Raw genomic sequence first — 214,886 nt, forward strand, 5'->3', positions numbered from 1 at the left:
ACAAAAAAATAAAAAAAAAATTTTAAAGACCAAAAAATGTTGTTTATTAGAAAAAAAAATTTATATGGCCACACCTGAAACACATGGAAGTTCTGGGATTGAAACTGAGCCCTAGCTGCTTCCCAGATCCTTTAACCCACTGAGCCAGGCTGGGAATGGAAGCCATGCCTCTGCAGTAACCAGCACCACTGCAGTCTGATTCTTAACCCACTGCACCACAGCAGGAACTCCTTACTGGGAAACCTTTGAAGGTGAGGAGTATGTGTATTACCTAGATTGTGGTGATGGCATCACAGGTGTATGCCTATGTCCAAACTGTACATGATTAATTGTACACATCAAATATGTGCAGCTTCTTGTAAATCACTCATACCTTGATAAAGCTGTAAAATAAAATAAAATAAAATTGTTTTTCCTTCACTTCAGCTCAACCACCCTTTACTAAAAGCCTGCAAGGAGGCAGGAAGCACTGTGCCAAGAGTCACTGAGACCAAGGTGAGTGTGGCACATCCCTATAGGTTTCAAGAAGTTGGCATCTTTTCATTGACTGTCATAGTGGGCATTATGTCATGACTACAGAAAAGCTGGAATTTTTCAGTGCAGTGCCGAAAGGGTGACAGTGATCGTCATTTTACAAACTAATAAAAAAAATGACCTCAATAACTCTTCTTGGATTATTTGCAAAGAGTTTAAAACCATAAGAATAAGTCCATACTCATTTTCTCTAACTGAAATTGGAAAGCAATGTGTCAGATGAACAATAATCTTTACATTTTTATTGTCTCTCTCAACAGACATTCATAGTTTCATTTCTTTGCAAGAATTTCTTGCTGCATCTTGGAATTCTCTCCACAGTCCAACTTCAGTTGTTTTTCAGACTACCCCTATTTTTTTCTAATCATCTCAGGTGTTGATCAAATTCACATCAAAAAATCCAGCAGGAATATTTTCCTAAAATTCCCATCAGCAATGTGAGACCCAGGCTGGTTTTCAGCTTCAGCCCAACAGATATCCTGGCTGGGACCACTGTTCTCCACTTTCAAGCCTAGAATCACTCCTGGTTCTAATCCTGAGCTGGGGCAAAAGAGACTTAAGGAGGTCTCCCCTGTGTGCCTGCTCTGTTCTGAACACATTATATGATTTATCCTGACTTACCTCATTTAATTCTCCCAACACCCTCCAGAACCAGGCAGCCCTACTCAAAGGTAAGATACCTGAGGTTTTTACCAACAGCACACAGTGAGTTAGTAGTAAAGCCAGGATTAAATCCAGGTTTGTTTGGCTCCAAAGCCCATGCTGCTTCAGCCGTACTATGTGGTCAATGCTGGACCTCACTACTCTCTTGTGCTAAGGGTCTAGCGTCTCCAAACCCTCACCTGGTAGCTGGTGCCCTGCTACACACTGACTGACTAATTGCTCACTGAGTATTCAGATCGCTGACTAACTATTTCTGCTGGGACCTGCCTCTCTATGGCTCCCCACCCCCACCCCAGCTACTTTTTCTTGAATCCCCATTGCTGGCTGCATGGCTGGCTATGCCAGGCTATTTCCCTACTGCTTGTTATCTCTCCTGCTCTGGCCAGAGAGAGAGCCTCCTTTGGCCTTGAAGGCTGACCAAGAGCCACTCCCATCTGCCTGTGAGCCCCTGATCCAGAGCAGTGTGAATCCCCAAAGGTGGACAAGAAACATCAGGACACCAGAGACAGCAGGTATAGACTTGGTGATGGCACCTTGTCCAAGAGGCTGAACAAAAGCTGACTTCAAAAACAAAAAAAAAAATGAGTTCTGATTTTGGTTCAGCAGGTTATGAACCCAACTAGTATCCATGAGGATGTGGGTTCAAACCCTGGCCTCACTCAGTGAGTTAAGGCTCGAGCTGTGGTGCCGTGAGCTGTGGTGTAGGTCAGCAGCTACAGGTCCAGTTTTGACCCCTAGCCTGGGAACTTACATATGCCACAGGTATGACCCTAAAAAGCAAAACAAAAAAAAAATTATTCTGGTTGATTTTTTTTTTTTTTTTTTGGTTTTTAGGGCTGAACTTCTGGCATATGAAAGTTCCTAGGCTAGGGGTCTAGTCGGAGCTACAGCTTCCAGCCTACACCACAGCCACAGCAACACAGGATCCTTAACCCATTGGCAAAGTCAGGGATCGAACCTGCATCCTCATGGATACTAGTCAGATTTGTTTCTACTGAGCCACAATGGGAACTCCCCCCCCAAAAAAAAAATTTTAATTTGAAAAACAAAAATGAATAGGCTTTTGCCCAGAACTTTCTAGATATCTAGCCTCAGACCCAAGAAAAGCATTCAACTTTTTCCAAACTTTGCTTAGTATTTCATTTACCGCAGACAGCCAGGGCCAGACTGGTAGTAACAAGAACTGGAGAACAAAAGCAATTTTCTTAAGTAGCAGTCAGCAACCTTTCCAAAGGGAGGCCCCATCATACTGCTCCCCGCTGACACTCAGGCCTGTCTGGGCTGGGGCGAGCAGGCACCCCCTCATCTCATCTCAGGGGGTAGGAAGCGTGCTGACTCTCAATGAAAACCACAGGCTGCAGGGTCCTACCCCAATTTAGAAGAACATTTCTGTTTAGAGCTGGATCATTCCATCTCAGAAAGCACTCTGGCTTCCGATTGTCTTAAGCCAGAGCTACTATAACAAAGTGGTCTGTTGAGCTGAGCCAATTCTTTAACTCAGAGCAAAATATTTCTCTTTAATACCCAGTCAAAAGAAATCAAATCGGAATATTTCTTTTCCAACATGTTCAGGGCTCACACATTGTCTAGTGTATCAGGAAAACAAAGCTCATGATTCACCCAAAAATTGGTTCCAAAATGACTTTCTCCAAGTTGAAGGAAAGAATGAGGAGGATTATATAGCCCTCAATATAGCCATGAGAATCCTATAAATACAAAGTTTCCTCAGTCCAAATATGTTAAATTTTTTTCTGATTACCAAATTAATATTAATATTTATGGTAGAAAATAAGAAAAGTGCAGAAAAAGCATAAAAGTAAAACTTTAAATCAATCATTATCTGGCAACTCAGAAATAATCACCATTAACATTTTAATGAATATATCTCAGTGTTTCTTCTGTGCATATACCTTTGTCTCACCTAGTCTTTGTTTTTTACAAAAATGGAAACATTTTATATAGATTATGTGTGTTCTGTTTACTTAATGATATATCTCAAACCAATTTCCTGTGACATTAATTTTTCTTATACAGCATAATTTTAATGGTTATATGGTATTTGCTATTGGATATTTAAGTTGTTTCTAATTTTCTCTATTAAAACTAACATCAATAGCAAAAGTTCTCATGCATAAATCTCTTTGTGAATCCCTACTTATCAGTTCCTTAAGATAGTCAGGACTATGAATATTTTTCAATGATTGGTTTACATTAACAAGCCTTTTACAAATCTAAACATCATTCTTAGCTCACAAATCCTACAAACACAAGCAGTGGACCAGATCCAACCCATGAGCATTAATGAGTTTGCCAACCCCAATGCAGGAATGATGTCTGGTTCACACATATCTACTAGAAAAACCTGAGGAAAGGGACATGTTTTAATTAGTGAGCAGAAGAGATGTACACCACTTCCAAGGAGGATCTTTAGAAGCCATCACATGGTTGTACTATATTATCTCTTGCCTCACTCCTGGCAGTATCCCTGCAGGTCAGCCTGGATCCCAGAGGGAAGATATATGGTGCAGGACCACAGTCAACCTGCAATGAACATGAACCTGATGGAGAAACAGCCCTTCCTTGAGATCACTTTGTTACTACACATATTCTAGCTTATGCTGACTGATACATACCTAAACAGATTATTTTGTATTTCTATTTATCAGTTCCTATTGGGCATTTGAGCTTAAAAGTCTTGTTTTTAGTTTCTTCATCTATAAGTTTGCGATATTATGTATACTCACAAGGTTGTTACGAGGATTAAAACAAGATATGTGAAAAATGCTTTATAAATTATAAAGCACTATAGGAAGGGTTTTTATTACACTTATTAAGAAAAAGCCATAAAAAGACAGACTTTACAGAGTTCTACTGGAGAAGTAGAAGGTACGATGGTCAAGGAGAGACTCAAGATAATTCAGATCACAGAATTCCTTCAAGAGAAAGTGGCATTTGAACTAGATATTGAAAGACTGGCAGACTTCTAACAGAAGCACTAACAAATGCAATTGGAACGACCCTACCTTGGCACAGTCTTGAATCTCCTTTGTCCCTGTCCTGGTTGGACGTCCTAAGACTAGTACCTATTCATTAAGTTTTGAGAAAAGAAATTCTATCTCATGTAAACAGTGCGTAACAGAAGAGGCCTCTGAAACCTTCATTCTGAAACTTGATGTTATAGTTCAAATTATTTCATTTCACCCCAGAGCAAAGGCAGCCCAGAGGAGTTAGCTACATAATTGCTCTTTAACAGTCCTGGCCACCCTTAGCACATTTAATCATTTCATAATTACTCCTCCTTACAGCCCAATGTGGAAATTGTATGTGGATTACGGATCTTTATGGTGAATATAAAAGAAAAGCAGGAGTTCCCGCCGTGGCTCAGTGGTTAACGAATCTGACTAGGAACCATAAGGTTACCAGTTTGATCCCTGGCTTGCTCAGTGGGTTAAGGATCCAGCATTGCCATGAGCTGTGGTATAGGTCGCAGATGTGGCTTGGATCCTGCATTGCTGTGGCTCTGGCGTAGGCTGGTGGCTACAGCTCCCATTTAGACCCCTAGCCTGGGAATCTCCATATGCCATGGGTGCAGCCCTAGAAAAGACAAACGAAAGGAAAAGAAAAGCAGTCATTACTCTCTGTCCCCATAAGGTCTCCTCTGCATGAAGACAAACAGCTCTCTGGGTGGTGAGGAAAGTTGAAGAAAGGCCTGGAGGCCAGAAGAACCATAAGTGTGAGTTTGGAGACCTCACAGAGGGCACAGGAACAAAATGCTTGCACATTTCCAAAAAAGAGTTCACCTTTGGTTTATCCTACCCAGATTCACAAATGACAAATGCTTCCTGAGACACTCATCCTCTCAGTTAGAAAAAGTCCTGCAAAACTCAAATTTTGCAAAAGTCAAAAACACCTCAGTGTAAAATCCCCTTCCTTTCAGTCCCCCGTCAGAGCTCACTTTGACATTATAAAAATAAGTGTGAGCTCAGTCTATTGAACCATCCTGGACCAGACACAGACTCGGTGCTGGCATCACTAGGCTTCACCTTTACATCTTCATTCAGACCTCTAGCCCTTCCTGCATCATTGCTCTGCACTGAATGGGAAGGCAATTAATGGCAACTCAAGGCTGTTTATGGGAGAATGACACAGAAAACACAGACATACCCCAGGCTAATACCTCCTGAGTCCCCTGGTCACCCAAATCATGGTGACCAGAAAGAAAAAGCTCTGCTCAGAGCAGTTGCTACTTATAACAGTTGCCTCTGTTCCTGTAAGAACACAAACTTTCTGCAACTCTAAAACCTTATTGTGCATTTTATGAAATAATTTGAAGAAAATAAAATTTGTATAAGGCTAGTATTGTGTGAGTGTCTGCTTCTATTCAATATTAAATCTCAGACTTTGCCTATTCCAAGAGACACCAGGAGCATCACAATTGCCCATGAGGAGAACCACTTACCTCTTTTGTGATACTTTTAAGAGTCAACAAGTATAAAACAAAGCACTCAGCCTCTTATCCTTCTGTATCTCTGACTGAGGGACCATTATGTTCAGGCAAAGCCTCTTTCCTCCTGAAGCTTATAATCTAGTTAGGGAGCAAGACAGAGAGATGAGTCATTAAGAAACATCTTCAGACTTGGGCAGCAATACAAAGTAACTTTGAGGCTGTATAGGCCTAACTGAGGAGCAGTTCTCCAATAATTCAGAGCAAGAGAGAAATCTTGATGGTCTGGAATGGTCGTGAGAATGTCTGGGTAGCAGGTGGGACCTGATACAAGGAAGGCTGGAATTTTTTTCTTTACGAAGAGATGAGCAGACAACATTCACAAGATGCCTAACAGGCCCAGAGTCTCAGAGGAGGAGTGTGCCTGGTGACCTCAGGGACAGTAGGGCCACATCTGAGTTGTACCCAAAGATGAGGTGTGCAAAAAAAGATTGAAAAGGTGGGTTGAGGACAAACTGTGAGGGGTCTAGAATGCCAGACGATGGGATTCAGAAGCCAAGCTAAGTGTGAGCAGCTAGCATGACCCTCTACTTGGATCTGTAAGAGAAATTAGTGGTTAAGAACCCAGACTCAGTTTCTAAGCCTTTAAAATGGGGGTAATAATAGTGCCTCCCTTGTGGTAAAAAAAAATATATATATATATATATATATGTATGTGTGTGTGTGTGAATATACGTACATTTGAATAGCTTATATATCTAAGATTGTATATATACTGCTAATATAGTATAATATAATACTTTGAACAGGGGGCCTGGCAAGTAATGTTTTAGGCATAAGCTATTATTTTCTTATTTTTGGTGACATTCATCAACCCTCCTGAGAGTTTCACACCCTTTGGACATGGCTAAACAGGCATATTTAATTAATTCTTCAGAGTTTATAGACTAAAAATAAGCGTGATTCCCTTCACCCACGACAGCTAGAGACCTCTTTTCTAATTGTACCCCAAACAGCAAGAAGGCATTGGGCCAAACAAGGTCTGAGCCCCCACAAGCACCTGCTGCAGCGCGGCGTTTTGGTCTCCGGAGCCTTCAGTCTCCCGCGCCTTCCCTGGCAGCGGGGGACGGAGAATCATGCCCATTAGAGCGCCCGAAACAGTGATTAAGATGGACATCCTCTGAAACAAATCGGAAACTTTTTCTAAAGGGGCAAAAAGGCTGAACTTCCACAGTATAAATATTACTAGATGGCCTCGGGCTCAGATGCCATTCACAAACTCCTCAAGCTGCACTCTCGCAATTTATGACATTTAACAGAGCCCCTGGAGAGAGCTTCAGCCCTGCCTTCGCTCCAGAGCCAGATATTAGCCTCCTTGTGTTAATGAGGCCGAGTCAGGGAAGAGTAAGACAGGAGATCATTTGAGTGATTTTGCTTGTTAACTTTCAGGCCCCTTCTCTCCCCCGGCCCCCATCCCCAGTGCCTCTCCTCTCTCCCTGCTCCAGAGAGAAAGCAGGGCGCTCTGGGGTTGAGAATGAGGCGTGCCTCCTGCAGCAGGCACCAGGGCTGGAGCATACCTGGCCCACCAACCACCCCAAGTGTCAGGAGCTGTTCTATCCCAAAACCCTAGGGCACAGCTTGGAGGAGGTAGTAAAGGGGGCCGAGGGGACTGCCAGCAAAGCCACCAGCCTCATCCAGGACTCTGCATCTCCTGTCCTCCCTCAGTCCAGACCCTAAAGGGGTGTGGCTCTGCTGAAAACAATTTTTAGGCCTCCAGCATGGGAGGATCTGAACTTTAACACAATGCAGTCTGACCAAGGTCCTCTTCTGGACTGGAGGTTATTCATTTGCATCAGCCACAGACCCACCTCCTGCATCTCCTCAGCCCTGACCATTGCTTGGGCAGGACACTAACGCTCTCTAGGACTAGAGTGGTTAATATATGTACTCCCATGCAATACTTTTGATATATTTATGCTAAAAAAATTTCTTTGTTCATTTGAAATTCAAAGTTGATTGGACATCCTGCTATTTATCTGGCAACCCTATTAAGACCTCAGTTTCCTCATCTCTAAATGGAATATTAAACTAGATGAGTAATTTATAAACTTTTTAAAGAACAAAGTTCTTCTATCAAAACAAAAACAAACAAACAAAAAAACACGGGGTTCTCAATGTGGCTCAGCAGGTTAAGAACCCAACAGAGTGTCCATGATGTCCATGAGAAGGTGGGTTTGATCCCTGGCGCCGCTCAGTGGGCTAAGGAACCAGTGTTGCCACAAGCTGAGGTGTAGGTCACAGGTGCAGCTTGGATCTGATCCTTAGCCCAGGAACTTCCATATGCCACCGATGCAGCCATAAAAAGCAAAAAAAAAAAAAAAAAAGAAAAGAAAAAAACCAACCCAAGAAAAGAAAAGAGGCAGAAGTGGGCAGCCAGAGCCCTCCCCCTACCTTTTGCCAAACCCAGGTCCACACTGAGTTCTGTTTCAAAACCAAGGGAGCATAGAATCTGTCCTGCCCTTCTGATCCTGTCTGTCTCACCAGCCCCGGCTTCCAGTGGCTTTCACAAATGTACAAAAACATCAGGCCACTAGTGTCTTTTTTCTGCCACTGGAGTTCTTCACATATACACTGTCATGGAGGTAAGGGACTCATCTTTAGATTTTGTAGGTCATGATTCCAACCTCCAAACCCAGGAGACACAGGCTAAGCCCCTCCTCTTAGATTCATGCCATGGAGACTAAGTGCACTGACGGCACAGGGTGGGGGTGCCCCAGCCAGGCTGTGTGTGACAATGGGGAAAGCATGGCCCCCAAGACTAATGCTGCCACTGTTCAGCTGGGTGAACTTGGGACTTAGCCTCTCTGAATATCAGTTTCTTGATAAATGGTAATTTTTTTAAAAATAATTAAGTAAGGTGGAGTTCCCATCATGGCTCAGTGGAAACGATCTGACTAGTATCCATAGTATCCCTGGCCTTGCTCAGTGGGTTAAGGATCTGGCATTGCTGTGAGCTGTAGTGTAGGCTGCAGATGCAGCTCTGATCTGGTGTGGCTGTGGCTGTGGCGTAGGCCAGTGGCTATAGCTCCAATTTGATCCCTAGCCAGGGAACTTCCAATGCCTCAGGTGCAGCCCTAAAAAGACAAAAAAAAAAAAAAAGATAAGCTAATGTATGCAAAAGAGTTTCATGGGTAAAAGAAGCCAGAGCAACCTCCCCCCAAAAAGAGTACAATATTATATGACTCTGCATATATGAAATTTAAAAAATGCAAACTCAGAGTTCCTATCGTGGCTCAGTGGAAACAAATCTGACCAGGAACCATGAGGTTGCGGGTTCAATCCCTGGCCTCACTCAGTGGGTTAAGGATCCGGCATTGCTGTGAGCTGTGGTGTAGGTCGCAGACGTGGCTCAGATCTGGCGTTTTTGTGGCTGTGGTGTAGGCCGGCAGCTACAGCTCCAATTAAACCCCTAGCCTAGGAACCTCCATATGCCACAGGTGTGTCCCTAAAAAGCAAAAAAATTACTCTCACCACTGCTATTCAACATACTTTTGGAAGTCCTAGCCACAGCAATTAGACAAACAAAAGAAATAAAAGGCATCCATATAGGAAGAGAAGAGATAAAACTCACTGTACGCAGACGACATGATGCTATACATAGAAAACCCTAAGGACTCAACCCAAAAACTATTTGAACTGATTAATAAATTCAGCAAAGTAGCAGGCTATAAGATTAACATTCAGAAGTCAGTCGCGGAGTTCCCGTCGTGGCGCGGTGGTTAACGAATCCGACTAGGAACCATGAGGTTGCGGGTTTGATCCCTGGCCTTGCTCAGTGGGTTAAGGATCCAGCGTTGCTGTGAGCTGTGGTGTAGGTTGCAGACGCGGCTTGGATTTGGCGTTGCTGTGGTTCTGGTGTAGGCCGGTGGCTACAGGTCTGATTGGACCCCTAGCCTGGGAATCTCCATATGCCACGGGAGCGGCCCAAGAAATAGCAAAAAGACCAAAAAAAAAAAAAAAAAAAAGTCAGTCGCATTTCTGTATACTAGCAATGAAATATTAGAGAAGGAATACAAAAATACAATACCTTTTAAAATTGCACCTCACAAAATCAAATACCTGGGAATACACCTGACCAAGGAGGTAAAGAACTTATATGCTGAGAACTATAAAACTATAATCAAAGAAATCAAAGATGATGTAAAGAAATGGAAAGATAGTCCATGTTCATGGATTGGAAAAATTAATATTGTAAAAATGGCCATACTACCCAAGCAATCTACTGATTCAATGCAATCCCTATCAAATTACCCACGACATTTTTCACAGAACTAGAACAAACAATCCAAAAATTTATATGGAACAACAAAAGACCCAGAATCACCAAAGCAATTCTGAGAATCAAAAACCAAGCAGGAAGCATCACTCTCCCAGACTTCAAGAAATACTACAAAGCCACAGTCATCAAAACAGCGTGGTACTGGTATCAAAACAGACAGACAGACCAATGGAACAGAATAGAGAACCCAGAAATAAACCCTGACACCTATGGTCAATTAATCTTTGACAAGGGAGGCAAGAACATAAAATGAGAAAAAGAAAGTCTATTCAGCAAGCATTGCTGGGAAACCTGGACAGCTGCATGCAAAGCAATGAAACTAGAACACACCCTCACACCATGCACAAAAATAAACCCAAAGTGGCTGAAAGACTTAAATATAAAACAGGACACCATCAAACTCCTAGAAGAGAACATAGGCAAAACACTCTTTGACATCAACATCATGAATATTTTCTCAGGTCAGTCTCCCAAAGCAATAGAAATAAGAGCAAAAATAAACCCATGGGACCTCATCAAACTGAAAAGCTTTTGCACAGCAAAGGAAACCCAAAAGAAAACAAAAAGACAACTTACAGAATGGGAGAAAATTGTTTCAAATGATGCAATGGACAAGGGCTTAATCTCTAGAATATATAAGCAACTTATACAACTCAACAGCAAAAAAAACCAATCAACCAATGGAAAAATGGGCAAAAGACCTGAACAGACATTTCTCCAAGAAAGATATACAGATGGCCAGCAAACACATGAAAAAATGCTCAACATCACTGGTTATAAGAGAAATGCAAATCAAAACAACCATGAGATACCACCTCACGCCAGTCAGAATGGCCCTCATTAATAAGTCCACAAATAATAAGTGCTGGAGGGGGTGTGGAGAAAAGGGAACCCTCCTGCACTGTTGGTGGGAATGTAAACTGGTACAGCCACTATGGAGAACAGTTTGGAGATACCTTAGAAATCTATACATAGAACTTCCATATGACCCCACAATCCCACTCTTGGGCATATGTCCGGACAAAACTCTACTTAAAAGAGACACATGCACCTGCATGTTCATTGCAGCACTATTCACAATAGCCAGGACATGGAAACAACCCAAATGTCCATCGACAGATGATTGGATTCGGAAGAGGTGGTATATATACACAATGGAATACTACTCAGCCATAAAAAAGAATGACATAATGCCTTTTGCAGCAACGTGGATGGAACTAGAGAATCTCATACTGAGTGAAATGAGTCAGAAAGACAAAGACAAATACCATATGATATCACTTATAACTGGAATCTAATATCCAGCACAAATGAACATCTCCACAGAAAAGAAAATCATGGACTTGGAGAAGAGACTTGTGGCTGCCTGATGGGAGAGGGAGGAAGTGGGAGGGATCGGGAGCTTGGGGTTATCAGACACAACTTAGAATAGATTTATAAGGAGATCCTGCTGAGTAGCATTGAGAACTTTGTCTAGATACTCATATTGCAACAGAACAAAGGGTGGGGGAAAAAAACGTATGCATGTAAGGATAACTTGATCCCCTTGCTGTACAGTGGGAAAAAAATAAATTATATTTAAAAAAAAGAAAAATGCAAACTCATCTACAGTAACAAAAAGAAATCAGTGTTTGCCTGTGGATGGGGTGGCAGGGAGAGGCCATCAGGAGCACCAGAAGTTTCAGGGTAGTGGGTATGTTCCCTATCTTGACTGTGATAGTGGTGTCATGGTTGTGTACATACAGCAACACTTATCAATGGTATCTTAAAATATGTGCAGTTTATTGAATATCATTTATACTTTTTTTTTTTTGTCTTCTCTAGGGCCGCACCCGCGGCATATGGAGGTTCCCAGGCTAGGGCTCTAATCGGAGCTGTAGCCGCTGGCCTATGCCAGAGCCACAACAATGCAGGATCCAAGCCACATCTGTGACCTATACCACAGCTCGCAGCAATGCCAGACCCTTAACCCACTGATTGAGGCCAGGGGTCGAACCCGCAACCTCATGGTTACTAGTCAGGTTCGTTAACCACTGAGTCATGACAGGAACTCCTCATTTATATCTTAATAAAACTTTGGAAATAAATAAATAAGCCTTAAATATTGAAAAAGTTATACACAATTATCATTGTTATGCTTATGTTTATCCTGGCTTTGAGGATTCCTCCTCGGGTTTGAGGACTGTCATTTTCTCCGTAGAGCCAAGTGTATGTGTGTGCTTTTTGCCCCCACCCCCCCACCCCGGCACCTGCGGCATCTGGAAGTTCCCAGGCCAGGGATCGAATCCAGCCACAGCAGTGACCCAAGCTGCTGCAGTGACAATGCCAGGTCCTTAACCTGTAGAGCCATAGAGGAACTCCCAAGTTGTTTCTTAACAACAACAACAAAAAAATTCAAATTTATGTGACCCTGTATATGCCCATGGCTCATAGTAGATCACCTCAAAGGTGCAAAGGACTCTGAATGTCATCTAGGCCGACCCTCTAGCAAATGCACCCTTTCCTCTTTGCCTGCTCCTGGATCCAAATCCTACTGATTCTCTTTCCTACAGTCTCTGCTTCCTCTCCTCCTTTCTGCCATCCTCACCTGGTCCATCCCCACCTGGTCCACTGTGTTGCCTGGACCACTGTGTACTTGCCTGATGGACTCGACACACTCCATTCTTGCTCATCTCCATTATCCACACTCCAGCTAAATTATCTTTTTAAGTGCAAATATACTCCCTGTCACTCTTCTGCTTGAACCTTATGGTGGGTCCCCACTGCCCTTAGTAAAAGACCCAGACTCTCTACTGTGGTCTACAAGGCCCACATTATCTGGCCCTTACCCACCCGTCCAACCATAGCCTGCACTACTCTTGTTTTCTCTGTTCCAACCAATTCAGACTTCTTTAAATGGACTGTGCTCCTTCTCAACCCCAGTCCTTCCCACGTTTCCCAGCTAGTCCCTCTGCCTGGAAGATTAAAGAATGGCAAAGGCCATCATCCCTATAGCCAACTCATCTTTTGGGTTTCAGTAGAAATGTCCACTCTCTTAGAGAAGCTTAATTAATTCTCCAGACAAGTTCTGGTACCCCTATTTTAAATCTCCAGTGCATTCTATTTTCCTTTTGGTAAACAATTTTGTGGATATCCATCCCCCTCCCTTAAGGAAAAGGATAGGAATCGGATCTATCTTATTCAGTTCTATGTATTCACTACCAAATAGTGCCTTACACCCAGAAAACATACCAAATTGGAGATTAGGTGAGTTTCTTCCTTTACATTACAATTTGTGTGTTGTTTTAATTTTTACACCAATATATGGTACTTCAAAAATCAGGTAAGTCAATATATTTTTTAAAAAAGAAATTTGGAGATTGTACCAACCAATACCTTTTTTTTTTAACTAATACCTTTATTTTATTATTGAAGAAGGTGGAGGCCAGAGAATCAGGCAATGAACGAGTTGTGTCTTCCACAACATTTACTTTTTTGTCTGTCCTCCAACTTTTTCTCTGGGTAGCTTCCCTTTCTATATGGTAGGACTTACAAATACAGAAATGGTCACATGATTCTGGCTGGTCAATCAGAAGAAACATCCCAGGGCATAGAGCTTTGTCCAGGGATGGATATGTGACACAAACACAGTCAAGTAGAGTCATCAACAGGAATTGGTCTGGATATATGGGAAGAGAATTTCATGTCTCTTCTCCTAGATTGTGATTTATGAGGACTCTCTAGGGTCGAAACAACCCAAGCATATCTTTTTCCACCGAGTGGAAAAATTCCACCTGAAAATGAACCCAAAGAAACAAAAGATCTGAGAAAGGAGACAATGTCCTATTGACATCAATAGACCCATTAAATCCAATTGTGTCTATGGCCTGCTCCATATTCTGGGAATTCCTGCTTTTACTAACTTGAATTTTTTGCAGAAGATAGCAACCACAGACAATCACCAATGTGATAGAGCTCAGAAGTGGCAGAACTTGGGGTTAGCTTCCCGTTTTAGCTACTGATCACCACCACAAGCCCTGCAGGAGAAGCTGGTGTGCAAATGTCATCTCTTTGGTGCAGGTACATAAACTTCTTGAAAATAACTCTACAGTATGGATCATGAACCTTCAAAATATCAGTACTTTCCTATGACAAGGAGAGAATGTACTGATGAATGGTCTCTTTGATGATTAGCCTTTTTTTTTTGCTTTTTTAGGCTGCACCCACAGCATATGGAGGTTCCCAGGCTAGAGGCTGAATTGGAGCTATAGCTGCAGGCCACAGACACAGCAACACAGATCCAAGCCAAGTGTGACCTACACCACAGCTCATGGCAACGCCAGATCCTTAACCCACTGAGCGAGGCCAGGGATTGAACCTGCATCCTCATGGACCCTAGTCAGATTTGTTTCCACTGAGCCATGACGGAAATGCCAATAATTATCCTTTTCATTGTAAGTGAATACCTTCCCTTTCTGATTTCCATGTTCATGCTCTCTAACTTAGTATCTCCACTTAGGAAACATATCCTAAGGATATTATCTAAGTTGTGAACAAAGTTTATGGACAAAAATGTACACATAAAATTTTTAAAAAGTGAGGGGGCCAAAGTATGATGATGGTAAAGTAAATTAAGATGTATCATGGATGAGAATATGACACAGTAACTTTGAAAAGCTCTTGCATGTTTATGGTCTTTAATTTTAGGGGGAAAAAAACTTTTGATTAAACAAAAAGGGAGGGTTTATTTCACCTATTCCATTTTCTTACAGCTAATATATCCTAGAAATGTCCCATCTGAAACCATATCTAATTTGGGAAGGAAGCTGACACAAGATAACCAAGAAGTCCATTTGCGGAAGAGAACTACAGTGGCCGATCATTATTATTATTATTTAGTTGAAATAATATCCCTACATACAATATACTTTGCCAAGCACATTTTCAGTCACATCAAATATCCCTCATATCCTAGCTACTTGAGTCCCCGTGAATTGCTTACACAAAATCCTCAAACAAGTAGCCCCAGAATGATGCCCTTGAGGCGAACAACTGAGCAAGATGACAGGAATGCATGTTGAATTCCGTGAAGCTACCCCAGAGGCAATTTTGGTTCTTCCAAACCCATTTCTCGAAGTCAGGCACACTAGAGCCCCCACAAAACCAACAGAGGATGTTTCATCTTTAACATGAATATTCAATGTGTCCCCTGGGACAGACTCACGACCAAAGTATATTTTTGTCCTTCCTCCTGCCTTCTGCATCGATGACTAACAAACAACCCATCACCTTACTATTTCCCTTCTGGAAACTACATGTTTTACCAGACAATCTTACCTTTAATTCTGTTCTCAATAAATAAATTAAAGATGTTATGAATAAAGTAAATATTTAGCTATCATATGGTTTGTTTCATTTACTATAGAAAATATCCAAGAACTGTACTTAGAAGCCTCTTGGTGATGGGGGGAAAGCTGTGTTTTAGAGTAACAGAAGCTACGATTCAAATCCTGGCTGAGTGTCTTTTGAGATAGTTAATTGGCCAAGCCTCAATTTCTTTGTAAAATAATGCTCAAGTACCATTTTGCCAGGTAGTGATGAATCTAAGCCTTGCACAGTGCCCAACACATTACAGAGGCATAATAAATTGTTTGTGAATGAGTAACTTTAATATGCTTAGCGGAGTGCCCTTCCGTGTCTATCAGGGCTTCCCAAGTTTTAAAGTGCATAAAGAAGCATCTTGGGATCTTGATAAAATACAGATTCTGATTTAAGTCTGGGATGAGATTTCCAACAAGTTCCCAGGGCACACCAGTGCTGCTGGTACACAGACCAAGCTTTGAGTAGCCAGGTTTTACGTCACTGGTTCTCCGACCCGGCTATACCTGGTCAAGGAGCTTTAAAAAATACTGATGACTGGGTCCCACCCCTGAGATTCTCATTTAATTGATCTGGAGGTGTGACCTGAACCTCAGGATTTTGGCGGGGGGGGAGGGGTGGTGCAGCAACCATGGAGGGTCTCAGGCTAGGGGTCTAAATCGGAGCTTTGGGCCTATGCCACAGCTCACGGCAACGCCAGATCCTCAACCCACTGAGTAAGGCTAGGGATTGAACTCGCATCCTCATGAATCCTAGTCAGGTTTGTTAACTGCTGAGCAATGAAGGGAGCTACCTCAGTGTTGGGATTTTTAAAAGCACCCTAGGTAATAGGAAGCGCATCCAAGTTTGAAAACCACTATTGTATATAGTATGTGCTTAATCAAGCAGGGCCTATTATACTTAATTCGATGAGGCTCCAGGTGATTGTGATCATACTTAAGTAACATAATATACTGTAACACTATTCTATAATAAATAATATATGTCATGCTATAATAAAAACCAGAGAGAACCAAATGACTCAACAAGTCTTTTTTTTTTTTTTTTTTTTTAGGGCCACATTTCTGGCATATCAGGCTAAGGATTGAAATGGAGCTGCAGTTGCTGGCCTATGCCACAGCCACTGCAACATCAGATCCAAGCCATGCCCACAGCTTGTGGCAACGCCAGATCACTAACCTACTGATTTGAGGCCAGGGATCTAACCATATCCTTACAGAGACAATCTTGGGTCCTTAACCCGCTGAGCCACAATGGGAACTCCTCGGTATATCTTAATATGCAAAAAAAAAATTTAAAAAATTAAAACCATGGAAGAGGATGAACCAATCAGAGTCTACCCAGAATTTAGAGTTTGCTAAACTTTTAACTACGCTAAATGAATTATATGCAATGCTTTAAGGAAGACTGCTTTTTTTAAGGGTGTCTCTTCAGATGTGCTCCAGTGCATGGTACACATAGGGACGTTTCTGTCCTGTCTTGTTAACGAAAGTGTTTGGGTTTCTTTTAACTGTGCATTCTTCTTTACAATAGGGAGTGGGAGCGCAAGACACATGATATACAATAGGGAAAGTGTCGAGGCAGCGTTTTCAAACATAATCATCCAAATGTGAAAGGACACGCAGTTCAGAAGAAACAGAGTAAGATGATACAGCAAGGAGAGAAGGGAGCAGGTGACGCAATCTGATGTGACGCTGACATGCCAGATCAAAGACCCTGACGGGAGAGAAACATTTCATTTGGGAATCAAGTGAATTGTTATAAAGTTAAGAGCTAGAGGGAGGACTGAGGAGATAATAGGACTGGCTTTCAGCCACCACATCTAAGGACTGTGCCCAGAGGAACTATTCAAGTGCTAGTTCAGAAACATACTGTCTGGATGCGTAAATGAAAGTGGCCAGGATTCCAGTGGGGTCTGCTTGTCTGTAAATGTCTCCGCCCTAATCCTTGGAATCTCTGACCTTCCTGAGAATGTCACCCATATTCCAATAATCTTCCTCAAAAAGGACCCATCTCGGAGTTCCCGTGGTGTCGAAGTGGAAATGAATCCGACTCATAAGCATGAGGTTGAGGGTTCGATCCCTGGCCTTGCTCAGTGGATTAAGGATCTGGCATTGCCTTGAGTAGTGGTATAGGTCGAAGATGCAGCTAGGATCTGTCATTGCTGTGGCTGTGGTATACGCCAGCAGCTGTAGCTCCGATTATACCCGTAGCCTGGGAAACTCCAGGTGCCACAGGTGCAGCCCTAAAAAGCAAAAAAAAAGAAAAAGAAGAAGACCAATCTCTTCTCCCTGAGATATTTATGCATTCTACCCACTTGCTGACTTAATGTGCATTTATCACTTGCTTCTGGACTAACTTATTATCTAGGCCACTAATTTTTTTTTGTCTTTTTGTCTTTTTGCCATTTCTTGGGCCACTCCCACCGCATATGGAGGTTCCCAGGCTAGGGGAATCGGAGCTGTAGACACTGGCCTACACCAGAGCCATAGCAACGTGGGATCCGAGCCATGTCTGCAACCTACACCACAGCTCATGGCAACGCTGGATCTTTAACCCACTGAGCGAGGCCAGGGATCGAACCTGCAACCTCATGGTTCCTAGTTGGATTTGTGAACCACTGCGCCATGACAGGAACTCCTAGGCCACTGATTTTTAAGTTAAAAAATTTTTCCTGAAGTTCCTGTTGTGGTGCAGCAGAAACTAATTCTACTAGTAACCATGAGGTTGCAGGTTCCATCCCTGGCCTCACTCAGTGGTTTAAGGATCCAGCATTGCTGTGAGCTGTGGTGTAAGCCAGCAGCTGTAGCTCTGATTGGAACCTCCATATGCTGTGGGTATGGCCCTAAACAAAAAATTTCCTTCACCATATTTTCAGATTATTAAATATCTTTTAATGTAATAATTTTACTATGTCTCCCTAATTTTGGGGGGAGGTCTTTTTTTTTAGGGCCACACCCTTGGCATATGGAAGATCCTTAACCCACTGAGCAAGGCCAGGGATTGAACCCTTGTCTTCGTGGATACTAGTCGAGTTCATTACCTCTGAGCCATGACAGGAACTCCATGTCTTCTTAATTTTTTAATTCTTTTCCACCACATTACTGTTTTGTGGAACAAATCTTCCACTTCAAAGGAAACCGTTTTCAACAATTCATTTGCAAACCTGAGCAATAATCACCTCTTGAAGAGTCTGAAGAACATGGAACAGCTATCTCTCTAGTATCATCGCCCTCTGAGGTTGCCTGTGTTGGGCAAGACACATTCTTTTTCACCTTATTTTTTCTGTAATTTTTCTCAATAAGTGTATTGAAAATATGAGGGATTTTGGACAAAAATTATATAAAATTTCCCAGAAGGATACAAGATTGAAATTTATCCTGACAAAAGTAGGAGTGGAGTTAATATGAACTAACTGTACAAACTGAGAAGGAAGCTGAGCCTATCTAAAACAACAGAATTACTTTTACACTGATCAGATCCTGAGTCTAAATAAATACGTTTCAAGGAATACTATGGAGTTAATAATAATTGAATTTAAAATGTTAAACTATGTATTTTTGTAATGGTGATCAGAATCATAAAAGAAAGAATAAAAAAACTTGGAGTCCCCATTGTGGCTCAGTGGAAACAAATCCGACTAGTATCCATGAAGACTCAGGTTCAATCCCTGGCTTCAATCAGTGGGTCTGGGGTCTGGTGTGGCTATGAGCTGTGCTGTAGGTTGCAGACATGGCTCAGATCCCACATTACTGTGGCTGTAGTGTAGGCCAGCAGCTGTAGTTTCTATTTCACCCCTATCCTGGGAACTTCCATATGCCACAGGTACGGCCCTAAAAAGCAAAAAAAAAAAAAAAAAGAGAGAGAGAGAGAATAAAAAAACTGAAGTCTCTGTCATATATGGGCAAACAAGAAATCTCAGTAAAGTACAACCAGACAGAACAGCCAGAAGGGACTGACATCAGGGAAAAATGCCCTCTCCTGGATCCACTCAGTGGAGGTGAATGAAAGACCTACTCATAAGCACTGGGAGGAAACACGGCCTGCCAGGTGCAACGCTGTCTCTAAACAGTATAGTCACAGAAGATGAGCCTGACTGAAGGTGTCCTGAATGGATGGATGAATGGATGGATGGATGGATGGATGGATGGATGGATGGATGGATGGATGGGTGGATGGATGGATGATGGATGGATGGACAGATGGATGGCTGATGGATGGATGGGTGGATGGATGGATGGCAGGTTAGTGGAAAAGTGAGTAGACAAAAGAGTGGATGGGTAGATGGGTGGATGAAGGCCTGGATGACTGGGCACTTAGAATCAGAGACTAAAAAGAGATAGCACATCATCTAAAAAGGTAGCCAATCAGGGGATATAAGGCACACAGGAGAAACTCAGCAGCCTTGACAAGCAGGAAGCATCAGCAGATATCCATCAGCAGACAGAAGATATTCAGGGAGAAAAAAGTGGAGAGTAATCTAATAAGGGCATAAATCCCCATCCTGAAGAAAGCAAAATAAAAGAATGATGAAACAATAATTATAGCATGAAATCAATTTTAAAAAGGAGCTCCTGTTGTAACTCAGAGGGTTAAGAAACTGACTAGTATCCATGAGGGTGTGAGTTCAATCCCTAGCCTTGCTCAGTGGGTTAAGGATCTGGTGTTGCCATGAGCTGCAGAGTAGGTCACAGATGCAGTTTGGATCTGAAGTTGCTGTGGCTGTGATGGAGGCTGGTGGCTATGGCTCCAATTCAACCCCTAGCCTGGGAACTTCCATATGCCGTGGGTGCAGCCCTAAAAATAAATAATAATAATAATTTGTGTGTGTCTTCTTTCCTTTTCTAGGGCCCCTCCAATGGCATATGGAAGTTCCCAGGCTAGGGGTCTAACAGGATCTGTAGCCACCAGCCTATGCCACAGCCACAGCAACTCGGGATTCAAGCTGCGTCTGAGACCCACACCACAACTCATGCCAACGCCAGATCCCTAACCCACTGAGCAAGGCCAGGGATCAAACCCTCAACCTCATGGTTCCTAGTCAGATTCGTTAACTACCGCACCACAACAGGAACTCCCGATAATATTTTTTTTAAAAACTAAACTCTCCCATGAAAACACCAACAGTTGAAGCCCAGTTCTCAGACCTAAGGCACAGGGTGAGATGTCTCAGGATGGTCACACAACTTCAGGCATCAGAATTGGGCGTGAGGTCAAGGCTGTGCCTCCTCAAAGGCCACCTGATGCTCAAACCTGAAACCCCTTAAATCCCTCCTGCCTGTAAATGGGATTAGTTCTCCAGCCCAGGACAGAGCTGAAACCATTCAGCCTTGGGGGGAGGAGACAATAGTAACTGGAAATCAGACAACCTGGAAAGCAAACAAAACCCTAATGTCTTCAGTAAAGAGAAAGGAGAACTGAGATGGGGTTCCAGAAAAATGCATACATCAGTTCCCACGGACCCTCACGACAATCATCTGAGAGCACATCCGCCATACAGACCAACAGCACTATGGTTGTGGAGCTGGAATCCTCTTGTGGTCTCACTTCCATGTGCTCTTAAACCGGTATCCTGGTAACGCCAGCCCCACCAGTCACAACATCCTCTGACTTCCCTTCCAGGCAAGGAGCGGCTGTCCCAGGTTTCCAACCGGAAAGGGAATTCGTTTAATTTAGAATAAACTGCCTGCAGGAATGTTAACACTGACAAGGATGATGTGAAAAATAGCCAAGGATTTTCCTCTTCCAAAATCAAAGGAGAGACCATTTATTCAAGTAGCTGGGACTTCTGCCTCCCATTGAAGGGATCGGAAATGGTCCATGCCACATGTGCAATCAAAGAGCCGGAGTGTGCAGAAGGCAATTCCCTTCCCAGCCCAGGACCAGTCCCCTTGTGCCGTCTTTCATGTCAGCCTCAGTGGCTGAGCCTCTCTCCAGCCAGAAAAATAAAGCAGAAGATCTGAGGTCACTGGCTCACTCCCCCAGGATGGGAGCAGTTTGCGCATATGGAAAGAAGCCCTTCTCCCACTCTGTCAGCCTGCTGTTCTAAGACACCTTCCCCACATCAGTATGCTGAAGGGGTCCCTTGCCCCGGTGCATTGAGGCTGAGCAGTTGTTTTTGGTTTGAGTCCATTCCGTGTATTTCGCCCCCAGCACTGCCTCCAGCAGCAAGCACTTGCTTAAGAGGATCATTTGCTACTGATGTTCGCTGGGAGCATCAGCAAGATGTGATAGTGCTGCCTTTGCTTAGCAAATAACCCTGGTTTCAAAGAACAGAGACAAGCTGCCTTGCAAACCCAGAGCCTTCTATGGAGGATTCCAGAAAGACTCATTTTTCCATAACTGGGGTCTGTGGGACCTCATCCCACAGCTCTGTGAAGCACCATGCAGCAGCAGCATCCTTACCCCCCAGGGCAGAGTGCAGGTCTAACAAAGGAAAGACTCTCTCCCAGATCTGACTCCCTGCACTGAGGAAAGTGACAAAAAACCATCTGAACTCTGAATGTTAATAAAATGGCAGCCACCGGCCTTGTCTTGAGAGGATAGGAGAGAACCCCCTACACTAATGAAAGACTCTGATATCTTCCACACCACATCACCCTGGGTGCTGGCAGTGACGTCAAGAAGTGATGCTCGCACTAGGCAGCTGGTCCTCCACCCCTGCCCTCCATGTTATTTCAAAGAAGAATTGGACTGGACCACTCAGGCCTCTTTCCCATGGCGGGGGGGTGGGGGGTGGGGGTGGAGCCTCATCTGTATCAGGGCCTAGAGGCTCAAGACAGAGCAACTTTCTTCCATTCACCTCCACTTCCTTGAGATTCCACTGTCCTCATCCCAGCTTAAACCACTAACCACATCCTCTTTTTCTGCTCCTCCTCCTTCTCCCCTCTTGCCCTCTGGGATTCCTGAAAGGGTAAAGCAGGTTGGGGAGGCAGGACAAAGAAACTAAAGGGATGGATGAGACTGGCGATGGAGACCAACCAATTAATTTTCCCCACTTTTAGATCTGTATTGACAGGCCCGTCCGTGTCATTCTAGCAGAAAATTGAAGATCTAGCTTCTCCCCAAGCTGTGGTTTCCTCCACTAGGAAAGAGGCATGATAATGTTAACCTCACAGGGCTGTTGAGGGAATTAAATGATGTGATGAACACGCAGAGCCCCAGTATGTAGTAGGCATACAATAAATGAGAGCGGATGTCGTCATTTTTCCCCTGACAAGCCATGCACATCAGCAACCTCGTATACCATTGTTACTTTCTCTGTCACTGGCTACCACAAGTACCACATACAGCTCAACCTCACCAGACAAGGCAGATGCAACATTGTTCCGATCTGGCTGCCTGCAGCCTGGCACCCCAGAAGAGCAGGCAAACTGTCATCAAGGCGAGGTAAGCCCCAGAAGACGAGCGTTGCCGTTGGAGAGGCCTGACCTTTAAGCTGAAATGGAAATGAAACAGAAGTTCTTTTCAGAGTTCAAAGCATCCAGGTACTTCTCTCCCTTCCCTTTCATAACACTGCCCAGTATTTGCAGTTACAGGCTGGCTTCAGGGAACAATGCTCTAATTCTAAGGACAGGCTGCATCAATTTCTGAACTACCCGAAACCATGCAAGTGCCCAAGAAAATCCCGGACCGGGTAAGATTTACAGACCAATTTTCTCCACCAAAGTGGTTTGCATAAGCTTTGGATAAGAATCTGAAATCATGTTTCCTTATCTAAACTGGACCACTTTAAAAGAAGAGGAAGATACAATATTAGCTTTCTAGGGAGTGGTTTGCAGCAATACAGGACCAAGGAAAACAATTATCTGGAAAACGAGTGTTACAAATCAACAGTTCCTCTACAGGAAAGACATGAGACTGCATTTCATAGAGCTTAGGTGTATGCACCTGAAATTGCTACTATGATACAAAAATCACCGATTGAACTCTAGCGCTATCATTTATTTGGATCCTGACCCCCTTCTCCCAGCTTAGGATAGAAAGGATGTGATAAGAGGAGATATTGTCTATCTGAACAGTTACTGGGGGTGGAAGGTTGTCTAAATCTGAAGAGGTGTTCTCCTTCCACTACAGTCTGTAACAGCCCTCATGGAAGGAAGGGAGGTTCTGAGCCCATTAAATGGAATGGTGACTTTGAACTCTGTGTAGCAACGGCAGAAGCCAGTGATTTCCTGGGTGTAATCTCCCCTCTAGTCAGGCCATATTGAGTGCCCCTAGGATAACTGGGAGCCTAGAAGCACATTCTTAGAAGTAGAAGCAACCTCGTACTACTTAAAATGTTTGCCAGACTGAACTGGGAAAAGGAAAGTCTAACCAGGTAAGGAAAAATGAAAATAAATAATATCCTTAAATGGGAAAGTCTTTAGATAGACTTTTCATGTATGTCTCATTTTGTTAACCATCTGAGGTCTTCAAACATCATTTTGATCTTCAAATGAATTGGGGGCTATCATGACATCTGTCTATAATCCCAAAGCCGTTTTAAGATTAGCAAATACCCTATTTCCCCCAGAAGGAAATTTCTGAAACCATTTTACAGGTAATGCAAGAAAAATGGAATCCCAATACACCTAGGAAGGGGAGTGCAGAGTGGGGAATGTTTAAGAAAATATCTGGAGTTCCTGTTTCGGCCAAGCAGGTTAAGAGCATGCCGTAGGCTCCCTGAAGTTATGAGTTCGATCCTTTGCCTCACTCAGTGGGTTAAGGATCTGGTGTTGCCTAAAGCTGCCTTGTAAGTCACAGATGCAGCTCAGATCTGGTGTTGCTGTGGCTGTAGCATGGGCCAGCTGCTGTAGCTCTGATTTGATCCCTAGCCCAGGAACTTTCATATGCCATGGATATGGCTATAAAAAAGAAAAAGGGGGGGACAAAAGAATATATCTGAATTCATCTTGCTGAAATTGTACAAAATAAATAGACAAAAAAACCAGAGACAATTTTCTCCATTCCCTTCCACTAACCTGCCTTCTGGAAGGGCACTCTCTTTCATAGTCCTGCTAAAGAAATATTCCTAGGAAAAGAGTTGTCTAGAAAAGAGTGACTCCTTTAACTCTGCCCTTATCGTATAATCTCCAAGCTTCACCTACTTGTCTCCATCCTGAAAATTGTTCTCATTTTTCTCCTTTCCACTAACTCTTTCTTAGACAGGCAGCATCGGCAATAGCTGGGAGCTTATTAGAAATGCAGACTCTCAGGCCCCACTAAACTACTAAAAGGACCTCCATGTGATTTCCTTACACGTAGAAGTCCGAAAAGCCTGTGCTACATTATATTTGCTCTATTCCTCAACCCACTTGGCCCTCCTGAGTCCTCCCTCTTTTTATTAACATCCCTAAGCATCTTAGTGATCCCATCCTGATGTCGGCCCCAGTCTGTCCCTTATTGCTATCCTGACCCATCTCCCATGTTGTACGAGGCAAAGTATAGGAAGATAGTACTTTTATTGTGTGCCTTGTGCCTTTCATTATCTGACCTTACCTCAGTTAACCCCATTCTTTCATTACACTTGCAGCTCAACTGAAGCCAATCAATTGCTTGTCTACCCTGTGCCCGGTGCTATCATTACAAAGGAAGCCAAGACAATGGCCTGTCCTCCAGGCCAGTAGGTGAAGCTTGGAGATGACGATAAGGGCAGAGTTAAAGAAGTCACTCTTTTCTAGACAGCTCTTTTCCTAGGAATATATATATATATATATTTTTTTTTTTTGTCTTTTTGCTATTTCCCTGGGCCGCTTCCGCGGCATGTGGAGGTTCCCAGGCTAGGGGTCTAATCGGAGCCATAGCCACCGGCCTACGCCAGAGCCACAGCAACGCGGGATCCGAGCCGTGTCTGCAACCTACACCACAGCTCACGGCAACACCGGATCGTCAACCCACTGAGCAAGGGCAGGGACCGAACCCGCAACCTCATGGTTCCTAGTCGGATTCGTTAACCACTGCGCCACGACGGGAACTCCCCTAGGAATATTTCTTTAGAGACACAGTCTACACGGGAAAAGCTAGACTCTCTCTTATTCAACCCAGAAGGTCTGCTGTGAGCTCTGCCAGGACTCAAACAACTGAGAGAAGAACAAACAGAGCAAATAGGACAACAAACAAACTATAGCTACTAGAGGTAAAAATTCAGTTTGAATTAGGAACAATGCCTAACTCTCCTTTCTGCACTCAGACAAGATGGTCAATACCCAACGCAGAAAGGCCACCAAGCACCGTATCTGTCCACTGTGCTTTCCTGTTTCTTCCTATAACACTTGCCAAAGCACACCGGACCCATTTGGCATTTTTATCAAAGCAACAGTAGGGAAGCAGTTGCACAACCTGAAATCCTTGGGATCAGATCTCTCTTAGCCTCCTTTCACCAGTAAGACCACCAAACTGTGAACATATGTGGCAGGGTCGCAATGGCCACAAAGTCTCTGTAACACCTTCCATAAAAATGGCATTTATTATGGTCACCAAAGAGGAAAAGGGCAGGATATATGAGGAGTCTGAGATTAACGGATATACCCTATACATAAAATAGATAACTAGCAAGGAAGAGCACAAGGAACTCTACTAGGTATTTCATAATTCTATAAGGGAAAAAATCTGAAAAACATTATGTATATTTATGGATATATATATATGTATATAAACAGAATCACTTTGCTGGACACTTTAAATTAAGACAATATTGTAAATCAACTATACTTCAATAAAAAATAAATTTTTAATGTTATTTATTAATCCCTCCCCTTGCATTTAGACTCCTGTGACTCCCTTGTGGACTGAAGTGACACTATGTCGCTTCCTAAGAAAGCCTGGAAACTTCTACCTTTGCTCATGGGAGTCACCACATAGGTAACATGACTCTCCTGATGGAGAGACCAATGGACAGAAGAAGTCCTGAGGCTCTGGAGAGGGACGGGGGCTCAGGCCCTCGGTGTCCCAGTAGAGCCTCCAGGTGACAGGAAGCCCACGCCCCACCTGACTGTGCTTCCTTGAGAGACTAAAGTGACAGGCAGAGTTGCTCCACTGGGCCCAGTCAACCAGAACCAAAGGAGAAATAATAAAATGGTGGTTGTTTTAAGCCCCTACATTTTGGGGAAGTTTGTTACACAGCAAATAACTGAAACCACATAATTCTGGTACATCAGAAGTAGCCTTGGGGTCTCAAGAAGCTAGCCCTACCCATCAAAAATCTGGACTTTTTGCTGTGGTGCAACTGGATCAGTAGTGTCTCTGCAGTGCCAATTCGTACGGTCAGTCCCTAGCCCAGCCCAGTGGGTTAATGGATCTGGCGTTGCCACAGCTGCGGCATGGGTCGCAACTGAAGCTGGGATCTAATCCCTGGCCCGAGAACTCCATATGCTGTGGGGTGGCCAGAAAAGATGAAAAGCGGGAGAGCGGGGAAAAAAGGAATCTCTGTGAAAGAAAATAACCAGCACTTTCAGATGACCGACCAGAGTTGGGCTGATGCATCACCTGCATCCTAGCAGAATAAATATGGTAACACTTAGCTAAAAGAAGGTGATTGATAAAAGGCAGGGACATCAAGGTGCAGATGGGAGACTGCTTTCAGGTGCCACCAACCGAACACCTCAAGCAGCTGAGGTAAACTGCCACCTTCCCCCACAAGCTATATGCAATGCTGCTCCCAGCAGTGCCTAAACTCCAAACTGTATCATACAGCAGAAGGGAAGGAAAGACTACAAAAAACAGGTTCCTGTAGAAGGGCCAACATCTCCTCACAGATCATGTGGGAGCAATGTCTTCAGGGGTTTGCAGTGAAGACATTTGGATTTCTCAGCATCAGAAAGCCCCAGCTCCTTTTTCCTGAACAAGTGTGCTCAGCGCTCGGGTCCTGATCATCTTCTCACTTCCCAAAGCTGCAGGACAAGCAAGGCACCCCAGCCCGAGGTACTGTGTAATCACTATCATTAGGTCTCAAAGAGCAGCTAACTGGGTGGGTCCAGAGGGGAGGACCAATCAGAAGCTGATGGACTAGAGATGCGGGATAGTGAAACTAGCCAATGTGCAGCCAAGCAGCGACTCAGTCCGGTGAAAAAGAGAAAGTTCTTCAAGAGGCTTGCAATGTCTCAGCATCTCTCTCACAGTACATGCACAGACAATCAGTGGAGACGACTTCACTGAATTATCAGCTGTAAAATAATCAGTGCCTAATGCATGGTTGGCAATGCCCTGGGAAAAGACGCATATAAAGACCTTCATTGAGATATAATCAACTAAAATTAGGGGAGTAATTAAAGTAATTAAGGTTTATTTATATGAAACATACTGTTGCCATTAAAAATGATGTCTAGGAAGAATATTGATGACATAGTGAATACTTAACACACTTCCCAGCTGAGCGCTTGTGGACACATTAGAGAAGCTTTCTGTGCCTCTGTTTCCTCATGTATAAGTGGAAATACAACCACATTTCCTTCACTTTTTTGACTGTACCCACAGCATGTGAAAGTTCCTGGGCCAGGGATTAACCCACACCACAGCAGCAACCCAAGCTGCTGCAGTGCTAACACCGGATCCTTAACCCACTGCACCACAAGAGAACTCGACATTTCATTAGTTTTAAGATGCACAGTTTTCTCACATTACAATAACTCTGTAAAAAAAAAAAAATCCTCATCTATGGTGACTTCTAATGAATTGACAGTGTTTCTTTATTTCTTAGTGTACGTGCAATGATGATGCCCCAGGGGACCCTGACCCCTTAGACTTGTGAAAAAGTAGGACTTCCTGTGTTCCGCTTTTGTGAGGATTAGAATTAATATAGGTGAAAATTTAAAAAGTGCCCACAACGGACAAGCACTCAAAGCCGTATTAGTTGTTATACCCGTTATTAACTGGGAGCTCCTTTTGGACACAGGTATTCACCTTGACAGGAACACTGACAGGCAATCCCAACCAAAGCTAATTCACTCTGCTCCTCGTTTTGGTGCCTGGACTTCACTTCCCCCAGCTCCCAGCACAAGAGCAGGGCTTCCCAAATCTTGTTGCCATGGGAAACACCTGGGGGAGATTTTTTAAAATGATGATTCCTGGGACAAAAACAACCCCCAGACACACAGCATTAATTAGCCTGGGATAAGACACACTAGCATGGGAATTTTTCAAAGCTCCACGGGTGATTCTTATTTATTTTTTTATTTTTTGATCTTTTTTAGGCCTGCACTCTTGGCGTATGGACGTTCCCAGGCTAGGAGTCAAATTGTAGCTGTAGCACAGCCAGCCACAACCACGGCCACAGCCACAGCAACACCAGATCTCTGAGCTACCTCTGCGACCTACACCACAGCTCATGGCAACACCAGATCCTTAACCCACTGAGCAAGTCCAGGGATCAAATTCAAGTCATCCTGAGTACTAGTCAGGTTCCTTACCACTGAGCCACAATGGGAACTCCCTCTAGGTGATTCTGATGTAGACCCAAGTTTAAAAACCTATTGCAATAAATTACGAGGTGTTTAAGACTAAAGTCCTTCCTAGGAAGAAAACCAATAATTAGGGTCCAAGAGTCAGCCAAGCCTGGGTTCAAATGCCTGTTCTTTCCCTTGACCAACCAAGTGACAAACTGCTTAACTTCTTCCAGCCTCAATTTCTTCATCTGCAAACTGGGAATCATACCATAATACTCTACTCCTAGGGTTGCTTAGGGCACTTTATGGAAGGTCATGAAAGGAGTTGAGTGTACACAATAAGTAAGTTGTTATTATTAGTGTCATTTGATGGCCATTTCAGCTTCTACCCAGTGACTTGCCAGTGGAGGTGCTTGATAAATATTTGTTCATTTGAATTGGGAGACTATAGAAAGCCCCTCCTTCGAGAGAATGGCCTAGAGAAAGAGGTAATCAAAGAGTGACAGGTTAGGGTCTGTAGGGGTGTGGAAAAGGGAATGGGAATGGGGAGCTTGGCAAGAGTGAAGCCATCTTGCTGACACCATCCATCTTGGTGAACTTAAGGTGACTCATATAGGACTCTGAGGAAAAACAAAATCATTAGGACTTGGAAAACTCCGGGCCCTGATTGTTCTAAGGATATTTGAAAATAGCTAGATTGTGCTTGAGGTTAATCATTAAAGTAATATAAGGCATTCTGTACAGATATACATCTTTCTGTACCCTCTATGTAACTAAAGATTCTGTACAGCTATACATCTTTCTGTACCCTGCATGTAACTAAAGATTAATGTAGCATGTTAGACACATAAGCAAGTACTATAAATGTATCTCCCCCTTTATGTTCGGAGTCCATGATTGGGAAGTGATTCCCCATGGACCCGCTGGTATAATAAAGCTGTTCTTCATCTTCCTTGAGTGTCCTCTGAGGTAATTTCTGGGAGTTCTACAGCAGGTCAATCTCCCAACTCAGCTTAGGCCTCCCATGGTGGGAACACAGGAATGATCACACCTCATTCACCAGCACAGAGGCTTCTTCTCGATGACCAGCGAGGCAAAGACCTCTGCCCTCCAGACATCCCCTGTGTGTCCAGTCTCCTGTGTAGGCAAGCTAGCAACTGAGCAGCATCTACTCACTTAATGAGGATTACGGAGCACAAATTTGCACAATATGAGGGATCTTTCAGAAGAAGGGATGCTGAGACAAGAGAATGTATAAATACTGAGTGGTGGGCTGGGATGTGATAAACCCTGACCTCAAGTGCTGAGAGCCCTCCCCATCCTGCATGCCTGCGCTGGGGGACTGCCAGCCAGGACTGGCCATACTCCAGGGATAAGCTATACTCACAAGGGTCCCCAGGAAGTGTGCAAAAGATGCACCGGGAAATGAACCTCAGGACCCATTCTTCCCATCAGCATCAAATTTTAATCTCTTGGAGTTCTGGCCCTGGCTCAGCAGTAACGAACCCAAATAGTAACCATGAGGACGTGGGTTCGATCCCCGGCCCTGCTCAGTGGGTTAAGGATCTGGCGTTGCTGTGAGCTGTGGTATAGGTCAAAGATGCAGCTCGGATCTGGCATTTCTGTGGCTGTGGAATAGGCCAGCAGCTACAGCTCCTATTTGACCCTTAACCTGGGAATTTTCATATGCCTCGGGTGCAGCCCTAAAAAGACCAAATAAAATAAAATAAAATAAACCTCTTGACTAACCAGAAGCTTGGTGGAAGAAGTAAAGAACAAGAATGGAAATCATTTGCTGCCCTCTTGTGGGTGATTTGGTAGCCTGTCCCCCAGTTTCCAAGACTAGACACATGCAAAAGGAGGGAAGTATACTTGGTGTCCAAAATCTCTGCACTCCTCGGCAAAGGAAAAAAATCGCACCTCTGCTTGCTCTTGACCAGCCCACGTGTGCCCAGAAATTGGTCTAATTCTTGCCAAATCTCAGTATACTCCAGGGAAGTCTAGGTAGACATTGAGCCTTGGAGGAAAAGGTAAAGAAGGAGAAATAAAAGGCCCGACTTAGAGTGGTTATAATTTTCTTAGGCTACGATCTGGATATAGGCTCTTGGCCTAACCCTGGCCAGCCAAGTGTGACAGGGTGGGGAAAAGCTAGATAGGTGAGGTTATTTCGAGCTCAGTCCTGAGGGTTGCATCTTCTCTGGAGTAGCTGAGATAAGGGCTCGGGCCCATTACGAAATTCTGGACTAGATCAATGGTGAAGCCAAACTAGTCTCCACCAAGCTGGAGCGGAAGGGAATCTGGCTGAAGGTAGCCTGTGCACAGAGCAGGTGCGATACGCCCCACAGCAGCCCCAGGCCCATACCCACTGGGCCAAACAAGACCTTCACCCTTCAGGAACTAAAAAAGAAAAAAAAAAATTTAGGGATGTTGAAAAAGACTGTCCACAGCTTCGAATATATCCCAAATGTGTGTCAAAGTTGCTGTCTCTCTGAAGACTCCCCGGTGCTAATGGAAGATTGAAGATTTCCCTGTTAGCTGACACATCATTTGCAACTTATCTAGTGACAGATAAATGAACCAGAATGGATTTTTGTTTTAAATTATTACATTCTTAATATATCCACAAAATTTCAGAAATCTTAAAGAAATGCAGCAGCATAGTCTAATAATCTAAAGAAAGAGAGGCCTTAATAAAACAGTATTTTATTTGCTGTTATCTTTTTATTGATGTATCACAATACAAAGGCTAAGGATACCATTACTGGAGTTGTGGTTTTTGTTTGTTTTGTTTCTTTGGGGTTTTTTTTTGGGGGGGGTTCCGCTTTTTAGGGCCACACCTGCAGTATATGGAGGTTCCCAGGCTAGGGGTCAAATCAAATCTGTAGCTGCTAGCCTACACCACAGCCACAGCAATGCAGGATCCTTAACTCCCTGAGCAAGGCCAGGGATTGAACCTGCATCCTCATGGATGCTAGTCAGATTTGTTAACCACTGAGCCATGACAGAACTCCCTGGAGTTGTGGTTTTAAAGCAGCATTCATGCTGATCCCATGAGTGTTTTATGAGCATCCTCCATCCCAAGATCACTACCGTTTTCACTCTGAGGCTGGTCTGTGCAGAAATGCATGGATGAATTTATCTTATCCCTACTTGATCAACTGTCTTAGCATTGCACAGACTCAGTTTCACAGTCGTGATTCCTCAAATGGAGGCATCAGTAAACATACACATTTGATTGTATCACTCACCTAGCCAGCATCTCTTATGGCCTCATGTATTACAGTACTGCACTGTCCAATATGATAGCTCCTGGCCTTTTAAAATTTACTTTTTTTTTTTTCCTTTTGGGGCCACACCTGTGACATATGGAAGTTACCAAGCTAGGGGTTAAATCAGAGCCCCATCTGAGGCCTACACCACAGCCACAGCAGCACTGGACCTAAGCCACATCTTCACCCTACACCTAAGCTTCCAGCGACACCAGATCCTTAGCCTATTGAGCAAGGCCAGGATTGAACTGGCATCCTCACAAAGACAACATTGGGCCTTAACCTTCTGATCTGCAAAGGGAACTCCTAAATTTACTTTTTAATGTATTAAAATTAAAGCCCCTCCATTGTACCAACCACATTTCAAGTGCTCAGGAGCCACATGTGGCTACCATATTGGACAATACAAATGTCAAATATTTCCAAGATCACAGAAGGGGCTCTTGAACAGCCTTTTTTTTTTTTTTTTTTTTTTTTTGCTTTTTAGGGCTGCACTCTTGGCACATGGAGGTTCCCAAGCCAGGGATCGAATTGGAGCTACAGCTGTCGGCCGGCATTGCTGTGAGCTGTGGTGTAGTTCGCAGACACAGCTCAGATCTGGCGTTTCTACGGCTCTGGTGTAGGCCGGCAGCAACAGCTCTGATTAGACCCCTAGCCTGGGAACCTCCATATGCTGCAGGTGTGGCCCTAAAAAGACAAAAAGACCCACACAAAAAAAGAATCTGACTACAGCAGTTCAGGTCATAGCTATGGTTCAGATTCAGTCCCTGGCCTGAGAACTTCCATATGCCGTGGGAGAGGCTTTTTTTTTTTTTTAAATGTGAGGTTTTATCCCACTCTAGTTTGAAACACAGTTCTCAAAAAAACACCTCCTCTATCTTTAGGGTCAGGATGCTCTGGGGGAAAAAGAACTGAACTGGGAAACAGGAAACCTAGTGTCAAATCCTGGCTCTGCCCTAACTAGCTGTGTTACCTTAGACAAGGCTCTAAACCTCTCTGTTTTCTCATTTATCAAAAGAAGATTTGAGTCTGATTATTTCTAAGAACTGCCTGAGTTCTTCCAGGGCTTACATCTAAGCCGGGAGCCAATGAGAGAATAGTGGACAACACAGGGTGGTGAAATAGGGAGATCAGAACACCCCCACTCTTCATCATGAAGCTCCCAGAAACTAAATCTAAACCTCTCTTTATTCTCTTCTCACTCATACCAAGCTGGATTAACTTCAAGGACTAGAAACTCCGTCAAGGCACTAGATTCTTAGAGACAAGTCAAGAATCATCACTTGACTGAGACCACCCTAGGGCTGGGCTCTCAGTCTTGTTGTGTTTGTGATTAACTTCCAAATACTAGAATTATTCAGGATCACAAAATGTGCTAAAAAAATCAAAATAACACTAAACAAGACAGTTATCATTAGCTGCCCCAAATCAGCACATGCAGGGTCCTGAGATAGTCAGGGCTCAACTCAAGCATCATCTTCTCAGAAAGGCTTTCCCTGGCCATGCACCAGGTCCAGTCATTCTCCTCCACACCACCCCCTTTTTGAGTTTTTTATAACAGTTGCCATCATCTGAAATTATCTTTCTTGTTTATTTGTTTCCTCATCGATTGTTTACCCATACACACACTAAAATATAACCCCCATCAGAGCAAGACTATATCTGGCACATGCCCCCATGGTTTCTGAGCCCCCGTAATGATGATGTGCTTATTCACACATATTAGACACAGAATAAGTATGTGATGACTATGTGATGAGCAAATGAGGTCAGCAAAAATCATGGCAGAATCTCTCCTACAGTATAACCGCATTTTGCCATGTCTTTAATCCTCTCAGTATTTCCGTGATTGCCCTTCATCTTTGTGTTGCTGGTTGTGAAAATCTCTTTACTGCCCGGACCTTGCTCTCATACTGAGGCTCCGTTCTCGTGTTCTAGTCAACGCACTCTCTTCCTTTGGCACTCTCTTCACACTTAGCTATGCCTTTGGTAGGCAGCGCTGGGAGTGTCTAGCTTATACCATTCTCCCTTCTCTAGGAAGTCCAGGACACAATACTTGGGTCCTGAGGGCTCTGAGTATCTGTAACAAAACCTGGCACCTCCGACTACATGACCCCGGGGCAAAGTGAGACCAACAAGCGTGGGAGGGCAGAAACCAGGACAGCTCCAGGGACCTCAGTGGCACCCAAGTTGGAGCAATCAGATTTTTTTTACCACCAAGACTCTTGATAGGTAAAATGGAAAGACCCAGAGACGGAGTCACCAATTCTGAAAAACATCCTGAACGCTTACTGTAGAATTGCCCAACCTGAGGTTTGATTGTCCTGTACTTCCTTTAGCTTTGTGAGATGCAAGGGTTCTTCCAGTTGATTTCTACTGCTTGTAGTCAAAGGAAACTTAACTGATACAAGTGATGAGTTCTCCAATCCACTCTGCAGCACACAACTCCATCACTTAATGTTCTATCTGGCTGATATCACTGTAATCTATGGACACTTGGTTACAGTTAACATAAATTTATACACTGATAAAAGTTGTTCACCAGCAGGAAGTTGTCAGCATGCTGTAAAGTGCAAAAACATGGATGAAATTTACCAGCCTGGAAAGAGTCTGGGTTGCTGGGGGAAAATGGTATAAAATCAAAACGGTCAAATTTATGGAGTTCCCTTTGTGGCTCATTGGGTTAAGGACTCAATGTTGTTTCTGTGAGGATGTGGATTCTATCCCTGGCCTTGCTCAGCGGGTTAGGGATCTGGCATTGCCACAACCTGTGGTGTAGGTCACAGGTACGGCTTGGATCCCGTGTTACTGCGGCTATTGCGTCAGCCGCAGCTGCAGCTCCAATTTAACCCCTGGCCCGGGAACTTTCACATGCTACAGGTGCAGGCTTAAAATTTTTCTTTAAATGTGTAGGCATAGCAATAACAATTAAGACCTAGGTTAATGCTGTACTCATCTACATTATCAGATAAGAGGACCTGGAATCTCTGACTTCTTGGCAGTATAAATGGATAAGACCTGAGGGTTTCTGCTGAGTCTAATCTCAGGATAAGCTAACACTATAAGGGCCCAACATAATGAGTTCCCAGATCATGGTAGGTATTAATAACCCTGCAATCTGAGATATGGATTCAATACTAGCTGAAGAATTGTGTCTAAATCTGTTGTTCATCCTATAAAGAGGACATTGACTTGGGATGTTCAAGGGGAGGGGTCTAGGGAGTTCCCTGGTGGCTCAGCAGGTTAAGGATCCAGGATTGTTACTGCTGAGGCTTAGGTCACTGCAGTGGTACAGGTCCAGTCCCTGGCCTGGGAACTTCCACATGCCACGGGTGAGGCCAAAAAAAAGGCGGGAGGGCTCTAAAATGATGAGAGATGTGTAAGCCATGGGACACAATGAACCATTAACAAGGAGGCTTGGTTCCAGGAAGGAAAGGATTAAGAAAGTCCAATTGCTTCATGATATATTTAAAGAGCAAACACATGAAAGAAAGCCTCCATTGTGATGCTATTAGACAGAAGTAGGAATGGTGGGAGAAAATTAAAAAGAGGCAGAATTCAATCTAAATCAATGGCTTTCTATCAGAATAATTTTCCAACAATAGAATAACATACCTAACAAGAACTAGGCTACTCTCCCTGGAAATATTCTCAAACAGGCTACATATGTCCATGCATTTTAGAAAGTGCTCCAGCATTGGATGGAAGACTAGCGTAGATTCAGTCCCTTTCAATGCTGAGACATGGTCACTATCTGGGTGACTTGAGCAAGTAAGTTAATTCCTCTTGGGCTTTTCAGCTTCACCTATAAGAAGAGAAGATTAAACTAGATGATCTCAAGGTCCCACTCATTGCAAAAACTCTATCATTTACAGCAGAGGCAGAACAGATCACCTGAAGGGAAGGAAGGGTAGACTCACAGAGAGAAGGAAAGACGTCGGGAAGGAGCAGAGAAAGGAATCGTCAGTTAGAAGAAAGAGGAGACGCTGATGAAAGACCAAAGTAAAAAAAAAAAAAAAAAAAAAAGGCTTTCAAGAGGGAAGAAAAAGCCTCACCAGAGTTATGGACCAGGAGCGAAAGAAGAAATCAAAAAAGAGGAGAGAGAGAGAGAGGTGAAAAGAAGCTGGAGAGGTTCTGCCTTCCCCAGCCCCTCATCGGCCTATTTAATAGCTCCATTTCCACCTTCTTTATTGTTCAGCTATCTTGATAAATTTCAACTGGCATTAACATGAAGCATGTGGTTAATACCATAGTTTTAACACCCAATTCAATTTTATTACTAACGGCGTCTCTTTTTTTCCAAACAAGGATTTCTCTGAGACCCAGTGCCTTTTCCCTTTATATTCATCACATATTAAAGGTTTCCAGGAGCCCCTAAATTTCCAATTTATGCTGATGCTCCCACTTGGTATGCTGAAGGTACTTCATCACCCTTCGTTATGAATGAGCTACAACAGTACTGCAACGGCGCTCAGCAAACAGCTCCTGACTTTCAGGTGTCGTTACATGCAAGTTAAACTAAATGGATGAATTTTTAGCAGGAATAATGTAGTTCATGTTGACATTATTCACCGCTTTCCCAAGAAGACAGGTATTAATCAGACAACACTCCTGTAGGTCTCAGTATATAAATATTTGGGTGTCTGGCTAAACAGTGCCCTAACCTTTAAAAGGCATATAGACCTTATGCTTTAAATAGGATCATCAGTATAAAGGGCAATTTAGGATAAATAAAAGGAAGAATTTCTTTGCACAGGAGTATGGATGTATATGGAACCTATTATCTCAAGAATTTGAACAGCATACAAATAAAAATAAGTCCCCAGGAAGGATTTAGATAAGTCAGTAATCACAAAGTTGTGTGAATTCTTCCTTCAAAAGCACTCATGCAGTGTTCCTGATGTGGCACGGTGGGTTAAGAATCTAACTGCAGCAGCTCAGGCATGGATTTGATCCCTGGCCCAGCACAGTGGGTTAAAGGATTGGGTGTAGGTCATACCTGAGCTTCAGATTCAAACTCTGGCCCCAGAACTTCCATAAAAAGAAAAAAAAAAAATCTCTCATGCTTCTGCCTCTTCCCCTCTGTTTCCATCCTCTTCATTTTTTAATTTTCTTCTTAGGTCCACACCTGTGGCATATGGAAGCACCCAGGCTAGGGGCTGAATCAGATCTGCAGTTGCTGGCCTACACAACAGCCACAGCAACTCGGGATCTGAGCCATATCTGCAACCTACACCACAGCTCATGGCAACAGTGAGCGAGGCCAGGGATTGAACCCACACCCTCATGGATACTAGTCGCCACACCCTCATGGATACTAGTCGGGTTCTTAATCCAATGAACCACAACAGGAACTCCTCCAATGTCCTTATTTTGGACAGCATAAGTTTATTGAAGCCTCACAGGAAATTTTTTTTAAATACAAGAACTTGGGTGTCATTTCAAGAAATTTATAACCTGGAAAGTGGAATATGGTATACCACAGGGGTGATTAGGAGAGCATGTCAGCACATGCTAGTGCTCAGTGAGCAGATGAATAAGGATCACTTCAGGAATTAAAAAGGAAGGGCCATTTCTCAGAGCAGGAAGATTTCATGGAGAAGGATGAATCTGATATGGCCATAATGCATAGAATCAGGGCACAGATGAGCAGACAGGATGGAAATCCCATGAGCCAAGGCATAAAAGTGGCCAAGAATTTGACAGTTCTGAGTAAATCAGCTGTCTGGGTAAAGAACGGTGTTCATAAGAGGAACTTCACATGTGGTTGTCACTTCATTCTAGGTTACTAAAAGTAAAGGACATTTGGGAGTTCCCGTTATGGCTCAGCCAGATAAGAACCTGACTAGTATCCATGACGATTTGGATTCTATCCCCGGCCTCACTCCATGGGTCAAGGATCCCACGTTGCTGCAAGATGGGGCTTGGATCCCAAGTTGCCATGGCTGTGGTGTTGGCCTGGAGCTTCAGCTCCAATTCAACCCCATTCCTGGGACTTCCATATGCCTTAGGTGTGGCCCTGAAAAGAAAAAAATTATTCGATCCTCATCCACATGTATATGCTACAGTTTGCAGGACTGCACCCTCACCCTCCACCCAGACCCCAAGACAGTAGGCGTCAACTAAGCCCACTCTGCGGTGGGGTCTTAGGACCTACGAAGGTCTAGAGGTGAGTGAGGGGTAGGGGGAGTCTCCAGCCCCCTCAAGCTTAGTGAGTGGGGCTTGGTGGAGGTCTACATTTTACCACAAAGACAGAGATAACAGCACTATCTAAAAGTTTTTGTTTTTGTTTTGCTTTTTAGGCCACATCCAAGGCATATGGAGGTTCCCAGGCTAGGAGTTGAATTAGAGCTACAGCTGCCAGCCACAGCCACAGCCATAGCAATGCAGGATCTGAGCCGTGTCTGCGGCAACCTGGATCCTTAACCCACTGAGCAAGGCCAGGGATCAAACCTGCAACCTCGTGGTTCCTAGTCAGATTTGTTAACCACTGAGCCATGATGGGAATTCTTATCTAAAAGATTTCAAAGAGTTCCTGCTGTGGTACACAGGGTTAATAATGTGGCTTGTCTTTCTGGAGGTGCTGGTTAAGGATCCAGCGTTGCTCTGGCATGGCATAGGTCGAAGCTCCCTCTCAGATTTGATCCCTGGCCAAGGAAGTTCCATATGCCGAGGAGGCGGCTGAAAAAGAAAAATAAATAAATAAAAGAGACTTTGCGTACAAGGACCTGTGGAAGACTGCTAGAATTCCAACCATGGGGCCACAGCAGAATCCTAGGGGGTCAGCCAGAGGAGATGCATCTGCCCGTATCATGGGACCTTCCAGGGGAAAGATTCCCCAGTACTCGGGAGGTCTCCAAAGTGCTCACAAGAGAGTCATCCTTAAACATCTGCAAGTATCGCCATCATTTTGGGGGGCAGTCAGGGCAAACATGCCCTCTAAACTCCTGCCTTTCCCTGCTCTATCCTCAGAAGGTCAGACACTGCAGCTAGCCGATGCATGTATAAAGTGCAAAGGAGAAGGGAGGGAAAAGAAGTTGACATAAGAAAGAAAATGGGGAGTTTCCATCATGGCACAGCAGAAATGAATCTGACTAGTATCCATGAGGATGCAGATTTGATCCCTGACCCAGCTCAGTGGGTTAAAGATCTGGTGTTGCCATGAGCTGTGATGTAGGTTGAAGATGAAGCTCAGATCCTGCGTTGCTATGGCTGTGGCATAGGCTGGCATCTGTAGCTCCAATTTGACTCCTAACCTGGGAAACTCTATATGACTTCAGTGTGGTCCTAAAATCAGAGAAAGGAAGAAAGGAAGAAAGGAAGGAAGAAAGGAAAGAAGGAAGGAAGGAAGGAAGAAAGGAAAGAAGGAAGGAAGGAAGGAAGGAAGGAAGGAAAGGAAGGAAGGAAGGAAGGAAGGAAGAAAGAAAGAAAGAAAGAAAGAAAGAAAGAAGAAAGAAAGAAAGAAAGAAGAAAGAAAGAAAGAAAGAAAGAAAGAAGAGAGAAAGAAGGGAGGGAGGAGGAGGGAGGGAAGGAAGGAAGGAAGGAAGGAAAGGAGGGAGGGAGGGAAGGACGGAAGGAAGGAAGGAAGGAAAGGGACTTCCCATGTAGCACAGAGGTTAGGAATCCATCGTTGTCACTACAGTGGCTTGGGTTGTTACTGTGGGACAGGTTTGATCCCTGGCTGAGGAACTTCTGCATGCCTTGGGTGCAGCAAAACACACACACACACACACACACACACACACACACACAAATGAAGTTGAAGATTAAATTTAAAAATTGTTTTTAAAAAAGTAAATTAAGGAGTTCCCGTTGTGGCTCAATGGTAACAAAGCCAACTAATATCCATGAGGAGGCAGGTTTGATCCCTGACCCAGATCAGTGGGTTAAGGATCTGGCACTGCTGTGAGCTGTGGTGTAGGTTGCAGATGGGGCTCAGATCCAGTGTTGCTGTGGCTGTGGTGTAAGCCAGCAGCTACAGCTCCAATTCAAGCCCTAACCTGGGAACCTCCATATGCCGTGAGTGTGGCCCTAAAAAAAATGAAAAGAAAAGAACCACACGCTTCTTCTGATAGAGACCCACACATCAGAGGGGCAGTTCCGGGGCTGAAAGCAATTCCGAATTTTTATTATGACCCTTGACAGTACATGTTAAGAACAGGATTGCAACTATTTTGAGGGACTAAAGGGATCCCCAGCTCTCAGCTGTCTAAGAATGAGCAGATAAATAATGAACCTTGTCTAAAATTTTATCTAGCATTAGGGGGAAAATGAACCCCACAGAGCAGCTTTGCAGGGGCAGTTACCCCAAAAAAATTTTATTTGTAATTGTACCTGACATGTCAGCTTTTAAGGTACTAGTTACATATTCACAAACCAGTATAGGAAATAGGGTTAAGAAGAGTAGCATTTTACTATGAATTCAAATTCATAGTGTAATATAAGAAAAGAGTTGGAGAAGGAGGAGGAAAAAATCAAAGAAGAAAATTTCTCTTTCCTCCCAGGAATTTCCCTCTATTGTGATGTCCAGAATGCAGGCTAAATCCAAAGAATACATCGCTAACCTCACTCTGCTTCCTACAGGATGCAACAATTGAGAGCTAAAAGGAATAAGCTTCCAAAATCCCCCAATAAAACTATATATAGAGTTTTTTAATGTATGCAATCTCATTGATAAGTTAAATATCCTATAACACATAGAACAATATAGGACAAAGAGGAGGTGAATGTACCTAACACCAGAGGTTTGAACAAAAGCATTTACTGGGCAGCATAAAAGTGCACAGATGCAGAAGAAAATGGGTGGAAACCCGATGGTGGGCAGGATTTGGGATTCAGATGCATGGTATGTGTGTGTCAAGGGAATGGGAGCTGTTGAATTATGGGGCTATAATTCCATCGAGGGATGCTGAAGACTGTGTAAACCACTTGAGCCTCCAGAAATTACTGCCCCATATTTCAGTCACCTGTGGTTTGTTCTATGGGTAATTTACGGGCTGCCTTTACACAGTCTGTCTTGTCAAACTTCATACATTGGATATTTTTTTGCAATGTGGTTTGTCTTTTACCTGAGAATCTGTCCATTCCTGTAACTGATTTTTATTGATCATTTACTACACGCTCCGTGCTGTGGGGACTGCTGTGTTATGCCTCTCTCCTGCAGGCCTCCAGCTGCTGCACACTCTAAAGTTATACAACACCTGAAATTAGACATCCTGAGACCATGGAGAAAGCACTGGGGAGTAAATACCCATGAACAGCAACAAAAGAGTGAAACAAATGTTTAAGAAAGATAAAGCCATAAGGGTCTGGGGGTGGAGTTCCCGAGAGCACCATCCTTGGGGCTCTGTCTACACAGTTTCCCAGGCTCTGCGCACAGGAAAAAGCTGCACTGACCTGGGGAGGCAGCTTTTAAGGAGAAGGGGTTTGACTTTGCTAATGCTAAGACATTAAAAAAAAAAAAAAAAAAAAGAGAGTTCCAGTCATGGCTCAGCAGTAACCTACCCAGCTGGCATCCACAAGGATGGGGGTTTAATCCCTGGCCTAATTCAGTGGGTTAAAGGATCCAGCGCAGCCATGAGCTATGGTGTAGATAGCAGACACAGCTGGGATCTGGCATTGCTGTGGCTGTGGCATAGGCCAGCAGCTGCAGCTCCAATTCGACCTCTAGCCTGGGAACTTCCATATGCCATAGGTGCTGCCCTAAGAAGCAAAAAAAGTTTTTTAAATAAATAAGAATTGCTGGCTATTCAATGCCAGACAAAAAAAAAAAAAAGAAGAAGAAGAAGAAGAAGAGGAGGAATTCTCATTTTGTAAATACGGATACAAAGTAACATGGTTCAAAGTGTTACTGACTTAACAGTATCTTAGAGACACATGTTACGCAAATGCAAGGTGCTAATAATTTTTCTTTTCCCTGCAGGGGCTGTGGCTTCATTCTTACCCCCTCCCCTTCACAAGTTCCATCCTGCATCTCCTATGGATTCAGGGTGGCTAAAACCAAACGCTGTTCTTCTCCAAACCAGTTCCCCTCTACCTTTCCTACATCTGGTAGCAGCATCACATCCCCAGTCTCTCAGCAGTACCTTCATCATCTACCCCCCACCCACCCACGGGGGGCCCCCCCACATCCAGTCTCAGTGTGTCTTTGTGCACAATGGCTATCCTCTCCCCCCTCCCCATTTCAGGCCTCTGACTTCGCTCTGAGCCACTGAGATTGGGTCCAGCTGAGCCACTGAGATTGGGTCCAGCTTCTCTGCTGCAGCCTCTTCTCTGACTAAATCCTGCATCCAGGCTGTCATCAGATGCATCTCATTTAAACATTCTTTCCTCACACTAGTCCCCTGCTCAGTAACTCTCCTCACCCCCAAAGGGATGACTTCCAAACAGTGTGGCCTGGGGTCCTTCCTCCCCACTCAACCCCTTTCCCATTTTTGTGCCACCAGCAAATCAGGTCTACTGACACCCCTGAGCAGTCCTTAAAATTTCTTTTCTTTTCCTGCAAATGCACCAGCTAAAGCTGGAGGAGGCTTATGAGGATGAAGCAGGAGCCAGGTTTTGGACACAGTAGGCTTGGGAAGAGGCCCAGGGCTTCTCTGTCTCACACATCCCTCCATCAACTCTCCTCCCTTTCAAGGTTGCCTGGGATATTGTTTCAATCTGAGTTTTCCCGGATACGTGTTGAGTGCCGGTTCCCCACTGTGCTTGCTCAGGCCAAAGGCCCCCGGGGAGGTGAACCTCCAGTCCGGACCAGTACCTCACGTGGAGATGCCCCCCACGTCTTCACACCAAGAACATCGCCGCTCAAATAGACCAGGTACCTTGGAGATACATGAAGCAGCAACAGAGTCATCACCATAAGGAAAGAAGCTGGTGCTCTTTCCTCTCTGTTTTTCAAAGTTGCTTTCATCCAAAGGATAAGCTACTTTAACCTTGGCAGGTTTTAAAAGAAAAGTCTGTTGCTAATGGGTACCAGCCCAGCTGGGAAGACTTTAATAGGTACTGACAGTGGCATCATCTATAAACAAAACAGGCAGCCCTTGGAGAGAACAAGGAGACTGACTGTTCTGCCTCTCCTCTAAAAGGGAAGGGCAAAAAATGAGAAAGAAAATGGCATCATGGAATATTCAGCACAACTGGTCACAAAGCATTTCTCTTAACATTTTTGAGAGCACGGTGCATTGGAAAGGCAAAAAAAAAAAAAAAAAAAAAAAAGCCCTTCCTTCTGAAAGCAAAGAGAGAGAAACTTCTCTAAAGGGATAGACACCAGGCCTGGTCCCAGGACCCCCACACAAGTTCTAGAGGGGTCTGAGCCCACTTAAGTTGAAGTAGATACAGATTTGTCCCAAAGCACTTCCACTTGGGGGTCTGTGTTATGAATAAGCAGAGCTGAATGGTTAGGTTTAAGGTTATGAGAAAAAGGAGATTTAAAAGGATAAAAACCAAACTATTACCTCTCAAATGGGGAACTAGGGGGTCCTCTCATTTTCTATTTAATAGATATTCCCGTAGTTTGGGCAGTTTGGGATTTTGGATGTTACCTTACTGTGGTTTGTTCTAAATGGTAAGAAGCTAACATTTGAATAACCGGTGGTCAAATGTGTGGATGCAATTTCAAACCTCCTGACTGTTTCTGCTGATCAGGAAGTGTGCGCAGGCCCACCTATGCTTCGCTGTTCTTGCCAGGCACGTGTGGGAAACACTTAGTCATAAATTTGTATTTTCAGGAGTTCCCACTGTGGCTCAGCAGGTTAAGAACCCAACGAGTATCCATGAGGATGCAGGTCCAATCCCCAGCCTCACTCAGTGGGTTAAGGATCCAGCATTGCCGCAAGCTGCAGCATAGATCACAGATGTGGCTCGGATCCAGTGTTGCTGTGGCTGTGGTGCAGGCCGACAGCTGTAGCTCCAATTGGATCCCTAGCCTGGGAACTTCCGTATGCTGCTGGTGCAGCCCTTAAAAAAAAAAAAAAAAAAAAAAGATTCATATTTCTAAAATTCTGATGTGATTCTCTGACCCCAATATATGACCTGAGCACCTCTTAACTGCATCACCCTCATCTACCTCCCCAGGTCTCTTTTCTCATCTGTAAAATGGGACTCAGAATTACTTCATTTAACAGCTGGGAAAACTGAGACAAAGAAGGGGAATTGGTCTATCGTCAGGCCAGGCCGAGCAGCCCCAGTGAAGGTCTTAACAAGAGAATTCTCACTCTCCCACCTCCTTTTCTTCTCTCTGCCAGTGGACATCAGCCCTCAGGGGGCTCCAACAGGCATGCTGGCACGAAGCAAAGGCAGGAGAGGGTGAGACAGCATATGCCAGAAAGCTGTTTTTCTACTTAAAAAACATTCATTTAAAATTCTATCAGAAAGTCTTATGCCTAAAAAATTCATTACCTCCGTTCTAATTATACAAGAGCCTTACAACTAAAATATTCTCCCAATCACCTAAGAGACCACCACTTAACAGTATATTAGATGCAAAAATTTCAGATTTTCCCCATGGGTGTAAATTTTAAACATTCAAATTTGCAAAAGAGAAGCAAATGGGAATAAAGACATTCACAGCAAGCTATTTCATATCCATTAGTTATCATTTACACATCAAATACATACAGCATTAAGACCAAATATACAGAATTTCCACATTTATATACAGTAATCAACATAGTGCACAATTCAAATCTATCTTACAATCAAGTGTACAAGTCTAGATATGGCTTTATAAACTACGAACAATAACTGTGCTAAAGTAACTCAGAGGTCCAGAAATAAACACTGGGAATGCCGCCTCCACATGGAGGCCCTCAAAGTTCGGCAAGATGCTCATCATTGTGTTTGCAAAACAGATGGCGCAGGTAAATGTTTGCAGGCAGTGTCCACCCATCAGCCCCCAAGCCACTGAAACGTGGGTTCAAATTACACTAACATTGGTCCTTCCCATCTCAGAGATCTGGAAAATTCATCTCTACATTTTCCACACATTTAGAGACGGGATGTTATAAACAAAGAGAAGAAAGATGCACGGTCAGTGAGATGATGCTTAGCAGGAATGATCAAAGCGTACTTTCAGATTCAGAAATTCTCAGGCAACAGAGTCAGCATCTGCATTGTTGAGGTCCTTTTCCCTTCCTTTCTTTTCTGGTTTTGCTTAAGTCAAGGTACTGAGTAATTGTTCAGGAATGTACAAGACGTTCTAGATCAAGTGGTCCCCAAAACAGAATTTAAAAGAGCTCTTGTAAAGATCATACCTAATTAGCCATTCTCCTCTTCCCCAACCAAAAATGTATTGTAAGAATGAATGAATGAATGACCTTGACCTAAAATCATGCATCCATGCCTATTTTACATCCACTTTCCCACCAATGTTACACACACATTCGTTAACTAACCAGTTTTCTAGGTGCCAACTTTTAAGTCTTCCTTGCCCCATTCTCTAAACTCTATTGTCGAGGAGAAAATTCTTTGTAAATTTCTATGTTTGCTATGGTTTTTAACATTCATAACATATCAATAGAGCAGTGTGTGTATGTGTTTATAAATAAATACGCTGAAGGACATGCTGAAAAAGTTTTACAAAGGTTTGGAGACCACTTGCCTACATAAGGATGATCTGGCGTGTCTCCAAACACTGACAGTTTCTATAAAACAAATATACAAATACATTCTTTACATAGTATATTATAAAATGGAAACTATATGCCACAAACATTTTTGAGAGACCAGAAGTAAGTTCCAGAATCAAAGGAGTGGACACCCTGGGGCTATGCCTCTTGTGCCCAGGCCCAGCCTCAGATGGGACAGCCCAGGAGAACAAGCCAGAAACCAGGGCAATGCTCAACATTTCTCCAATGCTTGCTGCACCGGCCACTGGGATATTCACAGACAAGCCTTCCCTACAGATGGCCTTTGTTTTTTATTTAAACCTGTAGTCATCTGCATTGTTTTAGTAAGATGCCACTACCTAGAAAATTTCCAGCATGCCGACACATCTCTAATACAGCCATATCACATGGTTGCTCGAAGCCAGTATCCGTTCTCTTTCCTTCTCTCCTCCCACTCAGTGAAATTCAAATACCTCCCGATAAAGTACTCAGACCCACATCTTTTCAACCGCTACCATGGAGGAGCCATCACCCTCATCAACGCTGCAGTTGTCAGACACTCAGCCGGACACGGGGTGCTGGGAAAAACATATGTTTACAGTAAGCATGATCCCATGAAATGGATTATTTGAGGTAAAACCATTTTGACAGAAGTAACACAAACACGTTGCCCCTACTGAAGCAGAGATCCATCCAAAAATTTGAGCCTTATCTTTAGTCTTATTGCTGTAAAAGATTTCAGATATAATTTGCTGAAGATAAAAATACAATCATTTGGACATGGTTGATGTTTTAATAAAGTCCAATGTGATCTCTAGTTGGGGGAGAGAAGCAAATATGAGAGAATGTTTCCAATTGCAAACAACTATTAAAAAGTCCAAGGATTGCTGTTTTTTTAAGAAGAGGGGGGTAGCAATTACCCCAAGAATTACTCTTTTCCAGCCTCCAATTATATTACATTCCTGCTGCTATCTATGTAGCCACTACTGGTTAACTTGGCAATTCAGGCACTGAATTCTATTGTTTTCAAAGCCATGGGGTAATTTTTTTAATACTAAAGAAAAAAGGTTTCAACTTTACTAATAAATAGAAAGCACTCTATTCTAGAGCCAAAAGGGAAAAAAAAAGGAAAAAAAAAAGAAAAAAACGGAGAGGGAGGGATGGTTGCCAGTGGGAGTGGGAGCTGAATTAGTCATATTTAGACTACTTTTCACAAAGTGAAATATCGTCGTAAATATATATTGCTCTATAGTTAGTGAATTGTCTCAAAATATTTAAAGCTGTAATTAAGGATAACAGCAATTGAAAAATCTTCAAGAAGGCCATCAAGTTCATTGCTGAAATTATTTCACTGTGAATGGAACACCAAGGTACTGTACCAATCTTTTGCTCTAGATAACTTGTTTCCACACAGATATGATCAGGAGTGTTGGTGCTGGCTGGACCACATCCAAAAGCCACTGTTTGATTATTGCAACCATCCCCCTTATTTGCCTACAGATTTGACGGTTAGGGGCAATAATCCTCTTGCCATTTGAGCATCCTAATGATCTAGCCAAGAGCATAAGTTTCAGAGAGTTTTGGTCTGGGGATGAGTTCCCTGCTTTGATGAGAGCCAGAATGGTTGGGGAGGTCACACTGTCAGCCCCAAAACAGTGAGTGGCTTTCTTTTATGCTATTTGTCAGTATTCTTTGTAACCTTCTCCAAGGGGCAAGGCCAATATGTTGCTGGTTCCAGTTGTCTTAAAGATTAAAGAACTTCAAATATCTTTAAGATATTCTTTAAAGTCAGTGACTAAAAGCCTAAATTTCTAGAAAGGAAATTAGATGAGGAAAGGCCCATGTTTGCATTTAGTCCTGACACTAGCAAGTGTTCTGCAGGCAAGAGGGATTCCTCACCAAGGGAATCCTTTGGAACTTCAAAAGTGGCATCCAGACCACCAAAAGCAAGTGGAAAAAGGTCAAGCACTCCACGGCCACAGGCAATTGATCCTGGACCTGCTCAAGTTGGGTTGCTGGAGATCAGCATTTAGACTCAAGAAGTATTTGTCACCGAATGTACTTTCATCAGCCCTTGTTAATCTTAAGCAGCACTGCACATAAAGGAGAACAAAGGGTATGGGGCATAGCCAGGAGCAACGAAAGTGCTTTGCCCTATAAAAGAAAAGAAAAGAAGAAGGAGAAGGAGAGGAAGAGGAAGAAGAAGAAGGAAAGGGAGAGGGAAGAGGAGGAAGAAGAAGAAGAAGAGGAGGAGGAAGAGGAGGAGGAGAAGGAAGAGAAGGAGGAGGGAGGAGGAAGAAGGAGGAGGGGGAGGAGAAAGAAGAACCTGAGTTGTTCTCTATCAACAAAGGCACCATCCTTTCACTGAAAATATACTCAACAATTGTTCTATGAAGTAATTAATTAACTAATGCAGAAAAACCTGATTGTGCAGAATTTTCTCCTGTAGGGAAAAATCCTGCCTCTTCTCTCTCATCTTAAGCCCCAAGTTGGTCAGCCTATCCATGCAGAAGCTCCCCTGGTCCTAAACTCATTTTTTTTTTTTTGAAATCAACCTTTTGGAATGTTAGAAGGTAGATGACAACAATGACGATGACAACAAAACCCTATCTCTTGCAAAAAATGACACACTTGTCAAAACAAAGATGAGTTCTCAATTAATATGACACCTCTTCTTCCTGCCCTGTCACTCAGCACATTCTCCACTGGATAACAACAGAGATTCCTTTGGCTTGCAATTAGTCTCCCCTGTGGCTGTGGTAAAGGCAAGAAAGAACCAACAACAGGAACTTGTGAAAACCCTTTAGAAGAAGGCTTCTTCAACTGCAGCCCATGAACCCCCCAAGGAATCCATGGATCACTTCAGAATGTCTCTAAATCTCCTGAACTTACATGTAAAATTTCACATATTTGTATGTCTGTATTCTTCTGGGACTGGGGCATAGGATTTGAATTGGATTATCAGTGCAAACACCAAAAATTAAAAACCATTACTTTTCAGGAATTGGCCCAATTTCTGGGCACTCCTTTCCCATCCTGTGTTTCTAGAGGAAGGGGAGATAATAATGAGCTGAGACCTCTTTGTGCAGAACTTGTTAGGTGTCTCTAATGTGGGCCCGTGGAGAGGGGCTGGCCGGAGCAGAGGCTCCAACGGGGATATGTGAGACGTGTTTAGGCAACAGCAAATGGACCAGCCTCGCTGCACTGGAGGCTCTTGAGGAGGAGCAACAGGGTGGGTAAAGAGGTGAGAACAGCAGGCACTAAGGGAAACCTCATCCTGAAGCAATGCAGCATCCTCTCAGCTTTTCAGCAATATTTAGTGGTGATGTGGGGAATAGATCAGGGAAGTGGCCAAGCATGCAAAAGAGGCTATCACAGACACTTAGGCAAAAGAGAATGCCCTAAAACCAGGGTGCCATGTCTGTTCCACTCATGGCTCTCTATGCAGTGTGGATCCCAGGGCCAGGCTCAGATAAGTGGCTATCAACATACCAGTGAGTAACTGAACATGCAGGGAGACAGCATCTGGGCACAGATTCCTTAAAAGATATAATCCAAGAATGAGAAGTCTTGGTGATTTGGCTGTCCATCTTGGTGCCATTCACAGAGCCTGGCAGCGCCTTGCACAGAGTAGATACTGAAGAAAGTTCCCTTGAATTGGCCTGGACTAGGCTGAGCTGTTAGAGGGGAGAAGAGTGGAGGATTCCAATACTCTCTGAGAGAGGTTGGCGGGGGAGGGGGGGGGGTGCTGGTTCTGTAAACATGGAGTGACCCCTCGGGAAAGTGGGTTTTAAAAGGAAACCAAGTCAAGCTGATGTAAGGGCAAGAACCATGTAAGGCAAGGTCAAAGACCTCAGTTCTCGGCCCGCCCTCCAACTAAAGATAGCTTTTCAGAGCTAATCCCAGTCCAGCTATATGTTTCTATGTGTCTACACTCTCAAAGAATCTAGGCAAGAGCCCTGCGACTACGAAGCTTAATGCTTCCTTTCCTTGAACCCCAGCTGTTTCACAAACACATACCTCACCCCTCCGTGAACACAGGCAGGGCTCAGGTGAGGGCAAAACTGCAGGCGTGATTCAAGTCCGGTTGTTCTAAGTCTGTGATCAGTTGGCTGGGTAACCTGTGGCCTGGGCAGTGTCATTATTCACAAACCATGATGTTACAACAAGAAATGGGAACCTCTGACAATATAGTTGATGTCTGCAGAAACTGAAATCATCCTTGTATCCTATCTACTCTGACATATGCAAAGCAAAGCAGCATGCTGCTCCTTCATCCTGATAAGTGGGATGGGGGTGGGGTGGGGCAAAGGGAAGTGGAGAGAAGGGGCAGAATTTAATGTTACAATGAGGGTTTAAAAAAAACAAAAAACAAAAACAAACAAACAAACAAACAAACAACAGATGGCCCATGGGTCCTCTCTCCCATCCAAAAGCATCTGTGAACATTAAAGACCACATATCCTTACATTACCCTCTAGTCAAAAAAGAAATGCAGGACTTGAACAAGTGAGCCAGAGGACCAAAATATCCCCTACTTTCTTATAATGTTTCTTGTAAGTAGCACCTGTTCATCAAATTGGAGAACACTTCAAATCTGGGTAGCTCAGGAATGAAGCACATACAGTCAATGCCCTTTCAGTCAAGACCGCATCAGTCACCCACATCACGGTGGTTTTTGTCTTGATCAGTTTATTTCCATAACTTACCTAGGGAAAGTAAAACCTGGGTATGTTCTAGGGCTCCAAATCAAGTTACAAAATGCTAGGTACCTGGTCATAAGCTGCCAGGCAGAACCCAGGGCTCCACACGGCAATGTTTATTCAGGTTCCTGTGGGAGGGGCCTTGAGAGAATGAAGGAAGGATTCACAACCGCACTTTGAACGCTGGCTCTCCATGGACTTGCCCTCTAAGTAACACACAATAAAAAATATATGTGACTCCTACTAGTAATTTTTTCAAATTAGTAATTTAAAAATAGTAATTAAAGAGAAGTTTTCATTTTCTAAAAGAAATCACCATGAAATGCCAAAAAAATCAATGCCAGCTAGATGAAGGGTCCTTTATTCTTATCACCAAAATTAAGGGCAGAGGAGAGTCCGGTGTTCTTTAAAATGGAATATTCTAAATTTCCTTAAACACAACAGTTTTTAAAGGGGTGTTTTTAATTATGGGCTTATATGTATGGGATTTATATACCATCCATGAAGATATTAATTTCATTTCTACTGAATAAACGAAATACTAAAATTTTTTAAAAATATATGTGACTCTACATAGTCATAATTCAATCATTCTTGGCATGAAGCTACATCACACCTGGTGCTCTACAGAAAGAATACATTGTAGACAAAATTTCCAACACAGCTCTTTCCAGTTGAAGGTCGGGAAAGGGCAACTCAGCCTTTGTGGAGTTGGGTCCACAGTATATCTGTTCATTACATTCACATTTTCGGGCCACAAGTTTCCCTGGTCACACAGAACTACCACCAGCTGGCCTTGGAACACGCTTGCTAGAGCAAGAAGAGGTGAAGAGTCCAAACGATGCCGGAAACAGAGAAGCTTATCCACTCATATATTCCCCAACACATTCTCACTGGGCATCAAACAGTCCTCTCAAAGATGGTGGTGCTTAATAAGATATTAACAACTGAGTTTCTGTAAAATAAAAATGTCTAACTTAGAGTATTTCAGCATTTCTTCCCAGTTTCACACACCCTACACAGTTGCTTAAATGGTAAATAGCTTTGAAAACTCTTCCCCTTTACCTCTTTGGGAAGCCACATTTTAGGATTGTTTTGCCAAAACCATATTCGAAGAGAGTCTTTTTCAAGTAAAGTACACGGACTTCTCAGAAGAAGTTACTGTCTTTTAAGAAGTTCCTCTTTAACCCCGTAAGGTACAACCCTTACCCAGTCAAGTTGTGGTAAGAAGCCCAAATGCACAGCCATCACCCCATTTGTCACTGTAAGTCAACCAAAACTACAAGCTCAGAGACAGAGAGCTTTCATCACAACAGTATCCCCAAGAGTTCAGGTGTTCCAGGGGAGGAAGAGGGATACAGGGAGGCAAGGAGAAACCCTTAAGAAACATTAAGGTTTTCCTCAGCGTTGTCTTCCCCTCACTGGACAATGGCTGAGAATACCAGAAAAGGTGCATGAAGAAAACTGCATAGAGTCTACACTGCACAAAGTGCTTTGATACCAGTTACACGATCCTCTTCCTACCTCATCTTTTCAATGCATCTTGCAAGGTTTGTTTGCCAAAAAAAAAAAAAAAAGACATTACAAGTTGGCAAGCTTCTGCTTGCAAAAACCAAATCCTTTCCCCTTCACGTCTATTAAACCCATCCTATTCCTGAGCTTTATTCCCTCCGAGTAAAGCGAACGTAGGCAACTTAACAGTCTGGAGTCAACAAAGGACAATGTGCCGGCGTCCGTTCAGGCAATGAAAGAAAGTCTTCTCTGCAAATATACAGTGGAATTGAAGACTGTTTGCAGCTGTTGATGATCTGTAAAAATATTTCCAAGGTTCTCTCAACAAAAGATTTCCATTCAAGTGAGATCACAGAGATGACGATGACAGAATCCTAACCATGTCGTGGTGTGTGTTCCACCAGCTTGGCTTTGGCGAGTGACTACAGCTGCTGGAGATGGAATTCTTTGCCCTCCAATCTTCACACATATGAAGGCCGTCAAGGAGTAAAACGTGTTTATGTCACACCTCTTCCCAGAGGTTTGAAGCGCCGAATGTTACCACATGAATCCTCACAACACCCCTGTGAGGTAGGTAGGTGGAGACTATTGTCACCCCCACTTTACAGGTGGGGGAAATGAGGCACACAAGAATTAAGGGACTTGCCCGAAATCACACAGCTAGTCACTGGCAGGGCTTAGAATAAAACTGATACTGGTTAGCACCTAGCACAGTGCTTTACACATAGCAGGTGTTCACTGAATACCTATGGATTTTATTTGACTTGTATCTCAATATACAATAGACACACATAAAATACAAGCAGCCACCTTAGAACACTGATGTCCTACATTTCTTCTGATGACCTCTTCCATGACTTTGAACCCTGCTGCATGAAGGATGTTCAAGAATCCATCTCACAACCAAGCCCTCGGGTTGAAGGGGATCAATGTCACCACAGTCTGTGGGTGACCCGCTCTTGCACCTGCTCTACCACACAATGTTAGTTTTCTAATGAAAACAAAAATGGACTTCAGAAACCATGCTGACTTTTTTTTTTTTTTTGCCTGTTTGTTTTCAATGGAGCCATTGGAATGGTTCTGTGTTTTATTTGTACAAAAACAAAAGAAATAAGGCTGCTCTAGTCCAGTTAGTCTGGGAGAACTGTGCCAAGCACGATGACCTCCTCCCAGCTCGGAGGGATTTCTACCTGGGAAGCTGGACCAACCCCAGGGAGGGGTAGCTCCAACAGAAGAGGGTCAGCGAGGCCAAACATCACTTGCACTGTTCATGGTCTGTGTAGTCATCCATGTCCACGTCAGAATCAAAGAGTGAGTGTCCAGTGAAATCTGTATCTGGGGTCCTGGAAAAACTGTTCTCTGCTCCCTCATCTTCAAAGGTCTCTGTCCTTGAGTAAAAGCTGAAATCCAGCAGGGGCGTGTGCGTTTTGCTGCCTTCACTGCTCTCCTCGGACTCATAGATGGTATTGTCATCATCATGGTGCCACTCGGGCCAGAATTTCCTCCTTATCCTCTCACAGTACATGGCCAGATTGATCAGCTCACCTGCAGGGTGTTAAGGAAAGGCAGGGTTAGTTCTCCAAGGCAACAGTCTACCAGCCACTTGGCTTCCTGGAAAACTGAGAAGCATGGGAGGGCCGGCATTAACCATGTTTTCCCACAGAGGCCCTGTCCAAATGTTTAGATTTGTATACACAGAAGAAGAAAACTGAATGAGAGAAGATAATTCCAGCGAGTGGGCTGAATGAAATTTAGGAGTGAATCTTGTGGTGAGAAGTGAGAGGGGAACTTATCCAAAATGGCAGCTAAACAGCCGTCATTTGGCTTTGTGAGGCATTTCATTATTTTATGTTTGCACATCAAGAACTAGTCCTTCAGCTGGTTTACAGCTAAATTAATTTATAGTCCATGAAAACACACCAACTGTCAGTTGGATTAAGTCAGCCAGAAGTGATCATTCATTCCACAAATATTTGTAGTGTCATTACGGCTGGTTACTATGCCAAGTAGTTGAAAACAATTAGGAGAGGATGGAAATCTTGCCCTGAATAATCCATAAAGTGGATGGGTCAGAACTGTCTTTATGGATGAGCATGCATGAAAATACATACAGTAACATGGACATTTTTCATATTAATTTTTAATATTTTTTAAATAAATTTCAACAGCTGCACCCACTATTGGGTTCTCACTTGGTCACTGAGCTCCTTCTTTTTCCCGTGAATCAAAGGAATATTTTGGTTAGGTTGTTAAAATTGCCCCGGCATTCATCTGACATATGACACAGTATTTGGCTTTCAATTTCTAATTTCAAATGGGAAATGAAGAAACAGGGTGTGTTTTTGCTTTTGATCCACCAGATGGCAACATTGCTCATAAGTATATAATTTGTCACTGTCTCTTATAGGACTTTATTGCCCTAAGAATATTCTTTGAATGTTTGTTTATTTATTTATTTATTTATTGTCTTTTCTAGGGCTGCACCTGCCTGGCTAGGGATCTAATCAGAGCTACAGCTGCTGGCCTACACCAGAGCCATAGCAATTCGGGATCCGAGCCGCATCTGCAACCTGCACCACAGCTCACAGCAACACTGGATCCTTAACCCACTGAGCGAGGCCAGGGATCGAACCTGCAACCTTATGGTTCCTAGTTGGCTTCATTAACCACTGAGCAATGACAGGAACTCCTGAATGTTTATATTTTTTTAAAGTTATATGAACATTCACTTAATATGTAGGTAATTCGTGTTTCAATGCAGAAAATCAGCAAATATAGATAAGCAATAAATAAAAGAATTACCAATGATGCAATTTAACATAATAACATTCATTTATATTCTTCCAGGAGCTTATATATTTAAATATACATTTACATATATTTACATTCGCTATGTAGAATTAACTACTATTCTGTTTCCTATGCTACTTTTCCCACTTAACAACATATAATGAAAACCTTTTAATTTCACTCTATGACCACCTTGATAATTACATAATATTTCATTATACAGATGTACCATAGTTTCATTTTGTTTTTACCAACCTCTTATCATAGCTATTTAGGTTATTTCTAGATTAATTGCTCTATTGGTTATAGTCTGTAACTATTCTGTTTTATCTTATATCAAAGAAAATAATATACACTCATTTTGAAAATTGGAAATCTGAATATAGAAACCATATAAATACACACAATACACATGTATGTACATGAAGGAGAAAACAAAAGCATCTATAAGTCACCAATCCAAGGTAATCACAATAAACATCTTAATGTAATTTCTTTCTGTATTTTTTTCTATTTATTCGTTGTCATTATTATAATTTCCTATTACTACCTGTAGCATTAAAACATTTTCCCCAAGTTCCCATCGTGGCACAGAGGAAATAAATCCGACTAGGAACCATGAGGTTTCCGCTTCAATCCCTGGCCTCGCTCAGTGGGTTAAGGATCTGGCGTTGCCATGAGCTGTGGTGTAGGTCGCAGACTCGGCTGGGATCCCGCGTTGCTGTGGCTCTGGCGTAGGCCGGCAGCTACAGCTCCAATTCAGCCCCTAGCCTGGGAACCTCCATACGCTATGGGTGTGGCCCTAGAAAAGACCAAAAAAATTTTAGTGGGAAATTTTTTTTTTTTTTTTTTTTTTTGCTTCTTAGGGCCACACCCATAGCGTATGGAGGTTCCCAGGCTAGGGGCTGAATTGGAGCTGTAGCTCCCGGCCTACGCCAGAGCCACAGCAACGCGGGATCCCAGCCGCGTCTGCGACCTACACCACAGCTCATGGCAACGCCAGATCCTTAACCCACTGAGCGAGGCCAGGGATTGAAGCGGAAACCTCATGGTTCTTAGTGGGGTTCATTAACCACTGCGCCACGACAGGAATTCCAACCCACTAAAATTTTTCAACACTTGATTGTTGTTCTGCTTAACTAAGCACATACCCTACAAAACATAAGGCGAATCCCCCTGCATCATGGATCCTGTAAACCAGTGGGTTTGTACTGGTTCCAGGTCACCATTTTCAGTCTTCTCAGATCAAAAGAGTTCAACTCACACTATAAAATATGACTCCATTCTGATGGCCCCCAACCTGAAGACTGGCGTTTTTTTTTTCTTAGGGCCGCTCCTGCAACATATGGAAGTTCCTGGGCTAGGCGTCAAATTGGAGCTGCAGCTATTATCCTATGCCTCAACCACAGCAATGCAGGACCCAGCATCATCCATGACCTACACCATAGCTCACTGACAACACTGGATCCTTAACCCATTGATCGAGGCCAGGGATCCAACTTGCATCCTAAAGAATTGGGTTAGGTTCGTTACCGCTGCGCCCCAACAGAAACTCCCTGACCTGAAGATTTTCTGTACACACCCAGGAGCCAGAAGCTGAGAAGCCAACATCATTGTTCTCTTTGGGCAGATGCATGCAAAACTTTGACTGATTTTCTCCCTCAGGGAAGTAGTTATGAAACACCTCATCAGGTATTGCTGGTAACTAGGAATTAAAGATGTGGAAGCAGCAGCAAGGGGCCACTGGGGGCATGGAACATCAAAGATTGAGGTCACTTCACAGCAGGCCCTGGGGATAACTGTTTGTCTCAATCAAATCCATCACCAGAAAGTCAGGATCTATTCACAATGTCCAGGGGATCTACCTGATATATGACTATACCCACTTCTTCTGAGGCCTCCTCTCTACAGCCTCTTTCTTCACTTTTCTTCCAGGAGAGCTGCCCCCTTCATGATTGTGATATTAGAGCCCCATCAGTGTGTAATAATAAAAATTAATGGTAATGACAACAAACATGTACACAAGCCTTACTGTGTACCAGGCACTATTTGAAGTGCTTTATTTGTCGAATTCATTTTAACTCCCATCCCTCAGTCCTTGCAACAATCCTAGGAGGCAGGAACCATTACTGTCTCCATCTGTAATAGGCAAACGGAAGCAACAGAGAGGTTAACTGACTTCCCTAAGGTCATGTAGGGCAGTGGCAGAGCCGGGATTCAAACACAAGCAGTCTCCTGACTCCAGTCCCTTCATCATGACTCTCTCTACTCTGCCTTGAAGGATGAGTTAACAGCCTGGGAATTAAAAGTTTCCCATTCCCTGTCACAAAATATTTTTCCGTACTTCTTTCTGAGGTTCAAGAATTCTGAGGGGAGAGGTGCTTCTGTTCAAAGATAATGGGCTGCCATGACAAAGTGATGACTCTATCATGCAGCCAAGAAAGGGTTGGCTTTGATAAGCGAGGCTGAGAGCTCACACACCATCCTCACACCCTGCCCTGACAGAAAGAGTCAAACAGAGTGAAAACGTACAGTGCCAATCCCTTCCTGTGCCTGGATCCTCCATCAGCTGACCCACTCAGCACGCTACCGGCCAAAGGAATGAAGAAAAGTCAGCAGTGGAAACAGGTTGTGTGTAATACGTGTGTGTGTGTGTAATACACCCATATTAACATGAATGCCTATATGAAGATGTTAACATTGTGAAATAATTCTTTTTTTTTTTTTTGTCTTTTTGCCATTTCTTGGGCTGCTCCCGCAGCACATGGAGGTTCCCAGGCTAGGGCTCTAATCGGAGCTGTAGCTGCTGGTCTACACCAGAGCCACAGCCACGTGGGATCAGAGCCATGTCTGCAACCTACACCACAGCTCATGGCAACACTAGATCCTTAACCCACTGAGCAAGGCCAGGGATCGAACCCGCAACCTCATGGTTCCTAGTCGGATTCGTTAACCACTGAGCCACGACAGGAACTCCGTGAAGTGATTCTAAAACTGAATTTTTTTCAAAGTGTACTCAACAATCAGATGTCACCTATCAGGCTGGTAAAAATTAAAGTCTGATACCAGCCATTGTAGAGGGTCAGGCATTGTCCTACATGGCCGGTGGAAGTAGAAATTGTCACAAGCTTTGTGGGAAAGTAACAACCTTATTGTACATCTGATACTAATATAATACAGTAGGTCAATTATACTTCAACAGTTTTAATGTTGCTAATAATAAACCTGATATTCTTTTTTTACTGTAAAAAAGGGAAAAATTTCAGAAAAAAATGACATTCAACCTTAATTGAGGAACACAGTTTGATATGCTTTCAGATACTGGTTCATGAGAATATAAACACTGCTACAGTCTTAATAGAAAGTCATTGAGCTGTGCAGAATAAGAGCTTATACCCTTTGAGACAGTAATGCCCAACTAGAAATTTTGCTTTAAGAAATAACCATAGATAAGCAGAAATATATATTTATACAATAGTCACTATAGAATATTAGTAAAAATTACTTGAAACAACCCACAAATCCAGAAAAAGATTAATCACAAAAATTATAATGTTGCCATAGGATAGAATATTATGTAACTACTAAATATATTGATTTGAAGACTATTTAATGACAATGGAAAATGGCCATAATACATGGTTAATTAAAAACTGTAGGTTACGATGATCCTAATATTTAAAAATACACAATGCACACACTTGATAAAAGATGAGGAAACACACCACAATATTGACAGAAGTTCTCAGTAGGCGATGGGATCATAAGTTAATTTTTTTTAATTTTTCTATCTTTTATAAATTTTCTCTATTAAGGAAATATTTCATATTATACACAAAGACACTCTATATACTTCAAGAATTTCTGGATAGGAGTTCCCATTGTGGCGCAGAGGAAACAAATCCGACTAGTAACCATGTGGCTGTGGGTCAATCCCCAGCCTCTCACTGGGTTAAGGATCCAGCATTGCCATGAGCTGTGGCGTAGGTCGAAGACGTGGCTCGGATCCCACCTTGCCGTGGCTGTGGCGTAGGCCAGCGGCTACAGCTCTGATTTGACCCCTAGCCTGGGAACCTCCATATGCCATAGGTGCTGCCCTAAGAAGCAAAAAAAGTTTTTTAAATAAATAAGAATTGCTGGCTATTCAATGCCTGTCCTCCTACTCACCTAAATTAAGGAAAATTCTCACTATTCTGGATGGCTCCTGGAACAGCCTGTGTGGCTAGATGTTATCAATTAACATCCAGGTCCAAAAAGCTAACATTTACACACACACAAACGCACATACACTCACACACACACACTCACACAGATGGCAAGGACCACGGTGCCCTGGCTGCTCCAAAGAAAAGGCAGAAAACTGCCAGGCTCAAGCCACTCACACTCCTGGGTATGAGCCAGCTCTAAAGAATCCAGGCCCCAGCTTGTTTGTTCCTCCTGTTCCTCCTCCTCGTTATTTCTTGGGAAAGTCTCCACCACAGAAGTGCAGTCAGAGAAAGAAGCTGAGTCCAGATTAGTAGTTTGCCTGCATCAGCAGCTCTGATGCAAAGGTCTGGAAGGGGGCTAAAAGCATGACTGAATGAACTGAGCTTTACTTTTATTTTTATCTTATTTTTTTGCTTTTTAGGGCCACACCCGAAGCATATGGACGTTTCAGGCTAGGGGTCTAATCAGAGCTACAGCTGCCAGCCTACACCACAGCCACAGCAACACAGGATGGAGCCATGTCTGCATCCTACACCACAGCTCAAAGCAACGTCGGATCCTTAACCCACGGAGCAAGGCCAGGGATTGAACTTGAAACCTCTTGGTCACTAGTCGGATTTGTTTCCGCTGTGCCATAACAGGAACTCCTGAAGTGAGCTTCAGACACTCTGACGACTTGAATGATTCATGCTCAAGTCCCCACGGAGAGCTAGAAGCTACTAGCTTGTTTTAAGAATCAAAGTACCTGCAACCACGTGCCAGAGTCCCCTCAGATGAAGGCATCAGGTTCCCCCAAATGTCTGTGTCTCTGGGTAGGACTCAAAATCAATCCTCTTAAAAGACTAAACATTTCTTTAAAAAGAAAACTAAACACCTTAAGGCCCTCCAGGAAGTAAGAGAGGAAAAGGCCAAGTCATAAATGAATTAACAAGAGAGGCTTTATTTCTGCGAGAAGGGATTCTGCAGGATCAGAGATTTTCTACTGAGAGTGGATACCTAAAGCCTTCTGACTAAATAACAGATGACCTCAATACAGTTGACCCTTGAGCAACACGGAGCTAATTCCCATGTAACTTACAGTCACCCCTCTGTATCTGAGGTTCCTCTGCATTCATGGGTGCAGTACTGTAGCTATTACTACAACGTATAAGTTACTACATGTTACTATAAGGTATAAACGACCCATGCAGTTCCAATCTGTGTTGTTCAAGGGTCGACTGCAGTGTGTGTGGGTGTAGGTGTGGGTGTTTGTGCATACACTTGGGTAGAAATGTAAGTGTACATTTACAAGTGAGTGTATATAGGATATGTGTGTTTAGAAGCATGCAAGTAGACATTGAGTGTGTGTGTGCTCATAGGTGTGTAAGGGTGGTGTGGTAGGGAAATTGAAGGAGAGATTAGCAAGTAACAGGAAGCAACAGTAAATACAAAGCACCCCTAAATGAACTAAAAGGCATCAATATCTTTTAGACCGCCATGGAAAATCTGGTTATAATAAAGGGAAACTATTTTAAGCACTAAAAACATCACCAATATGATAACATATTCAATTTCGACAACCTCTAACACATTCATTGCAAGACAAAGAACCTCTCCATGCTGATCATGTAGGACATTATTTAAGTCCATACTCTCCCAAGCCCCACTTAGCTATGGTTCTAGAAGACCTTCAATCAGTCTCCAATCCAGTCCAACCAAGTCTGATAATGTATCTGGAGCCCAGTCCTCACCAATCTAGAGCACTCCTTCTGCTGCCTTTAGCCTGGTCTGAATCTCTGGATATGCTCATGAGTGCGCGCGCGCGCGCGCGCACACACACACACACACACACGCACGCACACGCACGCACACACGCACGCGCGCGCGCACACACACACACACACACACAGCTACAGCCTTCACCAACCTCCCCACCTACCCACCTCCGGGGAGCCGAGGAGATACAGGAGGCCAAGGAAGGGAACTAGCCTGACGGCATGGTTCCGAAGGCAGGGTTCCTAACCGAGGAAAAAAAGCCTACCCGCCGGCACAGTTCCGAGGGCAGGTTTAGAAATAGGGAAAAGGACTTACCCGGCGGCACAGTTCTAAGGGCAAGTTCTAAAAATAATGAGGCTCACCTGCTAACCTGACAACAATGACAACAATAATAAAATGAAGGCTTTGCACAATAGAGCAAGAATAAAAATTGCTTTTTGGAAAATTCAGTCTTTCCTGTTATTTACTTATTATTCAGCTTTTTCTGTTATTTGTTATTCTTTGTTATTTTTCTATATTGTTTTGTGCTTCAATAAAATTGGAACAGTAATAAAATAATAAGTTTCACCTTGGTGAAATTCCCCCTATTCAGACCTAATGTAGGTAAAAACAAAGTATTCATTAGTTTGTTACAAGTAAGAATAGGTTTTAGAGTTAGGTCATTGTGGAGTGTACAATAGGTTAGACACACATTATTCTTGATGGAAAAAATAATAATCTTACTTTTAATAAGTTTTGTAGGGAGCTTTTAAGTTTTAGAAAATTAAGCTGCTTTGATATAAAAAATATTTTCTCATACTGTCCCCTGACCATAACACTTTGAAGTTAGTACCCCAAGCTTTAATCTAAAAAATGGGTTTTTATAAATGTTAAATTCTTGTGCTTGTGACCTTTGTAGTTGTTAAAGATTAGCTTAAAACAATAACGGGTGGTGCTTGCTAAGAGTAACCACAAGACGTTTTATACCAAATTGCCTTATTTTCATGTAATGATTTTTCCACATAATGTTTTGTACCCATTATAATTTTACATGATGCATTGTATCTGTTAGTTTTAATTAAAATTCTTAGAACACAATGTATATCTACTGTACCATGTAGTCTAAAATTTAACCTTTGAAAATATGACCTAAGTACTGTGATGTAAGTTACAATTAAGCTGTCTAAATAAACTGCTGCTCATGCTAATAAAATTTGAGCAGTCCAGCACCCTGAAAGAAGGGACAAAGAGGCTGTCTCCGTGTGCTTCGCCAACACCGTCCATCCCCGGAGGGAATACCCTGGCTGCTGGAGCTGGACTCCGGCACCCACCCATAACCACCACACATGACCACTCACTCACATATGTTCATCCTCAGTTTCATACGATTTTGCCTTGCTTGGTTCCGGCCATCCAACATTAATTAAGAGCATCCTATATGCTATTCACTAATTATCTCATTTACACACCTGGGGCTCGATCTGATCCCTCGCCCGGGAACTCCATATGCTGTGGAACAACCATAATGGGAAAAAAAGGGGGCGGGATTAAGGAAGACCAGTAAAATAGGGCACTGGAGGGAATTCAAACCCTGTTTCAGGGACAAGTATTAAGTCCCCTGTGTAAGGAGCTGGAAGAAAAGTCCTGTGATAGGGTTTCTAGCAACCTCACTATGAACATGGTCTGAGCAAGATGAGAGGCAAGAAGCCCAGTCTCTCCACCACCTCTACATATCCTGGCCACAGAAAACAGACTCTGGACCCGGACATCACAAACTGGTGCCTCCAAAGGCACAGCCAAGCCTACAGACATTGGCCTAGAATTCTCCATTGTGCTGCCCCACCCTCCACTCCTCAGCAACTCCCCAAACTGGAAGAGCTTCGTAGGGCTTGCCTTTTATCAGCCGCTCAGGTCTCGTCCCAGGTAAGGTCCACATTGCCTGTGCCAAGTGTCCAAACACAGTGGCGTCGAGAGTGGAAAGCTTGGGCCCCATGATGTACTTCTTATCACCTGCATCAGAGAGAGAGAGAGAGAGAGAGAGGTCACTGGGCTGTCCCACAAGGTCACAATGGCATTTGACATGCTCCCATCACACATCCACCAAGTGTGCATCCAAAGCTCTGCAAAACCAAAATTCATGCACCCCTTTTGCCTGAAACTAAAAACAAAAGTAAAACAAATTAAACAAAAAGCAAATCAGGGAAGTACCTGGGAACACATCAAGACAAGCAGATGAGGGAGGGGCCTCTATGGGGAAAAAAAAAAAAGGAGAACTGATCACCCACAGACCTCCAGAAGCACCTCCTTGTCTCCAACTCTAATAATTAAGGCTTGAGACTCTTGAGAACACCTGGAAGTTTGCTTTCACCATCTCAAGAGTAACCCAAGCCAAGCACACCCAGCCTTGGCACTTACTTTATTAAATTAATATATTTCCTTGGGAAAAACAAGATACCTAAGCTACTTAGGAAGTTGGGAGGCAAGATTTTCCATGATGTCTCCCAGCTCTTGGCAGGGTTCTCACTGCTGAGCACCAGCAGGAAACAAACATAAAGAGAAGCTTTAAAATGACAAGCCCAGTCCTGGGATCAGACTCACTCACAAGGATGTTTTGCAGGGCCACTCCCATCTCTCCTTTCCACCAGGGCTGACCTGGTTCAGGCCTTTGCATCTGGACTTATGACAGCTGACCTACTAAAACTTTCCCAGGCTGTCTCCAGGCCACTGTGCTGCAGCATAAAGAGGCAGCCCAAGTGGCACTCGACCTATCCTACTTCACCTCCTGGCACCGCTGTCATTCACTATATGACTGTTCACTAAAGCCTGGTCACTACCCCACTTCTCAAAGCCTCAGTTTTCCCATGTGGAAAATGGGGATGATATCAAGTGTCTTTCTTAGGGCTACTGTGAGGACTGAATGACATAACGCATGCAAAGCACTTAGCACCGTACCCAGGTAACCCATCGAACACCAGCATTTTTGATAAGACCCTCTGTTTCTCTAGTCCTATCCCACCCCCGCTGAAATCTCTAGGACATGGCTTTTCATCGTGGCACTCTCTTTCACAAAGACCTTCCACAGTTCACCAAATGGGCTAGGAAATCCAGTTCAAATTCAACCCGGTCTCCAAGGCTTATCACACTCTGCTTCCACTCGGGTCCCAGCTTTATCCCTTGTCTTCCCTGACATAGCAGATCCAGGAGCAGCCCCGTCCCCAGCACATTCCAGGCTTCCCACTGCTATACCTCTTCTCATGCCATGCCCACCCCCTTCCCTGACCCCCAAACCTATATGTGCCCCCCACTTCTTCATCTGGTGGATTTTATCCATCTTTCCAGCAGAAGCCTCCTTTCAAAGCTGTCTCATGGCAACAGAAGCTTTCAGTTCAGACAGCCTTGACTTCAAATCTCACTTTTACACATAAGACCCAGTTTTGGAGAGAAGAAAACAAGATAAAGGAGAGTTTCAACAGCTTCCTGGCCCCCAAAATGTTGGTTTCCTTAAACTGCTAAAAGGAAAGAGTCTAAGGGAAATGCCAGAGTATATTGTGAGGTCCGTTGTAGACTCCAAAGACTTTGGGGGGCAAGGGGAAAAAAATGGACTTGAGGTTTTTTCGTCTTGTTTTCCATTTTGGCCACACCTGTGGTATATAGGAAGTTCCTAGGCCAGGGAATCAAATCCCAGCCACATGTGCAACCTATGTCACAGGGGTAGCAATGCCAGATCCCCTCTCAGAGACAGGCCAGATCATTAATCCACTGCGCCAGAGTAGGAACTCCAGACTTGAGGTGTTTTTTTTTTTTTTTTTAAAGCTTAAAGCTTAGGAAACCTAAAAATAGAGCGCATAAGACCTTGATAAAGAGAAAAATAATAAATATCATTTGAATCCATCTATCAACTAATACGTATAACGTTCAGCTCAAAGTTGCCATTTGGCTTAGAATGTTGAAACTGGAAGGACACTGAGTTAGTAACAGAAGAACCAGACTGAAAATGCTGGTGCCCAGGTCTCCTGCCTCTCATCACGATGCTCTTTGCTCTGCACAGCGTGTCCCGAGGATCATCATCTCAGAGATAAACACCCCATGGAACAGCAGGAGGCTTGAGCTGCGAATGTTTGCAGAACGATGCTTTAGTCAGGAATACAGAATATAGAAGAAGAAAACAGAACAAGTATCTAAGGGTTTTTAAAAATACTTGCCAAAAAAAAAAGGATAGAATTTAGCATTCATGGTAGATAGAAAATTATATGTATATAGACACACATGACAGTTATAAATTTAAAGACTTATTAAGAAATTCTCGGAGTACCCAATAGCAGGAAACTTTTTAAAAATTTTTTTAGTTAAAAAATCTTAGACTTACAGAAAAGCGGCAAAAATAGTTTCTGGGAGTTCCCGTTGTGGTGCAATGGGATCAGCGATGTCTCTGCAGTGCCAGGATGCAAGGTTAGATTCCTGGCCTGGCACAGTGGGTTAAAGGATCCAGCATTGCCAAAGCTGTGGCATAGGTCACAACTGCGGCTCAGATCTGATCCCTGGCCCAGTAACTCCAAATGCCTTGAAAAGGCCAAAAGAGAAAGAAAAAAATATATATGTATATAATATATATACACACATATATATGTATGTATATACAGCAGTTTCTGTATACCCTTCAACCAGCTTTTGCTAATATTAATGTCTTATGTAACAACAGTATTTATGAAAATTAAGAAATTAACATTAATATGATTAACTGCACTATAGGTTTCATTCAAATTTTATTAGTTTTCCAACCAATGTCCATCTCTGCTCCAGAATCCCAGCTAGGATCCCACACTACATTTAGCTGCATGTCTCCTCAGTCTCCTCCAATCTGTGAATGATCCTCAGTCTCTCCTTGTCTTTTATAACCTTTACACTTTTAAAGAATACTGGTCAGGAGCTCCCATTTTGGCTCACCAATAACGAACCCAACTAGTATCCATGAGGATGCAGGTTCGATCTCTGGTCCCGCTCAGTGGGTTAAGGATCTGGCATTACTGTGAGCTGTGGTGTAGGTCGCAGACACGGCTCCATCCTGTGTTGCTATGGCTGTGGTGTAGGCCAGCAGGTGTAGCTCCAATTCGACCCCTAGCCTGGGAACTTCTATATGCCACAGATTCAGCCCTAAACAAACAAAAAAAAAAAAAGAAAGAAAGAAAAGAAAAGAAAGAAAGAAAAAGAAAAGAATACCAGTCAGTTATTTTGTAAAACATTCACCAACTTGGGTTTGTCTAAGGTTCTTAATAATTTGAGTATTCATCTATTTTTATGGACCCTTCTGTGATGGTAATTTTACGTGTCAACCTGACTGAACCACGGGCTGCTAAGTTACTTGGTCAAACATTATTCTGGGTGCTCCTATGAGGATGTTTTGGATGCGATTAACATTTAAGCGGTAGACTGAGTAAAGCAGAATGTTCTCCCCAATGGGGGTGGGCCTCATTCAATTAGCTGAAGATCTTAATAGGACAAAAGGGCTGACTGTCCCTGGAATAAGAGAATTCCTCCCGCCTGAGTGCATCTGAACTGAGACGTGGGCTTTTTCCTGCCTTCAGACTTAAATGGAAACACTAGCTCCTCCTGGGTCTTGAGCCTTTGGACTGAAACTACACCAGCAGCTTTCCTGGTCTCCAGCTTATCCACTTACCCTGCAGATGTTGGGGCTTGTCAGCCTCTGTAATTGTATGAGCAAATATAAATGTATTATATAAGAGAAACATATGGATAGATAAAGATATCTTTATCTGTGTCTCCTATGTGTCTGCTTCTCTGGAGAACCCTGACTAATACCCTCTCTCAAGGCATCATGTCAGGGTCCACAATGTCCATTATCACTGGTGATATTAACCTTGACCATGTGGTAAAGGTGGCATCTGTAAAGTTTCTTCACTGTAATGTTACCATTTTTCCTTTGCAATCAATAGTCTTGGGAGAGAAATTTTGAGACTGCATAAACATCCTGTTTCTCCCCAAACTTCTGCCCCACTAATTTTAGCATCTGTTGGTAGAGGTTATCTGAAAATTGTGGTGTTTGCCTATAAGGGTTTTCTACTTCTCTCACTCCTTCTGCATGTATTGATTCAAATTCTACTGTTTCCTTCATCCCCATTTGATGTATTCAATTATTTATTTAAGTGCTCACTTGCCCATATTTATTTTATTTATGGCCTATAATCCAGTACTCTCATTATTTCTTTTGTTGCTCAAATTGTTTGAGCTTTAGCCTTTTGAGCTTGGACAGAAGTATTTTTAAGAGGGAGACTGAATTTTTTTTTTTTTTTTTTTTGACCACATGCACAGCATGCCAAAGTTCCCAGGCCAGGGATCAAACCTGCACCACAGCAGTGACCCAAGCCACAACAGTGACAACACCTGGTCTTTAACTTGCTGAGTCACAAGGGAACTCCATACAAAGACTGAATTTAGATTAGGCTCTGCTTAGAGATGAAGAGGCCAAGCCAAAATCTCAAGTCTGCAGCATGCCCAGGTTTTACCAAGTGGGTCCGGTTCACATTGCTGGAGGGTTTTAGCAAAAATAAAACACTAAGGGCACTTCTGAAGGGCATTGAGGGAGCAAGCTTGGGTCACAAGGTGACTCAAGCTTCATTTTCTGTAGGGGAACCACCCTAGCGGCTTCTTTTTGTTTTTTGTGGGGTTTTTTGTTTTGTTTGGTTTTGTTTTTTGTCTTTTTAGGGCTGCATCCGCAGCATATGGGGGTTCCCAGGCTAGGGGGTCGAATTGGAAGGTGTAGCTGGCGGCCTACACCACAGCCAGAGCAACACCAGATCGGAGCCGGGTCTGGGACCTACACACCACAGCTCACGGCAACACTGGATCCTTAACGCACTGAGCAGGGCCAGGGATTGAACCTGCATCCTCATGATTGGTAGCCAGATTAGTTTCTGCTGAGCCACAACGGGAACTTCCCCCAGTGGCTTCTTTAGGGATAGCTCAGGGGTATCTGAGCACCTACAACAGCCCCACGTTGGGCGTATGGACCACAACTATTGGTGAAAGCAAATAAAAACTGAAAATATCAGAAATGCTGGGAGGTGAGGGACCCAGGGTCCCTCAGACTCCCTGAGGGATGGTCTGCAAGAGGCCAGCTTCCAAAACCATGGGATCCTTCCCTGAGGATGTTCAGCCCCACCCACTGTGAGGATAAGTGTGTATCCTGACAGTGGCAGGGTGACTTTAGGTGTTCAGGGTGATTTCATCAGAGCTGGATCTTCAAGTACCATCAGGGAGCACAGACCAGCGAGGAAATGCAAGGACACTGACCAAACAACAAGAGGGAGGGGGCCACACGGACCTGAGAAGGAGAGCCCATGCCAGGGTGGCAGGAGTTGTACCCCGGACTTGAGCTCACTGTGAATGGACTTTATCATATATTGCTGGTCAAAACCTTAAGTGGCCCCATGAACTCAAAGCTGCTTATTCTGACCTCCAAGCCCAACCTCTGGCCCTTCCCACACTGCCTCTACTTCTGCATGGGCAGCAACACAGGACTGATCAGAAGACTCCAGAATGCAAAAAGACAGAATGTGTGAAAGAATGCTCATGTTAGCCACATCCCTCACTCCCCTTACCAGCCCCCATCCCATTAGGATGGACAGAGGTGACCCCCGGGAGATGCAGAGGGGAAGGGCACGTAGGGAGAGCAAAGCTGCATCGTTGCCCAGGAAGAACTAAACCAACATGGAGGCTGAGAAGAGTGGCCAGAACCCAAGCCTGAAGATTCAGGCCAAAGTGAGAGAACAAACAAGCTACAGAGTTGAAGCAAGCTGGCCCTGGTGAAGGAATGAGGAGTGGACAAGCAGAGAGCGATACAGGTCTCAAAAGTCCCACTAGAGGTTGGCACCACACAATAGCACAACTGAGGAAGCACTCCTGGTCTGGGCTGTTTGTGGGCTCCCCGTCTCCGAGGCTCCTCCTTGAGGAGGCTGCATGAGGGCTGCCAGCAGGTAAGTCTCTCCAGGCCCTGGCAGGACAACCCAAGGTCTACCGTCTACAAATGCTCTACCTCAGTCAGTCATGCCAGGTGCTCATCCATCCCCATCCCTCGGCCCACCCCTCCTATCTCAAATAACCTCCAACTTATCTAAACCAACCCCTCCCTAAAGACTCAGACCAAGCGCTCCCTTCTCCACTCCAGGAAGGCTTCCTGCCCTGTCTAGTCCACTAGCGCCTCTCATTGCCTGTTCCTCTGCCAAACGCCATTGGCACAACTGCTCAGAGCAGGACTCCTCAAAGGAGAGTCTGGGACCAGCAGCATCAGCATCACAAACTCTCAGGTCCCTCCTACTCAATCAGAATGCCTGGAAGTGAAACTGGAAGAGAATGTGTGTTTCAACAAGCTTCCAGGTCAGTGTTTCTTAAGCCTCGGAGGCATAAAAAACAACCTGGCAAGAGTTCCCATTGTGGTTCATCGGTTTACAAACCCAACTAGTATTCATGAAGAATGTGGACTCGATCCCTGGCCTTGCTCAGTGGGTTAAGGATCTGGTGTTGCTTCCAAGTGTGGCATAGGCCAGCAGCTACAGCTCCGATTGGACCCCTTAGTCTGGGCAATATCATATGCCAGAGATGTGGCCCTAAAAAAACAAAAACAAAAAAAATCTCCTGAAAAGGCTGCAGTCCTTAGACCACGCTTTGAAAAGCACTATTCCAATGATTCTTATGCACAATGAAGTTTGAGAAGCACTGGTCTAGACTAGAGTAGATCAATGGTGTTAAACTCGAACATGCACCATCACCACCTGGAGGGCTTTTTAAAAAACACTGATTGAGGAGTTCCTGTTGTGTCTCTGCGGGTTAAGAACCCAACTAGTATCAATGAGAATGCAGGTTCGATCCCTGGCCTTGCTCAGTGGGTCAAGGATCTGGCACTGCCATGAGCTGTGGTGCAGGTCACAGTCATGGCTCAGATTCTGCATTGCTGTAGCTGTGCTATAGGCCAGCAGCTGCACCTCCGATTGGACCCCTAGCCTGGGAACCTCCATATGCCATGGGTGCAGCCCCCCAAAATAAATAAGTAAATAAATAAACACTGATTAACAAGGACCTACTGCACAGCACAGGGAAGTATACCCAATATCTTGTAACAACCTATAAGGGAAAAGAATCTGAAAAAGAACACATATATGTATGTGTATATATATATATATATATATATATATATATATATATATATATGTATGTATATAACTGAATCACCACGCAGTACACCAGAAACTAACATGATACTGTAAATCAACTATTATTCAATTTTAATAAATAAAGCAATTGATCTTCTTGTAAAAAAAATTAAAATTAAAATTAAATAAAAACACCGATTGATTCACCCACTCACCCTCCTGCCAGGCATTTCTGATTCAGTAGGTACAGAATGGAACCAAAGAATCTGCCTTTCTAACAAGCTCTCGGGTAATGCTGATGCTGCTGGTCCAGGGGGACCACACTTTGAGAACCACTGGCCTAGATGACCCGTAGGTAATTCACACCTGCCACCTCCTGCTCTTACTTATGTGCATGTCCTGTCTCCTCAGGTTGTCTTTAATCTCCTTGAGGGCAAGTAACCCTCTGTTTTGCTCTTCTGTCCATCTGGTACCTATCACAGTACAAACCATCAATTAAGGTGTTGATAGTCTAAAGTACATTTGATGTTTGTCCTTTCTTAGAATAGAGAGCTGCTATAAAGATTAAAAAATATTGGCGTTCCCGTCGTGGAGCAGCAGAAACAAATCCGACTAGAAACCATGAGGTTGCAGGTTCAGTCCCTGACCTCACTCAGTGGGTTAAGGATCCGGCGTTGCCATGAGTTGTGGTGTAGGCTGCAGACGCGGCTTGGATCTGGCATTGCTGTGGCTCTGGTGTAGGCCGGTGGCAACAGCTCTAATTAAGACCCCTAGCCTGGGAACCTCCATATGCCTCGGGTGTGGCCCTAAAAACACAAAAAGAAAAAAATTTTTAAATATGAAAATGTGAAAGCATTTTGCAGACTAGAAGGTGTTGCTTTCACATAAGGAAGTACTTTACACTCATCAGCAATAATAGAACAAGTACTACCTGTGGGCAGAACAGTTCAGCCTCCCTCCCAGGGTAGAAATCCTTTCTCCTATTTCCCTACCACAGAGTCCCCAACCCCAACCCCTGTAGACAAGGCCCGCTATTTAACTATGGTTAAATAGTTCCTTACATTGAGACAAAACATATCTCTTTAGAGCTTCTAACTGATCCCAGTTCTTTCCTCTGCAATCACACAAAGAATTTATGGCCGTTACACAGCACCCATTCCTAGGAAAGTAAATCTCCACCAAGACACTTTTTTTTCCTTTTCATTTATTTATTTGTCTTTTTTTTTTTTTTGTCTTTTTCTAGGGCTGCTCCCTCGGCATATGGATGTTCCCAGGCTAGGGGTCTAATCGGGGCTGTAGCCACTGGTCTACGCCAGAGCCACAGCAACGCCAGATCCGAGCTGCGTCTTTGACATACACCACAGCTCATGGCAACACTGGATCCTTAACCCACTGAGCAAGGCCAGGGATCGAACCCACAACCTCATGGTTCCTAGTCGGATTCGTTAACCACTGAGCCACGACCAGAACTCCTTTTTTTTTTTCCGTTTTAGAGCCACACCTGCAGCATATGGAAGTTCCCATGCTAGGGATTGGATCAGAGCTGCAGCTGCCAGCCTACACCACAGCCACAGCAAAGCCAGATCCGAGATGCATCTGTGACCTTCACTGCAGCTCACAACACCAGATCCTTAACCCACTGAGCGAACCCAGGGATCAAACCTGCATCCTCACAGACACTGTTGCAGGTTCTTAACCAGCTAGGCCACAATGGGAACTCCTAACACACTTTTAAGTAAAAATTAATGACTTGTTTTCACATATATCACTATGGGATAGTGGGCAGAAAGTTTATCTCAAAGCAGTGGAAGTAACTACAGAAATGAACCTCTGAATTATGTCTACTTTCTCCCTTACTAATTCTATTGCCAGCCTTTACCGGCCACTATCAGCTCCATTTCTGCCATTTAGTTAAATTTCCAAGTGCTATAAGTGACCGAAGAGAAAAGACTGGCTGTGATGGAAAATATAGTCCTTGAGAGTTCCCGTCTCGGCTCAGCGGAAACAAATCCAACTAGGAACCATGAAGTTGTGGGTTCGATCCCAGGCCTCGTTCAGTGGGTTAAGGATCCAGTATTGCCGTGAGCTGTGGTGTAGGTCACAGATGCAGCTTGGATCTGGCGTTGCTGTGGCTGTGGTGTAGGCCGGCAGCTACTGCTCCAATTCGACCCCTAGCCTGGGAACCTCCATATGCTGCGGACGCAGCCCTAAAAAGACCGAGAAAATATAGTCCTAGAGAGAAATGAAAGATTAATAGTCAGAAGATTTTCAAGCAATCATCTTTCTATTAGTCTAAGAAACAAAGAGTAATTATGTGTTTCCCCTGCCTAGCCTTCCCTATACTTGAGGGAACTGATAGAATGTGAACACCATTCTTTCTTTTTTTGTTTCTTTCTCTCTCTCTCTCTCTTTTTTTTTTTTTTTTTTGGTCTTTTTAGGGCCATACCCACAGCATGTGGAGGTTCCCAGGCTAGGAGTCAAATCAGAGCTGTGGCTGCCAGCCACAGCCACAGCAACGCAGGATCCAAGCCGCATCTGCAACCTACGCCACAGCTCACGGCAAGGCTGGATATAACCCACTGACCAAGGCCACGGATCAAACCTGGGTCCTCATGGATGCTAGTCCGAATCATTTCTGCTGAACCACAATGGGAACTCCCCCTCCTTCTTTCTTTCTTTCTTTCTTTCTTTTTTTTTTTCTGGCCTCACCCCCAGCATATGAGAATTCCCGGGCCAGGAATAGAATCTGAGCCATAGCTGCCACCTATGCCACAGCCATAGCTGCCACCTATGCCACAGCCTGGATCCTTAACCCACCGCACCACAGTGAGAATTCCACACCATTCCTATTTCTAATTGTCACTCTCCCAACCATTAACTAACTGGGACTCTAAGGACAACTGAGAAACAGATTTTGAGTCTCTTCCCCAAGGATAACACAGATCACAGTAATCTTCCCAGCCAACCTTAAAAGAACACACACTTTGAGCTCTTTTTTTTTTTTTGTCTTTTTTCTATTTCTTTGGGCCGCTCCCGCGGCATATGGAGGTTCCCAGGCTAGGGGTCGAATCGGAGCTGTAGCCACCGGCCTACGCCAGAGCCACAGCAACGCAGGATCCGAGCCGCATCTGCAACCTACACCACAGCTCACGGCAACGCCGGATCGTTAACCCACTGAGCAAGGGCAGGGACCGAACCCGCAACCTCATGGTTCCTAGTCGGATTCGTTAACCACTGCGCCACGACGGGAACTCCTGAGCTCTTTTTCTGCATGTGACTCTCCCAGAGGGCAAAGCTGCAGGAATTCTACATTCTGGTCTCTCTGACACTCCTGGTCAGACCTCTCGTTGTCAGAAATCATATGATAGGTCATTTCCTTTAAAGAGCTCTTGTTCAGGAGTTCTCGTCGTGGCTCAGCAGAAATGAATCTGACAAGCATCCATGAGGACGCAGGTTTGATCCCTGGCTTCACTCAGTGGGTTAAGGATCCCGCATTGCCATGAGACTGTGGTGTGAGTCACAGACTCAGCTCAGATCTGGCGTTGCTGTGGCTTTGGTGTGGGCTGGTGGCTACAGCTCCGGTTAGACCCCTAGCCTGGGAACATCCATATGCCCCGGGTGGAGGCCTGAAAAGGCACACACACACACACAGAGCTCTTGTTCATATTCCCATAAAATCATATTCTCTAAAATAAGTGAGTATGTGATTCTTTCAACTCTTGGGGGTGGGGGAGCACTGCTATCTTATAGGTGAGGTTATTAATGGTCCTTATGAGTAAATATCAGAATTAAAACCAACAACTTTCTGACATTTACTGGTTGCACCAATTGCCTCAGCACTCTGGGAAAAGACAAAGGTGGGTGGAGGGACATAGCAAAAGAAGCCCCTAAATTTAATCTCCCCTCAGATTTCATTCTGGAAAGCAACAAGACACTGCTAAAATTCTCTGGAAGAACACACAAAAAAGGATTTTTTTCAGCTGGTCTGAACTATCTCGACCCCTTCCCCAATGACCACCAACACCAGTCATCGCATCTTTTCCTCCCAATCTCTTTGCTGACGCCCCAGCTCTCAAAATTCCCTATGGATGAGACAAGGCTGCACAGACATTCCCACGACAAGGACTGGGTTGCATGCGCCCTTCTGCACCTCAGTTGTATTAGTACATCTGAGTACTTTCTCAACTCCAGACACTCCAAGCATTCATGGGCATATACTGTAATTTCAGGAAATGTGGATGAAGGAATTTCACAAGTTGTGGAAAAACTTCATGCACAGGATATCCAGATTAAGAAAGTATTTCTCAGGAGGAGGCAAAGGCCTGCTTAGACTCACTTATTATTATAATTTAATGTGATTAAACAGCAGCTCCTGGAATCTTTAGGAACCATCATCTCTAATGATGATGTAGTGTTACTGACTCATGATGATGGGCCTTCTTATTTGTCTCTCTTCTCGAAGTTGCTGCAATGTTGCTGATTTTAGGACCATCTGGACTTTCAACTGAAATAGTGAGATGTGAGGGGTATACAAGTTCTCTAGGTTTCCCCAGTTTTCCTTTCCCGAGTACACCATTGAGGGTAAAGAGTAATAGAGCACCCAACCCAAACTACAACCCAAGAAAGGCTTTCTCCTTAATTTCATTTCTGTCCTGGCTGACCTGTTTTGGACAATCAGAGGAACCAGCTGCTTTATTCAATGAAGACTATCTGGTAGCCTCCAAATATGGTTTAGTTAATGAAATAACACATTAGACCAAACTCAGTATCATGCTGACATTTAAATCCAAATTCTCTTATAAGGAATTTACCCTTTTCTTAAGAAAGCTGAATAGTAGTAGATTCTTCTCTTTTTTTATTTCGATGGCTACACCTGCAGCAGATGGAAGTTGCCAGGCTAGAGGCTGAAATGGAGCTGCAGCTGCCAGCCTACACTACAGCCACAGCAATGCCGGATCCAAGCCGCATCTGCAACCTACACTGCAGCTTGTGGCAGTGCCAGAGCTTTAACCCGCTGAGTGAGGCCAGGGATCGAACCTGCATCCTCAGAGAGACAATGTAGGATTCTGAACCCACTGAGCCACAACAAGAAATCCAATATTAGTAGATTCTAATGGCAGATTTTGTGTTTGGCCATCAAAGCCATGCAAGCAGGCTCCACATTCCTGGAGGAATTGGCTTCATTTTATGGACCCCAGGTTTCACCTTAATGGGAATCCAAGATCTTCAACCACTTTCAAACAGCTGAGCAATCACCAAAAACCGGTGAAGATCTTTAACCCCCAGAATTGTTTAGCACCTGCCCAGAGCAGTGGATATTCCTCAGATTCCCTCCATAGGCACAGGTCCCTTGGAATGAAATCAAATTGATACCGAACTCATCTTTAAAAACGGAATTCCAGGGATTTCCTGCTATGGTGCAGTGGGTTCAGAATCAGACTACATGGATTAAGAATACAACAGCAGCGGCTCGGGTCACTGAAGAGGAGCGGGTTTGAACCCCAGCCCAGCACAGTGGGTTAACAGATCTGGTGTTGCAGCAGCTGTGTCATAGGTTGCAGCTGGGGCTTGGATTCAATCCCTGGCCCAGGAACTTCCATGTGCCTTGGGAGCAGCCATAAATAAATAAATAATGATATGCCCATGTGTATGTTGGGTATCACATGAGAACTCTGTGTGATGCCTCTTTCCCGCGACAGGACTGAGACTTTAACTCCTACTCTGTGGGTGGCCTTCTTAGTCCCCTATTGAACACTCTTGTCCATGTAACCTGATCACTAAATAGCTAAGAATGTCCCAGATAACTCTCTTCCCAGCGTACATACATTACTTTCTCAAAGATCACTGAATCCAGAGACAGAAACCTCCTGGGCACCAAACTCTGTAATCTTGAAGTAGATCCAGGTTTCTTCACAGCCAAGACAACTGCTAAAATCAGAATGAGTAGTAATAAGAGTCTCTTGAGAGACTAAAAGATAAGATTCTACTTCTAAAAGATGCAAAATCTTTTACCTACATAACTTGAGGCAACTGAGAATCGGTACCTGCCGCCCACATCGCAAGATAAGCACTCTTTGCTGCTGACAACCTGGCTGTACTCTTCACAGCTAAGCAGCTGCTGAAGGAAGCTCACACCAAGATTAGAGGATTGCAGCTATGTAAGGTGTGTTTGTTTGTTTTTGTCTTTTTGCCTTTTCTAGGGCCGCTCGGAGGCATATGGATGTTCCCAGACTAGGGGTCTAATTGGAGCTGTTGCCACCGGCCTACACCACAGCCACAGCCACAGCAACATCAGATCCAAGCTGCATCTGCAACCTACACCACAGCTCATGGCAACGCCAGATCCTTAACCCACTGATCAAGGCCAGGGATCGAACCCGCAACCTCATGGTTCCTAGTTGGATTTGTTAACCACTGAGCCACGATGGGAACTCCCAAGGTGTGTTTGTTATTGATAGCTGCATAACAGATCTCTTCAAAACTGAGCAGCTTACATGCCAAACAGTTATTACCTCACAGTTTCTGTGAGTCAAAAAGCCAGGCAGGAGTTCCTGTTGTGGCTCAGCGGTAACAAACCTGATTGGTATCCATGAGGACACAGGTGCAATCCCTGACTCTGCTCAGTGGGTTAAGGATCTAGTATTGCTGTGGCTGTGGCGTAGGCTGACAGCTGCAGCTCAGATTCAACCCCTAGCCTGGGAACTTCCATATGCCATACCTGTGGCCCTAAAAAAAAAGAGGAAAAAATATATAAGAAGCCAGGTAGCCTTAGCTGTATATATACTTTCTTTTATATATATATTTATTTTTTTATACATATTCTTTTCCATTATGGTTTATCATAGGATATTGAATACAATTGTCTCTGCTATACAGTTGGACTTTGTTGTTTATCCACTCCATAGCTTACATCTGCTAACCCCATCCCCTCCGCCTTGGCAACCACAAGTCTGTTCCCCTTGTCTGTAAGTCTGTTTCTGTTTCATAGATAGGCTTGTTAGTGCCATATTTTATATTCCACATACAAGTGATATCGTATGGTATTTGTTTTTCTGACTTACTTCACTTAGTATGAAAATCTCTAGTTGCATCCATGTTGCTGCAAATGACATTATTTCGTTTTTATGGCTGAGTAGTATTTCATCGTGTATATGTACCACATCTCAACCCACTCAGATCCATTCTTCTTAATCTGTCGATGGTCATTTAGGTTGTTTCCATGTCTTGGCTATTGTGAATAGTGCTGCTATGAACATAGGGCTGCATGTAACTTCTTGAATTACAGTTTTGTCTGGATATATGCCCAGGAGTGGGATTGCTGGATCATATAGCAACTCTATCCTTAGTTTTCTGAGGCACCTCCATACTCTTTTCCATAGTGGCTGTACCAATGTACATTCCTACCAACAGTGTAGGAGGGTTCCCTTTTCAAGGAGAACTCTCTTTAACAAATAACATGGAAGAGCTGGACTCCAGGTAGTCAACAAAGAATTAAATGTAAAATAGCCAATTCAGGGCTTGCCAAAGCTTGCCCTAAACCCACCCGCTCCCCCTGCCAAAAAAAAAAAAAAAACCCAAAAACTATATATATATATACACACACACATACAAAGATGTGTGTATGTGTGAATCTAGGAGGTGCCTGGGCTGTGATTGGCGGACAAGTTATCCAAACTTCTAGGCTCTCTAACCTCCACCCCATAATAAATTAAATCCAAATAAAAAATATAGGCACTGTATTAAAGTAGGTCGCCAAACAAATGCCTTGGAGCTGCAATTCAACATTAAACTTTGAGCTTTTATTAAGGAAATTTTTTTACACATTTTCATGTTCAAAAACACTGTAAATTAACTACATACTTTACTTTAAAAAAAACAACAACACTGACCAGGAGTCCCTGTTGTGGCGCAGCGGGTGTGGCGCAGCGGGTTGGGTTAAGAATCTAAATGCTGGAGTTCCCGTCGTGGCGCAGTGGTTAACGAATCCGACTAGGAACCATGAGGTTGCGGGTTCGGTCCCTGCCCTTGCTCAGTGGGTTAACGATCCGGCGTTGCCGTGAGCTGTGGTGTAGGTTGCAGATGCGGCTCGGATCCTGCGTTGCTGTGGCTCTGGCGTAGGCCAGTGGCTACAGCTCCGATTCGACCCCTAGTCTGGGAACCTCCATATGCCGCGGGAGCGGCCCAAGAAATAGCAACAACAACAACAACAAAAAAAAAAAAAAAAAGACAAAAGACAAAAAAAAATCTGAATGCTAAGGGGTCACTGCAAAGGTGCAGGTTCGATCCCCAGCCTGGCACAGTCAGTTAAAGGATCCTGTGCTGGTGCAACTGCATCATAGGTCACAGCTATGGCTCAGCTTCAATCCCTGGCTTAGGAACTTCCATATGCCATGATACAGCCCTTAAAAAAAAAAAAATACTGTCCATAGAATACCCTTGTGGTGCAGTGGATTAAGGATCTGGCATTGTCACTGCAGCAGCTCAGGTCATGGCTGGGGTGAAGGTTCAATCCCCAACCCTGGAACATCTGAATGCCTCAGGCACCGTCAGAGAAAACAAACAAAAAAACAAAAACAAACAAACAGGAGTTCCCGTCATGGCTCAGCAGTAACGAACCCAACCAGTATCCATGAGGACTCATGTTCAATCCCTGGCCTTGCTCACTGGGTTAAGGATCTGGCATTACCATGAGCTGTGGTGTCGATCGCAGACGCAGCTTGAATCTGGTGTTGCTGTGGCTGTGGCTGTGGTGTAGGCTGGCAGCTGCAGCTCCAATTCAACCCCTGGACTAGGAACTTCCATACGCCATGGGTGCAGCCCTAAAAGACAACAAAAAAACCAACAACAAAAAAACACTGCCCATAAGGAAGTTTAATCTACCTTTTATGGAAGAATCTCATCCTAGAATTCAGTACCAAGAAAAAAATTTGTTGCAATTAAAGAAACTGCTTTTCCTTTTCCTAGAAAATAAATAACTTGCCCCATATGCTTCCCTTTTTATCTTGTCGCCAAAAAACTCAAGTTAAATTATGCCCAATTCCAAGGGGGGAAAAAAACAAAATTCATTCTAAGAACATAGTTTTTTACTAATTGGTTTCTAAAAGTTTTTATTGATATTGAATATATTATATTGCCCTGTCTTATATATGGATTGCCTCAAATTCCTTTTGGAAGTTAGCACTCATTCAGCAAATAGTTATTGGGTGCCTACTATTTCCAGGTCTTCTGTTAGGTACCAGGGTTGCAGGGAAGCCAGTCAAAATAATAATATACACAGGAAACGTTGAAAGAAGGTGGCGGCAGCGGGGGAGGTATGTGTGAGGGGGGCACAGGAGCTCAAATGAGTACAATACAGTATTTCCATGAAGGAATATGCACAAAGTGAAACAGGAGAGAAGAGAAACACCCAGTGCAGGTAGCCCAGGGGGCTGGAGGAGGCTGGGCAGTACACTAAGAACATTTCTAAGTAGAAACAAGCCTTGAGATCTATCAAATTAAGCAAGGCCAGAGAAGCAGGCTGTGTAAAGGCAAAACACTGCAAAGCAGCACGGTGTGCCGCAGGGAACCAAGGTAATTTGGTGCATTAGAAATGAAGGTGCACATGAGGGATGAGTAGGAAATGAGGGTAGAGTGAAGATAATTCAGGGAATGAAGGAAAGGACCTTGGATTTTAGTCTAAGAGAACTGAGAGCCTACAATTCTGATTTACTTTTTTTTTTTTTTTTAGGGCCACACCCACAGCACAGGGAGGTTTCCAGGCTAGGGGTCTAATCGGAGCTACAGCTGCTGGCCTATGCCACAGCCACAGCAACACCAGATCCGAGCCTCATCTGTGACCTACACCACAGCTCACCGCTACGCTGGATCCTTAACCCACTGAGCAAGGCCAGGAATCAAATCTGCGTCCTCATGGATGCTAGTCTGATTCATTTCCACTGAGCCATGACAGGAACTCCAGTACTATTTTTATTATATGCAAGATACCTTTCTGGCGGCTTGCAATCCTGGGACTAAGAGACAAGGTCACTGCTCTCATGGAGTTTACATCCCAGAAGTGATAATAAACAAATCAATCAATAAAGAAGAAAGCATCAGCCAGTGAGAAGGGCACTGCAGTGAATTAAAGTGAAGTGATGTGATAGAGTGACTGACAGCTACCGTCGCCTGGATGGTCAGGGAAGGCCTCTCTGTGGAGGTGATATTTACCCAGAGATATGAATGTCAGGAAGATTCTAGTGATGCACAGATCTAGAAAGTGGGAATTCCAAGCAGTGGAAACATCTGAGATAAGCACTTCAAGGTCAGGATAAGATTGGTGCACTTGGGAAGCAGAGAGAAGACAAGCGTGGCTGGCACAGGGTGGGCAAGGGGTGAGAATTAAGAAATGAGACTAGAGGAGTTCCCATTGTGGCTCAGCAGTTAATGAATCTGACTAGCATCCATGAGGACGCAGGTTCAATCCCTGACCTTGCTCTGTGGGTTAAGGATCCGGCATTGCTGTGAGCTGTGGTGTAGGTCACAGATGTGGCTCAGATTCTCCATTGCTGTGGCTGTGGCATAGGCCAATTTGTAGCTCCAGTTTGATCCCTAGCCTGGGAACCTCCATATGCCATGGGTGCAGCCCTAAAAAGACAAAAAAGAAAAGAAAAGAAAAGAAATGACACTGGAAAGAAGGCAGGCCCCAGGAATCTTGAGCTCTGAAGGCCAGGCATAAGATAACAGAGAAGGAGCAATCTAGAATGACTTTTTGGCATCCAACCTGAATAACTGAATGAATGATACTACCATTCAGATAGAGACCAGGAGGGGATGCTGTTGTGGTGGAAGGCGAGGAGTTTGAGGATGTGCTGAATATGAGGTGGTTGCAGGATATTTAAGTGAAGCTACAGAAAACAGCAGGATTCAGGAAATAAAAAGAGGGTGAGGGAGCGAACCCTGAGGATGATCAATATTTAAGGAACCTGACAAGGAAAAGCAGGGAAAAAGAGTCAGAGATTTCCAATAAGTAAGATAAAGGCTAAAAAGTGTTCAGCAATGTCTTCTGGCTTCTCCTAGACTACTTAGGTTCAAATCAAAGCCCCACCCTTTATTAGCTGGGTGTCCCTGGACAAGTTTCCTCGCTGTGCCTAAATTTTCCTCATGGACAGGAGCGCTGTGAGCAGTAAATGAGTAACGTAAGGAAAGCGAGCCACGGTGCATTCATAGATTACATTCACCAACTAACAACCGGGCTACACCTGAAAGGGCAAGAGACTACCTCCTCATCCCGCGCCTAGGAATCTGCATAGATGAAACCGAGGATGAAGACTCCAGGGGAAGAGAAAGCCTGAACCCTCTGCATTGAACACCCAAGCAATCTCACTTCCATCAGCCTTACAGCAGGGAAGAGAAACTCCTCAGAGTCTCTCCTTCAAGTAGAAGTTCCCTACTTCTAAAAGCTCGAAATTAAGAACTAAAATAAATAAAAGGCGCTCTCGCCCTGCTGCTGAGGACCTGGAGGGGGTATTCAAGGTTCGGCTCCACCGATAACCCACCCCCAGAGCCCATTGCTGATGGTGGTGAAACAGACATGAACACTGGTTACAGGAGGTCCTGAATTCAGACCACCCTCATCTGCTAATGGCCTAGCACATGGAGTTCGAGAAGCTGCAGAAACCTTAGACCACCTTGGTGTGCTTGCATCCATCTCTGGGTGCTAAGCCTATGTGTGTCAAGATGGGGGAGGCTGTTTTTGCTGAACAACGGGTCAATCTAATTAAAGTTGATGATAAAGAGAAACCAGGGCAGTGGGTGTGCATCTGTAAAGCTGACAGAGAGGGAAGCCCCTTAAAGTGGCTGTTGCAATTGTGCAGTGGCAAAGGACTACAGCAAAGAGCCTCAGTCAGGCCAAGGATGTCACTGAGGACTATTTCAAATGCAAGAAATCAACAACAACAACAACAACAAACTTGGCTCTTGAAAAAAAAAAATACTAACTAAAATAAATAAAAGGCCAAAATAAAAATAAGGCTTTTAAGTGCATCTGGCAATAAGGAAGGGTGTTTTTCATCCTTTCAAGAGCAATCTGGGGGCAGGATGGGATGGGAGTCAGGGATCAGGATGCCCTGGTTCATGATGTAAAGGGGAGACAAGTGAAGAGAACGACTGTTGCTACAATTCCTATAAGCTTCTGTGTGAAGGGAAGGCAAGAGAGAGGACAGGAGTGGAAAGGTATTTTTTTAGGATACGATAGACTAAAAAGGTAGGTAAGCAGAAGAAGGCTGTAAAGAAATAAGGGCTGAAGAGAGGAAAGAAAGAATTTGAGGGGAGAGGGTGGAAGGGATGGAACTGAGCACAAGGAGGTGAGAGAGGCCAACCAGCTGACTGGGGCACTGCGAGGTGAGGACCGTGAGGGATGACGGATGAGGGACCTTGGGGGAGACAGTAGCTTCCACAATGGATCTCTGGCTACGCTGAGTGGGAGGGAAGGAAATTCGGAGAGGAGCTAATAAAATGATGGGGTAGGGGGAGGAGGAAGGAGGAAGACGCCTGGAGTCTGGAGGCATCTGTGATCAAGTGTGGGAGTAAAGTAGACTACAATAGGTTTTTGGGTTCACCTAGGACCAAATGACTGACCTAATATATTAGAATACATCACGTCATCATTCCATTGCAATTCCTCCCAGAGTTAGGCTATCTACTCAATGAATTTTTTTTTTCTTTGCTTTTTAGGGCCGCACCTGCGGCATATGATGGAAGTTCCCAGGCTAGGGGTCAAATCTGAGCTTCAGCTGCCAGCCTACACCATAGCCACAGCAATGCAGGATCCAAGTTGCATCTGTGAGCTACATCACAGCTCACAGCAACGCTGGATCCTTAACCCACTGAGCGAGGCCAGGGATTGAATCCTCACCCTCACGGATCCTAGTCGGGTTCGTTTACCGATGAGCCACGAAAGGAATTCCATACTCAATGAATTTTTATCCAGGCAAATGAGCCCAAAAGAACACTCAGGCCACCCCTAGATGTCACACGGCATATTGATAATCTTGAATTAAAACTACTTAACAGCCAATGCAAGAGGACACGCTGACCCTCCTCTCTGTCTCTCTGGCCGCAGGAATAAATCCCCCACGTGGAAGGCGCCCTCCCTGCATCTGGAGGTAGAAGGACCCTTACCACCAGAGGTAGGGAATTCGGTGCTGAGAACCCTGTATAAGCAAACCTTGTTACGTCTTTAATTTACTACACCAAGCCCAAACTCTGTTTAGATTCCTCACTAATTGAGCACCCAAAGCCTGTGTTTCTTTGTCCTGTCAGTTCCTCACACATTTATTGTTTCTTTTTCTAAAAAATATAAAAGCCCCCAGCTTTTGGCCTCTTCCTGGGTAGCCTTTCTATAAGACCTGCATGTTCACAAATTAAAATTTGTTTCTTTTTCTCAGTTAATCTGTCATATGTAGTAGTCCAGACACAAGAACTCAAGAGGGATAGAGGGGAAATTTCCCATCTCCAACAGCACAAATGGGCAGGACTTCCACATCTGGCATTACGGGAAAAGTGCCAAAAGTCTTCTCATTCTGGTCTCATCTCCAACACATACACACCTAGATAAGATTTAAAAATCTATTGTTGGGATTCCTGTTGTGGCTCAGTGGGTTACGAACCTAACTAGCATCCATGAGGTACAGGTTCAATCCCTGGCCTTGCTCAGTGGATGGAGGATCCAGCGTTGCCATAAGCTGTGGTGTAGGTCGTAGATGCAGCTCAGATCCTGCATTGCTGTAGGCCAGCGGCTACAGCTCCAATTCCACCTAGCTTGGAAACTTCCATATGCCGCAAGTGCGGCCCTAAAAGCATTAAAAAAAAAAACAAAAACTATTGTCAACAGCAAGGTCCTACTGTATAGCACAGGGAACTATATCCAATCTCCTGGGATACACCATGATGGAAAAGAATATTAAAAAAAGAAAGTACATATATGATTGACTGAGTCACTTTGCTGTGCAGCAGAAACTGGCACAACATTATAAATTACCTATAGTTTAATTTTGTAATGTAATAAAAAACAACAAAAATCTATACCAAATAAGATCCAAAAAAATTTATTGTCTATATGACACTATCCTGTGAATATTTCTCTTTTTTCTTTTATTTTAATCATCCAGGAATTGGAACCCTAAAAATGTAAACACAAAACACTTTTCTCAGGGAAGAAACAGCTAGAATACCCCCAGGGTAAAGCAGAGACGAGGCTGCTTCCGTCAGAATCACATCAACCCATTTGTGTTGCTAAATAAGCCACAACGATTTCTAAGAACTCAGCTCTGATTAGTATTTCATTTTAATCTGATAAAAGTAATTTCTTTTTTGCTTTCATGAATAGCCGACATATTTTTACCAACTTTTACCAACTGAGATAGCAACAATGAAACTGGAAGGCCACGCATGACTCATCCCTAGAAGGATGCAAATCTTTCAACAGGAGCAGGACCCCTGGCTATTTGAGATAACCAGGCCCCCAGACCATCCACTGCTCCCCTCTCCCTCAGGAAGTCTGGAATGAAGGCAGTGCCTGAACAGAAGAGTGGCTGCTCTCTGAGCATCTGATCTAAGGGCCCTCTCTACTAGCAGCTGCAAGCAGCTTGCAGTTATTGTATAATATGAAAAGATCTTTCAGAGTAAATCACTTCACCTCAGTCGGTATCAGACTCCGGTATGAACATATGAAAAGCATACACTCTCATGGGAACCCAATCAATAAAAATAAAAATAGAATTTATGGTTTCCAAGTCAAATTATTACTATTCTTGCAGGTGATTTTAACAAACCACCAATGCAAACATACGGAAGTTGTCCTGGAGCGAAAGAAACGTGTTGTCACCAGCTGCTCGCCAGAGACCGGTTCCCTAGCCTCTCTGACCCTCATTTGCCTTTCTCATTTGGAAAATAACTAGTCTCAGGGGTGTTGTAAGACTACATCTTCAAGACACTGTTAAAAATAGTATCTAAAAAAATTTTTAAATTAAAAAAAAACACCCTGCAGTGTACACAAGAGGTTTGTGACATGGAAATGGGAAAGACTAAGGTTAAGGACTAAGGACCATGCAGACAACCAGCCAGGGTCACCCAAACCAAGACAGTCCCCTCATGTGACCCCTCCCATGGCCCTTTACCCACCTCGTTCTCCTTCCAGCAGCCATGCCAGCCCTTCCAGCTGCCCTGTGTTAGCTGACAAACATGCCTGAACCTCCCAAGTTTTAAAAGTACCTGTCCCAGCCGTGATCTTAACGAGTAATCAGGGCTGAGAACCACTGTTCTAGACAGGTCCTGTAATTTGGAAAGGGCTTAGAACCTGCATTAGAAAACACAGCTTTGAGTTTCCAGAACATCCATTTTAGTGTCTATTATCTTCTTCTTTATCTGTGGGTTTTATCTTTCCAGTTAGCTTGACAGGCATAACTACCCCTGTCTTTATTCTCCTCCTCTTCCCTCTGTTCAGTTACACAACATATGCTAAATGTGCTCATATTTACATAGCTATAACCTAATGTTTCTCATCCTTGTCTGCTGCCTAGTTTGGAAGATTCGCCCCCCAACCCTTCTCCTGGGAGGCACAGTGTGTGGCTGCCGGGTGCCAGGTGGCTCCCAGCCTCGGCCTAAATGCCTTATGTGAATGTAGTGCTGCTCACACGATGTAATTAAACAGGGTAGGAAAAGCAGCTATTAAAACAGCCTATTTCTGGAGTTCCCATTGTGGCTCAGTGGTAACGAACCCGGCTAGTATCCATGAGGACTCAGGTCCAATCCCTGGCCTCGCTCAATGGGTTTAGGATCTGGCATTGCCATGAGCTGGGGTGTAGGCTGCAGACAAGGCGCAGATCTGGCGTTGCTGTGGCTGTGGTGTAGGCCAATGGCTACAGCTCCAATTTGACCCCTAGCCTGGGAACCTCAAAATGCCTTGAATGCGGCCCTAAAAAGCCAAAAAAAAAAAAAAAAGCCTATTCCCAAGCTCTCTTAAAAAATATGATAATATGCGAAAATAGAATATGTACATGTACGTGTAACTGGGTCACAATGCTCTACAGGAGAAAAAAAACTGTATTGGGGAAATAACTATTAAAAAATAATTAATTTTAAAAATAATAATAACACTTGCTACTGCCCAAAAGTCTTTGAGTAAAAATGACTTTAAAAGAAGGGGAAGATTAAAAGGGAGGTTTATTGGAAATCAATCATTGTTCAAAAAAGTAGATTTAATAACAAAGGACACAGAGTACACAGAGGTCATTGGAAGCACCGTGCCTTCCAAAGGCATGAGTGGCAGCCCAAACACACAACACAATCCAAGAGATCAGCCAGGACATGAGAGTGAATCTCCCCTTGGGACTCTGCCTCCTCTCATAACTTAAAAAATCAGCTCTGCTCTTCTCTCTAGAGAAAGAATATAAAATCATAAAACCATCAGAAATGGAAGGACTCCCAGGGACCATTTGCAGTTAAACACCACTTTGTCTGTTAAAAAAAAAAAAAAAAACCCTCAGCTACCCTCACCCTCACCTCAGAGTGATTTCAAAGAACGGCAGCACAGACCACATCCCAGGGTGGGCCCTGCCGGCTTCTCAGGGGTCTGCTTGGAAGTGCCACCTTATCCTCAGCTGCCATCGCTTCTTACTTCGCCACTTGGACACGCCAGCCACTGCTCTCTCCTCCTCTCCTCTGCCCAAATACGCCAATCACCTGCAGCAACATCTAATTACTACCCACTTTCAATACTCGAAAAAAGCTACTATATGAGCCTGACATCTTTGTTTCTGCAGATGATCTATGCCTGGTACCCCCAAATTCCTCATATGAAATTATTTTGAGACTAATCACCTTCTCTGTACATCCTGGTTTGGCTACATTCCTTTTAAAAGATAGATCCCGGAGTTGAATATTGGACTCCTTTGTTCAACAAACACTTGCTGAAAGTTTGTGTGTCAGGCATTTGGTCAGGTCCTAGAGATCCAAACGAATCCACCATAACAGTCAGATAATTGAGAGAAAGTACAGGGAGTGCTCTGGGGAAGAAAGGCCAGGTGCCTGGAAGCATGGTACAGGTCTGCCCAACATACTCTAGAAAAAAATTCCAGAAAGGCTTCCTTGAGGAAACAACTTTTAAGCTTAGACATTATGCTTGGTTTTAAATAGGCTAGGTTTTTGGTTTTTATTAGCTTCTTTGGAAGCCCATCATGCTGGTGACATATTGAGACTGAAATCAACTAAAAGCCTTAAGTCTTTCTCTCGCTCTCTCTCTCTTTTTTTTTTTTTTTGTCTTTTTTAGGGCCACACCCGAGGCATATCCAGGTTCCTGGGCTAGGGGTCTAATCGGAGCTGTAGCCACCAGCCTACACCACAGCCACAGCAATGCCAGACCCAAGCCATGTCTGCAATCTATACCACAGCTCACGGCAATGCCGGATCCTTAACCCAGTGAGCAAAGACCAGGGATCAAACCTGTGTCCCCGGACACTAGTCAGATTCATTTCCACTGAGCCACAAAGGGAACTCCAAGGATGACAGCTTTGATTCCTGATTTCTCTATCCAATTTTTAGCTATTATTTAAAAGTCATTAAGGGAGTTCCCGTCGTGGTGCAGTGGTTAATGAATCCGACTAGGAACCATGAGGTTGTGGGTTCAATCCCTGGCCTCGCTCAGTGGGTTAAGGATCCGGCGTTGCCGTGAGCTGTGGTGTAAGTTGCAGACACGGCTTGGATCTGGTGTTGCTGTGGCTGTGGTGTAGGCCGGTGGCTACAGCTCCAATTAGACCCCTGGCCTGTGAATCTCCACATGCCGCGGGAGAGGCGCAAGAAATGGCAAAAAAGACAAAAAAAAAAATCATTAAGCAAGTCTTTGAAGTTGTCAACAGATCTTTGAGAAAAGTCAAGGGCAGTGTCCTTGGAGATTCAGGTAATATCAATTCATTAATGGGCACCCTTCATGCATACAGTTATTCAACCAAGCAGGCATCCACCACCAATTAATCCAGGAGATTTCACACTTTTTTCTTTAGTCAGGGAAGTTCTATAACAAACAAAGTACAACAGATTCCCAATACATAAACAGATAACAGAAGAGCCTCTCTAGGTGAAGAAAGGGTAGAGAGAGTCCAATCAGAGATGGCTCCCTCCCGCCTCCCCCAAACCAGTCCCCTCAAGACAGCTTAGGGCACCATATGCATCCATGAGGCCCCCTTTGAAAATCTGCCATCTTGATAAGCCTATCATAAGAGATGATCTCCAATGGTCTGAAGAAATCAAGAGACTGCCTATCCAATTAGTAGGTCCAGAAAGTCAAGAAAACACAGTACAGTTGACCCTTGAACAACATGAGGTTGAACTGCTGCAGGCCCACTTATACATATTTTTTCCATAAATACACTGTATACACACACTGTCCAAGGTTAGTTGAATCCAACAACACCGAACCCATAGATAGAAAGGGTCAACCATGGGATTTGAGCATCTGTGGACTTTGGTAAAGCAGCAGGTCCCAGAACCAATCCCCAGTGGACACTGAGGGATAACTGCAGTCACTATTGGTTATTCACAATGAACCAGTAATAGTCCTTCAAGAGAACCAGCCATCTATCCAATAATTCATTCTAGCATTTTATTGCATTATGAGAATCTAATTCTCCCTCCCCTTTTGGAAACAGAGATGATTTCCTATCTCAATCTTCTGACATATTTCCTGGCTCCCCATTTCTGAAAGATTACAAATGGAATTCCAAGATCACACAGGAAATTTTTCACATCCTAAGATGTTGTTTGAACCTAGACATGTGAGCTCTACTATAAGCGTCTTGAAAGTAGAGACCATTCTTATTCATTGTTGTTTCCAAGAGCCTAGCAAAGCACCTGGTAGGCATAAGTGACACAAAAACAATGTTCAGGAGTTCCCATTGTGGCTCAGTGGGTTAAGAACCTGACATGGTATCTATGAGGATGTGGGTTGGATCCCTGGTTTCACTCAGTGGATTAAGGATCTGACGTCACTGCAAGCTGTGGCATGCAGGCCTGCAGCTGCAGGTTTGATTCAGCTCTTAGCTCAGGAACTTCCATATGCCACACATATGGTCATAAAAACAAATTTTTAAATAGTAATTAATAATGTTCAAATAATTTGCTTGTTACTCTTTGGTTGTTTAAAAATACTGAAATGCTCTTTGACCTTCTCATCTAGCTTAGACTTTAATTCAACTTACTTATATAGAAGCAAATTATGAGCTGAGTGTTAAGGCTTTCTCCTTGCTGTCGCTTTGTATCCTTTAAAAAAAAAGACCTTTTAGGAGTTCCCGTCGTGGCGCAGTGGTTAACGAATCCGACTAGGAACCGTGAGGTTGCGGGTTCAGTCCCTGCCCTTGCTCAGTGGGTTGGCGATCCGGCATTGCCGTGAGCTGTGGTGTAGGTCACAGACGTGGCTCGGATCCTGCGTTGCTGTGGCCCTGGAGTAGGCCAGCAGCAACAGCTCCGATTCGACCCCTAGCCTGGGAACCTCCATATGCCACGGGAGCGACCCAAGAAAATGACAAAAAGACAAAAAAAAAAAAAAGAACTTTTAAAGTCCTGAGCTCTCTCACAAACATCAACCTCCTGACATTACAGCTCTCTGCTCAGCTCTTTAGAACATCCTTTGCAATAGGAATAACTTGCGTATGGCTGTGACCAAAGAGAACTGATGAAACGTATCACTCATTCTGGAGAGAAGTGCAAATTACTTACAAAGGATCCACAAGTGGGCAACTAAGGATATATCATTTACATGTGTTCTGCCATGGTGAAACCTTCAGGTGCTCTGAAAGAAGAGAAAGTTGACAATATATGACAATATAAAGGGGGGGGGGAGGATGGGGGTAGGGGGAGAGCCTAGTACCTTAAGTTTCCTGTAAACATCTTAAACAAAAGCCAAAAACTGTGGACCAAAAAAAAAAAAAATCCATACTATTAATAAGAGTAACATTTCAATGTTTCAGTATTATAATCCTCTTTATAGATTAAAAAAATAAAATCTTTGAAATACTTTTCTTAGGAAGAAACCCCAAAGGCTTTGATATTTAGTAAATACAGTCACTCCTGGGGTATCGGTTCCAGGACTCCCGCAAATACCAAATTCTGCGGATGTTTAAGTATTTTGGTCAGCCCTCCATATCCACAGGTTCCGCATCCACAGATTCAACCAATCGCGGATCCTAAACAGAGTACACAAACCACACTCAACTGAACCACAGATGCGGAACCCAGGTGGATACAGAGGGCCCACTGTAAATATGTAAAATTCTATGACTTCTGAAACTGTGAAACTCAACTTCAGAAAGTATGCGTTTTTTATTCCTACCAGCAGAGGAATATTCCTCCACACCCCTGTAGACACTTCACATATTTTTTTTAATTAAAAAAAAAAAAACTTGGCTAATTTGATGGACAGAGTGTTACCCGATTTTTTAATCTGTGTTGCTTTGATTACCAAAGAAGTTGAACATTAATAATCAAGTGTTTGTTGATTATCTGTATTGTCTTTGCAAATTAACTTTTATGTCTTTTGCCCCATTTTCTCCTTAGGTACTCACTTTTCTTACTGATTTGTAAAAGTTCATAAATTTAGAAATATGAATTGTTTTGTCACATGTCATGAACATTTCTCAACCTACTCACTTCAATCTTAACTTTACTTACGGTGATTTTTTTTTTTTTTTTTTGGTCTTTTCTGTCTTTGTAGGGCCAAACCCTACAAAGAGATTCCCAGGCTAGGGGTCTAATCGGAGCTGTTGCTGCTGGCCTACACCAGAGCCACAGGAACACCAGATCCGAGCTGCGTCTGCAACTACACCATAGCTCACAGCAATACCAGATCCTTAACCCACTGAGCAAGGCCAGGGATCGAACCGGCAACCTCATGGTTCCTTGTCGGATTCGTTTCCACTGCAACATGACGGGAACTCCTATTTATGGTGATTTTTGACATAAAGAAGGTTTGTTTTCTTTTTCTCACATAAGCTACCACATCAATTTTTCTTTTTCTAGTTTCCCCCTTTGGTGCCATTATTAGAAAAATATTCCCAAATTAAGATTATATAAAAGTTTCCCATATTTTATCCTGGCACCTTTTTGGTTTTATTTTTTACACTGAAATGCTTGATCTGTTTGGATTTTATTCAGGGGTATGACGTAAAGTCAGGGTGTATTTATTTTGTTCCAGATGGTTGGCCAGCTATTCTAAGACCATTTGACTGAGTTAATTGGTCTTTTCTCCACTGATTTGAAAGTGTATGTATTTTTTCATACACTTCCTCTCCACTCATGCCCCTGTCTCGGAATCACATAATCGGTACATCCACAACTGAAATTCATGATCTTCCTCTTCTCTCCAGGGGTCCCCGGCTCTGGGAATGGCTACTCTGCTTATTACTAAACTTTCACACAGAGAACGTGGTCAATCCTCACCCCTGCCCTGTCCATCACCACCTCCCTCCCCTGACACACATATATACTCACTAAATTTACTGCCAAGGCTATAGTCCAAAACCACCTTATCTTTCCAGGCTCCTCAAGAGGCCCAGATTTGTTCTTGGCCCTTCTAGAATCATAAGCATAAATGAAGTCCTCACCACTTCCCTACTTTCAACCTCTGATGGATTCCACTTCTCTCGGAATAAAGCCTGAGTTATGGAGTTCCTGCTGTGGCTCAGCAGTAACGAACCTGGCTAGGATCCATGAGGTTGCCAGTTCAATCCCTGGCCTCGTGCAGTGGGTTAAGGATCTGGTGTTGCTGTGTGAGCTGCAGTGTAGGTCACAGACGCAGCTCGGATTCTGTGTTGTGGCTGTGGCTGTGGCCGGCAGCAGCAGCTCTGATTTGACCCCTAGCCTGGGAAATTCCATATGCTGCCGGCAGCCCTAAAAAAAATAAAAGGCTGAGTTATCTATGTGACATGGAAGGCCTGTAGGATCCAGGCCCTGCCTACCTCCACCTCACACCACACATCTTACTCTTACCAGCTTTCCAGACACACTGGCCATCATCCTGTTGCTTGAAGGCTCCCAGCTGCCTTTCCACTCAGAGCCTTCACATGTGATGTTCCTTCTACGTTCCAAGTTCATCTCCTCCCTGCAGCACCCCAGTTCCTCTCTCCACACACATGCCAACCCGACTCCAGCTTATCTTCAGAGCCCAGCTTAAATGTCATCCTCTCAAAGAAGCCTTTCGAAACTCCTTTCAGCATGTCAGTTTCCTCTACAAAAATGCTCTCGGTTGAACCTGCTACTTCTCACAAATGTTGCTATTACAAATGTTATGACAATATTTCCCTCCGGCAGCAGTGCTAAGGGCCAGGGCTGTGCCCAACTTGTTCCCAGCCCCTCACAGGAGGAACAGAATGCATGTACGTTCACCCACAGTCAACTCATACAGTCCTAAGTCAAAGGCATTACCCTTCTGTCTGCATTCTAATTCTTAAAGGTATACTCCCCCTAAGGTCTCTTGTCATGGCTAAAAAGAACATTCTTTGGTAGGAAATTGCAGTTTCCACTTAGACAACCCATCACTATTTCTGTTCCTACATCTTAAAAGCATTCACAAATTTCAGGTTTTGGCTCAGAAAGTCTCAGATCCACAGATCCCAGAGTGCCGCATTGACTGTCAGCTAAATGTGTCTTGAATTCACTCATTCTTTCCTTCATTCATCTAGCAAGTGTTTACTGCCCACCAACAGTGCCCAGCTGAGCCTCATAACTGAAACTGTATTTATTTATTTATTTATTTTGTCTTTTTAGAGCCACACCTTGGCATATGGATGTTCCCAGGCAAGGGGTTGAATTGGAGCTACAGCTGCTGGCCTACACCACAGCCACAGCAACACCAGATCCGAGCTGTATCTATGACCTACACCACAGCTCACAGCAATGCCAGATCCTTAACCCACTGAGCAAGGCCAGGGATCAAAACTGTGTCCTCGTGGATGATAATCAGATTCGTTTCCTCTGAGCCATGACAGGAACTCCTAAAACTGTATCTTTATTATTCTACCCCTTATATGCTTATATCTTATGTCTCCCAAACCAACTCTATGTGCCAATTATTCATTTGCTTTTCCCATGAGGTAACTGCTGTGTCACCAGGCAGGGTCTATAAAAGTCCAATCAAAGGCAAAGAAATATTAAATTGCAGTCATCTGTGCTGCTTCATCATGACCAGATAAATGCACAGCATCCTTAAGACCCCACTGTAATAGTCTGAACTACCACCACCAACACCCCCATCCTGCAGCCTGTTTCCCCAGCTGAGCCCTAGGGTCAGTTAGAGACAGGAAAAGAAACTTAGGCCCAGTCTCAATCCATCCCGACTGCCCACATACAAGGCACTGCCACCTCAGCCTTCCTTAATAACCCTTAGATCTGGTCCACCTGACAAAAGCTGCTTTCCAAATGCATCAAATCCAGATCTTGCACTGTGACTGGGGGAAGCTTGAGAACCACAAGACAGGTAGTATAAAACTGCAGACAGGGTTTGGGAAGTTCCCGTTATGGCACAGATGAAATGAATCTGACTAGCAACCATGAGGTTGGGGGTTTGATCCCTGGCCTCGCTCAGTGGGTTAAGGATCCAGCATTGCCGTGAGCTGTGGCGTAGGTCGCAGACGCAGCTTGGATCCTTCATTGCAGTGGCTGTGGTGTAGGCCGGCAGCTACAGCTCCAATTCAGCCCCTGGCCTGGGAACCTCCATATGTCTCAAGTGTGGCCCTAAAAAGCAAAAAAAAAAAAAAAAAAAAAGAAGAAGAAGAAGAAGAAGAAGAAAGACAGGGTTTGGCAAAAACCTAAGTCATAAACTCCATAGAAGGCAGCTCCTGTGCAACAGCTACAAGATCCCAGCCATAATTTTTTTTTTTTTTTAGGGCTGCACCCTTGGCATATGGAAGTCCCCAGATTAGGGATAAAATCAGAGCTACAGCTGCCAGCCTACACCACAGCCATAGCAACGCCATGGCTCTCGGTAATGCTGGATCCTTAATCCACTGAGCGAGGCCAGGGATTGAACCTGCATCCTCATGGATGCTAGTCAGATTCGTTTCTACTGAGCCACGATGGGAACTCCCCTCAATCCATTTCTTACCAAGCCCAGCTTCTTGCTCCAGAGTCCCAGCTCACTGAGACCAGCTCTCTCACAATAAAGTCCATATGTGACAAACCCACAGCTAATACCACACTCAACAGTGAAAAGCTGAAAGCATTTCCCCCAAGATAAGGAACAAGGCAAGGAAGACCCTCTTACTACCTTTATCCAACAGAGCACTGTAAGTCCTAGCCACAGCAATCACAGAAGAAAAGCAAGGAAAGGGAATCCAAATAGGAGAGGAGGAAGTACGTAAAACTGGCACTGTTTACAGATGACATGATACTATACACAGAAAACCCTAAAGACGCCACCAGAAAACACCTAGAGCTCATCAATGAATTTGGTAAAGATGCAAGATACAAGATTAATACACTGCATCACTGCTTTTATTTCATAGCAAGGCTTTTCAGACTGGGAGGGATGAAACTCCAAAGGCATTTCTGGTTAAGCATGAGCTAGAGATTTTCTATTACTAATCACAAAAGCCTATTTTAATCTTCTATGTATTATTTAACTAAGAACTAATTGATCAGTCAAATATCTATGTATTATAAAAACAAAACTATTTATGCAAACTGAAAAACAAAAATTTTAATGATTTTTTTTTTAGTTCAATAGCAAAAATACAGTCATTCTGAAAAACCATATCACATTGTAACTATAGGTGCTGATACAGTGACATGAGGCACACATGGCAAGTGACTCATTTTGCTCCCTTTGAAAGGAAGCATCACTTTGCATCCCCTTCCTCTTTATTAAATAGCCAAGATCACATACTAGTGTTTATTAAAATAACAGATTTGGCTCTTTGACATGTGCCAACCCAATGGCACATGTCTGAAAAATAAAGACTCCCCAAACCATTCTTATGACTCAATAGAAGGTTCCAGACTGGGAGGAAAAAGTGCATTTCACTTTGTATCAGTCAAGCACAGCTGGCTAGAAATCAGCTTGTTTTCTTACTTTCATTTACAAATTCCAATTTATTACCTGGCTCTTTCAATAGCAGTTCCTAAAAAAAGAGAGCTTTTCTCCTCAAGTGCTTGTGCGCTTCCACCTGGAGTCTTAACACATCTATCTCTTTGTTGGGAGCTAGCCTCCTAAGGACGAGTATGACTTTAACTCACAAAGTGCAGGAAACCGACATCAATGATAAGACTCCTATTTCTTGCTGCCCTCAGCCTCCAGGAGCAATGTCATAAAAGAAACTGTAAAATTACCTTGAAGATTACATTTTACCTTGCCAGCTGAAGTTCTGGCAACTTCAGAAAATGCTCTCAAGGAGTCGTCCTGACATAACATGATCCCCTTTCAGTCACAACTCCCGGGGAACTTCAAGGTAGTTGCTGGGCCAGAAAATAGCAGGGAACTAGAGTCAGACAGCCTGGATTTGATTTCTGCCTCCACATTTTACTATTTGTCTGACTGTGGGCAAGTCATTCAACCTTCCTGGGCCTCGGTTTCCTCATCTGCCAAATGGGTGACATGACTTTGCACTAGATTCTATCTTCTCTTCCAGCATCTCTGTGCTAATGGGGGATACAGCTTTATATTTCTTATGCTCATTCTGTCTCATTTTCCTCCACTTCAAGTGCATGCCTGTAGACTTGGGATTAATAACAGAACAGAAATATAAAGGGAGCAGAGGGCAAAGTGGGGTTTTGGTTGACAAATCTTATGTCAGTTTTTATGGCATCAAGTGTGAGATCAGGCACATAGAATTGCATGGCATAGAATACTTAATAATAGAAGAAAATATTTGTAATATATTAGGCAGGGAAAAGACAGGCTTCAAAATTACATACATGTGTACACAAACACATATACATATATATAATCATATATATGATTCAAAGTTATGTATTAAAATATTGAGAAGATACATACCACATTTTAAAAAAAAGGTATACACCAAAATGGCAACTGTGGTTAGGAATATACTATAAGATTTCAGTGACATATCTTCCTTCTTGTGCTTTTCTGAATCTTTCCAAATTTTTTTTTTACTTTTATTTGCATTTATTTTTGCAAAATTTATTCCCAGACCATAAGTTTTTGTTTCTTCTGGGATATCGTTTACTTCTGTGCAAACTCCTCTTCTGGCTTAGGAACAATCGCTCTTTTTTGGTAAGGGTCATCTCAGTGTGGCAGGGAGAACTCATGTAAGGGTTGATGGAACCACGAGCTCTCTAAGTCCTGCACAGTATTTTGGGGCTTTGTTCACCTGGATGTGCTCAATAACCAGAGAATCTACATCCAGGCCCTTAAGTTCATCATTACTGTTACTCTCTGCATTTGGGGGCACGTGCAATAAAAATTCTGTACTCTTTTTGGGCCACCAACCCTATGTCCAGCCCCACTGTTTGGCCTGGGCACACCTACCAACTCCACCATTGTAATGACGGAATGGCACACATTGCTTCTGTAGAGTGACATCCTTCAGATACTTGGTGGCTTTTCAGATATGCACACCCTTAATGGCCTGGGCAGTTTTTAGAGGTCACCGTGAGACACTGGACCTCAGGAGTCAGCACCGACCACAGACTGCCTGTCCCTCCATCACCCCCATTCCCGCCCATCATGCCCCGACAGCATCGGGGCGCCAAGCTGGTGACTCCGATACGTCTCCCTCACACAGGGACACCGCCACTAGTTAGGAATCAGAAACCACAAGGGTCCTCCTCCCGAGAATTTCAAAACTGGCGCAGCCAGGGCCAGGATGGCAGCTATAAACGGAGGATTCACCACTCGGACAGAGAATACGAAGAGACTCTGAACCCTTCCGAATTTCTAAACTTAACAAATAAATGTAAAAATCAGGGGAAAAAAGGTTTTTCTCACAAGTAATTTTTCCCAGGAAATAATGTTCCTAATGAAATTGTATTACATACAAAACCTGTAAAATTGGTGAAATAGCTAACACTTACTTGGCATTCATTATGTGCCAGACACTGTAGTGAATATGTCGTATCAATCATCAGTCATTTAGTCCTCACACTCTTGGCTGTACCTACTCTACAGGTGCACCTATTTTGCAGGTGAAAAAACTCGAGTCATTCATGTTAAGTCACACAGCTGGTAAGCGGTGGAGCCCAAGGTCTGAGCCCAGGGATCTGACTCCAGGACTCCTCTGATGGGCTGGCCATGAGGCTGCCTGCCTCCACCCACACTGCTTCCCAAAACACCCAACCTTTCTGTTCCTCCATGCTCTTCTGACTCTTACCCTTTGGGGAGGAGAGTGGAACTAGACAATGTGTGCCCTTCTTGCCTGAGGTGCAAATCAGGTACTCACTGCATGGGGTATCCCTGCTTCAAACACGTACCTTCCCACAGGGGACACAGGACCACGCAAAACTAAACAGAGACTAGCCCTGACCTCTAGGCGACCCCCTTCTTGGCTCTCATGGCACCTTGAACCTCTCCTTCCTGACACTTGTCAGGGTTGTACTTTAATATGTTTGTTGTCACATTGCTTCCTGCGTGCCAGGCACCGTTCGGAGCACTTCACATATGACTTTCTTTCTCACTGTGATTGTCCCCATTTTATACATGAGAAAACTAAGACCCAGAGAGTTAAGAAATGGGCCCAGGGTCGCAGAGCTAGTAAGTGAGGGAGCTGGGGTTTGCCTCTGGCTCTCGAGTCACCACTCTCAAACGAATGCATCAGTCAGTGAATGAAAGTACACCCTCCGTTTGCTAAAACTTCTCTCTCTTATTAGGATTGTTTATTTCTGCAGGTACTGACTATTTCTGATAAATTATATTTCTAATATTTTAAGTTTCTAGTGCTACCGTGACTGGGATTTTTTAAATTATATTTTCTAGTTGCTTATTTGAGATATTCAAGAAAACTGTACGTATCTGCATGCTTGTAACATTTGCAAACACAATGAATGCTCCCGTCATCCACAATAACTCTAGTTGATCTCCATTATTTTAGCTACTTAATCTCTTAATTTCTACAAATAATAATTTTGTCTCCTCCTTTCTGACATGAAGATATCATCTCTTTTTCATGTTGTCCAACTACACTGAAAGGCTCTCCCAAAACTACATTAAATCATAAGAGTGGGCGTCCTTATCCTGTATTTTACTTTGAGATGCTCCTGGTGGCTCATTAAGTATGACATTTGCTATTGGCTTAACATCCTTGTTCTCGCTAAAGAACTAGTCTTCGGGTCTTCTACTAAGAGTTTTTATCGGGAGTGAATCCTGAATTTCATTAGCAAATGCCGTTTCAGTCCTGAGAGAATTATAATTTTCCTCCTAGCAATTCGTAATCAATACTGCTAGTGTATTTTATATCATTAAATCATATTTTCTATTCAGTTTCTCCTTGATCTGATTGTAAAGGTTTCTGTTTTGGTTTTTTGTTTGTTTGTTTTGTTTTTTAGGGCTGTACCTGCTGCACATATAAGTTCCCAGGCTAGGGGTCAAATTGGAGCTGCAGCTACCAGCCTACGCCACAGTCACAGCAATGTGGGATCCAAGCTGTGTCTGCAACCTACACCACAGCTTATGGCAATGCTGGATCCATAACTCACTGAGCAAGGCCAGGGATCAAACCCACATCTTCATGGATCCTAGTCAGGTTCGTTACTGTTGAGCCACAACGGGAACTCCTAAAGATTTTTTTTAATACGCCAAAATTAAAATTCACTCATTTTGTTTAATTGATTCTATTTAAATTTAATTTTTATTTGAATTTGAATTAATTAGAAACTTTAAACTACATCCACAGATAGTCACTGCCTGTCTCTGGTCTCTCTTTACCACCTACCCCTCAGACGCAATCCATCCTCTATGACAAAAACAGAGCCAAATTTCTAAATCACAGATACAGCTCTTTTTCTCTTATATCCAGAAATCTGCAACATTTCCATGTTTTCAGATCAAGTGCACATCTCTGAGCATGACAGTTATTATCACCTTTATAATGTAGCCTCAAACTAACTTCAGTTCTTCATTTCAACCATGAGCCCCAAATACCCCTCACCCAGGACCCCTTTTCTCACAATTTGCCTGGAAGGTCCTTCCTTATTTTCTGCACCAGGACAACTGTTTACTTTGGGGGCCAATACAGCTGCCGCCTCTTCTGTGGCCCTACCAGTTCTCCTGCCTTGTCACCCCGGCTTCTGCTGAGTCCCTGGAGCACAAGTGTAGACCTCCATCACGGGCTCTGCCGCAGCCTAACTTACACACTCACGCATAGCTACTCCTTTAGAGCAAACTTCTATGGAGGGCCAGGTGGTGAAAACTTGAGGCTTTCCAGGCCACATGTGATCTCTGTGGTATTTTTCCCCCTTATGTTTCAACAATGTTAAAACTATTTTTAGCTCACAGGCCATTAAAAAAAGAAAGAAACCTAGTTCCCCTTGTTCAGTGGGTTAAGGACTCAACATTGTTTCAATGAGAATGTGGGTTCCATCCCTGGCCTTGCTCAGTGGATTAAAGATCAAATGTTGCTTCAATCTTCAGCACAGGTTGCAGATGTGACTCCATCCAGCGTTGCTATGGCTGTGATGTAAGCCGGCAGCTGCAGCTCCCATTTGACCACTAGGCTGGGAACTTCCATATGCTGCAGGAGCAGCCCTAAAAAAGAAGGAAGGGAGGGAAGGAGGGAGGAAGGAGGGAAGGGAAGGGAAGGGAAGGGAAGGGAAGGGAAGGGAAGGGCCACCAGCTATGGAGTGTAATCTCCCTGCCCTTGGCTTACAGGTTCATATCTCCCACTGGGCTGTAAGCACCTGAGAACGGCAATGATCTCTAACTCATCTGTGTATTCTGTTCCCCAGCTCCTGACACAGAGAAGGTGTCAAATCACTAAAGTCAACCGAACTGAAACAGAAATAACTAATTTATCCTGACGAGTCAAGTGACTCCCTGGACAATTTCCCTAAATCTTCAAATATCTCAACAAAAAAGTCATTTTGCACTTTGAGTCTTTTAGGCAGTTGGACATTAAAAGTAAGCCATACCCCCAGATGAAAGGGGAAGGAGGTGTTTTCTGCCTCATTTAACAAGAAAAATTATGGTATTCAGCCAGAGAGCTCGCCCTCACGAATGCAGGCAAAGTGCTTCCCCAATGAGAGTTCAAAGCTGGACTGCTTCCAGGGCCCCAATCCAGTAAACACCAGCTTTTTAAGTAACCCATTCAGTTTCTCATCCTAGAAAATTATCTGGACTTGGGATGCCATTTGGAATACTTGCCAGGTACCTAGCCCAGCCATCAGTGCTTCATTTGCCTCCTATCTCGCTATCTCTGGGGAGAAAGCATTTCTCTAAGTCATTAAACACCAGAGAAACACTGGCACTATCATTATTACTGTTATCACCCTGCTCCCAGGTTCTCCCAAACAAAAATGCCCTAGAAAGGACACAATCAGCCCTCTCTGGTTAAGGAACCAACAGTGTTAAGTGATTAGAGGTGAGCTGTCATTCCTTCCAGAGCTCAGCTCCAGGCTTTCTGGGGCTCCCTGCAGCGTGAGCTGGGGAGGAAGCCAGGAGCAGACAGAGCCATTGCTAAGGAGGAAATGGCCCTTTGTTCCCCTCACTGGGAGGCCAAGAGTCCAGTACTGTTTCCAAAGGAATGAGACAAACTTGAGGCCAATTCCACTCATAACTACATCAGGCTGGCCCACCTGGTCAGGGAGGCAAAGCACAAGGATTTGAATGTCAGGGGCCCAGGCAGCATCAAAGCCTCCACATAACAGAGCTGGTCAAGAGCTGGCTGTTCTGTTGGGTTCTCCCCCTGCAGGCCAGGTTCAGGGAAGGACTCTAGGTCCAGTAAGCATCTGGAGTGAGGAGCTGGAAGGAGCCAGAGTGGGTCACCCTGCACAGGGCAGGTTCCACCCGGCACAGCCCTCAGTTCCTGGGCACCAGGTAGGTTTCAACAAAACAAACCCCAAACCCCACCTCCTGGAAGAGGTGAGGCACCGAGTGCATTCCAGAATAGAGATGAGGGTACTGAGAGAAGGTCAGTGAAAACCCACTGTCCCCAGACAAGATCGGCAGCCCTGAAGGACTAGGTCCTATGACCTTGGCTCCCTAAACATGAGTTGTCCCCAAGAGAGGCCATGATTTCACACGCTGAAGCTCCTGAATTGAAATGATCTGTTGGTGAACTGTCAGAGCTAAGACTCAAACTCTACCTAAGACTCAAACTCTACCTAGTACAGAGTCAAGTCAGCCCAGCCACCTCCAACTAACCAGGTGAGCAAGGGCATCACTCATTTCAGCATCCTGACTCACCCGCAGGCAGATGCCCCTACATGCTTCTCTCTCTCTCTTTTTTTTTTTTTTTTTTTTGCTTTTTAGGACTGCACCTGCAGCATATGGAGGTTCCTAGGCTAGGGGATGAATCAGAGCTACAGCTGCCACAGCTCATGGCAATACCAGATCCTTAACCCACTGAGTGAGGCCGGGAATCGAACCCACAACCTCGTGGTTACTAGCTGGATTCGTTTTTGCACTGTGCCACAACGGGAACTCCCTTCTGTGTTTCTTTTTGAGCAATTCCCATGCACAGTTAAACCCACTGGGGGCAGTAAACACAAAATCAGAAGAGATAAACATGCTAATAAGAGGCTCGAGATGACAAAGGGAAACAAAAGAGGTGAGAAAACGTCAGGCGTTGGGTGGGTCAGTATCTCTCTTGATGTTGATGGTACACAGTCAGATCTTCCAAGCAGATGTGTTTATAAACAGCCTTTCACCCTAACCTGTTTATAAACAGAAGAGCTTCCTTGCTCCACATATGACTTGGCTCACAGCACGTTCAGAAACCCAGCATCACCTATAGCCAGTTAGTAACGCTGCACCACATTCTCATCACCCGGAGCCTTGCCACACGAGAAACAGTCACATACTAGTGATTAAGGAGGGAGACCTGTGCTTCTGAAAATGAGGGGATCTGGTTACATGGTGGGTCTGTAACCTACACGTGGAAGCAAAGAAACCAACCAAAAGAAAACTTGAAATCAGTCAACTAACAGTGCTTTACTAATCATGCAAAAAGCAAGGAGAGGAAATATAGAATAGAAGGCGTGGTACATTACCCAGAAGCCCCGCTAACGACCGCATGTCCTTCTCCATCAGCATGTAAATCTCTTCCTCTGAGAAGCGGCCAATGCCGTGGCCGTGCATCTCGCGTTTCACGATTCCTTTCGTTATGTGGCACACGACCCACCTCAGCAGGTTACTGAAGGGACCGCCACCACTAAGAGAGAGCATCTTCCGGGTCTCATTGAGATTGTCCACCCACTGGCAATAAGCTAAGGTCCTGGAATTGCGTGGAAACAAGTTACTACTGTGCATTAGATACAGAGCAGCTCCACAGAGTCCATCTCCAGTGAGTGGCTGAGAGTTGAGCACACTCTGGAGGGACTGGATCATTGCAGCTTTGGCAGAGAGCAGCTGGCATGGCAGATATTACAACAGGCTCAAGTCTGTGCCTGGACTTGGGCCTCGAGAAAAACAGTGACAAATTCAGATAGCTCACCTGTGCCACCGACCCTTGCCTGCACCTGCCCTCAGACCCCTCCCCCACCCCTCCCCAAAGCCATGCTTCTGCCTCTTCTTAGGCAACCCCATAGAAAACAAGTAGAAACCTGCTTTAAAAGGCTTTTAGGTAAGACAATGAGTATCTACAAGGGTGAGGGGCATTGGGGAGGCAGCAGTGAGTGGGGTGCTGACTTTATGCTTTCTTGGTCAAGGTAACAGCTACACAGCTCTATGCTCTTAGTTAATTAATCAAGCTGCACGTTTTTGTTTTGTACACTCTATGTATGCGTTTTCTCTTTCCTGACATAAAAGGATTTTTTAAAAAGAAATCTTTTTGCCTTTTTTTTTTTTTTGGTCTTTTTAGGGCCACACCCGAGGCATATAGAAGTTCCCAGGCCAGGGATCAAATCAGAGCTACAGCTGCCGGCCTACACCACAGCCACAGGAACTCAGGATTTGACCCATGTCTGCGACCTACACCACAGTTCACGGCAATGCAGGATCCTTAACCCACTGAGCAAGGCCAGGGATGGAACCCGCATCCTCACAGATACTAGTTGGGTTCGTTACCGCTGAGCCACAACAGGAACTCCTTTCGCCTTTTTGAGAGGATTAGGAAGTAGGTACAGCTGTCCATGTTTACTATAAAACATATAAATTATAAATAGTACATAAAAGATCCAGTCTCCAGAAAGGCAACTCTCTGCCTCGGCTTGTTATCCAGGACTCTAAAGTGAATGCAAACATCAAAGGAACTTGGTTGGTTCATCCCTCCCATTGGGGTGGGGTGCTTGGGGCAGACACCCGTCCGGGGCTCTGGGGTCACACGTGTGGACAATTAGGCAGCTGTTTGCTGTTCGTTGACATGTTGGCTGCAAGATCCAGGCCTTTGCTGATTTCATTCTCTGAACCCACACAATCGCAGGAATGTTTTTATGGTTAATAGTGTTGGTGGGAGTTCCCGTCGTGGTGCAGTAGAAATGAATCCCACTAGGAGCCATGAGGTTGCGGGTTCGATCTCTGGCCTCGATCAGTGGGTTACGGATCTGGTGTTGCCGTGAGCTGTGGTGTAGGTGGCAGACGTGGCTCAGATCCTGCACTGCAGTGGCTGTGGCGTAGGCCGGCAGCTGTAGCTCTGATTGAACCCTAGCCTGGGAACCTCCATATGCTGTGGGTGCAGCCCTAAAAACCAATATATATAGTGTTGGTAGAGAGAGATTAAAAGGATTTCCTACTGGATGCTGAGAAAAATGTAGCTGTGGGTGTAGAGGCATAAGATAGTTTCTTTTTTCCTCATAATGAGCAATAAAAACTGTCCTGGCAGTCATCTCCACTCCTAGTGTTGGTTGGTGTAACAATACTGGCTACTGTGAAAACATCAGAAAAGTGAAAATATCCAAAGGGTGATAGTAAATTGTAGCTACTTCCTGCCTGGAGAAAAAAGGAGGGCGAGGGGGGCTGAAAAGAAGACCCTGAAACCTTGACTACTTTATATAGTTCTCTTCTTTTCAGTGCTTTTTCCTCTAAAGATGAAAATAAAATTAAAAAAAAAAAAAACAGATTTCTCTAAATGTTTTAAGTTTTTCTGATTTTGACAGAAAAGTCCTACACCCAATTTCAACACACTCTCCGTTCTGCAACCATAAACTCTTCATTAGTTTCTGAAAGAGGCCTGCAAATCTTAGAAGACTCTGTGCACCTATTTTTGTAAGTCTCTCAAAAGAAAGTATTGAGGAGTCAAGAAATTTTGACTGAAAAGAGGAAAAAGTACAGTGTGATGGTGTCTAATTGCTGTGTGCAGAATCAAAGCTTTTGCTATAAAAGATTTCACATTTATTCTAGGAGATTCTTTATAAACATGCAAATGAAATGCTTTTCTATTTGCTTTTCTTTTTACACCTGCATTAAATAGGGTGTCAATTCTCATATTCCATTAGAATAACCAGCACTTTGATTCTAATTATACTAGATCTAACTCAAAAGGCTGATACCATCCTTGACAATTTTGGAAGGTAGCGATCTGAGAATAAAACTAAATTATCCTAAGTTAAACATGGCCAGGTAATAAAAGCATCCAGGAAGCACTGAAAATGTAAAAATGAGGAAAGTGTAAAAACGAGGCTCTAAACTGATGGACTGATGCAAAAAAGAATTCATTCTCTGTAGACAAATTGCACAGGTTCTATCCCAAGCACAAATGATCTTGAAAGATGAGCAGAAGTCCACCAGGTAGAGCAGAGGGAGAAGGTATGGAGAGGAGCCCTGGCTGGTCTGTGAAATGCAGCCTCTTCAGGAGAGGCTAGTGGGGTCCAGGATGATGGGGGAATTTACATGAGTTGAAGCTGGAAGGGTGGGCACGGATCAGGTCAAGATGGGTCTGATGCAAAGACTGCTAAAATTTATTTTGAGAACAAAGTTTAACCACTGAAAGGTTTTAAGCAGATGAGAAACGTAATCAGATGTGTGGCAAGACAAGGAAAGAGCTGGAAGTGGAGAAGCTGGCAGAGGAAGCCATCCCAGGCGGCTGGTCTGAGTGGGTGGTAATGCCCTTAACTAGCACCCGCATACACAAGGTGGGATGGGTTTAGGTGATGAAAGATGAGCTAGCCTGCTGCGTTTGAAGGTCCCATGGAGCCTTCTAGGGAGGATGTCCAGATGGAGGAGAATTCAGAAGATAGGTTTAGACTCAAGATAAAGAGTTTATGGGCAGGGCCATGGTAGTGGCAGTTTTAAAGCTTTGAGAGGAGATGAGGTCACCTAAGAAAGTTTCTAGGGTAAGGAGTGGTTTGGGGAAAACCTAGTTCAAGGGCAAGAGAGAAAACAAGAAGGCCAGACTTGAAGGGCCAGCTTGGAGAGAAGTAGGGACATGGCTTTCTGTGGGATGGAGAGTGGAGGGGCTGCAGACAGGCTCTGAGCTCCTGCCTGATGAACATAGCCTCCTCTGGGAGCAGAAGACGAGGGCACAGCAGTGGGAGAAGAGTCTGAGAAGACTAAAGGCTTAGAGGACCAGTGGGGATGGAAGAGGCAGCTGCCTGGGCCACATAGCTAAGCAACAAGAGACCCCCGGTTCTCTACCTGCATTTTCTGCTGAGACACAGGGCACAGAAGGAACACCAGGTTGATTTGGAATTTTGCAGCTAAAAGTAACCTCAGAAATGATATGGCCTTCCTCCCTTCTCTTTCCCACCCTGCTCTTGATTTCCTGCCTCTCTTTCACTCCCTGTGCCCAGTACTCCAGACCAATATCAGGGCAGAGAAGCAAATGAGGGCCAGGCAGCCTCTTTCAGGGTCAAGCCCCACAAAGTGTGGACAAACGACGATGCCAAAGAAAATGGATGCCTCATGGATTGATTCCTAAATCAATTTCAACAGGTCAAAGACCTCACTTCCACACGCATCTACATGATGAATAACACAAATCCATGTCCTCGACACCCAAGCTTCCAGCAAACTCTCCACGTGGCAGAAACCAAAACTACTCTTGTCCAAAAATCCCTCCTTGTTGCAAAGTTCAAATAAAGTTTCTTTTCCATGTTTATCTTTCTTACACTCTCTTCAGCATCCAACACTAAAAGCCCCCTTCTTAGGATGCTCCATTAGCTTACATCCCTGCTGCTTTTCCTCTCACCTCTTACATGTTGCCAAGATTTTTATTTTTATTCCTTCCCCCTTCTTATGCTTCACTCATGCGGTGATCTAGTTTTCACATTCATGATTTCATACTGAGGACTCCCAACTCCACATCCAGCCATAAGACCTCTGTCCTGAGATCCACAGATCCACATGAACTACAAGCCAACATTTCCAAACTTGGATTCATCACTTTCCTTCCTTTCCAATCTGCTACTCTTTACACAAGCCAGAGAGAATCACAGGACGTATTCTTCACTGGCCCCATCCATCACTCTTGATGGCCAGTCACCCTGTGGCTTTGCCCTTTCCTCCAACTCAATACTGTAGTTCAGCCTTTATCACTTCTCCACCCTGAGGACAGTGACTTCCTAGAAGGTCCCCTGATGTCCCCTCCAGAAGTCAGTCCACTTTCCCCAAGGCACCCACAAAAAGCTTCCTAAGACACAAATCTAATGGTATCACGCAGCTTCTCTGAGAAGCCATTCATTAACTCCGCAGGGCTGCTCAGCTTGGCAGGCCAGTCCCTCATCCTTCTCACAGTCTGACCCCAAAGTCCACATTGCCTCCCTCACACCCACCATATGCGAGTCTCCCCAAGCGCCTCTCTTGCCTCTAAATTTTGCAGACGCTGCTCCCTTCTCCTGGACATCCCAATCTCCCCCACCGCCCAGCCCCTCCACCTGCCCCTCTGACTGGTCCTAGATTCTGTTTTGACAAAATCTCCTCCAGCAAGCCTTCCCCGCATGGCTCCAGCAGGTGCTGGCTGCCTATCCTCTGTTCTTGAAACTCTCCCCCAGTTCTGGCCACTGTGCAGGCTGGACGCCTCCCTCTCCGGGAGCCACCTAAGGACAGAGAGGGCATCTCACCACCTTGCTTCCCCGCCCCACCCCGCATGGTGCCAGGCCCCTGGTAGTCCTTCAGTCACTACGTTTGCTGATAGAATGAATTATTGGTTGAATGAAGAGCCTTTACATTCCAAGCCAGCTACAGCCAAGTAGTGAGTCTAAAGGCTGATAATATTTATACAGCAAAATGGAAAGAGAGACACATTTGGAGAAATGAGAAGGGGCTGCCACTGTTCTTTTCTGGGATCTGCCTCTTTACTCTCCCTGGGGAGAGCTCTCCGCACAAGGAGTCATGAATTATTAACTGGAGAGGACAGGGAGGGCCAATCTGGAAACAAGACCAGGCTGAGCAATTAAAATAATTTATCATTCTGAGAGCCTCTTTTAGGAAGTTGATACTCATTTTCTTTATCACAACTGAGGTACCTGATCTCTCCTGCAAAATGAGGCCAAAGAGTTTTTTTTTTTTTTTCCAATATTGATTATCTTAGAACAGAAGAGTAAACCCTGCTGAAACATTTTTTTGTTTTGTTTTTTGTCTTTTTTTTCTAGGGCCGCACCTGCAGCATATGGAGGTTCCCACGCTAGAGGTCTAATCAGAGCTGTTCCTGCCAGCCTACACCAGAGCCACAGCAATGCCAGATCCAAGCCTAGTCTGCGACCTACACCACAGCTCACGGCAACGCCGGATCCTTAACCCACTGCTGCTCAAACATTTTTAAAGGAGATTAGAAAACCAGGAAAGAAAAACTGATTTGCTGAATTTTTTTTTTCTTTTAAGGCTGCACTTGCAGCACAAGGAGGTTCCCAGGCTAGGGGTCAAATCGAAGCTGTAGCTGCCAGCCTACACCACAGCCACAGCAACTCGGAATCCGAGTTGCATCTGCAAACTACACCACAGCTCATGGCAACGCCAGTTCCCCAACCCACTGAGCGAGGCCAGGGATCGAAACGGCATCCTCATGGATACTAATTGGATTCATTTCTACTGTGCCACAAAGCTGATGTTTTAATGAAGATATCTCTTGTTATAACCTAACATGAGGCCTGCCTGGTCCCTAGCAGAAAGAAATATTAGTACATATGTGAGAAACTGCAAACTATGGTGAACTACTGGGGGTTTTTTGTTTGTTTTCCTTTTTCTGCTGCCCCGCAGCATATGGTGTTCCCAGGCCAGGGATCAGATCCAAGCGGTAGTTGGGACCTAAGCTGCAGCTGTGGCAACAACGGATCCTTAACCCACTATGCTGGGTGGGGATCAAACCTGTGTCCTAGTGCTCCCAAGAGGCCGCTGATCCTGTTGGGCCACAGCAGGAACTCCAGAATGACTCTTAGCGCGTGGCCTTCTCAACCAAGAGAACCCTTTCTCCATATCATGCTACAACCCCACCATCTGTTGTTTGTGCTCTTAGAGGTGTGAGAGCATATAATATGCTTCTGTAATTTCACCATGTTTCACCGGCATTAGTCTCTCCAAACAGAAGCCATCACTACATCTAAAACTAGGGGGCGGGGAAAAAAGAAAGGAGAGAGGACCACACCAATCAAGTTGTAACCAGATCCTTTAACAGAAGATCTTGCGTAAGTCATTTTATTAAAGCTTCCCATCTCTCCCATTTACCAAAAGCCAAATTAAAAATTTAAATATTATGGACAAGCTGAAAGCTAATTTGAATTCCCTATTCTAATGCCTACATTTTGGGTGAAACTGTTAGGACTAGTTTGACAGCAGTGTCCCGCCCACTTCCCTAGAGGGCTGAAGAGACTTAAGACTTTCATTAGTGTCCACAAGGGGGCAGTATGCCACACAGAAGAAACTACAGTGTCTTCCCAAAACTTGCTTTCTTTCCAGTAATTTGACCCTGTCTCTTCACTTTAGAGGAGACCAGCATTAGACCTAACTTGAGCATTCTATGGAACAAAGGGGATTAGAAACCTGTCTCCTTCATCTTCAATAATAGCTTTATAATGCAAGTGGGACATAATTGTATGGATTTCAAGTGCAAGCAAAACCACTTTATAGCTGAGTGTACTTACTTGAACAGACCTAAATCAGAACTTCAGAATTAGGTGATGTTATATAATGACAGCTTTCCACTGTCTTTGTTTTACAGAAAATCATACCTGAAGTTAAAGTTTCAGACCAAAATAATCATACCTGAACACTCTAGATAATTGAGTCAACTGAGTCAAACAAGTAATTCCAACTCTTCTACTTTTACAAGTATAAACACAACCTTAGAGCTCATTGATGGTCAGAATTTAACAAGTTCTCACGGAAAGCTCATGCCTGTAATATTTTCCTACATATTTTGGCCAGTTCCCTATGCTGGCCCTTGGTTTCCACAGTTACACATTTTCTTAAGGGTTTCGGGGACCAAGGAGAGAGGAAGGGAGGGGAGAGGAGAGAGGGGGATCTTTTATCCACTGAGATTTAGAACTCCCAGAAAAGTCTGTTCAGGATTTCCCCAGGGCAAGAAATTGGCTAACGCTTTTAAAACCATATGAAACAGAGAAAGGAAGAGGCCAAAGGAAATTGGAGGAATTCAGAAATCTTTTCTGAGAATTTACTAGATGTTTGTATTTCAATCAAGACCTGACCACCCACTTTCACTGTTTTTTTCTCAAATTAACCCTTGAGAAGACACAAATGAGAAAGAGTAGCTAACCCAAAAAAGTTGTTTTTTTTTTTTAAATAATAGAGAAGAATCTACATATGACCTAAGCAACTTCCCAAGCACCTTGGCATTAACTGTGGTCCGCAAAATTAAGAATCCAGGAGTTCCCATCATGGCTCAGGGGTTAATGAATCCAACTAGGAATCATGAGGTTTCGGGTTTGATCCCTGGCCTCGCTCAGTGGGTTAAGGATCTGGCGTTGCCATGAGCTGTGGTGTAGGTCGCAGATGCAGCTCGGATCCCACGTTGCTGTGGCTCTGGCGTAGGTCGGTAGCTACAGCTCCCATTAGACCCCTAGCCTGAAAACCTCCATATGCTGCAGGTGCAGCCCTAGAAAAGATAAAAAAAAAAAAAATTAAGATTTCCCCCCCCCCCCGGGGTACCACCTCCCAACTCTTCCTCCCACTGCTCCCCACCACACCCTGCCCCCATCACATATTAGTAGGCACCCTCTCATTAAGAAGAAAAGGGGAGCAAAGAGCAGAAGATGAATTTCTACCAGGAAGTAAACACATATAAAACATCACTCACACCCAGAACAAGAAGCAGTGACAGGTGGTACTTGAGAATCTTGGTGAACCAAAGTCTTTCTAACCAGAATATAAATTCTATAAGTCACTACAGAAATCAAAGAGTTAGAGTAAAAATATCAACTAAAATGTAAGGCTTCTGGCTATTCGGGAAGCTGACAAAGCCACATTAATGGGCCCATCTATCAAAAGAGGCAGCACTTTGAGGGAGGAGTGCCTCAGCCAGAGAAGGCACAGAGGGCTGGAGTTGGGGGGTGGGGAGGGAGGGGGAGTCGTGCTGGTCTGCATTTCCCTTGATCGCTGCAAAGCCAGGACTGGAACCTTGTAAGCAGGTGAGATGACTGTCCCCAAGGACCCTTCCCTGAGTTTAAACATGTCACGTGCAGTCATGCATTTTGGTCCACACTGCAATCCCTGCTCTCTTTGAGATGGGAGGGCCAGCAGTTCTCCAAAGGTATTACTGAGGAATAGACCCAGGTCATTCCAGGCACAGGGAGTCAGTGACCACTCACACACCGATCGACATCCCTGTCTCTACTCTCTGCCAGGTTCCCTCCTTCCTCCCACCACCTTCACCTCCGTAGCACTTCAGGTCAGCCCTGGACTAAAGTGGGCAAGAAGTGAAAGTAACAAGAGAAAAGGGACAAATAGGTCACAAAATCCGAGAGACAAGTTTTCCACTTAGAAAAATAGCTGAATGGATGAAACAGGAAGGTGACAGAGGAAGAACCTTCTGCAATCAGCCCCACACTAGTTTATCTCTTGGTGGAAGAGAAAAAAGCTACTGGATGAGCAATGACCCAGAGGTAACAGTTAATGCCCCCTACCCCCCCCCCAAAAAAAGTGGCCTCAGCAATTCTTAATTAAATATTTGGAACAAGATAAAGTTTGAAGAAATCAGGGAGAAAGCGTCTCTGATCTATTGGAGTGTATAGAAAGGTGCTAAAACTCCAGAAGATGGATGAAAGAAAAAGAAAACAAAGCCACCTTTGAATGAGTTTGTAAAGCCAGAGGAACCAAGTCCACCTAACCCACAGGATGTCACAGCCAGCACGACACGTGCGGAACTGGGGCGCCTCATTCACACAGTGTGTGGGATTCTTCCGTGTCAGGAAATACAGGCTAGGAATCAGCCAATCAGGGCAAAGGACAGGCTAAGCGTTAGCCAATCAGAGCAAAGCACAGGCTAGCAGTCGACCACTGCGGGTGCAAACACTCAGAAAACAGTAGTATGTTTTACCTCTCTGGACCACAGAGAAAGTCGTCATCCAAGGAAAACTGACAGTACTCGGCCAAAGCTTGCATAATTTATTTCACCTGAGACATCTGTCCTGACTTTGTCTTCTGTTCCCTCCTCTGGGCGCCTGATGTAATATTACTTTAATTCAGCAGTTTGTGCTGGTAAAAAGCCCAGTTTACTGAAATCTCTCCCTCACTTCAGTGACCCAGATCGGGGGTCATCCATCTCTAGCCCATGGGCTATGTAGTTTTCATATTTGTAAATGGCTGAGGGAAAAAAAATGAAAAGAATAATATTTTGTACTAAATGAAATTAAAATTTCAGCGTTTTTGCTGCTTTATTGAAACAGTCATGTTTAGTCATGTGTGTATCATCTATGGCTGCTTTTGCACTAAATAAGCAGAGTTAAGTAGTTTCCACAGACACATATACCTCGCAGAGCCTAAAATATACTAGTTGGGCCTCAACTGAAACTGCCAACCTTTCTCTAGATACCTGGAAACTTAATCGTCATAACTTTGACCCCTAAGTCAGTCAGAGCGTAGAACACTTTGGAAAAGGTAAAGGGAGTGTCTGAAAAATGAAAGAGAACTTGGCTTATTCCAATGAGAGGGACAGGCCCTGGACACCCGTCCAGACACCCAGGGGACACTCACCAGTAGAAATGCTCCTCCACCATCTTAGTCACTGCCCTGGAGATGGCTCTTTCATGAGGACCAAGGTTTTTGTTTAAATTCACTCCAAGCTTCTCTTCCAGAAAGTCAATTATGAATTCTGTCCCAGAAACTTTTTCATGATTATATTCAATCCAAGGCATTTTTCCTTGAGCAGAGAGTTTTCCACCAAAATAGTTCTAAGCAAAGTAAATTTTAAAAAGAGAAAAGCAATATTTTATTTAAATTTCACTGTATGATTAACAAAAACAAGCATTCCAAAGGTATATTTGATAGTGACCGCGCTATTCAAGTGAATGAACTCAGCATGTAAACTGTTAAGGGAATAAACGGTTACTCTTGGGAAAAAAAAAAAAAAAAACTGGATTGTATTGACCCCAAAGCTGACTTTTAAATCCAAATTCATTTTTGGGTCATCTACACAGCCTAAATTGATCAGATCATTACAAATTCTTCCTCAAACTTTACACAAGTCAGATACTGTCAGCTAATAGTGTTGGTTCCTGTGGAAGAAACTGGACCCTCAAACATTGCTCCTGGGAATGTAAAACGGCACGACAACTCTGAAACCACGTGACAGTTTCATAAAAGGTTAAGCACACATGTGCCACCAAATGTAGCCATTTCGCTCCTAGGTATTTACCCCAGAGAAAAGAAAATACATGTCCATGCAAAGACTTGTACACAAAATGTTCACAGATGCTTTATTTGCAATTGTCAAAAACAGTGGGGGGGAAGCCTGAAATGCCCATCAAGAGGTAAATGAAAAAACAAATTCCAGTATAGCCTTACCATGGAATACTGCTCAGCAATAGAAAGGAATGAACTACTGACACATGCAATGACTTTGGAAGAGAATAATGGGGACTTTAACTGGTCTCGGTCTCTTGGTGTCTTGATATCTCATTGCTATTTCTAAAGAAATGCATTCTGGCCCTAAGGCTGGAAAAGGGAGTTATTGTGGCCACTGCTAGCCATACTGTTTTTGTGTAATTTGGAGTGGATATAGTCCATGCCAGGGTTCACTGCTTGGCAGCTAGAAGTGGGTCCAGAATTTGCCCCTACTCCTTGGGCACGCACTGTTGTGCAGTGAACAACCTACACAACAATACATGGGAACCTAAGACATTACCCTTGATGTTGAGAAATGTCAAGTCTTAAAAATTTCTATTTGGGAGTTCCCATTGTGGCTCAGTGGTAAAGGGCCCAACTAGCATCCATGAGGATGTGGTTCAATCCCTGGCCCCTCAGTGGGTTAAGGATCTGGCATTGGGAGTTCCCGTCGTGGCACAGTGGTTAAAGAATCCGACTAGGAACCATGAAGTTGCGGGTTCGATCCCTGGCCTTGCTCAGTGGGTTAAGGATCCGGCGTTGCCGTGAGCTGTAGTGTAGGTTGCAGACACGGCTCGGATCCCGCGTTGCTATGGCTCTGGTGTAGGCTGGTGGCTACAGCTCCGATTGGACATCTAGCCTGGGAACCTCCATAAGCCGCGGGAGCGGCCCTAGAAATGGCAAAAAGACAAAAAAAAAAAAGAGAGAGAGAGAGAGAGATCTGGAATTGCCCTGAGCTGTGGTGTAGTTCACAGATCAGGTTCAGATATAGTGTTGCTATGGCTGTGGCATAAGCTGGCAGCTACAGCTCCAATTCAACCCCTGGCCTAGGAACTTCCATAGGCCACAGGTGTGGCCCTAAAAAGAAAAAAGAAAAAAAGTTGCTAGTATAGCTGACATTTTTGTAAGGTATACACTAAAGATGTAAATTTATCATATAACATAGCATCTGTTTCAGCTTGCTCTTGATACCACCCATATCCTGCCATGTCCCCTTCTAGACTCTTGTCACTCACAGATGGATTCTATCCTGCACACGGACATCAGAGGGAACTGTTTGCAAAGCAAATAAGATGGAAGACCTCTGCTGCTCAAAATTACACAACAGTTTAAAGGGTCTAATCTAACGCTTTCACATGGCGGGCTAAGCCTATACCATCTAGCCGCCCACGTGCCCAGCCTTCCAGCCACCAGTTCCTCTGCTCTCCTGGATTCCAGCTGCCCACACCCAACAAAGTCAGAGTCTTGCCATATTTCTGACTTTGTACACTCTTAACCTTGTACAGGAATCCTTTTCCCCATCTTCTGCAAAGACTTCTCCATCCTAAATAATTAAGTTCAAAATTCACCTTGTTGAACCATTTCTTTCAGGTACAACCATTATCTGCCTTTCTTCCACACTTCCAGTGTACAGTGGATATTCCCCTCCTTATAGAATTACTGTTTAGGAGTTCCCTGGTGGCCTTGCGGTTAAGGATTCAGCATTGCCACTGCTGTGGCTCAGGTTCCATCCCAAGCCCAGGAACTTGCACATGCCACAGGTGCAGCCAAAAAGAGAGAGAGAGAATTACTATTTATACATCTGCCTTTCCTCCAGACCATCCCTTTCCTGAGTACTTGGTACATTTTTATCTAGAACATTTTTTTAATCAGAATAGTAAAAATAAGTGATCAACTTATGGAAATGAAAGCTCTTATGGGCTTTCATCATCAAAACCTTTATTTTGCTTACTAGATAAAAAGCAGGAGACATTATTTTACACTGTGATTATATCTAAAAATTAGATAAATTGAAAAAATATTTTTAAAAAGAAACACAAAAATGTCCAAGTCATTGGCAAGACTATGTATGATATGCAGGTGATCTTTTTCCAAGAATTTCAATCTTTCTGAATGAGGTTATATTACTTTCATATATATATATATACATATATATATATATATAGTCTTTTTGTCTTTTTAGGGCCACACCCGTGGCATATGGAAGTTCCCAGGCTAGGGGTCTAATCGAGCTGTAGCTGCCAGCCTATGCCACAGCCACAGCAATGCCAGATTCAAGCAGCATCTGCGACCTACACCACAGCTCACAGCAATGCCAGATCCTTAACCCACTGAGGGAGGCCAGGGATCGAACCCGCAACCTTATGGTTCCTAGTCGGATTTGTTTCCACTGCGCCATGATAGGAACTTCTATACATTTTAAATATTACTTAATTTTCCTTAACTTCCTTACACAGATTTTTTATTTTTTTCTCAAAGAATTTTATTACATTTATAGTTGTACAACAATCATCACAACAAAATTTTATAGCATTTCCATCCCAAACCCTCAGTGCATCCCCCTACCCACCCCCACCCTGTCTCTTTTGGAAACCGTAAGTTTTTCAAAGTCTGTGAGTCAGTCACTGTTCGGCAAAGTTCACTGTGTCCTTTTTTTTAGATTCCACATGTGATAGCATTTGAGGTTGGAACTTCCTTAAAAGTATTAAAGAACTCCTGGTCTATTTTTATTTGGGCACTTGGACTCTAACTGGCTCAATGGGGGTACTTCCTGCAAGTAATTTTGAGGAGAAAGATGAAGCAGTAAATCCTTTTCATCTTTTCCAAACTGATGTTCCTGCCTGCAAGTCTATCCTAGCTGAAATTAACATATCTACACCTACATTACATTATTAGTACAGCCAAAAAAGCCATAGGCTTTGGGTTTTAAAATATGGCTCCATCATTTAGTCACAGTGTGAGCTTGGACCTCCCTGAGTCTCCCTTAATCTTCCCTGGGCCTCAGTTCGTTCATCTATATAAAAAGAAATCCAAGAGTCTTAGAAGTCTGACTTGCACACGGGCCACGGTGCCCCCAGCTTTTCAGCTAAATTTATATCCATTACATTCACTGCATCTCTGGAGACCATCTTGAAAAGTTTCCCACTGGGTAAATTTGAGGTAGTTTGAGCTATTTTTGTACATTATAACATGTTGAAAAAAAATTTTGTGCATCCATTATTATGAATAAGAAATACAAATATTAGTGAGTTCCCATTGTGGTGCAGCAGAAATGAATCCAACTGCTATCCATGAGGATGCAGGTTCAATCCCTGGCTTCACTCCGTGGGTCAGGGATCAGGCATGGCCGTGAGCTGTGGTGTAGGTCGCAGACACAACTTGGATCCCCCAGGCTCTGGCTGTAATTCCACCCCTAGCCTGGGAACCTCCATATGCCATGGGCACAGCCCTAAAAACCAAAAAAAAAAGAGAGAGAGAGAGAGAGAGAAAAGAAAAGAAAGAAAGAAATACAAATATTAATCTCCTCCCCTGGCTCCCAGCACAGAGCTTCTAAAACCCTCATAAGTTCCTGGGTGGTAAGAGTACTAGGAACAGCTTCTGTTCTATTGAGGACTCTGGGTGGGGCCCTGGGTGAGCTGGTCACCAGGAAGACAAGCCACAATTAGCAGCTTAGAATTTTCAACCCCACCCCTCACCCTCCAGAGCAGAGAATGAGATTGGACATGGGGTTATTAACTGACCATGCCCACATGAGGAAACCTTCATAAAGTCCCCAAAGTGCAGGGTCTGGAGAGCTCCCAGGTTGGTGAGCACATCCACCCTGGGGGGGTGACACACCCCGACTCTACAGGGACAGAGGCTCCTGTGCTCAGGACCCTCCCAGACCTTGCCCTCTGAAACTCCATCTGGCTGTTCATCTGTATCATTTACCATAGCCCATAATAAATTAGTAAATAGAAGTAAGTGTTTCCCTGAGTTCTGTGAGCTGTCCCAGCAAATTAATCAAAACTGAGGAGGGATCATTAGAACCTCCGATCTAGAGCCAGGTGGTCAGAAGGACAGGTGGGCTTGCAACTGGCCTCTGAAGTGGGAAGAGGGGAGAGCAGTCTTGTGGGACTAAGCCCTTAGCCCACGGGATCTGACGCTATCTCTCTGCAGAGGGTGTCAGAAGTGAATTAAATGCTGGGACCTCCAGCTGGTGTTAAAGAGAAATGCTTGGTGTGGGGAAAAGCCTCCACACGTTTCACCAGATGTGTCAGAAATGAAGCCTTTTGTGTGAGTAGCAAGGAGACTCAGGCGGAGTAACACACCCCAGGGAAGAACTGGGTTTCTCCTACCCAGGAAGGAAAAACCTGAGTACTTCCCTGGACAACTATGCATTGTGGTTTTGTAGAAGAATGTGCTTCCTTTTTAGGAGATGCATACTGAAGTACTGAGGAGTAAAGTGTTATGATCCCTACAGCTTGTATTCAAATGTTTTATTAAAAAAAAAAACTGTTCATAGGGAATTCCCTGGTGGCCTAGCGATTAAGGATCTGGCATTGTGGCCCAGGTTCCATCCCTGGACTGGGAGCTGATGTATGTTTCAAGGGCAGCCAAAAAAAAATTGTTCATAAATGTATATATACAGAGAAATATACAGCAGAAATTATCACAGCCCTGTAAATTAACTATACTTCAACAAAACTTTTTAAAAGAGAGAAAAAAATAAAGGAAGGCAACATGTTCACAGTTGGTGAATCTAGATTAGGGCATATGGATGGTCACTGTACTATTCTTTTTACTTGTGTGTAGCTTAGAAAATCCCAAAACCAAAAGATCATGGGGGTGGGAGTGTTCAGACAAAATCGGCAAATAAAGAGAACATCAGAAGTTGGGGCTAAGAGCCATAGCAGAGCATCCCAAAGGAGCCATTTTCCTTCTTTTCTGTGGAGTTCCCCTTGTGGCTCAGCCGTAATGAACCTGGCTAGTATCCATGAGGATGCGGGTTTGATCCCCAGCCTTGCTCAGAGGGTTAAGGATCCGGGTTGCTGTGAGCTGTGGTGCAGGTAGCAGACGAGGCTTGGATCCTGCATTGCTATGGCTGTGTCATAGGGCAGCAGCTACAGATCCGATTAGACCCCTAGCCTGGGAACTTCCATATACCACGGGTATGGCCCTAAAAACACACACAAAAAATAATAATAAAAATAAAACATGAAAAGAATGACTGTGTTAAATACACACTTCTACTATAACCAGCTATGGCAAATGATGTAGGTATCTTCATGTATGTCTAAAGACAAGTATGGAAAGATGGTCAGGAATATTAGTGATGATCATTCCAGCTAGTGAGAGGTCAGGCAATTTTCATTTTCCACTTCCACTTTTTTGCGTTTGAAATTCTTATAAGGACCATAGGTCATCTATATATAATCAGAAAAAAAAAAAGATAAAGCTATTTTTGTTTAAAAAAAAAAAAATCAGCCATATTGGCAGGACCTCCTTGCACATTCCGTTTGCAAGCTTCCCACGAATCTATAATTATTACTAAATGAAAAGTTTTTTAAATTAACCTACCAATATTTATATCCTGATTTTAAAAAGATAATAACTGTAACCAGTACATCAGGCTTTTTAAGAAAACCCTTGTGAGTTCCTACTAATGGTCATCAAATATTTATTCCAGTCTCATTTCAGTTAAAAAATAAAAGAGCTTCAACTACAAAGTCATGCTCTTAGGAACATGGCATTTTAATCTTTTTTTAAAAGGCACAGGGCAGAGAAAGGGCAGAGTGTAGAGCTCCCCAGGTCTATGACAAAACAGCTCTTTACTGATCCTCCAAGCAATTAAGGCCCCAGGCCCCGCCTGCATCAGGATAAACCTTGCTGACAGCACCTGGGTCTGGAGGCAACCTGCCCCTCCCCCTGTGCCCCTGCAAGCACAGAGCATCCCTTTCTAAACCTTAGAACCATCTTCTTTTGCCTAAGTGTCCATGGCCTCCCTACTGAACAGCCCCTTCATATTTTCCATAGAGACCTCACAGAAGGAAAAAACACTCCTATATCATTCCTTTTTTAAAAGAATAAACTTAACAAGAAATAATTATTTGGGGGAGTTCCCCAGTGGTCTAGTGGTTAGGACTCAGTGCTTTCACTGTTGCTGCCTGGGTTCAGTCCCTGGCCTGGGAACTGAGATCCCATATCAAGCCACTGTATGCTACAGTCAAAAATAAAAAAGAAATAATAAATTTGGAAGCGTAAGAGCAGTCCCCTTCTCAAAGGCCTCTTCAGGCTTCATAGCGAGGTGTGCGTCCAACTGCTCCAGTTACAATAACTAAAATCTGAAATGTGAAGAAAGGTGGTTGGGCTGCTGGTAGAGACAGGGCTGGGGGGAGAGGGGGATGGAATCAGGGCTTGATGACTTGAAGCAAGCAAGAAAGGAAAGAGCAGCACAGCCAGGCAGCCCCTAACTGTCCCTGATTGTCATGACTAAACATGGGGTCTGGGGAAGGAGTAATGACAGAACAGAAGCAGCCCCTGGGGAGCTGTGTCTTCCTTCACTGTGAGTCCCTCAGTGATACACAGCTTCAAAAGCTGACTGCCAACGCCCAGCTGCACAAGGATCTTTCCAATTTGATCCAATGCATTTCGATGATTTAAGCCTCGTCTGGTCTTTTGCTATTTTCTCCTCCAATGCTGGCTTGGAAAGTCCTGAATAATCTTCTCCCTGCTTCTGTCTCCAGACTCACCCCTTGCATTCCAGTTCTCAGTCATAAAGACCCTCTTTCTGTCCCCCAAACACCCCATGCCTTCCCAGATCCCCAACACGAGGCCCAAGTTCAGTGCCATACTCCCAGAGGACCATTTACCAAGCTGAGCATGTCAGTCATCTGTCCACAAACTGCCTGAGGGAGAACATTGCTGCTCCCATGCCCTCTTCTGTAAAGAAACCGGCCCAGTAAGATTTGGCCTTGAGGAGGCAGGGGCTGGAAGTGTAATGGGTTATCAGAAAGCCCCTCCAACCTCCAGCTGCTCTGTTTCTTGTAAAGAAGACCAGCTCCTCCCAAGCTGCTACTATGTGAGAACTTAAAGTGACCAGTGAGAGCCACCAGATATGGGGAGATCTAGGGAACATCTCCTTACTTCTTTTAAGTTCCTTTGGAGGCATATGTCCTGTGGCCTAAGCTTCAGCTCTCACCCAGTACAAATTCCTGGGCAGGGAAGCTGACATCCCTGGTAAAAGGAGACCTCAAACCAAAATAACAAGACCCCTGCAGGGTACAATTACTGTAAGAGAAGGGCAACAGACTGGATATATACAAAAGGAGGCAGAATGATTAGGATAAACAAAAAAAAAAAAGTTAATTAGCATGAGAAATATCTTTCAAGGAATAAAGGAAGAGATTGTAATACAAACCAAAGGGAAATATTAAGAAGAAAAATACAAGTTGTACTTCATGGATGAGATAAATAGTATGACGGCTATATGAAGAGAACGGAGGGATCAAGAGAAGCTCAGAGAAACGAATCATCCTAAAGGAAGAAGAAAAACAAAATGGAGGCGCAGGTTCAGATACGCAGAAATCCCAGGATCCAGATAATCAAGAACAGGAAAGAAGAAGGGGACACAAACAAAAAAGAAAAAGAAATCTTTGAAGAAAATTGACAACTGCTCAGAATTAAAACGAGCTGAGGAGTTCCCATTGTGGCTCAGTGGATTAAGAGCCCAACTGGTATCTATAAGTATGCAGTGGGTTAGGGATCTGGCATTACCGCAGGCTGTGGCACAGATGACCAGTGCAGCTCAGATCTGGCATTGCTGTGGCTGTGGTATATGCTGGTGGCTGCAGCCCCACTTAGACCCCTGGCCCAGGAACTCCTATATGCTGCAAGTGCGGCCCTAAAAAAAAGAAAAAAGAAAGAGCTTAAAGACTTCAAATTAAAAGAATTTATAAAGGCTCAAAGAAGATACATAAAGACTCACACCAAATATAAATCACAGTATGATTATATTTAAGAATACTCAGATTATTAGTTTCCACTGTGGTTTAGCAGTAATGAACCCAACTAGTAACTATGAGGATGCAGGTTTGATTCCTGGCCTCGTTTAGTGGGTTAAGTATTTGGCATTGCTGTGAGCTGTGGTGTAAGTCACAGATGAGACTCGGATCTTGTACTGCTGTGGCTATAGCATAGGTTGGCAGCTGCAGCTCTGATTTGACCCCTAGCCTGGGAACTTCTATATGCTGCATAAATGCAAATCCTACAAGCTCCCAGAGAGAAAGAAAAAAGAAATAAGATTAACATCAGATTTTTCAATAACAACACTGATGTAAAAAAGACAATGGAATAATATTTTTAAAGAACTGAAGGAAAAGCACTTTGGGCACAGTGGTGTAATAGAGATGCTCTCAGGCATCCCAAGCCACTGAAGGTTGGCCACATAAAGGCTCACTCTGAAAATATTCATCAAGGGGGAGTTCCCGGCGTGGCGCAGTGGTTAACGAATCCGACTAGGAACCATGAGGTTGCGGGTTTGGTCCCTGCCCTTGCTCAGTGGGTTAAGGATCTGGCGTTGCCGTGAGCTGTGGTGTAGGTTGCAGACGTGGCTCAGATCTCGCGTTGCTGTGGCTCTGGCGTAGGCCAGTGGCTACAGCTCCGATTCGACCCCTAGCCTGGGAACCTCCATATGCCGCGGGAGTGGCCCAAAGAAATAGCAAAAAAAGACAAAAAAAAAGAAATAGGTCCTAATAAAATAATAATCATAAGTGAAAATGAATTAATCTCAGCAATTAAGGACTCTCAGATTGGCTCTAAGTAAGACATTGCCTACAAGAGGCAAAAAAAAGAGAGAGAGAGAGAAAGAGGGTGGAGAAAGATATCTCAAGCAAATATGAATCAAAAGGAAGCTAGAGAATCAATCTGACTATCTGATAATATATAATTCAAGATTTTAAAATATCATAAGGGACAGAGAGGAGTGTTATATACCAGAAAAAGAAATAAAACAGTAAGAAACATGATCTTTCATATTATACAGACCTAAGAATATAACACTGAATATATACATACTCTAACATAAAGCAAGAACTGACAGAATGATAAGAGACATCAACAAATACACTTGAATATTTTCACCCACTGCTTTCAGAAACTGCTTGGAGATGCAGACAAAATAATAAGCAGAGATATAACAGGTCCAAATTATACACTAAACATGCTCAAACGAGTAGACACCGAGAGAGCTCTACTCCAAAACAGAAAATAGGTATTGATTTTCAACATTTATAATAAGTAGCCACACAGCAGGCTGACGTGTCAGTAGATTCCAAGGAATTAACATCAAAAAGACTACTTGAAAAAAAAAAAAAAAAAGGAGTTCCCATCGTGGCGCAGTGGTTAACGAATCCGACTAGGAACCATGAGGTTGCGGGTTCGGTCTCCGCCCCTGCTCAGTGGGTTAAGGATCCGGCATTGCCGTGAGCTGTGGTGTAGGTTGCAGACGCGGCTCGGATCCCGCGTTGCTGTGGCTCTGGCGTAGGCCGGTGGCTACAGCTCCGATTCAACCCCTAGCCTGGGAACCTCCATATGCCGCGGAAGTGGCCCAAAGAAATAGCAAAAAGACCAAAAAAAGAAAAAAAAAAAAAAGACTACTTGCTTTGACCATAAAATTTAAAAAAAAAAAAGTAACAAAAATCAAAGATTTTTTTTTTTTACTGCCTATGACTAGAACTTAGGTTAAAAAAAAAAAAAGCATGAGGGAATTTTTACAAAATAGAATTAGATGACAATGAAAACCAACCTGTCAAATTTGTAAGACACAGCTCAAGCCTTACTCTTGCCTTTTCTAGGGCTGCTCCTGTGGCATGTGGAGGTTCCCAGGCTAGGAGTCTAATCGGAGCTGTAGCTGCCAACCTACACCACAGCCACAGCAACTCTAGATCCAGCCGAGTCTGGGACCTACACCACAGCTCATGGCAACGTCAGATCCTTAACCCACTGAGCAAGGCCAGGGATCAAACCTGCAACCTTATGGTTCCTAGTTGGATTTGTTAACCACTGAGCCATGACGGGAACTCCAAAATGTGTATTTTAAATGCATTTTTCTGTTCTCTCTCAAAGGCTGAAATGAGCAAGTACTTCCCTGTAAGTCAAACAGAACACAAAGCACTAAGAAAAAACTCTCACAAAATTTACAAACATCTTCCTGGTGACCTGTTGGGAGTTCTCCCCCCAGGATTCATGAGCCATAAATATAATGCTTCCAATAAACAGAAACCTAAAGGAAAGAACCTAAAGGAACTCACCTTTATTTACAGCTGCCCACAAGGCCTATCCAAACTATGAACCAAAGGATACTCCACATCAAGAAAAAAACCACATGGCCCTGAATCCTTCTGATCACCCACTAAATTGGATGTCAAAATCAAAAGAGGAGTTCCCATTATGGCACAGTGGTTAACAAATCCGACTAGGAACCATGAGGTTGTGGGTTCGGTCCCTGCCCTTGCTCATTGGGTTAACGATCCGACGTTGCCGTGAGATGTGGTGTAGGTTGCAGACGCAGCTCGGATCCCACGTTGCTGTGGCTCTGGCGTAGGCTGGTGGCTAAGGCTCTGATTCGACCCCTAGCCTGGGAATCTCCATATGCCGCGGGAGCAGCCTAAGAAATAGCAAAAAGACAAAAAAAAAAAATCAAAAGACCCTGGAACCAAGTCTCCTAAGTATCTGCTAAGGACTGGGCACCGCTGCTCTCATAGCCACCCCCTCTAGCACCAGGAGTGAGCCCCTCCCAGTGTGTGAGATTAAGTACCTAGCCCCCGTGAGCCAACATTGCTGCCACAAGGATAAAACATATTCTCACAAAAGCTGCTAAAAAGCAAAAAAAAAAAAAAAAAGTACCTGATAGGGTAAGTCAGCCATCCTTAAATAAGTTTCCATTTTCAAGCAGAACGGAGATAAACTGGGGACACCATTGTTAGGTCTTGCAAACTGATGCAAAATAATAGCATCTTTGGAGTCAATCTCCTGCTGTTTCCTGTTAAAACCAAAACAGAAATAATAATAATAATAATAATAATAATAATAATAATAACAATACACGTGTTAGACATTCAGTTCCCTTAGTTCCCCAGAGGTCCCAGCTGGGCTGCGGCTTCTCAGTGAGCAAACAGATCTGTTTGCCACAGGGGCTAACCTTACCCAGGAGCATTCAGGGAGGAAAAGCCTGGTCAGAACACAAGAGAACCTTACAAACCCTGATGTTCCCATGACTGTAAGGCTCCAAGAGAATCTCTCTGGCATCTGCCTCTGGGCAGGAAGTGTACTTCCTGCTATAGGCCCATCTCTTCTCCAGCGGGCCAAGTCTACATGCCAGGGACAGGATGGATGGATAAAAAAGATATTCTGTGGTTACTGTGTGTCAGGCATGGTTCTGAGGGCTTCACAGCTATTATCTCATTTAATCTTCACAAGAACCTTATGAGGTAGGTAAACTGAGGCACAGCGGATAAACTTGCCCAAAGTCCCATTACTAGGAAATGGCAGGACTTGGACTACACCTAGTAGTCAGGGCCTATGTTCTTGACCATTAGACTGTCCACTGAAACCATCTATTCATCCACAGGATCTTGGAATAACATTGCAGATTGGCTCAGCCACAACTCAAGTCTGCAGGGAATTTGAGACAATATTCTGGTCCCTCTTCCAAACTCTCCGTGCCCTGACCTGGCCTGTCACCTGTGTGCCAAGGAACCTGGCTTCTGGGTGCTCGTTCCTCCTCTCTACTTTCATAGCATATATCCTAGTAGTCCAGCCTTTTCCCTTTCTTCTGCTCAGCCACACATCCGTCTTTTCCTCTGGCTACTTTTTGGGGTGGGGTGGACTTCCCTGCTATAGTTTCTCAATAGTCACCATGCGGTAGAGTGAATGCTGGATTCCATATCTGGACACTTGGGGTCAAGGGCAAGCCCTGCTTCCTACTGGCCACATCACCCCTAGACCTCTCCTCTCTCATTGGGAAAGTGAGGACAGTACCAATTCTGCCTTGATTATCATGAGAACTAAATAAGATAATATCTAGTTTAATCCCATGTATCCTTCTACCCAAGCAAGCAAGGGCAAGCTCTTCATATCATCGTCACATGGATGTCTACTTCCTGCAGAATCTCTGTTCAGTAAAACAAACTCTTTTGTAGAAGTTTATCACCGGCATGCCCTTTCCACTTAAGAACTCACTTCATAAATACTGGTCAAGGAGTTCTCGCTGTGGCACAGTGAGTTAAGAATCCATCTGCAATGGCTAGGGTTGCTGTGGACATGTGGGCTCAATCCACAGCCCGGTGCAGTGGGTTAACGTATCTGGTATTGCCATAACTGCAGCATAGGTCAAAGCTGCCACTCAGATTCAACCCTTGGGCCAGTATCTTCCATATGCCATGAGTGCCATTAAAAAAAAAAAGAATGATCAAAAGAATAAAAATATTTGCTGGCTTTTAATAATACTTGCTATAAAATGAAGGTTTTCATTTATATGAACTGTTTCATTTAGATCAAACATTAAAATTAAAAAGCCAGGAGTTCTCATCATAGCTCAGTGGGTTAAGAACCTGACTTAGAACCCATGAGGATTTGGGTTCGATCCCTGGCCTTGCTCAGTGGGTTAAGGATCCGGCCTTGCCATGAGCTGTGGTGTAAGTTGCAGACACAGCTTGGATCTGGTGTCGTTGTGCTGTGGCCGGCAGCTGCAGCTCCGATTTGACCCCTAGCCTGGGAACCTCCATATGCCACAGGTGCAGCCCTAAAAGGACAAAAGACAAAAAAAAATTTTTTTAATATATATATATATATAAATAAACAAAAAATTAAATTTAAAAGCCATTTAGACAATGTTCCTAGAAAGTGCAAACTATAGATCTAACAATTAACTGATTTTGTCCAGTCAAGTAACTCAAGTAAGACTGGTAATTTTGTGTAAAGTAGCTAGGCAAAAATTTAAGAACTGAAAGAAGAGGAGATAAAGTAAAAATCCCTGCTCCACTGGCCAGAACAATCTAATTCTCATAATTAACTTGGGCCATGTCATAGTAAGAATGGATGCGACCAGCATACACCAATGACTTCGTATACATCATGCATGTTAAATTTTTTCATTCTGACAGTAACACTACAGGGTGGATATTAGTATAGTTTAAATTTAGTATGTTATACCATACTTTAATATTTAGTATATTATACCATACTTTAATATTTCACAGTAGACAAGGAAACTGAAGCTCAGAGAGGTAAAATAACTGCCCAAGGAATATCAATTTAAGATCAAGTTGTTAATAATCCCAGCTCCCAAGCTCTTAAGCACGTCACCTACACCAAAATGGGCAATTCCTCCTCAGTTAATTTTATTAAAGCAGCCAGTTTGACTCAGACCCCTCAAGCCTGAAACTTTCTGATCAAAGTCTATAACAGCTTATGATGGTCAACTTTTATTGAATATTCACTATAATGTCACACTTTGTGCTAAGCATCTCAGGTGTGTTAACTCATGCAATCAACTCGAAAAAGAAATTTATGATTATTATCCCCATTTCACAGATGAGAAAAACTGAGTAGCCAAGCCTACTTTCAGGTCGAAACTTACAAGGTTGCTGAAAGGCAGAGTGAATCTGAACCCAATCTGGCTCCAGAGCCCTTCCTCCATCTGTCAGGAAGCTCTCTGACTAATTTAGGATCAGAGCAGCAGGTAATCTGTTCCCTGGACAGCTATATTTTATAAAGTGTCCTTATAATGAGGATCGTATAAGAGAACACCTGTAGCGGTAAGATAAGTCCTTCCTCCCGTGGTGATGGGTATCATGAATGACCTTGCCTTGTACATGGCTGGTGAGCTGATAGTTTACAGAGACAGATTTCCTAGCTAAGTTTGCCAGGGCAGGCTGAGCCCATATGCCCGAAGGACAAACATGCTATGGGTGACAAGCCATTCCTGGGTCTTTCAATTTACAAACAACACATTTTCAAACTCTGGACTGAATTTAAGAGAGCTGCAAGACTCTCTCCACTAGAGGAGAATAAAGTAGAGTGTTGGGACTATATTTCTTTAAAACTATTGTCGTGGGAAAAAAATATATAGATAAAATCCAAAATACCTACGTTGATTACACTCATTCATTAAACTTCCTATATAATTCTCACATGTCAACTTTACTGTCCACTCTAGAGATGTACCTATAGATTGAGGTTAAATCTATGCAGCAGGAAATCCACATATGGCAGCGAAGACTATCACTGCGGGTGAACCCTGCCAGTGTAGCCACTTCAAAGTGGATTTTCCATTCCACATATTTCAGATGGTTTTGTGTTTTGCCTAAACTACACAGAAAATTGAAACTTATATTTCATGTCAAGTGAAGGTCTCCATCATGTAACCAGCAAATCTCAGCCCCACTGCCCTTAGTCTGTTTCCAGGATCCCTCGGTGGCCCTAGAGGTTTTCAAAAACTCATGTCCCAGGGTTCCCAATGTGATGCAACAAAATCGGAAGCATCTTGGGAGTGCTGGGACACAAGTTCAATTGCCAGCCCAGCACAGTGAGCTAGTGATGTGGCATTGCCACTTTGGCTAGAATCTGATCCCTGGCCCAGGAACTCCATATGCCTCAGGGAGGCCAAAAAATAAAAACAAAAACTCAGGTCCCCGCTCAACTCCCTGAGCAATGCCCCAGTACTCCACGTTCCTCTTTCCCTGTGCCATCATAACTTACTCCAGAATTGGTACTTGTTAGGACATAAGGGTTGAAAAGCTCGTCCTCCACAGACACACATTCTCAGATTTGAATCTGGATCCTACTACTCTTACCGTGTGGTCTTGGGCAAATTGATTAACCTCCCCCAGCCGAAATTTAAGCAATGGTGGTCAAGCATCCAATGACAGTTGCGAGGGATAAATGCAATCACAGAGGTAAATCACTTCTAAACAGAGCCCCCCCCCACTAAGGGCTCAAAAATAGGCAGCCATTAGTGTATTATTTGCATTAGGACAGGGTTTACCAACTTAATTTAAACACGTGTCAAGAAACAAAAGTGAATAAACCAAGGATTAAAAACACTTTTTCAAGTAAGTATCCAAGTGGGCAGAAGGCTCTCCTGAGAGCAGAGATCACACCTAGCAGGGTGTGGCCTGCTGCCAGGGTGAGCTCTGAGTCCCCCCTCCCTATTTCTGCAAGGTCATTTCAGCAAGGTTTACACTCAATCCTGTGAAGCTGTCACTTCTCTCACTCTCTCCACAACGTGGAGGACTGGTGAGAAGCCACATGGTTTGGGATCCTCAAAAGGCTGGGTATATAATCGTGAAACAAATGGGTTACCATTTCAATCACTGCACAAATGTTTTCATCTTTTCATATAGCTTGAAACCTAACTTGAAATAGAGTTCTAAAACTAGCAAATATATTTTTAAAAATCTAGAGAAATAATTCACTTAATCTTTATTTGGTTGAACTAGATTCAAGACACTATGCTGAGAGAATTCAATGATAAGCTTAAAATCATTCTTGTCAATTATGGCCATATAGTATGAAAACCAAGACACAGCCCCCGACCTAAATGATTTCTGCCCTCTCAGAGACTAGAAATATTTAAAATACCTGTTCAGCTGTCACAGTGTCCTCCTGGAATCCCTACAGGCCTGTTAAAGGTCACCCATACCTGTCTTTGTTTATAAACCTATTGTGTAGGATTCCCCCACTGAAAAAAGGCAGTGGAGACACATTTTTGCACTCTTTAGAAAATATTGGCCAAGAGGGACACTGTGAGCTATTGAAAACTGCTCTTTCTTGGTCATCTCCCAGGGACAGAGGCCTCAAACTCATGGAAATTTTAACCATAAATTAGCCAAACCATTGGTGGCAGCAGCCTATTATACTATTCTACTCAAAGAAAGATCTCCTGTCTGGCTGGATGTACCAACAGCAGGGGCCTCCATTTTCTGGTATTTCCATGTCCATCCTGTAAACATTCTGCGGCAGGCAGCAGAGGCAAGTGTTTACGGCACTGGGCAACTCCCGTGCACGCCCATGTGCTAATCCTGTCCTCGGCTCTCCTCCCACCGTTCACACAACAATGGCATGTAAACCTGAAGAAGGTGCTTAGCTTTAAATACCAGATCAGCGGATAACTGGGTTAAGGTTGCATCAAAATTGTACACCACTAACAGGGACCCAGAGGTCTCTGGAGCTTTTGCAATTTCAGCTTTTTGATGATGTTGACACTTGGGGAGAACTAACCTTTAAGCGAAAGATAAGGTTAGTGGTTAATTTTCCAGCATTATCATCTATAAACAAATAGGGCATGTCATAAAAAAATGGAACTTAGTATTTCTGCCGGGCCTAAGTCTATTGTTGCAAACACACTGCACTTAGGATCTTCATAATAGACTATTATGCTATGCTCCATAACAACCCAGAGAATTTTTGCTTTTAGCACCGAATGATTGGGAGACAAGTGTTTTTCTCCCTCCCAGTACCAGTTTAATTCTCCTGTTAACTCCAAGCTGCCCCTCACGGCCAGGTGACCACGAACTGCCTCTGGCGACAGGTAAGGACAGGACTCGGGCGTTTGGGCGGCGCGACCGAGGGGCTGGCATGGGTGTCCCCCCCCCAATCCCCACGCCTGCCCTGCCCTGGCCAGGTGCCCCTCTCTGCGCCCCTTCGCGGGGCCCTCTCTCCGGCTCACCTAATGACCAGGAGTTCGTGGAGCAGATACGCAGCTGCGGCCAGCAAAGCTCCCCCGGTCAAGTAAAGGGTTTTCTTCCACCAGGGATCGGAGCCCAGCCCTGCCATGATCCCACCGTAATCCTGCAAAGGGAAAGCGATGATGTCCCCATAAAAGGTGAAGGGCTCCTCGGACCCGGCCCACCAGCTGAAGAAGGAGACGCTCTGGTTCCAGCTCAGATCCACCACGCACGGCCTGGACGAGGCAAAGCCAACCCCCCAGTGCATGCTGCGCGGCTGGCTGCGGGCGCCCCTCCCAGGGCCCGCGCCGCCCGCATGGGAAAGGGCCGGCACGGCCGGGCGCTGGCTCAGCGGCGCTCTGGGGGCGCGGGCGGCGCGGGCGGCGGCGACCGAGGCGGCGGCGGAGGAGGCGGGAGGGCGCGGGCCGCGGGCGGCGGGCCTGGCCGGCGGGGCCCCGGCGCCCTGGGAGGCAGCGGCGGCCGCCGGCTCCCCCCGCAGCGGCCTCTCCGCGCCGCTCTTTGTGTCGGAGCCTGGAGAAGGCCGCGTGATGTCATTGCTCCCCGGGGCAGGGAACCAGAGGCGGGATAAAGTCACCTACCCCGCGCCCTGCCCCCGCCCCGCATCTCCGCGGTCCGGAGGCCTCCGCCCCGGCCGGAGCTGCAGGGCTGGGCGCGCCGGGCGGGCTCCGCGCCTCCAGCGGCACCGCCGGAACGGCTCGGCGCGCGAGGGCAGGGCTGCGGAGGTGGCTGGAAATGCAGCTCCTCCAGGAGGAAGCTGCAGTTCGGCCCGGATCTGCGTCCCCCCAACCCGCGGCGGGTCCTCCGCCTCCGCTCCAGCCCCTCCCGCAGACGCGAGAGCAGGGCGCGCGCAGGACTCACCTGGGGCCGCGCGGAGCTCCGGCAGAAACACCGCCCCGCGGGGGCTGGAGGCTGGGGGCTGGGGGCCAGGGCCCGGGTTAGGTCGCGAATTGCACAGCTCTGGCCACCAGGAAAGCCCTGTCCTTGCAAAACTTATAAAAACACTCCTCTTACATTACACAGTTACCTAGGTCTTGGCCATGTGCTCAAGGAGAGATGTCTGATTTGATAAAGAACCACAAAAATGTTCTCTAAAGAGATTTCCCCTCTGACAGATCCAGCCCAAGTCCAAGTCTTTCCCCTAGGAAATTATCACCAGCGAACTCTTGGCTATGGGGTGATATTTTTCCTTTCCTTTTCGGTGCAAACTATCAAACGTTGTGTGTGTGTGTGTGTGTGTGTGTGTGTGTGTGTGTGTGTGTGTGTGTGGTGTGTAACAATTTTTTCCCTTTAACTTCATTTTTCTAAAGTTCATATGTACAAGGAATAGGACAGTGCTTCATAGAAATATATGATGTACGCACAAATTTTAGTACGAACATGGATAGTTTAAAATTGTTTGAAGGAGCTGAAAAGAATTCAAGTAGGGTGTTTATCATTCTTGAAGTGAGAGGATGGTTATGGGAACGCTCCGGGGTTTTGCGTGAGGGAACCGAGGTTGGAGTAAAGTGGACTCCCTTCTCCTACTGCACCAGCCCCTTACAACAGCAGTGTGTGGTCATATAGTTGATAAAATACAGGCGGGTTGCCAGTCCCCATGAGATAAGGGGAGGGGCTAGCCAGGCTGGTGCTCAAGCACTAGCATATGAGGGGCCCAAGCACCACTGTAGATGTTTGCCGGACCTCTCAGGAAGAAGCAGTGTGTGGAGTTGGAAGTTAACCTTCCATGAGCATGTTGCAAGGAATGGAATCCAAGGACCTCCCAGAGAAACAGAGGTGGTCACCCCACCGCCTTCTGGGGAGAGAGACCAGGAGGCTGCGTAGGAAGCAGAGTGGGCAGGTTTGGGATCAGAACAGGGATACTCTGGCAGAGAGGGGATAAAGAGCACTGGCTCCAGGGATTCTCCTTTGTTCTGTCTTTCCCAGACAGCACCCAGCCTTTTCTCTCATTAAATGTTGAGCCAATACTTAAGGAATATCCATCTGATATTAGGTACCGAATTATTTGCCTGTCTAGACCCAGCAGTGAGGATGGGCATAAATTAATTATTACCTTGAGTGGACGAATATGGAAGGCAAAAGGGAGAATCAACACCGACAAACTCTACGCCCAGAAAACAAGCTAGAAACCAGAGGAAGTTTAATATTCTGATCCTAGAGAGTGCATTTCACTCTCACAACTTCTCCTGTAGGCAAAAATACCCCACCTACCCATGGAGACCAGTGCCCACTGCTGTGTCCCTGGGATTATCAGATAATCATTGAACATTCTCTGGCCTTTGGTTCAAGTATAGTTTTAATTTTCAGAGGTACCCTGAGTGAATGTCTTTAAGAAGCAGGTGTAGGTCAAATAAAATCCGGTAAGAGAAGCTAAATACATTATCTTAGGAGTTCCCATTGGAGCTCAGTGGTAACGAACCCAACTAGTATCCGTGAGGATGCGGGTTCGATCCCTGGCCTTGCTCAGTGGGTTAAGTATCCGGCATTGCCGTGAGCTGTGGTGTAGGCTGGCAGCTTTAGCTCCAATTTGACCCCTAGCCTGGGAACTTCCATATGCCAGCAGGTGCATCCCTAAAAAGCAAAACAAAGAGAGAGAGAGATTTGGGCCTGGGATTGAGATGAGTGGAGGTCATTAAAGGGAAGGGTAGTAGACATGAGAATGTAAGGGTGCATGCTGAGTGAGAGGAGAGAGGGACCAAGGACAGAGCCCTGAGAACAGCAGTTAGAGGATGGCCAGAGGAGGAGAGGCCCGTCCAGGAAACCCCAAGGAGGAAAGAGAGGACAGGAGGGAAGCTGGACAGGTGTGGGGCCACAGCAGGAAAGGGAAGAGGGTGTCTCAAGACAGTGCATGGTGGGGTCAGTTGTGCCTGTGTCAACAGGAAAGGATTTAAAAAGTGGAAGCACCTTATGTGCATATTTACCTCGTAACTCTCCACCCCCATAGTCTCAGCTCTGCTCACATCATCTTGAGAACATACTTCTTTTCTTTGAGTCCAACTGGTGCCTTTTTAGCTCCTAGACAGTGGCTCATATATATGTGCTGCCTCCTTTTCTTGCTGGGATACAAGAGGTTTATTGATCTCACAGTAAATTCTTTTGCTTGATTTTCATGCAACTCATCAGTGTCAGGGTTTTTTTTTTAACACAGACAAAGCTTGCATGTCATTTGCATCCCATTAGTAACAGTCAAGTAAGGATTTCCCTGTTAATAGAGTCACATTGTAAGTTAATGAAAGCAATTACTTGTTGGCTATACTAACACTTCCATTTGGTTTTGTTTCCATCTTTATTTCTCCATTGATTTCTTAGGACTCTTAGATTTTTGTACCTAATGTCTGTAAGCCTGTAATGATGCAAGTATGTTTTATGGAAATTGCAGGGACCTTGCCAATCCGGGTTTAAAAAAAATATTTCCAGTAAGCATGACTTACCCTTGTGCCTGGTTACTAAGCAGTCTCTCTAAATCTTTACTCGATGCCTTTCAGTGTTGTGTATTCCAGGTCAGCAGCAGCATAGAAGCCCTCGTGAGTGTCCCTAGCACTTATCAAAAAGATGTTTCAAATCACATAAATTTTTTTTTAACTCTTCTTCTTGACTGAGATGCTTTTGCTGTGTAGTATTTTTTTTAATTGTTTTTTAGGCCTGCTGCATATGAAAGTTTTTAATTGCTTTTTCATAACCTGCTGCATATGGAAGTTCCCAGGCTAGGGGTCGAATCAGAGATGTAGTTGAAATTGCATGGATACTTGTTGGGTTCTAAACCCACGGAGCCACAACAGGAACTCTCTGTGTAATATTTTAATTCAACACTTTTCTTCAGTTTATCATTAATACAATAGTAAAACCTCTAACTATAATATAGAAAGTGAGGAGTTCCCATCGTGGCGCAGTGGTTAACGAATCCAACTAGGAACCATGAGGTTGCGGGTTCAGTCCCTGCCCTTGCTCAGTGGGTTAACGATCCGGCGTTGCCGTGAGCTGTGGTGTAGGTTGCAGACGCGGCTCGGATCCCGCGTTGCTGTGGCTCTGGCGTAGGCCGGTGGCTACAGCTCCAATTTGACCCCTAGCCTGGGAACCTCCATATGCCGCGGGAGCGGCCCAAAGAAATGGCAAAAAAAAAGACAAAAATAAATAAATAAATAAATAAATAAAAAAGAAAGTGAGGCCATAATTCTATTCAGGGTCTTTAAAGCATTTTATTAAGTTGCAATTAGTACCATGTAGTTGGTGTAGTCATAGAAAGGTAAAGAAACTCTTCAGAGAATGGAGGCAAATTACCCAGACTCTAGACATTGTGAAGTTGTTTGCTTTAAATGCTTTCATATGTCAATGCACACAGACAATTCAGATAAGTAATGTCAATCCAGTTGTGTGTGGATTCTACTACTCTAATGATCACATGATGGCAAAGACACCAGGCATAAGTATCAAAGAGGTGAAGAGCCTGGGCTCAGCAGTCAGACTGCCTGGGTCTGCATCGTACCAGTTGCGTACCAGTTGTATGAGGCTGAACACATTGAAAATCTCTGTGAAATGGAGTGGATAGCAGTCCGTACCTCACAGGGCTGTTACGAAGGTTAAATGAGATAATGCTTGCAAAGCACTTAGCACGGGGCCTGGCACTCCATAAACACAAAAGATTATAATAAGTCGCCAATATTACTTATGAATCCTTTTTAAAAAGCAGTATACGACAGAATTTTACATTAATTCATGTAGAATTTCTTCTCTAAGCCAATTTAACATTATAATTTCACTAACACTTTCTGCTAATTTTTATTTTGAAAAATTACAAAGTTACAGACAAGCTGGAGGAATGAACACCATGTACCCTACATCTATATTCACCAATTATTAACATATTTCTACATTTATTTTCTCTGTGTTTATACATGTGCATGCACACACACACACACACACACACACTCCCAGAAACCTAAAAAAAAGCTTTTCTTGATGTTCTGAAAAGTATTTAATCTGTCTTTCTCTATTCTCATTCTCCCTTTATCCTTTTATTTATTTATTTATTTATTTATTTATGTATTTAGTCTTTTTGCTGTTTCTTTGGGCCGCTCCCACGGCATATGGAGGTTCCCAGGCTAGGGGTCAAATCAGAGCTGTAGCCACTGGCCTACGCCAGAGCCACAGCAACGCGGGATCCGAGCCGCGTCTGCGACCTACACCACGGCTCACGGCAATGCCGGATCGTTAACCCACTGAGCACGGGCAGGGACCGAACCCGCAACCTCATGGTTCCTAGTCGGATTCGTTAACCACTGCGCCACGACGGGAACTCCCCTTTATCCTTTTCTAACAATATAGCTTGTTTTCATTTTTTAAACTTTTCAAATGTAAGTGGTAAATATCTTACTCTTCAGTCCTAAGTTCCAAAATATATGCAGTTCCTAAGAATGACATTTTCTTTCATTAACACAATGTTATCACATAAAAGAAAGTTTAATCGCAACATTGTCAATCAACTATACTTCAATAAAACTTTAAAAAATAATAATAATAAATAAATTTCCAGGTCAAAAAAAAGAAAATTAATAATTCCATAAAGTTATCACCTATCTAGTCCAAAGCATATTCAAACTTATGCAATTGTCTCGCAAATATTTTATAGCTGTTTTATTGTTGCTGTTGTTTTTGATTTCTCATACAGAATCCAATCAAGTTTCTTGCACTGCACTGGGCATTTTCAACCTGCATCTCCTATCAGGTGAGTTAACTTATAGAATGACTCAAACCTTGGGGATTGTCTGTCTTTTCTCTTTGTCTGGCTTGTTACCTTCTCTCCTGTAGTTCTGACACTCTAGATCTAAAGTGAGCCATTCCTACCAGGATCCCTAAATCATTGCTTTCCTTTGTGTGGGATCCTCCACTCAACACATGGGAGTTCATGTTATTTATCCCTGCTCATTGAGTGGCGATAAATGGATCAACATCTAGGCCTGGATGTTATGGCAAGGCAAACTATGACAAATTAAGATTTGATTTGGCTATAAGTAAGAGAAAAGCCAAACAGTGGTAGCTTGAATAAGTTGCTATTCTCATTCTCTCATCCCTTTTGTCCAGAGTGTGGAAATAGCCTCACCCCAACGTAGTCTCACCACCACCTTATCAGGCTGTCCCTCCTGCCTTGTCTCAAGGCTCCACCTCACAGTCTGGGATGACTGCTCCAGTTCGTCATGATGTCTCTTTTGCAACCAGCAGGAGGGAGGAAAGGGAAGGAAAGGTGCACACTCTGTTTAATGACCCTTCCTGGCAGCTACACATACCACTTATCATTTCCACTCACTTCTCATTGGCCACTATTGAGTTCCAGGGCCATATCTAGGTGCAAGGAAGGTTGAGAAATGTAGCTAAAATAAAGGGTTCTATAACCAGGAAAGGGAAGAAGAGATTTAAGGGACAGCCTTCAGCCTTGGCCATGTCTATTTACTGTGGCAGATGGTCAAAAGGGTCACTGAGAAGTCATTACTGGGGAACCAATACGGAGGCTCCTGAGGGACAAATACAGAACACGCACAGAGAGCAATGTTTTACATACATGTGTAACTCTTACTTTCTCCAGAACATAGCAACTTTGGGAAAGACCAAAACTTCAGTAACGACTGCAATTGCTTTTCATTTTAGTCCCCTAACCAGGATGGTTATTGGAATTCTGCTTCTAAAAGGTTCCTCCAGGTTCTATGAGTTTTGTGTGTGTGCTGGATCCCATCGTTCCTTAAAGAAGTTTCAGAAAAAGCTGAAGGTGTTCCCGTCGTGGCTCAGTGGTTAACGCACCTGACTAGCATCCATGAGGACTCAGGTTCGATCCCTGGCCTTTCTCAGTGGGTTAAGGATCCAACATTGCCGTGAGCTGTGCTGTAGGTCGCACACATGGCTCGGATCCTGCATTGCTGGGACTCTGGCATAGGCCAGCAGCTACAGCTCCAATTGGACTCCTAGTCTGGGAACCTCCATATGCTGTGGGTGCGGCCCTAATAAAAGCAAAAAAAAAAGAAAAGAAAAAGGCATACCACTTGACTTCTCCCTTGTCCCCACCTGCCTTGCAGTGTGAACTTTCCTACCATCTTTAGTTACAACTTGGGAGTGCTGAAAGATTTGGTCTTCTAGTGCTCATAACTCTCTAAGCCAACCTTAAACTGTTTAGTAGTTTTTATAATTATAGCCTCACTGAGCACTCTCACACCCTTCAAGAGGACCAGGTGTTCAAGGTCAAGGCCACAACCCAGCTTCCCACAGCTGTTCCTCTCACCAGATATAAGATCCTGAGCAAATTCACATTCTTGCTCTATTTTGACCTAAGGCAAGTTTACAATTTATTTTGCTGGACTATCAGCTACAAAGTCTCCACAATTATGTCTTTTCTTTTTTTTTGTTTTTGTTTTTGTTTTGGCTGTGCTCTTGGTCATGTGGAAGTTCCCAGACCAGGGACTGAATCCATGCCACAGCAGTAACCCAAGCTCCTGCCATGACAACACCGGATCCTCAACCTTCTGTGCCACAAGGGAACTCCACTCCATCATTATTTCTTGCAGGGGACTCTCATGAACTCTGAGTTCCTAAGGGAAGATTTGCAAATTAAATTCCCCACCATATCCCTAATTGCTAGGTTCCTACTTTTCAAAAGTAAGTAGTTCTCAAAATTAAAATTTTTCACCTAGGCAATCTTTACTCTAGAAATACACATTTAAAAAATTTGGGGAGCTCCCATCGTGGCTCAGTGGTTAACGAATCTGACTAGCATCAGTGAGGATGCAGATTAGATCCCTGGCCTTCTCAGTGGGTTAAGGATCAGGCACTGCCATGAGCTGTGGTGTAAGTTACAGATGTAGCTCGGATCCTGCGTTGCTGTGGCTGTGGCGTAGGCCAGTGGCTACAGCTCCAATTCGACCCCCTAGCCTGGAACCTCCATATGCCAAGAGTGCAACCCTAAAAAGAAAAAAAAAAAAATTTTTTTCTTGTAGTGTTTTTTCTGAGTCAATTTCCCCTGGAATTTGGTCGAAATTGGCCTAAAAGATCATATTAGATTATACACAGGCATGAAATTTCATCTCATCATTCTACGGGATTTTATTTTTATTTTTTACCTTTTTGTCTTTTTGAGGGCTGCACCCACGGCATATGGAGGTTCCCAGGCTAGGGGTCTAATCGGAGCTGCAGTCGCTGGCCTACACCAGAGCCACAGCAACGCCAGATCCAAGCTGTGTCCTCGACCTACACTTTTCATTTTAAAGTGAAACAAAGAATCAGCTGTTACTGAATCATCCTGAATTTCCATCACTTAATGTGTGTGTGTGTGTGGCATATATATGGCATATATATATGCCTTTAAAGGCCACACCCATAGCAAATGGAAATTTCCAGGCTAGAGGTCAAATCAGAGCTACAGCTGCCAGCCATAGCCTCAGCCACACAAGATCCAAGCTGCATCTGCAACCTACATCACAGCTCAGAGCAATGCTGGATCCTTAATCCACTGAGCAGGGCTAGATATAGAACCTGAATACTTGTGGATACTAGTCGGGTTCATTACCACTGAGTCACACGAAGGGGAACCCCAATAATGCATATATATATTTTTTTTTGTCCTTTTTTTTTTTTTAGGGCTGCATATGGAGGTTCCCAGGTTGGGTGTCAAATTGAAGCTGAAGCTGCTGGCCTACGCCACAGCCCCTGCAACACAGGATCTGAGCCATATATGTAACCTACACCATGGCTCACAGCAATGCCAGAACTTTAACCCACAGAGTAAGGCCAGGGATCAAACCCGTGTCTTCATGTATACTAGTCGGGTTCATTAACCACTGAGCCACAACAGGAACTCCCAATAATGTATATTTCTAATAACTGAGTGTTCTTTCTAAAATAAATGCACTTTGTTGAGGGGACAGCCTTTTAATCAATTTCATTACACAGTTCTTAGGTTAACCTTTTCAAAAAAAATTTTTTTGAGATATAGTTCATGTCCAATATTATATGTTTCAGGTGTACAACATAGTAATTCACAATTTTAAAGGTTATACTCCATTTATAGCTGTTATAAAATAGTGGCTATGTTCCATGTTTTACAATATATGCCTGTAGCTTATTTGTATTATACATAGTAGTTTGTATCTCTTTATCTTGCTCCTTTCCCCTTCCCACTGGTAACTACTAGTTTGTTCTCTGGATCTGTGAGTCTGTTGCTTTGTTATTATATTCACTAGTTTTATTTTTCAGATTCCACATATAAGTGATTTACAGAATTTGTCTTTCTGTCTGACTTATTTCACCTAACATAAGACTCTCCAACTCCATTCTGGTTGTTGCAAATGGCAAGTTTTCCTTCTTTTTTTTATGTCTGAGTAACAGTCCATTGTGTATATATACCACATCTTCCTTATCCATTCATCTGGTTTTTTGTTTTTGTTTTTTTTTTTGTCTTTTTTGTTGTTGTCGTTGTTGTTGCTATTTCTTGGGCCGCTCCCGCGGCATATGGAGGTTCCCAGGCTAGGGGTTGAATCGGAGCTGTAGCCACCGGCCTACGCCAGAGCCACAGCAACGCGGGATCCGAGCCGCGTCTGCAACCTACACCACAGCTCACGGCAACGCCGGATCGTTAACCCACTGAGCAAGGGCAGGGACCGAACCCGCAACCTCATGGTTCCTAGTCGGATTTGTTAACCACTGCGCCACGACGGGAACTCCGATCTGTTGATGGGCACTTGGGTTGCTTCCATATCTTAGCTATTGTAAATGAAGATGCTATGAATATTGGGGTTCATATATCTTTCCAAATTAATGTTTTTATTTCTTGGGGTATACACCTAGGAGAGGAATTGCTGGAATATATGGTTGTTCTATTTTTAGTTTTTCAAGGCCACTCCACACTGTTTTTCACAATTCACATTCCTACCAATAGTGTACAATGTTCCCCTTTCTCCACATCCTTGCCAACACTTGTTATTTGTGTTCTTTTTGATGACAGCCACAATAACAATCCACATTCCTACCAATAGTGTGCAAGTGTTCCCCTTTCTCCACATCCTTGCCAACACTTGTTATTTGTGTTCTTTTTGATGACAGCCATTCTGACAGGTGTGAGGTGATACCTTATTGTGGTTTCGATTTGCATTTTTCTAATGGTTAGCAATGTTGAGTATTTGTTCATGTGCCCATTGGCCATTTGTATGTCTTTGGAAAAATGTCTATTCAAATCTTCTGCTCATTTTTTAATTTGGGTTGTTTGGTTTTTTGATACTGAGTTGTATGAGCTGTTTATATATTTTGGGTATTAATCCCTTATCAGTCATATCATTTGCAAATATCTTCTCCCATTCAGTAGGTTGTCTTTTTGTTTGTTGATGGTTTTCTTTGCTCTGCTAAAGACTTAAAGTTTAATTGGATCCCATTCATTTATTTTTGTTTCCTTTGCTTTAGGAGGCAAATACATATATATATATGGCTACAATCTACGGCAAAGATTCTGTTTTTTTCTAGGAGTTTTACGGTTTCTGGTGGTTTTCTTTTGTTTTGTTTTGTTTGGCTGCACCCACAACATATAAAAGTTCCTGGGCCAGGGATCAAAACTGAGCCACAGCTATGCCATAGCTGCTGCAGTGCCAGATCTTTAACCCACTGTGCTGGGCTGGGCATCAAACCCACACCTCCGCAGTGACCCCAGCCACTGCATATACAAGGCCAGATCCTTAACCTGCCGCACTAGAGCAAAACTCTGGTTTCTGATTTTATAATTAGATTAATCTTTAATACCAACACTTTTTTTCCCCTAACAGATATAATGAAGAAGCTTTGCTTTGGTAATAAAACTACTAAAATTCAGGCTAAGAATCAAACTTTTAAACAGAATCCAGTGGGAATTCCTGTCCTAATTAGACATCAGAAACCAAAGTTAAAATTTCTTTTTTATGGGAGTTCCCGTCATGGCACAGTGGTTAACGAATCCGACTAGGAACCATGAGGTTGCGGGTTCGGTCCCTGCCCTTGCTCAGTGGGTTAACGATCCAGCGTTGCCGTGAGCTGTGGTGTAGGTTGCAGACGCGGCCCGGATCCCGCGTTGCTGTGGCTCTGGCGTAGGCCGGCGGCTACAGCTCCGATTGGACCCCTAGCCTGGGAACCTCCATATGCCGCAGAAGCGGCCCAAAGAAATAGCAAAAAAAAAAAAAAAAAAATCTTTTTTAAATCTTTAAATTTCAGTTTCCTGTCGGAAATGCCACTGAGAACAGACAAATGATAAGCTAAGATGGTTGGGAAGTGTTTGCCTGGTGAGCCCAATCCAGCAGTCATTGATTAAAAAATACAGAAATCATATAAGCTTAAAAGTAGAAAGGCTTGGAGTTCCCGTCGTGGCTCAGTGGTTAACGAATCCAACTAGGAACCATGAGGCTGCAGGTTCGATCCCTGGCCTTGCTCAGTGGGTTAAGGATCCAGCATTGCCATGAGCTGTGGTGTAGGTCGCAGACTTGGCTCAGATCCCACGTTGCTGTGGCTCTGGCATAGGCTAGCAGCTGCAGCTCTGATTAGACCCATAGCCTGGGAACCTCCAACGGGTGCAGCCCTAAAAAGAAAAAATAAATAAATAAATAAATAAATAAAATAAAAATAGAAAGGCTAGAAAGTAGAAGCTGGCTTTCTACGTGAGTCACATGCATTCAACCTGTTTATCATGGGTCAACATCCTCCATGAAAATCCTTATACATTCTGGACTTTCAGGAAAAGCCAAAGAATGACATACTTCTAGCAGCACAAAAATATACTTCAAGCCAGTCCCTTTAACTGCAAATATATTAGCCAAAAAAGGAAATTTCCATAACTGAATTTTTAAATTGATTTTTTAAGAAATCCTTTCTACTTAAAAAAAAAAAAAGAGAGAGAAAGCACCACAAAACATTCATAGAACGGTACAGAGAAGTATGTCCAATATAATCTGAATTTCTTTGGGTTTTTGTTTTTGTTTTTTCATTTTTGGCCACCCCACAGCATATGGAGTTCCTAGGCCAGGGATCAGATCCTAAGCTGCAGCTGCAGCAACACCCAATCTTTAACCCACTGTGCCAGGCCCAGGATGGAACCCGAGTCCTAGCACTCCCAAGACATAGCCGATCCCTTTATGCCACGGTGGGAATTCCCTAATCTGAGTTTCTTGATCCTAATATTTGACCAAATTCAGTATAAACTTAACAATAAATTCGCTTTCTAAAAAAGCAAAATTTAAAGGAAAAAATACTTTTCTTTTTTTTTCTTTTTGCTTTTGAAGGCTGCACCCAAAGCATATGGAGGTTCCCAGGCTAGGGGATCAAATTGTAGCTACAGGTGCTGGCCTACACCACAGCCACAGCAATGCCAGATTCGAGCTGCATCTGTGACCTACACCACAGCTCATGGCAACACCAGATCCTTAACCCACTGACTGAGGCCAGGGATTGAACCCGCAACCTCATGGTTCCTAGTCAGATTCGTTTCCACTGTGCCATGACAGGAACTCCAGGAAAAAAATACATTTATCTTCCCAAATATAACTGGTATGAAATGGTATTTGATTTTCATCAGTCAGAAGCATAACTGCCTTTAGCTAAAACCAAATAAATAAGAACATAGATGACACAGATTCCTTTTTGTTTGTTTTGGTTTTTGGTTTTTGCCTTTTCTAGGGCTGCTCCTGCAGCATATGGAGGTTCCCAGGCTAGGGGTCTAATCAGAGCTGTAGCCTCCAGCCTACACCAGGTCCAGAGCAATGTGGGATCCAAGCTGTGTCCGCAAGCTACACCACAGCTCATGGCAATGCCAGATCGAACCCGCAACCTCATAGTTCCTAGTTGGATTCGTTAACCACTGAGCCACGACAGGAACTCCAATACAGATTCCGTTATTTTAAAACCTATTACAGTATATACGTATGTGCATACCTGCTGGAAAAACATTATATAATCTGTAAGATGAAGTGAAATATGTATACTCTAATTATATAACAAAGGCTGAGAAACTTAAACTAGATCACATAATACCTGGACCAAACTTTTTTAATCTGTAGAATAATCCCTTGAAGGGAGATATTAAATGAAATAACAAAAGCTTTTATTTAAGCTAGTTTTTATTGACTTTATCTAGTTTTTATTGACTTTCCTTTCTTTAGATCTTGTCTCAAAAGACAAACAGTATATTTTGTGTTACTGTAAACATGAGACTTTCAAGCCGTTTTACTACAGTCCTTAGAAACAATTTATTTCTTCAACTCTTCATGCACACCTGAATTGGTGGAGGCTTCAGCTCGAAGCTCTTCTCTTTCTCCCTTTAAAGCAAACTCAGGCCCTGAGTGTTCCTGGACGCTGGATTTCACAGCATAAGCTGCATAGTTAAGGCTGGTGTTTTCACTCCAGTGCCAGTAACCTGAGAAGGGGTTGTAGAGCATTCCTGTCACCGTTTGAACTGACAGACCATCTGAAAAAAAAAAAAAAGTGATAGAAAGGAGATTTAATAAATGTTCAGGAGTTCCCGTCGTGGCTCAGAGGTAACAAACCCTACTAGGATCCATCAGGATGCAGGCTGGATCCCTGACGTCATTTAGTGGGTTAAGGATCTGGTGTTGCAGACATGGCTTGGATCCCAAGTTGCTGTGGCTGTGGTGTAGGCCGGCAGCTGCAGCTCTGATTAGACCCCTAGCCCAGGAACTTCCATATGCTGCAGGTGCAACCCTAAAAAGTGAAAAAAATAATATAAATAAATAAATGTTTACCTTCCAAGTGCCAAGAGTCTCATGCAACTCTCCATATTAAAAAAGGATTCCTACTTCAATGGTACAAATACTTTGTAACCTTGTATAGCTCATCTTTTTTTTCTTCATTTTTGGCCGCTTCTCGGCATATGGAACTTCCGGGCCACGGATCAGATCTGAGCTGCAGTCTCACCCCAAGCCACAGCTGCAGCAATGCTGGATCTTTAACCCACTGGGCCAGGGATCGAACCCTTGTCCCAGAGTTCCCAAGATGCCACCGACCCCCTTTCATCACAGTGGGAACACCTGTATAGCTCATTCTTTACTGCAGCAGAACATAAACCCTAGCACAGAGTTTGGAATTTGTAAGTACTTGATAAACATTAGCTGTTATTAGGAAATACCTGCCAACAAGTGATTATTCCAATAAAGCATCTTTAAAATATCTTGTCTACTCGGAGTTCTCATTGTGGCTCAGTGGGTTAAGAACCCAGCTAGTATCCATGAGGATGCAGGTTTGATCCCTGGCCTTGCTCAGTGGGTTATGGATCCGGCATTGCCGCAGGCTTCGGTGTAGGTCTCAGACACAGCTAGGAATTGGCATTGCTGTGGTTGTGGCATAGACCTGCAGCTGCATCTCCGATTCAAACCCTAGCCTGGGAACTTCCATATGCTGCAGGCAGATCCTAAATAGAAAAAAAAATGTATATATTGTCTACTCTATTTTCAAAAAGGTTATTTGCAGATAAGAAATTACTATATTTCATTAGATGGATGATATTCCAAGTAAAATTAAGTTTATTGATATACTGTTATATGAACAAAAAGCATTAGACACATAAGTCAAAGTATTCAAAAGGAATAGGAATTCCTGTTGTGGTGCAGCAGAAACTAACACAACTAGTATCTGTGAGGTCTTGGGTTCAATCCCTGGCCTCCCTCAGTAAGTTAAGGATCTGGTGTTGCCCTGAGCTATGGTGTAGGTTGCAGACGTGGCTTGGATCTGGCATTGCTGTGGCTGTGGCCTAGGCCGGCAGCCATAGCACCAATTTGATCCCTAGCCTGGGAATTTCCATGTACCACAGGTATGGCCCCAAGAAGCAAAAAGAAAAAAAAAGAGGAATACCAAATACTAAATAAATGAACTGAGAAGTGTTATTACTTGAGAGCAATTCAACACGAGGTGTAAAGCAGAGCTTGGCATTGTAGGGAGTACAGAGAAGAGACACAGTATTGCCTTCAAGGAGCTTATAGCCAGAAAGAGATGAAAAACATGAAAATAGGAGTTCCCATCGTGGCTCAGTGGAAACGAATCCGACTAAGAACCATGAGTTGCAGGTTTGATCCCTGGCCTCACTCAGCGGGTTAAGGATCCGGCGTTGTGGTGAGCTGTGGTGTAGGTCGAAGATGCGGCTCAGATCTGGCATTGCTGTGGCTGTAGCATAGGCCGGCAGCTACACCTCCAGTTTGACCCCTAGCCTGGGAACCTCCATATGTCATGGGTGCAGCCCTAAAAAGACAAAAAAACAAAAAACAAGTTTAAAAACATGAAAACATACTATAAGGCATGCTTATACCTAGCATACAACACTACATAAAAAGTGTCAAGATTAAAACAAATCGGATTATGAAGGAACTGGGAAAAATAGTATGCAATATAAGCTGATTCAAGGATGGCCTCAAGAGGAGTTTCCGCTGTGGCACAGCAGGTTAAGGATCCAGCACTGTCTTTGTGGAGGTTTGGGTTACTGCTGAGGCTCAGTTCAATCCCTGGTTCAGTGGGTTAAAGTGTTGCCCCAGCTGTGGCATAGGTTGCAGCCGTGGCTCAGGTTTGATCCTTAGCCTCTGAACATCCATATGCCACGGGTGCAGCCAAAAAAAAGGTAAAGTAAAAGACATTTGTACCTCATCCTTAAACAAGTGAGGATTAAACAGTCAACAAGTAGTCCTTGATCATCTATGATTTGCTTGGCCCTGGGTCAGGTGGCATGGATGAGAGACAATGGTATCTAACACTTAGTCCTAACTTCAAGGAGTTTATAATCTAGTTGGAGAGAGAAAACAAACATCCAAAGAATAGTGGCCTATTTAATTGTTAGGTTATGTGCTTAATAATTATAGGTACATTAAAGGTTCAGTCAGGCCTTGAACACTGGAAAAAAAATTAATACTTACTTGATTCCAGAATGCTCTCTAGCTTTTCAGGTGAAACAAACTTTTCCCACGTATGAGTACCTTTTGGTACAATACCTGCAATTTGCTCTGCAAAAACAATTCCCAAGGCATAAGATAGCTGGGTTTTGTTGATTGTAGTAATGAATAAAGAACCACCAGGCTAAAAAAAAAAAAAAGGTGTGTACAGAAGTAAAATTTTAAATGTCAGGAGTATCAGTTAGAAAAAGGCTTGGCTTCCCCCACCCTTCTCCTTCCTCCCATATAATTTAAGTGCAGTTAAAATACACAAGTGTGAATAAAATATAGTTTACCAAACAGTATTTTTTTTCTCTAAGGAAATTCATTGTTATAGGCAGCTCACTACAGATGCGCTTACTGAATTTATGCAACAGTGCTTACAACTAACTCTTAAAATCATACATTACTCTGACATGTTTGTATTATATACATTCTTTTGCACCTATCAAATACTTCATAGTAAAAATATAGAAACGAGGTCAGGCTGCTCTTCCTTGTTACATGTCCACATGATGTCCTAATATGTCAACACTACTTTCTCTTTGGGTGTCAAGCCTGTCTCACGTGTTTGGTACAGCACATAGCCACACAGCTCATGCAGGGGAGCAAGGCCAAGAAGTATTCTCAGACAAAAGCATTAATGATTAAGGTAGGAAAGCAGTTTTTTTGTTGTTGTTGTTCTGATTTCACTAGTATAAAGAATATAAAGAGATCAGGATAAGTACTTAGATGATGCAAACCATTTATGGGATTGTTTAGTCTGTCATCTTTCAATGACTATATTTATGCTGTTTCCTACATTTACTCCCACATATGGCAAGAAGATTAATGTCTCTTCCCTCTTTAACACATTTTTGTTAACACCTGATGGGGATAAAATGCTGAAGACCCCCTCCAAAACAATCATATTAAGATATGTATGTAGTTATGAAAAATATATATTTATACCTCAAATACCACCCCAAACCAAAAATAAAAGCAGTAAGAGAAGGCCCTGAAATATTGGGATGTGGCTTTAAAACCAAAACATCAGACACTATTGCATTACACATTATAACTTTTCTCTGTAAAACTCTAGTACTCTGTCATATTAAGAATCACTTATATATGAATTATATCTCAGTAGGGCTAAGGGGGAAAAATCACTTATAAATATCTAATCTGTGCTTCCAAGATCTTATTCTAAGGAAATAGTGGTGAGCAATTGTCATTTCTTTTTTTAAAAATAGGCTTTCTATTAAAGCAAAAATTACTTTTAAATTGTATGAAGCAAGTATTCCCATCTGTGTGAAAGAACCTCCATCCATACATACTGACTGAGACATAAAACAGAAAGAAATAATTGAGGAGTTTTGCTTGGGAAATAGAAGTGAAACCTAATAAAACTCATTAAGAGGAAACACTGGAACTTCCGCTGTGGCACAACAGGATCAGAGGCATCTTGGTTACGCTAGGACGTGGGTTTGATCCCCGGCCCAGCACAGTGGGTTAAGGATCTGGCATTGCTGCAGATGCAGCTTTGGTCATAACTGTGGCTCAGATCTGATTCCTGGTCCTGGAGTTACATATGCCTTGGGGCGGCCGAAAATGGAGAAGGAGAAAAAAAAAAAAGGAAACACCACCAAGAAACTATACAGACTGAAGGAGACTAAAGAGATGTGGCAACTAAATACAATGGAGAATCCTGGCTTGGATCCTGCAACAGAGAAGTGATGTTAGTAGAAACACTAATGAAATCTAAAAGGGTTTAGTCTATGGTGTAGTTGATAGTATAATGTCAACGTTAATTTTGTAGTTTTGAACAGAAGCAGACTCAAAGGTTTTTGAAACCAAAATTATGGCTACCAAAGATAACTTATTTTCTTTGCTGTACATCTGAAACTAACACGTCTTTGTAAGTCAACTATGCCCCAATAAAATTTAAAAAAAAAAAAAAAGCAAGTTTCTTGTGGTTCAGCGGGTTAAGGAACTGGCATTGCTATAGCTGCACCGTGGGTTTGATCCCCGGCCTCGGAACTTCCACATGCTGCAGGTGTGGCCAAAAAAAAAAAAAAAAATACAATCTAATCCCCCCAACACAAGAAAAAATTTTGTAGTTTTAAGAAATGTCCCGTGGGCTATATACAGGGCTAGGACAACAGTGAGGCAAGTGAGATGCCAAGGGCAAGATACTGAAGAGGGCAAGCACTCTTGGGGCATGTAAATGCAGGACTGGTACCAAGGAGTGAGCGCCCCCTTGCACTCTGTGCCCCAGGTGCCATCTGCCTCATCAATACTAGGGGAGACTGGGTCAAGGGCACATGGGAACACCATATACCTTTGCAATGCTCCTAGAAATCTTAAATGATTTTAAAAGACAAATCCGCTTGCCGTTTTTGTTTTGTTTTGTTTTGTTTTGTTTTGTTTTGTTTTGTTTTGTTTTCTTCTTAGCTGCACCCGCAGCGTGTGGAAGTTTGCAGGCCAGGAATCAAACCTGCTCCACAGCAGGACCCAAGCCACCGCAGTGACAACACTGGATCCTGAACTCTCTGCACTACAGGAGAACTCTGAAAAGACACTTTTTAAAAGCTCTATTTAGGAGTTCCTGCTGTGGCACAAGTGAGTTAAGAACCCAACTGCAGCAGCTTGAGTTGCTGAGGAGGTTCGGGTTTCATCCCAGCCCAGCACAGTGGGTTGAAAGGATTTTGCCACATTTAACTCTTTTAGCTGGTGACCTTAGGAAGATACCTCTTGAATATATAAACAACAGAGTTGATAAACTGTTGCGCATATTACATATTCAGAGTGACTTAAATGCTATCTAACCAATTTATGATAATAATGATATTTTAAAGTATTAATCCAAATCAATTTCTTAGTAATTGTCATTCAATGTCTATTAGATATTTAATTCAGACTATTTCAATGGAAAAATACCACTATAAATCTATGGTTTGTATTATAAAGTTCAGCACCAACATTTTTCAAGATCCCTGGACATCAAGATACTGGATCTGGAAAACCTTGGTATTCAGGGCAAGCTGAGAGGTAGAAGTAATCTCCAGCAGAAGTAATATTCCTGGTTTCAAGTATTACAAACATTTATTGTTATACAACTACATTCAAAAGAAAAATAAGTAAACCCCATAAGTCTTACTTTTAGCACTTGACAGCAGCACTGTATAAATGTTTCTAGATCAATCACATGTTCTACAACTTCAGAAGCTACAACAGCATCAAACGTTTCTGCAGTTTCTTCCACAATCTCTTCCAGGGAGCATGCTCTGTACTCTATCCTCTTATCCAGGACTGGGTCAAATGATTTATGGTGCTGTGCTGTTTTAATGTTCTCATCCACAGGATCAATTCCAATAACTGATGCCCCAAGCCGCCCTAGAGGCTAATGGCATAAAAAACTGTTACCCTCAGGAAGAAGATAGAACCCATGTTAGCAATAAAAAGCTTCTCAAAAAGAATATATAACTAAGCACGAGGGAATAATTATTGGAGATTGTTGTGAGTATGTGAAAGTACAATATATCAAATTCTCTAGCTTGTGCACATTTGAAAATTCCATTAAAAAAGCTTAAAAATGAGAATAATCACAACAACAAAAAACTTATCAAGAGCAACTTGACAATAGTGAGGAAATTTCTGTCTACATTCTCTAGACACACTTATAGGCACACAGTATAGTATTAACTTTTATTTTTAAGGCTGAACCTGCAGCACATGTTAATTAGAATAGGTGTTCAATCGAAGCCGCAGCTGCTGGCCTACACCACAGCCACAGCAACGCCAAATCTAAGCCATGTCTGTGAACTACCTCACAACTCATGGCAACACCGGATCCTTTAACCCACTGATCAAGGACAGGGATTGAACCTGCACCTTCATGAATACGAGTTGGGTTCTTAACTTGCTGATCCCCAAGAGGAACTCCAGTATTAACGTATTTAAAGTACAATAAATGTAACATGTCATTATAAAAAGAGCAGAACTTTCTAATATTCAAGTTCTCTAAAGAAAATTTTTTTCTCCATAGTTTCTCCTGTGACTGACTAGAAACAATTCTTCATAACTAATTCTTCTTTTAACTTTTATATTCAACCACTTCCCATGACATGCCCAAGTTTTTCAACACAGACTTAATTTTAATCAAAACTGCATAGTGGAGTTCCCATTGTGGCGCAGTGGTTAACAAATCTGACTAGGAACCATGAGGTTGTGGGTTCGATCCCGGGCCTTGGTCAGTGGGTTAAGGATATGGCGTTGCCATGAGCTGTGGTGTAGGTCACAGACACGGCTTGGATCCCGCGTTGCTGTGGCTGTGGCATAGGCCAGTGGCTACAGCTCCAATTAAACCCCTAGCCTGGGAACATCCATGTGCTGAGGGAGTGGCCCTAGAAAAGGAAAAAAAAAGACCAAAAAAAAAAAAAAACCCCAAAAAACTGCATAGCATTGGAGTTCCCATTATGGCTCAGCAGTAACAAACCCAACTAGTATCCAAGAGGATGCAGGTTCAATCCCTGGCCCTGCTTAGTGGGTTGAGGATCTGGCATTGCCATGAGCTGTGGTGTAGGTCACAGACACAGCTTGGATCTGGCATTGCTATGGCTGTGGCATAGGCTGGCAGCTTCAACTCTGATTCGAACCCTAGCCTACAAATGTTCATATGTCTCAGGAGCAGCCCTAAAAAAAAAAAAAAGAAAAAGAGAGAAAAAAGAAAAAATTGCATAGCATTTATTTCATAACTCTTTAGTCAATAATTTAAAAGTATAAATCAAATTATTTTTACTTTAGAGATATAAAATCTGTTATACTGAGATTATAGAATACATATAACAAAATCATATTCATTTATAATTTGATAACCACATATTCTTGATTCTAAGGAATATATTTTCACATATTTTACATTTCCTGAAACTTCATAACTGTTTCAAAAGAAACCAGTCCACTGCTGCCTGAAGAACACAGTTTCTGCATATGGAAACTTGGCTGTGAATCAAAGGCCTCTGTTAGCCTCACTGTTAACTTGGCTGTTAAGGACTTTGACAGTAAGCATCATACTGTATCTTCACTTACATTTGTATCCTATACTGTTGCTTAAAATATCTTTTGAAGGTCAGATGATGATGCAGGATTGAAACAAAAAGTTACTGTGTTGATAGAAGATTACTAAATAGAGCTGCAGTGTATAAATTTACTATAAAGCTAAAGCACATATTGTTCACAGGGAAAATGAATATTTTTCCAAGTATTCTAGAGCAGCTAAGAAGTGAAGAACCCCAAAGCAGGCAAAATTCTGTTAGGTTTTGACACTGAAGCAAGTGCAAAAGGACAGCTTATCAGTGCATTTAAAGAGAGAAGAGATAAAATTTCCAAAGCTATTCAAATGACCAGTACTTTTTTTTTCTTATTCTTTTTTTTTAAATTGAAGTATAGTTGATTTACAATATTAATTTTAGGTATACAACATAGTGACTCAATATTTTTATAGATTACACTCCATTTAAATTTATTATTTCCCTGTCTTGTACAATATATCCTTGTTGTTTTTATTTATTTTGCAATCATAGTTTGTACCTCTTAATCCTCCTACCCTTATGCTGCCACTCCCTACTAGTATCCACTAGTTTGTTCTCTGTATCTGTGAATCTGTTTCTGTTTTGCTATATTCCTTCATTTGCTTTATTTTTAAGATTCCATGTATAAGTAATAACATACAGTAACTGTCATTGTCCATTTTATTTCACTAAGTGTAATACCCTCTAGGTTTATCCACGTTGTTGCAAATGGAGATTTTTTTTTTAATATGGCAGAGAAATATGCCATTTTATGCATCATGCGTGTGTGTGTGTGTGTGTGTGTGTGTGTGTGTGTGTGTGTGTGTGTGTGTGTGTGAGAGAGACATCTTCTTCATCCATTCATTTGTTGATGGTCACTTAGGTTGCTCCCATATCTTGACTCTTGTTAATAACGCTACTAGGAACACTGGGGTGCATGTATCTTTTTAAATTAGTGTTTTTGTTTTATATACCCAGGAGTGGAATTGCTGGGTCATACAATATTTATATTTTTAGGTCTTTTTTTTTTGTCTTTTTGCTATTTCTTTTTTTTTTTTTTTTGTCTTTTGTTGTTGTTGTTGCTGTTGTTGTTGTTGCTATTTCTTGGGCTGCTCCCGTGGCATATGGAGGTTCCCAGGCTAGGAGTCTAATCAGAGCTGTAGCTGCAGGCCTACGCCAGAGCCACAGCAACGCGGGATCCGAGCCGCGTCTGCAACCTACACCACAGCTCATGGCAACGCCAGATCGTTAACCCACTGAGCAAGGGCAGGGACCGAACCCACAACCTCATGGTTCCTAGTCGGATTCGTTAACCACTGCGCCACGACGGGAACTCCTATTTTTAGGTCTTTTAAAATTTTTATTTATTTGTTTGTTTTTATTTTATGGCCGCACCCGGAGCATATGGAAATTCCCTGGGTAGGAAATGAATCCAAGCCTCAGCAGTGATCTACACCACAGCTCCAGCAACACTGGATCCTTTAACCCACTGTGCTGAGCCAGGGATTGAACCTGTGCCTCTGCAATGACCCAAGCCAGTGCAGCCAAATTCTTAACCTACTGTGCCACAGCAGGAATTCCAACATTTTCAGTTTTTTGAGGAAACTCCATACTGTTTTTCATAGTGGCTGCACCAATTCACATTCCTACCAACAGTGTACCAGGGTTTGCCATTCTTCTTTTTTTTTTTTTTTTCCTTATTAGGGCTGCACCCAAGACATGTGGAAGTTCCTAGGCTAGGGGTTGAATCAGAGCTATAGCTGCTGGCCTAAATCACAGCCATAGCAACATAAGATCCAAACCACATCTATGACCTACACCATAGCTCACAAAGCCTGATCCTTAACCAACTGAGTGAGGCCGGGAATCAAACCCACACACTCTGGATACTAGTCAGATTCATTTCCACTGAGCCACAATGTGAACTCTCTTGATGACAGCTGTTCTGACAGATATAAGGTAAAATCTGACTGTAATTTTGATTTGCCTTTCTCTGATAATTAGCAATGCTGAGTATCTTCTCATGTGTCTTTTGGCCATCTATGTGTCTTTTTTAGAAAAACGTCTATTCAGGTCTTCTGCCCATTTTTTAAATTGGGTGTTCTGTTTTGACATTGAGTTGTTTGAGCTGTTTATATATTTTGGATATTAATTCTTTTCAGTCACAGAATTTGCAAGTACTAGCTCTCATTCCTTAGGTTGTTTTTTTCTTTCGATGATGGTTTCCCTTGTTGTGAAAAAGCTTTTAAGTATTATTAGGTCCCATTTGTTTTTTTTTACCAGTGTCCTCAATTTCGTGTAAAAAAATTTTTCTGAAATTTGAATAAAAAAATTTCTGTCATTTTCTGAAATAAATATCTCTCTATAGATAGGCAGACAGATAGATAGATACAGGTATAGACGTTTTTTCTTTTTTGACCACCCTGTGGCATACGAAGTTCCCAGGCCAGCAATCACGTCCAAGCCATAGTTGTGACCTAAGCTGTAGCCTGCGTCAGTGCCAAATCCTTAACCCACTGTGCCGGGCAGGGGATTGAATCTGTGACCCAGTGCTCTCACAACACTGTTGATCCCATTGCACCACAGCGGGAACTCCTTATATGTTTTTAAGAAAGTAAAAATCAAGAGTTCCCATTGTGGCTCAGCGGTTTAAGAAACTGAAATAGTGTCATGTAGGTTTGATCCTTGGCCTCAATCAGTGGGTTAAGGATCTGGTGCTGCCACAAGCTGCAGTGTAGGTCAAAGATATGGCTTCAGTGTTGTGGTGTAGGCCTGAAGCCACAGCTCCAATTCAACCCCTAGCCTGGAAACTCCCATATGCCACATGTGCAAAGCATGTATAACTTTTATAATAGTTAAAACATTAAAAACAAATAACATTATACATTTGTTTATTTAAAATAAACAATATTATTTGTTAAAGGGACAGAAGAAGCATAAGCCCACTTCTTCTCAATTGTTTTCCCCAGTTAAAAATGGCAAGAAAGTTATAAACTACTTACTTCTGTTAACAATCCACCACCACAGCCAACATCAAGGATCTTCATCCCAGACAAAGGTTTTCCAGGCAGGTGATTAGCAACTGTTTTTAAAAGATTGTCTCTTTAAAAAAAAAAAAAAATCGAAACATATAAAAACAGATTTTTTTTGTCTTTTTGTTTTTTTTAGGGCCACAGCCGTGGCATATGGAGGTTCCCAGGCTAGGGGTCTGATCGGAGCTATTGCTGCCGGCCTACACCACAGCTCACGGCAACACCAGATCCTTAACCCACTGAGTGAGGCCAGGGACTGAACCCGAAACTTCATGGTTCCTAGTCAGATTCATTTCCACTGCACTACGACGGGAACTCCTGAAAACGAATTACTAATTTTATCAATAAAGTCTTAAAAATGTGTCATTTTCAAGCAGTATTAAACTTTTTTTAGTCTTTTAAATATAATTATTTTATTTTTTTATTAAACTATAATTGATTTATTAAACTCTTTTTAAATGGACTATTGATTTGAGGAGTATAAAGTTTTGTTTTGTTTTGTTTTTTTGCTTTTCAGGACTGCAACTGCAACATATGGAAGTTCCCAGGTAGGAGTGAGTGGAGCTGCAGCTGCTGGCCAACTCCACAACCACAGCAACATGGGATCTGAGCAATGTCATCGACCTACACTGAAGCTTGTAGCAACACCGGGTCCTTAACCCACTGAGCAAGGCCAGGGATTGAATCTGCATCCTCATGGATACTAGTTGGCTTTATAACCACTGAGCCACATGGGAACTCCAAAAAGATTTTTTTATTCTCAGCTTGTCCTTAATTTGTATTTTTAGTAATCAAAAGCAGGAGGTTTAAAGTAAACTTGAAATACTCTAGTAATAATTATGATTTAATTATTATGTTAGTAATAATCTAAAGAAAAACTTTAAAAACAATCCTGTAGAGATTAACCTAATTTTATTCACTTGAGATGTCATGTCACCTGAGACATTTGTTAGCTATGTTGTTACTGCTTGCTAGACCAATTTCACATCAGCAACAAACAGGTTATTTTACACGGCTCAGAAGAAGCCAACTAGGGAGCTATATTTTCAGAATTTGCCTGTATTCCCTTCTAAGTTGAGTCTCTTTTAATCTAAGTTAGTGGTGTTTTCATGATCGTGTAAACAGGCATCCAAATCAAGTAAACTTAATTCTAAGAAATCACATAATCATACTAGTACTTTACCACATTCACAAATAAATGTAAGCCACACACATACATATCCATATACACACAAAGATACATATAGCTAATAATATTTTAAACTAAAACTTTAAATTGGACTATACATGAATTCTAATTATACTTACATTAAAATAAATGTTATATATAATAAGGATAACTTAGGATATCTTTTATTGCTATTAAAAACTGACTTCTAGAAAAACCTAGATGGTGGTTAAGGAAATAACTTCAGAATGTTGTACAGAAAGGTCTCACTTCAAATGACGTCCAATCCACTCTTCATGCATTGGCCAAAATGACTCCTTTATATCTTAATTTAGATCATATGGCTCCCCTTCAATGGTTTTACTTATGATCAGAATAAAATCCAAAGTTTAATCATATGTGCACAGCCCTGGGTGGTCTCTTTTAGTGCAATATCTAAATAATTAGTACCACAGGATCCCCCTGGTGGCCTAGTGGGTTAAGGATCCAGTGTTTTCACTACTGCGGTTGGGTCGCTGCTGTGGCACAGGTTTGATCCCTGGCCTGGGAATTTATGCATGCTGTGGGCGTGGCCTAAGTAAATAAATAAATAATGGTGTCAGTATTTTGAATAGAATAGTTCTCAAGCTAAGTGTGCATGAGAATAGTTGGAAGGTTTGCTAAAACACAGGCTGCTGACACCCCAAAGCAGTAAGTCCAGGGTAATACCTGAGAGTTTTGTAGTTCTATCAAGATCACAAGTGATACTGATGTTGCTAGTCTAGGGCTAACTCTGAGAACAACTGATCTAGCCTAACAGAATGACATTTCTGCTTTTCTTTGCCTTAGTGTCTCAACAATCTACTAATTCAGTGACTTTAAAAAAAAAAAAAGTGCCAGTATTTTCTTTTTGCTTCATTGATTCTGAATAAACCAGCAAAAACCAATCAGGAAGTACCTTGAAGAAAGTCTGAATCTGATATTCTGTGTCTATTGCAGTACCTTGCCCATATGGGCTGCTCAAACAATTTAATGAATAAATAAATAAATGGACAGAATGAACAATTCCTTGATTAAGTGGAGTCCGATGAGCCTTGCCTTTATGTCCCATGGCAAACTCTAAGCACGAAGGCTGTATTTTTTTTTTCCTTTGGCTGCACCCACAGCACATGGAAGTTCCTGGGCCAGGGATAGAATCTGAGCTGCAACTGTGACCTGAGCCACAGTCAAGGCTGTGCTGAATTAGGGATCAAATCTGTGCCTGAGTAGCAACCTGAGCCACTGCAGGGACACTGGATCCTTAACCTGACATGCCACAGCAATAACTCTCCTTTTTTTTTTTTCCCCAGACTGTTTTGAATGATGAATATCTTGGTAACTTTTATATAATCCAGGTAAATTCTCAAAAAATATTTGTTGAATTGAACTGTCTCAGTAGTATTCCCCCACCATTTTTTTTTTTGTCTTTTTTAGGGCCACCCCCATGGCATATGGAGGTTTCCAGGCTAGGGGTCGAATCGGAGCTGTAGCCGCCGGCCTATGCCATGGCCATGGTAACACGGCATCCGAGCCACATCTGCAACCTACACCACAGCTCATGGCAACACCGGATTCTTAACCTACTGAACGAGGCCAGGGATTGAACCCACGTCCTCGCGGATGCTACTTGGGTTCATCGACCACCTAGCCACAACGAGAACTCCTCAGTAGTATTCCCTTTATCAGAACTGCCTAGGAGTTCCCATCGTGGCTCAGTGGTTAACGGATCTGACTAGGAACCATGAGGTTGCAGGTTCGACTCCTGGCCTCACTCAGTGGGTTAAGGATCTGGCATTGCTGTGAACTGTGAGGTAGGTCGCAGACGTGGCTCAGATCTGGCATTGCTGTCACTCTGGTGTAGGCAGGCAGCTACAGCTCTGATTAGACCCCTAGCCTGGGAACCTCCATATGCCACAGTTGCAGCCCTATAAAAGACAAAAAAAAAAAAATAGGAGTTCCCATCATGGCGCAGTGGTTGACGAATCTGACTAGGAACCATGAGGTTGCGAGTTCAATGCCTGCCCTTGCTCAGTGGGTTAAGGATCCGGCATTGCCGTGAGCTGTGGTGTAGGTTGCAGACACGGCTCGGATCCCGCGTTGCTGTGGCTCTGGTGTAGGCCAGTGGCTACAGCTCTGATTGGACCCCTAGTCTGGGAACCTCCATATGCCGCGGGAGTGGCCCAAGAAATAGCAAAAAAAAAAAAAAAGACAAAAAAATAAAACAAAATAAGATAAAATAAACTGCCTAAAGGTCAAAGTTGCTATAAAATGACCTTGATGCAATAGAACCCTAATTCCTTTTCCATACAGATTTACTGATAATGTCCAAAAGCACTTCAAGTTAACTTAATGAAAGCAGCCTAGAACTTGGGTGATGTTATTAAAAAATTAATAGTTTCAAACAATGAAGACAATCTCCCTAATTTCTTCCTTCCTTCTTCCTATTTTATGGCCACATTTGTGGCATATGGAAGTTCCCAGGCTATTGGTCGAATAGCAGCTGCAGCTGCTGGCCTATATCACAGCCACAGCAATGTGGAATCCGAGCCATGTCTGCAACCTAGGCCACAGCTTGTGGCAATGCCAGATCCTTAACCCACTGAGCGAGGCCAGGGATCAAACCTGCATCCTCATGAATTCTAGTCAGGTTCTTAACCCGATGACCACAATGGGAACCCCATCCCAAATTTCTAAAGCAAACTTAAAATGCAGCATTTTGAACCTAGGCATAAACCATGGTGGGAAAAGTGAACTCAAAAGAAAATAAATGAAAAAAAAAAAAAGGAGTTCCCGTCATGGCGCAGTGGTTAACGAATCCGACTAGGAACCATGAGGTTGTGGGTTCGACCCCTGGCCTTGCTCAGTGGGTTAAGGATCTGGCGTTGCCGTGAGCTGTGGTGTAGGTCACAGACTCGGCTCAAATCCAGTGTTGCTGTGGCTGTGGCATAGGCCGGCGGCTACAGCTCAGATTCGACCCCTAGCCTGGGACCTCCATATGCTGCAGGAACGGCCCTAGAAAAGACAAAAAAAAAAAAAAAAAGAAAAAAGAAATGATTGAAAAGAGTTGTAATTTAAAAGGTCTAGGATTTCTGGAATGTTACCTAATAAATGGCACCCTCAGGTCGTTCATAGAATGAAGAGGTGCATACACTCCTTGTTCATCCCACCACCTGTGAGCCAAGGCCAGGAAGGTCTTCACCTCATTGCTGTCTACAGTGGACGGGGAAGTACTGTATGGTCTTATCCAAGGGAGCCTAAGAGGTCAGAAGGAAAAGTCAAGCAAAAACTGCCATTTAAAAAAATGTAATAGGGGATATATTAAGTAGAAAGATATTCTAATTTATAATTTATTAGATCCCAAATACATGTATTGCTCATTTTTGATGCTTCAAAACAAGTTTTCTTATAATCACATTGCTTATATATATATAGCTTATAAATAAATAATATACACATATAGATTCACAGATGAAATGAATTAATTTGCTTTCAAGGTAGGTTACAACAAAAGTGAAACTATAAAACCTGAGCTTTGGGGTCACCTAATAACAGTAACAGTAGTAGTAGTAGTAGTAGTGTAACTGTTCACTGATTACTTACTAAATCCCAGGTATTATTGGTTTAAGAACTCCATATGTGTCAGACATCAGATCATCTTATTTAAGCCTCTCAGCAACTCTATAAGGTAAGTACTATTATTATCTCTAGTGCACTGATAAAGAAAGGCTCAAAGAGATCACATGGTGGAACCAGAATTTGAACTCCGATGTCCCCACCTTGACTCCATTGCTACTGCTTGATCATTCTGTTCCAAGATTGCATCATCTCTTGCCTGAACTTTCGTCCTAGCCTTCTAATTAGTCTGCCTGCTTACAGCCTTATCCCCCTCCGATCCAAATGTTCACAACGCACCCAGATGGATTGTTCTGAAATATGAATATGATCATGCTATCTTCCCATTGAAAATGCTTCCATGGCTTTCCAGTGATCTTAGGAAAAAAGATCAATCCTTAGCATGGCCTACAATGTTCTGAAGTATTTGGTTCCCAATTTCTTCCCTGTTCAAAGCCACCACTCTCCTCATCTTTCCCACTCCAGCCACATGAGCCTTCTTTCAGTTCTTTGAGTTGACCATGCTTGATCCTTCCCCAGGTACTTTGTATATGTCAATTGACATCGAATGACCAGAATATTCTTCTCACATTCCCCCTTCCTTCCTGTACACACCTAATTCATCCCTTTTCATCTTTTAGATCTTTGAAATGGAATATCACCTAATAGTCCCCTATTTTAACTCCTTTACAACTTTTGTGCTCCTTGGTGGGGCTATGTGATTAGTGGATCATGTCTCTCCACTAGAACATAAGCACTATGAGGGCAAGGCATAGACTGTCTTGCTTACCATTTTAGTGCAGTTCCTGAAACACAGTTGGTGCTCAGGAAACATTTGTCAAATGAACAATCTGAAGGAGAAGGCCTGGAAAAGTTTATAATTCACCCCCAAATTTTTTTTTTTACACTCAAGTGGAATCAAACAGGGACTAAACAGATCAGACAGACACTATACCAGCTTCCATTTCAAAGTACATAGTAAGGGAGTTCCCGTCATGGCGCAGTGGAAATGAATCTGACCAGGAACCATGAGGTTTTGGGTTTGATCCCTGGCCTCGCTCAGTGGGTTAAGGATCTGGCGTTGCCATGAGTTGTGCTGTTGGTCGCAGACACAGCTCGGATCTGGCGCTGCTGTGGCTCTGGCATAGGCTGGCAGCAACAGCTCCTATTAGACCCCTAGTCTGGGAACCTCCATATGCCACGGGTGCGGCCCTAAAAAGGCAAAAAGACAAAAAAAAAAAACCATAATAGGAAAATCCTACAAAGGTTCTTGGGTAAAAGAAAATAGGTTGTTACATTAGCATAGGTAATGCCATTTAAATTTTTATTATGTTTTTCTTAGCTACATACAATACATTCTATATGGATTACTTATTATTGTTTTAAGAGTTAAATGTCACTCTTCTTTAATAGGATCTTATTAATATTATCCTCCTTTTCATGCTTCATGCAAAGCCTCAGTCAGTATGAAGGACTAATGCACAATAGATAACAACGGATGGTTGCTCAGTTGACTAAGAATGATTTCACATATATCCAATCTTAAAGGAACGACAAGAAGTAGAAGCATGCATTTGGAAAACAGAGCTCATACTTTATGTAATATTTTTCACAAAGTTAGATTGGTTTATAATATATGAATACATAAAGGTATTATTTTGATTAGATCTTGCTACCTAGAATGTATACTGAACCACCTTAGATATATGTTTCATCCAAATCACTTATGATTTAAGCATTATTTGTATCCTGTTATAAAATACTCTGAGGAGGTAAAAAGTACTTCTCTAAGTAATGTAGTCTCATATTAAAAATAAAATCTATTGCTGAGTACGGATGAAAAGTATACACTGGAGGTATACTATATAACACATTTTCTGTGGGTTTGAAATTTTCCGAATTTAAAAGTTGTTGGAAAAATAAGAATATTTCAATAAATAAAAACTACCATAATCAAACCATATGAGCTATACTGAGTTATTAAACACAATCAATACTAAACTATTATTGTGCATAATTACATAAATATTTGCCACAGTAATGAATAAACTTACCTGTAACTTTTCATTCTATTCAAGAAGGCAAAATTCATGCTACAGGATTTGAACCACATGATTCTGTATTCATTGACAACCCATGGTTTAATTTGTAGAGTCCAACTGAGCTGATTCTTTGAACAAACTGAAAAAAGAAAACCAAATATCTAGAGAAAGCATTGCACAGTATGAATCCCTGACATATATGTGATTGAAGACAATTTTATATAGCTATTTTATATTACAGTTGATAAACAGAAGGGTATTTTTCCCTTAATTTTGGATTTTTTTTTTTCTGTCTTTTCAGGGTCACACCCACGGCATATGGAAGTTCCCAGGCTAGGGGTCAAACTGGAGCTTTAGCCGCTGGCCTACACTATAGCCACAGCAATGCCAAATCCAAGCCTTGTCTGCGAATTACACTGCAGCTCACGGCAACACCAGATCCTTAACCCACTGAGCAAGGCCAGGGATCGAACCTGTGTCCTCATGGATACTAGTCAGATTCCATTTCCGCTGAGCCACAACAGACACTCCTTAGTTTTGGATTTTATTCTAACTTATAAAATAAAAAATCTTGCATTCTGCCTCTAACTCTAATCAGACATTTCTGAATTTATAATTAGCAAAGCTAAATAATACTTATGCAAAGTTTTTCACAGCATTTGTTTTCACATCAACATTATGCTGCACAAAATTATTAAAAAATGACATTCAAATTAAAGCTACACTACCTTTTAAACCAGGGTTGCATTAATTTTGAACTATCAAAACTAGTTCAGGAGTTCCCATCGTGGCTCAGTGGAAATGAATCTGATTAGGATCCGTGAGGACACAGGTTCAGTCCCTGGCCTTGCTCAGTGGGCTAAGGATCTGGCGTTGCCATGATCGTGGTATAGGTCACAGATGTGGCTCGGATCTGGTGTTGCTATGACTGTGGTGTAGGCCAGTGCCTACAGATCCGAATCAACCGCTAACCTGGGGAACCTCCACATGCCGCGAGTGAGGCCCTAAAAGGCAACAAACAAACAAACAAACAAAAAAACGCAAGAGAATCCACCAAGAAGACAAATTACTCCAGCAAAAAACAGACAAAAATCAAAGATGATTCTGCAAAGAAAATCATTCCTGTGTCTGTCATGAACAGACACAAAAATTCACAATTAGTAAATAAAATTCAGCAGCATATAAAAATAATATAGCATAACCAAGTAACATTTATTCTAGCTATGTAATACTAGTTCAATAGTAGAAAATTAATCAATGAAATCTACCATATTAAAATTGAGAGAGAGAAAAGAAAAAACAAATAAGCATATTAATTGATGTGGACAAAATATCTGACAAAATCCACACCTACCTATGATTAAAAACTCTCAGCAAACTTACAAGAAATACTTCAATTGGTTAGAATACCCAGAAAAATCCTATAGCTCATGAAGTACTTATGGTGAAAGACTAAGTACTTTATCTCTAAAATCAGGAACAAGGCACGAATGTCCATTCTCAACTCCTATTCAACATAGTACTAAAAAGTCTTAGCCAGTACAAAAAGGCAAGAGAAGGAAATAAAAGGCATACAGAACAGAGTTCTTTGGTGGCAAAATGGGTTAAGGATTCAGCATTGTCACTGCTCTGGTGCTGGTCACTGCTGTGGTACAGGTTCAATCCCTGGCTCCCTGGTCCAGAAACAAAAACAAACAAACAAACAAACAAACAAAAAAGGTACACAGAATGAAAAGGAAGAAACTAATCTGTCCTTTTTTTTTTTTTTTTAGCCACACCCACTGCACATGGAGGATCGTGGCCAGGGACAAAACTTGAGCCACAGCAGCAACTCAGCTACTGCAGTGACAATACCAGATCCTTAACCTTACTAGGTCACAAGGGAACTCCTATCTGTCCCTATTTGCAGATGATAGGATTGTCTATGTAGAAAATCCCGAGGAATCTTAAAAAAAAAAAGCTCCTGGAATAAGTGGATTCAACAAGGCACAGATTACAAATTCAACACACAGAAAGGTCAACATTCAATTGTTTCTATACGCTAACAGTGAACAACTGGAAAGCAAAATTCAAAATGCTCTATTACTTTTCGTTCTTTTTAGGGCCACACTTGCAGCATATGGAAGTTCCCAGGCTAGGGGATGAATAGGAGCTGCAGCTGTGGGCCTGCACCGCAGCCAGAGCAACACCAGATCCAAACCAGGTCTGTGACCTATACCACAGCTCACAGAAACAACAGATCCTTAACCCACTGAGCAAGACCAGGGATTGAACCTGCATCCTCATGGATACTAGTCAGGTTTGTTACCACTGAGTCATGACGGGAACTCCTGCTCTATCAAAGAGTATGCTTGTGACACAGAGGATTAAGGATCCAGCCTTGTCACTGAGGCCGTTCAGGTCGCAGCTGTGGCATGGGTTCAATCCCTGGATCCTCCACGTGCCACAAGTAAGGCCAAAAATAAATAAATAAATAAAATCAGTCCAAAAAAGAATATTTCCATTGTTGTATAAGTCTAGGAAAATGTACAGTTATATGCTGAAATTTTATATAAAACACTGACAAAAGAAATAAAAGACAATCTAATAAATGATGAGACATACTGTGTTCATGCATTGGAAGATGTAACATCAACCGTCTCCACAGTGATCTATATGTTCAACACAATTTCTATCAAAGTCCCAACAGCCTTTTTTTGGTAGATATAGACAAGCAGATTGTAAAATTTATATTAAAAAAAAAAAAGCAAAATAGGAGTTCTCATTGTGGTTCAGCAGGTTAAGAACATGACTAGCATCCATGTGGATATGGGTTCGATCCCTGGCCTCACTCTGTGGGTTAAGGATCCAGCATTACTGCAAGCTGGTCACAGATGTGGCTCAGATCTGGCACTGCTGCGGCTGTGGCACAGGCCGCAGCTGCAGCTCCAATTTGACCCCTAGCCTGGGAACTTCCACATGCTGCAGGTGCAGCCACAAAAAGAAAAATAAATGAATAAAAATTAAAAGGCAGGCGTTCCTGTCATGGCGCAGTGGCTAACGAATCCGACTAGGAACCATGAGGTTGCGGGTTCGGTCCCTGCCCTTGCTCAGTGGGTTAAGGGTTCGGCATGGCTGTGAGCTGTGGTGTAGGTTGCAGACGCGGCTCGGATCCCGCGTTGCTGTGGCTCTGGCGTAGGCCGGGTGCTACAGCTCCGATTCGACCCCTAGCCTGGGAACCTCCATATGCTGTGGGAGCAGCCCAAAGAAATAGCAAAAAGACAAAAAAAAAAAAAATTAAAAGGCAAAACAATATTGAAAAAGGAGAATGGAATTTCAGGAATCAAGGAATTCTTGTTGTGGCACAGTGGAAACGAACCCGACCACCATCCATGAGGACTCAGGTTTGATCCCTGGCCTTGCTCAGTGGGTTAAGGATACTGCATGGCCGTGAGCTGTGGTGTAGATCTGAGACACAGCTCAGATCCCAAATTGCTGTGGCTGTGGCTGGCAGCTGTAGTTCCAACTTGACCCCTAGCCTGAGAACTTCTATATGCCTTGGGTATGGCCCTAAAAAGAAAAAAAATATTAAGACACAGTAGTATTGGAGGAGAGACAGACACAAATGTCAAGGCAACAAAAGAGTATCCAGAGAGAGACCCCCCCCAAAAAAAAAAAAATCATTTGGGTGCATCAATGGTGTAGGAGCAGTGCAAAGGAAGAAAAGTAAATTAATAAATTCAATAAATGGTGTTGAAACAATTAGATGTTATAGACAAAAATGAAAAATTTGACCTAAATCTCACATCTTATACAACAAATCAAAATGATTTAAATGCAAAAATATAAAACATTTAGAAGAAACAAGAGATCTTCATGACACCAAAAGCACAATCCATAAAATAAAATATTGATTAAATTGAATAAAAATTTAAAACTTTTGCTCTGCAAAAGACCTTGTTAAGAAAAAAAAAATCAAGTCACACAATGGGAAGATACATTTGCAAAACATATATCCCATAAAGGACTTATCTGGAATATGTAAAGATACTGTAAAAGTAAAACAAAACAAAAAACCTCCCATAGGGAGTTCCCGTCAGGGCACAGCAGAAACGATGTCTGACTAGGAACCATGAAGTTTCGGGTTCAATCCCTGGCATCGCTCAGTGGGTTAAGGATCTGGCATTGCTGTGGCTGTAGTGTAGGCCGGCCGCTACAGCTCCAATTAGACCCCAAGCCTGGAAACCTCCATATGCCGAGGGTTCAGCCCCGAAACAGACAAAAAGACCAAGACAAAAACAAAAACAAAAAAACCTCCCATAGAAAAACAAAACAAGCAATCTAATTTTGAAATTCATGTGGGTATTATAAAATGGGTATAAAAAGACAGACATTTCATCAAAGAGGATTTACAGGTGCAAATAAGCACGTGAAGAGATGTTAACTATCAATAGCCATTAGAGTAATGCATATGAAAGCCACTACATACGTAATATTTGACTAAAATCTAACCTTTTTTTTTTTTTTTTTTTAACAGTGGCACCTGTGGCATATGGAAGTTCCCAGGCTAGGGGATCTGATCAGAGCTGCAGCTGAGGCCTATGTCACAGCCACAGAAACACCAGATCCTAGCCCCATCTGCAACCTATGACATAGCTTGTATCAACAATACCAGATCCTTGACCCACTGAGCCAGGCCGGGGATTGAATCTGCATCGTCACAGACACTATGTCAGGTTCTTAACCCACTGAGCCGCAATGGGAACTCCTGTATCCATCCTTGATGTTATCAGGTTTGGACTAGGATATGAAATGACTAGATCTCTTATTATTGCTAGTGGGAATGTCAAATGGTACAGACACCACGAAAAGCAGTTTGGAGTTCCTAATAAAGTTAAATATACATATATCATGCAACTTAGCAATTGTATTCCTGGGGAATTAATCCCAGAGAAGAGAAAACTTATGCCCACACAAAAACCTATACATCAATGTTCAGAGTAGCTTTATCTATAACAGTCCCAAACTGGGAATAATCAAAATCCTACAATAGGTGAATGGTTAAACAAACTGTAAAATATTCATATCATAAAAAACTACTCGGAATTCAAGAGAAATGAACTATCGATTCATGCAAAAACTTGGATGGATTTCAAGGGTATTTATGCTGAGTTGTGATTTTTTTTTTCAAAAGGTATATATACTGTATGATTCCATTTATATACCACTCTTGAAATGACAAAATTATAATAGAAATAATATAACATCATGGAAAAACAAGTCAAGGTTTAAGGTTGGGTGTAGTGTCTGACTATAAAGGAGTGGTACCAGGTACAGTTCCATATCCTGATTCCGTGGTGGTTACTACCCAAATCTCTCTGTGATGATACACAAATAACACACAAAATAAGTGTATGTAAAGGTGTTAAGACTCAAATAAGGACTGCAGTTTAGTTGATGGTACCAATGACAATGTATTATGGTTATGTAATATGTTATCACTGAGGAATTGAGTGAAGAGCATAAGAAATTCTCTGAAAAGACAAAAAAAAAAAAAAAGGAGTTCCCGTCGTGGCGCAGTGGTTAACGAATCCGACTAGGAACCATGAGGTTGCGGGTTCGGTCCCTGCCCTTGCTCAGTGGGTTAACGATCCGGCGTTGCCATGAGCTGTGGTGTAGGTTGCAGACGCGGCTCGGATTCCGCGTTGCTCTGGCTCTGGTGTAGGCCGGTGGCTACAGCTCCGATTCGACCCCTAGCCTGGGAACCTCCATATGCCGCGGAAGCGGCCCAAAGAAATAGCAACAACAACAACAAAAAAGACAAAAAAAAAAAAAAGAAATTCTCTGTATTTTTTTGTCTGCAACCTACACCACAGCTCACGGCAACGCCAGATCCTTAACCCACCGAGCAAGGCCAGGGGTCAAACCCGAAACCTCATGGTTCTTAATCAGATTCATTAACCACTGAGACACGACGGGAACTCCAATGATGTTACTAGATTTATATGTAAGCTTCTAGACATTTTATACCTCAATTTTGTGTATCAATTTATCTCTCATTTTATATAAAATGTAGTACAGTACACCCATTCTCCTGCACCTTGCTTTTTCCAACTATCAATGTATTTCTTTTTTTCATAATAGAGGATAAAGAACTTTTTTTTTAGGGCTGTGCAGTAATCCATTATATGACTGTATCTCATCATTTGTTTAAGTAGTACCCTATTAATGGGCATTTATTTAGGTTATTTCTAATTTTTTACTTTTCTGAAAACATAAGGTTGAATTACAAAGGTAATTTCATACATTCTTGAGAGTACCTGTAAAACCCCAAGAATTATTGTCAAATGGCATATGCATTTATAAAGTTGTATTGCTTTCACAGATGTTGAATAAATTTGCAATTCCATGGGTAATACATGAGAGTTTCTAGTGCTGCTTCCCCTACATTGATAATTATGTTGATAGTCACCTATGCAGTGTATTATCAAATGTTTTTATCTTTGCTAATCTAATAGATGAAAATACTGTCTCAGCATAGTTTTATCATGAGTGAGGTTGTGTCCTTTTTTTCTTTTTCTTTCTTTATGGCCACACTTGCAGCATATGGAAGTTCCCAGGCTAGGGGTCAAATCGGAGCTACAGCTGCCGGCCTACACCACAGCCACAGCAACATCAGATCCAAGCTGTGTCTGTGACCTACACCTCAGCTCACCGCAACAAGGGATCCTTAACCCACTGAGCAGGGCCAGGAATTGGATCTGCATCCTCATGGATCCTAGTCAGGTTCATTTCCACTGAGCCACAATGGGAACTCCTAATTGTCCTTTTTTTAAGTTTAAGGTGCTCTGGTCTGAATGTTTGTGTCCCCTCCAAATTCATACATTGAAATCCTGACTCTTAAGGTGATGACATTAAGGACGTGGGGCCTTTGGGAGGCATTAGCTCATGAAGGTGGAAACTTCATGATTGGGTTTAGTGCCCTTATTTAAAAAAAAAAAAAAAGACCCCAGAGAGCAAAAAGTTTCCACCTATGAATCAAGAAGTGGGCACTCACCAGATGCTGAATCTTGGACTTTGCATCTCTAGAACCATAAGAAATAAATATCTGTTGTTTATAGGCCGCCTAGCCTGTGGTATTTTGATGTAGCAACAGGAATGGACTATGACAAAGGGTCGTTCATATTTCATATCTTATTTCATAGTCTTTGAACATTTTTCTCCTGAGCTTTTCACATTTTTTAATTTTTGTTTTCTTTAAAAGGCCTTCACAGTCTAGCCCAAATCCATTTCAAAGTTCTTTTTAAAAAAAAGTTTGTGCTTCTAAGCTTTTTCTTTTCTTTTTTTGCCCACTCCTTCCCAGACCAGGGATCAGATCCCAGCTATAGCTGCAACTTAAGCTACAGCAACACTGGATCCATAACCCACTTTGTGGGGGCAGAGGAGAACACGCATCCCAGCACTCCCAAACCTACGCGAGTCCCACTCTACCACAGTGGGAACTCCTGTGCTTCTAACTCATATTATTCTTTCATTGTTTCTTTTTTTTTCCTTTTTAGGGCCACACCTGCAGCATATGGAAGTTCCCAGGCTAGGGGTCAAATTGGAGCTGCATGGCCCCACAGCCACAGCAATGGGGGATCCAAGCCACGTCTGTGAACTACACCACAGTTTATAGCAATGCCGTATTCTTAACCCACTGAGAAAGGCCAGGGATTGAACCTACATCCCCATGGATACTAGTTGGGTCCATTTCCACTGAGCTACAAGGGGAACTCTGCCACCATTTCTATCATATTACTTTTTAAGACTCAGGTCAAATATTACCTCTTTTATGACTTTAGGTAGGTAAATGAGATATTTAGAGAATTATGTAAACTGTGATACATAGATTAGCATTTGTAGTTGACCCTTGAACAACTCTGGGAGCTAGAGAGTGCAAAGGAGCAAGTGCAGTCAAAAATCCATGTATATAATTATTAGAGAAATGCAAATCAAATCTAAAATGAGGTACCACACCAGTCAGAATGGCCATCATTAAAAAGACTACAAATAACAAATACTGGAGACGGTATAGAGAATAGGGAACCCTCCTACACTGATGATGGGAATGTAAATTGGTACAACCATTATGGAAAACAATATGGAGGTACCTCAGAAAAACTACCATATGACACAGCAATCCCACTCTTGGGCATATATCCGGACACAACTTTCATTCAAAAAGATAGATGCACCCTATGTTCATTGCAGCACTATTCACAATAGCCAAAATATAGAAACAACCTAAAAGTCCACTAACAGATGGATTAAGAAGATCTGGTACATATACACAATGGTAGACTAGTCAGCCATAAAAAAGAACAAAATATTGCCATTTGCAGCAATAGGGATGGAATTAGAGACTCTCATACCAAGTGAAGTGAGTCAGAAAGGGAAAGACAAATACTCTATGATGTCACTTATATGTGAGATCTAAAATACGGGCACAAATGAGGAGTTCCCATCGTGGCTCAGTGGTTAACGAATCCGACTAGGAACCATGAGGTTGTGGGTTCCATCCCTGGCCTTGCTCAGTGGGTTAAGGATTCGGCGTTGCTGTGAGCTGTGGTGTAGTTGCAGATGCTGCTCGGATCCCGCGTTGCTGTGGCTCTGGCGTAGGCCGGTGGCTACAGCTCCAATTTGACCCCTAGCCTAGGAATCTCCATATGCTGTGGAGAGCGGCCCAAGAAATGGCAAAAAAAATAAAAATAAAAATAAATAAAATACGGCACAAATGAATCTATCTACAGAACAGAAACAAACTCATGGTCATAGAAAAGACTTCTGGTTGCCAAGGGGGAAGGGGAAGGAGTGGGATGGACTGGGAGTTTGGGGTTAGTAGATGCAAACTATTGCATTTGGAGTGGATAAGCAATGCGGTCCTGCATATCCTAGGAAATTATATCCAGTCACTTGTGATGGAACATGATGGAAGATATTATGAGAAAAAGAATGTACCTATATGTATAACTGGATCACTTTGCTGCACAGCAGAAATTGACAATATTGTAAATCAACTATAATAATTTTAATTAAAAAATTAAAAATAAAAATAAAAACCCAAGTATAACTTTGTAGTCGGCTTTCCATATCTGCCGTTCTGCATCCTTGGATTCAAACAACCTCAGACTATGTAGCACTGTAATACAATATTTATTGGGAAAAAAAATCCACATTTAAGAAGACTGGTGCAGTTGAAACTTATGCTATTCAAGGACCAACTGTATACAGTATTATAATGAAACTAAGTCTCAAAAATTTTAACATAGTCCTTGCTCTCTGGTCAGTGATGACCCCTAACTCCCTCTCACCTCTGCTATTTCTGGAAAATTAGTCCCTCAGTCATCAGTATGGTCAGAATTCTTTTTTTTTTTTTTTTTGGTCTTTTTAGGGCCATGCCTGCGGCATATGGAGGTTCCCAGGCTAGAGGTCTAATCAGAGCTGCAGCTGCCAGCCTATGCCACCACCACAGCCACTCGGGAAACTTGCTGTGCCTGGAACCTATACCACAGGTCAGGGCAACATGGAATCCTTAACCCACTGGGTGAGGCCAGGGACTGAACTGCATCCTCATGGATACTACTGGAGTTTGTTACCACTGAACCACAACGGGAACATCCACACACTTCTTTTCAAGGAACACCTTATGTTTCCTAGAAGCCTCCTGATAGATACTCTAGCTGGTCTTATGTTCACTCCAACTTCTTCTAAAACTGCACAACTTCAAGTCAGTTCCCTAAATATCTTGTTTAAGAAGTTCCCCTGATCCCATATGTCTATTAGATGTTCCTTCTATGTTCACTCACAAAAGTTGGAAAATTTTTTCTAAATTTCTGACTATAAAATACGTATTTACTGAAAAATATGAAAAGTATGTAATGACAGGGAGTTCCCGTCGTGGCTCAGTGGTTAACGAATCCAACTAGGAACCATGAGGTTGCAGGTTCGATTCCTAGCCTTGTTCAGTGGGTTAAGGATAGGGGGTTGCCGTGAGCTGTGGTGTAGGCTGCAGATGAGGCTTGGATCCCACCTTGCTGTGGCTCTGGCGTAGGCCGGTGGCTACAGCTCTGATTAGACCCCTAGCCTGAGAACCCCCATATGCCACAGAAGCGGCCCTAGAAAAGGCCAAAAAAAAAAAGTATATAATGATAAAATGATAGATCACCAACTCCACCTCAGATAATTACTGCTAAAATTCTGATGTATCTCTATTCTTGTCATATATCTCCAAGTTTGTAACAAAAACTGACTTGTAACTTATTTTCTGAACACTGCATCCTAATTATTTTCTATTTGGATAAACTTTGATTTAAATAATTTTTACTGGCTGCAGTATTTTTCATTATATTAAGAGCAACAACTTATCAATTTTACTGCAGGCCTTTAAGTTTCCCAGTTTTTGCTCATTATAACCTGATCTTAGGTCCACCCTAACTTTTTTTTTTTAAGAGACTCAGGTATCATTCGTTTAAAAATTCACAGTGCCTGTCATACAGTATTGATTAAATGAGTTTCAAGTAAAGGATGAATTTAACGTTCTGGTTTACATTGGGAGTTAAATAATCAAACTGTCTTCTACATGCATCAGGTTCGGTGCGTTGTTTTCTTGATCTTATTTGCTAATACAGTCTGCTGAATTAACTTATCAAAAAACAGTATAGCTGCTTTAAATTCTTCCTGTAAAAAAAGGAAGATATGTACAGACAAAACACAAATACAACGCGATCGATAACTATGAGACAGCTGGTGTCATTTCCGGCAGGCAGCGGCAAAAGAAGAAAGCACACGACCTTGAGACTGCAGCGGGCACTCTCGTCGCCTGCTCCTGGGGAAGGAGCTCAAAGAAAATGAGGCAAAGGTCACGGGATACCTGGCTGCGGTCCGGCTGGCTGCGCTCCCCTTGGCCAGAACCAAGGGGAACCTAGCCTCTTCGAAAGGGAGGGTAAAAGTCCAGGCGGGTGTTAAACGCCCGGGACCAACGGGTCTTTAGCTCACCCCGCGCAGAGGCAAGCGACAGCCATCAGTCCGCTCCCGCGCCGCGCCTGCGCAGAACAGCCCTTCGGCACGGTGGGCTGCTTGACCGCGACCTCCAGACACACTCACCCGCCGACATGGTTAAGCGAGGACAGTCAGCCCGTGTGTCCCGGTACACCGACCTAAGCCCGCCTAAAAATCGACTCCCGGAGGAGCTCAGCTTACAGCCTCGCCACATCGCGACAAAAAGGATCCACCTCTTTTCCGGTCCCTCTCGCAAAAGATCCCCAACACAAAGGTTCCGAGATCCACTCTCGCACGGTGGGGCGCCAACCTAATCATGGTTGCAGTGATGGGTGTTAGATATGTGGCTATACTCTCTCTTCACAGTCAGCCATGTCAAACTGCATACGATTGCACTACAAAATGTTTTGTGTCAAAAACTTCATGATCCTCCATATAAGTAGCTGTTAATCATACTATTCCCCTGTAGCTCTAATTACTTCATATTTAGTAGATGTCCCCAAGGACAGTTATACCCTTTAAGACACTGACCCTAACTTACAATCACAAGCACTTCTTCCCAAAGGGAACTGTTTCCCCTTTTAAGACACTCGAATATCGCAGAGGACCAGAGGTCTAAAGCAAAATTTTTCTGAGTGATGTGATAATATTTTGGACAGGGGATACATTATGTAGCACAAAACTTAAATCACTCGGGCCAGGCAAACTTCATTTAGAGTTAGAATGGGAGTTCATAACATTTTACTTCAAAATGTGTAACAGCCTTTCCTTGGATAAGAGCAATGATAAATTTCCAACACTAAAAGCAAAAAAAATCATCGTACATTTTTAACAGGCAGGGTCAGATTGGTAAAGGTTTCTTTGAATGGGTGAAAAATTACTGCTCATTTATGGTCTTTCCCTTATGGCTTCTTTGTAAAATATTGACCTCCTCCTAAGAGTGGCTGCAGACTTTGCAGTAGTTATGTCCTCTTCAGAGCACCTCTCTCAAGATACATGACCATCTCTCCAACTGAAGGCAGAAAGCTCTGCACAAAAGAACATTTAGCATGTGTTAAATGTTTGCTGGAGTAAGAGATCCAAGGAAAAAGCAAAGTTCAAGAATGAGTAAAGTTCTAAGAGCTAACATACTTTCTTTGAATGTTCCATTGGGCTTCAGAGCATTTCCACATTTTAACAACAAAGGCAATCAGTGATTTGCCTTAATACCAATAGGAAACAAAAATCTCTAGAATACCCACTGGTTTCGCACAGATAAGCAAAACTGGCTCATAGTACTTTTTTCTACAATTATCAATAAAATGCTTTTCCAATGACACTTAAACTGGAGTTATGTTGGAAGAACTAGCAGCTGTAACAGATATATATGGCTGTTGCTGGAGTTATTACCCACATAATCTCCAAGGTCTTACGCATAAACGAGAAGTCTACAATTCATCTTGCTATAAAATGAAAACTATATATTGAAACTACATAATTTTATACACACTTTTGTCATTCAAGTTAAGGATAAAGTGCTCCCTTACAGCTAACACAATTTTATCTTTTTGAAATAACACTATTATATCCCATTCAGGTTTAACTGGTAAATTTTTATATTTACATAATTCCATATAAATTGGTAACTTTGGATAATTTTATCTTGACACTTAATACCATAATCCAAATGTGGCAGATTTAACCTATGTGTTTTTATAGGAAAACTCTATGAATGACACCTAATAAACTTTATGGTATAAATGTAGCTCATCACACAGTTATTTAAGGGCTGTTAGTTAAAAAGACCATTTTCTCATTTAGGTTTAGACATTACAACATTCTTCTTAAAACTGAAGAATTTAAGGACTAGAATGTTTAAGACCTTAGAGATAATCTAATTCCACCCCCATATAGCTGAGGAAATTGAGTCCTATAGTGATTATGTGATCTACCCAAAATACATCAAGCAGCAGAGTCAAGACATTGCGATGAATCTAATACTATTTCCATTCAACTATGCTTAGTATCTTAGAAACCTTAATAATCATAGATTTTAATGTATAAGAAAGAAAAACTCAGTTTAGGAGTTTCCTAGTGGCCTAGTAGGTTAAGGATCTGGCATTGTCCCTGCTGTGGTTCAGGTCACTGCTGTGGCACAAGTTCAATCCCAGGCCCAGGAATTCCCACATGCCACAGGCACAGCCAAAAAATAAGGAAAAATGCAGTTTAAGTGTAAAGATTTCTATAATACTTAGGACTTTACATAATTCCTATGTAAAAATTCCCACATAAAATTTAAAAAATCTCATCTACTAATTATACTTCATGTCTTTCTTAGAAGAAACAGAGTAACTCAGATACTAAATACAGATGATGTTTGGAAAGTTCACCTACTGTGTACCATACCATTAGAAATAAATTCTTTTTTAAAAAGACATTTTACAAGGGCAGAAAACATATGCACTGAAATTCCACACCAATCTTTATTCATATATTTGGGGGCCTGAAACAAATCTTATAATAACCTTTCCAAATTACATTTTATTCTCTTAATGGTGTGGTTTACCCCATTCCATAAAATCAAGTATGATGAATACACTAGAAGTGTTTTAAAAGAAAACCTCTTAAGACAGTTTTTATTAACCAATCCAGACCAACGATTGTCTCAAAAAATTAATCTATTAATTTTATGGAGGTGTCATTTAAAAAGATTTCATAACCAAATTATACATCTAATTAACTTAAACATAAATTTTAGCATTCATATCCCAAATCATGGAAGCCCTATTTTATAACTTACCACTCAAGGTAAACATACTTTGTTACATGTCAATGAAAATGAATGATGAATTCTCCAAATTGAAAACCCAAATACCTAATTTTAACATTGATGTATTTACTAATAATCACTTACATCATGACTATGTTTTTAAAAATATCTACAGATTTAAATGATAAGAAGCTTGCATATTATCAGAGTAAATCAAACTGTCAAATACTTTTTGGCTCTAGTTCATATCTTGCCCAAAAATGTGCATATCATAGGCAGCAGAACTTTTCTGTAGAATTTTATTTTGAAAATATTATTTCACTTGAAGATAGATCTAAAAAACATTTTAAGATATGAAAATGTTATACAACTTATCTATTACAAATTAATCAGATAATTAATTCTGCAATTAGGTACACTGTGTTAGCTCACCTACATAAAAAATATTGCACATTTTTCTTTGTCTCCAGATGTGACTGATGTCTAAACTATATAGAATTCCAAACTATTTAAAAGTTATTGTGTGAAATGTCAACTTTATAAATATCAGAACTAAATGCACTGTAAAACAATCATTTTGGTAAACATGCATTTATTCACAGTTGATTTATTTCCTCTATATAAATGCATAACTGCTCAAAATTAAGAACCCATGTAGAGGTACAAGAGCACACTATTACAAATCTATTTCTACCTTTGTTTTGAAGAAACACTGATCTTGGCAAAAACCTGGCTTACTTTATAATGAACTATTGCTGGCAAGAAGGCATACTTTAAAATTTTTGTGACCTGCACCTGCTCTTTTTAAATTATAATTTAAAAGCATTCATTTTCAAAGATTTATCTACTGTGGCATAAGTGAGTAATCATATAAAGTGGACACTGAAAGCAGTTGAGCATTTAAATGCCTGCAGAGCCCCATTTTACTCATAACTTACTACTGCCTTAAATTGCTAGACCACTCACTGATCATAATTTTAAGAAACTGACAAAACCAGGTCATTTTAATGTTAGGAAATTGACACAAACCTGCATAATACAGCATTCCTCCACTGAGCTGAGGTCATATTATACTTTAAAAATATAAATATACTGAACTGTGAGTTTTAGTTCTATTACAACCTCAAAGTGTTTAAAATATGCTTTAAGACAAAAGTGGATAACTGCAGAATATAGTCCAGACTTGACTACTAGTGTCAAACACAATCGTTCCTTATAAATAATTCTAATGGTGCACTGGCTTGATTGATTCCAGCAATTTCATTTTACAGGAGTGAACCATATTTTATATACATAGAATATATTAATTGAAAAATCCCCAAACAGGAAGAAAAGTTTAGAAAGCCGTCAAATGCTTCCAAATGAAAAGTAAAGGTCTATTTCTGGCCCTCTTCTACACCCTTATTGTTGGAATTTGACAAAAATCCATGGGTACAATTTACAAACTTTGACAAACTATTAAGTTAAAACCATTTTCTTTGGGGAAGATGAGAGGAAGTACCTTTAAAACCTGTTATACAAAATTCCAGCTGCCTTGTTATAAAAGTACGTTCCTTAGTTTAAAATCATAAAATTAAGGTGCAAGAAGTTAACAAAAATGAACTAAAGAGCTTTATTGACATCACAGTACATTCAAGAATAATTTTAAGAACATTACAGCTGAAAGAGAATGGCATGTTTATAGTCTTATTATGCACTATTTTTTTTTTTTGAAAAAAAATGTAATACAAAGAAATCCTATTAAGTAACTTGGAGCAGCATTTGGAAAAAGTACACCTATTTACAGATTTAAAAAAAAAAAAAAAAAAAAAAGATTCTGGTTTCACCTACACAGCCACAATGTGCCTCTATAATGAGACAAGCCCTTAAAACTCATGGAATTTTTTAAACATCATGGCATTCTTGCCACATCATTCCTCAGCGTTTACGACGGGGAGGGGTTGTTGATCTGAAAAAAAGAAAGGGAAAAGATAAAATTTAAAAATAAAAATGTATTTTACACTAAAGAATCTGCAATTTTCAAATAAATAATATTATATAGGATTTCTAAAATTACTTAAGACTATGATAATTTATCAGTACCAAATTGAGTTTATTAAAGAGAGAGAGAGAAAGGACACTTTCAACTTTGAATAAATTCAAATTTTTTTTTTAAAAATCAGACAAAATACTTTAAAAAGTATACTACCTTGATCGGGACTTAGACTTGTGTTTGCGGCTTGCCTTCTTACCAGACCTTTGAGATTTCTCCATGGATCTCGATCGACTATGTTTAGGCTTCTTAGCCTTCTTTTCTTTGCTACTTCCTGGAGATTCAGAACTGCTCCTTCCACTAGAATCAGAGCCTGAATGTTTTTTACTATCTTTGGTAGTACTTTTCTTACTATCCTGTCTAGAATCATGTCTTATGATTTTAACAGATATAGAACCACTCCTAGAGAATGTTCTTTCACTTTCTCGTTTCCTTTTTAACCTATCATCCTGACTACTGAACTTAAAATCTTTTTCTTCCCTTTTTTGTTTCTCCTTCCTTTTATCCTGTTCACGCTCCCTTTCTTTGTCTTTCTTTTTTCTATCTTTATCTATACTTCGACTCCTCTCCTTTTTCCTCTCTTGTTCTTTAGCCTCACCTTTATGCTTATGACTGCTCCCACTAAGATTTCCACGTTGATCATCAATTTTACGCCTATCTCGACTCCTACTGCGACTGGACCGATTGGTTCGCCTATCCCTTGAGCGACTTCTACTTCTACGTCTCTCTCGGGACGGACTTCGATTTCTTCTTCTTTCTCTTTCAATGCTATTTCTATTAGATCTCCTCCTATCTCTAATCTTTACTCTAGCCCTACTGCTCTCTATTTTAATTCTTCGTGAGTAACTTCGACTCCTACTACGTCTAGCTTTAACTGTTGGAGATCTACTTCTACTATGTCTCTTTTTCCTTTTGGGAGAAGAAGATCGAGAAGAAGTGCGACTACTACCTGAGCTAGAACTGTATGAAGAGCTAGAGACAGTACTACTAGTACTGCTAGTTCTGCTATTGCTACTGGAACTACCACTACTAGAACTTCCTGATCTACTCCTTCCTTGTTTCTCTTTTTCTTTATGCTCTTTTTTTGGTTCTAAAACTGACATAGTTTCATTTGGAGTTCTCTTCTTTTCATTAACCACATCACCATCTGCTTCCCTTGCTTCTAGTACTGATAAACTATTTTGCTCTTTATGGATAAATTCATTCATCTCTTTTGTAACCCTTTCTGTTTGTTGCTTCTCTTCTGAAACAGAAAAAGAAAAAAATACTAAGGCAAAAGCACAATGAAAATGCTCCCACACTACCAAATTTCAAGCTACTAAACTACAAAAATAGAGCAACACTGTTCAACAGAAATAGAATGCAACTTAACATATAAAAATATTACTATTATCACATGTAATCAGTTACAAAGAATACTGAGATATTCTGCTTTCTATTATTTTAATGTAATGTCTTTGGAATTTAGTGTGTATATTATACCTACAATGCAACTGAATTCTGGCTAGCTACAATGCAAATGCTCAATAGCAACATGCAGTTAGCCACCTTCCTGAACAGTATAGCAGTAGAGTACCAAAGTGTAAAGGTACTTATAAAACAAGTATTGCCTATTGTACAAGAAGGCAACTTGAATGTAAATAAGTAATTTACAGGAAATTTGCGGCCTTTAACTCTTGTTATTTTTCAAATTGTCCAAACAAGATTTTTCAAAAAAGAAATTCCAGGAGTTCCCATCGTGGCGCAGTGGTTAACGAATCTGATTAGGAACCATGAGGTTGCGGGTTCAATCCCTGGCCTTGCTCAGTGGGTTAATGATCCGGCTTGCAGTGAGCTGTGGTGTAGGTTGCAGATGCAGCTCGGATCCCGAGATGCTGTGGCTCTGGCATAGTCTGGTGGCTACAGCTCCGATTCAACCCCTAGCCTGGGAACCTCCATATGCCGTGGGAGCGGCCCAAGAAATGGCAAAAAGACCAAAAAAAAAAAAAAAGAAAAGAAAGAAATTCCAAATTTTTGAATAGTTTATAATGCATTCCCCCTTTCAAAGTATTTTTTCATTTGAGTAACAAGAAATAAAAATACTCTAAAATAGCTTAACTTATAGCCAGTGGAATATCTCCTAAAACAAAACAAAAACATGGTTTAACTTTTATAAACTACATATTCTGAATACCACAATTATTTTTTTTCTTTTTTGGCCACACCCGCAGCATATGGAAATTACTGGGCCAGGGATCAAATCCAAGCAGCTGCTGCAACCTATGGCACAGCTATGACAACACCAGATCCTTAGTCCAGTGTGTCAGGCTGGAGATTGAATCTGTACCATCAAAGAAACAATGCCAGATTCTTAACCTGCTGTGCCATGGTGGGAACTCCCCACAATAATTAATTTTAAGTTTGATAAAATTGTAAATGAGCCAAAAACCATGGTTTCACTTATATCACATATTATTTAAGTCTTGATTCTATACTTTGATATTTTTAGGTTGGTTGAAAAATAAAAAGAAATACAAACAGAACTGTGTAAACATTAAGTTTGTACAAACATTAAAAAGATATACCTTCCATCTGTTTATCATGTAACAGCTGCTGCTCTTTTTCTTTTCTCCAAAAAGCTTCCTGTTTTTGCCGGATTCGGTGCCGTAATTCCTCATCATCAGTATCAGATGACTCAGAGCCTCGGTCACTCCTCTCATCTTCACTGTCTCCTGATCCATAACCACCCAGTCCACCTGTGTGCATAAAGCCCAGTCTATCATATGTAAAAACCACTCTATACACTAAAAACTTTTTACGGTCTGAGAAGAAAACTCATTTCTTTTTTCATTGCCTTTTCTTGAAAGAATATGCTTATTCGGGGTGGGGAGGAGTATAAATTACAATGCCTAAGGAATACAAAGAATCCTCAGGAAAACTGATACTTTATATTTTATTCTTTCAGGGACATTTCATATATGTGATTTTGTCTGTCTATGCTAAATAACCAACAAAACCATTTAACAGGGCAGTAACACAGCTTCACTAAAGCATAATCAATTCATACTATCTTAAGCATATTTGTGATGATCCTGAAAATATTTCTTTTTTTTTTGGTCACACCCACAGCATGTGGAAGTTCCTGGGCCAGGGACAGAATTCGTAACCTGAGCCACTGCAGTGACAATGCTGGATCCTTAACAAGCTGTACCACAAGAGAACTCCCTGAAAATATTTCTAACATTAACTCCTTCACTGTTCAAAGCTTAGAAACCCAAGGGATGCTAAGTTTTTTCCTAATAAAATTAGAATACTGTAATTCTCACTGATACAGAAATGGTACTGTGCTAAAACTACTCCCCACCCTGAAGTGATCTAAATAATAATCATAACAAAACTACACGGGCTTTTGGTTTTACCCATTTCTGTTGATCCTCACAAAAATTAATTTGAAATGAATGTGGAAAAGGCAAATTCAAGCTTCTATATACTTGGTAATATATCATGCAAGTAGCAAATCATGAACACATCACTACTATTATAAGATAAATCCTTTCCACTACATTAAAATTTGACTTGCTGCAACACAACCTAAATAAAGGTCCTTAAAAGCATTAGCGGACAGGTACTTCCCTAAGGCATGTATGTAATAATTTTGAAAGTGAGCCTAAATGCTAAAATGGCTAAATTATGAACTATTACAACTTGCCCTAATAAACTCTGAATTAGTCACATTTATCATTCCACTGTGAATGCTTGAGTAAAGAACAAAATAAGCAAATCTTCTACAGACTAATATAACCCTAAGACCTAAACTTTATAAACTGAGTAGGAATAGTACAGTTTCAAAACGGAACACGTAGAGAGACAAGGTAAGTGTGTTTCCCTTTAAGGCCCTCTCACAAATAAGGAGAATACTTACCGAGTCCAGTGAGGGAAGCCAGTGCACTGGACTGTGCCAGCTGTTTTGCAGGAGCTTTGTATCACATCAACAACAGGAACAACATGTTAACACAAATAGCCACGATTTCATAGTCATGAGAGTCTATGGTATTGTTTAATCTACTACTATTGCTGCTTTTTGGGGAGAGAAGAAACATTAAAAACATAACATTCATTTTAAACTAGTAGCATGTCTGGCCTTGAAATTTTAATTGTGATGTGAGCTGATATTGGTTGATAATGAGGAAAAATATTGACCAGTACACTGGTATTTTTATGTTTGAGGTATGGCCCATTATTTAAAATTTTCTTTCAATATACTTTTTAAGTGTTATGGGGTGGGGAAAGCATTACTTGCTTCTGTAAGAATTATAAGTTGTAAACTGTGAAAATTCTGAAGGTTCATAATTCAATTCATTAGTCTAACTATAATAGAAATCATATACCATTACCATGGTATCTATAAAAAAATCAGGTGAAATTGAACATCAAGAATTTTTCACAATACATTTTATAAAATAACAGCAAAACTGCTGATCTGTGCTCAGGTAGGTTGGATAAAACAAAAATATTTGTATAGTTTTAATATGGTGTCTACAAATCTAACCTTTCCCAAAGAGTTAAAACATGCAAGAGAATATTCAAAATCTGCTATTAATTCAACAAGGACAACAAAAAATTCCAAAATAGCCACCAAAACCAAAACACCCCCAGAAAAAGAAAACCAAGAACACCCCTAATATACCTTTCGTTGCTTTCCGGTGTGCATCTTTGGCTACATAATAAATTTCTTCATCTGTAACATCCAGTAGAATTTCAGTCAACAGCATTTTTGTCAGCAACATCTAAGGAAGGATATTTTATGTGTTTTTTTTCTAATTTAATTATTACAGTTACTGATACATTTTGACATTTTCAAAAAAATTAAAAGGCAAAGACATTTTATAAGATATTTTAGGAGTTCCCATCGTGGCATAGTGGAAATGAATCCGACTAGGAACCATGAGGTTGCAGGTTTGATCCCTGGCCTTAATCAGTGGGTTAAGAATCTGGTGCTGCCGTGAGCTGTGGTGTAGTTCATAGATGTAGTCTGAATCTGGCATTGCTGTGGCTGTGGTGTAGGCTGGTAGCTGTAGCTCCAATTGAACCCCGAGCCTGGGAACCTCCATATGCTGCAGGTACTGTTCTAAAAAGCAAAAAAAAATTTTTTTAGAGATCAGATCAGTTATTCCAAGGAATAGAATATCTTGAAATTATTTTAAAACATCAGAACTTTAAAAATTTAATTTCAAAATCATGTGGATTAAAAAAAAAAATGTGGATTTATCTGTATAGAGATGCTGAATCCCAAATCCAGAGACAAAAACATTTTTTTTAAATTCCTATTAATAAGAAGTTCCACGAGTGTTTTGATAGTAGTGTTCCTTCATTTAATAACATTAGCACGCAGCAAAACGCTAGTTTCTTTTTTTTTTTTTGGTCTTTTTTTTGCTATTTCTTGGGCTGCTCCCTCGGCATATGGAGGTTCCCAGGCTAGGGGTCGAATCGGAGCTGTAGCCACCGGCCTACACCAGAGCCACAGCAACACGGGATCCGAGCCGTGTCTGCAACCTACACTACAGCTCATGGCAACGCCAGATCCTCAACCCACTGAGCAAGGGCAGGGACCGAACCCGCAACCTCAGGGTTCCTAGTCGGATTCGTTAACCACTGCGCCACTACGGGAACTCCAAAAACGCTAGTTTCTTAAGCCACTTAGGAACTCACATTAACTCTCAACTCAAAGTAAAATTTGAGAGGGGGGAAACAAGAAAAATAAGGAAAAGGCAGTTATTCCATTCTGTGAGATGAAGCCCTCTTTTCTTAATTACTATAATAGAGAATACAATAAGAAATAAGAGGTGGCTTCTAACACCGGTTTGGGTACCAACAGCTGTTTCAAATGTAGACCATTAGTCAGATACTTAATCCCCCTGGACTCCAGATTACTCAGCTACTAAAATTAAAGTACACTGAATCAGCATCCTCTAAAGACATTCCAAAAATCACTGGTCTTTAAATATGAGAAACACAGCATATTATATTCCTGATCTCAGAAAACAACAATATACATTACAGACAGTGAAAGCTGTGATAAGTCTTGAAATAAAATAATGTTTAATTGTGTTCAACCTAGTCCTTCCTAAATTTACTCTTCTATGCAGCCTTTCAATCTTCCTCAGTACCCAAAATACATTTTTTAGAAAAAAATAGATCAATAAATGTTCTCTTGGGTCTCATGTAATAAAAGGCTATTTAATTACACCGTTGGTATTAGAAAATGTGCTTGGGACTTCCTGTCGTGGCTCAGTGGGTAAAGAACCCAAATAGTATCCATGAGGATGCTGGTTCGATCCCTGACCTTGCTTAGTGGGTTAAAGATTCAGCATTGTTGTGAGCTGCAGTATGGGTCAGAGACTCGGCTCGGATCCGGCATTGCTGTGGCTGTAATGTAGGCCAGCAGCTGCAGCTCCGATTTGACCCTTAGTCTGGGAAATTCCATATGCTACCATGGGAGCAGTCCTAAAAAAACAGAAGCAAACAAAAAATGGAAATGTGCTTAATGCCTCCTTTATAAGCTGTAATTTTGTATTTTAAGTGTTACTTGGATTTAGCAGACATTATTGCCCAGCAGATATACATTTTATAACTATTTCATAAGTTCTCAATGTAAATGTTTTAAGATAGTCAACCAATAAGTTTTTTAAATTAAAGAAGATAAACCAAGTAATATAATATTATATGTCAGTTATACCCCAATTAATAAAAATTTAATCCTGGAGTTCCCGTCATGGTGCAGTGGTTAATGAATCCGACTAGGAACCATGAGGTTGCAGGTTCAATCCCTGCCCTTGCTCAGTGGGTTAACAATCCGGAGTTGCCACGAGCTGTGGTGTAGGTCGCAGATGCGGCTCAGATCCCGCCTTGCTGTGGCTCTAGCGTAGGCTGGCAGCTACAGCTGATTAGACCCCTAGCCTGGGAACCTCCACATGCCGCGGGAAGCGGCCCTAGAAAAGGCAAAAAGACAATAAATAAATAAATAAATAAGTAAAATGGGAGTTCCCGTCGTGGCGCAGTGGTTAACGAATCCGACTAGGAACCATGAGGTTTCGGGTTCAGTCCCTGCCCTTGCTCAGTGGGTTAAAGATCCGGCGTTGCCATGAGCTGTGGTATAGGTTGCAGACGCTGCTTGGATCCGGCGTAGGCCAGTGGCTAAAGCTCCGATTCAACCCCTAGCCTGGGAACCTCCATATGCCGCGGGAGCAGCCCAAAGAAATAGCAAAAAGACAAAAAAAAAAAAAAGATCTTTTTAAAAAAAATGTAATTCTAAGGTAAGAAATTTAACATTCTACCATTTGATACTCCTTTTCTTCTTCAGTCATCTCTGGTTCACTCTGCTCTTCTTGAGGAATTGGAGATGGACTTCTGGTGACTTTTCCACTGCTTGCAGCCTCAACATTTTCAGTGTCTTCATCTTCCTCATCACTATCCTAAAAGAGTAACAGTACTTTTGGGTAGCTCAAATTCATGTTTACAATATAAAATAATTCTTACATATTCTATTTTAAAACCCCAAATTAGTCTATGAAGCAGATACATAAGAATGAAATTTCTAGAGTTCTACTGTAGCACAGTGGGTTAAGAATCTGGCATTGTCACTGCAGCAGCTTGGGTCACTGCTGTGGTGCGGGTTAGATCCCTGGGCCAGGAACTTTCACATGCTGCAGATGCAACCAACCCTGCCCCCACCACCAAAAAAGAAATTTTTCTCTGAATTGCCTTTTTGTGCTGTAGATTTCACTTGGTAATTTAAAGTGCTACCTAAGAGGAAACGTAGGATGACCACATGTCTTAAAAGAATCAACTAATTATTTTTCATTTTTTTCCTGAGTCAAATTTTACCTTATTTTATGAATAACTAGGAGCGCATCATGACCAAAGACTGATTTAATGAATACCCATTATATTTGATGGTCATAAAATGAGTGGTATCTAGAATTTTGGGTAAATGGATCACAATTATTCAGTAACTTTCATAGCTGTAAATTTCAGCTATTTACCTAAAATCATGTGACTTATAAATAAAACTCTGGAGTTTCCATCGTGGCTCAGCAGAAACAAATCCGACTAGAAACCATGAGATTGCAGGTTCTATCCCTGGCCTTGCTCGGTGGGTTAAGGATCTGGTGTTGCCGTGAGCTGTGGTGTAGGTCACAGACGCGGCCATGATCTAGCACTGCTGTGGTATAGGCCAGCAGCTGTAACTCTGACTTGATCCCTATACCCTGGAAACTTTCATATGCTGCGAGTGCAAGCCCTAAAAACCAAAAAAAAAAAAAAAAAAAGTCTAAAAAGATCTCAGCTGGTACTGAAATTTGTCTCTTTTCAGCTACATAATGAACAGATAGGTTAAGAAATGAGGTCTAACTTCAGACAGAGGAAATACAAGCAGTTTGTCTCTGTATGGTTAGGCAAAAAAGTATTTCACAGTCACTTTTAACAATCCTACTACCAGGTAACCACGCAAATACTACAATGGAAAGACTATGTGAACCAGAGAAAGAATACATGTAACACAAGTCCAAAGGCATCTAGGAGGAGAGGGAAGATAACCACCAAATAGTAACAAAAAAAAAACCTTTTAAGGTAAATTTTAACAGTGGTAGCCTTTTGTTTTTCTTTTTATTTTTTTGTTTGTTTTTTAAGGTCTTGGCATATGGAAGTTCCCAGGCTAGGGGTCGAATTGGAGCTACAGCTGCCAGCCTACACCACAGCCACAGCAACACGGGATCTGAGCTGCACCTATGACCTATGCCGCAGCTTGTGGCAATGCCAGATTCTTAACCCCTCGAGCAAGGCCAGGGAATAAACCTGCATCCTCATGGATATTAGTCAGGTTCTTAATCCACTGAGATACAAAGGGAACTCCAAGTAGTATGTACCTGTTAATCCCAAATTCCCAATTTATCCCTCTCCTCCCCTTTTCCCTTTGGTAACCATACGTTTGTTTTCTACAACAATGAGTCTGTTCCTGTTTTAAAATAAGTTCATTTATATCATTTTTTAAAAATTCCACATACATGTGGTATCATATTTTTAAACAGTTAATGTAAATTGGTGCCACCAATATGGAAAAACAGTATGGAGGTCTCTTAAAGAACTAAAAATTGGTTACCATATGATCAGCAATCCTACTCCTGGGCATATATATACAGTGTGTGTGACTATTACTCAGCCAAGAATAATGCTACTTGCAGCAACATGAATGGACCTACAGATTATCATACTAAGTGAAATAAGTCAGACAAAGTCAATAAACTTTTCACATAAGATACTTTATGGAGTTTCATGTCATGATAGTCTACTTACAAATTTACTTCTCTGAGGTAAACGAGGGCCATCTCCTCCTTCAGCATCTTCTGTGGCCTTCTTTTCTTTTTTAGACAATTGTGAACGTTGTTGTTCCATTCTTTCTTTTTCCAATTTCTTCTGCTTTTCACGTTCCATTTTTTCAAGACCTTCTCGAATCCAAGCTGGAAGAGTCCTGCGTTTTACTGCATCTGTTTCACATGGGAAAAAAATATTCCTAAGTCAGTTAAGTGAAAGTCATAGATGCATGAGTTCTTTATTCTTTTAAAATTTCCTTATTATCTGTATCAAGATATTACTGGGTGGAACAAAAAAAGTGTACAAACTTAGTAAATATCATCAATTTCTATTTTATAGCAATCACTGAAATTCAAAAAGATAGATATTACCTAACATGTACATTCATATTTTCTACCCAAGTTGGGTTGAGAGACAACAAACATTTTTAAGAGTTATCAAACTGCCTATTAATTATTACTTCTAGAATTTAAAACAATTTTAGAAACCAGATTATCCAACCCATGACATTTTAACAGGTTTCATTGGGTGGATACATGGCAAGAGATAGAGAAGTCTATTTGTTTCTGGTCACATACTCATTTAAATGACTGTAGTTACAAAAGTAGTCCCCTAAAACACAATACTTTTCTTTAAAATCGTCACTTTCAATAGCAACAGTGAATGCTGTCTTAATCCTTACAATGTGCCAGGGCATTATGAAAGCACATTATCTCACTTAATTATACAAAAGCCCTAAAAGAGCACTGCTGCTATGCCATCTCCTTTAAGTGAGGAAACTGAGGCTCACAGAGATTAAGTGATGTGTTCAAGGTTACTAGGACAAAAAAGTAGTGACTGGGGCTAATTCAGGGCCAACTCTTACACTCTGCTGCTTCATAAAATATGAAAACATAACAGAGCTAAACAAAACCACAAGTCCATTTTTCCATTAAGAATTCATTTGGGGGATGGGGTTGCCTTCATGGCTCGGGGTTAACGAACCCAACTAGGATCCATGAGGATGCGGGTTCGATCCCTGGCCCTGCTCAGTGGGTTAAGGATCCAGTGTTGCTGTGAGCTACGGTGTAGGTCACAGGTGCAGCTCAGATCCCAAGTTGCTGCAGCTATAGTGTAGGCTAGCAGCTGTAGCTCCAATTCGACCCCTAGCCTAGTAACTTCCATATGCCAAGGCTCTAAAAAAACAAACAAACAAACAAACAAACAAGGGAAAGAATTCACTTGGGGGAGTTCCAACTGAAGGGGCTCAGGTCGCTGTGGAAGTGTGCGTTTAATCCCCAGCCTGGTGCTGTGGGTTAAAGGATATGGCATTGCCACAGCTGTGGTGTAGGTCACAGCTTCAGGACAGATTCAACTCCTGGCCCAGGAACCTCCATGTTCCACCAAAAAAAAAAAAAAAGAATTCATCTGAGGAGTGGGGAGGAAGCGGAATGGACTGGGAGTATGGGATTAATACATGCCACTATTATATTTAGAATGAATAAACAACAAGGTTCTACTGTACAGCACAGGGAACTAGCCAATCTCCTGGGGGAGACCATGATGGGAAAGAATATAAAAAGAACGTAATACATGAATAACTGAGTCCCTTTGTTGTAGAGCAGAAACTGGCACAACACTGTAAATCAACTATAATTAAAAAATAGACTTGTACATGCTCAAAAAAAAATAATTCATTTGAATATTATTTCTTAAAAAAAAATTAGAATCTTCCTAAAATGTCTACTTTGTGACAAAAAAGGAAAGACTTAAATGCTCTGGCCCATTAACTGCTAGATTTGGATTTCCAGATTAAAAGGAACATAAACATGTAGCTTGTCACTGGCAATAGATTTCTAATATGTTACTTAAAAATTAAAACTTTCTGGAGTTCCCACTGTGGCAGAGTAGAAACAAATCTGACAAGTATCCATGAGGATGCAGAGCAGGTTTGATCCCTGGCTTCACTCAGTGGGTCAGGGATCCGGCATTGCTATGAGCTGTGGTGTAGGTCACATATGTAGCTTGGATCCCACATTACTGTGGCTGTGGTGTAGGCCGGCAGCCATAGTTTCGATTTAACCCCTAGCCTGGGAACTTACACATGTTGAAGATGTGGCCCTAAAAAGCAAAAAAAAAAAAAAAAAAAAAAAAAAATTTAAATTAAACATTACAGAAAGTGAAACAGAAAAATAAATCTGGCAGCAGTATATCAGATGAACTGAGACTGGAAAAAGTTCAGAGACAGAGAACAACAAGGTTTTAAAAGAGGGAACTCATCATATATTGGCATAATGCATCTGTCAACATCAAAGAAAATATCAACATGTAAGGGTATGATGAATTTACATTTCCTCACAAAATCTGGAGTTTAAAGTAAAGATTTTTTTAAAGAAAATCATTCAAACTTTTAATATTTTAGACTAGTATCTTTTAATTTAAAGTTTATAATTATAGAATGTTAGGACTTTAGAGTATCAATTCCTAACATAACAGAGTATTAGAACAATTTTTTTTTTCATTTTTGGCAGCCCCAGGGATCCGATCTGAGCCACAGCCACGACCTAAGCTGCAGCTATTGCAATGCCAGATCCTTAAACCACTGTGCTCAGCCAGGAATGGAACCTGCAACCAAGCGCTCCCAAGACGCCAAATAAGAACTCCTAGAACGATTTAAGAAAATAAAACATCCTTTTCATATGATCAAGAAATCGTGTCAGAAGTTCCCATAGTGGCGCAGTGATAACGAATCCGACTAGGAACCATGAGGTTGCGGGTTTGATCCCTGGCCTTGCTCAGTGGGTAAGGATCTGGTGTGGCCATGAGCTGTGGTGTAGGTTGCAGACTTGGCTCGGATCTGGTGTTGTTGTGGCTCTGGTGTAGGCCGGCGGCTACAGCTCCAATTAGACCCCTAGCCTGGGAACCCCCATATGCCGTGGATGTGGCCCTAGAAAAAAACAAGGGGAAAAAAAAAAAAAAAAAGAAATCCTGTCAGGAGTTCCTGTCATGGTTCAGTGCTAATGAACCCAACCAGCGTATTTGAGCTGTCATCAATCCCTGGACTTGTTCAGTGGGTTAAGGGTTGGCACTGCTATGAGCTGTGGTGAAGGTCACAGACGTGGCTCAAAACTTGCATGGCTATGGCTGTGGTGTAGGCCAGCAGCTGTAGCTCTGATTCGACCCCTAGCCTGGGAACTTCCATATGCTGTGGGTGTGGCCCAATAAAGACGAAAAAAAAAAGAAAGAAAAGAGAAAGAAATTATGTCAATTGTAGTTCACTAAATTTAAATAACTACCAATTTGCGGAGGCTCCTGCTTCACAGGAAGTGCAATAGGTGAACGCTGCCGATCCCTGAAAGATGATGGCCTTTCTCTTCGATTCTGGGGAGGTGCTGGAGGTCCTGGAGGTCCTGGTTGCCAATAAGGAGGATGAAATCCACCTTGCGGTGGACCAAAAGCAGCCCCATGCTGAAAGAGTATTGCAGTTTATTTTTCTTCACATTAATACAATATATTCTCTGGGACACACGCGTGTTATGAACTGGGACAGTAGAAATCCATGTGTGCAGCAAATCCAAGAATTCCATGATTCTAATATCCACCGATATTTCTGTAGCCCCAAGAACCTAGGCTTACTTTTCTTAAGAAAAATAAAGATTTTTCTGCCTATGTAAATGTAAAGAGCCACATAAAATTCAGCTGATACACTACTTTCAAGAAGTATAGAAAAGAACATACAAATGAGCTTTTTCATCCTGAATTCATTTATAAACTAAACCTTCCAATACCAAGAAATCAAATATGTCAGTTTTTCTGTAACTAGAATATACATTGAAAAAAATTAAATCAATTCTAACTTTCTACTTATGAGCTTGTCATTAATTTAGGCAAAGATAAAAGCTACTTAATCATATTAAATTTTTTTTTTTGCAATTTTGCCCTTTTTAGAGGCTTTTCTAAGCTGGATGCCAACAGAGCTCTTTGTCTTATTAGCATAGGGATCTACCAAGCAAATGTGGTGTAAGTATAAGCTTCCTGCTACTACATTTTGTCAAAACAAAAACTATCATATCTGTATACCAAACATATGTATACAAAAGTACTTGCATATGTATGAATAAGAGGATTACTATCTAAAAGTGAATACTGTTTACATTTATGCCCATTATCCATACAATCAGTGAAATAACATATGGGTTTTTTTTTTCCAAAACTTTAAATAACTCAGTTTAAAGGTAACAGTTTTGCAGTTTTTTCAAAATGACATCTATCACTATAATTTAAGGGTAGACCCTTGCAGAGTAAGTAGAAAAATTAAGCCCCACATAACGACACTATTCTCCATAGAGTTCTATGTCCCTAGGAATGAATTAGATGCTACAAAGGAAATTATATGTACAATTCCATCAACATGTCATGTCAGAATGAAAAAAAAATGACAACACTAGAACAAGTCTTAACTCTACATAGCAGAAGGAATTACATTTAGAAAGATGATCTACCTTCTTCATGTACTTTATTCATGTTTTAACCATAATCTATTATTGATAAATAATATATTCGACTACTGTGCATTTTCTAAACTTTATTTAATATTTAAAGATACCATCTGGAAATTATAAATTAGAAAACAAAACATCATATAGCTATTGCACTTACACACTTTTCATTTTATTCAAAATTTTCTCTAAAAATCCTTTATACCATTTTCCTAAGCAAACCATAAAAACCTAGTGATTTAATACTCAAAAATTAATAGCTTTTCTGAGACACAGTATGTGCTTATCTGTACAAGACTGAAACGTGAAACACATATCTTAGGTACTCTTGATGAGACACTTCCAAAGAATGGATTACGTGCACATCTACAATATTAAAGTAACAAAATATCTTTCACCTGATAGTCAAACTGGTTCACTGGCCCCACTGCAAAATTATCGGGTGGTCCACCAAAGTTGTGATTGTTCTGGTTAAATATATGCCTGTTGTCAGGGGCAAATTCCCCACTGTCCTGACTGTTGCTGTCTTCGGAAGGAGGAACAATGTCCATTGGGCCTGGTGTTGGTGGCATCCATGGCTGATCTGGAGGGGGGTGTGGGGGTTGCTGATGCATTCCCCATTCTATTTAGGATTTAGGCATAAAAACATTCAACAGGGGGTTATAACAAAATCAACACAAATTTTTAAGATCTCAAGAAAGCTAGATTTTTCAAGTAAAGAAAGAGATTAAAAAATCTATGACTTCTTGGTCAAATTCCTTTTGTGTATCTTAAAAATATGCAATGAATTAATCTAATAAATAATTCAAATAGCTAACTTCCACCCTACTTCATATCCTAAACAAACTGAAAACAAATGCCCCAAATTATTTTTAATAAACACAACAAAATCCAAAGAAATTTTTTGTTGGGTTTTTCTATTTCTGTTCTGTAACAACACCATAAAAATAATACCTTGTGATTTTATATAATTTCTGTCTTTCATGAACACATTTATCCTCACAACATCCCTGTGAGGTAGGGAGAAATCAGGTATTATTTTCCCAATTTCAGGAGGGGAAATTGAGGCACACAGAGGTAAATCATTTGCCTGGGACACAAAGAAAGGCAGCAAAGTCGGCAAAGTGGTGATGCTGAGGTCAATCATCAATAAACTTGAACTTAGAAACAAAAACATTTTCAAATGTGGGAAAATTTGGCATAGACTCAAGAAAACTAGAAATGAACTATCTCCCAGTATCAGAGAATATTCATTATCCTTTTCAAAGTGATATTAGAGGATTACTTCCTGAGTTTTCCATTCTAACATTGAGAAACAATATATACTAATAGGGAAAAGGAAATATGATTCACCATTATCATACTCAAATGTAAGAGTCAACTATAAATAATCTGAAGTGACTATTAAAAATAATAACACGTCATAGAAAACTAAACTAGCAACAAAGAACCTAAATCATACTGTGAGGTAAAAAAAGTAGAGACGTTCCTGTCGTGGCACAGTGGTTAACGAATCTGACTAGGAACCATGAGGTTGCGGGTTCGATCCCTGCCCTTGCTCAGTGGGTTAAGGATCTGGCGTTGCCGTGAGCTGTGGTGTAGGTCACAGACGCGGCTCGGATCCCATGGTGCTGTGGCTGTGGTGTAGGCCGGTGGCTACCTCTCGATTCAACCCCTAACGTGGGAACCTCCATATGCCAAGGGAAGTGGCCCTAGAAAAGGCAAAAAGACAAAAAAAGAAAAAAGTAAACAAACAGGGAGTTCCGGCATGGCTCAGCAGAAAGGAACCTGACTAGTATCCATGAGGATTCAGGTTTGATCCCTGGCCTTGCTCAGTGGGTTAAGTATCCAGCCTTGGCATGAGCTGTGGCGTAGGTTGCAGATGCATCTTGGATCCCATGTTGCTGTGGCTGTGGCACAGGCTGGCAGCTGTAGCTCTACTTCCACCCCTGGCCTGGGAACTTCCATATGCTGCAGGTGCAGCCCTAAAAAGCAATCAAACAAAAATAAACAAACAGATAAAAACTTATGGAAGATCTTGACTATCTGGAAAAAAAGGAAGAGAAGGATGGGTGGATGGTGGGGGCAGAGTGTATTTGACAGACTAATTTGTCACACAGTGACACAATTTTTCTTTAATTAGAGACTGGACATGTTTTGCTCTGCCAGTACTGCTTCTGAAAAGGCCAGAGGTTGCAACAGAGAGACATAGAATGCTCTCTTCCCTAGATGCCAAGTGAGGTTTCCAGTGTTCCCAGCCCCTGTCAGCCTAGGAATGAAGAACCAAGAAAAGAATCAAACTGAGTGCCATTATGCTAGCAGAATGAGTATAGAATCATTTAAACCACAAAATTTCAAGGCCAAATCTAAATGAAACCACCTAGTCTTTGAGAACCATTAATTTCAAGAAGTCATAAAACTAAGCAAATTAAACAATTTCATTTAATCATTTTATTTCTAAAATGGTCCTAAAATTTGGAAAACATAAACAACAAACCTGGTTGCCACATTCTGTTAAAGTTTGAATCCCCTTGAAAATTTCCATGATTATTTGGACCAGATTCCATTGTAGACATATCTTGTCCATTTGGCATCATTCCTGGTGGTTGTTCTACCATGTTTTGCTGTCCTGAAGCTTCTCTTTGGGCAATCCAAGCTTGAGCCAATGCAGCCCAGTCAATCTGGCCTAAAGTAATTTAATGAAGCAGAATTTGGCATTCAGAATATAGGAGCTAAAAGAATAGTGCCTCTATGTAAAACAAGCATTTCATTTATTACTTACTAGAGATTTAAAATATTACAGAACATTATAGCTAAAAAACAAACAAACAAACAAAAACAACCACTTAGAAATTAACCCATGTTCAGGCTACCAAGTAATATTAAATACTTAAGACATTCAAAACAGGATTCCACAAAAACACTTTTAACCAATTTCTAACATTAACTCCTAAGAAAACTTGTACACTGCACCTTACTTTATTGAGTTTTTAAAAATTCCTATGCTTTTCTTAAACCACCATAAATACAAATGATTAAACTTTTTCTCAAACAGGTCCCATTCAGGTCTACAGTGGATCCTATAAGCCTCAGATGAGTACAGAGAGCTGTTCTGTTTTCTCAGTCACTCTTCTTCAGCATCTCTGACTCCTTTCTCTAGTCAAAATACATCTCCTTATTTCGACAATGACAACATCTTAGCCATTCTTTACTCAAAATTCTTTGTCTCCCCTATCTTAAAGAACCTCCTTTCCTCAAATATCTACACTTAACAATTTAAGATCCAACAGTTTTAATAAAGACAACAGTAGACTAAGATATAGTTTTTCACATCCCAGTTTAGCAAATTAAATAGGTATATTCTCATAAGTTTTGACAAAAATAAAGTTAAACTTAGCAATGTATATATCTACAACTTTTAAGTGTGCAACTGTGATCTACCAAACTTAGTTCTTGGATTTTTGTTTCCCTGAGAAAATAACTGGAGAAGTAATAATGATACATATACAAAATTATGGTAATGATTTCAAAAGTAAAAAGTCACAGGCAATCAGTCATCTAAAAGTGGATTTATCACTGGAGTTCCCGTTGTGGCTCAGTGGCAACAAACCCAACTAGTACCCATGATGATGTGGGTTCGATCCCTGGCCTTTCTTACTGGGTTAAAGATCTAGCATTGCTATAAGCTGTGGTGTAGGTCGCAGACGAGGCTCGGATCCAGCACTTCTATGGCCATGGATTGACCCCTAGCCTAGGACTTCCATATGCCACAGGTGTGGCCGTAAAAAGCAAAAAGTGGATTTATAACAATATAGTCCTATCACAGAATGCTATGTAGCTATTGAAAAACAAGAAATAGGGGGAGTTCCTGTCGTGGCTCAGTGGAAACAAATCTGACTAGTAATCATAAGGACACAGGTTCAATCCCTGGCCTCACCTAGTGGGTTAAGGATCTGGTACTGCCATGGCTGAGGCCAAGGCCAGCGGCTACAGCTCCAATTGGACCCCTAGCCTGGGAAAGTCCATATGCAGAGAGTGAGGCCCTAAAAAGGGAGGGAGGAAGGGAAGGAAGGAAGGAAGGGGATAGGATTAACCTAGTAAGAAAGCAGGGAAGTGGACAGGGTCATATCAATTTAATGAAATTGGCTATGAATCAACAACTATGAAAGTTAAGTAAAAATGGGGCACCCTATACTCTCTTCTACATCTGTATATGCTTGAAATATTCCATATTAAAGGAAAAATTTTAAATGATACAGCATACCATCCTTCACTGTGATCTACATAGAATCCTAAGATTCAGAATTAACTGCAGAAGTATGATTAACTTATAAGCAACTGATTTAAGAAAGACTTTCCTATTTAGAAAATAAGAATTAAATCAGTTCTAAAAACATAAAACCTCTAAGAAGTTTTCTATCTGCAGGAATCTTCTAAAGGGAAGTCCATTCCCTAATACGTGTGCTAGGCAAGATTATTTATGAGATAAAGTTAAAATCTGACCATAAAATGATCAAATAAACCAATCCCAATTCTATCTCCTTTGATCCCAGTGCCTATCTCCCACTCATTTCTATATACCTCCACTCCCTTACCCCCTAAATTCAACTTGCTTCCTTACTTGGATCCTGCTGGTGCTGGAATGACTGCATCCATTGTTGTTGGTTCAAGGGCCATTGCTGCCAAGGCTGTCCTCCTTGATCCCACATCTTGACTTTTAAAATATATTTGATTTTCAGTCTTCAACAAAATAAACATAATTTAAAAATGAAAATGAGAGTTCTTTAATTTTAAAAGCTCACACATTATTATATGATGATACATTTATGTGATCAGAGCTCTAAAATTCTGGTCAAAAGGTTGCCAGAGGAAACTGGAATTTTTTGATTGGCATGTAAGAGCAGAAAATTTCATGTTAATGCTGGTGTTAAGAGTTTAGGGGCAGGAGCTCCCATTATGGCTCACTCGTAACAAGCCTGACTAGTATCCAGGAGGATGAGGGTTCGATCCCTGACCTTGCTCAGTGGGTTAAGGATCTGACATTGCCATGAGCTGTGGTATACATCACACACTCAGCTTAGATCCCAAGTTGCTGTGGCTGTGGCACAGGCCAACAGGTGCAGCTCCAATTTTACCCCTAGTCTGGGAACTTCATATGCTGTGGGTGCAGCCCTAAAAAGGGGGCCGGGGGGGGGGGGGGAAGAAAAGTTAAGGGGCAAACATAGCTCTAGTCAGTTTAGCTTAAAAGGAGGGAAAAAAAATCTATTTTTTCCCAATAAATTTCTGGAAATGTAATTATTTTGAAGACTATAAGAAAAAAAGGTGATGTAATCTCCCCCAACCAAGATTCGCTGGAGAATAAGCAAACAGCACTAGCTAATGAAGGAAAACTTCTTTTAAATTACAGTTAATGAATGCAGAAGGTAGAAAACTGTCTTACAGTCAAATTTAGTAAAAACTAATTCAAGCAATCTTAGAAGAAAAGCTGATGGGAAACCACAAATTCAAAGGCTGCCGAAATATCTCCCCTAGAGATTATTAGATCTCTACTCACTAGATACATTATAACCCCTGAATCACAATGAATATTTTCACCAAAAATATTTACCTGAATTCAATCAAACTTTTGGCTCTTACTTCCAGTGTAAAGGAATTATAGGGGACAAAGGTATTGGCCAAATAGTACCAAAAGAAACAATCAGACAAATTCAGAAGGTGACAGTCTACGAGATCAGGTTTCTTAACATACAATTAGCATGGAAGAGTAAGGGGAAAAGAACATATGTTAATATCTATTACTATCTAGTAAATCTAGGTGATGGGTATGGGGGCAGTGGGGTTCATCACACTGGTCTACTTATCTATAAACTAGTTTGAAAACTTTCATTATAAAAAGTTTTAAATGCCTACAAGTCATATTATCTTTGTACTTTATACAACCCTATTCAAGAACCAATAACACACATAGTAAGCAGGGTATGTTTCTTCATCTTGTACCCCAGGGCTTTGCACATAGCAGACATTAAAGAAATGTCTACTAAATGAATCCTTTTAGATTGACCCTTTCCTCTATTCTAAAAATAAAACTACATCTTAATATTGCATGATCACAAAAAGAAGGAAAGCCAGATAATAAGAAAGTGATCGGTACCAACTTAAACAGGATAATTGGCTGTTACAGTGCAGTGTAGCTTGCATCTACAATGTTGGTGACATTCTCAGAATGTTACATAGTTCTATCAATGACAGATCCTGACCTCTCAGTTGAAGAACACTGTGAATTAGAGAAGATGCATTCCTTTGCTATAATCTTGATTTACTTAGGAGTCAAGTGCACTTGCCTTCTAGGTGTATTAATATATTCTATTATAATGGTATTATTAGAACATGGCAAAATAGGCACTAAATAGTACTATACTTAAGGCCAACAAATGGACTAGGTATCAATTCTAAGCTAAATATACTACTTTTTCTTATCTCTCTTTAGATTTTCTTTGCTCTTCTTTTTCCCTTCTCTGCTTTTTCAACTATACCTCTAAAGCCCTTTAAAATCCAATGACTCATTGGCACCCTTGAAAGGTAACTTCATTTACAAGTTTACTTAAAAGCTAACAAATAAAGAGGAACACCCAGAAGAAATAAATACCAACTGCTATTTTGACTGACCTCAGAGGTTCGTCTTCTCTTTAAAATTTAGGTTGATTCAGAACTACAGCTTGGAAGCATAGCAGCAAGATTACTTAGACCCTGAAAAAAAAAGTATACATTTGCATTTACATTATGAAGAGGTATTATAATTAATCAAAATAAATTCTAGAGATGCAACATGAAAGTGTGACCATCTGCAAACTAATATGGAACCTTTTTCTTCATTATACTTTCATTCATTCTATCATTATAAATTGAAGAGAAACAGGTACATCAGAAAGGAAGTAAAGCTTTTAAAACATTTTTCTTCCAAAATATCTTTTTTATTTACTTGAACAATGCTAACAATACAAAGCAATGTCAAGAAATTTAGAGACTGTCACAAATACTGAGAAAAAAAAAAAGGAACAACAAACATTTTAAAAGATCTCATCCATCTGATATGAAGTTAAATGGTACAAATAAGGTAATACATTCAGATTTTTCTATGGAATTCCAAGTTTAAAAATTTAACGTCAGCAAGGTGAGAATAATTTATCCCTCAAATGGTTTCACTTTCTTCCCATTAGATCAATACCTTTTTAAAGCTGAGAGACAAATGTATTCTTCTTATCTTCTAAATACACAGGACAGCTTCTTGCTGTCTAAAGCAGGTGACATAGCAGTCACTAAACAACAAATGAACAAATGGTCTGTAGCTTCTTACTTTTTAAAGGTTAATAATAAGAAAGCTGCTGACCTATACACATGAAAACCAAAACGCTAGGGTAAGCTCAGCTTGCTGTGTTTTCCAAAGCTCTAAAACATATTGGAATTCAATGCATAGATTTTTCTGTTGTGGGTTGCAAACTCATACAATGTAGGCATTAAAACTAGCTCCATAACCGCCTACTGGAGTTTCAAATAGATGTGCACATAGTAAAACCACTCAAATGATGAAAACAGTATGTGTTCACTCCTTATCATCAATTCCAATACATAAATTTATTTTTCTAGAAATCACTCTAAACAGGAGTTCCCATCGTGGCTCAGTGGTTAGCGAATCCAACTAGGAACCATGAGGCTGCGGGTTCAATCCCTGGCCTTGCTCAGTGGGTTAAGGATCCGGCGTTGCCTCAAGCTGTGGTGTAGGTCGCAGACGCGGCTCAGATCCCTCGTTGCTGTGGCTGTGGTGTTGGCCAGCGGCTACAGCTCCAATTAAACCCCTAGCCTGGAAACCTCCATATGCCGAGGGAGGAGCCCTAGAAATGGCAAAAAGACCAAAAAAAAAAGAAAAGAAAGAAAGAAATCACTCTAAACAAAGTTTCTTCTACTTACTTATGTTTAATAGTTGTCATGGCCAACCTTTTCAATTGTCAGGTTTTTATTTCTTTTGTTTGAGGTTATTTTTTGTTTGTTTTTTTTAAGCTATGCCCACAGCATGTGAAGCTACTGGACAAGGGATCAAACCCATGCCATAGCAGTGACCGGAGCCACAGTATTGACAATGCTGGATCCTTAACACCCTCAACCACCAGGGAACTCATCTGTAAAATGGTAGATGTAATAAATGTCTACCTCATATGGTTATTGTGAGGATTAAATGGAAAATACAAAAACTTGGAAACAGAAAGCTTGAATAAGTAGTTATTGATAGCATCACCAAGACTTTCTCAGTATTTTTTTTTGATAGCACTATAGTTTACAACTAGGGCGTGGGGGGGGGGGGGGGGGGGTGGAGGTGGGAATCAGACCAATCTATTTCTACTCATTTCCATTTTCTTCTTGTAAAGCAATCTAAGACTTAGCTAGATTTCCTTTTATCCTTGGGAAAAAAATCTTCCTGTCCCTACTTCTTAAAATATCATAGGTTGAAGCTATTATTAAAACAAAAAATTCCCATTGCCAACTCGGGAGGTTAAGGACCCAGTGGTGTCTCTGTGAGGATGCAGGTTCAATCCCTGGCCTCACTCAGCGGGTTTAGGATCCAGCTTTGCTGCCAGCTGCAGCACAAGTGGCAGGATGTGGCTCAGAGGCAGTGTTGCCATGGCTATGGCGTAGGCCACAGCTGCAGCTCCAATTTGACTCCTGGCCTAGGAACTTCCATACCACACAGGTGCAGCTGTAAAAAGAAGAAGAAGAAAAAAAAAAAAAAAACCAGAGAAAAAAAAAAAAACCAAACCAAAACTTCCAAGCTTTCCTATGCCCAAAGACATTTTACTTACATATTTTCAAGAGTGATTTGTGTTACTTATAATCATTTTTCTGTTTGTTAAAATCAACCACTTCTACTTTTACTATGTTTTCCAAAGCTTTTTTCCACCTTAAAGTTTTAAAGAAGTTACTATTCAAATACAGTGTTTGACAGACTTAGGCTGCAAACATCTTATGTGAAATTGTGACAAGTAGAGCAGAATAAAAACACAGCAAAGATGACAGTAAAGTCAAGGAAGGAAGAAGTTAGAAGCTATTTTTTTTTTGTCTTTTTGTTGTTGTTGTTATTGTTGTTGTTGTTGTTGTTGCTATTTCTTGGGCCACTCCCTCGGCATATGGAGGTTCCCAGGCTAGGGGTTGAATCGGAGCTGTAGCCACCGGCCTACGCCAGAGCCACAGCGTCTGCAACCTACACCACAGCTCACGGCAACGCCGGATCCTTAACCCACTGAGCAAGGGCAGGGACCAAACCCGCAACCTCATGGTTCCTAGTCGGATTCGTTAACCACTGCGCCACGACGGGAACTCCAGAAGCTATTTAATAAAATGTTTCAACTAAATCCACAGCTGAGAAACTTTATCTGCCTACAGAGGGTGAATACTGAACAAGGGGGCAGGTAAGATACTAAATGCCTAGTCTTTTTGGAAGACAATTTAGCAGAGAACTTTAACTCAAAAACCTGCAGCATGTTTCTAACAGTGAACATCTGCTTTTAGTGACCAAAGTGCAGATAAGAGTGAACCATGCACTAGACTCGCATTCATTAAAATGAATAAGGTACGGAATTCCCATCGTGGCTCAGCAGAAACAAATCCGACTAGGAACCATATAGTTGTGGGTTCGATTCCTGGCCTCCCTCAGTGGGTTAAGGAGGGAGCCGTGAGCTGTGGTGTAGGTCACAGACACAGCATGGATCTGGCATTGCTGTTCCTATGGTGTAGGCTGGCAGCTGTAGCTCCAATACAACCCCTAGACTGGGAACCTCCATATGCTGTGAGTACAGCCCTAAAAAGCTAAAATAAACAAATAAGAAATAAAATGAATAAGGTAGAAAAGATAAAAAATAAAATAAAATAAGATGAATAAGGTAGACTTTATACGCTGATGTACTGATGTAAAAATTGCATTAAGTGAAAATGTGATGACACGGTTCTTTTTAATAAGAATGCAATTTAATACAGAAAATCCTTAAATTACAAAAAAAAATTCTTAAAACTGGTAAGCTGTAGAGAGGAAAAACAGATCAGTGAATTTTACATTTTTTATTTGATACCTTTCTGTATTTGAATTATTTAATTATGAATGTGTATCTTAAAAAATAAACCTGGGAGTTCCCATTGTGACTCGGTGATAACAAACCCAACTAGGATCCATGAGAACTCGGGCTGGATCCCTGGCCTCACTCACTGGGTTAAGGATCTGGCATTGCCATGAGCTGTGGTAGAGGTCACAGAAGCAGCTTGGATCTGGTGTTGCTGTGGCTACAGCATGGGCTGGCAGCTACATCTCTGATTCAACCCCTAGCCTGGGAACTTCCAAAGGCCATGGGTGTGGCCCATAAAAAGACAAGAAAAAATAAAATAAATTAGCCTGGTACAGGAGTTCCCTGGTGGCCTAGTGGGTTAAGGATCTGGCGTTGTCAGTACCGTGGCTTGGGTTCAATCCCTGGCTCAGGAACTTCTGCATGCTGCAGGTATAGGCAGAAGCATAAGAAACTAAAAATAAATAAATCAATACATCTATCATATTTTTAAAAAATGTTATGGCCACACTCATGCCACCTGGAGGTTCCCAGGCCAGGGATCGAATCTGTGCCTCCACAGCAACCCAAACTGCTACAGTCAGATTCTTAATCTGCTACAGCCTCCATGAAGATGTGGGTACAATCCCTGGCCTCGCTCAGTGGGCTAGGGATCCAGCATTGCTGCAAGGTGCAGCACAGGTCAAAGATGTGGCTTAGATCTGGTATTGTGGTAGCTGTGGCACAAGCTTGCAGCCGCAGCTTTGATTCAATCCCTAGCACAGGAACTTCCATATGCCCAGATGCAACCATAAAAGGGAAAAAATCCTGTGCTATACAGTAGGACCTTGTTGTTTATCTATTTTATATATAGTATTTTGTATCTTATAAGTGTCTCTCTTTAATAGACCTTAAAAGCTTTACTTAAAAAAAAAGAAAAAAAAATTTTAAAGATACAAAGAATCAAAAGAAGCGGATCATGAAAATTTTCATATATTCTGTCTTGGCTCAAACAAGAATGAATCCTCTCGGAGTTCCCACTGTGGTACACTGGGATTGGTGGCATCTTGGGAGCACTGGGACACAGGTTCAACCCCTGGCCCAGCACAGTAGGTTAAGGATCTGGCATTGCCACAGCTGTAGCTTAACTTGGATCTGATCACTGAACTGGGAACTCCATATGCTGCAGGGCAGCCAAAAAAAGAAAAAAAAGTATCTTCTTGAGGGCAGAGGAAATATAGTTATTTGAATTTTCCAAAGTGTTTTGCCCACATTAAGTGGTAAAACATTTTACTCACTGAAATTTACTATCAAATATATTAAATATTCAACAATGAAGATGACATTCTAGTGCTGCTAATCTAACTTTGTAACATCAAAAATCCCAACTTACTCATTCTTCTTTTAGCCTTAAAGATCTTTAAGCTTAATTTCTCAATTGGAGAAATGTGATTATTAATGAGCCAGGCTGCAAGACTTTCTCCCTTTATAGGGAAAACTGCTATTTCCTTGGAAACAATTAGGATTTGGGAAGAACACAGAGATCAACAACCATGGTTTACATCAGAGCATGCATGTTATCACACATAGCTATAAAAATCTAGTGTACAAATATGATCAGTGTTATGGATTGAACTACAAGATACACAGAATGTGTATGTGAATGTGACCTTATTTGGAAATAGGGTCTTGGCAGACATATTCAAGTTAAGATCAGGTCATTCTGGAATAAAGTGGGTCCTAATCCAGTATGACTGGTGTCCTTAGAAGAAACACAGACATTTATAGGAAGAATGCCATGTGACAGCAGAAGCAGACTAAAGTACAGCCAGGGAAAGCCAACAATTGCTGGGAACCACCAGAAACTAGAAAGAGGCAAGGAAGGATCTTCCCCTAGAGAGGGGAGAAGGGAGGAGAGAAGGGAGGGGAGGGGAAGGGAGGAGACCCTGCTAAAACCTTTATTTCAGTCATACTTATAGCCTAGAGAACTGTGAAAGAACAAATTTCTGTTGTTTTAAAGCCACCAGGCTTGTGGTACTTTGATACAGTAACCTTAGGAAAGTAATACAACCAGAAATTATATTATTATCTATTTCTTAGATGAGCCTATATTAGAACATTAATTGCTTTGAGGTTCTTAAAATTACTTATTTAAATGACAATCACTGGAGTTCCCATTGTGGCTAAGCAGAAATGAATCTGACTAGCATTCATGAGGATGCAGGTTTGACCCCTGGACTTGCCCAGTGGTTTAAGGATCCAGCTTGACTTAACCCACTGAGCAAGGCCAGGGATCGAACCTGCATCCTCATGGATGCAGCTAATCCAGCTCAATTGCTGTGTGCTGTGGTGTAGGTTATAGACGTGGCTCAGACCTGGCATTGTTGTGGCTGTGGCATAGGCCGGCAGCTACAGCTCCAATTTGACTCCTAGCCTGGGAACCTCCATATGCCATGGGTGCAGCCCTAAAAAAAGACAAAATAAATAAATAAATAATGACAATCATTAATATTTGCAAAAGTTATCTCATGGACTGTGTGACAGATAAGTGAGAATGGAAATGTAGTTTTGTTTTAAAGCCCTTGGGTATCAATTACAAAATCAAAGAAATATAGAAACATATTCATCCTCTGGTGCATGTAATGAAATCTCACCTTAAACATAAAGTTTAGAAACCACAAAATGCAACAATTCTCTTCTCCCCTGCCATTTCAGTCTTATACTACAGGTAACATGTCAAAGTTAAAATGAACTCACTTGAATCAATTCTGATTAGGTGGAAATAGCAATAACAAAGTTAATCTTGTAATCATTAGAAATGTGGTTAAAATAACCTTTTTTTGCTTCTTGGTGTGATATGCATTTTAGTTCACACTGAAATATTTTGCAGTTTGCAGTTCAAGAGCAGTAATCAAAAAATACTGCAGAACTGAATACTTTGGTTATAGATTCCCCAAAAAAGTGATACTTGAAAAATAAATTTGGAAGAAACAAGAGAACATAGAGAGTCTAAAGAAAACAACCCCCCAATAGTGACAAAAACACTTATCTTGGGTCTAATACCATTCTTCAATAAAAGGAATCAGGGATGTTAGAGTAAGAGCTGATTCTTAGCACTGGGGCAAGAAATATACAAATGAGCCTGCAGCATCTTGTAGTGTCAGGAAGTAAGAAGACGCTCAAAAAAAAAAAACAAACAGTGAGAGGAGGAGATGGGTACATTTCAAAGGAGCACAGCAGGTAACAGAAAGAGCTACCAACATCCAAAGCTGGAACAATTTGGGCAACAAAATATAGTATTGGATTATAACACAAACTATGGCATAAATATCTAGGAGTTCTTGATATACATAAGTACATAAATGACTAAGATAAATGAGAGGAAAGAGACAAATCTTCCAAGCAGAAGAATTCCAAATAAATTATGTAGACACTCCACTCTAAAGGAGGCAGAGCTTAATTCTCTACTCCTTAAGTGTGGACTGTGCAAAGGGACTTCCTTTCCAAAGAGTACAGCATGGAAAGGAGTGGGTAGGGGACAGTACCTTTACAAGTGGAGAAATGTGACAAATGCCACCTCAAGCATATGATCAAGGCCAATATCAACGTAAGTCATGTTCATGGTATGTAGCTTTGATAGAATATGATGAAAATGCACTTGTGTGATCTTCCTTCCCTAAGCCCCTAAAACCAATCTTATCATGAGAAAAACATCAGACAAATCCCAATAGCAGGCCATTCTACAATGTATCTAGCTAGTACCCTCTCAAAATTGTCAAAGGCACTGTATTACTTTGCTAGGGCTGCCATAACAAAGTATCACAAGCTGGGTAGCCTAAACAACAACAATTTATTTCCACAAAATTCTGGAGGCTAGACATCCAAGATCAAAATGTAAGGAGGGTTGGTTTAATTCTGGGGCCTCTCTCCTTGGCTTGCCCACAGCTGTCTCCTATCTATGTCTTTACATGGTCTTCCCTCTGTGTCCTGCTCTCTTAACAAGGACACCACTATAAGGCATTAAGGCCTAGCCTAATATCTCATTTCTTTCTTTAAAGACCCTATCTCCAAATACAATCATATTTTGAGGCACTGAAGTCAGGACTTCGCTATATGAATTTTTCAGCATCTAACAGTCATTGAAAAGAAGGAAAGCCAAAAAAACCATCACACCCAAGAGAAGACTAAGGACACATGACAATTAAATATCATATGATATTCTACATAGGATTTTGGCACATGAAAAGGACATTAGGTTTAAACTTAGGAAATGTGAATAAACTATGGACTTTAAATGATAATAATGTGCCAATATTAGTCGATTTATTTCAACAAACGTACAATACTAATGTATGTTAATGAGAAACTGTGTAGAGCGAGCGGGGAGTTTATATAGGAACACTGTACTATCTGCTCAATTTTTCTGTAAACAGAAACTGTTCTAAAACAGTCTATTAATTAATAATTTTTAAACAGAGTCTCAAGAGCATCTTAAACTGATTTACGGAGTTCCTGTCGTGGTGCAGCGGAAAGGAATCGGACTAGGAATCATGAGGTTGCCATTTGACCCCTGGCCTCACTCAGTGGGTTACAGATCCAACATTACAGTGATGTGTGGTGTAGGTTGCAGACTCTTCGCGGATCTGATGTAGCTGTGGCTCTGGCGTAGGCCGGCAGCTGTAGCCTGGGAACCTCCATGTGCTTCCGGTGCGGGTCTAAAAAAAAAGAAAAAAAAAACCCCACCAAAAAACTGATTTACTGTTACTTTACCTACAGCCCCACAGCATCGTACAAAACAGTTCCACAGGTGAATCTTTAATGTTCTGGGTTTTGTTGCATTTGCCTTGCTGCACTCAAACCAGAAGTTACAAGTTTACTGTTCTATGAATTAACCACCAACAATCAGTTTGTCAAATACCCACGTTGTCTGAATGACAATAATACCCACAACAGGATACTAAAACTGAAATGCTGGATAGTACCTCTTTCTTTCCTTAAGCTTAACACATACATAGTGTCTATCACTTTAAAAACACAAGGCTAATACCAACTAAGGAACCTAACTGTAGTTAAAAGGATCTAGTTGCCCCTGACTGCGCCTGCGTAGTCGGAGCTTCACAACCCTGAAGGTCCAGGTCCCAGCACTCGCCTCCTCCGCCCACTGCACCCCTTCCCCAAAGGGGGTTCCCAATGCGCACGCGCAGTGCTTAACGGCCGGTCAGGAGCCCAACAATCACTCCCTTCTCATCTGAAAGGAAACTCTCGTAGTTAAAGGGGGAGAAGTCGTGGCCATTCTTTTTCATGAGAACACTTCCTTTTCACCAGGAGCACCACCGTGATTCACCAAGTCAGGCGGATGCCACCGCTTTAAGGGAGATGAGGTTCCAGCGGTCTCGCCAGGCAGCGTACGCAGCCTACGTGTTTAAGTTATGCTACCTTCGCCACAGAAACAAAGAAGGTTGTAATGGCTCTGCAAATACCCACGCGAAACTGTTCTCCACCACTTACCCACTCTGGTTCCGGAACACTGTTGTTGCCACCGTTCGCGTAATACCTCTCCAACCCTTTCGATGCTTCTACTTCTTCACGAACAAGACAAGATGGCGCCCGATTGGTTTCACCCGGAAGTAAATAGTAATAACATCCGTTTGCCATTTGAAGCCATACTGTCCCCCAGGCTGGTCTTTAAGCACGTGACCGTATCCGGTTAACGTGTTTCGGCGCCATTTTTGTTGTGGGCAAAACCACTTCCACTATCTAGTCAATGCCGTACAAGTGTCTGGACACTCCCCTACGTTACTTTTTAATGTAGCCACCGACATGCCCCACCCATTTGAATCTTTACAGTGGGCTGAAAGCCAAGATTTTAAGTGTTCTGTAGAGAGCGCGCTCAAAATTCTCTAACAACAAAAATTTTTATTTTAGCAACGCGATCCTCCTTAAAGGAGAGGTATGTTCGCTTGCGGAAAGGGGACTGAGTTCCCGGCGCTACTTTCAGAGTACGGAGGGACCCCAGGATCAAATGAACTTGTAGGTTGCTCCGTGAGCCTTCAGCCGCACTTCAAGGGGAACCAGAATCTGGCCCCAACTCCCGGAGTGCTCCCGGCTTTGGTCTCACGGAGCGCCTCCCAGGGCTTCGCGTCCAGGGACACCGGACGTTAGTGCAGTTGCGGGTCCAGCGGAGAACTTAGCTGACCCCGCGGCAGCCGCTCTTTGTTAACCTCTAAAGCATCGCGCCCCCTTTTGGGGACACTTGTTCAGCTCTACCTCACCCAACTAGTCCCGAAGTTTCGTTCTTTCCCCATGACCTTTAGGGGAAAGTGGCGGAGATGTCCAGTTTCCGTCCTGCTGCTCTTTTCTGTCAACCACAAGATGGCCTCCTGAAAGGACTTAAGTAATTCTTCCAGTAGAATACTTTGATTCCATGGTGTTATAATACGAACAAAGGTCACGTATCAAAAGTATCGATTTCTAGGCCACGAGCTACAAGGAAAACAAAAAATGTTCCAAAGATACAGTATGTATTTCTCAACTAAATATTGGAAAGTTCCTTTCTAGAGAGTAACATGAAACTTTTGCGTGACTGAACAGAGTATACTAAGTATCTAAATTGTTTCATTGGGAATTGTGCAGAAGAAATAACAAATTACAGTAGAAATTAAATATTAAGAGTAGGAAGTTCTCTTGGGGTGCAGGTTAAAGATCCGGGGTTGCAACTGTGGCTTGGTTTCTATCCCTGTCACTGGGAACTTCCGCATGCCGCAGGTGCAGCCAAAAAAAAAAAAAAAAAAAGAAGAAGAAGAAGAAAGGTAGATGGACAAAGAAGATAAATCTAGATAGATGCTATTTGCATGAAATTGTCTTCCTGAATAAACACTTGAAACCCAGATACTCCTGGATCAGTATTAGGACAAAGTCCAGAATGAAAAAGATCCAAGCGGCCCTCAAAATAAAACTTCTTTGAAATTCCCTACTTGCCTAAGGGTTAAGGATGTGGGCGTTGTCACTGCTGTGAATCAGTTCCAGGGCCGTGGATCCAAGCCACATCTGCAACCTGTACCGCAGCCTGCAGCAACGCTGGATCCTTAACCCACTGAATGAGGCCAGGGATCAAACCCACATCCTCCTGGACTCTATGTCGGGTTCTTAACCCAGTGAGCCACAATGGGAATTCCTAGACTGTCCTTTTATTTATTTATTTACTTACTTATTTATTTATTTATTTTTTCTTATGGCCACCCTGTGGCATATGGAAGTTCCCAGGCCAGGGATTGAATCCCAGCCGCAGTTGTGGCAAGGCCAGATTTTTTAGCCCACTGTAGGGGATGGAACTTGCACCTCCATAGAGACCCAAGCTGCTGTAGTCAGACTCTTTTTTTTTTTTTTTTTTTTTGCCATTTCTTGAGCCGCTGCCATGACATATGGAGGTTCCCAGGCTAGGGGTCGAATCGGAGCTGTAGCTAGCTGCCAGCCTACTCCAGAGCCACAGCAACGCGGGATCCGAGCCGCATCTGCAACCTACACCACAGCTCACAGCAACGCCGGATCCTTAACCCACTGAGCAAGGCCAGGGATCGAACCCACAACCTCATGGTTCCTAGTCGGATTCGTTAACCACTGTGCCACGACAGGAACTCCATGTAGTCAGACTCTTAATCCACTGAACCACATCAGGAACTCCTTAATTCTTAAATAGTACTATTGCTTAAACATGTTCTAGAGAGTAGTGAGAGTATCTGGCATAATGATGTATGAGGAGGACATAAAATAATAATTACCTCAGTTATTTAACAATGAACCAAACTGGACTTTATACAGGTAATGACTATTTAGACCACATTGGAGAAAGCAAGGTAAAGCTACTACGTTCATTGACTGGCATATTCTTAACATCTTTTGTGATTCAAACCACTGTTTCTATACTTAATTTACTTGTATGATGTAGTAGACATTATTAGTGTTCACCAATATCTGATTTTCCACTGACTTACAGCACACAAAAGACTTTAAGCTCCCTTAAAGTTAGAAAGTAATCAATTAATTAGTTCTGGCCAATGGGCTGTAGGTTAAGTGATGACTGTTATTTCTGGGCCTAAGCTAATAAAACATGGTGCACTATCACATCAACCAAGAAGGCTGTAGGTCTCAGATAAAGGGGCAGCTACGGGTCAGTATATTCTCTGCCAGCTTGGATCACCAAATTGCTTCATGGGAAATAGTGGCCAGAAAGAGCCCCAAATTGGCAAAAGACTTTGCAATGACCACAAAATGAGTTGTTGAGATTCTGGACTCATATGCGAATACAACATAAAGCTAACTTATCCTGACAAGTATAGATATTGGGGGAGTTCGGTGCTGCTCAATGAACTGGAAATATGTGCCACTAGCTTGGAGGTTGGTTGGGACACATAGAAATCTAATTGTGGAAACAAGAAACATGGCACTTCACATTATGCAGTGGTTGAAAAAAAAAGAAAAAAAAAAGACTGTCACCCACAATAACCTGGGAGGCAGAAAATATACCTAATGAAATTCAAACGAGGGGAGGAAGTTGAAAAATAAGACAGTGTGTGTTGGATGCTATTGGATGCATCATTGGGTGGTATTATAAGAAAGAGTGGAGTTCAGAAAGGAATGGTTAATTTATAAAAGGGGAAATAGGGAATTAGGGCAAATAGAATATTGGAGCCTCACACACAGGTTTGTTTGTTTCCAAGCAGTAGAAAATAAACTCTCAAGTTTTCTCAAAAGCCTTTGAATGACAAATGATAATTAAAACTCAGCCTTGCAGCAGAAATCATAACTAAACTTCATAGTTATTTTGGAAATTTTCAGTGGCCTAATTAAGGATGTAATTAAAGTAATCCAAATTTTTTTCCTCACTTGGAAAAAAAAATACTTGTGGATGAAAAGGTAATTAGAAGGATGGCTCTCCCAATCAAAGCTTATGGACAGAAGGTACTTGTCATAAGATCAAGACAGAGATATGAAGGTAGGAAATCAAAGAAATATAGCCAAGAACACTTGTCTCAAAAAAAGTGGTATAGTTATTGGCATATAAATCTGACCAGAAACAAAGAGGATTTCATGGCTTGTACTGGAAAAGAAACCATAAAGCTCTGGCTGACAAAACTTGTGCTTATTCCATACTTTACAAAACACTCCAGGGAGTTCCCTTCATGGCTCAGCGGTTAAGGAACCTGACTAGGATCCAGGAAGATGCTGGTTCGATCCTGACCTCATTCAGTGGGTTAAGGATCTGGCATTGCCATGAGCTGTGGTGTAGGTTACGGACACGACTCAGATCCTGAGTTGCTGTGGCTGTGGCGTAGGACAGCGGCTGTAGCTCCAATTCAACCCCTAGCCTGGGAACGTCCATATGCCACAGGTGCAGCCCTAAAAAGTAAAAAATAAATAAATAAATAATTTAAAAATAAAAAATAAAAACACCTCAGAGCTCCTATTGTGGCTCAGCAGGCTAAGAATTCAGCATAGGGTCTGTGAGAACATGAGTTCAATCCCTGGCCTCGCTCAGTGTTGCTGCAGGCTGTGGTATAGGTTACAGATTTACAGATGTGGCCTGGATCCTGTATTGCTTCCATATGCTGCAGGTGTAGCCCTAAAATGAAACAACAAAACAACAAAAACAGCAACAACAACTACCCCAAAACAAACAAACAAAAAAAAAACAAAAAAAAAAACAAACCCAACTTAAGCCCCTGATTATCTAGGAAACAGACTGAAAAAAAAAGTGTGCAACTTCCCAAGGATGGCATATTCCTCAGCAGCCATTCAGATGTAGCCAAGGAAGATAATTAAAAAAGACTATGGAGTTCTTGTTGTGGCTCAGTGGAAACTAACCCAAGTAGTATCCCTGAGGGTGCAGGTTTGATCCCTGGCCTCACTCACTGGGTTAAGGATCCAGTGTTGCCAAGAGTTGCAGTGTATAGGTCCCAGACACTGCTGGGCCTGGCTTGGCTGTGGCTGTGGCATAGGCCAGCAACTGCAGCTCCGATCACCCCCTCACCCAGTAACTTCCATATGCTGCTGGTGTGGCCCTAAAAAGAAAAACAAAAAAAAACAAAAAAATATTCTCCCACAGGATGAAGTCTAGGGTCACAGAGAACAATGGAGAAGGGGACTGTTAGAGAATAGGGGAAAGGTCTAACAACGAACATTCCCCAAGCCCAAGGTAACAGACTGATATTATCTCCACTCTTCTTCACCCTCCTGAGAATGTTTACTGTGTTTATAGCTCCACCGGTTTCACGACTGACGGTAAGTTTGTGGAAAACAGAACATATCCTTCTGTTTCCTGGGTCTCCAGACCAGTGGGAGCAACATCCAGACCTGACAGAACACTTCTAAAAAGCTTGGTCTTGGAAAATTAACCTTTGTCAGGATGGTACTCTGGGGCTGCATCTCTCGAAAAGGGAGCCACTATGTTCCACATGTAGAAAGAAGAGCTGAATATTTGGTGGCCGGAGGGTAGATTGTGAGAGACGTCTAGTGCACCCTCATATCCTGTTCTTTTCTTCTGAGCCCTAGGAGACCTACTCTTTCCTACCCACTCCTCCTTGCAATTAGGCATGGTCATGTGACTACTTCTGACCAATGTGTTGTGCGTGACACATCCCAGAGGAAGAACTTAATTGCTGGTGTAAGACTTTTGGTGTTTTCTACCTACTGCCACAGTGGAGAGGCCTGGTGTTAAAATGATAGAGCCAGAAGACAATCAGCTGGGACTACTGAATTACCACCTGGAAAAGAGCTGCCTTTGCAGATTACCCAGACTCACAATGGACTTTGGGTGAGGAAGAAATAAACTTTTGTTGTGGCAAGCCATTGGGATGTGAAGTTATCTGCTACTGCAGCATAACCCAGCCTATTCTAATACGTATGGGAATGCAAATATTTTAGGTATTTCAGTTTGAGTGCAACTTAAAAAGAATGTATGAAAATGGGAGTTCCTGTCGTGGCGCAGTGGTTAACAAATCCGACTAGGAACCATGAGGTTGCAGGTTTGGTCCCTGCCCTTGCTCAGTGGGTTAAGGATCCGGCGTTGCCGTGAGCTGTGGTGTAGGTTGCAGACGCGGCTCGGATCCCGCGTTGTTGTGGCTCTGGCGTAGGCTGGTGGCCACAGCTCCGATTAGACCCCTAGCCTGGGAACCCCCATATGCCACAGGAGCAGCCCAAGAAATAGCAAAAAAGACAAAAAAAAAAAGACAAAAAAAAAGAATGTATGAAAATGGCGTCAGAGGGTCCATGAACCTCTGAAATTACCTACAAAAATTTGGAGCATATATTTTTCTGAGAAGATATAAATGTCAAGATTACTTCTTGACAATTTCTTGACATTTCTTCTCAGCCTCTTTATTGCCATTAGCAGGAGTGAAGAGAGGACCCCAGAATTAAAACCCTCCACTTCCTCTGACACTAACAGCTTCTCTTTGTGACTATCAGGATTGGTATGATACTAGTCATACTAGTATCATATACCTTTTATCCCCAGAACATCCTTCATCCCCTGGACCTTAATTCCCATATGGCTTTGTGGGTAATGCTGCTTGATATTTCTCCATTATTATTTACCATTTGAAATATCTCTTCCCTATTCTTCACTTCTTAGAATGTCTATCTTCTCACTTCTTAGAGAGATTTCTATCTCCTGTATTCCATGTTGCATCCTCAATGCCTACCACACAGCAGATATTTAATAAATACTTATTAACTTATTAAACAAATGAAAGGTGGTCTATAACATTCATCCTAATCTTAAAGAGCTTCGTATCCTAAAAAAAGTTAAATACAAACAGGTAGTCAAAATATTTCCTAATGAATTATCCTGCCTGAATAACTCAAACATTTTGAGAGACATCTAAAAGGATGATGACTCACCCTTAGTAGATACTAAAATGTGAATGAAAGAGGCCCATGAGATATTTTATTCTGAAATAATAATTTCTAAAATATGAAGGTAAGCAAGTACAGTGTTGGTACACAAAATAATAATGTGCATTGAAAAAACTCTAGGACCAATCTTGAAACATAAATAAGAATTTAATATTTATTATACATATTTATACAGTAACATCAAAATAATGCTCAATAAGTTACATAGCTATTTTCCAGAAACACTGCAAAAAAATAAAATAGTAGGAATGATATATAATCAATGTTACTCAAAATTTAAAATATAGTCATCTATCTTTTAAACAGATTTGAATTGATGGATTTCTACACAAGCCAAAACACTTAAAATATCTAAAAATAGTCTTTCTTAACACAGTAGATAATATATAAAGAATCACTTTTATTGCACATATCTGATTTAGGCTTATTTCACCAGGTAACATGCAAACAAATTAAATTATGAGTATGAATTTAATAAAAGTAGGCAAAATACAACTTTATACTTCAAAAATTAGATGAAGGTGATACATTTCACAGCTTATTCTTCAGGAAATTTTATTCGGTTGTATAAAATCACTACTAAAGTCACACATGCAAACTAAGAGCTATTAAATATATGATAATAAAATAGCTTTTGTTGACACATTTAAAATAACAAAATTGATATCAACAACTCATAGAACTGACACCAACTACCACTCTCCCTGTCTACAGAAAATGGTGGTTTTCACATTGCTTTAAAAACATTGACTAAGTCTTAAATATAAACATGTATTTGGTTATGTCAAAATAGTCACATAACTGGCATACAGTCAAAAATCTATCATTTTAAATACAGGAAAACTAGAGTAGAGGAAAACAAGTTTAGATATACACTGTATACCAGTCTCTAAATAAAGCAAGGGAAACTTCTGTTTTACCTCTCAAATTTATTTTGCTAAAAACTGTAGTAGTTGTTTTGAGGATCTGTAAACATTCTCACTGATCTGTACTATTTCCTGAGGTCATCTGGAAGCTACTTTCAAAGGAGCTTCACAATTTAATACCCCTGCAAATGTGCTTTGGAAATATTCAAAATAAGACAAAAATTTAAACGTAGGCCCATGTGTAACTTAACATACCTTCTCTATTATAAAAGCTATCTTTAGGAAATTCTTAGGTATCAAATCAAATTTATTCCATCACTAGCAGACCCGGAAAAACAAGGCATTCACAAACTGTAGGCCATAAAACAAAACAAAACTAAACATCAGATTTCAGAATTAACTCATTTAACACTGTGGAAACGAGAATTAAAGTATCTTGTTACTTCTAGAATAATATCCAGGAGTTCCTGTTGTGGCTCAGCAGAAATGAACCCAACAAATATCCATGAGGACTCAGATTTTATCCCTGGCCCCACTCAATGGGTTAAGGATCCAGCATTGCTGTGGCCGTGGTGTAGGCCTGCAGTTATAGTTCCAATTCGACCCCTAGCCTGGGAACTTCCATATGTTGCGGGTGTGGCCCTTAAAAAAAAAAAAAAAGAATCAGAAGAAGAAGAATGCCTAAAACATGCACAGGCCTCTTCATTTTAAAACATGTTAAAATAGTGTCAGCACAGTGCCTGATCCTTAGTAGATGTTCAATAAATATATACTTAATGAATAAATGTGAAGTTAAGCATAAAAATTACTATATTACTTGAGTACTGAGGTAATGTTCTGAGCTACAGTACATCATTCATTTAATGAAAAAATCAGTCTTAACTGGTATTCCCAATAAAGCTTAAAAGATGTCCTATTTGGGGAGTTCCCGTCGTGGCGCAGTGGTTAACGAATCCGACTAGGAACCATGAGGTTGCGGGTTCGGTCCCTGCCCTTGCTCAGTGGGTTAAGGATCCGGCGTTGCCGTGAGCTGTGGTGTAGGTTGCAGAGGCAGCTCGGATCCAGCGTTGCTATGACTCTGGTGTAGGCTGGTGGCTGCAGCTCCGATTCAACCCGTAGCCTGGGAACCTCCATATGCCGGGGGAGCGGCCCAAGAAATAGCAAATAAATAAATAAATAAATAAAATTAAAAAAAAAAAAAAAGATCTCCTATTTGATAATACAGCACGAGTTTGTTTCCTGGCATCTTATCAATGAAAGGAGGAACAAGGCACACTCCTTGCCGTCACCTACCACTCACATCTCTGACATAAATGAGTAAGGGATAAGCCAAAAAGCAACAGAAATGAATGCTCTTATTTCTTTCCTTTCTTTCCTCCCTTCACTCTTTCTTTCCTTCTCTCTCTCTTTCCTCTATCCATCTATCAACAAAATAAGAAGTAACTGTCCAATGAAAAGTGCATACCTCTGCTGTCTTTTCTAGGAGAAAAATGAGACATCTTAATATTTACATTTGGGGGAGGTGATGCTAACTGTCATTACCAGGATGTCTGATTCAAATAAAGAGATTAAACTAATATTTTTCCAAAAAATGTCACTGCTCTGGTACTGAGAGCTTTAATGTTAATGGATAACAATGAAATAAACTTTAAACACTATTTGCCTTTTATAAGACACAACCTGAGTTTGTAGAATAATTTATAAAACTCTATTTCTCCATCATTTCTGTTAAAAATCAAGAAAAACACTACTATTGAAATTTCAATAGCTTAAAAACAGAATTTGTGCAATGACATTTTAACCTCTGAATTTTGTATATTACCATCTTTAACACTAATCATAATTCATATGTCAAAAGGCAACAATGGCAACCTTGCTAATTCCATTTATCCATATATCAAAAGGCAGCACTGGTAACCTTGATACTTACATATCAAGGAGGGTCAGAGTCTTTGTTCAATATTTCCACACATTATCTATAGCCCCTATACTTATCCTTCTTTAACAAGAGGAGAATGAACTAGGACCAGGCACTTAACCAACATCTGCCTGTACTATCATTCGTCAGCACTAATGATTTGGATGTGCTTGAACTATGCAGCTATGTTTTGATTTAAAAATGTATGACTAGGGAGTTCCCGTCGTGGCTCAGTGGAAATGAATCTGACTAGTATCTGATGATGCGGCTTCGATCCCTGGCCTTGCTCTGTGGGTTAAGGATCTGGCATTGCTGTGAGCTGTGGTGTAGGTGCCAGATGCCGCTTGGTTCCTGCATTGCTATGGCTGTGGCGTAGGCCAGCGGCCACAGCTCTGATT

The 214,886-nt window shown here is 42.2% G+C and overlaps 3 protein-coding genes and 1 pseudogene across 8 annotated transcripts; all 4 read right to left on the reverse strand.

Moving 5' to 3' along the window:
- Positions 1-52,521: 52,521 nt before the first annotated feature.
- Positions 52,522-130,091, reverse strand: FAXC (failed axon connections homolog, metaxin like GST domain containing). Of its 2 annotated transcripts, XM_047761418.1 has the most exons (7): positions 129,828-130,091; positions 129,231-129,352; positions 123,407-123,542; positions 111,893-112,089; positions 101,866-102,089; positions 62,411-62,527; positions 52,522-53,332 (listed from the first exon to the last, which is right to left on the reverse strand). In XM_047761418.1, exons 2-7 carry the CDS (start codon positions 129,335-129,337, stop codon positions 53,043-53,045), a joined length of 1,071 nt encoding a protein of 356 aa, XP_047617374.1. In that variant the 5' UTR covers positions 129,338-129,352; positions 129,828-130,091; the 3' UTR covers positions 52,522-53,042. The 2 variants fall into 2 exon arrangements, with proteins under 2 accessions (XP_047617374.1, XP_047617363.1); XM_047761407.1 differs by lacking the exon at positions 129,828-130,091 and having other exon boundaries at positions 129,231-129,595.
- On the reverse strand, positions 95,846-96,305 carry LOC125121434 (60S ribosomal protein L17-like; annotated as a pseudogene).
- A 12,252-nt stretch (positions 130,092-142,343) lies between the features above and the next one.
- On the reverse strand, positions 142,344-171,352 carry COQ3 (coenzyme Q3, methyltransferase). Of its 2 annotated transcripts, none has more exons than XM_047761465.1 (7): positions 171,208-171,352; positions 160,096-160,222; positions 157,531-157,683; positions 153,214-153,313; positions 148,300-148,542; positions 145,146-145,305; positions 142,344-142,696 (listed from the first exon to the last, which is right to left on the reverse strand). In XM_047761465.1, exons 1-7 carry the CDS (start codon positions 171,314-171,316, stop codon positions 142,479-142,481), a joined length of 1,110 nt encoding a protein of 369 aa, XP_047617421.1. In that variant the 5' UTR covers positions 171,317-171,352; the 3' UTR covers positions 142,344-142,478. The 2 variants fall into 2 exon arrangements, with proteins under 2 accessions (XP_047617421.1, XP_047617430.1); XM_047761474.1 differs by having other exon boundaries at positions 171,100-171,208.
- Positions 171,353-171,926: 574 nt separating this feature from the next.
- Positions 171,927-205,426, reverse strand: PNISR (PNN interacting serine and arginine rich protein). 4 transcript variants are annotated; one of them, XR_007132298.1, is made up of 14 exons: positions 205,300-205,426; positions 196,376-196,456; positions 194,331-194,449; positions 192,207-192,395; positions 190,108-190,331; positions 188,507-188,678; positions 185,214-185,404; positions 183,197-183,334; positions 180,550-180,649; positions 179,785-179,838; positions 178,448-178,618; positions 176,040-177,126; positions 175,682-175,799; positions 171,927-172,130 (listed from the first exon to the last, which is right to left on the reverse strand). XR_007132298.1 is itself a non-coding variant. In XM_047761431.1 (13 exons), the coding sequence occupies exons 3-13, from the start codon at positions 194,416-194,418 to the stop codon at positions 175,769-175,771; spliced, it is 2,445 nt and encodes an 814-aa protein (XP_047617387.1). In that variant the 5' UTR covers positions 194,419-194,449; positions 196,376-196,456; positions 205,300-205,426; the 3' UTR covers positions 175,440-175,768. The 4 variants fall into 4 exon arrangements, 3 of the variants coding, with proteins under 3 accessions (XP_047617387.1, XP_047617397.1, XP_047617407.1); XM_047761431.1 differs by lacking the exon at positions 171,927-172,130 and having other exon boundaries at positions 175,440-175,799; XM_047761441.1 differs by lacking the exons at positions 171,927-172,130; positions 179,785-179,838 and having other exon boundaries at positions 175,440-175,799.
- Between the last annotated feature and the right edge of the window lie 9,460 nt (positions 205,427-214,886).

This window comes from Phacochoerus africanus, chromosome 2 (genome assembly GCF_016906955.1).
Source record: "Phacochoerus africanus isolate WHEZ1 chromosome 2, ROS_Pafr_v1, whole genome shotgun sequence".
Classification (NCBI taxonomy): Eukaryota; Metazoa; Chordata; class Mammalia; order Artiodactyla; family Suidae; genus Phacochoerus; species Phacochoerus africanus.

Excerpts from the sequence above, each read along its gene's own strand:
- FAXC (XM_047761407.1), bottom strand. The coding sequence starts at position 129,496 with ATGCACTGGGGGGTTGGCTTTGCCTCGTCCAGGCCGTGCGTGGTGGAT. Across the intron at positions 112,090-123,406 it reads TGGCTGACTTACCCTATCAG|AACTATTTTGGTGGAAAACT; the intron begins GTACTTTTTTTT and ends TACTTTGCTTAG. Across the intron at positions 62,528-101,865 it reads GTCGTTAGCGGGGCTTCTGG|GTGATAAGAAGTACATCATG; the intron begins GTAATGTACCAC and ends TCTCTGATGCAG.
- COQ3 (XM_047761465.1), bottom strand. The coding sequence starts at position 171,316 with ATGTGGCGAGGCTGTAAGCTGAGCTCCTCCGGGAGTCGATTTTTAGGC. Across the intron at positions 148,543-153,213 it reads GTGGTGGATTGTTAACAGAA|CCTCTAGGGCGGCTTGGGGC; the intron begins GTAAGTAGTTTA and ends TTATGCCATTAG. Across the intron at positions 145,306-148,299 it reads GCTGCTGTCAAGTGCTAAAA|CCTGGTGGTTCTTTATTCAT; the intron begins GTAAGACTTATG and ends TTTTTTTTTTAG.
- PNISR (XM_047761431.1), bottom strand. The coding sequence starts at position 194,418 with ATGTGGGATCAAGGAGGACAGCCTTGGCAGCAATGGCCCTTGAACCAA. Across the intron at positions 190,332-192,206 it reads TAACAGAATGTGGCAACCAG|AATGGGGAATGCATCAGCAA; the intron begins GTTTGTTGTTTA and ends AATCCTAAATAG. Across the intron at positions 175,800-176,039 it reads AAGTCTAAGTCCCGATCAAG|ATCAACAACCCCTCCCCGTC; the intron begins GTAGTATACTTT and ends TCTTTTTTTCAG.